Below are 258,410 nucleotides of genomic sequence, written 5' to 3'. Positions count from 1 at the left end.
TCCATTTCATCAGAGAATCTACACCATGTACACTGGTTGAACTTTTGTCTTGAAATCATCAAACAATCACTTTTCCATTGTAGCGTAAAATAAATTTGGGAACCTTTACTTTGCTATATCCAGTTATGTCACATGGACGGTGCAAGGGCTGTATAGCCAGTCATGGTCGTATAAAACTTCCATCATTTGTGGCAAACAAATAGCAATACAGTGTATGGAATCTTTGGCCGTTAACCTGAAAAATTATCACTGGCTGTCATTCTTGTTTGCTCCTTTTCACATATGCACCCCCTACATTTGTATCCTGGATCCATTCCCTCTTGTTTATAATCACCATCCCAGTAGTCAACACTTCGGTGTTGACATTAATATCAATAACGTGGTCATTTTTATAAATTTCCTGTTTACAAAACTTTGAATTTTTTGAAAAACTAAGGATTTTGCTATCCCAGGCATAGATTATCTTGGCACAACTTTTTGGAATTTTGGATCCTCAATGCTCTTCAACTTTGTACTAGTTTGGCTTTATAAATATTTTGACATGAGCATCACTGATGAGTCTTATGAAGAAGAAACGCGCGTCTGGTGTACTAAATTATAATCCTGGTACCTTTGATAACTATTTACACCACTGGGTCGATGCCACTGCTGGTGGACGTTTCGTACCCGAGGGTATCACCAGCCCAGTAGTCAACACTTCTGTGTTGACATGAATATCAATAATGTGGTCATTTTTATAAATTTCCTGTTTACAAAACTTTGAATTTTTCGAAAAACTAAGGATTTTCTTATCCCAGGCATAGATTACCTTAGCCGTATTTGGCACAACTTTTTGGAATTTTGGGTCCTCAATGCTCTTCAACTTTGTACTAGTTTGGCTTTATAAATATTTTGATATGAGGGTCACTGATGAGTCTTATGAAGACAAAACGCGCGTCTGGCGTACTAAATTATAATCCTGGTACCTTTGATAAATATTGTATTGAATAAGTTTTTAATCATGCTTTTTATATAAATAATAGACCGTTGGTTTTCCATTACTAATTTTTAGGGCACTTTATAGCTTGCTGTTAGGTGTCAGCCAAGGCTCCATGTCAACGACCGTACATTTTGTACCTTGACCTATAATGGTTTACTTTTATAAATTGTTATTTGGATGGAGAGTTGCCTCATTTGCACTCATACCACATCTTCATATATATTTTAATAGTTAGTGTATAGGCTATTGCTATAAAGAATAAACTAGATAAGTTTTTTTTAATGTTTTGAAATAAAGTAACATTTTAATAATGTTTACAGGTTTTTCTTTTGTGAACCATTTAAAATTTGACGAAATGGATAATGAATATTGTCATGATGATCAAAGACTAAGTTATTTGTTTATAAAACTTGTAAAAAAGAGACATAAGATTCAAAACCACTAACAAACTCATCACAAGTCAATAAATAATTATCTTTTAATAATTTAATTTCAAATCTTCATTGTTTATACTCCTACATGTACAAAGCTATTCATTTACTCGTATTTTACTTTAAACCAAACCAATAACAATAGTTCAAAATTACCATTTGCCAATTGCAATTACAAATGTAATAGTAATCTAAAATAATTAACAATTAATCATCCCTCTTAAAACTTTGGCTTCCTGGACCATAATAACACACTTCCATGTGTCCCAACACATCTTTGGTGTTTGTTTGAGATTTCTATGGTTTGTTGAATACGAGTTATATATTCTCCATTAACAATGGCGTAGCTAGATTTGAAATTATGGGTTCCGCTCGACCCTCCTACAGTTCCATAGTCCAACGGTTCAATGGTCCAAGGGTTTAATAGTCCGACAGTTCTATAGTCCAACGGTCCGATAGTCCGACATATTGTTTTACACGGGGCCCTTTTTTTTTTTTTTTTTTTAGCTCACCTGACCTAAAAGATCATGTGAGCTTTTGCCATCATTTGGCGTCCGTCGGCCATCTGTCAACATTTTACTTAAAGATCTTCTCCTCTGAAACTACTGAGCCAATTTGAACCAAACTTGGCAGCAATGGTCCTTATGTGGTCCTCTTTCACAATTGTGTCCGATACCCCGATCTGTAGTACTGTAGCACAAGATGGCCGCCATAGCTGAACATAGTTAAACATAAGGGTCCTATGGAAAGTTCACATTAAAATCATCTTGTCTGAAACCGTTCAGCCAATTTCAACCAAACTTTGCAGCAATGGTCCTTGTATGGTCCCCTTAGAAGTTATGTTCAGCGTCCCCAAACTCCAACCAAGATGGCTGCCACAGCCGAACTTAGTTAAACATAAGACCCTATGGGATCGTCACTTAAAGATGTTTTTGTCTGAAACCTCTGAGTTAATTGGGACCAAACTTAAGTAGAATGGTCGTTGGGTGGTCCCCTTCTGAAAACTATGTCCGACATAACCGATCACCAACCAAGATGTCCGCCACAGCTGAACTTAGCTAAACATAGGATCCTATGGAGAATTCACATCTTCAAGATCTTCTTGTCTGGAACCAGTGGGCCAATTGGGACGAAACTTTGGTTGAATGTTCCTTAGGTGGTTCCCTTCCAAAAATATTTCCAACATCCTCAACCTGCGAACAAGATAGCTGCCACAATCAAACTTAGTTTAACATAGGTACCTATGAGAAATTCACTTACATATTTTATTCTCTGAAACAACTTATCAAAATGGAACCATACTATGCATCAATGGTCCTTGGGTGGTCCTGTTTCAGAAATAAGTCCAATGATCCAGACCACCGACCAAGATGGCTGCCACAGTGAACTTAGTCATATTGGACCCTTTAGGAAATAAGGCAGCAACCATTTGATTTTCTGTGGGGGGCTATGGTTTTTTTTTCTGTACAAACTTTTTTTTTCGCCTACGGCGAAAAACAATTTATTTTTTTCGCGACAAGTCGAAAACAATTTTTTTCTTTCAATTTTAGCATTACATATAGTGGCAGCTGAGCGTGAAACAAACAATTTTTTTTTCTCAGAATCAAAAACAAATTATTTTTTTCTCCAAAAACTGGAAACAAACTTTTTTTTCCAAAAAAAAACCATAGCCCCCCCCAGAAAATCAAATGGTTGCTGCCTAACTTAAAGATTTTGTCGTCTGAAACCAAAAAGCCAATTTTAACTCTGGCTTACAAATGATGTCTTGAACATCTAAGAAACAACCATCTTAAAAATGAAATAGTACAGCATTTGTAAGCCAGGGAGCAGCACAAGTCAGTCAAATGAGTACTGTTAATACGTGAAAACAGTCATGTGTGACCAGAATTGACTTATGGAGGCCTAAAAAAAATCAAGTGACTGGAAGTCATGTTCAGTTTTTCCTCCAGATGGTAGATAGGATCTTTTTACTTTTAAATCAGTTCATGATACTTTCATTATATATACGCAGTACTCAAATCCAGTAAATGACTTCGGACTCACTTACATATGAAATGGAAATACCACTTAACTGTCGGACTATTGAACTGTCGGACCATCGAACTGTCAGACTATCGAATCGTCGGACTATCACTACGGCCCCGAAATTATATGGATGCCAAACCATGGCCACTTGATGAAGGAAAACATTAGAGTGAACATGATTTTGGGTGATCAGACCTGGGTTCCATGCATATGATATATAATATTATTTATCATGAATATCATTTTATTATGTAAATGAGCAAATAGATATAAATAGAAAAAAGCTACATGTATGTAACCATTTAATTTGATATTATGAAACAAAATCATATACATGTACTTCATGATTGAAAAACTTAAGATACATGCATGTAAGACTCTATTTCTAAAGACTTAAAAAGATTCTTGTGTATAACCTTATAGTCTCTCTTAAAACAAAATAGCAGCATAGGAGAGATCTTTTTCAAAAAAAGGTTCATCCTACAATGTAGGTCAACAATGTGTAAAATCTACTATATATTGTAAGGTGTACAAGGTATATTGTAGATGTAGTAGCTATATAGTGTATAGTACTGGTCAGTGGTGTAGCTGTTCTTTGTTTTAAATACTATTTAAACTAAGATTTTTTTAAGATTCATACATGCATTACCACTATATATTCATTCAGCTTTTAAAAACCTGTATTAGAACTGAAGTGTTCAAATTGAATTTAAAATGATTTATTTGATAAATTTCCTAATGTTAAATGTCATTTCAGGTGGTACATGTACGGAAGATTTTACTGACTGGTTAGTGGTAATGTGGTGGTGATATTGATGTCATGTAATTACTCTGATACTCCCTAGAACTTTTCATATAATTATAAATATATTTAAATAATTTTATTTGTGCTCGAATAAGTAAAATGGAGGAGACAGGCATTATAAAAGAGTCTAGTGATATCAAAACAGAAGATGTTAATATAAAAACTGGAACTAGTGATATAGAAACAGAAGATATCAATATAAAAACTGAAGCCAGTGATATAGAAACAGAAGATTTCAATATAAAAACTGAAGCTAGTGATATAGAAACAGAAGATATCAATATAAAAACTGAAGCTAGTGATATAGAAACAGTGGTTAGTGATATCAAAAAGGAGGCTAGTGATATAAAAACTGAATCATGTGACCAAGGTGATATTGACAATTCTGTGGATGATGACATAGAACAATTAACACCTGAACACAATGATGGGGAATATGATGAGATAAATGAAAATAACACAGATAAAAATATAAATGAAATGAATTCTTATAGTCAACTTGGCCAAGACTTATCACAAAATGTAACTGAAGGTCAGAAGCCAAGGTTAAGTGAAAGTTCTAGTGACGGAATGATGTCAAACAGTCCATCGGTAAGGTCAAGGTTGACTTCAGCTGAAGATACTGATTCTACTATAAAGCCAGGTAACCAAAAGGATTCTGATAGTTCTGACAGCAAGAGCATAGAAACCCTGGACTATACAAGTAGTGAAGATAAAAGTATAGAAACAATAGATAGTGAAGATGACAAACAGAAAGGGGATAATTCAGATGTCACAAATCGTCCAGAAAGTTTGATACTTACTGGTAACAGACCAGCAAATCATGAAAAGAGGCGGAGTCGTAGTGATGATCATAAGAAGATTGACACCACCAGGACTATGAGTAGCAGCACGGCAGTTGATATTCCATTAAGGAGAGACTCTGAATTTGAGAACATTGAAGAAACCATGTTGTCAAAAAGTATGCCTCATGGTACAGTGACAAGGAAGGGTGATATGATAGAGTTTGTTGCTGATGATTTGCAAGAAATGATCAAAAGAAGTAGTCCTCTCACTCAGACAGGTATAATTCAACATATCCAGACTCAAAATTATGTTTGAAGTTTCTCTAGCCAAATTAAACAAATACTAAAAAATCTTCAATAAAAATTTTGTTTGATAGGGATCACTAAAGATTATTAAAGTAATACAAACAATCTGAGGATTTTCTAAATGCTAGACAATGTCACATACCAGCAGGAACATTTAATTAATTTACACTTATATGGGATAGGCAATCAATAATGGCAGAGGTCTGCGTGTAGAGTTTTCAATTTAAAGTTGTTGATGATGTTATTGGTGATTTCATTCCATTAAGGGGATAAAAATCAAATAAAACCCTTCAGTCAATATAAATAAAGATTATGAAAACTTAAGTTTGATAGTTGCAATGAATAAAAGCAAAAAATTCAAATGATATAACTAGAACGTACTGAGAACCAACAGAAATGAAACCTTTCATGTATTTTCATTCCAAAAAATGAACAAATTTGACTTAAACGTTACAAATTAATGCATGGTGTATGAATGTTTCTGTATTTTTCTGCTTTTTTATCAGCATCAAGTGCAACAAGCAGCAGACGTTCCAGTCTAAGAAGTTATTCAAGTGTATCCAGTTCAACATCTTCTGCCATAGGGACAGCATCAGGAGTGTCTCGATCACCAAGTAGTCTGTTCCAACAGAGTCCTGATGATATCCCACCTATTGACCCTCAAGCAATTCATGACCTTGAAATGCATGCACTGAAGGTTGCAGACAACCTTGACCTTTTAATGGGAAACTTGAAAACAAACTTGCACAAGGTATTAATTATAATTCGTGCTTAATGAAAATAAGAAGTATTAAAATATTTTGTTGTGATTTTCACAAAATATATTGTTTAAAAAAGTAAAATCACAAAAACACTGAACTCCGAGGAAATTTCAAAACGGAAAGTCCCTAATTAAATGGCAAAATCAAATGCTCAAACACATTAAACGAATGGATAACTACCATAACTGTCATATTCCTGACTTAGTACAGCCATTTATCAAGTTATATAAATCAGATGTTAAATACAAGTTATCTCCCATAAGACATATTCTGTTATGCAGTAAATAATTGAAGTCACATTTTTGTTGTATTTTTATACGACCGCAAATTTTGAAAAAATTTTCGTCGTATATTGCTATGACGTTGGCGTCTGCGTCGTCGTCGTCGTCGTCGTCGTCGTCGTCGTCCGGCGTCCGAATACTTTTAGTTTTCGCACTCTAACTTTAGTAAAAGTGAATAGAAATCTATGAAATTTTAACACAAGGTTTATGACCATAAAAGGAAGGTTGGTATTGATTTTGGGAGTTTTGGTCCCAACATTTTAGGAATAAGGGGCAAAAAAGGGCCCAAATAAGCATTTTCTTGGTTTTCGCACCATAACTTTAGTTTAAGTTAATAGAAATCTATGAAATTTTGACACAAGGTTTATGACCACAAAAGAAAGATTGGGATTGATTTTGGGAGTTTTGGTTTCAATAGTTTAGGAATAAGGGGCCAATAAAGGGCCCAAATAAGCATTTTTCTTGGTTTTTGCACAATAACCTTAGGTTAAGTAAATGGAAATCTATGAAATTTAAACACAATGTTTATGACCACAAAAGGAAGGTTGGTATTTATTTTGGGAGTTTAGGACCCAACAGATTAGGAATTAGGGGCCAAAAAGGGACCCAAATAAGCATTTTTCTTGGTTTTCGCACTATAATGTTAGTATAAGTAAATACAAATCTATGAAATTTAAACACAAGGCTTATGACCATAAAAGGAAGGTTGGTATTGATTTTGGGAGTTTTAGTCCCAACAGTTTAGGAAAAAGGGGCCCAAAGGGTCCAAAATTAAACTTTGTTTGATTTCATCAAAATTGAATAATTGGGGTTCTTTGATATGCCGAATCTAACTGTATATGTAGATTCTCAACTTTTGGTCCCGTTTTCAAATTGGTCTACATTAAGGTCCAAAGGGTCCAAAATTAAACTTAGTTTGATTTTGACAAAAAATGAATCGGTTGGGTTCTTTGATATGTTGAATCTAAAAATGTACTTAGATTCTTGATTATTGAAGTTTTTTTGGTCCAGTTTTCAAATTGGTCTACATTAAGGTCCAAAGGGTCCAAAATTAAACTTTGTTTGATTTCATCAAAAATTGAATCCTTGGGGTTCTTTGATATGCCAAATCTAACTGTGTATGTAGATTCTTCATTTTTGGTCCTGTTTTCAAATTTCAAATTCTACATTAAAGTCCAAAGGGTCCAAAATTAAACTAAGTTTGATTTTAACAAAAATTGAATTCTTGGGCCTCTTTGATATGCTGAATCTAAACATGTACTTAGATTTTTGATTATGGGCCCAGTTTTCAAGTTGGTCCAAATCAGAATCTAAAATTATTATATTAAGTATTGTGCAATAGCAAGTCTTTTCAATTGCACAGTATTGTGCAATGGCAAGAAATATCTAATTGCACAATATTGTGAAATAGCAAATTTTTTTTTAATTAGAGTTATCTTTCTTTGTCTAGAATAGTAAGCAAGAAATATCCTATTTGTGCAATAGCAAGAATTTTTTTTAATTGGAGTTATCTTTCTTTGTCCAGAATCAACTTAAATCTTTGTTATATACAATATACAATGTATATACACTTTTTACTACCAACTGATAAATTTAAATAATCTTTACCATTCAGTGATAACAAGCAGTTTTTTTACATCTTAATATTTTATGATGTATTTAAATGAGTAGTTATTGTTGCAAACTCCATTAGAAATTTGAATTGATATCAGTTTTGAAAAAGGGAAACGGGGATGTGAAAAAAAGGGGGGGGGTAAATTTTTCTCATTTCAGATTTCATAAATAAAAAGAAAATTTCTTCAAACATTTTTTTGAGAGGATTAATATTCAACAGCATAGTGATTTGCTCAAAGGCAAAAAAAACCTTTTAAGTTCATTAGACCACATTCATTCTGTGTCAGAAACCTATGCTGTGTCAACTATTTAATTTTAGATTTAAAAAGTTTGAAGAAGAAATCTTTAATTGATTTGTAAAATCTTGGCATTTGTTTTGTGTAAAAAAAAACCATGTAATGTCAAAAATTTGATCACAATCCAAATTCAGAGCTGTATCATGCTTGAATGTTTTGTCCATACTTGCCCCAACTGTTCTGGGTTCGACCTCTGCGGTCGTATAAAGCTGCGCCCTGCGGAGCACCTGGTTTATCTGGTTGCCATGTTAAATTAGTTTTTATGCACTACCTACGATAGTAGAGGGGCATTATGTTTACAGGTCTGTGCGTCCTTTCGTCCCTCTTCAGGTTAAAGTTTTTGGTCAAGGTAGTTTTTGATGAATTTGAAGTCCAATCAACTTTAAACTTAGTACACATGTTCCCCATGATATGATCTTTCTAATTTTAATGCCAAATTAAAGTTTTGACCCCAATTTTACGGTCCAGAGAGAAAACTAAAGTAAAAGAATTTCACGAAACCATCTTTGTAGAGAGAAGATTTGCAGTTAATGAAATTAGGGTGGTTATATAACAATCTCACATGGATTATTGAAAACAAAATTAAGATATTTCTGTTTGCTTAAGCTGGACCATGGCTTGTAGTGAAATATTGAAAAAGAGTTGCAATCAAAGTCAAATTTTATGTTGACTATGTAAGACTTGTGTTTTGATTTTTCATAAATTTACAAAGCCAAATGCAACCCAAAGCTTGCGTTTTCTTTGGAATATTGAAACTATTTGTAATCAAGTTCTGTGCTGTGCATGTTTATATTGGTTGGTCCAGTATTGATATCCTTGTATTTCATATTGTAGATGTCAGCAATAACAGTGGGATGTTTGAGTGCATATAAAACATCTGTTGATACAACCTGTGATTCAGTTGATGGTAGTATTAAGGTATGTATAATATTCAATACATATAACCAGTCTAGCTTCATGGCAAACTTCTGATAAGGTATTAAGTTAGTTTTATTACTTTAAATTTGACCTAGCAATAAATAAGGCCACCATTTACCTACCTTTTAATTAAACAGTGTAATGATGATAAGAGTTTTAACGACTTTGACTGGCTATATTTGCTCTATTATTCCTCATTTCTATTTTCTATCACCGCAGGAAATCACAAAATGTAAAATTTTGATAAAAATAAAAGAATTTTGATCTTCAGTGTGTAATCATGATTGTTGCATGACAGAAGTAAGATCAGATGTGGCTAAATATCAAATCAAAGGTCACAGAATTACATTAAGGAATAAGGTTTAAAAACAACTTGGTTCTTTACAAAGGGAAATATATCCAATATTGATTAGAAATAAAGTCTATACTCTATGTTGCCAGTTTCATCTAGTATACAAAACATGCCAAGTTTACTGTTATGCTGAAGTGCTGGTTAAAAAGGACAAATTGCAACTCAACACATGGGAAAGTTAGCATATAAAAAAAGGTAGTCAATAGAAATATATATGAAGCACATGAATGATAGTATACATTTTGGTTTTTAGCTCACCGGCCTAAAGGGCCAAGTGAGCTTTTCCCATCACTTTGCGTCCGGCGTCGTCCTGTGTTCGTCGTCGTCCTGCGTCATTAACTTTTACAAAAATCTTCTCTGAAACTACTGGGCCAAATTAAACCAAACTTGGCCACAATCATCATTGGGGTATCTAGTTTGAAAAATTTGTACGGTGACCTGGCCAACTAACCAAGATGGCCGCCACGTCATAAAATAGAACATAGGGGTAAAATGCAGTTTTTGGCTTATAACTCAAAAACCAAAGCATTTAGAGCAAATCTGACAGGTGTAAAATTGTTAATCAGGTCAAGATCTATCTGGTCTGAAATTTACAGACCAATCGGACAACCCTTTGTTGGGTTGCTGCCCCTGAATTGGTAATTTTAAGGACATTTTGCTGTTTTTGGTTATTATCTTGAATATTATTATAGATAGAGATAAACTGTAAACAGCGATATTGTACAGCAAAGTAAGACCTTAAAAGAAGTCAACATGACTAAAATGGTCAATTGACCCCCTAAGGAGTTATTGCCCTTTATATAGTCATTTTTTAACAATTTTCACAAAATTTGTAAAATTTTACTAACATTTTCCACTGTAACTACTGGGCCAAGTCAATTATAGATAGAGATAATTGTAAGCAGCAAGAATGTTCAGTAAAGTAAAATCTACAAACACATCACCATCACCGAACCACAATTTTGTGTTGAATCCATCTGTGTCCTTTGTTTAATATTCACATAGACCAAGGTGAGCGACACAGGCTCTTTAGAGCCTCTAGTTTTTTTTTCTCAATAACCAACTTTGATTTTTTGCTGAATGGGAGTAGGGGCTCAATAATCTTTTAAAAAAATCATTTGAATGTAATTTTTTTTTTCAGTCCATGTATGCTTTAATGGCAAAATGTGAGGAATTGAGTAACAGTATGAAGCCAGTAAACAAACTAGCAGAGCAAATGTATCCTTACCATTGATATAGTCGCTATATGTTAGAAATTTTAAAAATAGTTCCTAAGACACATATTAGTTTCAGACATGAACAATTTTGTCATGTATAGTGAGTCTTAAGAACCTCATATATAAATAAGAAGATGTGGTATGATTGCCAATGAGACACCTCTCCACAAGAGACCAAATGACACAGAAATTAACAGCTATAGGTCTCTGTACGGCCTTCAAAAATGAGCATAGCCAATACCACATTATAAGCTATCACGCTATGGGCCTTGCTCATTTTTGAAGGCCTTACAGTATGGTGTTTATTTCTGTGCCATTTGCTCTCTTGTGGAGAGGTGTCTCATTGGCCATCATACCACATCTTCTTTTTTACATTTACATGGAAAATTATGGTTTTATATTTCCCCTTTCTATGTTTAGTTTATGAACAGATAGTGTTTTTATTAGATGTTTATTACTTTATCATAGGTCATAAGACGATTTTTTGGCTGAGTAGGACAAAGTCCAAAACAAACTTTAATATGATATGTGATGTTGGGCTGTGTATCTTTATTGAGTAACTGACTCCTACATGTTTTACCCACATACTTCAAATTTCAAAGAAAGATTGCAGGCATGTTGAAATTGTGCAAATAATATAGTGGATTAATGTAAAAACAATTTACCATTTTCAAAGTTGGTAATATAATAATTTCTGAGTGAAATGTTGGTAATTAGTTTGTGAAATTAAATTCTCTTACAGTTTTTAACCTAGATCATTTCTTTTGCAAAAATTTCCAAAGATTGTACTATTTTTTGTTTTTAAACCTGATCTTTGAGACTTCACAGAAAGTTTGCAAATCTTTTTAGGTTGTGCACTTTATTGAACTGTTTTAACAGGTCACACAAGTATTAATTTGTATACATAAGAACTCTATGATTCCTTAACATTTTCACAGCAAGGAAATCAAAAGACTGTTGGACAGATTTGAAATGCAGATAGCAGACAAACCATGAACTGAGCTACTTGTGGATATTTTTATTAATATTTGCCATATTGTTGCCAGATAATAATTTCATCAATGTGGCAGCAATGTTTATACCTCTACTACAATTGTACCTCTTCTCTTCAACCAAAGTTTACATATTTTTCATTGTTCTTGTAGAGGTTAACCTTATTTGATTTACTTTTTCATTTTTACTTATTTGATAGCAATGAGGCACAAATTGAGTTGGCCGTTCATTTAAGTTGATCTGTTTTTTGACAGCATAACGTACACTGCATTTGAAAATTTTCATAGAAATTATATTTGTAAGCTGTATTCAAGAAAACTGTCATATGTGGTATGATTGCAAATTGGACTACAAATGTACTATTCACTATTCACTATTTATAGTTAAAAAGTTGTCAATTTGAAAGTTGAGTTTTGGTTTTGGGTTTAAATAGTGACAAATAACAGATTAAGGTTGAATATTATCTAGTTGAAGCAGTCCACTCTTGGTCACATCTTATAGCTCAGATAAAGGCAGATTTGTACCTTTTGGCATGTCTGTTGCTATGTTGCATCTAAATTTATTGAAAATTAGCACTTGCATAATTATAAATTGGAACAAAAGAAAATGGAAATAAGAGTGAAATATGGAAAGTTTCTATCAACTTAAAATCATAATTCTGTTGTCAACATACAATTATATTTTCAACGGGTTAGTGCAATAGATCAGAAAATTATTACTGTTAGTTTGTTGTGATTTGTAACTGTTAATTGTTAACAAATTATAAATTGTTGTAAAATGTGTCTGATGATTGTTAATAAAAATATAGATTACATTCCAAGTAATTCTCTCATTGTTAATTTCTTATCTCAGTAACAAGTGCTTCAGTGACATGATAGGTTATCAAACTAAGTGAAATAATCTTATCATTACAAAAATGTTAATCCTTATTTTTGTCGAGCCTGCGACTTTTGTAGCAGAAAACTCGACAAAGGGATAGTGATGTGGCGGCGGTGGCGTTACCTAACTTCTTAAAAGCTTTATATTTTAGAAGGTGGAAGACCTGGATGCTTCATTTTTTGTATTATGGATGCCTCATGTTACGAAGTTTCCGTCAGTCACATGTCCAATGTCCTTGACTTCATTTTCATGGTTCAGTGACTACCGGTACTTAAAAAAAAGTTAAGATTTTTTGTATTGTTAAATTCTCTCTTATTATAAGTAATAGGATAACTATATTTGGTATTTGCGTACCTTGCAAGGTCCTCATGCCCGTCAGACAGTTTTCACTTGACCTCGACCTCATTTCATGGATCAGTGAACAAGGTTAAGTTTTGGTGGTAAAGTCCATATCTCAGATACTATAAGCAATGGGTCTAGTACGTAGTATATTCGGTGTAATTTTAAAAGGACTGTAAGGTGTACATGTCTAACTGGCAGGTGTCATCTGACCTTGACCTCATTTTCATGGTTCAGTGGTTGTAGTTAAGTTTTTATACGACCGCAAAAATTTTAATTTTTTGGTCGTATATTGCTATCACGTTGGCGTCGTCGTCTGCGTCGTCGTCGTCGTCGTCGTCCGAATACTTTTAGTTTTCGCACTCTAACTTTAGTAAAAGTGAATAGAAATCAATGAAATTTTAACACAAGGTTTATGACCACAAAAGGAAAGTTGGGATTGATTTTGGGAGTTTTGGTCCCAACATTTTAGGAATTAGGGGCCAAAAAGGGCCCAAATAAGCATTTTCTTGGTTTTCGCACTATAACTTTAGTTTAAGTGAATAGAAATCTATGAAATTTTGACACAAGGTTTATGACCACAAAAGGAAGGTTGGGATTGATTTTGGGATTTTTGGTTCCAACAGTTTAGGAATTAAGGGCCAAAAAAGGGCCCAAATAAGCATTATTCTTGGTTTTCGCACAATAACTTTAGTATAAGTAAATAGAAATCAATGAAATTTTAACACAAGGTTTATGACCACAAAAGGAAGGTTGGGATTGATTTTTGGAGTTGAGGTCACAACAGTTTAGGAATTAGGGGCCAAAAAGGGGCCCAAATAAGCATTATTTTTGGTTTTTGCACCATAACTTTAGTATAAGTAAATAGAAATCTATGAAATTTAAACACAAGGTTTATGACCATAAAAGGAAGGTTGGGTTTGATTTTGGGAGTTTTGGTCCTAACAGTTTAGGAATAAGGGGCCCAAAGGGTCCAAATTTGAACTTTGTGTGATTTCATCAAAATTTTAATAATTGGGGTTCTTTGATATGCCGAATCTAACTATGTATGTAGATTCTTAATTTTTGGTCCCGTTTTCAAATTGGTCTACATTAAGGTCCAAAGGGTCCAAAATTAAACTTAGTTTGATTTTAACAAAAATTGAATCCTTGGGGTTCTTTGATATGCTGAATTTAAAAATGTACTTAGATTTTTAATTATTGGCCTAGTTTTCTAGTTGGTCCAAATGGGGGTCAAAAATTAAACTTTGTTTGATTTCATCAAAAATTGAATAAATGGGTTCTTTGATATGCCAAATCTAACTGTGTATGTAGATTCTTAATTTTTGGTCCAGTTTTCAAATTGGTCTACATTAAGGTCCAAAGGGTCCAAAATTAAACTAAGTTTGATTTTAACAAAAATTTAATTCTTGGGCTTATTTGATATGCTTTATCTAAATATGTACTTTGATTTTTGATTATGGGCCCAGTTTTCAAGTTGGTCCAAATCAGGATTCCATATCAAGTATTGTGCAATAGCAAGAAATTTTCAATTGCACAGTATCGCACAATAGCAAGAAATATCTAATTGCACAATATTGTGCAATAGCAATTAATTTTCAATTGGAGTTATCTTTCTTTGTATAGAATAGTAGTTGATAATATATGTTGGAAATTTGCCAGACATGACTATGATGTCATTTTCTATTTTTATTTGCCAATAACTTTATGTAAATAACTTCATTGGAAATTTGCCAATATAAAATGTTGCTGATGAAGCTTTTTTTCCTTATCTTATCTAAAATGTTTTTAGATAATGTATGTTGGACATTTGCCAGACATGACTATGATGTCATTTTCTATTTTTATTTGCCAATAACTTTATGTAAATAACTTCATTGGAAATTTGCCAATATAAAATGTTGCTGATGAAGTTTTTTTTATTGTTTTATACAATAAACAATGTATATTCACTTTTACTACCAACCAATCTTTACCATTCAGTGATAACAAGCACTTTATTTTACATTTTAATATTTTATGATGTATTTAAAAGAGTAGTTATTGTTGCAAACTCCATTAGAAATTTGAATTCATATCAGTTTTGGAAAAAGGGAAACGGGGATGTGAAAAACTAGAGGCTCTAAAGAGCCTGTGTCGCTCACCTTGGTCTATGTGCATATTAAACAAAGGACACAAATGGATTCATGACAAAATTGTATTTTGGTGATGGTGATGTGTTTGAAGTTTTTACTTTACTGAAAATTCTTGCTTCTTACAATTATATCTATAATGAACTTTGCCCATTAGTAACAGAGAAAAATATTTGGTAAAAATTTACATAAATTTACCAAATTAATGAAAATTGTTAAAAATTGACTATAAAGGGCAATAACTCCTTAAGGGGTCAATTGACCATTTAGGTCATGTGGACTTATTTGTAGATCTTACTTTGATGAACATTATCGCTGTTTACAGTTTATCGCTATCTATAATAGTATTCAAGATAATAACCAAAAACAGCAAAATTTCTTTAAAAATTACCAATTGGAGGGCAGCAACCCAACAACCGGTTGTCCAATTCATTTGAATATTTCAGGGCAGATATATATTGACTTGATTAACAATTTAACTCCTTGTCAGATTTCCTCTAAATGATTTGGGTTTCAGAGTTATAAGCAAAAAACTACATTTTACCCCTGTTCTATTTTTAGCCGTGGTGGCCATCTTGGTTGGATGGCCAGGTCATCGGACACATTTTTCAAACAAGGTACCTCAAAGATGATTGTGGCCAAGTTTGAATTAATTTGGCCCAGTAGTTTCAGAGGAGAAGATTTTTGTAAAAGATAACTAAGATTTATGAAAAATGGTTAAAAATTGACTATAAAGGGCAATAACTCCTAAAGGGGTCAACTGACCATTTCGGTCATGTTGACTTATTTGTAAATCTTACTTTGATGAACATTATTGCTGTTTACAGTTTATCTCTATCTATAATAATATTCAAGATAATAACCAAAAACAGCAAAATTTCCTCAAAATGACCAATTCAGGGGCAGCAACCCAACAACAGGTTGACCGATTCATCTGAAAATTTCAGGGCAGATAGATCTTGACCTGATAAACATTTTTACTCCATGTCAGATTTCCTCTTAATGTTTTGGTTTTTGAGTTATAAGCCAAAAACTGCATTTTACCCCTATGTTCTATTTTTAGCCGTGGTGGCCATCTTGGTTGGTTGACCGGGTCACGCCACACATTTTTTAAACTAGATACCCCAAAGATGATTGTGGCCAACTTTGGATTAATTTGGCCCATTAGTTTCAGAGGAGAAGATTTTTGTAAAAGATTACTTAGATTTATGAAAAATGGTTAAAAATTGACTATAAAGGGCAATAACTCCTTAAGGGGTCAACTGACCATTTCGGTCATGTTGACTTATTTGTAAATCTAACTTTGCTGAACATTATTCCTGTTTACAGTTTATCTCTATCTATAATAATATTCAAGATAATAACCAAAAACGGCAAAAATTTCCTCAAAATTACCAATTCAGGGGCAGCAACCCAACAACAGGTTGACCGATTCATCTGAAAATTTCAGGGCAGATAGATCTTGACCTGATAAACATTTTTACTCCCATCAGAATTCCTCTAAATGCTTTGGTTTTTGAGTTATAAGCCAAAAACTGCATTTTACCCCTATGTTCTATTTTTAGCCGTGGCGGCCATCTTGGTTGGTTGACCGGGTCACGCCACACATTTTTTAAACTAGATACCCCAAAGATGATTGTGGCCAAGTTTGGATTAATTTGGGCCAGTAGTTTCAGAGGAGAAGATTTTTGTAAAAGGTTACTTATATTTATGAAAAATGGTTAAAAATTGACTATAAAGGGCAATAACTCCTAAAGGGGTCAACTGACCATTTCGGTCATGTTGACTTATTTGTAAATCTAACTTTGCCGAACATTATTGCTGTTTACAGTTTATCTCTATCTATAATAATATTCAAGATAATAACCAAAAACAACAGCAAAATTTCCTCAAAATGACCAATTCAGGGGCAGCAACCCAACAACGGGTTGACCGATTCATCTGAAAATTTCAGTGCAGATAGATCTTGACCTGATAAACATATTTACCCGATGTCAGATTTCCTCTAAATGCTTTGGTTTTTGAGTTATAAGCCAAAAACTGCATTTTACCCCTATGTTCTATTTTTAGCCGTGGTGGCCATCTAGGTTGGTTGACCGGGTCACGCCACACATTTTTTAAACTAGATACCCCAATGATGATTGTGGCCAAGTTTGGTTCAATTTGGCCCAGTAGTTTCAGAGGAGAAGATTTTTGTAAAAGTTAACGACGACGGACGACAGACGACGGAGGACGACGGACGCCGGACGCAAAGTGATGGGAAAAGCTCACTTGGCCCTTCGGGCCAGGTGAGCTGAAAAAGGGGGGGGGGGGGGGGGGTTAAATTTTTCTCATTTCAGATTTCATAAATAAAAAGAAATTCCTTCAAACATTTTTTTGAGAGGATTAATATTCAACAGCATAGTGAATTGCTCAAAGGCAAAAAAAAAACTTTTAAGTTCATTAGACCACATTCATTCTGTGTCAGAAACCTATGCTGTGTCAACTATTTAATTTTAGATTTAAAAAGTTTGAAGAAGAAATCTTTAATTGATTTGTAAAATCTTGACATTTGTTTTGTGTAAAAAAAAACCATGTAATGTCAAAAATTTGATCACAATCCAAATTCAGAGCTGTATCACGCTTGAATGTTTTGTCCATACTTGCCCAAACTGTTCAAGGTTCGACCTCTGCGGTCGTATAAAGCTGCGCCCTGCGGAGCACCTGGTTGTGTTTTGGTCTGTTTTTCTTATACTGTATGCAATAGGTGAACTATATTTGGTGTATGGAATAATTGTAAGGTGTACATGTCTAGCTGGCAGGTGTCACTTGACCTTGACCTCATTTTCATGGTTCAGTGGTCAAAGTTAAGTTTTTGTGTTTTGGTCTGTTTTTCATATACTGTATGCAATAGGTCAACTATATTTGGTGTATGGAATGATTGTAAGGTGTACATGTCTACCTGGCATGTGTCATTTGACCTTGACCTCATTTTTACGGTTCATTGCACAGTGTTAATTTTTGTGTTTTGGTCTGTTTTTCTTAAACTATAAGCAATAGATCAACTATATTTGTTGTATGGAAGAATTGTTAGCTGTACATGCCTGCCTGGCGTGGTTAATCTGACCTTGACCTGATTTTCATGGTTCATTGGTCAATGTTTAGTTTTCTTCGTTAATGTGAAGTTAATGTGACAGTTGTAATAAAGCTTTATATTTTGGACTATCAACATAATATCAATGAATAGTAAAGAAGGCGAGACATTACAGCGTGTGCACTATTGTTTATCAGGGTTCAACATCGCTATATATAAAAGAGGGAGGGTGGACTAGCCATAATAGTAAAAACGGTACAGGACAGAACCAAGTCAGGAATATTGCAATGGTTATCAAATAGTTCGTTTCTATGTATGTTGGTGTTTGTTTTTGTTGCAGTTCAGTGTGTAGTTGTTCTGTTGTTTTCCTCATACAGTTGATGGGTTTTCCTTGGTTTTGGTTAGTGACCCTCATTTATTTTTGCTTAATTGATTTATGAATATTGAAGAGTTAAAATTGAGAATGGAAATGGGGAATGTGTCAAAGAGACAACAACCCGACCATAGAACAGACAACAGCAGAAGGTCGCCAACCAGTTGTATATAAATACTGTTTATTTTAAGGTTGAAAATCATGCTAGGGACAAAAGTGTATTGACTAATTGTCACATACAGATGTATGTGTATGTACATATATTTTTATATATTTCACAAATAAACCAGGTGCTCCGCAGGGCGCAGCTTTATACGACCGCAGAGGTCGAACACTGAACAGTTGGGCAAGTATGGACAAAGCATTCAAGCTTGATTCAGCTCTGAATTTGGATTGTGATCAAATTTTTGACATTATATGGGTTTTTTACACAAAAAAATGTCAAGATCTAACAAATCAATTAAAGATTTCTTCTTCAAACTTATTTAAATTTAAAATTAAATAGTTGACACAGCATAGGTTTCTGACACAGAATGAATGTGGTCTAATGAACTTGAAAAATTTTTTTTTTGCCTTTGAGCAATTCACTATGCTGTTGAATATTAATCCTCTCAAAAAAATGTTTGAAGAAATTTTTTTTTTATTTATGAAATCTGAAATGAGAAAAATTGAACCCCCCCTCCCCACCCCCAATTTTTTTTTCACATCCCCCTTTCCCTTATTCCAAAACTGATCTCAATTCAAATTTCTAATGGAGTTTGCAACAATAACTACTCATTTAAATACATCATAAAATATTAAAATGTAAAAAAAGTGCTTGTTATCACTGAATGGTAAAGATTGTTTTAATTTATCAGTTGGTAGTAAAAGTGAATATACACTGTATAATGTATAAAACAATGATTTAAGTTGATTCAACTACTATTCTGGACAAAGAAAGATAACTCCAATTGAAAATTGATTTTGGGAGTTGAGGTCCCAACAGTTTAGGAATTAGGGGCCATTATTCTTGGTTTTCACACCATAACTTTAGTATAAGGAAATAGAAATCTATGAAATTTAAACACAAGGTTTATGAAAAAGGGCCCAAATAAGCATTTTCTTGGTTTTCGCACTATAACTTTAGTTTCAGAAAATAGAAATCAATGATATTTTGACACAAAGTTTATGACCACAAAAGAAAGGTTGGGATTGGTTTTGGGTGTTTTGGTTCCAACTGTTTAGGAATTAAGGGCCAAAAAAGGTCTTAAATAAGCATTATTCTTGGTTTTTGCACAATAACTTTAGTGTAAGTAAATAGAAATCATTGAAATTTAAACACAAGGTTTATCAATACAAAAGGAAGGTTGGGATTGATTTTGGGAGTTGAGGTCCCAACGGAATTAGGGGCCAAAAAGGGGCCCAAATAAGCATTATTCTTGTTTTTCACACCATAACTTTAGTATAAGTAAATAGAAATCTATGAAATTTAAACACAAGGTTTATGACCATAAAAGGAAGGTTGGGTTTGATTTTGGGTGTTTTGGTCCCAACTGTTTAGGAATTAAGGGCCAAAAAAGGTCCCAAATAAGCATTATTCTTGGTTTTTTGCACAATAACTTTAGTGTAAGTAAATAGAAATCATTGAAATTTAAACACAAGGTTTATCAATACAAAAGGAAGGTTGGGATTGATTTTGGGAGTTAAGGTCCCAACAGTTCAGGAATTAGGGGCCAAAAAGGGGCCCAAATAAGCATTATTCTTGGTTTTCACACCATAACTTTAGTATAAGTAAATAGAAATCTATGAAATTTAAACACAAGGTTTATGACCATAAAAGGAAGGTTGGGTTTGATTTTGGGAGTTTTGGTCCCAACAGTTTAGGAAAAAGGGGCCCAAAGGGTCTAAAATTGAACTTTGTTTGATTTCATCAAAAATTGAATAATTGGGGTTCTTTGATATGCCGAATCTAACTGTGTATGTAGATTCTTAATTTTTGGTCCCGTTTTCAAATTGGTCTACATTAAGGTCCAAAGGGTCCAAAATTAAACTTAGTTTGATTTTAACAAAAAATGAATTCTTGGGGTTCTTTGATATGCTGAATCTAAAAATGTACTTAGATTTTGATTATTGGCCCAGTTTTCAAGTTGGTCCAAATCGGGGTCTAAAATTAAACTTTGTTTGATTTCATCAAAAATTGAATATTTGGGGTTCTTTGATATGCCAAATCTAACTGTGTATGTAGGCCCTTTTTGGCCACTAATTCCTAAAATGTTGGGACCAAAACTCCCAAAATCAATCCCAACCTTCCTTTTGTGGTCATAAACCTTGTGTTTAAATTTCATAGATTTCTATTCACTTTTACTAAAGTTAGAGTGCGAAAACTAAAAGTATTCGGACGACGACGCCAACGTGATACCAGAATACAAGAATAGATCTGATTTAATATTAACATGTCTAGTGGAACATGGACATGGGAGACATGGCTATATATGATATACGGTAATGAGGACAAACATTTTACACAACAAATATTATAAAGTTGATTAGAAACCTTTATCGTCCTTCCCTAAGCCTATATCATCCTGCTCTGTCGCTCCATAATTTTTGTATCAAGACTTCAAAATGAGACATTATCAGCAACGTCACAATTAGAGAGGAGAAGTTATCAGTGACGTCACAATGCCAGAGGTATAGGTTATCGGGTTTTCTACACATCGATATCGTTAAATATCAGCCGAGAGCCACAATGTGAACCTTTTTGGCGAGTGGGTGTAGCGAACCAGCTAAAAAGTTTCACATTGTGTCGAGCGGCTGATATTTTACGATATATATACGAAGAAAACCCGATTATCTTTTTATCGTTCTATTACTGGTCTTTTCCCTCTTCATAGTTTTACAGTTTTACACTTGACGATAGCAAACCTTGATACAAATCTATCAAGGACCATAACTACTGAAGGGTAAATTTGAAAATAAAATTGACCTCTATTTTGAACAGTAACATACATACCAAAATTTGTAAAGCATTAGTGGAATGTATATTAAAAGATGTGGTATGAGTGCCAATGAGACAACTATCCATCCAAGTCGTAATGTTTCATAAGTTATTGCATGGAAACAACATTAATTGTAATTTTCCAATAAATCAAGGACAATTACTCCTGAAGGGTTTCAATGAGAGAATCTCGATTAAGTTTTAAGCATTTAATGGTAGCCAAATTCACAGCTTAGTAATTTACCATTATTAGATTCTTTGAAATCTAAACCACCACTACAAACACAGGCATAGCAAGTGAGTAAGGGAATAGGCACACCATTCCGTAGAAGTTATCAAGTAATAATTCAAGAAGACCAAATCCTGAAAATTTAACCTGACCACTGATCCAAGATCATACGATATATGTCAGATGAATAAGCAAGGATATTTGCAACTCTTCATGATGCCCTTGTTGGTCCCACAGGAAAATTAATACCTAATTGTTGTCAAGTTGTATTGCAGGTGTGTTAAAATGACAGATGTAAATGCTGGAAACACAAAAAATTTTAAAATCCTGTAAGCTTTAAAAATACAGTTCCTAAATAGCTTTTTTTCTGAAATCTTTAATGTGATGAACTAATTATTGCACATCAATGTCTTGCAATAAGGAATAATTTTCACTGTCCTTTCCTAGTATAAAAATATTCTCAATCGTCCAGATACAAGTTGAGAGACCGTTGAGAGACCTTTCGCTCAACATATATGCTTGATTACTGTAGAATTCATGAACACAGTCTGCTAAAGTTTATCGTCTATTTCATTCATCCTCTGTTTCAGCCAAAAATTTCCTTTTCTTTGCTGTATTCATATAAGGTCTGTACACCCATTCTACATCAGCAGAATCCTTAGTATCAATAGTACCTAATATAATCTGGTATACTGTAAAAACAAAATGTCAATTTAATATAAGTGTTTGACAGAACAGGTCTTTATAAAACTACAGCTAAACTTTTAATTGCATGGATTAGTAGATCAACAGTCTGCACAAAAAAATATATTTCATCTACTAGAGAAACAAAATATCAAAACTTGTCCCTATATGGCTACAAATGTATATAAAATTTTGATAATTTTCACTAGCCTGAATCAATATTTATTAGCCTGGGGCATCAGAATAGTGGCTGACAGTGCAGCCTGGATCAATGTGGAACTAAAAGGAATAAGGTTCCTTGCATTTATAAAACAAAATGTTTTAGAATCTACAGAATAATATTCTTCGGGTGTACATAAGACATTATTCTGTTGGATATTATTATTTTTTATTTGTATCTTACAGATCTGTGTTATGACTTCAAACATCTTTTGCATTTAAATAACAATATGTCAAAATAACATTGTTTAGAGATCTAGATTTAGACAGGTGCCAATGGGGAACCAGATGCTCCGCAAGGTGCAGCTTTATACGACCGCAGAGGTTGAACCCTGAACGGTTGGGGCAAGTATGGACACAACATTCAAGCTGGATTCAGCTCTAAATTTGGATTGTGATTAAATAGTTGACACAGCATAGGTTTCTGACACAGAATGAATGTGGTCTAATGAACCAGGGATGGGGTAATTGAAAATGTAATGGTCATTAAGTGTAATGCATTACAATTTTCCATGTAATTGAATGTAATGTGTAATTGAGCATTTTTTTAATTACATGTAATGGTAATTTAATTAATTACATTGAAAAAAGCATGTAATGCTCAATTACTTTTGAATTACATTTCAATTACATGTACTTTATTGGTGTTAAAGATAAGGATTTGTGTTTAATAATATAAATTGTAAAATTATATTTATTTTTCAAATATTGATATCACATACTTTTTTAATATATAAAGTCTGTAATTCATTCTGAAGTTTTTATATTATTTATTTGACCTACATACATGACAGAATTATTTTGAATAGACTAAAATTATAATTTAAAAAAAAGTGAGGATCAAATATTTGTGTTGTTCAGTTTTTAAGAAAGATCTTTTAACTAAATAGATTGATAAGTAATTAATCACCTTCGAAAACAAAAACAAAAAAATGTGTCACTTTGAAAAATCATTCCTAGATACTTCATTTAGAATTTAAAATCGCTGCACACAATCACTTTGTCAAATTAGTATACACAAAAGGATTATAGAAATAAAAATTAACAGCTATGAAAACAAACAGCAACTAATCAGATTAAAATGTCCAAGGGCAATGCCACTATTACATGTATTTCATCTAATTGGCAAAATATTGCTAATATTTAGACATTTATATATACATTGTTTGTACTAAAAATTAGTTTCAATATTGTGACAAGCACACTTTTCAATATTTTTAAAGTAAAAAAAATTTTTTTTATTTATTTATAATTTCTTTATTGAATTATGTTTAATTTAAATGACTTCACTTGAGATGTCAAAATACACCTTGATGTATTGACAAGTTAATAGGAACAAATTCCCTCTCCTATCAATGTGATGATCTTCTGATCAAGCAATATCTGCCAGATATGTTCCTGTCGAAAGACTATTTAGAATTGCTGTCAAAGTGTACAGACAAGAGAGATTCAGACTAAATGACAAAACATTAAAAGAATAACTAATGATTATCAATTGCAACGCTTAAACTATGCTTACATGAATATTTTACACATGTATGTATAATATTGTTAAAAAATATGATGAAATGTAATGTGTAATTTAATTAATTACTTTAGTAAAGTAATTGTAATTTAAATAATTACATTTCAAAAACTGTGTAATGTGTAATTAGTGTAATTGATCATTTTTGCAATGTAATGTGTAATTTAATTAATTACATTCCTATGTAATTGACCCCAAGTCTGTAATGAACTTAAAATACTTTTTTTTCCTTTGAGCAATTCACTATGCTGTTGAATATTAATCCTCTCAAAAAAATGTTTGAAGAAATTTTCTTTTTATTTATGAAATCTGAAATGAGAAAAATTTAACCCCCCCCCCTTTTTTTTTCACATTCCCCTTTCCCTTTTTCCAAAACTGATCTCAATTCAAATTTCTAATGGAGTTTGCAACAATAACTACTCATTTAAATACATCATAAAATATTAAAATGTAACAAAAGGTGCTTGTTATCACTGAATGGTAAAGATTGTTTTAATTTATCAGTTGGTAGTAAAAGTGAATATACATTGTATATTGTATAAAACAATGATTTAAGTTGATTCAACTACTATTCTGGACAAAGAAAGATAACTCCAATCAATTGAAAATTTCTTGCTATTGCACAATATTGTGCAATTAGATATTTCTTACTATTGCGCAATACTGTGCAATTGAAAATATTTGCTATTGCACAATACTGTGCAATTGAAGATTTCTTGCTATTGCGCAATACTGTGCAATTGAAAAATTCTTGCTATTGCACAATACTGTGCAATTGAAGATTTCTTGCTATTGCTGAATACTGTGCAATTGAAAATTTCTTGCTATTGCACAATACTTAATATAATAATTTTGGATCCTGATTTGAACCAACTTGAAAACTGGGCCGATAATCAAAAATCTAAGTACAAGTTTAGATTCAGCATATCAAAAAAGCTCAAGAATTCAATTTTTGTTAAAATCAAACTTAGTTTAATTTTGGACCCTTTGGACTTTAATGTAGACCAATTTGAAAATGGGACTAAAAATTAAGAATCTACATACACAGTAAGATTTGGCATATCAAAGAACCCCAATTATTCAATTTTTGATGAAATCAAACAAAGTTTAATTTGGACCCGATTTGGACCAACTTGAAAACTGGGCCAATAATCAAAAATCTAAGTACATTTTTAGATTCAGCATATCATAGAACCCCAAGGATTCAATTTTTGTCAAAATCAAACTAAGTTTAATTTTGGACCCTTTGGACCCTAATGTAGACCAATTTGAAAACGGGACCAAAAATTAAGAATCTACATACACAGTTAGATTCGGCATATCAAAGAACCCCAATTATTCAATTTTTGATGAAATCAAACAAAGTTTAATTTGGACCCGATTTGGACCAACTTGAAAACTGGGCCAAAAATCAAAAATCTAAGTACATTTTTAGATTCAGCATATCATAGAACCCCAAGGATTCAATTTTTGTCAAAATCAAACTAAGTTTAATTTTGGACCCTTTGGACCCTAATGTAGACCAATTTGAAAACGGGACCAAAAATTAAGAATCTACATACACAGTTAGATTCGGCATATCAAAGAACCCCAATTATTCAATTTTTGATGAAATCAAACTAAGTTCAATTTGGACCCTTTGGGCCCCTTATTCCTAAACTGTTGGGACTAAAACTCCCAAAATCAAACCCAACCTTCCTTTAGTGGTCATAAACCTTGTGTTTAAATTTCATAGATTTCTATTTACTTAAACTAAAGTTATGGTGCGAAAACCAAGAATAATGCTTACTTGGGCCCCTTTTTGGCCCCTAATTCCTAAACTGTTCAGACCTCAACTCCCAAAATCAATATCAACCTTCCTTTAGTGGTCATAAACCTTGTGTCTAAATTTCATAGATTTCTATTTACTTAAACTAAAGTTATGGTGCGAAAACCAAGAATAATGCTTACTTGGGCCCCTTTTTGGCCCCTAATTCCTAAACTGTTCAGACCTCAACTCCCAAAATCAATCCCAACCTTCCTTTTTTGGTCATAAACCTTCTGTTTAAATTTCATTGATTTCTATTTACTTAAACTAAAGTTATTGTGCGAAAACCAAGAATAATGCTTATTTGGGCCCTTTTTTGGCCCCTAATTCCTAAACTGTTAGAACCAAAACTCCCAAAATCAATCCCAACCTTCCTTTTGTGGTCATAAACCTTGTGTCAAAATTTCATAGATTTCTATTTACTTAAACTTAAGTTATTGTGCGAAAACCAAGAAAATGCTTATTTGGGCCCTTTTTGGCCCCTAATTCCTAAAATGTTGGGATCAAAACTCCCAAAATCAATCCCAACCTTCCTTTTGTGGTCATAACCTTATGTTACGACGCCAACGTGATAGCAATATACGACGAAAAATTAAAATTTTTGCGGTCGTATAAAAACTTTTTTACAGCAAGGGTTGGCTCTTCAAATAGTTAAACAAAAATGCAAGAAGAACTTCTTTTTAAAATTTTACAGGTGTTGATTGTTATAGAAAGATTATAAAAGTCTGAATTGTGTGGGAAATAATCCCTTCTAGCCCACCCCCATACATGTTTTACTATAACTGTCCTGAATAATATGTAAAAAGCTTTTTTGTTCTTATGTTGTACTGTTATACCACTGTCCCAGGTTAGGGGGAGGGTTGGGATCCCGCTAACATGTTTAACGTCCACATTATTTATGTATGTGCCTGTCCCAAGTCAGGAGCCTGTTATTCAGTGGTTCTCGTTTGTTTATGTGTTACATATTTGTTTTCGTTCATTTTTTTTACATAAATAAGGCGGTTAGTTTTCTCGTTTGAACTGTTTTACATTGTCTTATCAGGGCCTTTTATAGCTGACTATGCGGTATGGGCTTTGCTCATTGTTGAAGGCTGTATGGTGACCTTTAGTTGTTAATGTCTGTGTCATTTTGGTCTTTTGTGGATAGTTGTCTCATTGGCAATCATACCATATATTCTTTTTTATATTTTTATATATCTATGTTAATTCGCAATAGAGCATGAAAAAAGAATGAAAAGGGCCATTTACTTAATAAAATTTTTAGTCCACTGGCACAGTTGACAGTACCCAGCCATTATCTTAAATGTCACCAGTGATTATGAAACACATAAATTTGACTTTTACATTAATCAAATATTTTCCTAAAGTTTATGCATTACTTACACTGCATTTCAAACCTTGGACCAACTTCACTTAATTCAATGTCTTTCCCCTCTTCACTTTTCTTGTAAACATGGTGCCTAAAAACATAACAGGTATCAAAACTTAATTAATCAAAATGTTCCGGTTCAATCTGATCAAGATGTTTTAATTGACATCGTTTCATATATATCACCTTTTTTCACTTAAAATTTTCTTATAACCTAAAGTTCAACTTTTAAACACAAAAAATCAGCTTGCATTTAAGTTTTTAAAAGTAGTATTTACTATGTACAAAACATTTCTAGAATTTTTGATTGCTGGACTTTTACTACTCTGATATGCTACATACATACATCAGGTACTAACAAATCTAATGGTAGTGGAGAGAGAAATCAGTTAAAACAAATTTGAAGACCCATGGTAGATTCATGTACAAACTGTTTTTTGCACTATAATAATGTAAATTATGCTACATTTCAAAATTTATCTTCACAAGAATTCCAGCAAAATATTTTTGTTTCATTGCAGTTGAAAGACAATGTGTTTTGAATATTTGTATATTTGAATAGTCCTGTTGATGGATAAATCACTTCTCTTGTTATTAAAACATGTATTTCAGAGATTTCCTTAATCACAATAGTGTAACTTATAAAGGAAATAAATCTATTTAATTTTATATATTTACCTATATGATATAAAGTCATCTTCGTTAGCAAATGTCATCACTCTTTTGCTCTCTTCCTTTGGTACTGGGAATAAATACTTTAAAATATTCATCACCTGAAATATTCATAAACATTGATTAATATGAGAAATGTATTGTCTAATATGGGGGTTCCCTGCTCGTCACACTTGAATTGTAGTTTGTAAAAGCATTCACATAACTTCTACAATTTCAGAAGAAGAAAAAATAATTGCATGTAAACATCAGCATGATTTTTCACAATCAATACTTGAATATTCCCATTTTTAATGAATGAATTTTCATTAAAAGATAGAATTCTTTTATATTAACATCATTTCCATTCCAATATAGTGTAGATAATCTTACAAATAATGCAACTTTCATTGATAAATAGCTATCTTTTATATTTCATTATTCAAGGGAGATAATCTCATTTATGACTGGTTAAAACATTTTTAACCTTTGTGTTTTTTTCCCTGTACAAGACGCAAATCAGGAATGTATGTCAGAGTTCGCAAAAACATTTTTTGACCCTTCATTCATGGGATCGACAAAGCAAGATTATTTGTCAGTCCTACACAATTTTAGCCAGTCCTAAAAAATCTGTAAATTTTATCCTGAATTAAAAATAATACCATATTTCATCGAAAAATAATTTTATTATTATCAGTTTTATTTTTCACAGCCACGGACAAATTAACAATAAAGGACCAGTTCTGTTCTTCTGATTGTTCTTTTTTTATTTTTCACAGCCACGGACAAATTAACAATAAAGGACCAGTTCTGTTCTTCTGATTGTTCTTTTTTTATTTTTCACAGCCACGGACAAATTAACAATAAAGGACCAGTTCTGTTCTTCTGATTGTTCTTTTTTTATTTTTCACAGCCACGGACAAATTAACAATAAAGGACCAGTTCTGTTCTTCTGATTGTTCTTTTTTTATTTTTCACAGCCACGGACAAATTAACAATAAAGGACCAGTTCTGTTCTTCTGATTGTTCTTTTTTAAAGTCATCTTCACTATCCTTTCATTATCTGAATCGCTTTCTCAGTATTTGTTATCTCCATTGAAGGGATCAATTTCTCATTGTTTGCCTCATCCAATTTAGCAGACCACATGTAGGTTGCCACTTTGGTTTCAGGTTGTTTATAATAGAAAACCAGTACCGGAAATAAGCAGCAGGTACATTTGATCTGATAAACACGTTCTGGAATTGGTTGCGGTACAACTAACAACAGATAAAAAAGGCACTGCAACAGCCGTTTTTACATCAGTCATTGGGACTAGCATTAGCTTTCAAAATACTGGTCCGAGCCTCATTTTGAACAACAGGACCGACCATTTTCGCAAACTCTGGTATGTGTGTCACTGGTCGACTTTTTTTTTGATTTAGTACTTACAATTAGATTTTTGCTAATCCATATTTATTGTGTTACAACTGGTCATCTTAAGAGGCCATGTTTCACAGTTGTAGAATGGATGAAAAAGCAATATAGTGAGCTTTAAATATGACTTTTATTTTTAAATAACTTAATAACTTTTGCATAAATATTAAACAGATTATTGTCTTACCCTTCTTCCAAGTCTTGTGGTGAGTTTATTAAATATGAGATGTGGATAAGCCTCTGACATAGTCCCTACGTCTGGTATGTCATGTCTCATTATAACATTGGATAATGTAAAGTATGCTGTGGGTCCATATGGCAGATGACATACTACTAAACCATCTAAATAAAAAACATAAAATAAAATGAATAATTGTTATTTGCAAAATTCCATGATATCAATTTTATGCATATTCTGGACACATATGGTTAAGATTACAGTGAATATAGTTCATTACAATATGTGATTTGTATCTATTATTCAAGTAAGTCATCCCAATATGAATTTAATACCATTTCAAAATTCAGCAAGTCTTTGAAGAATAGATGAACCAAAACTTTTCTGGGGAAGCAACAAAGGACCCTGACAATTACGTACCTAATTCTCATTGCAACACCATTGTCAACCAACAATGGGTTGTTAAACCAGTCTAAAAATTTCATTACAGATAGATCATGATTCATTTTACACTTCACCTCCATTTCAATTTTGCTCTAGCTGCTGTAGTTTTTGAGGTATAAGCCAAAAACTGCTTTTGTTCCCTATGTTCTATTTCTAGCTATGGCGGCCATGTTTGTCGATGAATCAAAACATCAAATACAATAATACACTAAATACCCTAAGGAAAATTCACTTAAAGTTTAAAGATATTTGGCACAGTAGTTTCAGGAAAAATTCTTGAAATAGGTTACAACAGAAAAAGGAAGCAGACAGACGCCTAATGATGGTTTAAGCTCAAATCGAATGGCCCTTGTAAACTTTAAAAATGCATATAACTCAATGAATTATCACTTTATCTGGAGCATATCAATCCGTAAAACCCCTTCGAGAACCAATATAGAATTACCTGGAACACCTCTATGTTCATGTAATATTACAAGATCTGTGACATCATTGGCTCGACAAGCTTCTATTATCTGTTTTATTTCATAGTTTCCTCTGTTAATTCTTTGACTGTTAGGGAAGATCAACTTCATCTCCTGTATAAATATATAAATTTAAAAAATTAAAAAACAAGAATGTGTCCATAGTACATGGATGCCACACTAACACTTATCATTTTCTATGTTCAGTGGACTGTGAAATTGGGGTCCAAACTAATTTTGCATTAAAATTAGGAAGATCCTAAATAAATACAATATTCATAATCAAAAGTTAAGTGGTGCCATAAAATACAACAAACCTTTGCAAACTGCTTGAGTTTAGAACTAGGATCTCTGGAAGTGGTGACCATGATTTTAGGATCTTCGACTCCAGCCCATTTATATTCATCATCAATGTGAGTGGTTAGACCTTATAAAATTAATACATAAGTTGATTCTTTAATAAAATCATACAAAGTTTTTTTACTCATTTCTGAAAATAATGCTGATTATCTTTAATTGGCAAAAAAGTCATCTATCAGAAGTCTTTTATTTAAATACATACATCTTTTATTTAAAATAATCTTTAGCCAAATGTCTTGGCAGTACAGACATGTCCTATTAACTGCTTCTAACGAAAAAATGGGTTAACAGATGATGGGGATTTTAGACATTCTAACATCATCTAATAGCCACATATTCAAAATAAGAATTTACTTTTGTCTTTCATTTTTTTAAAAACAAAATGGTGTAAAAAATTAGATTTTCTGAAGTCTGTAAATATAAAATGACAATACCATCAGCCCCTTTATCATCCCAGTCCAAGGTCTTCTGAAGGTCAACAGCATCATTCTGTAGATCAGTGGGTATCTGTTTGTTATCTGCAATATAAGTGTTAAATCTCTGCAAGATGGATGATGAATAAAGTAAAAGACACTCTGACCTCTTCTCTTTTGATAGGTAATATTCTAGAAAATTTGAGGCAGTCAATTTGTTTAAATGGTGACAAATTTATATTCAAGAAAACAATCACTGTGTATTACCTTTAAATGAGTGTAGATTTTTATTTAACAATTATATTTAATTGATTTTAAGATTTTATTCATTAATATTTCAGTCAAACTTAGAAATGAATGTAAATCTAAGGATAACAGAATATAAATCCCAGCGATTGCAATATTTTTTTTTAAATGAGACCGTCATCATCTGGCCTTGCTGTCATAAAACTTTTGAGCACGATTTTTGTACTCAAGACTCAAGAATCAACCAATCAAAATACTGGATTTTGTGTTTCGAGCACTTATTTTGTACTCGGAGTACTGAGTAAAGTTTTCTGACCGAGAGCCCAGATGTTTTCTCTATTCTCTTACCATCTAAAGCATTCTTTAATTTTTGCTTTTTCTCTAGAATTGTTCTCTCTCTATCCTCTATAGATTTTCTGTATATATACTCTCTTCTAAGTCTAGCTTGTCTTTTTAACTAAAACATACATATAAAAATATATAAAAAACAGGATTAAATTGAATTCTAAATTTACAAAAAATGTATATTGATGAGTGATTTATCTAATTAGTGTTTGGATCTAACAATTTATTTTACGTTTCAGCTATAAAAAACATCTAGTATAAAGCCCAGACCCACATCCCAAAATCCAATTGACCTCGGCTCCACTAACAAATTAGCAGTTTAATTTATACCCTTAAAATGATATAATTAATTAATTTAAGAATTTCGGGATTATTTTTCATGTTTAAATTTTCTGTCTATCTTTCATAGTTTTACAGATGATAGGCAAAAGGCTTCAAACATACAAAGTTGAATGACAATATTTGCAAGTTGACTTAATTTGTATGACTTGGTTTGCTGATAATATTTTATGACACAGTTGATCATCTATCTAATTTTTATTGTATGTTAAGTTTATTTCTTTCTACATGTTCTATTTTATGTTATCAAGAACTTTGTCAAACAAAAAGGAAAAATAAAATACTTTAAGGGCAATAACTCCCAAAAGTATTTTGATAAGTTTGATCAATATGAAAGTGGGTAGATTATGACATTCTGAGGATTTTTTCCTTACATTTGTACATGTACATGTATATATCAGAGTCCACTCTTAAACAAGCCTTTCTCTATTTATGTATGATATACATGTACAGAAGTCAAATGTATATACATTTATCATTCATTCCAAAGTTAAAGTCTTTAATACCAATGTCACCTGTTTTCGACAATATGCATTGTTCATTTCAAAACAGTATAATAGTATTTCAGGGTTGCGACTATATTTTAGGCATTTAAAGTATCAAGGGGAATCAGGGGAGAATATTGTTTTCAAATACTGAAAAAAAAACATTAATTAAATTAAAGAACCTTTGTGAGCACACTCACATACCCCACATTGTCACTGGACAAACAAAACACACCAGATTCCTAAGTTCAAAGACTCATCACTCTACAAATGTCAACTGATTTTTATTACCCCTTTTGCATTATATACCATTCTGTGATGAAATGAATATATGAAACAATAATAAATTTGAAGCGACAGATTACAAGTTTGATACTCCTGCATCACTCTAACACTTAGTTTGAATGACATTTTATTGATATTATCAGAAATTATTAGTATAATAATGAGTACTATTATAACACATGTCAGTTTCCATATCATGTTTTTTTTTTAAATAACTATGACTTGACAATGAAATCACCTCAAGTCCCGACAATATACATCTTCCTGGTTGAGGCAAACTTAAGTTACAAACAAGCTTACAGACAGACATACTAGGGTAAAACTTAATGTCTCTTCTGCAACACTGCCAACAGAAAATATGCAGAGAAAAATGCACTAATGAGAAAACAGGCCGTTAGTTCTCATTGAATTGTCTTACATTCATGTCATTTCAGGACCTTTTATAGCCTACTATGCGGTATGGACTTTGCTCATTGTTGAAAGCCGTGTAGTGACCTGTAGTTGTTAATTTCTGTGTTATTTTGGTCTCTTGTGGAGAGTTGTCTCATTGGCAATCATACCACATCTTTTTTTTATACATTGGGATAATTCGTGCCAACTGGACTGAAGATTTGAGGATTGATGAAGTCAATGGTCCACCTGTTCACTAGAATCTCTGAACCAGTAAGCGAAAATTGGGGTATGAGGCGGTTGGAGTATTTTGGTATTATCTCTTACTATTTATAGTATAATTTACTAGTATCAGAGTATAACTTGTATAAACATAATTTAGCCTTTTCTACTTTGCTTAGGGCATAGGCTCTGTCACAAGGTACAAATATCAATATCTATATTAAGGCATCGTGTTTGATGTCTTGGTTTATCCCTTACCATTTTGACTTTCTTGTTTTTCTACATTTCTATTTTAAGATAAATACGAATACAGCAGGGGAATTGATAGCAATACAGAACACGTGTTGACGAAACGGAAGTAAACAGAACAATGGTAAAACCAAATTATGCTATTATGATTCCGACCATATAAACATTTTTACAGTACTAAATTTTCAAAACATGCACTTATTTATCCCTTAGTAAAGTATAAATATATTCTGATCCTTATTGATATATTCAACTGTTTGATATTGATATAGTAAAAATGAAAGTAAATAATGTTCGATACCGAAGAATCTTCTTTTAGGTCCACCATATTTATCAAAGCACTTCCGGAAATATTTTTCTGAACGTTTGAAATGTGAAACAGTGAAAAATGGTAATTTTAACTATTGATATGTACTTCAACGCTTTCGCAGCATAATTTCAACTCGAATGTTTCATATTTTTACCAAAAGTTATGTTTAACTTAGATAATGAAAGTGTTATGGCGTGAAATTGAAAAAGTCCCCCCTTTTTCCTTTTCTGTCTCTGAACTTAAATCTTCTAGTCACTTCGGAACCTAGTTAAATCGGCACCCGTTATAGTAAGTTTGGCTCTTCGTTAATTTGGCACCCAAAGTAGTTATTACGTCACCCGATGAAGTTATTTCGGCACCAAAAATAAACAGGTTACATGTAATTGTAGTCCGAGATTACTCTGACGTCCAACGGCTGTTTTGCCAGACAAGCTGGGGCCGTGGGACGTCAGAGCTCGTCCCACGGCCCCAGCTTGTCTGGCAAAACAGCCGTTTGACGTCAGAGTAATCTCGGACTAATGTAATTGATATAAGATCATATAATTTTAAGTTCATAAGATTTAAAGTGATTACTAATCAAAACAATATTACTAGCATCAGGGACATACTGGTACCAGCTAGAGTATACACCTTAATAATATTTGTCCGCCATTTATGTACATCAAAAAGGTTTCTGTTTAAACATCACAATAGATTATATCTGATGCCACTATGGAAAAGTGATTGTTGTATGACATCAAAAGTTCCAGTGATGCAGATCCTCAGGAAAACTGGTGCATATTTCCAAAAGTGAAAATGAGTATTGAGATAATTTTAATCAGAAAGACAACTGATTATTGTTTATTGTGTATTCTTACTCACCCTGCTCCTATACAAAGTGACACTGATTGTCCATCCCTCTCTGAGTACAACCCTATGTCACCCTAATCAGTGACAGTTGTCGACTCTAGTTTAGAACATGAAAGAAAATTGGAATCTTAAATAATAAATACCATAAACTTAAGCTTGCTTAAAATATTTTGAATACAATGATTCATTTCTTCCCAATTCATATGTTATACAAAATTTTTTTTCCAATTACCTAAGGTCCAGACCCCATTTGAAAAGGGTATGAAATTTTAGTGTACATACTGCTTAACCAAATTACATGTACTAAAATATGCTGAGTTTTTAACGATATATCAAATGAACCTTAACATTGTAAGTTTTGCAGAAAAAAACAAAAGTATTAAAAACAAAAACCGATAAACTGTACATGAACTATTCTGAAATGAAAATTTCTTGCTTAAAAATTATTTCTTTAAAACTATTTGCACTTTTAAAAACCAAAATTGTAACTAAACTTTATAATACTCTCTAAACATGCTTAATCTAATTCTTATCTTCTATTATAAAGGCAAGAAACAGTGAGAAGGCCATGTGAGTATCAAAATTTTTATTATGTCTCCAAGACTCCAACATTATTTGTTAGGATACAATTCATACATTTAATAGAAAAAAAGTACATGGGTATCCATCCAGGACACAAAATAAGTATGACTAACAGCAAAACAACTCACAAATAGCAAAGGAACAACACTTTTATTGCTGTTCTTAGTCTGAAAGTCAAAGTGAGGCCTTCAACACGGCATAAAAAAACACTCTCACCTTAGGCCAAATAAAAATATATGTGTGGTTCCAGTAACCAGACCGACCCTAGTTAAAAACCCCAACCCTAGAACTTTTTTTTTCATATCTTAAAAAATAAATTTTCAAGTGATCAAATTTTGAGGATTGTGAATTAAAGTAATTAAATTCATAGATTTCTGTCATCTGAATTTCCATCACAAGTATCTGACTGTTATGGCTAAAATGCAAGAATTCATAACAGAATGCAACAAAATTAACTGAAAACGTATCATGACTGTTTATTTTACAACCAAACACATGTAAAAATGGCGGACTTCTGGTTGGGGCGTGTATAATACAGGAAACAATTTCGGTAAACACACAATTTTTTTCTGGATTTTGACATTCAAAAAAAAAATTGCCAACCTACCGACCCTTTTTTTTAAAGTATGTAACTGGAACCACATATATATTTTTATTTGGCCTTACTGTATTTTTAAGACAGCCTCTAGCATCAGCTTGAGCAGCGTTCTTTGCAAAAATAATTTTGATAGACTTGGTAAAATTTAATGTCTGTCCAAAAAACTTGTTTTGTGTAAATTTTCTACATTTTAGTTTGTTTAATCTGAATCAATTAAAACTGTACCTGTGTTTATTTGTATCTATCAAAAATAATTTACACTATATCAATTTAAGAAATATACATTGCAAGAAATGGTTGAATAAAATTTTGGAGGATTGCAACACAATTTCATATAGCAGTCCTAAGTATGAAATTGTTCAAATTATTATGGCATATTGTTATTCTAAATTATTTCCCAAAAATGATCGCCCTGAAGATCATAAAAAACATTTTATTAAAATTAAGTATGTCAATAAAGGCTTTGATTTTGTAAATATTGCCGGTATATTTAACGACCATTCTGTTAAAGAACAAATTCCTGGATATTTTGACAATACTGAGCTACCTCTTATTTGTTATATTTACAAGAAATCTACCCGGAAATTTGTGTTTAATTATAGTCAATTGTGTAAAGATGTTAATATCAGTGAAAATACACCTACTTCATGTAATTGCAGTAATTCCAAATATATTTATGGACCCATTTCCCATGTTATAACAGGAGATCTTAACATCGTTCAAGACCGAGAGTTAAAATCATTCCTCAGTAAAGGACCTAAATATCGTCCCCCGTCAATTATTAATTGGAATGAGTGTCGTAATATCATCCACGACTCACTCCATACTTACTGTATGAAGTGGATAAAACGGGAAAAAGCTGACAAAAAATCTTTGGACTCTTTTTTTAATTCAGTAATGAAGATAGTTGATATACGTATTCAACATTTTAAAGAACATTTTACTATTAACAATAACCACAATAAACCTATTTCTCGTATCAAACATAAACTAAAAGAACTAGCCAAGGAATTTGTTTTTGTCCCGGCCGATAAAGCTGCTAATAATATTATTATTGTTTGACGTAAATTTTACATTGAGGTTCTGAAAAAGGAAATCACCAATTCACCAACATTCCAACTGACTCCATTTTCAGAAAACGAAATCTGTAACAAACATAAACTTTTAGCCACCGCTTTAAAAGCGGAGCCAATACAATGAAAGTCCCAACTATGTATTGGCTTCCGAAGCTACACAAAACCCCTTACAAATATAGATTTATTTCGTCTTCGAGCCATTGTTCAACTACTAAATTGTCTATTCTTCTTACCAGCACACTTGGTACAATTAAAAACCTGATAATAAATTGTTCAAATAAGGCCTTCGAAAATAGTGGAATAAATTACTTTTGGAGTGTCAAGAATTCGTTGGAAGTACTTGATAAATTGCATGCTTATATTGGTGATTTTGAATCTGTTCAAAGTTTAGATTTTTTTACCCTGTATACCACATTGCCTCACATTCTCATTAAGAAAAAATTCACACACCTAATTAAATGGGCATTCAAAAAATCAGAATGTGAATATATATGTTCAAACTCTTTTAGGTCATTTTTTAGTAGCAATAAACAAAAAAACTATGTTAATTGGACATGCTTTGATACTATATATGCCCTTGAATTTTTACTAGATAACATTTTTGTTCACTTTGGGGATTCCGTATATCGTCAGATTATCGGAATTCCAATGGGGACTAACTGTGCACCACTTATTGCGGACCTGTTTTTGTATTGTTATGAGTTACAATTTATGACAAAAATAAGCAAAGACCCATCGAAACAACATCTGATAAACAAATTTAATAATACTTTTAGATATTTGGATGATATTTTGGCTCTCAATAATGACGACTTCAGTATGTATATTAATGAAATTTATCCTGTTGAACTTACTTTAAATAAAGCTAATACATGTACTAACAATGACCACTGCCCTTTTCTCGATCTTGATATCTATATCACTAATGGAAAGCTGAATACTAAAATTTATGATAAAAGGGATGATTTTTCATTTCCTATCGTTAATTATCCGTTTTTAGATGGTGACGTTCCCTTGTCACCATCTTACGGTGTTTATATATCTCAACTTGTACGATTCGCTCGTGTATGTAACAATGTTTTAGATTTTAACGAGAGAAATTTATGTATTACTGAAAAATTATTACACCAGAATTTTTCGATATCACAAACTAGTCAAAACATTTACTAAATTTTATCATCGGTATAAAGACATCATTCGTAAATATAGCTCAACATGCAGACTTCTAATACGTTTAGGTATTTCACATCCAATTTTTTATGGAAATATTCTTTATAAAGCACAAAGGTGTCAGTATTCACCTCAGAAACTTACAAAACCTTTGAATAGACTTATTAAGAAGGGATATAATTACGATACTGTTGTCAAGTCATTAAAGATTGCATATTTTGGCATTAATAATGAGTCACTGATAAGGTCTTTGCATCGGAACTAAACACATTTATTCTAAAAACAGTTGTTGGCATGACACGGGTTATGTTCTTCTCATATATGTTATGATGGTATGATACTAAACCCCTAACGGGAAGGATTGTGCCTGATGTTTATATGATGAAATCATAATCTTTCAGTCAATTTAATTGAAGTCTGGAGCTGGCATGTCAGTTAACTGCTAGTAGTCTGTTGTTATTTATGTATTATTGTCATTTTTTTTTTTTTTTTGGTTACATCTTCTGACATCAGACTCTGACTTCTCTTGAACTGAATTTTAATGTGCGTATTGTTATGCGTTCACTTTTCTACATTTGTTAGAGGTATAGGGGGAGGGTTGAGATCTCACAAACATGTTTAACCCCGCCGCATTTTTGCGCCTGTCCCAAGTCAGGAGCCTCTGGCCTTTGTTAGTCTTGTATTATTTTAATTTTAGTTTCTTGTGTACAATTTGGAAATTAGTATGGCGTTCATTATCACTGGACTAGTATATATTTGTTTAGGGGCCAGCTGAAGGACGCCTCCGGGTGTGGGAATTTCTCGCTACATTGAAGACCTGTTGGTGACCCTCTGCTGTTGTTTTTTATTTGGTCGAGTTGTCTCTTTGACACATTCCCCATTTCCATTCTCAATTTTATTGAAGTGGGAATCAACATGAGAAACTAAAATGATTTTAGCTGGCATAAATTGCATTATGAGTTGGTAAAAAACATACAGATATTTCTATTCCTATGTACTTGTACATATGCAATTTTTTATGCATGTTAAACAGGAGGTTCAACTATTAAAGTCAAAAAATGTTGTATAACTTTGGAAGAAAAAAAAATGTTGACGCTGATTTTAACAAACTTTTTTCACTTCATGTTATTTTTTTATTGTTTCAGGACCACCTTGGCCAGGTGGCGGGCTGCTCATTTAGAAGGAGGCCTGAAAGAACAGGTATGATAAAGCTGTATATTCTGTTGGGTTTCTTTGATTACATAAATAATTTTAAGGCCTAAATCAAAATAATAGTGCATTCTACTTTATCTACATGTAACTACTTGTACTTTAAAAAAATTCAGGGTAACTATATACCCAAAATACTCAGAACTAGTCAATAAAACAGTTTGTTAAATAGATATTTTGACTAGTGAAGGATTATTTTAAAAGTTCAAAAAATTGTCTATTACTCTCATTCAGACTTTTATCATGTACTGAGTATATTGTGTATCAGTTGTACTGAGTATATTGTGTATCAGTATCAGTCAAGTGGTGTGTACATCTTGTATACATACTGATTTTACTAAACATTATTTCATTGAGAAATTAAAGGACTTGCACAATGAAAAAAACATAAATTATTAGATAGGAAATAACGAATGGAAGATAATTCATTCTTAATTGTAAATTCAAACATGTATTAATCATATGAATGTTTTTATGCCCGCGCTGTAGTGGAGGGTGCTTTAAGTTTTACCCTTGTCAGTCTGTTCGTCTATACATCCCATAGTTGGTCTCTGTTCTCTAACTTTAGTTTGCCTCAACCAAATGTTTTTTGAAACTTATGAATAATGCTTTTTACCACAAAATACAGATCAGATTTGAACTTTGGTGGCATCACTTTAACCATTTTAGAGTTATGCCCCTTTACAAATGGAAAAATTGCTTAATTTTTTGTTTCCTTTTTCTAACTTAAGTTTGCCTTGACCAAATTGTATGAAACTTATACACAATACACATTTTTACAAAACTCTGATCAAGTTCAAATTTTGGTAGTGTCACTTTTACTGTTCTTCATGTATGTCCCTTTATAACTTTATATGATATGCAAGTGGGGGCATCATCTGATTCCATGGACACATTCCACATTTATTTTTAATAGAATTAAAAGCATTAATTCTGTAACCATTTTTTTTTTCAGGAGAGACGTCCATATTTAGCCACAGAATGTGATGAACTTCATAAGTGTGAAAAATGGAGAAGACAAATCATTGGAGAGGTGTCCAGGAAGGTAGCACAGATACAAAATGGTTAGATATCTACAGTCTGTGCCAAAAACTTTTTCATATAGTCATCTGGAAACTAAATATCAAAGAATGTCCCATATTTTGTATATATGACTATATGAAATTTTGAAAATTTTCACTAGTCCGAATCAATATTTACCATTCTGCGGCATCAGACTTAGTAGTAGCAAATGGTGCGGACTTGTACCAACATAAATTTTTAAATAGATTACTTATTATATCAAATTTAAAAATTGTTTCCAGTTATAGTCTATACAAAATCTATTTTTATTGAAATTCAATGAGAACTGTCAGCTAGAACTACATTAATTCTATTAGAACCAAAGTGGCATCAATCTGACAAATTGTTTATGACAGAAGAATTAGCAAAAGACATGATAGATGGCTTTCCTTTCATATGCTGCAGTTATTAAAAAAAATATTAATGAACCAAGAATTGAGAATTGATAACCTTATAACTTTAAAATCCAAATTTACATGTTGAGCCAGGAGTTATTGCTTACTATTGAAATCCCTACTTTAAGTTTTCCATTTACAGGAAGTAGACCAACGGATGTAAAAACTCATCACACGGTATAGATCATTACTAGATAAATCAAGCAGAAATATGTACAATGACAATATCTTACTTAGTATTTTCTCATCTTAAAGATTGTCTGGTATTTTAGATATGGGATCATTGCATGATATAGATATTATAAAGTACTAGAATAGTTTGTGAAATAATTTCTTATTGATTTTGATTTTGCAGCTGGTTTGGGAGAATTCAAACTACGTGATTTAAATGATGAAATCAACAAATTATTACGAGAGAAAGGTCACTGGGAAGATAGAATCAAGGAACTGGGAGGTGCAGATTACAAGGTCAGTGTTGTTTTTATTTGTGGAAAATATATATTTTCTCATAGCTCTTTAAAAAGTCTTGAAAGCCAACTAAAGCATGCCTCCGGGTGTAGGATTTTGTTGCTGTATTGAAAACCCATTAGTTGCCTTTGACTGTTTTTGGGATACGATTGCTTTCAAGCAATCTGTAGACTTTTACCATTGATTGAGGGCCATACCCTCACGTCAACCGTTTTATTCTAAACATTAAGGAACATCTCAGATTCTTAAAATTGTTTTGCTTTAAATGGTAAAAACAAACAAAAAGATTGAATTTAAACAACTCTCATATAATGTTCTTCTCGTAATCTTCATGTTTGATATTTCCCTTGACTTTTATTCGTGTTTTTAACAACAAGGAAAATCAGAATTAAGCAGTATTTATATTTAGTGTTTTTTTTTTAATTTAGAAACACGTCAGAGGGAATTCCCCAGTTTTGATAACATGCAAGAGTTCTCTGAATTTCGATCCATAAATCTAGTTCTGTCATATAAGAACTGAAGTGGAGTTTTCTTATATGTCACTGTTATGAAACTGATATTTGATAGTGTACTTCCATAAAGAAATGGAGGTTGTTTAATTAACATTTAATATACGTCCTTGCTACAAATCACAAGTCGAGGATTTGTTAAGGTTATTATGCGCATGCGTATAGTTTTCTTGACATCAAGGGGTATCAGATTGAATGGTTGCTCTGAATTTCCCACTCCATTTATTAATTTGAAACTCACGAGATCCTTTCTATGTCTGTCTGCTATTGAGGGTTATTGTTGTTGCATTATAATTTTAAACCATATGCATCATTTAAATTAAAATAAATATAGTCCACAACGTTAAGGTTTAACTAGAACACTCCTTTAGCCGAAATGGAGTCTTATGGTGTTTATATATCTCAACTTGTACGATTCGCTCATGTATGTAACAACGTATTAGATTTTAGCGAGAGAAATTTATGTATTACTGAAAAATTATTACACCAGGGTTTTTGATATCACAAACTAGTCAAAATATTTACTAAATTTTATCATCAGTATAAGGAAATAATTCGTAAGTATACCTCAACATGCAGCCATCTTATATGTTCAAGCAACAAAAAGCACAAAAATGTCAGTATTCACCTCAAAAGCTTACAAAACCTTTAAACAGACTTATTAAGAAGGGATATAGTTACGATACTGTTGTCAGGTCATTAAAGATTGCATATTTTGGCTTTAATATTGATTCACTTATAGGGTCTTTGCATCGGAACTTAACACATTTATTTTAAAAAACAGTTGTTGGCATGACACAGGTTATGTTCTTCTCATATATATGATAGTATGACACTAAACCCCTAACAGGAGGGATTGTGCCTGATTTTTATATGATGAAGACATAATCTTTCTATTAGTTTAATTAAGGTCTGGAGCTGGCATGTCAGTTAACTGCTAGTAGTCTGTGGTTATTTATGTATTATTGTCATTTTATTAATTTTCTTTTGTTACATCTTCTGACATCATACTCGGACTTCTCTTGAACTGAATTTTAATGTGCGTATTGTTATGCGTCTAGTTTTCTACATTGGCTAGAGGTATAGGGGGAGGGTTGAGATCTCATAAACATGTTTTAACCCTGCCGCAATTTTGCGCTTGTGCCCAGTCAGGAGCCTCTGGCCTTTGTTAGTCTTGTATGATTTTAAGCTCACCTGGCCTAGAGGGCCAAGTGAGCTTTTCCCATCACTTTGCGTCCGTCGTCGTCCGTCGTCGTTAACTTTTACAAAAATCTTCTCCTCTGAAACTACTTTGCCAAATTAAACCAAACTTGGCCACAATCATCATTGGGGTATTTAGTTTAAAAAATGTGTCCGGTGACCCGGCCAACCAACCAAGATGGCCACCATGGCTAAAAATAGAACATAGGGGTAAAATGCAGTTTTTGGCTTATAACTCAAAAACCAAAGCATTTAGAGCAAATCTGAGGGTAAAATTGTTTATCAGGTCAAGATCTATCTGCCCTGAAATTTTCAGATGAATCGGACAACCCGTTGTTGGGTTGCTGCCCCTAAAATGGTAATTTTAAGGAAATTTACTGTTTTTGGTTATTATCTTGAATATTATTATAGATAGAGTTTAACTGTTAACAGCAATAATGTTCAGCAAAGTAAGATTTACAAATAAGTCAACATGACCGAAATGGTCAATTGACCCCTTTAGGAGTTATTGCCCTTTATAGTCAATTTTTAACCATTTTTCGTAAATCTTAGTAATCTTTTACACAAATCTTCTCCTCTGAAACAACTGGGCCAAATTAAACCAAACTTGGCCACAATCATTATTGGGGTATGTAGTTTAAAAAATGTGTGGCGTGACCCGGCCAACCAACCAAGATGGCCGCCACAGCTAAAAATAGAACATAGGGGTAAAATTCAGTTTTCGTCTTATAACTCAAAAACCAAAGCATTTAGAGCAAATCTGACAGAAGTAAAATTTATTATCAGGTCAAGATCTATCTGCCCATAAATTTTCAGATGAATCGGACAATCTGTTGTTGGGTTGCTGCCCCTGAATTGGTAATTTTAAGGAAATTTTGCTGTTTTTGGTTATTATCTTGAATATTATTATAGATAGAGATAAACTGTAAAAAGCAATAAATGTCGGCAAAGTAAGATCTACAAATAAGTCAACATGACCGAAATGGTCAGTTGACCCCTTTAGGAGTTATTGCCCTTTATAGTCAATTTTTAACCATTTTTCGTAAATCTTAGTTATCTTTTACAAAAATCTTCTCCTCTGAAACTACTGGGCCAAGTTCATTTTAGATAGAGATAATTGTAAGCAGCAAGAATGTTCAGTAAAGTAAGATGTACAAACACATCACCATCACCAAAACACAATTTTGTCATGAATCCATCTGCGTCCTTTGTTTAATTTTCACATAAATCAAGGTGAGCGACACATGCTCTTTAGAGCCTCTAGTTAATTTTAGTTTCTTTTGTATAATTTCGGGGTTTAATATGATGTCTATTATCACTGTACTAGTACGTGTATACATATTTTTTAAGGGTCCAGCTGAAGGACACCAACGGCCAGGGGTTTCTCGCTACATTGAAGACCCATTGGTGGCCTTGGCTGTTGTCTGCTCTATGGTCGGGTTGTTGTCGCTTTGACACATTCCCCATTTCCTTTCTCAATTTAATCTTCCATATTATCGCTTCAAGTTGTCTCCCTTATACTTTCCTCAATTCTGAATCACAATACGACGATACGTTGAGAAAAATTAACTCGTTCTGTTTGAAGACATTGTATTATATTAAAAGCGATCCCAATTTAAACAGAGGATTGTGTACAGATTGGAGTCATGACCACTGATCCAAAGGAAACTAAATATTTAAAGAGTTAGAAATGGCGTTCCTCCTAAATTTCACGAAGGAAAATAGGTGATAAGGTACAAAGTGAAATACCTTCTCTCACTCTCAGCAGGAACATATATGTTCGATATACTGTTCCCATCTCTCAGTGACTGCTGTGGAAAGTAAACTTGGAATTGATAGTACAAAAATAAAACACAAAAAGTACATTGTTCATACACTTGTATCGAGGATTGGCTATTTTTAAAGTTGAATAATTATTCAGATTGCATAGATTACATTTTACTGAGCATTTTACACTTGCAGTTGAATTATTTTTGAAAATAATACTTATACATGTATCAATGAAAACAATGGCAATCGTATCCCTCAGAGCAATCATGCTCTTTGATTTACTCTTTGGTCGGGTTGTTGTCTCTTTGACACATTCCCAGTTTCATTTCTCAATTTTATTGAACATTTCATTTATGACCGATGCTATATTTATGACAATAAGTTAGATTGAAAAGGAAATATAAGTTGGATGTACATGAGACAACATTCTCCATTGGACATGACCATACTGTAAGGGTTACAATATTTTGTGAGATGGGTCTTGGGTTTTTTTTTTCTTCTAGATTGACATAAAAAAAAATATTTTCCCTCACAATCATGTAATCTCTGAACAAAAATCAATATCAGGGACATAAAGTTACTCATAAATAAAGCTAGGTACATGTGAAAAATGTTTATTATACACTGAACTGTCACAATTTGGTTTTGTTTGAAGGGAACATCTCATGTTATCTAGTTTTAATTTGTTGTGGAAAGCTAATAACTCAATTAACAACAAAATCTATAAGCATGTAAATTGAATAGGTATCAATAAAAGAAATGATTTTGTCATTTAAGTTTTACTGTTGTAAGCATCAAAGTTTTATATGACTTAAACTTATAATTCTCATTTCTTATATATTTTGAAACAGAATGTTGGACCAAAAATCTTAGATACAGATGGTAAAGAAGTACCTGGAAATAAAGGATACAAGTAAGTTGGTAGATACTTATTCATTTAAGTATATATGGGGTATACACTATAATAGACTGCAACTTACTAACACAAAAATATGTTTCACAATACAGTCGACTCTCGTTATGTCGAAGTCAGCCGGACCAGAGAAATATTTCGAGATACACGTAGTTCGACTCAAACGAACACCGGAAGTTCAACAATCTAAGGGACACAACTCTTGCTTAGCTTGGTAAAGCTAAAATAAATCCGGGTGAATATGGCAAGGGGATCGATATTCTAGTATCAGATCGATGTATTTGTATGTCACAGTCTTTTATTATTATAATGACATTATTTTTACTTATTCAATTGTTTCAATTAAAAAAAAAATCCTATGGCTTTTCCAAGAGTGTAAATTCCAATCGATAGTTTCGTTATTCAGGTCGGTTATAGCTGACAAAATTGTTTATTCTCGGATACAAAAGATTTAGAAAATTTTGATTTCTATTCATTTTGTTTTTTCTCACTCTTTCTTTTCAAAAGAAAATATAACAAGATCAAAGACGCCGTTTGAGTAGTTTTTAGGTGATCATCAACGGAAGCCATAATCCTCACTTTATACACACCCAAGCTCATTAGTGTAAATCACTAATTAATTGTTTTGTAAACATTTTAAATACTTTTTCCTGAACATTAACAATGTATCACTAATTATTTATCAAAATTCTATAAAAGATAATCTTAGGTAAACACTCATGGAAATAGCATTTCATAAATCAATACAGTGATCAATGACTGGAAATTTAATTACACGTGTATTGTCAGATTAACTCTTCAATCCATTTAAATCCCGGAGGTCATGTTTTGACATATGTACATGTGTATTAGTTCGAGATAAAAAACGAATTTTGAATGCTTTTGTTAAGCTTGGGACCGTAGATTTAGTTCGATTCAACCGAAATTTCGACTCATCCAATTTCGACTCCTCAGGAGTTGAATTACAAACTTTTGTATGGAATAAAGTTTGGGACCACGTGAAAACTTCGACTCATCCGAAATTTCGAGTCAACCGAGTTCGAGACAACGAGAGTTAACTGTAGATGTTTTTAGAATGAAAGTTAGTGATTTAATGGCATCCCTAGAATTACAAGAGTAGCAAATTAACAGTCAGTTGTACCACTTTTGATTGCAATGAGAATGGTCTCATGTTGCACTGTTATACCACTGTCCAGGTAAGGGGGAGGGTTGGGATCCCACTAACATGTTTAACCCTGCCACATTATGTATGTATGTGCCTATCCCAAGTCAGGAGCCTGTAATTCAGTGATTGTTTATTGTTTATGTGTTATATATTCGTTTTTTGTTCATTTTTTTACATAAATAAGGCCGTTAGTTTTCTCGTTAGAATTGTTTTACATTGTCATTTCGAAGCCTTTTATAGCTGACTATGCGGTATGGGCTTTGCTCATTGTTGAAGGTCGTACGGTGACCTATAGTTGTTAACTTCTGTGTCATTTTGGTCTCTTGTGGACAGCTGTCTCATTGGCAGTCATACCACATCATCTTTTTATAGTCAATACTTTAAACCAGTGTTTTATATCTGAACAAGATGAAAACACTACAGGTGCAAACTGGGGACAATTTGAAAATCAAAAAGTTGGTACAGAATAACTAAAGTAAAACTATACTATAGAATCACCTGATTCATTTATATGCCATTTGAGAGGGATTTTACTAGTAACACCTCCATCCTGATATAATATATGTTCAAGTGACATTACCAAGATGTTAGTAGAGACAATGTGTTTTTGGTTCCAATCATACCAAAGTTGCTGAGGTAATCAAATATCTAGTGTATGAAATATGATTTTCTCAGATTGCTGCTTAGATTTAATCAGTTCTAAGTATACAATGGGTACAGTATGCCTTTCTTTACAATAAGTGAGATACAAATGTAGAATTCATTGATGTCATTAGCTGTGCAAACAAATAACTTCTTTTTACATTGTAGATATTTTGGTGCAGCAAAAGATTTACCAGGAGTTCGAGACTTGTTTGAACAAGAGCGTAAGAAATTTTGATAACTTAGTTGATTTTAAAAGATCACTTATAAATTCAGCATGCATGTTTAAAACAATTTGACAACTGTGATAAAGAATTATTCTTGTTTTCTGCACTTGTGGAATACCATTGTATCTTGAGAATATATCATCATTTTTTGTTAATTTGATATCTACTGATTAATATTTATTTAAAGTTTACCATGAGTTATTCAAGAGTGTAATACTAAGGTTAGTTATATATAAAGAACAGTGAAAATGCCAAACTTCTCATGTTGTATTACATAACAAAAAATTTCTGTTCTTTGAATCTGTAGCTCCTAAAATGGCAAGAAAGACAAGAGCAGAAATGATGAAGAATATTGATGCTGATTACTATGGTTACAGAGATGAAGACGATGGAATTATTATTCCACAGGAAATAGAATTGGAGAAAAAAGGTTAGATAAGATTCACAATGATAGAATATACCATCTACCAAACTAAATAGATGGTAGTCATACTATATTGAAAATTATTGTACTGAATATATAGTACTGTTAAAGTACTTTAATTTATGGGTATCAATTTTCATAGATTAAGCAAAAGTTACATGTTCTTGGGTTCTTGAATTCATGGATTTTAGTTTTCTGGAAATATAAATAGTCATCATTCTATTTTTTTTTCACCTGACTTACTTTCATCTTTCAAAACTAGTTTTTCCTGAGAATAAAATGTTAAATATCATACAACTTGTTTAAAACTAAAATCCTATCTAAAGTTGTACACACTACACTGGTGCTACGCCACTGCATAAGATACTTCATATTATGGTTGTATTTGTTTGTTTCTCTATTTTATAAGCTACAAACGATCGTTTCATGTCTTACTATGAAATGAAATTTGTGGATAAAGCCTTCCATCTCAGGAAATGATCTCCTGCAGGATGAACAAAACTAATAGATGAGTTTTAAAAGGAGTTGCTTTTACTTCACTGATAAATACAAAAAATAGCATGATGTTAGACATACAAAAGATTATTTTTAAATTATTGCTTTACAAAATACATTCATACATTATGTTAAAGTGTATTAAGGAAAACACTTCAGTTGGAGGAAATATAAAAGAATATTGTTTAGATAATTATTAAAGATATCACAAAAAAATGTTGACATGCATATATTTTGTACTCTGTTCTATAGTTGTGTCTCATTGGTAATTATCAGTGTTTATTATTGTCATCTTTCTTTAAGTTGCTGGAAACATTTATTATACTGGATAACTTCATATCAAAGGTTTGGGTTTCTGTTTCAGTCATTGTTGAAAAGGTATCAGAATGGAAGGAGAAACAAGCAGCCATTGCTAAAGGGGAGGTAACTCCTGAAGAAGATGTAGAAATGGAAGAGGAGTCTTTATATAAACCAGATACAGAGGTACATAGATCAATAGACAACATGAGATATTAATACATAAAATTTCAGGAAAGCTCCTAAAAAATAATCCTATTAAAATTTTCTGAATTTATAGTACATGTATGACTAAATTGTGACATATAATCATCATTTGTTGTTAAATTCATACTTTGCATAAGATCTTTGAGAATTTGTTGATTTTTCATAAAAAGTCGTTTAGAAACAGAGTAGACTTTATATTAAATGTTTGTAAAAAAGCTCTTCAAACAAGTTTTATGTAATCCATGGTTTAATAAATGATTGGACATTTGAATAACATCTTTTGATTTTGATCATTTAGATTATTGATGAAGAAGAAATGAAATCAGAAGAAAAAGCAGACAAAGAAGAACACTTTATAGCACACGTTCCTGTGCCATCACAAAAACAGGTAAATATGGCAGACATTTTCATTTGGATGTTTTGGCAAATTACTTTATGGCACTTTTTTTAGTTTGCTGTCAATGAGGCAGTCTTTACCAATTGTTTCAGGAATGTCTGAAATGAATTTTAAAATTTCTAAAACTTGAAACATTGAAGATTTGTTATTCTGTTATCTATTTACCTTTCATTAGTATCAGCCTGTTAGCATTTTAATACTTGAAAACTGAATAATATGTGTGCTCCAAATTTTGATATTTTAAGAGCTTAATTTTGAACATACAATAATTTTTAAAAATCTTGCATAACAAACAAGGATAGTTTAATGTAACACTTACTGATTTACATGGACAGTACCGGTACTTCACAATGTTAAACTGACATCTTTCCTGACATCTTAGAAGCAGATGACGGTGAACATTGAACCTAAATATCACTTTGAAAATGACAAAAATCTCTCCAAAAAAGCTCAACCATTAATGCCTTCCATCACATATTTCATTTTGTATAAGGATATATAATAATCGTCATTAAAATATATGATGCTTAGAAAAATCACATGTTCAGAAGATTTAATTTTGAAGGGGATTTAGAACATTTTTTACATTGATAACATATAGATTCTACCACTGCATCGAGTGTAATACGATATTTATTCACTCGAGACAGTTTAATTTTCAAATTTAAAATGCAAGGCTCGCCAAGGGTTTTAAATATTTAAAATTTAACTGTCGAGAGTGGATAAATATCGTATTACATGAGATTTGGTGGTAGAATCTGTTTCTCTAATGATTTTCAAACAATATGCAGGCAATCGTATTCCTTCTTTTTGAATGATCTGCAAAAAGATGTGTACTTTCTATGCGACGTCATCAGGCATGGTCACCTTTTTTCATGCCGTCACAATAGGAAATTCAGAGGAAAGCAAGAAAATTCGATGTCATAATCAGATTTTAACCAATGAAGGACTGAGGTCAAAGGAATCACATGTTGATTAAATTTTTTATACAATGGGTGCAGAAAGGGATAATTGACGAAGAATTAGAGAAAATGAATTACATAGATTTTTCCCAGTGAAATAAAAACCGATAATTTCACATGTGAAATAAAAGTGGTTATTTGTGGTCATGCAACAGTAGAAGTTGCAAAGATGTTAATAACGTCGGATCAAAAAATTGTGAATGCATAGAAAAGGATATAGTTCCTTATATTTTCTACTTTAATTGCATAAAAAAAAAGCCATTTGCCAATATAATAAAAAGAATAACTCATCAAAGAATTTAATTATCAAAAATATTCAACTGGTGACTGAACAACACTGATAATTAAATCATGTGCTACATACATTCCTGAATAAATGTGTTGTTTTGTCTCTCGTTAAATTTTTCTTCTTTATTAAGTTAGTCTATAATTTAAACTAAGTTAATATTGAATTAACATAACCTTTTATTAATTTCAGATTGAAGAAGCTTTAGTTACGAGAAAGAAAATGGAACTTTTACAAAAATATGCTAGTGACAATTTACAGGACGAGGAACAAGAATCAAAACAGTTGTTAGGGGTGTGACAAGTGTCATGGTTACGATACATCAGAAAGTTGTTAGGGGTGTGACAAGTGTCATAGTTACAATACATCAGAAATATAGGTCGAAATATTAAAAATGACAAACCCAGTTCTTGTCATACTGAATGCAATTCTTGTACAGCTTTGTAAATGTAGATTTGAATATTTTTTACCAGTCTGCAAATATCTTCAGTTTCACACATTCAGGTACAGATGTGACTGGTGATGATTTTGCTCAAAGTGCTATGTGGGAAGAATTTTGTAGATTGTATCTATGAATTTTGTTAAACTCTGCCATAAATGATCAGAGAATTATACCTATCATTATCATTCACCATTTTGTGACACATTGCAATCACTGAATCATTCTGTAAATATCTTATTAAATCATGGGGAAATACATCACCTGATGTTACCATTGTGAATAAATATCATGCAAGAAGTAATATTTTGTAAATTAAATGATATACAATAAATAGAAAATGATTCGTTTTGTTCAAAAGGCCTTTATACTGAATAGATATGAATATATATTTCTTAAAATTTTATGATTTAAGGATGTACACCTCTGAGGAGCCAAATATTTCTAGAATTAAACTTTTTTCTTAACCTGATTTTTGGGTTCATGTGAATGTAAAACAATAATTGGTGAAGAAAAAATCATATGGTGGTGTACTTCTTTTTTTTCTACAACCTTTGAAAGTACCCAGTTTTGATAATTTTTCCATTTTTCATCAGTTTTTGCTCATTTTTGGGCTATTGGAAGTACACCACTAATTCATGGTCCCATTGCTTTCTATGTTAAATTCCTCCGTTTCAAGTAGGCACACCTCTTTTGTTTTAAGTTCAAATAAAGTGGCAATCATTGCATTTCAAAGCAACACTTTATGGTGTCTTGTACTGAAAAAATCAACATACCTTTAATTGCATATAAGAAAGAACTGGTTCCCGAAACTTTGGATGTACCAAAACAGGTACTTCAGATCTGACAAACAGACAAAATGTACCCTCTTTTTAAAATTTGGTGCATTTTTTTTAATATTCAAAATCAAAAGTCCAAAAGTGTTTTACAATGATCACCAGTCCTTCAGCTTTCATTTGATACCAACAATACCTAAATATTCTACATATTTTGAAAGTTACACTCATGCGTAGGAACTATTTTGTGTTAAATATGTACTACTTTCTGGTATGTGCTTTCTGGCCGGGCCTGAATTAGTGGTGTTACACCTATAACAGAACCAAACTTGCTATATTGACTTGAGCATTACTTTATTTCATTCTATGATCTATTTCAAGCAATAAAAAACATATAAAGCTTTAGCTCAAATACTATTTTACTAATTTTAAGCTCAAATTGGACTGGTAGTAACATATGGGTTATTCAAAGAAAACTGCATATGGGTATTACCAATGGCCAATATACTTTTTTTATTCTCAATATCATTGTTTTATTTATTAATTTCTATTAGGAAAGCTATGTGCTTACCAATAGTCATATTTTAATCAGAGGTTCTTCATCAAATAAAAATATATTAGTCCAAACTTAAGACATGAATGAGAAAATTGTCCCCCCTTTTTTCTTTAAATTGGAAAAGGGCTTTTTTTTTGTATAAACCATAATTCTGTGGTAAAACATAGATTATTAAGAGCAATTTATATATCTCTCAGCTAGATAACTTGCTAAACTGGTTCAAAATTGCATGTACAGTGAGCTTTTAGAATTCTTATATTAGTGTATACCATTTGCATAGATTGTAAAAGGCTACCATATAAAACACAAAAAACTTGAAAAATCATAAGATTATTTTGACCAAGAGCTATTTTATACCATATACAAGTCATAAAATACATGTTTTATTGATTTCAATCACAAAAAATGCAAAAATAAGAACTTGGAGTCAAGTCTTAACTGCATGCATGTTGTATGACCATAAAAGGCTAAAATACTTGTGTATGCCAATTCAAGAGCTTAAATTTCCCATAAACAGGATGTTTCACCAAAAAAAGATGATTAAACATGATTACTAACATCAAATTTGACTTATTTTCATTGGAATAGGTACAACTTCTAAAAATTGGATTTCTGATGATTCTCTGTAATAGGAAGTACACCACTAATTCATGGTCCCATTGCTTTCTATGTTAAATTCCTCCGTTTCAAGTAGGCACACCTCTTTTGTTTTAAGTTCAAATAAAGTGGCAATCATTGCATTTCAAAGCAACACTTTATGGTGTCTTGTACTGAAAAAATCAACATACCTTTAATTGCATATAAGAAAGAACTGGTTCCCGAAACTTTGGATGTACCAAAACAGGTACTTCAGATCTGACAAACAGACAAAATGTACCCTCTTTTTAAAATTTGGTGCATTTTTTTTAATATTCAAAATCAAAAGTCCAAAAGTGTTTTACAATGATCACCAGTCCTTCAGCTTTCATTTGATACCAACAATACCTAAATATTCTACATATTTTGAAAGTTACACTCATGCGTAGGAACTATTTTGTGTTAAATATGTACTACTTTCTGGTATGTGCTTTCTGGCCGGGCCTGAATTAGTGGTGTTACACCTATTATCATGAAAAAAATCACAGTTTCACAATTAAACTTTTTCCATACTTTCAATAAAGATGAAGTTGACCACTTTTTCCATACTTTCAATAAAGATGAAGTTGACCAATCTGAATAAATTTGACTTAAAAAAAACTATAGGTAGGTGTTAATATAAGAAAGTTTTACCATATTTTGATGCTTTTTCGTGCCATAATTACCATGCTGTCAATTTCAAAAATTTGTGATTATTCTCTGTTTTTAGAACAAAATGCATATTATTTCAAGCTTTTCATTAAAAATGATTGAAAAAATACATATCTAAGAAATGTGAAAAAACTGACATGTTATGTACCTGTTTCTGGTAAAATCATTTTTTGTACCCTCACCTATTTTCTCAAAATTTTGGCTAAAAAGAATGTCTTGATTGGTAATAAGATTTGAAAAATATAATACTCAGAAATTAATTATTGTAAATACACAATTTTTTCACAGAGTTTGACTATGATATTAATTAAATTCATTTCTATTTTCCACTTGCATCACATGTTTTGGAAATAATTCCAGAACAAGATTTCAACAAGACTGAAACGTAAGAAGAATACATCCTTAATAAGAATGTTTATTTGAAACTTTATTTCAGATGAATGAAAGTTTTATTGACCTATTAAGAGAAACTTAAATATTAAGATTACTGCAAGCCAGAAGCTATCTTCACCAAAAATGTTTATAACAAATAAATACTAAAATGATAAATGATAATGATAAATCTTGATTCAAATAGGAGGAAAATGTACAAAAATGACAATCTATCTTGCTGCATTGGACAAAACCAATTTAAAAATATGTTTATTTGCACAAAACACATTTTGATATGGTTGATTTGTGCTGGTGCTGTTGTCTCTAGGTATCTAATTATAGTCATGATACAAAGCTAAATTTATACCTCAGTCAAAAATAACTTCATTTGAAAGTGGCATCCTGAATCCCAATCTGCACTCTTTGCAGAACTGACCATTTGATTTACTGATTATTTGTTCTCTTCCTGAATAAACATGTAAAATTTGCCACTAGGCATTAAGCAAACAATCAGTCTTTTAAAATATTCAGGAAAGATTCATCATCTTTAATTTGCTATAAATGATATCAGTACATGCAGATGTGTGGTTTACAACAATAATAACATCTAGAAACCAGCAAATGTTTGACATGCAGTACATTTGTAAAAGAAGAAGTATTACATAGTGAAAGTGCTGCAGAACTTACAATTCTTTTAATTACATTTGCCTTGGTTTTTGGTTACCTGGCTATAGTGCTTACATTGCTTTGATTTAAGTTATATGCAAAATCCAGTAGAGCTGTAGTTTCTACTTGTCACATGTCCATTGTCTTTGACCTCTTTTTTTATGGTTCAGTGACTACTTGAACAAAGTTTAAGATTTTTGTCGAACCTGCAACTTTTGGCACAAAAGATAGACGTAGCGATCCTACAGTCTGTCAGTAGCAGCGACTTTCACAAATATTCACTCTGTTGGTAAAGTTTTTTAAATTTCAATAACTTCTTAAACTATCCTGGATTGGTACCAAACTTAAACAGAAGCTTGTTTATGATCAAAAGCTAGTATCTTGAAGGAAATTTTGTAAAAATTTATTTCCTGTTTTTCAGTATATTACTTATAAATGGACTTAATTTTTCTTCCAGTTAACATTACATACAGTCTGCAGTCTAAGTTTTTTAAAACATATATAAGATTCATAAACAATTCAGGAATTTTACCAAAATTGGAAAGAAGCTTCTTACAATTAAAAGAAAGTATCTAGAGAAACAAATTTGAATAATTTTTTCTCCATTTTTGTTGAGCATGCAACTAACAGCAAAAGTAGACACCCTAACTGATTTTTTGTAATGAAAATTTCTGTCTTCTTATATGAGTAACAATTTAAATATATTTAATTTGCTAAACTTGCATGGTCTTCATGCCTCAGACAGTTTTCATCTGACCTCGACCTCATTTCATAGATCAGTGAACAAGGTTAAGTTTTTCTGGTAAAGTCCATATATCAGATACTATAAGCAATAGGTCTACTATATTTGGTGTATGGAATAATTGTAAGGTGTACATGTCCAACTGACATGACCTTATTTTTATGATTCAGAGGTCAAAGTTAAATATTTGTCTTTTTGTCTTTTATCTAATACTATATGCAAAAGGTCAACTATATTTGGTGCATGGAAATATTTTAAGATGTACATGCTGGTTTCACAGGTTTTATTTGACCTGGACTTCATTTTCATGGTTCATTCCTCTGTTAAGTTTTTGTGTTTTTCTTATACTATAAGCAATATGTTAACTATGTTTGGTGTATGGAAGGATTGTAAGGTGTATGTCTGTCTGCCAGGTATCATCTGACCTGGCCTCATTTTCCTGGTTCGTTGGTCAATGTTAAGTTTGGCTTTTAGATACTTTAAGCAAAAGTTCAACTATATTTAATACATAGATTTAGTGTAAGGTGTACAAGTCTGTCCTGCATGGTTCATCTGACCTTAACCTCATTTTCATGGTCTATTGGTCGATGTTTAGTTTTTCCTGGTTAAGTCTGTTTCTTAGAAACTATTAGCAATATGTCAACTATATTTGGTGTATTGAATGAATGTAAGGTGTACATGGATTTCCCATTTGGTTTATCTGACCTTGACCTCATTTTCTTGGATCATATTAAGTTTATGTAAAACATGTACTTGTATTTAAAAAAGCTTTATATTTAGGACTATCAACATAAAATCAATGGTCAGTAAAGAAGGCAAGACATTTCAGCGTGTGCACTCTTATACCTGTAGAGAGGCTTTGGTGGGTGAGTGCTTTAAGGTCAAGGAACAATAAATGGGCTATGTCACAGAATTTGCGAAAATTTTGCATACAAATTGACGATTTTAAGACAAATTTAGAAGGTTTTTTATGTCCTTTCTATACAAATATTTATCCATTATATATATTAATGCAAGAAATCAATCTGTAATATTTCAGATGTTAAAAGAGATAAATTCATATTTTTTTTGATTTTCAGTGGTAGTTCAACAAGCCAAGGTTGTATGCAAAAGTTTACTGTTCCTAGTCCTTAATTAGTCAAATTACTAGCTCATCAACACTGAGGTTGTGAGTAACAAAGCTCGTGACAGGTGAGCTCAACTCGAATCTTAATTGACTTGGATTGCCAGCTTTCCTACCAATAGTTGATGGTTCTCTCTGGGCTCTAGCTTCCTCCACCAATAACAAGTGACTACCACGAAATAGCAAAAAACTTTGAATGGAGCATTGCACACCAATCAATCAATGTAAACCTGCATACAATGTAAGTTTTAATGATTGTGGCTCATAAGCTGTATCATGCTTTCATTATTTCTCCTTAAGTTACATTTCTAATGCAATATTAGATATTTAGGTTGTGCAGTGGAGTGTGACACATTGACAAAAATAAATTGTTTTTTATTTATTTTATTTACAAAAAATAGTATGTACATATATGCATTTTGATTGTCTTTCTAATGTTGCTATTGCTTTTTTATATTCATGTATATTCAATTTGCTGTTTTATACTGGATATTTCATAATTTCATTATATATATTCTCGCCACTCTACAATTTCAATGAACCTTGAACCATGTTTCAGCCCTCTTTTGCCATTGCTGCTGACTAGGAACATTGAACATTTACAGCGCAAGCCAAGTTTAACAAATGATTCACCTGAGTATATCAAACTATAACATACATGCTCTAAAGACAGTCTTTTGAAAAATATGAATTGTGAATGTATCATGAAATCAGATTTTATTTTATAATTTTTCAAAATTTTTCCTGAAATATCTCTAACAACTGGAGGTATCCACTAAAGATCTTCTTTTGAAAATATGAAGCTCTTTTTTATCAAACAATCAGAAACTTATTGCTTTTTAAGATTTTGGTGGATTGTTATTTTCATCCTTTTTTCGGCCATATCGTTTACGTCTGGCGGTTGATGTTTTTGGTTTTGGTGAATTGGGTGGCATAGGAATAAATTGGGTGGATGGCATAGGAATATATTGTGTCTTTATATTCGTTCCAGAGAGGACTTTTATAATTTGCCAATTTGAAGAAAGAGTTTCTGTTGGTTGACATTGGTTACCGTTCGTTATGCAATCTGGAATAAGTTTTTTAGCAAATGTTTTCATTGTTGATTTCAGTGTACCACCATTTTCTCCAGCATCTTGAAAGTCATTTATTGTACTTCCAGAGCTCGAGCTTTGTGTGTCATCTACAGTATCGCTTAAACAATCAATGACTGCAATATGCTGATCATGCAGTTTCTTGAATACTTCTATCACTTTGCTGTCACTCATATTTTCGATGACAGGAAACAGATCTTTTTCTTGCACCTGATAAAACCCTATCAGTTCGTTATCATCCAGCTTGTGGAAAATGTCTTCAGTGGGATATTTATCATTCACTGCAATATCTATCATAGTATGTTTTTGGTCTTGTTCTAAGTTGCTGACCGATTTTTCTCTTTCTTTCTGCTCTCTGATATTCCTGTTTTGTTTTCTTGTGGTATCATTCGAAGCTGTTGTAACATCAATCTGCTGTTGAGCTGATTTAGACATTTTATTAGAATCTGTTGTCTCAACAGTCTGCTGTTGAGCTGATTTAGACATTTTATTGGAATCTGTTGTCTCATCAGTCTGCTCTTGTGCTGATTTAGACATTTTATTAGGATCTGTTGTCTCATCAGTCTGCTGTTGAGCTGATTTAGACATTTTATTAGAATCTGTTGTCTCATCAGTCTTCTCTTGTGCTGATTTAGACATTTTATTGGAATCTGTTGTTTTATCAGTCTGCTCTTGTGCTGATTTAGACATTTTATTAGAATCTGTTGTCTCATCAGTCTGCTCTTGTGCTGATTTAGACATTTTATTGGAATCTGTTGTCTCATCAGTCTGCTCTTGTGCTGATTTAGACATTTTATTAGAATCTGTTGTCTCATCAGTCTGCTCTTGTGCAGATTTAGACATTTTATTAGAATCTGTTGTTTCATCAGTCTGCTCTTGTGCTGATTTAGACATTTTATTAGAATCTGTTGTTTTATCAGTCTGCTCTTGTGCTGATTTAGACATTTTATTAGAATCTGTTGTCTCAACAGTCTGCTGTTGAGCTGATTTAGACATTTTATTGGAATCTGTTGTCTCATCAGTCTGCTCTTGTGCTGATTTAGACATTTTATTAGGATCTGTTGTCTCATCAGTCTGCTGTTGAGCTGATTTAGACATTTTATTAGAATCTGTTGTCTCATCAGTCTTCTCTTGTGCTGATTTAGACATTTTATTGGAATCTGTTGTTTTATCAGTCTGCTCTTGTGCTGATTTAGACATTTTATTAGAATCTGTTGTCTCATCAGTCTGCTCTTGTGCAGATTTAGACATTTTATTAGAATCTGTTGTTTTATCAGTCTGCTCTTGTGCTGATTTAGACATTTTATTAGAATCTGTTGTCTCATCAGTCTGCTGTTGAGCTGATTTAGACATTTTATTAGAATCTGTTGTCTCATCAGTCTGCTCTTGTGCAGATTTAGACATTTTATTAGAATCTGTTGTTTTATCAGTCTGCTCTTGTGCTGATTTAGACATTTTATTAGAATCTGTTGTCTCATCAGTCTGCTCTTGTGCTGATTTAGACATTTTATTAGAATCTGTTGTCTCATCAGTCTGCTCTTGTGCTGATTTAGACATTTTATTGGAAGCTTTTGTCTCATCAGCATGCCGTTGGGCTGATAAAGGCATTGATTTCACGACTTCACTTTCATCTTTCTTTTCATTCCTCATCTTTTTTAAAATTAATATCTTTTTTAAATTTTGTGGCCAAGTATTAATTTGATCGATTGGTGGGTAACTGTCTGGTCTTTCCATTTCTGTTTGCTTTTTGACGTTTCTTTTTTGTGTTCTTGTGGTACAATATTTTTCAGTAACGATTTTGCTTACTTTGTCACTTTTGCTTTTTGGTATATAACAATTTTTAACAGATGACTTATGCAGCCTGGAAAATCGGTACTTTCTCTCAGAGATGTGGCGATCTTTACTAGATGCCTTCTGCAGCCTAAAAGTTGGAAACTTATTTTCCCATTTTACCCTTTTCAAAGCTAATTCTGAGTTCATATCTAAAGTTCCATCATTTGCTGTTGTCTCAGTAGTTTTCTGTGGAGCTGATATAGACGTTGATTGCGTTGGAATAACTTTACTTTTCGCTTTCTTTTCATTCCTGATTTTATTAAGAATATATGTCTCTTTCATATTTTGTGGCAATGTATGAATTTGATCTTGTTCTGAATATCTGTCTAGGTTTTCTCTGTCTTTTTGCTTTCCTACATTCCTGTTTTGTTTTCTTGTGGTGCAGTATCTTTCATAGACCATTTTGCTTACTTTATCATATTTGCTTTTAGGAATATAGCATTTTTTACCAGATGAAAGATGCAGCCTGGAAAATCGGTACTTTCTATTACTGGCGTAGTCCTTTTTACGAGATGTCTTTTGCAGCCTAAAAGTTCTATACTGACTTTTCCATTTTGGTCTTTTAGAACCTAATTCTGGTCTCATATCTAAAATTTCATTGGAATCTGTTGTCTCAGTTGGTTGTTTTGGTGCTGGTTTAGACATTGATTCTGTTGACGTAACTTTACTTTTATCTTTATTTGCATCCCTGATCTTGTTTACAATTAACGTCTTTTTTATGTTTTGTGGCAAGTTTTGTAATGGTGGAAGCAGTTTTGGAGTACCAGAGCGATAAGCGAAGGGGTGTTCTTGCATGCATGTTTGTACTTTGTCAGGTAACACTGGTGGTAGTTTAAGAGTAGTGTCAGAGGGTTCTTTCGTGTATATTATCTTCTTGTTTGGGAACAATGGTTGGCGTTTTAGAGTCTCTGAGTATGAATCTTCCACGTATGTAATCTTTTTGTTTGGTCGCAGTAGTGGTAGTTTTACTGGAGTAGAGGGAGACTTTTCCTCGTATTTTATTTTCTTGTTAGTTGACAATTGTGGCAGTTTTACTAGAACAGGAATTTTCGATCTCTTAGCATGCTGCTGGAACTCGTTCCTTTGTGTCTCCTTTCTAGAACAATTTTCAGTTTCTTTGCTTTCTATAGATAGTTCCAACATATTACACTCAATTTCAAATTCATGTTTTAGAAAACTTAGTTCTGATTCGGACCTACGACATGTGCAGCAAGAGTCAACACACTCGCCAGTAATGCACTTGTCGGATTCTAGTTCATTTTCATGAATTGTTGTCATTACGTTTGTTCTTCCAGTCCTCCCACTATATAACGTGGTGTCATCAATAATGACAGTGTTGGCTTCGATCATTTGTCTTTTATACTTGTTTAAGCTACCATTTGGTGAAATCAGAAGGTCCTCATTAAACAGTTGGTAATGTTCGCGTTTGACGTCAAGAATGAATTGTAGAAAAGGATTTAGAATTCTTGAGCGGTTGCTCCTTTCAATTGTTTTGTAAACATTTTTCTGGGTTTTCTGTTTATCAAGGAAAAACTGTTTCTGTTTCCTTAAGTAATGCAGCCTATCTTTCGTGGAGATTTGTAGATTGTGCATGCATCGCTTCATGACATGTCTGTCAGCCTCTTTAAAATCGATCCATCGCTCTATTTCTTGTCTGAGCCTATTCTCGGACAGTTTGCTTGGTTGCATGTTTTGTAGTCTTTTGGAGGTCGTTTGGATTGCTTCCTCTTTTTCTTGAATTAAGCACTTCCAGTTGGCAAGCAATCTGAAACAATGTTTTATTTTTGTTCTTAATGCAATTAATAGCGACTCACTGCATTTAATATTGACTCACTGCATAAAATAGCGTTTTTTAAACATGATAGTACATTCCCTCATTTTTTCACATAAAACAGTTGTATATAGAACTGGACTCTTATCACAACATCAGCAAGAAGTGGTTACATTTACTAACCCATTAAAAAAATAAAGTATGGTCATTCCTAATTTATGATTCTAAAGTGGTGACAATACGAATGCCAAACCATTTATAATTTTTAGAGGATAACCTTATACGTTGTTATGTGTAACCGAATAACTTCCAGCCAAATTACAATGAAGTATACCATTATCATCATGCATTTCTTATTTTCTTATATTTCTTTTAAGTTATAAGCCATTTTATCTACATGTACTCGATGGAATTGTGTTCGTTGGCCTGATTTTTCGTCTGTTCTGTACTGGAGGTATGTATCAGTGTCTGTTGTTTAAGTTTTTGTAAATTTCATTTAGTTTGAAATTTCATATCCAGTTTGAGAGGGTTTATTATTTTGTCGAAGGTAACTTGTAAGAATGTGGTAACACGGTATATTTTGCTGTACTTTCTGGTTTGGGACTTCTTTTCTTTTTGTATAGATAATTGAATTTGATAGTTTAGTTTAGTTTAAACATATTTTATTGTCCAAAAACATTGACAATAGGATTGGACACAAGTTTTGCAACTTAGAACGTCTTCTCCATTACATACAAATAATACACAACCGAACAAATATGAAATACATAATAATAACGTCATAACAATATTAATATGAAGACATGAAATTAACAAGAATTTAAACGACATGGTTCATCGATTCCTAAAAGTCGAGTTGACCGTAAATTTTTATGATAGACCTACCTATAGTGTGTGATAACATTGTATGAGGGAATTCGATGTTTGATGTACCACTGTTCACTCCAGTGCAATTTATGACAATACCACTGCATCAATCAGAATTATTTTTTTTGCAGTCTTTTAAGAAATGATTTTGCTGTGTTGTCGCGTATTATTTGTGAAACATTCAATGTTTTAAAAAGGCGAATTTTCTTTATAAAGTCAATGATTATGTTGACTTTTGAAGGCCAAACTTTCTACAGCCTTAAATACGCTAATGAAAGATCCAAAAACTATACCAATACATAACGACATGATTATGAAATTATAACAAATCTATTGGTTAACAAATTTTTACTCGTTATTGCAAAATAATGAACTTAATATATCTGACATTTTCTCCCTACCCAGTTTACCCCTATACATTTTTATGATGTGGACTGGTCATTGTTATTGAATCGTAGGCAATTTGATTGGATTAAGTTGTTATTAGTTTACCTTCAAACTTGTTTATGCTTTTCATACATGGCTATTGATTAATTAGAACGTGCATGAATGTGACCGGTAACTAAAATGACCTTCAAACTGGACACTGGACGAGTCAATATTATGTTTTATCAATGAAAGTTAAGGTATGAAAGGTAAGAAGTGCCACTTATTCGATTTTCACAAAATTTTCGGAATATACAGTTGGAAAGGTTATTTTTTAAAAGCCTATTGTGAAGAGTAAAGAGAAAGTTTACAAATAATACGTTTTGTTCCATTAAACAAGTCATTTTCGTAAGAGAAATACCGAAATATATTTTACGCACGACTACGGCAGGTAAAATTATTATTTATCATAATAAAAAAAAGCATTTTTCAGTCTCATTGGAATATGTTGATTACAATTAATCCCAAACTTAAGAAGTAAGTAACTAAAGTCAAAATATGTCCGATCTGCCTATTTCTGCACATCAAAAGTCAATACGATCGTTTTAAAGTCAATCTCGTCTACCTCACAAAATCTTGTTAGGCACTATAATAGGTTGTTTTAATCTTGGAATAAATATTCACTCAAAAGGTAAGTTTTTATTGTATTTTAAACAATTAAATTAAAGTGTTGTTGTCAACTGATGGATAATAAAATCAAATTGATGATCCATGTCTTAGGAAAAAATGAACAATTTCATTCGAAGTCGACAAAAAGTAATAACATTGTTATTGGTATATATTTAACCATAATGTTTATAAACTATGAAAGGGATTGGTCTCTTTAATATAATTCTGAACTTTTATAAAAATTAGCGTGTTTATGTTCATATTAAACAAAGCATTGCCGTACATTAAATTTTCAAAGTCGGTAGGTATATTTTCTTTTCTAAGTTCAAAAAATAATTTATTCCTTTACACTGTATAATTTTTACACGAGAGGAAATAATGTTCAGCATTATCATATAAATAACCACATTGACACATTCCGTTAGGTTTGATATTTGCGTGATACAGATCCATGTTAAGGGCACTGCTGCGCATTTGTTTCTTAATCTTGCGTGTAAAACATTTAAATATCTATCGCCAATATTGAAATATGTAGGGGGTGATTTGTTTTTATAATATTTCTGTTTAATTTTTAATTTAAACATATTTAAAGAAAGTTCATTTCTAATACTTAAATCGAGCGAATTCCACAGTTTGATACCAGATGGAATAAATGATTCCTGATAAAGAGACAGTCTGCTAGAGGTTTGGTATATATTTTGACTGCTTCGTAGATTGTAGTTGTTCGTTTCTGCAACTGTAGGGGGTATTAAATCTAATAAGTATTCTGTGGGTCCTCTTTCATAATTTTGTAAAATAAAGTTAATTTCTTCACTTCCTGTCTAATGTTTAATTTTTCCCATCCCGTCTCTAAATAAAATGATTGAGTGCTAGCATAGCTTGTTAGACCAGTGACAATACGTGCTGCTTCCAGTTGTAATTTTTCTAATCTTTCAGAATTCAACTGTCCACAAGTATCCCAAATTCCATATTTGATATTGTCTCATATTCCATATTTGTATAAAGAAAAACTAGACAAAACTTACTCATTTCCTGTCCTGTCTACGTATTCCACCGTATCATACTCTATCTTGAATTTCTGTCTTCTTGATCCGACTACAAAATACACAAAGCTTTGTATTAGTTAATGACGGGGTATGTTGATCTACATAAGACAATCCACCAATTACAATCAGTCTGATCCATTGTCATCGTTTATTTCTGTTTAATTTTGTAATTTGAATAAATGAGTTGGAAATATATGTTAATGAGATGATAAAATAGCACCGAAGCGAATACTAGTAAAAAGAAGAAAGAAAAGACATATGGAAGTCAATAAACAGTATAAAATATATCTGTACAATGTCAAGTTCCGAGTTAAGAAATGTTGTTGAACTTCACAAAAAATATACCCTATCTTAGAACTGTCATCAACATACATATATATTTGTATTATACACCAACGTTACGGATGATCTTTTTATGAGTATTAACAAATATATTAACCTCTTGTAAAGCCGCTCCGTCGATCATTCATTTCCTGATTTCAAAGTCTATTTATCAAAGTCTCTAATAATTATGTACCATTCCCCAGATAAATTGTTTTGACGAATTGTAATGACTGTTACCTTTATTGGGGAAGTCAGATTTAAACTGCTGCACCGAAATCAAAATACAAAAAAGCACTGAAATAAAGTTCTTATCAAACTCTTCCTAACCTTTTATGAGGGGAGGGGGCAATACCTTTTTATGTTAACCTGTTATGGCCTTTTTCAAGGTGTTGTTCAAACTGTTATCTGAGATCAATTTAAACTATTATCTGTTTTCAATCCACTTTGTTAACTGTTATCAGCATTTTTGCATTTTTTGTTAACTGTTTTTGCCAAAATCAAGGTGTTGTTAACATGTTAACGGACCCCTATTGCCCCTCCTCATTTATCCAAACAAACCAAAAAAAAAAAGGAATTCAATTACAACAAATAGTCCCCTGGGTGATCAAACAAACCGGAGAAGGAATAACGCACGATGAAGTGGCTCCTAAAACTTACTTCTTTCTGTCGTCATCTTGTGCACAGCCTGCTTTGTAGGTGCCATATTTTCGACGTTATCACTACAAAAGAGACAAAAAAAATAATATTTTGTTTTCATATTTTCTAAGCTAAAAAAAAAGTAAGGAATCACATCTTGAATAAGACCGTATAAAAAGGATGTTTTGTATAACGGAGGTATTATGTTTTAATTTAGGTCGACAGAGACTGTTAGCTAGACAAATATGGAGGTTTGGTAGCTCTTTAACCACCAAGAGCGTTGACCAATAATTCAAGATTTCTTTACAGGACTGTGTTTCTAATCAGCCATTATTATATTTTGATAACATAACCGTTAAATAATGATGGCAATAAATTGTTTACTTTGGACCACAGTTTTAAATAATCGACAATTTACACCGTATTTTACTTTTTACGTTCAAATCCTTAAAAAAACAAGAATGTGTCCATAGTACATGGATGCCCCACACACTATAATTTTTCATGTTTAGTGGACCATGAAATTGGGGTAAAAACTCTAATTTGACATTAAAATTAGAAAGATCATATCAAAGGGAACATGTATACTAAGTTTTTTGTACTTCAACTTCATCCAAAACTACCTTGACCAAAAACTTTAACCTGAAGTGGGACGAACGGACGGACGGACGAACAGACCAACGGACGCACAGACCAGAAAACATAATGCTATCGTAGATGGGGCATAAACAATCTCATCATTATACTAAGATCCAGTTGGGTTTTATTTACTGGAGGGGCATCCTCATGTTGCAATAATTTGATTCGTCTTCTAGCAAATTAGATAACTTTAATTTAACTACCCCCCTTTTTTTTCTTAGGCTGCATATGATTCTATTTATACAAATTATAATGGTAATAAAGTAATTTAAACAAAACATTTCGAACATTAAGTACAGTTTTATATTTCTTTAATACACGTACATAATTAAAATGATCATAAATTAATGTTAAATATGCTTACCGATCCTTTTTCATTCTTTCTTCAATAATTTTTCGTATTCACTGATTGAAATAATTCAATAAATTTTTGCTTCTTATAAAATAACTGCTTACTGCGACAGATGAAACTGTGTAGTGAGGAATAGGAGGTGCCGTCACTTTGACAACGTTTCTTCTATTATGACGTTCCGCTACCTTTACAATACATGCAATGAAATCTTTTATATTGCAACGCACATATTTGGTTTTACATGTGTCAAGTTAGTATTCGCCAAATTTGTGTAGTGCTACAAATTTTTCTACTGTGGACAATTCACATATTAGTAATACGCAGAAGATACCAAAATCAGGCGCGGATTCAGACATTTAGAAAAGGGGGAATTCATCCCCTGGACCCCTATTCATCCGCCAATAAAAATTGACATTAGCAAATCGTAAGTCGATTATAGCAAAAAGAAAAACGATTAAATAGACAAACAAAAGTAGCAAACATTACAAAGGAGGCTAAAGTAGCAGCCCGAATACCATAAAAGCTAAATTTATGCCGATGTGTAAACTGTTATTTTCAATGATTCCGAAATATTTTAAAGACAAACACTTGTTTTGATTTGATTTCTTTTACATCTACAGCGCCATTGATCAGATTGATAAGAATTATATAAGTTTTGACATTAAAGTACATAAACTAAATACAAAAACAATTCTTTCTTAAAAACAATTAATGCGTTCGTTCGTTCATTCGTTTTATGCATAATTTGATCTCTTCATCATTCTTGCACAATTTTCATTTGGTAGTATATTTACAGTATACGTTCATTGCTAATATGAAATATGGTCTTCTCGTATAATTAATGTTTGAACGATACTTAAGCCCTAACGGGAGGAATGGTGCTCGATTCTCATATGATGAAGTCATAGTCTTTCGGTCAGTTTCATTGAGGTCTAGACGCTGGCATGTCAGTAACTGCTAGTAGTCCAATGTTTATTCGCATATTTTAACATCGGACTCGAACTTCATTGGAACTGATTTTTACTGTCTGTATTGCTGTGTGTTTCTTTATTCTACATTAGGTATGTATACAAATGGGTTGAGAAATCACAAAACATGTTTAACGGGCCGCCGCATTTTTTCCGCGCCTGTTCCAAGTCTAGGACCTCTACCCTTCGCTAGTCTTGTGTAGTTTTAGATTTTGGTTCATTTATGTTTCGGAGTTAAGTGTGGCGTCCTTTCGGTGAATGGTACATTACTGTGGGGATTAGCAGAACCCCGCACCCGGTTGCTTGATTTGCTCTCTGCGTTTAAGACCCTTTGGTGACCTTGTGCTATTTCTGCTCTTTAGTCGGCTTGTTGTCTCTTTGACCCCTTCCCCGCTTCCGTTCTCAATTCCATAAGAAGATGTATGCGAAATAGACAATCCTCCATAAAAGACAATCGATGTAGAAGTTAACAACTACAGGTCAACGAACGGCCTTAAACAATTTTTGCAAAAACCAAGATATTAAAGGCCAAAAAAACGACACATGCAAAACAATTCAAACTAGAAAACAAACTAAAGCTAATAAAAGTTCTTTAAAGTGTGAATAATAGCGAACTTTGAATACTTTTCTAAGAACTGTTTGAACTCTTATGAAGTACTAAATTCATTATTTTGAATGACATCCACTAGCTACAAATCAAAACACTCACGCAATAAGTTTTATTATATTCAAATAATTTTTTGATTAGCAACCAAACATAATGTTTATATATAATGAAACAACAAATTTTTATAGTCATTTTTATTTGAGAAACGTACTTATTTAAAATAGTTTTCTATTCTTTGAAGAAACATTCATCAAGTGATTTCATCAAGCTTCACTATTCACGATTATTTTTTTTTTTATGGCTTAGGACTATGTACATTTTTTTGTTTCAATGCTCGATTATTTTTTTTTATGGTTGAGGACTATGTACTTTTTTTGTTTCAATGCTAAATATAGAGAAAGTTCAGTGGCGGATCCAGGGGGGGGGGGGGTCCGGGGGTTGGAACCCCCCTTTTTTTTGGCCGATCAATGCATTTGAATGGGAGCATATAGTTGGACCCCCCCTTTTTAAAATGGCTGGATCCGCCACTGAATTTCATAGGAATTTCACAGCCTTTCTTTTACCGTGTACTCTTATATTTGTCAATTATGTACTTAGTATACTGGGAATTACTGCAATCAGATCTATCAATGATTTTCCTTTAAATAAAGATGACAAAAAGATATTACTTAAAACAAGTACAAATATTGACCTATTCAAGTACACCTTCTATGGTGCGTTCGACTTTAGTGACACTGCACGAGGTAATATCACATGCACTTGTATCAGAATGTGGATTGTACGGGTTTTTTGTTTCACTAATAATTGACGTTTCCCTTTGGTAAGTACAACACGTCTCTTTCACTCGGTAAACTATTATACTTTTTTTATGCTATTGCAATTTGAAAAGGGGTCATGCATGCACCTTAACTGACTTTTGATCATTCCATTAAGAAACTTTTGCGACATTGTCTATGACATCTTGTATTGATGTACAGGAGTTTGTTTGGTGGGTCAGATGAGATTTTACTGTCAATGTCGGTCGCTTTCACTGTGACTTGTTAAGTGGGTTCAGAGACATATAGGTCTCTGGTGGGCTTTACGGCTTTACTGTCGATGGCGCTACACAGGCAAGTGCTTGTACTATGATCAGTAATATGCCAGTTGTATTTTAAAAGAAAAAATGCGTCAACTAGCTATTGAGCATCATTTCATGTCGACCTTTTGGCTAAAATGGCTGAATTTTCACGTCAAAATTTACTCGGAGTACAGACATACCTGTGCATCTGGAAAAGATTTAAGGCATAGCATGCCCTAGATAAATAAATTTCAAATACTAGTATACCAATTTAAGTAGCCTTTTTACCTTCTCTAATAAAAAATAGTTCAATTTCTGTTGTTTTATTTCAACTCGGTATCCGCCATTGGCTATAAAACCTTATTTGACCAATTGCACAAGATCGTTAAAGACTTTTGAATAAGTTTTTTAATTGAGATATTATGAAACATGAATGTGTCCATAGTACACGGATGCCCTATCCGCACTATCATTTTCTATGTTCAGTGGACCGTTAAAAATTTGGTAAATACTCTAATTTGGCATTAAAATTAGAAAGATCATATCATAGGGAGCATGTGACCTAAGTTTCAAGTTGATTTAACTTCAACTTCATCATATTTGAACATATAATTGAAATTCAGATTTATTTGTTCGTATGTGTATTTAACAACTACCAGTTCAACAATGCCATCAAATCAAGGATTTAGGGTTTCTTGTGATCTGTTAAACTTTTAGGATCTTCTTGTGCAAGCAGATTGTGACAAATGGTTGTAATTATAATTAGCACTTGATAGATGGACAAAAACATAATGCAAAAAATATATCAAAACAATATTTGAAAAAATAATTTAATTTTAATAATATATATGTCAACACAATAATTGATGTCTTCCATTGTTTTTAAGAGATCAATCAGTTCAGTATAGTCGACCATATTGTTCCTTCAGGTCACAAATTTATTATACCCTTGATCATAGTATATATACAAATAACAATAAATAATTCGTAGTAAAATATAAAGATTCTGCTTTGCAGAATCAAATAACTGCACTATACAAATAAAATTGGCATAGGTCCTTCTAAAAAGTACCAAAGTGATTTGCCAAAAAGCACTTAAATTAAAATACAAAAGTATGCTTTATTGATGATCATAGGTCACTGGTGAAAATGCTGTTGTTCATTTTGGCTCTGGATTTCAGTTAGTGTACTGTCAACGGATTTCATTCCAAGTTTCCATAAATGTCTCTTGAGTTTATGTATTCTGAGACAATCTCGTACAAATATTCGTACTGCTCCTAGAATGAAATTAAAAAAAAAAATTATATTTCAAATATTAAAGCTAGTAATAAATTTTAGTCAAAATAAAACAGACAGTAAATAATTACACACGAAATAACATTTACATAAATAAATTCAAAGGGTGAAAATCTTCTCATAGAAATAACTACATCTTAGAAAAAGGGGGAAAAAAACAAAAATATTCAAAAATGTATTTTTTATTAGTACCGCAGGTGAATAAATGCAAGACTTACAGTTGAATTTATGAACTGTTCCCGTCTTGATTGTATTTTCTGAACGGCATGATAAACATCAACTTCCTGTTTTAACCGGAGATTGTCTAGGATAAGACTAATACCACAGTACAGTCCACTACAATTGGCGCCATTCCTGAAATAGAGGTAATTCAATTAATTATTCAATATTTATTTCTATTTGATTTAAACATTATTACTTTCTGTTTCCTGCATAAAACGAGAATAATCTCAAACAATGCAAAGTCGGATTTTAGCTACATTTTAAATTGGTAAATCAGTTGGTCTGCTTTTACGAGGGAAACAAGTCTTTTAAGTAAATTTAGTATACTAGGTATTGGTTGTGGCGGAATATTGTCTTCAGTATAGTAGAATGAGCAGACAAAAAAGTGTCTGGCATTTTTATTTTACATTCAAGCAAAACAGTATGGTTTCAAAATTCCGCTTTTATATCATACGCGTAAGTGCGTTTCATTAAATTCTAAAAGTTAATTTCGTACTTGAGTTATCTTTTTGTAGACATCATTTCAACATTTCTCTGTTGGGTGATATGCTCCCTCTCTACAGTGATGCTTAATCACAAGTTTTTATTTTTTTTCTCAATTTCAGCCGTGGAGTTGTTTAAGGTTTATGTTTACTCCCTGGTTTCTTCTGTCTTATTTCTTGAGAATGTGTTAGATTTGTAAGGTTCAAATGTATGTTTGCCAAATATTCTAATATAGTTTAATTTGAACGAAAAACTTACATGCACTGCACCACGACTGTGTCCGAGCCAATTTCATGTTTCCATCTCTCAACTGTATCTAGAAGGGATAGCAGCGAGTGTTTAGATATCGGTAGTTTCGATTTGACTGGCCACTTCGTAAAATGGAATGACCGCACAGTTCTTGGGTCACCATAATTCTGAAAGGAAAACATATAAAAATATTAAAAAGAAAAGTCCACTTAATTCCGAAATCTTAAAAACAAAATGTACTTCAAGAACAGGGTTTAGAAACAATAACTATTAAGGATTTTATTATAGTTCAATGATATGCTCTCTATCTATTCTGGTTAACGGTGATGTCTAAGACATATCCGAAAGTTTGATCTCCAAGTTAAGATTATTAAAAACGATCTTTATAGCCTGATTGAGAAATGTGAAGAACACGAACAAGCTTTATAAACGTTCACAAATTACATTTTTTTTTACTCTTTAGTTTTAACACCCAGATATTCTTACTTTTGGAAAAAAACACTTATTTGATCTGTTCCAAAATTCTAAAACATTTTGTTTTGTTTTTAGAATAGACAAGATTCAATCAAATAACTTGATTAATTGACCAATTAAAATATTGATGCAGAAGATGCAAATATCAAAATGCATTAAAACCATGTTGATATATCTTTTATTCAGTAGCAAAACAAAAGAACTTACTCTTTTTAACATTGAAAATGTTCTCTGGGTAAAACTGTCATGAATATCAGAAACCGATTCAGTTTTTATCTTCAAAGGTCCGTATGAAACCGATTCTCCCTCAGATGGCCACCATACACCAGTTTCCTTAAAAAAAATAATCAAAATGATGATTTGAAATCCATAGCAAATAGAAGAATATCAGCTAGGTATCAGGAAAGGCTTAAAGGAAAAACAGTTACACTAACACACATCGTTCATAGATCAAATCCACTTAAAATAATGTCCCTTAGCTCTAGAAAAAAACAATTTTTAAGAGTATGGTCAAGCAAGTTTCAAGTAATGAAAATATTCTTTTAGTTAATCTCTACATACCCTGTGTTCACGAAATAATAAGCTCTATATATCTTATATTCACAAAAATGTATATGTTCTAAGATTTTTAAGGTGGAATGAGTGCTATCCAAAATGAGAAAAAAAAATCTTGCACTTAAGCATGAACCAATTATCATGATGTTGGTGTGAATACCTTGTGCTAAATTGCATTTGTATGAAGACATGACTGACGAAAGGCATATGGGAGATCTAAGACACTTGCATGCATGTCTGATGGTTCTCTAGGTGCAAAAGATTTTTTATAGAAGAATTGAATACGACTTATTTATTTAATCCACCATTTTTCTACATAGGAAAAGCCGTACCAAAGCAGGAATATGACAGTTGTTGTCCATTCGTTTGATGTGTTTAAGCTTTTGATTTTTCCATTTGATTAGAGACTTTCCGTTTTGAATTTCCCCCCGAGTTCATTACTTCTGTGATTTTACTTTTCTTTTCTTGTAGTCCACATGTTTATGTATGTTATATACTTACTTCCTGTTCTTCGTCCAAGAGATTTAAGGATACAATAGTTTTACATTCATGGTCAAATAATAATCTCCAAAAATCTACAACCGTGTTAACAAGTGGTGTCTGTGTAACTATATAATATCCACCCCTGGAATAGGACTGAAAATGAAATAAGAAAGAATCACTATTAACAGAGTTTTTTTCTGCTGAAAAAGGCAATAAAAAAAAAATGATATGCATATTAAATTATATACATAATAACGGTTACATAATATGAGTCTATCTGAACATATCCTTTTAATCTCCTTTGTCAAACTACCCAAAAAGTATTAATGTTCGATTTGTTTTATCCCTAAACTATGTGTTTATTCCAAAATGTGTAGCGTACATTTCATCTGAAATATGAATGTATCTTTATACCAGAATGCAACAAACACAGATTGTCATCCACAACCTGATTATGAATATTGCATTTAATAACTTATATAGATTACATAATACTCACCGGTAAAATAACCCCATTTATATAGTCATTTGTGCCAGGTATATGAGTGCTCAGAAACGGTCGATACCTGTCAACTAAATAAAAAGACAAAATCTTTTAGCAAATGAAATAAATACAATTGCATCTGTTTGCATTTGTCTTCACTGTTAAACAACCTTAATTTTAACACAGATAACCAACACAGTTATTTTTAAAAGTATGTTGCAAGTAATAGCCAAAATCGGATATCACAGAAAAATATTACATATATTCCTTCATACATATAGCTCTGCAAAAAAGATATTTTGCTCTTGCAATGAACACATATTCTTCTGCGATGGAAGAGGAGTTTTTTGCTATTCAATAATGTCCTAATTGATACAAATGATGAGGATTATAAAATCAAAGTGAGTACAAGTCGAACTTATTTGGCAATGTCTAATAGGCAAACGTATCTGTTGCATAGTGTATGGCCTACAAAGTTTATGATTCGTATTAAACTAAATGAACTTTTTTGATAAATTTCACATCTCGCGGCGATCGCTGCATAATCATTTGAAAAGTAAAATAAAAAAGTATCGAACTCCAAGGAATTTTAAAAAAGAAAGTTCCTAATTAAATGGCAGAATTAAAATCTTAAGCACATCAAACTAATGGATTACAACTGTCATATTCCTGACTTCGTACAGGCATTTTCTTATGCAGAAAATGGTGGATTAAACGGTACTAAACATAACCATTTTGGACGCTTACCTGGCAACACGTCTAAGGCTCTGTTTTTCTGAATATTGTCCTGGCAGAGAGAAGCACTACATTCGGGATTAGAATGACTCGGTTTGATGTCCGTTAATTGCTGAAAATGATAGACATAAAGTAAAGTGCATGGAATAAGTCCACCTCGATAAATTAAGGAGTTTTGCTAAATATAAAATAACCATATATTGTCTCGAAATATCAATGTTATTTGTACAAGGCTTAGAAACAGGTAGAAAGCGAGGCCGTGCCGATCATTCATACCTGTTTCGAGCCGAGTACAAATAACATTGATATTTCGAGACAATGTATGGTTATTTTGTAAATCCTGCAATTCTTATAACTGTTCTAAATGAAGTAATACTAGCATAACACATTATTAAATGTCCGAGTCTTTCAAGCAAAACGTGTGTTGTCATGGTATAAAAGACATATTCTGGTATTTGCGATTGACGGAATAAAGAGTATTTATTATTTATTTGTAAAGGAACAGATGTTATACAGCGTTGTTCATCACTCTTTTTCATAGATCCAGAGTAACTTTAGTAATGATTTATAAATATATGTTTACAGTGTTCACTGCCGTCTCCAGGTAATATAAGCAAACATTGCAAAGTCCGTGTTTTGGTATGGGAAAATTCCAAAATCGCTTTTAATATATTTTAACAAGTTTTACATCGTTTTGCAGACTATTAATTTCAAAGTGACATAACAATGATAATAGTTTACCTTGAACTCGTCCTTCAAAAGATATTTATTGTCATGTTTTATTTCTTCATACTTTTTAGTGAATTCTGTTCGATTAATTGACGTGTGTCTATAATTGAACGCTTCCAACAAAGCCACATGTAGAAGTCTGTATTGTTCCTGCAAAAAAAAACACGAAGATTTCACAACTGAATTTGCATTATCAAGAAACTTAATTCAAACGAATTTCCCTCTACATGTTGTAATTATATCATCAAAAATAGGAAAGAGTATGGCAGGTCTGTCAAGGAAAAACATATTAAGCCTAAACGCAAGATAATTATAAAAAAGAAAGCTATTTTAATAATTTGTTGAAAAGATTCCTTATCGGTTTAATTTTAAAGCTACAAGTACAGTAGATACTTACCACGTTTTGGACCATGGTCATTCTACATTCTCTCATTTTCCGGACAAAGTCTTGAATGTCCACATGTGTAGATTTCGTACCATATTTAAACAGAGCGTCCAAACCGATAAACGTGCCTGTTCTACCAACTCCAGCACTGAAATGTGCAATAAGTAGGAAACAAAATTAAAAGTTGTTTGATGAAAAGCTTAAAAAGATATTTACAATCCAGAGGAATGGAATCAATTGTTAAACGTTTGTTATTATTATTTTTTTTAATCTATTTATTTTTAATTCAAATTTAACCAGTGGGAAATTGTCAAAAACTATATAATAAATCAGTAGAGCCATTTTAAGTATTCATAACATTACTTAAACGCAGAAGTAGCCGTCAGAGTTGCAACTAATTTAACACACATATCAATAAATACTATTGAAAAGTAATGAAACGCTTAATCATGAAGTTTTATAATTCTTTATACGTTATTGTTTTATCTGACTACGGAACTATGGAGGACAATCTATAAGAAAATTACCTGCAGTGTACAAGTAGTGGCCCCCTTTGAGGAGATTTTGTAGACATGACTTTTCTATGAAACTCCACAAGTTCCATTGTATCTGGTATACCGTGATCTGGCCATCCAGTGAAATGATACTGAATCACCTTCCGTGTCTCTGATGTCTGCAACATTAATAAATATATAATAATTCTAAGTACGGATATTGTCAATATCAATGAATTGAGACATAAAACATTACAAAGGAATATACATTATGCTCTTGCATGTACTAGCTATACAGAATTATTTAACTGGGCTGTTTTCCTAACAGAAAAAACAAAAACTGACACCTATGGACGGTCATTCTTCCCAAAGACCACCAGGAATTAGAATAACTTAAACAACTTGGGGATTCTGAAAGCAGGTTCTGAAAGGAAGAAAACAGCAAAGCCTGCATATAGTTTTAATTGTAAATTGGTGATTGTTTAAAATGTAAATAGCTGTGAAGAGACTTAGCTGTGATGCCCGACACTACAAAAAATTTCGTTGGACCATACACATTCCCTTACATGGAAGATGAAGATGAACTGAAAACTGCTTATGAGAAGGAACGACGGAAATTTTCAGATTTCCGGTAAATACCACGAACTGGTGGAACGATTCATGCATCAATACCTAAACCTCACTAGCAATGTGTTTTCGCGATCTTACATCTTGAGATACCAAAACAGTCGTTTGTCATGTTATTTTACCGATTGTTTTCTTTTCTGTGACAGTTTGACCAAGTATAAATTTGCATAGCCGATGATGCTACTTAGTAGGAGACCTTTACCAAGTTGACTAGATCTGTTTCGCTTCTTTCCGGATTCACCAAGTCTTTATTTGTTTCATTGATTTTTTGCTTTATTCATCGATACATGTGATTTGAATATCGATAAACTACTGTTCATCTGTTGACTTTATATAAAAAAATTACCGAAGCCATAGAAACATCTAATTTTTATAGATTATGTTCTCTCATAAAATAAGATTAATAATCTGACGAGGCTGTTCATTGTCAGATTTGATAGGAAATCACACTCAATGGTTTGAATGGATTTAAGATTGTTCAAAGTTCGCGGTAAACGGCGCGCGTACACTGTCTTAGCTACAAAGAATTCAAAGGGTAAAGTTGAGATAATCCCTTTAGACTTTTTGCGGACATCCTCATGATTTTGGATGAACTACATTGAATATCTGTGTCCAAGATATCTAGACATGTTCCAGTTATCGCAGCCATAATCATGTCCTATTTTCCTCGATTGTGACATCTTGGATTGCGACTTGCAACCGAATGTATAAATAAAGGCAATAGTAGTATACTTATACTGCTGTTCAAAAGTCATAAATCGATTTAGAGAAAACAAATCAGCACAGAGGGAAACACACCAACTATAAGAATGAAAACAACGGAAGAACAGAAACACTGAAGTGCAAACAAAATCTAACTCCAATGCAACATACATAAAAAACAACTATTTGATAACATATTCATGACTTGAAACAGGACATTTTAAGAAAAACGATGGTGGGTTGAACCTGGTTTAATTGCTTGCAAAAATGGATAGCAAAATCTCTCGCTTATATGACAATGTAAAAATACAAGCATTTGAGATAATCAAGCTGACGATGCAATTAGAGGAGCATGATTTCCTTACTATCCGGAGCATGTAAGATCACCACCGATTTCAAAGGCTTCGTGTTGCTAAGTCTTAAGTTGTCTTCATATTGTTGTATAGACTATTGTTTGTTTAATCGTTTTTGTCTATTTCTCTTTACTTGTGATTTTTGATTGCCTCCTTGGTATCTTGTTTTCACAGTATTGATTGTACTTACCTTAACATTGCCGACAGTCATATGTCGCACAGTATATGTACTCATTTCTTTGCATTCATCTAATGATATCAAGACCTCACAGTACCTCAATGGCTTAGTTTCAGGCCAGTATTTTTCACATTTAACCTGTAAAAGAGAATAATTGATATCTTTTTTCTAAATTATTTTGCAAATCTGGCAAACACAAATCAATCATGATATTGAATAGTGCACAAAATATGAGATGCATTCCAAATGTTTCCAAGAATAAAAATATAGGAACTTCGGTATTAGCTCAATTATCTTATCTGTTGATACCACTCATAAATTATTCATTATCTGTTAACAATTACAACCATATTTATTCAACCTTACTGAGGTCTTTTTTATTATTATTATTATTATAATGCACATTTTTCATTATTTTGTTCATCGTTTCGATGGCATTTAGTATGAATGAATTATATGGGCTCTATTTTAAAAATACCTTTCCGTCTTCATAAACATTTGCCAGCATAACTACGAGTCCAACCTTCTCCTGCCAAATCATCCTCCAGAAATCACGAACAGTCAGACGATTGGGACCTGAGTTCAGAAAATCTTTGAGTTAATTCGTTTCCTCTTAAAAAAATAATCGGTTTTGTTTTGTTTTCTTCTGCGTTGGTATTCGTACTCGAATTACAACTCTTTTTCTTTTTTCTTTTTTTTTTTATAAAAGATGAATATAAAAAGCAGCCTTTTTTGTTGGTTAAATTGCCTTCTCTCAGATTATAGTTATATTTGAATAAAATCATATCAAAGGTTTCTTTTAATATATATAAAATTTAAAGTGTATATGTGAAGACAAAGTTTTTACTTATATTCTACAAATAAATTAAATTATAAAAAATGGTATTTGCCTTCTTCAAATATATAAACAATGAAACAAATGAAATCAAACGTTTTTTGTCTCATTATAAGAAGCATATATCACATATATAAACTCTATTAGAACACATAAATGAAAAGAATATTATACCTTGAGCTGCTATATATACTTTTCTAGATTCAACACTCTGAAATTGAAATTACAAATAAATGAGTTTTTCTTCTTTTTCTTCTCGGAGGTGTAATGCAAAGTCTTCAATTTAAATCTATGCAATCGTAACTATCATGATATGAATACTCGTAGATACTGAAAGACAGTTCAGGTATTGTTAGTACTGATAAAGACAATATTCAAAGAATTTACTACAATGTTAAATTTCTTTCAGAATACTTCTACTCTAATGACAATATAAGGACAACAGAAACGATCAACATACGTAGTTCAGGTAAGAATAAATATTGCGTTGTTTAGACAATTGAAATCAAGGTAAGAGGTGATATTTATGCTGCGTTCGATGCTAGTTATATACTAACAATTATTGCACATGTGAACAAGTTTTGAAGCAAACTTATTTGTACGTTTTTTTTTTATAATGAAAAATAGAATAACGAGAATGGATAACAACGTCCTACGTTAACACTGTATACAAAATTTCCAGGGTGCATTGAAATATGCATTGTCAGTATTTCTTGAGGGATATAACTTATTAAGACACCTTGTAAAAACTTACATCAATAAAGTTAGCATTAATGTAATCTGATTCAGCTTCCCCGTGCAATGGTTTTAAAGCTACTCTGGAGTGGTCATCTGCAACAGACACAGTTGAGTTTATACGGAAACGATATTTGAAAGTGATGCAATGAAACATTAAAGAGAAAAGGAGTTCTAACTTTTATTGTAAAAGTACTTTTCCTATTGAGTCTCGATATTATTTTAAAACATAGAACATTATGTTAGGATGGCATACTTGCATGAACTATGAATTTATTGATGTTGACAATTCTTTTGTATGAATAACCTTAGCCGTATTTGGCACAACTTTTTGGGAATTTTGGATCCTCAATGCTCTTCAACTTTGTACTTGTTTGGCTTTATAAATGAGCGTCACTGATGAGTCTTATGTAGACAAAACGCGCGTCTGGCGTACTAAATTATAATCCTGGTACCTTTGTTTACACCACTGAGTCGATGCCACTGCTGGTGGACGTTTCGTCCCCGAGGGTTTCACCAGCCCAGTAGGCAACACTTTGGTGTTGACATTAATATCAATAATGTGGTCATTTTAATAAATTTCATGTTTACAAAACTTTATATTTTTTGAAAAGCTAACAAGGATTTTCTTATCTCAGGCATAGATTACCCTAGCCGTATTTGGCATAACTATTTTGATATGAGCGTCACTGATGAGTCTTATGTAGACGAAACGCGCGTCTGGCGTACAAAATTATAATCATGGTACCTTTGATAAGTATTATGATTATGGTTATGTTAAGTTCAAATATAAAAGGATTGAATATCAAAGGATAAAAACGTATGTTTTTACCAATGACTTAACTTACATGGAAACGTTGTCAGAAAACGGTTTTTAGCTTTGTTTTCTGCTTTTTGTCCTGCCTTGTGTGGAAAAACAGGAACATCATTACGTAAGTCCTGAAATTAATTAAAGATACATGAAACTATACTGACTCTACTAGCCTGCAAGAATAATGGAAATATTACTGCGGTAATTTCCTTAGATTTGCTGTTAATAGCATGTAACAATCTTTGGAAACAATAAATTTTTCTACCTTTAGTATAGACGAATTTAACCTGTTTTGGCACTTTTTGCATTTTCGTTGTTTTCAATGCTCTTTAACCTGGTAATCGATCAAATAACTGTTTATCATGCGCCCCTGATAATCGCTCTGTTATATCGTCTGGTGTAAAAGAGGAAGGAAAGATACCAAAGGGACAGTATAAGTATCAATATTGGTGTCTTTTGAACATACTTTGAAACCCAAAATAATTTCCAATGGATGTAGTTTATAAAACCAATTAGTAAACCATTGTGTTGTATGCCCAGTTTCCACATTGGGTTTTAGATTGCGTCCTTGATACATTCCTGTTATTTTCTATATCGAATTCAATCACATATTTGAGTGAATATGATAAGATTTGCAGAAAGCAAGATCTATTAAAAAAGAGTTCTATAAACTATTACAGCGTGGGAGAAAATTAAGGAGCTTTACCGTGATACAGATGAAAAAGATGATACTTATACAAATACAAAACTTTTGATTACTGTCTGACATCAACAGTTTAAATTCTGAACCAATTTCATGCTTTAATATAAATTAAATTACCTCAAATTCATTTTTGTATCTGGACGAATCACATTCCAGTCTACGTAAATGTTCTTTCATACTAGAAACAGGGATGCCACGTGCCTCCCTTCCAACATTGTAATAATCATTGTCTATATCACCATTTGTCATTTCTAGTTGTACTTCTGGTTCGGTTTCTAATTCAAAATGAAAGGTTTACAATGTTAAAGCAGCGACTCGTTGATATGCATCTTATGAATCTAATTTACATCAATGACATTAACGTACATTTTGTTTTAAATTTTAAACTCATCTTTTTGTAACAAAAAGGATTTCAGAAGCCCTATTGCCATATATTTAATTTACGATGATGGATTTTCAAACTTTTAGTCATTAACGTACCATTAAAGGTTTTTATAGTATGTGCAACTAAATCAGTTTCAAAGACATTTTCCTTAAAATGGATTGATGACACAATATCAGGACGTTGATGGTGGCGTAATTCAAATAATACATTTTACAAGGAAAGTTATTAAAAGAGACTCAAAGGCGAAAGTATAAACCGACAACAAAATGACAAAAAAGGAGAAGACCAAAAGACAAACAACAGCACACAAAACACAACACAATAAACATGAAAATTTAGAAAAACAGTAATGTCCAGTCAACCAACAGTAGATTAAATTCATAGTAAAATAGAGCTTCTCTTGATTACTCTTCATCAGAACAACCTAAAAATTGGAAATCATTATTTATGACATATTACATATGTAGATTATGAACAAGATCGTTTTAATCTTAACATCACATTGTTGGATAAAAAAAAAATCCCTTACTTGTTATCGTTTTCACATTAAACAAAAATGTTATCTAATTTAGTATACCAGCAATGATGTTTCCTGCATTATTGTAAACGACATCCATTTGTTTGTCAGATTTTCTTGCTCTTTTTGCCATGTAATGTCTGTAAAATAAATTAACCATAATTTCATGTTGCTATTACAAATACTTGTTACACAGTCAATGATTTATAGTAGTAGTATTTTTTTTTATATTTTCAGCTGTTTTGATTTTTGATTAGCAAAATGCTTTGTCGTTCAATAGCAATGTAAAATGTGCCCATAGTGTATAGAGTATCATATCGTTTTATAAATTTACTGTTTACAAATTTTTGAATTTTTTGAAATACTAAGGCTTTTCTACCCCAGGCTTAGATTACCTTACCTGTATTTGGCAAAACTTTTAGGAATTTTGGTCCTCAATGCTCTTCAACTTCGTACTTTATTTGGCCTTTTTAACTTTTATGAATTCGAGCGTCACTGATGAGTCTTTTGTAGACGAAACACGCGTCTGGCATATATACTTAATTTAGTCCTGGTATCTATGATGAGTTATTTATATATGTTTCGGGGTTTTGTTTCTAGTTTTAATCTATTTGTATGTAGTAAAATCCCCAATCATCGTAAATAAGTATAGTTATCTACCTTAATGAACAAGTTACAACTATCAATGCTATAACTACAAAAACTCCAACCAAGCAACCAATGACGCCACCGGACATCACCACTTCTCTACTATTAACAGCTCTACCTGAAATGATTATAAATACGCACATTGGTTTAACAGCAAACACGATTTTTTGTAAAAGGGCTATTGACATACAAACTCAAGATGACAATTCAGGTAAAATACATATCAAAATCAACGTAACAGGAATCGGACAGTGGTAAACTCGTGTAGACAACACAAACTAAATTTAAATAAGGTAAAGAAAGTTATGTTTAAATGTCAAAAATAATGGAAGTATGTCAAACCAAGGAATTATATATTTAAATATACAATTCCTTCGTCATAGCATGAAAGATGTAACTCATTATTTTGTTAAGCAATGTATATCTGTTTTTATTGAAAAACTTATATTCAATCAGTAAATTATTCTTGGTATCAGAGTAACACAAACAAACAAAAAACATCAATAAGTTGCTGAAGGGCTTTTGAAAAACTTTTTATCATGACCTTCATATATATCTTACAGTATCTTACATTGCAATCCATGGTAGCCATCTTGGCATCCAATGAGACATTTTCCGTTGACTGGATCACACGCTGTTTTATTATGACAATGGCCACACCTATCTTTACAGTCGTCACCATAGAATCCTTCTGAACAGGCTGAAAAACACGAATAATATTTGAAAAAAAATTAGGTACGAGTATTATAATTGTTTTTGGTATCAAATTTTGAATGGTGTTTTTTTTTATATATATAAAAGACACTTACGTATGTTACAATGAGTTCCTCTCCAGCCGGGACTGCATTCTGTTGGACAGTGTCCCATTATTGAATCACATGATGCATGATCCGCACACTGTCCACAAATCTGTGTACAACCACTACCATAAAGTCCAGATGGACATTCTGTAAAACACATAAATCAATATATTAAATGTTGTCTTTAGTTGTTCCTTATTTAGCCCTTTTGTTATTTAGGTTCAACCATAATTAGTATTTGCGATGATGGTTTTCTTAATTATAGTTTTATGATACTGTGAAGTGGCACATTTACGCCTAATAAAAATAAAAAAAAGCGATAATATCATTATTTTCTAACTCAATTCATATTGATAAACATTATTCACATTATGTCAAATTGCATGACAGTTACTCAATATGCTCTGTATTAAATGTAATGAAAGGTATTGTATTGAAATAAATATTCATGAATACAATACGACGAATTATTTTTCTAAAAGACTCTTACTCCTGTCACATTTTGGATCCTGGAAGCCTGGTTTACATTCGTGTATACAGATGCCAGTCACGTGGTCACAATGTTCATTACTACATGTTCTACATTCTTTTGCACAATCATAACCCCAATATCCGTGCTTACACGCTGTGTGAAATATGAAAATAAAATACAACTCTTGAACAATCATAATAAAACAAAGAATATGATGTATCCATTCATGACACGAAATCAGTACATGCACAGAGAAAAACACGCAAAAAGCAAAGGCACATCGCTTTTATTGTTGCTCTTCTTCTTAAAGTCAAAATGAGGCCTTAGTAATAATGGAAAACCCTCTAACTTTCACTGCAAGATTAAGACGGTCTCTAGCACCGATTTGAGAGAAATTATTTGCTATGTCTATTATAAATTACATGACAGTTTTGAATAATTTTGGTCAATTGCATAGAAGTGTGTAGCTTCAATATTATAAAATTAAACAATACAAATGTCAATTGTAATGAAGCATTGGATAATTTACATTAATTCTAATTTTTTATTGGAAAATTACACGGTAATGATTTTTTTTTAATTCTAATATTGTTTAAAATATTACAGGAACTAGATTACTTCACGTAAAAACAGCGACATTCAAACAAACAAATAACTAACCGGGTATACTCACGTGTAATACAATGTAAACCACTCCAACCTGGACCACATCCCCTTGTACATTCCCCGGTAATATGATTACAGGGATCAAAATTTCTACAATTTCCACATGCTATAGAACAATTTTCTCCAAATGTTCCAACTGGACATGCTACAAAAGTGATTTAGACTATAGTAACTGAAAACAATAACATTTACTTAATTAAATAATAGATCTGTGAATAACAAAATACAGGGTCACAACAGCCTATTGATAAATGTTATAATGAAGCTAATTTAGTTAAAATATCTACAAGTTATCTAAACAACATGTAAACTAAAGTAACACTGATTCAACACCAATAATATATACAAACACTGGATTACGACAGGGTTGTTCATCTATGGCCTCTCTTTATTCCATAAAGTTTTGTCTTAGCAAAATATAATTTATGAAGTTTTGAGCACTTACGTCCTTGACATAGTGGCATAGCATAACCTGGCTCACAAAATCTACGACATTCTCCAGTATGTGAATTACACGTTTCCCCACCAGCACATCTTCCACACTGTAATTGACATGTTTTTCCGTAGCTGCCAGCTGGACACTCTATTATAAACAATTAATGTGTTATGATTAAACTAATACATTTAATGCATACACCTAATGTATACTTGTTTTAACAGGTGCATATATTGATTTACACAACTTGCATACTAGTACATGTACTTTAACGCTTAGTAGTATTTTTTTTAATAGCTTCAGTTATGCAACAAATTGAATGTTGATATCAGTTTTTTCCTTTCGATGTATTTGATTGTTTAAATTATAACGAATTATCATGATATCTTTGCGAATGAAATTTCATTTATCAATCAGATATAAAGTTTTCATATTAAGATACCTAATGTAAAACAAAAGAAACTTTAAACGGCCAAGTAAAACACAATGTAACTGTGTTAATATCCGTGCTAAATGATTTATGAAAAAATGGATATACATCACATACTATTACTACATCGATCACCAAAGAAACCTTTGGCACACCCAGTTGGACAAACTCCTGTTTTCTTGTCACAATCTGTTAAATTAGCACAGTTAAAGCAAGCATCTGAACAATTAAAGCCATAAGAATATTGTGGACATGCTGTAAATAAATAATTACATGTCATGGTGTTAATATACAATTACATGTTATGGTGTGAATATACAATTACATGTTATGGTGTGAATATACAATTACATGTTATGGTGTGAATATACAATTACATGTTATGGTGTGAATATACAATTACATGTTATGGTCTAAATATTCACAATTTTTTTAATTCTATTATCTAAATATGCAATTATATGTTATTACGTAGGTACACAATTATACGTTATGATATAAAACATGCAATTACATGTTATTTTGTAAAATGCAATAATATGTTATTATTTAAGAATTGAGTGCTTCTTTTTGTAACTTCATTGGGGTGTAAAAGCGTTGACCGAAGTACATTTTGTATGAAGCGCGGAAGCCCTTTATACTAAAAAGGTGCACACGGAAGCATTCAATACTTATAATTACATTTTTTAGCTATGATCATGAAAACACGAATTTTATAAATTTTTTTTATTTAATTCACCTGTGCACTTTATTGTGGATGTGTTATCATGAATGATAAGTTTTATTGAGTGATGCAATTGCTTAAGGAATAAACAGTGATGTGCAGTTAGCCAATCAGAATAAAGTATTATAATGAAACATACATCTAATGTAATTATATAAATATGATATTACATGTTATTTTGTAAATAATGCAATTACATGTTATGCAGTACAGTACATAATGCATATATTCAAGTAAAAAATGAAAAACCATTATTTTTACAAATTGCACATTTATTTGAAGTACATTATTTTAAAATTAAAGAACCTTAGTGAGCACGCTCACATACCCCACGTCCCCACATTGTCATTGGAGAAATTAAATAAGTGTAAGAAAAAAAAATTGTATAAGAAAAAATATTGAATAATAATTTCCTGTCAATATGCACATCAACATAGTATGTCCTTATTATCTACAAAATTTCATGAAATTCTGTTGTGTGGTTTCAGAGGAGTTGAGATGACAAACTGTTGCAGAAGTACATTGAAGCAAGTAAGTTCAAAGAGATGTAACTCCTAGAAAAAAAATTGAATCGTAATTTCCTGTCGATATGCACATCTACATAGTATGTCCTTATTATCTTAAAAGGTTTCATGAAATTCTGTTGTGTAGTTTCAGAGGAGTTGCAATGACAAACTGTTGCAGTAGTACCTTAAAGCAAATAAGTTCAAAGAGATGTAACTCCTAGAAAAAAAATTGAATCGTAATTTCCTGTCGATATGCACATCTACATAGTATGTCCTTATTATCTACAAATGTTCATGAAATTCTGTTGTGTGGTTTCAGAGGAGTTGAGATGACAAACTGTTGCAGTAGTACAATAAAGTAAATAAGTTCAAAGGGGGGTAACTCCTAGAAAAAAAATTGAATCGTAATTTTCTGTCGATATGCACATCTACATAGTATGTCCTTATTATCTTAAAAGGTTTCATGAAATTCTGTTGTGTAGTTTCAGAGGAGTTGCGATGACAAACTGTTGCAGTAGTACAATAAAGTAAATAAGTTCAAAGGGGGGTAACTCCTAGAAAAAAAATTGAATCGTAATTTCCTGTCGATATGCACATCTACATTGTATGTCCTTATTATCTAAAAAGGTTTCGTGAAATTCTGTTGTGTAGTTTCAGAGGAGTTGCGATGACAAACTGTTGCAGTAGTACAATAAAGTAAATAAGTTCAAAGGGGGGTAACTCCTAGAAAAAAAATTGAATCGTAATTTCCTGTAGATATGCACATCTACATTGTATGTCCTTATTATCTAAAAAGGTTTCGTGAAATTCTGTTGTGTAGTTTCAGAGGAGTTGCGATGACAAACTGTTGCAGTAGTACATTAAGCAAATAAGTTCAAAGGGGCGTAACTCTTATAAAAAAAATTGAATCGCAATTTCCTGTCGATATGCACAACTACATAGTATGTCCTTTTCATCTGAAAAGGTTTCGTGAAATTCTGTTGTGTGGTTTGAGAGGAGTTGCGATGACAAGAAACAGGACTGACGGACTGACGGACGGACGGACGGACGGACTGACGGACGGACGGACGGGTCAAAAACATTATACCCTCCGCAACTTCGTTGCGTGGGGTATAAAAATATTTAGCAACGTATTTTTTACCTCCATTATATACGTATTCAGTAATTATACAAACAAAGTATATATAATGAATAGATATTTTTTATATTGATTAACAGAGTTAGTTTGAATAAAAAAAAAAGACAAGTTTATAATCATGCAAATAATTTTCAAGATCGTACAGATGTCATTCAAGTTTCTATATTAATGCATTATGTAATAATCGTTTAATTAACTTTTTTTCAAATGATTGACTTACGCGTTTTACATTTGGCTCCTTTCCAACCTGCATCGCATCCGTTTACGCATTTCCCTGTAATGACGTCACAGGCCTCCCCATTTATACATTGTCCACACCTTTTTTCACAATTTTCTCCGTGTGTTCCATTGGTACATGCTATGATATAGAAGCAGTATTTTAACATAAAATTTATATCCTACAGTCCTAATGGCAAATCAACATAAAATAAAAACATGAAATTTAAAAAAAAAGATGTATATACTTTTGAGGTTATTGATGGTGATCATAGTAGTGGAGTAGTCCAAATAATTATGACGTCTTGCAAGACTATTTTAAACAATTTCTGGAACGCCTTCAACTCAATAAATTTCAAACCTCAACAATGTTATAAGCAGTTTGTCTTTGTTTTGCAATCCCACTATAATTTATATGCAACAGTGGTTGTCAAAAATGAATGAAAATACAATTCCAACAAATCCATTTCTTTTTATATAATCAGCTTTGAGTCTGTCACCTTTACAGTAAAAGTTGTTCTTGTCCTATTACAAGCTTCTTAGAAAAGCTACACATTTTTTTTAAAACTTTTTTTTAAAGAAAAGCTATATAACATGTCTTAAAACAAGCTTTTTAGAAGAGATATAATTGTTAAAATTATCCTACGATGAAATGTAACCCAATTGATTCTGAATTAAATCATATGGTCTTTTGCGTCCGCCAAAAAAATATTCAATGACAATGATGCTTACCCATATCGCATTCAGAGCCTTGCCATCCAGCCAAACACCGACCAGGACAGAGACCAGTTCTCTGATCACAAGTGCTTCCTTTACAGTGACAGAATTTGTCACAGTTTTCTCCAAACGTTCCATAAGAGCAAACTGCAATTTAGATTTCATAATATTAATGTATCTCTATAACACCAATATGAGAATAAATTAAAAAAGAAACGCTATACAAGAAGTGAAGTACAGAAAAATATATGTAACACTCCCAAACGTGTCCTGTCCCCCAAACGTGTCCGATTCCCCAAACGTGTCTATTCTTCCGAAACGTGTCCGTAATATCCAATATTCCCTAAACGTGTCTGATTTTATAACCCCAAAACGTGTCCGATAATTGTTATTCGCCAAAACGTGTCCACTATTAAACGCCAGGACGTCTCACGTCTTTTAGCGCTAATACATGAATAAAATCAATAACGTTTACGGCAATTCTATAATGGGGGACACAGTTGATGAAGTGGTCATTTATTAGTATTAGTTGGTTCAATGCCGGTTGTTATTGCAAATTTAACCTGTAACATATAAATCAACTTTTGACTGAAATTGCTTATATTCCAGTTGCAAGTATTATGCTCGTTTAGAGCGCACATACATGTACAAACATATCTAGTTCAGTTGAATTAATCGTTTACTATGTAACTATTCTGAACTAATAAACTCCGATGATGCTTTTTATATTGCAGCTAATTTCCTAATGCATAAAGAACAAAACTTTGGTTAGCTTGCTTGCTTGGTTTTTATATTGTACAATCCATAGGATAACACCCAATTAAATTCAAATATAATATATTAATGTTAAACAATGCCTATATGTATTGTTTAAAGATGGCAATCTTATTTACAAAGCTTGTATTAACAATTATACAAACAATGCAAGCAAGCCAAACAAAGTTTTACTTTGCAAGCATTTGGAAATCAGCTGTAATCCGCGAATACTGCACGGCGGGCTTTTAAAAGAATTGACTTCCTTTTTTTCAACAGTTCTAATATTTTAAAAGATATTCAAATCATAAACTGGTTATCAGGTATTTTGATAAATTTAAGGATTCCAGCATCACTACTAAAGTGAAGACATACAAACAAGAGTCATAAGTCCAGTGCCAAATATTTCATGCATTATTTGAACGATATCATATTAACAATAAATACTATACATAAGTTTTATTATCATACCGGGGATTTAGGACTGGGCCTAAATTTGTTTACGATTATTCGGGATTAACATAACTTAAAAATCTAAAGAGCCAGTAAAGACCGATTTTTATATAACTTCACTAAGAAACTATTTGATTCTCTCAAAAAATAGGGAAAAAAAACTCTTAAAATTATAAAGTGGTAGTAAGGTTTTATATTATGAACTTTTCGAGCATCACTTAAATACACGCAAACAAGAGACATTACGTCCAGAGGCAAATAGTTCATTATATTTGCCGGAACTCTTGGATTGTACCTTAATTATTCCGGGAATTTGGGATTAGGCCTAAATGTGTACAGTTATAAGAATTTACACTTTACGGTTATTAGGAATTTACACTAATCGTAACTCGGAATTAAATTATATTTTTTTTGGAGCGGAAAAGGACAGTTTTATTTTTACGGAATATCAGTATAACAATCTTTTATTTCCCTTTATATTATAGGAAAAGTTTGGGGAATTGGGCACGTTTGAAGGATTGGGCACGTTTGGGTGTTTATTAAAAAATGGACACGTTTAGGCGTTTGAATAATACAAATGACACGCTTTGACGCCCTTTTTACAACTAGACATGTTTTGCAGTTCAGTGACGTCGATGTGGACACGTTTGGGAGTATCGGACACGTTTGGGGGGAAGGACATGTTTCTGAGTGTTACATATATATATATATATATGAAAAGGCATATATAAATTAGATTGCTTAAAAATATGAGGAAAAAAATATTTTTAAATAGAATGTTAGCGGTTAAAATGAGTACTGGTTATTTCTTTCACTTATCCATTTAGATGAATTAGAATTTGCAGTTTTAATTCACTAAGTTTAAATTAAATATCTTCGTCTGCCATAACTGCAACCTTCTAACTATAAAAGATATAAGAAGATGTGGTATGAGTGCCAATGAGACAATTTTCCATCCATGTCACAATTCGTAAACTGAGTAAACAATTATAGGTCAAAGTAATGTATATATATTTACCATAGACTTCTACTTCACACAACTCCAGATTAGCCCAGCACGAGTAAGACGTTTTTGGACAATTTGAGGAATCTACGACTGGCCGTTGGTTATAAACTGTCACAAATTGTCCCCTGTTTGTACAGTTCTTTAGTTCTAATATTGATGGAGGATTGAAGAATACGTCGCCCTAAAATTAACAGCAAAAATTTGTTTCAGTTTGATATATTATTTATTTTATATCTCATAATGTATATAATATATGTGTCTTGTAACATGGTCAAATTTGTTCTTCACTTTCATTTATCTGTTTTTCTTTGCTTGTTTTTTTTTTCTTCGTTTTATAAGATTTCTTTACATTTGCATTACCATTATAAAAAAACTGTTTGAAAAATCCTTCTCACAACTTCATGAATTACTTTCCGTTAATTGCTCTATATCGTTGCTACATTGATATCTCAGAAATTTCCCTTAAAAGGGCACTAGCTATTAAGAGATGTATAAAAAATCTAATAACTTTTATTATTTGCTCAATCAATAATGAAATGCAAATAATAATTAGCTCTTAGCAGCCAGTATGGTCTTATTTTGTCAAAATCAGCTATAAAACATTAATTTTGAATTATTCACTTGCAAGTGAATGATTCGACCTCATTGAATCGGTATTCATAATTATATGTGTAAAGTTATTTAAAGGAAAAGAATGTCAACATTGAAAGTGAAACAAAGGTAGATCATTTGATTGACTGATTTGATCCACAAAATTTTATTCTTATAGAGGTAAAAATGAAATTAAATAGACCTAGAATAATCCAACACCACGAGTTTGCTTAATCTATTTATATCTTTATTTATGTTTACATCGCTTATATGGTCAACGTATGACTTAAGAGGTCAACTCGATAATTAATTAGATGGCGTATGGACTAAAATACTCACGAAACGAAGCTACGTTTTTTCATGTGCGTGCCCTGTTTATTATATATTTCAGACTTTTGATAGTTTGGATAAATGTTTTACATTGTTATGATTAAAATATGAGATTTAGAATTAAATCGGTGAACATGAATTTGACAGCTAGTGTCCCTTTAATTCATTGCCAAATTCGAAATGTCTTTCAATCTTAACTCAATTCAGGTACATATCTTTTTTTAATTTCTGTGAGTTTGTAACAACATTTTGTATAATTTATCTAACATAAAACCAAATAAGTGATGCTCTTAGATGGCTCAAACTGGAATTTTGAAACTTATCGCCTAATTTTTAGTATTCAACCTAAAATTTGATAAAACGGGCATTTTGACCAACAAGAAAACTCTGTCAGAAGTGTAAAACCTTATGTAATACTGTATTCCAGGAACAAATAAAAATTGTTGAAGGGTGTCTTTTGATGCAAAGAGAGGAGGTTGGACGTTGGGCTAACTATCCAACCCAAAAAAGAACTTGTTACAGAAACCAGAAACGCTGAAGAAACCCAAGATTGGTGTACTGCTGAGGAACCAAACATGACACATTTGGGGGAAAGCCGAAAGGAAGCCCAAAAGCCGATCAGTTCCATAGTAGCGCCAAAACAGAATATGTATATAGGATGTTGGAATGTTAGAACAATGGCAGACATATCAAAAGCAGCACAAGTAGCGAAGGAAATGAAAAGTTATGGTATTGACATACTAGGCATCAGTGAGAGAAGATGGAAAGGATCGGGTGAAACCAAGCTTCAAAGTGGAGACACTGTGATCTATGTCGGGGATGATGAACATCAAGTCAAGGGAGTAGCCATAATGATGAACGAAAGAGCTAAGAAATCATTGATGGAACGGACACCAATAAACAAGAGAATGATAAAAGCAAGATTCTATTCAAAGTATAAGAAACTGACAGTTATACAAGCATATGCTCCAACAAATGATGCAAAAGAGGAAGAGAATGAAGAGTTTTACCAACAACTACAAGACAATGTTTCATCCTGCAATAAGAATAATATGCTTATAGTTATGGGCGACCTGAACGCAAAAGTAAGCAAAGACAATAGCCATATGCAAGAGGTGTTAGGAAAACATGGATGTGGGACAACTAATGAAAATGGTGAATTTTAATGCAATTTCTGCCAAATCAACGGCCTCATCATAACAGGCTCCATTTTCCCACATAAGGAAATACATAAAGTAACATGGAAATCCCCTGATGGAAAAACAACAAACCAGATAGATCATATAATGGTACGTGGGTACATGAGGACATCAATATTAGATACAAGAGTAATGAGAGGAGCAGATGTGTATACTGACCACCACTTAGTAAGGTCAAAGATCAGACTCAAACTGGCAAGAAATAAAGGTGACAAGAACAAATGCAAAAGAGAGAGATATGACCTAAACAAGCTAAAAAGTATGGATGTAAGGAAAAGGTACAATATTGAAGTGAGAAACAGATTCCAAGTACTAGAAGAAGGTAACATAGAAGATCCAGTGTTGAAATATGTAGGTGCAGTAGAGATATACACTGAGGCAGCTAAACAGGTATTGGGGAGCAGTAAAAAGATCAGTAAACCATGGATAACCAACAATACATGGAAAATGGTTGATGAAAGAAAAGAAATTAAAAATAAATTAGAAGGAACTAGATCGGAAAGATTAAAAGTGAGACTCAACGAAGAATACAAGCAGAAAAATAAAGGGGTTAAGAAAAGTGCCCGGGAGGATAAAAGGAAGTGGTACAATAAGATGGCTGAAGATGCAGAAAAAGCAGCAGAAAATGACAGAAACAAAGAGCTTTACAACATCACTAAAATCCTAACAGGTGAAAGAAAGAGGCAATACAGAGGAGTAAAAAGTAAAGAAGGAGAACTGAAAAGTGAAAGAAATGATATATTGAATAGATGGGTAGAATATTTTAGTGAAGTTTTAAATAGGCAAGACCCTCTTCATCCAATTTCAGAGGAAGATGTAGATATGGCCGAAATTATAATAGACGAGATCGATCTAGGAGAATGGACAGTAGCTGAAGTTAAAAGAGCACTGAAGAAGACACAAAATGGGAAGTCAGCAGGAATAGACAGTGTAACACCAGAGCTTATAAAGGCAGACATCGACCTTACAGCAGAAAAAATGGCAGAAATATTTAACAGTCTATGGGAAGAAGAAAATTGGCCAGCAGACTGGAGAAAGGGATTGATTTGTAAGATCTTTAAGAATGGCGATATGACAGATTGTAACAACTGGAGAGGAGTGACTCTTTTACCTGTTTTCAGTAAAGTATTCTGCAGAATGCTAATAGAAAGAATAAAAGAAGGAATAGACAAGAGATTGAGGAATGAGCAGGCAGGATTTAGACCAAAAAGAGGAACAACTGAATAGATTTTTATCCTTCGAAACATACTTGAACAAACAAATGAAAGGAGGGCAGCTTTAATAATACTTTTTATAGACTTCGAAAAAGCGTTTGACTCAGTCCACCGAGAGAGTCTATGGTATATCATGAAGAGCTACGGAATACCTGACAAGATAATAAGAACCATAAAGGAGATATATAAAGGATTTAAGTGTTCTGTCATTGATCAGGGAGAAACATCAGAATGGTTTGAGATAAAATCAGGAGTGAAACAGGGATGCGTAATGTCAGGTTTTCTTTTCCTTCTAGTCGTAGACTGGATCATTCGGAAAACAACTGCAGACAAAGCCAGAGGGATACGATGGAACTTTAATACTGTTCTAGAAGATCTTGACTTTGCTGACGACATCGCACTTCTTTCCTCAAGATTTAGCGACCTTGATGAAAAAACACAGAATTTAACAACTGAAGCTGAAAGAGTTGGAATGAAACTTAACCCCAAAAAGTGTAAAACTCTGAGATCCAAGCAAACAAAGAATAAAGAGTTGATAACACTATACGACCAGAAAGTAAAAGAGGTAAACAAGTTCACATACCTGAGAGCAGTTATGGACAAAAAGGGAGGAGGAAGTTGTGACATCAAAAACAGAATACAGAAAGCAAGAGGGACATTCCATCGCCTAAGAAATATATGGTATGCAAGAGGAATCGGCCGAAAAACAAAAATACACCTATATAAATCATTAGTTAGACCTGTATTATTGTATGGATGTAAAACATGGAAACTAACAATCATTGAAGAAAAGAAACTAAATACCGTAGAACACCAATGCCTAAGAAAGATCCTAAAAATAAGATGGCGAAGTAAAACATCGAACAAAACAGTAAACGAAATAGCTAACACCCGAAACATCAGTTGTGAAATCATGAGGAGACGGTGGACATAGATAGGACATATGTTAAGGCATGAAAGAGACAACAACAGCTATGTAGCTCTACAATGGGCACCTGATGGGAAAAGAACTAGAGGAAGACCAAAAACTACATGGAGAAGAACAACAGAGAGAAAGGAACCAACAAGGATGGACAAGTTGGGACGTAGCCAGAACAGCGGCAAAAGATAGAAAAGGGTGGAAAAGCAGCGTGGAGGCCTTATGCGACTTCTGGCGCGGAGAGAATTAAGGTTAAGGTTAAGGTCTTTTGATGCAAAAATTTAAACAAATATTTACAAAACGCTATATTGTATCAAAACAATGCTTATTGTTTCTTTTATTGACCCCAACGCTTCAGTTTTACTCAATATAAAATCTAGTAAGCTATTACTACTACTACTACTACTACTCCCGAAGCTGGATAACGAAAACAGAAAAATGCGCAAACTCTAAGGAAGCTTTTTATTTGCATAAAAGAATGTGTATTAAAATTTATTAGTAATTGGGAATTTTAGAGATTGCAAAGTATTATTTGAGGATTTTTTACTTATTTTTAAAGTTATGTAAATCATCTTTATTTTAATAACTCTTTTTTGAATATATCATAATTTGGAAAATTAGGCTTCAAATGCTTACTCGGTTCCAGCAAAACTGCATGGTTGCTGCACTAGTGCAATGAGAGTTTACCCCTGAATTGTGCTATGACATAAACTAAAGAGCAATAAGTACTTTTTAGAATAAGTTCTTTGTTGTTCAACTAAATATTAGCGCTTAATTTACTATGTATCACTACTTTAAGGATGCAGCGTTTTACATGATAGATGTACATTTTTTTCACTACTCTAATGATGCAGTGTTTTACGTGATAGACGTACACTTTTACCACTACTTTTAGAATGCAGCGTTTTACATGATAGACGTACACTTTTACCACTACTTTAAGGATGCAGCGTTTTACATGATAGACGTAAACTTTTATTACTACTCTAAGGATGCAGCGTTTTACATGATAGACGTACACTTTTTGCACTACTCTAATGATGCAGCTTTTACATGATAGACGTACACTTTTACCACTACTCTAAGGATGCAGTATTTACATGATAGACGTACACTTTTACCACTACTCTAGGGATGTAGCGTTTTACATGATAGACGTACACTTTTACCACTACTCTAAGGATGCAGCGTTTTACATGATAGACGTACACTTTTACCACTACTCTAAGGATGCAGCGTTTACATGATAGGCGTATACTTTTACCACTACTCTAAGGATGCAGCGTTTTACATGATAGACGTACACTTTTACCACTACTCTAAGTATGTCGTGTTTACATGATAGGCGTCTACTTTTACCACTACTCTAAGGATGCAGCGTTTTACATGATAGACGTAAATTTTTATCACAACTTTAATGATGCAGCGTTTTACATGATAGACGTACACTTTTATCAATAATCAATCCTTTTGTCGTGGTTAGGTTATGTACCTTCATATGACTGGTATAACAGACTGGTTCCAAGTGAAACTCCTCTGTAGATGTGACGTAAACACGGGCACCTGTTCTTCTGGAAGAACTCACATTAGCTGCAATATCAGTTTGGTGAGATATAAACAATAATGCTACAGTTTCTGTATTTACCATATTGATCATAAATAACATTCAATATTTTAAGTTACTTGGCTTTTCGAGAATTTTTTGTTATATTTCTTGTAAAACTATAAGACTGATGTCAGCTCTATGAAATATAAATGTTTTTTGTTTTACTGTATTTAAATGGAAAACTGAAGATTTCCCGACTGTTAGTTATGCTCTTAAACGTTTTATATTTTTGCTTTTAAGACTTTTCATGAGGACCTTATGAAGGCTTTTCCAGAATTTTGTGTTGTGCGCACAAACATTATATGATTTGCTATTATGAAGAGAGAAAAAAAAACTTGATTTGAGGTACAAACAGCCATCAAGTTCTAGTAGTCGGTTTTTTTTCTCAAGTCAATAGTTATCAAAGGTACCAGGATTATAATTTAGTACGCCAGACGCGCGTTTCGTCTACATAAGACTCATCAGTGACGCTCATATCAAAATAGTTATAAACCAAACAAATACAACGTTGAAGAGCATTGAGGATCCAAAATGCCTGGGATAAGAAAATCCTTAGTTTTTCGAAAAATTCAAAGTTTTGTAAACAGGAAATTTATAAAAATGACCACATAATTGATATTCATGTCAACACCGAAGTGCTGACTACTGGGCTGGTGATGAAGAAAGATGATCTTTTCTATAGCATTGGCAAAACAAATTAATATTACTTATTCTACTTACAGTCGTTTCTGAAGAAGACTTTTACTTTGTTAACACTGTAAACATCTTGTAAATCAACTCTCCACAGAGTTCTGAATGGGTATCTAAAGTTAACAGACCAGGAACAAGAATTGTCTGCCCCTGTTTGGTTCCTGTTTCCATCAACTGCTAATGCTGAGTTGTCTGTGATTGACGTTTCCTGATAGGTAGGTTTCCCTTTTGCTATATTTTCTGTTCAAGAATATATGTTATGTCATTCATTATCAAAACTCAAAGCATTGGTTTATACATGTACATGTGTTTTTTTTCAAAGTTTAAAAAGATCAAAGATTATAAGATACCACAAGTAAAGCAGTATACACTACAGCTAAAGGTCGATCCCAGCCAGTAGCCGTCGATAAAGGTGGTGTTTCGTAATAGTTCCTAGTTAGCCAGTGGTGACAATAGGGACACATCATTTGTCAACTGTGATACAGGTTTCTATGACAGCCGGCCAAACCATGATGGCGTCCCTTAATGTTTTGAAGAGATTACTTTATTAGTATATGGGCGTTTTTCAATAAAAACGTACTTTCTTGTCCCAGCCATTTTAAAAAAAATGTGTTTGATCTTTGCAAGTAATTTTTTGTGCAGTCAGTACATTGAATTAGATATAACATTTTTAAGCAAAGAAACAGTTTATTTTTTAGAGAGATTGATAAGATATTGATTCCTGAATGGTCCAAAACAACCAAAATGGCATGTCCCTAGACCGCCTGTTCAACATTCATACTCTCAAATATCGTAAAAAAATGAAGAAATAAATATTAATTTTACTTAATATAAGTTCTTTAATAATTCAAAAGTATGTTTAGAGCCAACATATTTTAATAAACAGCTTTTAACATAGGATTTTTTATTTTAGAAGGTGTGTCCCTAACACAATGTCCACTACGAAACGAAGTCATTAAAACTTGCTTATAAACAATTTTATAAAATCAATGTAATTTTTTGTTTGCAAGAGATATAAACATTAGGGTCTTACAAAAGAAGTGATGCTTTTATAACGGCAATTAAACTGTTGGTAATAAAAATTGAGCACATCAAATGGACCAGAGTGATACCGTATTTTTGTAAATGTCCACTACGAAACGGGTCAAATCTCCTTCAGTAACTGGTTTTAAAATTATGAAAAAAATATCAGTGTACAGCTTAATAACGCTTTGATGAATACAGTCAGTCTTGTTACTATTGCAATATTGGGGTTGTGAGAAAAAAATAAAACATGTGAATACGTCCCCTACGAAACGGTCCCCTACGAAACAAGTTTGGGAGAAAAACGTTTCGTAGTGGACACTACCACTACCATGCAGTCTTTTTTTATTCTTTTTTCAATTATATTCGTGCAAAGCAAATAACAAAGGTTAGTTTCATGTAATTTTTATTATGTTTTTATTAACATAGAATAGGGTTGATGTCAACTACGGAACTTTTTGTCCACTACGAAACGGTTTTGTCAACTACGAAACGCATCAAAATGTCCACTACGTAACATGAGTTGTACCTTCATATGTGAAGTACTGTCTAATCTTTATCAATAAAAAATGGTTCTCCAATTCAGAAAAAAATGAGATTTTTCTAGTATATAACGTAAACAAACTGGAATGTCTATAGGAAACATTTAAAATTGCAAAAATATGTGTGTTTAGAAGCAGTTTCGTAGGGGACAAAAGTCCCCTACGAAACAGTACACAAATTATGAAAATAATATCATTTTAAAGAGTATTTAAGATTGCACTTTTTGTTTACAAACAGGTCTATAATAGAGGTATTCAAAATAACTCTTGAAAATAAATTTTAGACTAGTTGATTTTCCATTTTTTTAGGTCTGAAAGGAACGCTTTTATTGAAAAACGCCCATATATGTAAACAGTTATTAACGATTTGTCAATATCTTCACAGAAAGAAAATTACAAAGAAAAGCGTGCAGGAAACGCTATTTCTGAAACTTGATTTAAACTGGGTAAACTAATCAATCTCTTGTCGTAAAGTCAGGGGTTACGTTTACGGCCGAACTTCGTTGAAAGTTTCTTAATATAGGGCAAAATATGAAGCAGACAGAATAACATTTAATTTATCTTTTATCCTTTATTTCAAACAATTATTTATGTTAGTTTGGTTTCAGCTTTCGATATATTTATACATCCTTTACTTTCCAATCGTGTGGCTCTGAGAGTTACTAGTTAGTTACTTTTGAGTTCAGAAAGCGAATTTAAAAGCAGGAAATGCAGCATGTTTGCTTTTAATTTCAAATGTATTGCGTCATTGTTAGAAAATTTCAATGATATAAGCAGCAATTGTATTCATTGTTATTACATGTATTTGAAAATACGAATATGTAAAAAGCTAACAAGCTTTGTCTTTGTTGTGATTATTCATCAATTGTGATGTGAGGTTTATGTAACATTTAAAAAAGGACAGACTACTTGTCATGCAAGTATTATACAAGCCTTTTTTTCTTTTGAATAATGCATGGTCTTGTTGTATGTGTAAAGGCAAGACATATGCACTTGTTAACAACAAAAAACGATTCTAAATTTAAAGATGATATATGATATGTGTATTTTAACAGACTACCCTGCAAATCGATTCACTAAGAAGATTCAAGATTACCAATGATATTTGTGTAAAATTATATCGATAATGCTGTCTTCTGAACAGTTCGATATGCTTTGTAATGTTGAGTTTAAAATTAATGATAAATATATGCATCCTTTACTTCTAGACTTGTATCGTTATTGTGAAGACAACTGATATTCAACCGTACACAAATGCATAAAAAGAAAAAATGGAATCATAAAAAAATACTGGACATTTTAACAGTCCACAACAACCACAATTGTCTTACACCTCAGTGACGCCTACAAACAAACAAACCCAAATGTACAAACAACGTGGAACAGTACTTGGTGGAGATAGCCTCACTTGGAACAGGTTTACGCTGTGGAAAGCTTGAAGAAGATTATCTTGTGCGCATGTAAAACTTTGGTGTTATTTTAGCTTCCACTTTTGTACCAATACAATTTATATGTATGTTTTCAATATGTTTATTCTTATATAAATGTCTATTTCTACATTAAGTGTTCATTCATTTACCCAACTGGCAGTATGGTTTTCCTGTAAATCTTGGTGCACATTCATCAAAACAGGCTCCGGTATCAGCATCACATGGTGTATCGAAGGCACAGTGGCACGTGTAGGAACATAAATACCCAAAAGTTCCAACGGGACATCCAGCTGATAGAGAAAAAAACCACAAGTATATTTAAAGGTTTATTTTTTGAAGTAATCTAACAAAATTTTCAGTTTGGTTGTTTAAAAATGACATATGTCATGCATAAAATTGCATTCAGGAAATTATATTAGATAAACTGTCGATTAGACCTAAAATTTATGAAAGTGTTTATCTGAGCCGTAATAAGAAACACGTACGATCTTAATAATTTGCCTTGTTTGACCTTAACACACCTTTTATGGATAATTAAATCCATCACAGTATTTCATTAAGTCAGTCAAGTGGATAATATCTGTCGTAAAACAGTCCATTAACTGGACCGTAATTTATTGTTTACAAGAAAATGTACAATTAATAATTTGACAGGACTTGTCCTCAAATATGTATTAAAATAAAATATTTGATACTGAAATATGTAAACAATATCATATTCCAAATTAAAATTGTAAATGATTTGAAATGTGTCAATAAACACACAGGGTTTGTATTTTTTAAAAACAAAAACAATTTAGAAGAAATTGTAAGAACATAAAATTTGTTTACTTATTAATAGAATGATTGATTTGGCAGTGCAAAAACATGTAATCATTATTTGATACAAGCATTGCTAAATATTATACATGAAACCCTTAAGGTAATTATTTTTATTAATCATATATAGCTAAACAGGAAGATAGAAACTGTCAAGGTAGAATTAACGGTACATTCACATCTGTACAATGTATATGTATTATAAAGTGCACAGAAACTTAACCTAAACAATGTTATAGTAGATCTTATGCTTTACATCCTACCCGAGCGGGTCTGGAACCTTTCTTCAAGTTCACTTCTCATTTCTAAGACAATACCACCTAGCATTGCTAAATAAATGTACCGCTGTATAGATATGTCTCTGGTTAAACCTAACTGTACCCACTTATTTCATATATTGGGTTTTATTTAAAGTATTTTCCACTGTGCCTATTTTAACTATGATAAGAAATAGTCAATACTTAAAACTTTTCTTTTTTTTTAATATTCTATTTATTATTAGTACCAGAAGGTGTGGTACAAGGTTATCCATTATCAGGTTATTTTTATGATTTAGATTTCCGGTAATGTAAAATGTAATTTATTTAAATACCATAAGAATAACTAAAATATTTCATTGAAACCGATTTATAATACGTGCACTGAAAATAAATATTCTTTATACTGTCGTTCTCTTTAAATGACGGCAGTTCAAAATGATAGAAGAAGAAAAGTTTACTGATGAAAAAATTTATGTTAGGAATTAAAGAAAAAAGTGTAAATAATCCAGACGACGTGATTCGTTCAGTGTTATATATTACATAACATAATGAAAAACTCCATAGTAGCAGGGAAATATAATTGTATTTATGTATTTGGTAATAGTCATACTTATGGAAAAATTGTTTGATGTTAAAGTATATATTTCTTTTAAGAAAATTTGTCATGAAATAGAAGTTCAAACTAAATTTTCTAGAATATCATTCCTGCTAAAACAAATATTTCAGGGTTTGGTATATGTATAGAGTATTTGTTCAAACAGGAACAGATATGATGGCATTGTTTATAAAAAAGTTTCTATGAGAATTTCTGTTAAGCGTTGACAACCTGGATTTAGCTTTTCCACTTTTCCTTTTAAGGGTACTAATGTCATTTAATATTTTCCCCTAAATTTTTGGTTCATAATCAGTATGAATTTATATCGTATACGGTAGCTACACAGGTAGTTTCTTCCTTAAATACAGAACCGAACCGCCTTCTCAAAGCAATGATAGTATACATAGCAACAATGATTGAGAAGTATACATTGTACATCCTCGTTAACACACAATAAATAGATTCCTTTTATTGAGATAATTCAACATACAAATACGTAGATGATCGACTTGAAAGATCAATTAAAATTTGTACATTCAAACAAGAAGTTAAGGATGAGCTGTTAACTATGTTTTGATACATACCAACTGCAATGAATTGTGCCATCCATGATGTAAACAACCACCATAATGTTAAATCGGCAATGTATGTTCCCTCTATATTTATTCTCAGCATTATTTTATGTATTTTGTTTTCAACAATATGTCCCTTATAAATATAAATCCATGTTTACTATTCAAGAAATTAACACATAATATCTTTCGATAAAAAGGAAGTAACTTTTAGAATGACTTGTATTACTAACTTCTGACCTAAACTGTAGAGAGAAGTTGCCTGAGGGCAAGCTGTCAACAACATACCACACGTCTATGTATCATCCATCTACTTAATATCCGAACGGCGGTAAAATGGAAAATTATTGCTTATAAATTGTTTAAACCAATGAACCTTCTTAAAGGGAAAATTATTGCGTAAAATGTAAAAACCAATGAACATTATTACAACGCTGGTTTACACGTTAGGCTAACAGACAACAAATACAATACTTCATTATAGACACCGGGTCAACGAAGTGTTAAAACTATTCCAGCTTTTCCCAGGCGGATTCAGTTTTTATTTTAGCTTCAATTAACATTAATTAAATTATGATTTGAAGTAGCCTGGGGTCCTGGCTAATCTTGTCAGTACGACGCGCAGCTAGATTGGGCCGGATGCCAGGCTAGATTTGAAGCTGCTCTCTTACATCCGACGTTTTCTTTCTTCGAATTCACTGTTCACGAATCAATTTGTTTGAGATAGTAATATAATATAGATATCACGATTTTTTTAATTAAACGTGTAAACACGCAACTTGATTAATTTTTTATTTTGTTAATGGGAAAGGGGTTGCCTTCATTTTTGAACAACACGTAGTATATATCCTCAACAACACAAAAATAAAATTTCTATAGAAGTTAAGTACAAACGGGGAAATTTCACTTGTATGAATTTCACATTAATTTATAAATTCATGTGAATTGTTTGCCAATACGCTTATACGAGATTAAACTCACGTGAGCTTATTTCAACAATTTCGGAACTGAGTTTCACGTGTTTCTAATGTAAAACTGACGTAATTTTTTTTTTTTATGAAAATTACGTTTTCACTCGATTTTTCAAAATATAGTTATTTAAAGTCATATATGAAACCTCAAATTAAAAAAAAAATGATGCATATGTTTCTTTTATAACAAAATGGATAATTTTCATTATTAAACTTATGTACATATACTTTTTTTCTGAAGAAAATTCTTTAATTTGTTCACATTTAGAAGAAGTTTGCTTTTTTTTAATTGCTTGCTTCCAAGGAGCAATTCGCCGACATATTTTCCGTATGCAAAGTCACCTTAGCGTGAACCTTTTCGTACAAATGCCGTGATTGCAATACGCATGGGTCTGTCACTAAAATAAACTATCATATGATTGTACATGTTAAACACGAGCTCAATATCCATGCTTTTTTGTTTATTGTTTACTATAAGGTGACAATCGGTAATCTTCGGAGTAAAAACACGGCATTTAATGAGCTGCCATATTTATTAAATCATAACAGACTGAAAGAAAAAAAAATGACGATTATACGATAAATTTGCGTCAAAATGATAAAATCGGTCACAGAAGACTAAGTTTATTAAATACATGCATTGGTTCAAGAATTAGATAAACATTATTTTTCACCAGTCACTCGTTTCATATGACTTTAAATAATGTATAAAAAAAAATTGATTTAAAAACCATTTCTTTTTGTAAAGTTTATGTGAAATTCGTGTTAAAAAATTCAGATAAGAATCGTGTGAATCTCAATTGACGTGAAACTCGTATGAACATTTCCACGTGAGTTTCAAGTATAAACTCGTTTGACGTCAATTTCACGTGAAATTCACGTGAGGTGAATTTGCCTGTGTAAACGGCTGAAATGCGTATGGCGTGTTTTTTCATTAGTATGTATTCGAATTATTATCTATATCGTAAATATAGTAGATAAGTATATTGTAATTTTTCATAATTTGTCTGATTGACAAATGGATTGATCAAAAGGTTAAACATGGTACATTATATTGCTAAATGAAATAGGTAAAATGATTGAAACCAGCTGTAAATCAAAAATACTGACATCTAAGTATGAGGTCAGATTTCAGTTTTAGTATGAGGTTAGATACTTTTTTATACGACCGCAAAAATTTTAATTTTTCGTCGTATATTGCTATCACGTTGGCGTCGTCGTCTGCGTCGTCGTCGTCGTCGTCCGAATACTTTTAGTTTTCGCACTCTAACTTTAGTAAAAGTGAATAGAAATCTATGAAATTTTAACACAAGGTTTATGACCACAAAAGGAAGGTTGGGATTATTTTGGGAGTTTTGATCCCAACATTTTAGGAATTAGGGTCCAAAAAGGGCCCAAATAAGCATTTTCTTGGTTTTCGCACAATAACTTAAGTTTAAGTAAATAGAAATCTATGAAATTTTGACACAAGGTTTATGACCACAAAAGGAAGGTTGGGATTGATTTTGGGAGTTTTGGTTCTAACAGTTTAGGAATTAGGGGCCAAAAAAGGGCCCAAATAAGCATTATTCTTGGTTTTCGCACAATAACTTTAGTTTAAGTGAATAGAAATCAATGAAATTTAAACACAAGGTTTATGACCACAAAAGAAAGGTTGGTATTGATTTTGGGAGTTGAGGTCTGAACAGTTTAGGAATTAGGGGCCAAAAAGGGGCCCAAATAAGCATTATTCTTGGTTTTCGCACCATAACTTTAGTTTAAGTAAATAGAAATCTATGAAATTTAAACAACGTTTATGACCACTAAAGGAAGGTTGGGTTTGATTTTGGGAGTTTTGGTCCCAACAGTTTAGGAATAAGGGGCCCAAAGGGTCCAAAATTGAACTTAGTTTGATTTCATCAAAAATTGAATAATTAGGGTTCTTTGATATGCCGAATCTAACTGTGTATGTAGATTCTTAATTTTTGGTCCCGTTTTCAAATTGGTCTACATTAAGGTCCAAGGGTCCAAAATTAAACTTATTTTGATTTTGACAAAAATTGAATCCTTGGGGTTCTTTGATATGCTGAATCTAAAAATGTACTTAGATTTTTGATTATTGGCCCAGTTTTCAAGTTGGTCCAAATCGGGTCCAAATTAAACTTTGTTTGATTTCATCAAAAATTGAATAATTGGGGTTCTTTGATATGCCAAATCTTACTGTGTATGTAGATTCTTAATTTTTAGTCCCGTTTTCAAATTGGTCTACATTAAAGTCCAAAGGGTCCAAAATTAAACTAAGTTTGATTTTAACAAAAATTGAATTCTTGAGCTTTTTTGATATGCTGAATCTAAACATGTACTTAGATTTTTGATTATGGGCCCAGTTTTCAAGTTGGTTCAAATCAGGATCCAAAATTATTATATTAAGTATTGTGCAATAGCAAGAAATTTTCAATTGCACAGTATTCAGCAATAGCAAGAAATCTTCAATTGCACAGTATTGTGCAATAGCAAGAAATTTTCAATTGCACAGTATTGCGCAATAGCAAGAAATCTTCAATTGCACAGTATTGTGCAATAGCAAATATTTTCAATTGCACAGTATTGCACAATAGCAAGAAATATCTAATTGCACAATATTGTGCAATAGCAAGAAATTTTCAATTGATTGGAGTTATCTTTCTTTGTCCAGAATAGTAGTTGAATCAACTTAAATCATTGTTTTATACAATATACAATGTATATTCACTTTTACTACCAACTGATAAATTAAAACAATCTTTACCATTCAGTGATAACAAGCACCTTTTGTTACATTTTAATATTTTATGATGTATTTAAATGAGTAGTTATTGTTGCAAACTCCATTAGAAATTTGAATTGAGATCAGTTTTGGAAAAAGGGAAAGGGGGATGTGAAAAAAAAAATGGGGGGGGGGGGTTAAATTTTTCTCATTTCAGATTTCTTTTTGAGAGGATTAATATTCAACAGCATAGTGAATTGCTCAAAGGAAAAAAAAGTATTTTAAGTTCATTAGACCACATTCATTCTGTGTCAGAAACCTATGCTGTGTCAACTATTTAATCACAATCCAAATTTAGAGCTGAATCCAGCTTGAATGTTGTGTCCATACTTGCCCCAACCGTTCAGGGTTCAACCTCTGCTGTCGTATAAAGCTGCGCCCTGCGGAGCATCTGGTTTGCTTTTGAATTTAAACAGTACCGCTGCGGAATATTGAAATGCTTGTCCGTTGTTGAAGACTAGACTTACATTTTTAACCCCGCCACATTATTTATGTAGGTGCCTGTCCCAAGTCAGAGCTTATAATTCAGCGGTTGTCGTTTGTTTATGTGTTAAATATTCGTTGTTCGTTAATGTTTAATATAAATAAGGCCGTTAGTTTTCTCGTTTGAATTGTTTCACATTGTCATATCGGGGCCTTTTATAGCTGACTATGCGGTATGGGCTTTGTTCATTGTTGAAGGCCGTACGGTGACCTATAGTTGTTAATGTCGGTGTCATTGTCTCTTGTGGACAGTTGTCTCATTGGCAATCATACCACATCTTCTTTTTTATATAGACCTCTCAGACAAGTGTTTTGTGTCGTTTTGTTGCTTAAGTTTTTTCCACATGATGAAAAAAGAGGAACTATAATGTGTTAATGAGACATACATGAGGCCCCGCTTGCATGTAATGATATAAAGGGACAAAACTCAAGACCTGTAAAGTGTACTTTGACTCTACCCAAAGTTGTACTTGATCTGAATTTTGTAGTAATAAGCATTGTTTTTTACATTTCATAACATTTATTTTACGCAAACTTAAGTTTGATAACGAAAACAGTTTTTCCATTTGTATAAGGGCATATAAACTCGAGAAAGGTTAAAGAAACACCTCCAAATTTCGAACTTGATCTGGTTTTTTTTTTTGGGTAATTTTCAGCATTTTTTTCATTTGTATTTAGGTGCATTACTCTAAAACGATAGGAGTGACGCCGCCAACATTCGAGCTTGATCTGTGTTTTGTGGTAATAAGCATTGCGTATAAGTTTCATAACATTTGATTGAGAAGTTAGAGAACGGAAACTCATGTTGGGACGTACGTACGGACGGACAGACGTACAGACAGACAAGGGTAAAACTAAATGGTAGTTAACGGGGGCATTTATAAACGTCTGATTGAATGATGCTTCTACATCTTAATATCTAAATTCTAAAATACGGGAAGGGTAAATTTAACGGACATTATCGGTTGTTATCAGATGAAAAGTATAAAACGGAAATAAATCAACATTGCAGGCGGAGTCCAAAGAATTTTTATGAACTTTTAATAAGAAAAGATATTTTCTATCTCATTATCCCAAATGAAATGAAGAATATCACGGGTCGGTTGAGAACTAAATTTTCAGCAGCATATGGAGAATATATCTTCAATCGAAGGGAATTGGATGTCAATGGTAGATTTTCACACCCTTTGAGCCTCCGGGAGATTAAGAGTTTGTTGTATTTCTTTTTATTTTGCATAGTGGTAGCAACCTCTTGATGACCTTTGTGCATCTGCTTTGTTTCGTTGGGTTGCTGTCTCAATCATTGACCTGCAACTAATACTTTATCTATTGGACCCAGTATTGAAATATAACCTACATGCCATTTTATTTTTATTGGTAAAATAATTCTGCTCCATTAGATGATACAAACAGTAATTTGGTGAACAATGTATCTGACCAGCAGTTAGTTTAGATACAACAAGAATGTGTCCATAGTACACGGATGCCCCACTCCCACTATCATTTTCTATGTTCAGTGGACCGTGAAATTGGGGTCAAAACTTTAATTTGGAATTAAAATTAGAAAGATCATATCATAGGGAACATGTGTACTAAGTTTCAAGTTGATGTAACTTTAACTTCATCACAAGAGTGCACACGCTGAAATGTCTCGCCTTCTATACTAATCATTGATATTATGTTGATAGTCCTAAGTAAAAAGCTAAGCTTTATAACAACTGTACCATAAACTTAACATTAACCAAGATAACTAAACAAAGACCAATGAACCTTGAAAATGAGGTCAAGGTCAGATGAACCATGCCAGGCAGACATGTACAGCTAACAATGCTTCTATACAACATATATAGTTGACCTATTACTTATAGTTTAAGAAAAATAGACCAAAACACAAAAACTTAACACTGTGCAATGAACCGTGAAAATGAGGTCACGGTCAAATAAAACCTGCGCGACTGACATAAAGATCATTAAATATTTCCATACACCAAATATAGTTGACCTATGGCATATAGTATTAGATAAAAAGACCAAAACTCAAAAACTTAACTTTGACCACTGAACCATGAAAATGAGGTCAAGGTCACATGACATCTGCCCGCTAGACATGTACACCTTACAATCATTCCATACAACAAATATAGTAGACCTATTGCATATAGTATGAGAACAACAGACCAAAACACAAAAACTTAACTATAACCACTGAACCATGAAAATGAGGTCAAGGTCAGATGACACCTGCCAGTTGGACATGTACACCTTACAGTCCTTCCATACACCGAATATACTAGCCCTATTGCTTATAGTATCTGAGATATGGACTTGACCACCAAAACTTAACCTTGTTCACTGATCCATGAAATGAGGTCGAGGTCAAGTGAAAACTGTCTGACAGACATTAGGACCTTGCAAGGTACGCACATATCAATTATAGTTATCTTATTACTTATAATAAGAGAGAATTCAACATTACAAAAAATTTGAACTTTTTTTTCAAGTGGTCACTGAACCATGAAAATGAGGTCAAGGACATTGGACATGTGACTGACGGAAACTTTGTAACATGAGGCATCTATATACAAAGTATGAAGCATCAAGGTCTTCCACCCTCTAAAATATAAAGCTTTTAAGAAGTTAGCTAACGCCGCCGCCGTAGCCGCCGCCGCCGCCGGATCACTATCCCTATGTCGAGCTTTCTGCAACAAAAGTTGCAGGCTCGACAAAAAACTACCTTGACCAAAAACTTTAACCTGAACTTTGCACTATCATTTTCTATGTTCAGTGGACCATGAAACTGGGGTCAAAACTATAATTTGGCATTAAAATTAGAAAGATCATATCATGGGGAACATGTGTATTAAGTTTCAAGTTGATTGGACTTCAGCTTCATCAAAAACTACCTCGACCAAAAACTTTAACCGGACGGACGAACGGAGGCACAGACCAGAAAACATAATGCCCCTCTACTATCGTAGGTGGGGCATAAAAATATTTTTTAGAGATATACCTATAAAACGTATAACAAGAAAAATTGTTAATTTGTCTCACAACTGTCAGCGTTATAAAATGAATTTACACCTCAGCTTGACATTTCATGTTTTTTTTTAACCTGAATCTTTTGTAAATGATACACGTTAACTGATGTCTGAGAGTCAAAATAATAAAATAACTATGGCCAATAATACCCTCTTCATATTTGTGGGGACTGTATTTTATTTTGTTCAGATGATAGTTATTTGTTATATCAAAGAGGTTCTGTTGGGTACAAGCTTCCCTTGAGAGGTAATATCTCTGGTCAACTGTTGTCTCATGTTTCATTTCCATCAGACTAGAAACATACATGGGGTTCGTATTGTTTATTCTTTAGTTTTCTATGTTGTGTCATGTGTACAATTGTTTGTCTGTCTTTTTCATTTTTAGCCATGGCGTTGTCAGTTTATTTTCGATTTATGAGTTTGACTGTCACTCTGGTATCTTTCGTCCCTCTCTTATACAATGCTTTTTATTATATGTTTTATATGCTCTTGCCGTTAAGTTCAACATATTTCTTGTCCTTCAAGCAATTTTTTTCTTATTTAAATCACTGGTTCATGATTTTAAATGCATTTCATTGGAGAGGTGCATGTTTTGGGAAATCTTTTATGCCAATAACAAAATGGATATGTTGTTGTTAAATGTAACTTTTTAACAGAATGTGACATAGTCCTTGATTTCTATTGCAAATTATAAATAATGACAGGAAAAATTGGCAAAGTTACTGCAATTATGATGCTTGCATAACTTATGAAAATATGCAAAATGATAAAGAATACCCCCCCCCCCTTTCCTTTCCTCCAGGCATTCAAAAATCAAAAGTCCCAGAATAAACAGACAAAACAATGACCAAAAGAAAAAGAAGAAAAACACAAAGTACACAAACATCAAACTTTTAGCAACAATAACCCCACTATATATAAAACTGTGGATGATCTTAGGTGCTCTGAAATCACTGACAGTTCCTATTCCACTAGTGGAACCTACTCCAAGTGAAATTCATTGATTAAGGGCATACAATACAGTTTTGATCCTGTATTTACATTTTGATAAAAATTTCCATATAGACTATTTTTTACCTGATTAAATCAAATATGTAATAAAAAATATACCTTCATGTGCTACTTTTTGAATAAAATGAGGTTGAAATTTTGTATATTTGCTCAAAATTCGGATTTGTGGCTGTATTTTCCCTTTCGAAAGAAAGACATAACTTTTTTGTTTTAAAAGATAAACACAAATTGTTTTTTAATTAAAATAATTCACCATTCAAAAATAACTCATTTTTATCAAATGTTCATGAATGTAGAAAAAAAAACATCATTTTTTTACTGTATATTTATCAAATTTAAAAAAAATTGTACTACATGTATTTACATTTTCATGAAAATTGGCACACATAATCTTCTTACATAATCAAACCAAATGGCATTTGAAAAAAGAGGGGTCCATGAACTCGTTTTCAAGTAAAATAAGTTTGAATGATAAAAATTGGTCAAAAACTGAATCTTTTCCTGATAAGTCATAGTTTGAAGTCGCGAAATTAACAATTTACTCTACCAACGTCATTACCTCCCCTGTAACTGTATCTATCGTATGCCCTTAATCTCATTCAGTGATTTAACAATCGAGGAAAAGAAGATCAAATTTCATCAAAGACCAGAGGGACTAATCCAAAAAAGTGTTTCACCATTCTATTAGAGAGGCAGCAGTCCTTTTGCACCAATTACTATTTTTCAGGGGTATCATTTTGTTTTCCAAATGAGTCAATTGCGCCAATTGTCGGAACTTATTTGCGCCAATTTACCTGTACACTATCTTTACTATATTTAATACAAGATATGCCAAAATAGAAGAAAACAGAAGCTTATGGTGATTATGTTTTAGCCACAAATGTTGATGACACAGTGCTTTGTTCCCACCATCCATGGATTAAACTCGATCTACCACAAGACGAACCGCAGTATAATGGAGCAGAAGCATTCCACAGGAATTATCATGAACTCTTTTATAAAATTGAGAATGGAAATGGGGAATGTGTCAAAGAGACAACAACCCGACCATATAGTAGACTACAGCAGAAGGTCACCAACAGGTCATCCTTCAATGTTTGTGTTTTTGGACAATAAAGTGAAGTTACAAGTTACTACATATATTAAATTGGGAAGAACCTATGCAGTTTCTCGCTACATTGAAGACCCATTGGTGGCCTTCGGCTGTTGTCTGCTCTATGGTCGGGTTGTTGTCGCTTTGACATTCCCCATTTCCTTTCTCAATTTTATCAGTAGTAAGAAGAAAGTAGGTTTCAGAAAAGGAAACATTTGCCGTATAAACTATCGGTTCCAGTACGAATAAAGAAGTAGGGAAGTCATTTTGCCTCTAATTGGCGCAATCGTATATTTTATTATTGGCGCAAACGATACCATGTAATTTAAAAACAGGTGGCGCAAACGTAGCATTGGAGAAAAAATGTTGTGGCGCAAAAGGACACATTTTTGGCGCAAACGGATCTCTCCCATTAGATATAAATAAATAAATACATTTTATCTGCTTTAATATTTTAATACATTTAGGATACTGATTTATCACAGTTTTAAGACTGGAGTATTGACAAAACAAATGGTTCAAAACAGGAGCTAAATGTACATAAATATGTCCACAGATTGATGTTTCCACTGAACCAAGAATATGCAACAATTTAAAATTATATCTACAATAATTAAAGTTTAAAATGTCCTATTTCTGAAATTAAAAATAAATAGATATATAGCATTAATTTCAAATATAAAAAAAAATTCTCAGCTTTTTTCAGATTTGTTTTGGAACATCCTTTCCTAGAGTAATTGAATCAAACGGAGTTAAATAATAATAAACACCAAAGTTTTGTTATATTTTGTACATTGTATAGGACACATATTCTTATTTGTGTCTTTTAAGTAATATTGTAATATTCTTGATTCAATGAAATATCTAATATCAATATGTAAAAGGGGGAAGACTTTTAATAAAAAATCAATATAAAAGATTGTTCAGCCACAACAAAATAATATAAAAACTGGATGTAAATTATTGTTTTATAAATACATAGATATTCATTATCAGATCTATTTCATTGGTTCAGAATCTGATGAATTCTGGGTTATATTTTCAAATAGTACACCAAAACTATGTGATTCTGAAACTTCAGATTGTTAAACAGTTCATAAAATCGTATAAAAATATAAAATTATAATACTTAATTATACTAAAGTTGAATAAGGGTCAGAATTACAAAATTTGTAAAACTAAATAAAAATAAACATCCTTACTTTATAACAGACATTAAGCTTAAAGCAATGGCAAGGGTAACATCATAAAATTATTATGAATGTACATGTACATCTTTGTTGTCTAAAGTTTAAATTAAAAAGAAATTTATTTCTATCACTAATTATAAATTATCTTATTTAGCCAGCAACCATCCATAAACAATACCAATTACAGGATTTTATGTCACCTAGAAAAGTAGAATATGTTTCAGTTTAAAAATTTCTAGAGATTGTAGATAAAAATCATATATCCCGACTTTAGTAAATAGGGGTTAAATTCCTTTCACTTATTTTAATTAAAAATACTGCATAGAAACTTAATCTATCCCTTATCCTTTAACATATCAAAATAATAATTTTTTTTTTTGTATGAGCAGCCCTTTTGAATTTTTCAGCAGCATTTGCCTTATCAAAAGAATGCATTCCATTGTTTTGTTTGTTAAATATATTTAAACACTTAGGTCTGTTTACCAAAAAGAACCAAAGTTTTATCACTTTTGGATTCACAAATATTGAACTTAATACTTTCAATTGATTATGTTTTAACACACCCATTTTTTATGAGGCAAAATTGTAACTGGATTCTGACCCAAATGATTTTAAAGGCTTTTAAAATGAATTAACTTTAAATGAGCACCAAAATGGCGGTTGGAAGGTTAATATCACAACCAAAGTTTCTATTTCTTACTAGTAAAGTTCATATTATTATAAAATTAATTATAAATTTCACCAAAACTCAAAAGGACTGCTAAAATAATTATAAATCTGAATACAAAGAAATATTGTGATGTTATCTGATTATGGGATTATTAAACTATTAATAAAATGTATATTGTGGAATTTATAAATGTCTTAGCTTTCATTCTGTTGAAAATGATTAGGATTACAATTTACAATGTCTTTGTTTTAAATTTAAATTAATAAATATTTTAGAGCCATATTTGACAAAATTTTGAAAATTATGATTTCTTTGTATTCACATTAAAGCTACTTAATATACTTGAGGTTGGTCTTTACACACAAGATGATCCAAACAGAAAAATGAAAACGCCATTTTTTCAGTCTCATAGATTATTGCACAAAATGTCATCATCTCGAATTCATTCTGCATATGAATTAAACATATACAGCAAATTTCACCAACACATTTCTTTGCCTAATCTTTCTAATATATTATTTATGATCAATGTAATCAGGATTTTTGATGCATTTCTAGACTGGCAAATTAATTTCTAGATTTTAAAAAGATCTCATAGAGTATTTATCACAATTATTGTAAATAGGTGGAAAAAAACTTCATGTATCATTGTCTTTCCATATCATAATATCTTTATGGATATCAGATCTTAACTTTGTGTAAAAAGATACATGGCAGAAAACAAATTATACATGTATAATAATTATTGTTTATTACAAAATACATAATTGAAAAACAATTTTTTTTGGCCTCTGGGGTACAAATGATTGTCTATTACCCTGCATATAAAATAATGATTGATTTTATTTGATTAAAGTTTATATCAATAATATCAATATTTGAGCAGTACTTTAATTTACCCTGATTAAAAGACTAGTCAAAATCATAAACATCATTTCTATGGTTAAAATGTAATAAAATATTATAAAAGTGCTAATTGCAAATTAACCCATTTTTTTAGCAATTCATGTTTTTAACTGTATACCATGTAATTGGTTGTAAGTCATTTATACAAAACATGGTATCCATATAATAAGATTCAATAATAATTCTTCTTCTTAATAGTGCTTACAAAGTTAGTTCAAGTGTACTTCTATATGAAATTCACTTTTAAGTATAGTGTATGTTCTTTAAAATGATGTTAACATAATTCTTTGAATATAAATTCACATTTTTCCATGTGCCTTTTTTACAATCCTTACAAGTGTACATTACCAGTTTATAACAATAATCTGCTAAACTTCCTCTGCTGACACAAAGAAGTTGAGTTTTCATAAAAACAAAAAATCAATATGTGTAGTAGCACCATTGTTTATATATATTTTGATTGTACATGCATATTAAATAAATAATCTTCTGTTTGGATCATCCTAGATTGGAGTATTATCATCAGTCTACTGGACAAGCATCAAGGTTTACGTCACCGTTAGCAACACCACCAGATATGTATCGAGGTTTGTCATCGATCATCAAGTTACGCATACAACCAATCAGATTGCTGTTTGCCAACATACCATCTCTTTCAAAGTCTGAAAAATTTAATTAATATGAAACAATATTTTATAAATACAAACTGATCTTTCATGCTCATATGAAGATATAAATTAGTTACTGGTTCCTTCAAAATACTTCAGCCTCAATAAGTTTGAAAATATGTGTTTTTGTTTTCAATTATGTTTGCTAATGTTCACTAAGATTGTACACAGGAGAGGGCTGGCAATGCAATTTTCCATATAGTTAATATTTCCAAGATTATAACTGTTCTAAAAATAATTAATCGGGACTGATTTTCAAACTTGTTAGAGACAATCCTGATATAAATCTATGATATAAGTTTGATAAAAATCTGGCAAGAATTGTACGTCAGAGCACTAACAAGACCAGGGAATGGACTTTCTTTAATTTCAACACTTTGTGCAGTGGTCAATCATGGAAAAGTAACTATAAAAAAATACTTTGTAGTAGATAGTTAAACTCAATTTGACCTACCTGGAACCCCTCCAATATAAAGTGGATTCTTCGTTTCAGCAGATGATGATCCTGGTTTACCTTCACCATGTGGAACATCCTCACCATCTACTTTCATCAATAAAACATTCTTAGCTTTTGTGGCTGAAAGTAAGCAAATAAAGATGTAAATAACAAACATATTAAATCAAATACTTTATGGTCGCTATCCATGTGTATTTATACTATTTCCAAAGTTGTGTCACTAGCAGCTGAATAATAAAGATCATATCTTGGAACCAGTAGGTAAACACTCAAAATATCTAGGAATATAACCAGATGCTCCGCAGGGTGCAGCTTTATACGACGGCAGAGGTTGAACCCTGAACGGTTGGGCAAGTATGGACACAACATTCAAGCTGGATTCAGCTCTAAATTTGGATTGAGATTAAATAGTTGACACAGCATAGGTTTCTGACACAGAATGAATGTGGTCTAATGATTTTAAAATAATTTTTTTGCCTTTGAGCAATTCACTATGCTGTTGAATATTAATCCTCTCAAAAAAATGTTTGAAGAAATTTTCTTTTTATTTATGAAATCTAAAATGAGAAAAATTTAACCCCCCCCCCACCATTTTTTTTTTCACATCCCCCTTTCCCTTTTTCCAAAACTGATCTCAATTCAAATTTCTAATGGAGTTTGCAACAATAACTGCTCATTTAAATACATCATAAAATATTAAAATGTAAAATAAAGTGCTTGTTATCACTGAATGGTAAAGATTGTTTTAATTTAACAGTTGGTAGTAAAAGTGAATATACATTGTATATTGTATAAAACAATGATTTAAGTTGATTCAACTACTATTCTGGACAAAGAAAGATAACTCCAATTGAAATATCAATTATATATATTGTATAAAACAATGATTTAAGTTGATTCAACTACTATTCTGGACAAAGAAAGATAACTCCAATTGAAATTGCAATTAGATATTTCTTGCTATTGCGCAATACTGTGCAATTGAAAATATTTGCTATTGCACAATACTGTGCAATTGAGGATTTCTTGCTATTGCGCAATACTGTGCAATTGAAAATTTCTTGCTATTGCACAATACTGTGCAATTAAAGATTTCTTGCTATTGCTGAATACTGTGCAATTGAAAATTTCTTGCTATTGCACAATACTTAATATAATAATTTTGGATCCTGATTTGAACCAACTTGAAAACTGGGCCCATAATCAAAAATCTAAGTACATGTTTAGATTCAGCATATCAAAAAAGCCCAAGAATTCAATTTTTGTTAAAATCAAACTTAGTTTAATTTTGGACCCTTTGGACTTTAATGTAGACCAATTTGATAACAGGACCAAAAATTAAGAATCTACATACACAGTTAAATTTGGCATATCAAAGAACCCCAATTATTCAATTTTTGACGAAATCAAACAAAGTTTAATTTTGGACCCCGATTTGGACCAACTTGAAAACTGGGCCAATAATCAACAAGAGGCTCTCAAGAGCCTGAATCGCTCACCTGGTAAACAATGCCTTCGGCCATGTTTTTTGACGAAATAGAAAATAAAACACAAACTTTATTTTATACACCCTACTGATCATTCAAATGAAGTTTGGTTGAATTTGGTTGAGTAGTTTTAGAGGAGAAGATTTTTTAAAGTTAGCAAATATGATGAACAAATTGTGAAAAATTGTCATTAAAGGACAATAACCCCTTAAGGGGTCAATTGACAATTTTGGTCATATCAACTTATTTGTAGATCTTACTTTGATGATCATTTTTGCTGTTTACAGTTTATCTTTATCTATAATGATATTCAAGATAATGACCAAAAACTGCAAAATTTCCTTAAAATTACCAATTAAGTGGCAGCAACCCAACAATGGTTTGTTTGATTCGTCTGAAAATTTCAGGGCTGATAGATCTTGACCTAATGAACATTTTTACCCCAGTCAGATTTGCTCTAAATGCTTTCGTTTTTGAGATATAAGCCAAAAACTGCATTTGACCCCTATGTTCTATTTAAAGTAAGGGCGGCCATGTTTTTTGACGGATCAAAAATCGAAGCACACACTTTGTGCAGGATAATCTAAGGAACTATCATGCTAAGTTTCATCCAAATCCATTCAGTAGTTTCAGAGGAGAAGATTTTTTAAAGTTAGCAAATATGATGAACAAATTGTGAAAAATTGTCATTAAAGGACATTTACCCCTTAAGGGGTCAATTGACAATTTTGGTCATATTAACCTATTTGTAGATCTTACTTTGCTGATCATTTTTGCTGTTTACAGTTTATCTTCATCTATAATAATATTCAAGATAATGACCAAAAACTGCAAAATTTCCTTAAAATTACCAATTAAGTGGCAGCAACCCAACAATGGTTTGTTTGATTCGTCTGAAAATTTCAGGGCTGATAGATCTTGACCTAATGAACATTTTTACCCCATGTCAGATTTGCTCTAAATGCTTCCGTTTTTGAGATATAAGCCAAAAACTGCATTTGACCCCTATGTTCTATTTTTAGTAACGGCGGCCATGTTTTTTGACGGATCAAAAATCGAAGCACACACTTTGTGCAGGATAATCTAAGGAACAATCATTTTAAGTTTCATTCAAATCTATTCAGTAGTTTCAGAGGAGAAGATGTTTGAAAAATTGTTAACGACGACAGACGACGACGACGGACGCCAAGTGATGAGAAAAGCTCACATGGCCTTTTAGGCCAGGTGAGCTAAAAATCTGAGTACATTTTTAGATTCAGCATATCAAAGAACCCCAAGGATTCAATTTTTGTTAAAATCATACTAAGTTTAATTTTGGACCCTTTGGACCTTAATGTAGACCAATTTGAAAACGGGACCAAAAATTAAGAATCTACATACACAGTTAGATTCGGCATATCAAAGAACACCAATTATTCAATTTTTGATGAAATCAAACAAAGTTCAATTTTGGACCCTTTGGGCCCCTTATTCCTAAACTGTTGGGACCAAAACTCCCAAAATCAATCCCAACCTTCCTTTTATGGTCATAAACCTTGTGTTTAAATTTCATAGATTTCTATTTACTTATACTAAAGTTATTGTGCGAAAACCAAGAATAATGCTTATTTGGGTCCTTTTTTTGGCCCCTAATTCCTAAACTGTTGGAACCAAAACTCCCAAAATCAATCCCAACCTTCCTTTTGTGGTCATAAACCTTGTGTCAAAATTTGATAGATTTCTATTCACTTAAACTAAAGTTATAGTGCAAAAAACCAAGAAAACGCTTATTTGGGCCCTTTTTGGCCCCTAATTCCTAAAATGTTGGGACCAACACTCCCAAAATCAATCCCAACCTTCCTTTTGTGGTCATAAACCTTGTGTTAAAATTTCATAGATATCTATTCACTTTTACTTAAGTTAGAGTGCGAAAACCATGACTAAGGGGGCGGAGCTAAATTATCTCCATGGAAATGAGACATGCCGATGCTTACACAACTGCATACCAAATATCATTGACCTACCACTTGTGGTTACCCTTAAACTGACCTAATCACAAACTAATACATGTAAAATAAGAGAAAGTTTTGAGGTCAATAGACCATGACTGAGGGGGCAGAGCCAAATAATCTCCATGGAAATGAGATGTGCCAACACTTATACAACTGCATACCAAATATGATTGACCTACCACTTGTAGTTCACCATAAACTAGACCTAATCACAAACTAATACATTGTTGACGCCATCTTCTTCGCCGACGCCGGAAACAGCATACCTATGTTTCGCTTTTTGACTCCGTCAAGGCGAGACAAAAATGAGGTAAAAATATATAAAATGAATTACCTTCAATCTTATGCCACTGACTGTCACATAATTTATTGGTTACTTGTGGTGTATATCTGGTAGAGAATTCACCACCACCATTATCAGCTGTCAAAATCAACTGAAAAAATTTAAAAAGGTAAAACATTGTAGAATTCTTTAAATGTATATCTTTAAATATGTTGGGTTCATATAAAAATGTCCTTCTTCCTCTTTAGAAGAGGGTGGTAAAGGGTTATTTTTATTCAATGTGTTTTGCCATTTTTACTTCATGTGTAGCTGTGAAATGGGTTCGTTATTCACCATGTTTCCTGAAATTGTTAAAAAAATCAATCAGACATTTTTAATTGTTCCTCCATCGTGAAATGGCAATTTTGTTTTGCTTTCTTCCGTGCATATACCCCAGCCCCCCTTTTATGCCTCTCTTAAGAAGTTTTGCAATTGAACTGCTTGGATTTCATTTCTTTACTACTCTGAATAAAATTAAATGTATATGCTTTCAAATCTAACAGCTATTAATTTATTAGTAAATTTTCAAACCAATTGATTATCCTAGTTTTATATGCAAGTAGGCATTCTCTTTATTACTAACCTCTCCATTGACCATCTGTAGAAGTAAGAAGTCACCACCATTGTCAGCATGAACAGATAACAACACACCAGTCAAACTTCGTGGTCGCACTTCTAATGATATGGTGATGTCAACACCAACAGAGAACGTGTCATCTGTAATAAAATCAGAAAATTAATACAGATTTTCATTACAAGTGTACCTAGAATGCTTTAGGGAAGCTTATATCAACACCAACAGAAAACATGTCATTTGTAAACAATCACAAAATAAGCCTATATTACTTTTTTTTCAAGGGGCAGAATTCCCATAAAAATATTGATCTAGACTTACTTATAAACTTGTCAGAGATATAATAACAACTTTTTTTTCCATACCTAATTGAACATATCCACCATTGTTGAAGAAGAAAGATCCCGACTCGTAATCAGCAGTATAACATCTTCTGACATCATTCTCTACGACAGGCGTAGGCATGGATTTTCCACTTAAGGTCAAGTCAGCAATACAGCCTTGGAAAGCAGTAGATACACCCTGCATTAAATCAATCAGTTATTATATAAACGGAGAAAATAAACCAATAACATTTAATTCATTTTTATTACCCTGGTTTTATTCACCTGCATTTTATTTGTGCAATAGAACTGTTACCACCGTTTCAGGGTGCAGACATCAATCTTAAATTTTATTTCAGTCACAAATATCAGTTTTTGAGTGCAGACATCTTAGATTTTATTGTAAAAGTGAAATCAATAATTGACATCAGCATATATGAAAATTCAATACAATTATTCCTTAAAATCTTTTGATAGGACTCATATTCTAACATTTAATGATGAGATAATTTTGGAAGGGAAAGCAACATTAAAAAACTTTGTACATAGCCAAATATGACTTGTTTCAACTTTTAAATCTCTGTTTGGTCCAACAATACAGAAATAAGTAAGTCATTTTTGCTTCAATCCACTCATTAGCCCATCAGAAACAAAAATCTTAAATTCTTTATCTAACAGTGAGTTGAATTTGTCTCCATGTGCAATGAAACAATGTCATTTCTGTTTTTGTTGAAAATATCATGTAATTTAAGAATTTGCTAAATGTACTGTTGTTTTCAATATAAATATCATTCCTAGGAAAAATATGTAGTATTAAGTGAACACAAATTCAAACAATTTGGAATTGGTAACATAATGAAAAACATATTTTTTTCTGTAGTATAGTGCTGTACCATGGGAAAAAACTTTGGAGCATTGTGAAAGTGTTAACAGATTGTTTAAGATGTATTTGTTGTAGGAAGGCTTGAATGTTATAACAGAGGTGGACAGAGTCTTTACCGACTAAAGATAACCATTGTGACCAATAGAGAGAAAGTCCTAACTAAAGCAACAATACTAATTTGTTATATACAGAAAAATTTCTTTGAATTTTCTTTGTCTTTCAATGAGAAAAATAAGTTATCTCCCATACCTCATCAATAAATTAAAAATTACCACAATATCTTTTTAAATATTTTTATTGTCACAGAATCAAAAGCAAATAAGTAGTGAGTTTTGTGCTCACACAGGGGTAAAATTGAAATATTTAAAACTATCATACATGGTAGATAAATAAACTCATTATAGATACCAGGATTAAATTTTGCATTTACGCCAGATGCCCGTTTTCGTCTACAAAAGACTCATCAGTGACGCTCAAGTCCAAAAAAAGTTAAAAGGTCAAATAAAGTACAAAGTTGAAGAGCATTGAAGACCAAAATTCCTAAAAATTTACCAAATACAGCTAAGGTAATCTATTCCTGAGGAAGAAAAAGGTAAGACCTTTTTTTTCAAAATACCTGATGGAAGTAGAATTGAGATGATTTTATTTTGTACAGGAAGTACCGGAACTTAACTAAACGTCCTAAACAAGGGAGACAATTCATTGAATTAAACTAAATATGTTAGAAAGCTTACTGTTTGTTAATTTTATATCAATATTATATCAAATATACATCTTAGAACAGAAAGTATTATTAAAGTAGACTGAGAAATGAAATTTGACTGGTCAATATACTCCAAACTTACATATGATAGCAAAACCTAGAAAAAGAGTCAATAATGTATTTCAAATGTAAAAAAATATGTATTTAATCTGTCATCTTTAACAGTGTTACCTTTTTTTTTCTTTTGTTATGAAGTCCAATTACTTTTTTTCATACCAAGTTTAAATGAACTCATTGTAATATTTTTTATGCATATATTAAATTGTTGTGAAAAGCAAAATATTCCTAAAATAACAGATATATAATCATTGGTATGACAGACAATAAATTAGATGTTTCTCGAAAGAGTCAGGATATGAATTATTTAATTTTATGCAGCCAAGCAATAAACATTATACGGTAGAGATAACACCTTCTAAAAAAATAAAGTTCTTTGTCAAAGACTCACCATTAAATTTCGGCCAACTTTTTTTGTATATTCTTTATCATCAGGCATACCACCCACATAGTAAGGAGGCTTAACATTCAGTGACCTTGCTGAACCTTTGGACAGTCCATCTCCTTCAATAATCCTCACACCATCAATCTCCATAGCACCTTGCTTCAAATTCCTCATAAACTTCACCTTTACAAGATAAAATTGTCACATTTGTAACTCAAATACTCAGACAAGTATAATTTTTTTTTAAATTAAATCATATTTTACAGTGGTTAAAACAGGCCTTGTGGTATCAAATAATTTGGATTTTTTTTTATCTCAAATGATTTTGAAGATCAGGAAACACATATTGAAAGAAGGGATTTGATTTACTTTGGCATCAACAATAAACTGCAATGTAAGTGATTTCCCTCCTCTCCAGCTTAACAATTTTGAATCATTTAATATAGTAACACAACTGTCTAGCTTTGTGTTAACAATAACTGTAAACTATAACCCACTATAATTTTCAATAAGAATTGCCTTTAAACAATATTTTTCTGTATTTGAAATTCTTTTTATTGTGTACATTGACAATAGAATTTTTAGTGGAATTTAGATAAAAAGTGTAAGGAACTATATCTTTTTCTACGCATTCACAGTTGCTTTAATGCAACATCATCAACAACTTCTTGACATTATCTCTAGTTGTATGACCTCAGAGGAGTTAAATAACAGAGTTTATTTCACATGTGAAATTATCACATATGAAATTATCTGTTTTCAGTGAAATAAAAATCAATGTAATATCTACTTACAGTATGCCACTGTCCATCATTGTAAGTTTGAGGACTAGCAATCACAGCTTCTCCTGTTCCACAATCAAATGAGAAGATAACTTTGCCCTCCTTCATAAACAGTGACAGGAAATCTGTGTGTCTTACATCAGAGGCATAGAAAACCACACCATTTCCAGAAGTGGTCTTAAGTCGTACTTCAAATTCTGACCTGTTGGTTAAATTACAAGTTATTGTTAGTCATAAAACAATTTCTAGGCAGTTGGTTTAAAATATCACTTTAGTTTATTCAGAATAAATTAACTATCTTTGGTTAAATTATCATATAGTTAGATCTTTTTCTACAACATTGTATAGAAATAAAATAACCTAGAACCTCGAAAACATATTTCAAATACAACAATGAGGTTCAAATGTTCATGGAGCCTATAGTTAAGTGGTTGTCATTGGTTCATACAAGTCTTATTTCTTTTTCATAAATTGTTATCTTATAAATCAGTCTGTTAGTTTTCTCAATTGAATGGCTTCATATTTTTCAGGTCAGGGCCTTTTGATAGTTATCGCATTAGCAATCATACCACACCTCCTTACTTTTATATATTCATATTCATATTTCAATGCATTCAAATTCCTGGTCCTAATAATTATTTACTTTTTTCTTTTGTTTTACTGAGAAAAAGAAACTCAAAATTCAATATGTATACTTGCTTACTATACAGTATGGGTTTTGCTCATTGTTTGAGGCTTTCTACTAACCTTCAGCTGTTTACATTCGTCTCTTTTTGTAGAGTAACATAATATTTATGAAGAATTTACCTTCTTTTACTGTTATTAATAAATACTCATTTTTACTAGATATTCATTATCTTAAATCTGTGAATACTACCAGACCTATAAAATGTAAAGTAAATACATACTTGACTCTGAGTCCTGATGGCAACTGATCATACTCGAAGTAGCTGTATGGAGATTTTCCAAAGAAGTGTCCTTCTCCCATATCTGATGGTGCTCCAAGACTTGTAGGATTAGGTAGGACACATTGTGCTGGCTCTTCTGGTCCAGCTGCAATAGGAAGTACATAAATTTCGAAGATACTACAGTTTTTGGTGACATACTGAGTGTCTATGATCTTTTTAATGTCATGTATGATACTGTGAGATTTTTCACCCCCCACCCCTATGCCTCCAGCCAATATAGAATGAAGAAACACACAGCATTACACACAGTAAAAATAAGTTTAAAAGACGCCTGAGTCCGATGTCAGAATAGGTAACTAAAGAAACTAAGCAAAATGACAATGATACAAACTAAAAATGAAATATTCTAAACTTCATTTATTAGTGGTTGTTGATGATTTTACCAGGTAATCAACATTTACCCAAACATCATTTTCATCCAATGACACATTGCAGTGTGAGGCTTTCAAAAAGACCGAGCATTTATGAGTGCTCCTCTGGTCTTGGTCTACTAAGCACTCTCACAAATACTAATATCAGCAATGTCTCAGACATCTTATAAAATCATTTATGATAAATTACTTTTAAGGAATTTTGCACCTAGGAAAGTCTGTGCATTTATCCATCTAAATTTGTAGGTTCTCTAACCTGCTCTTTCCTTTCAAGATTTTTACAGAAATTTATATCAAAGGTTTATATCAGCAATGTCCAAGACAACACCATTTTCTGAATGTTAAGTCATTTGTCTGTACACATTACATGAGATATTGCAATTAGATACAGTCAACTACAATTAATTTATTCATGCTTATAGTCTATAGATATATTATGTTCTACAACAGAAAAGTGTGTAAAGTTACCTGGTGTTGTTAAACCACTGGGAGTAGGTGTGGTTCGAATAACTGGTTCCTCAATTTTAGCTCCTGCCTGTACCATTGGACAATCACTGAACTTAGCTCCTCTAACATTTTGGTTTGGAATACTAGCAAAGTTTAAGAACCTGAAAGTAAAGGGTTCACAATTTACAATCATGTCACGGTTACATCAATTAACTAGAGGCTCTAAAGAGCCTGTGTCGCTCACCTGTAAATGTACTGATGCTTTGGAAATCATGTAAAATAAAGAACCTTAGTGAGCACGCTCACATACCCCACGTCCCCACATTGTCATTGGAGAAATTAAATAAGTATAAGAAAAAAAAATTGTATAAAAAAAATATTGAATAATAATTTCCTGTCAATAAACATAGTATGTCCTTATTATCTACAAAATTTCATGAAATTCTGTTGTGTGTTTTCAGAGGAGTTGAGATGACAAACTGTTGCAGAAGTACATTGAAGCAAATAAGTTCAAAGGGGCATAACTCCTAGAAAAAAAATTGAACCGTAATTTCCTGTTGATATGCACATCTACATAGTATGTCCTTATTATCTACAAAGTTTCATGAAATTCTGTTGTGTGGTTTGAGAGGAGTTGCGATGACAAACTGTTGCAGTAGTACATTAAAGTAAATAAGTTCAAAGGGGCGCAACTCCTAGAAAAAAAATTGAATCGCAATTTCCCGTCGATATGCACAACTACATAGTATGTCCTTATTATCTGAAAAGGTTTCGTGAAATTCTGCTGTGTGGTTTGAGAGGAGTTGCGATGACAAACTGTTGCAGTAGTACATTTAAGTAAATAAGTTCAAAGGGGCGTAACTCCTAGAAAAACAAGAGGCTCTCAAGAGCCTGAATCGCTCACCTTAATTCTTTTGGTTAAATCTCTCATCAATGATTATTTTGGCTTTTCAATTTATTTAAATGTTTTTTGGATCGTCCTATTTTCTTCAAAAGCCAAAAAAAAAATCATTTTCTCCTATGTTCTATTTTAGCCATAGGAGCTATGTTTCTTGACATACAAGGAAATAAAATATAAAATTTATACTAGATACTCTGAAACTCATTTAGCCTAAGTTTGGCTGAAATTGATACAGCAGTTTCAAAGGAGAAGATTTTTTAAAGTAAGTCAACATGATGAACAAATTGTGAAAAAAGTCTTTAAAGGGCAATAACTCCTTAAGGGGTCAATTGACAATTTTGGTCAAATTGACTTAATTGAAGATCTTACTTTGCTGAACATTATTGCTGTTTACAGTTTATTTCTATCTATAATTATATTCAAGACAATAAACAAAAACAGCAAAATTTCCTTAAAATTATCAATTCAGGGGCAGCAACCCAACAACAGGTTGTCTGATTCATCTGAAAATTTCAGGGCAGATAGATCTTGACCTGATAAACAATATTACCCAACGTCAGATTTGCTCTAAATGCTTTGGTTTTTGAGTTATAAGCCAAAAACTGCATTTGACCCCTATGTTCTATTTTTAGCAATGGCGACCATGTTTGTTGATAGATCATAACTTCGGATAAAATTTACAAACAAGATACCCTAAGGAACATTCAGTTAAAGTTTGGAAGTATTTGGCCCAGTAGTTTTAGAGGAGAAGATTTTTGTAAAAGATTACTAAGATTTATGAAAAATGGTTAAAAATTGACTATAAAGGGCAATAACTCCTAAAGGGGTCAACTGACCATTTCCGTCATGTTGACTTATTTGTAAATCTTACTTTGCTGAACATTATTGCTGTTTACAGTTTATCTCTATCTATAATAGTATTCAAGATAATAACCAAAAACAGCAAAATTTCCTTAAAATTACCAATTCAGGGGCAGCAACCCAACAACGGGTTGTCTGATTCATCTGAAAATTTCAGGGCAGATAGATCTTGACCCGATAAACAATATTACCCCATGTCAGATTTGCTCTAAATGCTTTGGTTTTTGAGTTATAAGCCAAAAACTGCATTTGACCCCTATGTTCTATTTTTAGCAATGGCGACCATGTTTGTTGATAGATCAAAACTTCGGATACAATTTATAAATAAGATACCCAAAGGAACATTCAGTTAAAGTTTGAAAGTATTTGGCCCAGTAGTTTCAGAGGAGAAGATTCTTGAAATAGTTAACGACGACAGACGACGACAGACGACGACGGACGCCAAGTGATGGCATAAGCTCACTTGTCCCTTCGGGACAGGTGAGCTAAAAATTGAATCGCAATTTCCCATCGATATGCACAACTACATAGTATGTCCTTATTATCTGAAAAGGTTTCGTGAAATTCTGTTGTGTGGTTTGAGAGGAGTTGCGATGACAAGAAACAGGACTGACGGACGGACTGACGGACAGGTCAAAAACATTATACCCTCCGCAACTTCGTTGCATGGGGTATAATAAGGTTAAAATCATAATTTATAGTATAAGATCTCAGTAGATACTATAATGATATCTAAGATATTATAGTTAAGCAAAATCTATATTTTACCCCCATGTTCTATTTTAAGCCATGGCGGCCATCTTGTTTGGTCGGCCCGGTCAACGGACACATTTTTTAAACTACATACCCTAATGATGATAGTGGACAAGTTTGGTTAAATTTGCCTTAGTAGTTTCAGAGGAAAAGATTTGTTAAAAATTGACTATAAAGGGCAATAACTCCTTAAGGGGTCAATTGACCATTTTGATCATGATGACTTATTTGTAGATCTTACTAGGCTGAACATTAATGCTGTTCACAGTTTACCTTTATCTATAATAATATTCAAGATAATTACCAACAAGAATGTGTCCATAGTACACGGATGCCCCACTCCCACTATCATTTTCTATGTTCAGTGGACCGTGAAATTGGGGTCAAAACTTTAATTTGGAATTAAAATTAGAAAGATCATATCATAGGGAACATGTGTATTAAGTTTCAAGTTGATTGGACTTCAGCTTCATCAAAAACTACCTCGACCAAAAACTTTAACCGGACGGACAAACGGAGGCACAGACCAGAAAACATAAATGCCCCTCTACTATCGTAGGTGGGGCATAAAAACGGAAAAATTTCCTTTAAATTACCAATTTGAGGGCAGCAACTCAACAACAGGTTCTTTGATCCATTTGAAAATTTGTGATGCAAATGTTGACCTGATAAACAATTTAACCCGCATCAGATTTGCTCTAAATGCTTTGGTTTCAGAGATATAAGCCAAAATCTACATTTTACGCCTATGTTCTATTTTTAGCCATGTTGGTCATCTTGGTTGTTTGACCAGGTCACTGGACTCATTTTTTAAACTAGATACCCAAATGATGATTGTGGGCAAGTTTGGTTTAATTTGGCCAAGTAGTTTCAGGAGAAGATTTTTGTAAAAGTTAACGAAGACAGACGCCGGACGCAAAGTGAAAATCTTAGCCCCACAATAAATTGTTTACTGCAGCTTGGTTAAACTGTAAAATTCTCACTTCAGTTCAACATTTCCTTGCAGGTAATGTCTTAAAGAAAAATTTGATAATGAGTTTGAGTTATCTTCCCTTACTTACTTGTTGTTAACTGTGACATCAGATATACACCCTACAAATGGGTTGGTGGATCCAACCAAAGCATCAGGAAGTATTCCATCAAATCCTCCAAAGTACAGGACTGGATTTGTAGTAACACTAGAGTCATCTCCCTTTGACATTCTATTCACCATCTCTCTGTCATCTATATTCATCATTAGTCTGAAAGAACAAATCATGCTATTCAAAAGAGCCAGTGAACATAAACTTTTAATATTAAGATTAGCTGTAAATATTGCTATATTTTCAAACTGCTTTGAAATAGGTAAGCCTAACTAACTTTGAAATAAGTACAAACAAGAATGTGTCCCCAGTACACAGATGCCCCATCCCCACTATCATTTTCTATGTTCAGTGGACCGTGAAAATGGGGGAGGAAATTCTCTAATTTTGCATTAAATTTAGAAAGATCATATCATAGGGAACATGTGTACTAAGTTTCTAGTAGATTGGATTTCAACTTCATCAAAAACTACCTCGACCAAAAACTTTAACCAAAACTTTAACATGAAGCAGGACAGACGAAAGATCGAACGGACGAATGGGCGAACAGACAGATGCACAGACCAGAAAACATAATGCCCATAAATGGGGCATATAAACAGAGCATTTTCAATGATAATTTTTTGAAACCAACACAGTTGTATACTTTTAGGTATAACAAATAATACATTATATTCTGCATTGAAAATCAAATTATAAATGCTGAAAATCATGGCTTAAAACTCCAAGTTTAATAGATTTTTTATCAAATCTATATTTTTACGAAATCAAAGTGCACGGTAGCACTTTTGGAAAGACAGCAATTATAGTAATGTGTGGATTTTGAAGGTGGATATTAATCCTCAATAAAAATGTGTTTATCTGATCAGATGAAGACAGTCAGTTTTTATCCTGAAAAAAATAGGTCCATTTGCTAGTGGAGTATTGCAGATCATGTAGAAATATGATTGATTTAATACAGGTAGATTGTCAATCATTATAATTAGAAGTTGGATAAGTTTCCAGTAGTCATTAGATTATTACCATATAAAAAACGGTTTCCATTATATGAAAAAAAAACTTACTTCTTTCCCATCTTCATTAGAGATTAGAGATAAGTAATGCCACTCTCCATCATTATATTTAGAACCAACATCACTTTCTATAGTGGTCAGATCATTACCATGGTAACAGTTACCATAACAATATAAAACTTACTTCTTTCCCATCTTCATGAGAGACAGGTAATGCCACTCTCCATCATTATATTTAGAACTAACATCACTTTATATATATAGTGGTCAGATCATTACCATGGTAACAGTTACCATAACAATATAAATCTTACTTCTTTCCCATCTTCATGAGAGACAGGTAATGCCACTCTCCATCATTATATTTAGAACCAACATCACTTTATATATATATAGTGGTCAGATCATTACCATGGTAACAGTACCATACCATTATAAAACTTACTTCTTTCCCATCTTCATTAGAGATAAGTAATGCCACTCTCCATCATTATATTTAGAACTAACATCACTTTCTATAGTGGTCAGATCATTACCAGCATCACTTGTCACAATGATACGACCATTCACCACAGATACAGAAAACACTTCATCCTAAAAATAAATATATTTAGTCAATTTTGTATTATGTGAATTGTTTATTTTTTACTATTTTAGAATTTTGGTTATATCATGATGACCATCTTTTATTAACCGGAGAGAACATGAATTCAGGCAGAAAAACTATCAATCTTCGTTCAAGATCAGTCTCAGTCGATAAATACCTCTCCATGAACAAGAGAAATTAGTCCAGATAAATTTGGTTAACTGAAAAATAGTCAAACAGAATAGCAGTCATGAAGAACACCTTGACCAAACATATTATTTTAATTCTTGCTTCAACCATGTTTCCTCAATGAGGTTGTATTTTTTGTCCATCTGATGAGTTAAGCCTTTTTCAACTGATTTTTATAGTTTGTTCTGATGTTGTACTGCTATACCACTGTCCCAGGTTAGGGGGAGGGTTGGGATCCCGCTAACATGTTTAACCCCGCCACATTATTTATGTATGTGCCTGTCCCAAGTCAGGAGCCTGTAATTAAGTGGTTGTCGTTTGTTTATGTGTTACATATTTGTTTTTCGTTCATTTTTTACATTAAGCCGTTAGTTTTCTTGTTTGAATTGTTTTACATTGTCTTATCAGGGCCTTTTATAGCTGAGTATGCGGTATGGGCTTTGCTCATTGTTGGAGGCCGTTAATGTCTGTGTCATTTTGGTCTTTTGTGGATAATTGTCTCATTGGCAATCATACCACATCTTCTTTTTTATATTGTGTACTAGGTAAAACAGCTGCAAATAGAAACTTCAGACTTCAGTTGAACATACCTTTCCTTCCATGATTCAAACCCACAACCTCCAAGAAAACTCAACCACTGAGATGTAAATGTACAGCATATTTTTTTTTAAATTGATTAAGACATATTGTTCATATTGCACCAAATGTTAGGTTTAAGGGCATACGATACAGTTTTGATCCCGTATTTACTGTTTGATGAAAATTTCCATATAGGCTATTTTTTGCCTAATTAAATCAAATATGTAATAAAAAATATACCTTCATGTGCTACTTTTTGAGTTAAATGAGGTCGAAATTTTGTATATTTGCTCCAAATTCGGATTTGTGGCCATATTTTCCCTTTTGTAAGAAATCCATAACTTTTTTGTTTTAAAAGATAAACACAGATTGTTTTTTTTTGTTAATTAATTTGTTATTCCCTCATTTTATAAGTGTTAAAAAAAATTATGCATTTTTTATTCAGAAATGACTCATATTTATCAAATGGTCATGAATTAAGAAAAAAACATATTTTTTGGCTGTATATTTATCAAAATTAAATAAATTGCACTATTTACAGTTTTATCAAATTTTGTCCACATAATCTCCCTGCAAAATGAAACAAAATGTTGTTTTAAAAAATAGGGGTCCATGCACTCGTTTTCAAATTATATCAGTTTGAATGATAAAAATCAGTCGAAAAATGCATCTTTTCCCGATATGTCATAGTTTGACATCGCGAAAATAACATTTTACGTTAGCAACGTCATTACCTCCCCTGTAACTGTATCCTATGCCCTTAAGTGCAAGGGATCAAATGAGAAATTACATATTACAATACGCAAATACTGACTTACTAACAGTATAAAAACATTATAAAAACATTCTATTCTTACCTTAGCATTATTACCAGCATATAACAACAAGCTATTATTGGTCAATGTCTTCATTTTAAAGGTCACATCAAAGTTTTCTCCAATACTATCTGTCACCATGGCAACATGGCCAGTTGAAGCAAAATTGGCTGTTCTTCGTATCTGAAGTTGAATAAATTCAAAAGTATTTCCTTTGAATTAAATCTTAAGTTTGAAAAACTTGTTGGAGTATTTTCAATAAATGGAGATAATATTTTGATGGATTATTTATTTTAAGAACTCATTCTCCTTACTTTAAAATGCATTAATAAACAAAAAATCACGAAATATTGCATATTAAAATCATAAATATTGACATTAAAAGTGACAAAAAGTTTTTAAACTCTTCAGAACAAAACTTTACCTTAGCTGGACATCCAGGCAAGACTCCTAATGCCCTGGTGTTTTTATTTAGATCCCAAATAGTGGCATCAAACTGTACATCCTTTACACAACCATCAAATCCTATAGAACTCACATACCTGTTCAAAAGAAAAATTATAATGTCAAAATAAATAAGAAAAAAAAAACAAGAATGTATGCTATGATAAAGCATATTCTAACTCATGTTTGACAGATCTGGAAAGTGCAAATACCCTTACAACTAATTATTGTCAACCAGCTGACCAAACATGAAATTATTTGGTTCAGTCTTAATGAAAAAGATCTGATGAAGAATTTTAAGTTCATTCTACAAAGCGAAAAATTATAAGTTACACTATATATGACAGCCTATACTAAATATAAACCAAGAGTCCTCCTGATTATTCAGATATTTAACTCTGTTAAGAGTTGTCTCATTAGCAGTCATACCACATCTTCTTATTTGTATTATGTGTTAATGGTGAATGTTTATGTACTTACTTATCGACAGGAGTAAGGAATTCATTATAACCACCAATAAAGATAGAATCTTCATAAGCTAACTCCTTCAGATTACCAGGGGAGGTTCCAGAGACTCCTGAAATATACATAAAGTTATATAAATAACTTAAATAATTCTGTTAGATTGAATCAAAACTTCAGTCCACTTTGAGATATTCATTAAACTAACTGCATCACTACAAACTTTGAGATTTGCACCAAACTGCCTTCATCATTATCCATTTTGAGATATCTAAACACTTACCATCATCTTTATCAACTTTTATGAGTTATTGTCTGTCATGTTGAGGAAGAATGGACAATTGCAAAACCACAATACCTCTCATAAACAGGCATATAACCAGGTGCTCCACAGGGAGCAGCTTTATACAACCACAGAGGTTGAACCCGGAACAGTTGGGGCACGTATGGACACAACATTCAACCTTGATACAGCTCTGAATTAGGGTTATGATCAAATTTTTGACATAATAATAGTTTTTGACACAAAACAAATGTCAAGATCTTACAAATCTATTGCGCAATATTGTGCAATTAAATATTTCTTCTTCAAACTTTTAAAAGATTTGGAATTTGGGAAAAAAATTGAAAACTACTTCCACCCCCCCCCCCCCTTTTTTTTTGCAATTAGTCAAAAACCTGACATTTCTTTATACAAAATTTAGAAGTAGTGTAATCTGAACATACCCAACGTTGTATGTTAAATGATTTTGAATTACCTCCCTTACACTGCTTTTAAATTGTTTTAATTGTCCATTTACCAGAAAAACCTAGTTTTTCCCCTTTATTGGCCCTTTTGCCCCAATTCCAAAACATTTTGTGCAATAACCCCCAAAGTCAATACTAACAATCCCTTTATGGTATGGAAACTTGTGGTATAATTTCAGAGGGATTCATACACTTAAACACAAGTTATTGTTTAAAAACTACAAAAATGCTGCCAATTCCTAAACTATTGGAACCATAACCCCCAAAATCAATCCCAACCTTTCTTTATTGGTATTGAACCTTCTGGTAAAAATTTATAGAGATCCATTAACTTAAACAAAAGTTATTATCCGGAAACTAAATGTGTCTTCGGATGACACGATGACGACACAGACAACATGATACCATTATATGATACAAAAATTTCTTTTGCGGTCATATAAAAACTACTGTCATCTTTAACTACCTTCAGATGTCCAACAACTTACCATCAACTTCATCCACTTTGAGAAATCCATTTGTTTCAATTCTTTGAGCCTCGATTGTATGCCACTGTCCATCATTGTATGTCTTATTAGACATTAGTTTGGCTGGCATACCACCCAGATCATACTGGTAGAAAACATGTCCATCTCTCATTTCCAGAGATACAAAGTCTCTGTTCTTTCCCATGTACAAGATCAAACCATTCTGGGCATAAGTTTTAAATTTAAGAATCAGATCTCCTTCCTTATTTGGTCTAAAGCCTATAGCCTTGGCACTGACAGTGACATATCCACGGCCATCAAATCGGAATCCATTTGAAATCACTCCAGTTAATTTGTTTCTGAAAAGGGAGAACATGTATCACTCATCACATCTACTTTTTTTTCATTTATTTCATTAGCAATTTTATTATTTTGACAAAATATGTATCAAGTTCTTTAAGACTAATTTTTACACAAGACAGTAACGATCTGCAGTCTAAACTGCATGTTTACATGTATAAAATACTTTAAAACATTACGGTGACATCTAAGTTTTGAATAGGCAAGAAAGTTACATTAAATCAATATCATATACTAAGAAATATTAAAAGGTTGTATAAGTAATGCTTCAACAGGTCTAGATTAAAAAAAAGAGTTACCTTTCTTGTGCACCGACATAATTATTCTCCCCATCTACGAAGTTCCATAATCCCATGGGTCTCTCATCCCACATGACTTCCTCCATTATACCTTGATAAGATCCATATCCAATACCAGGTGGCAACTGAAATGTATGGTGCAACTTGATATTGTAGAAAGTTGTCTTGTAGTACCTTTTTATTATAACACGTAGGTATGTATGAAAGATTGAAAATAGAAACTATTCTTCTGAAGATCTTAATATCTCCTAATTTTGGATCTATTTTGCAATTGTAAATTTGTAAAAGGGTGATACCAACAGAGATATATTAAATCCAACTATTGTAAATTCAGAAATTATTGCAATTTTTCAATATTGCGAACAATGTGACAGGGTTTTAATCGCAATAATTCAAACTTGCATTTTGAAATATTTTTAAAGTATGAATTAAACTGGATTTTTCTCAAAATCGCAATGGCAAAATCACAATAATAAATACACACAATAATTTCTGAATTTACAGTAAATAGAAAGTTATTGTGTTGTTCATAAAGTTTAATGAAACTTTGAATCAATTTGGTCAGAGTTGCCGTTTGATAATTTAAAAACAGATTTCCACTTACACTGACACCATACGGCACACCGCCCACATAGAATTTAGTGGTGTCAGGATCCAGTTCTAGTACAGTAAATGTTCCCTGTGCTTCCCCCTTTACATCTTCTACATCTACATTCCCAAGGTCATTTTCTTTCCTCAAGGTTAATGTTCCAACCTTTCCAATTCTGTTGTAAATAAAACAAAAATTTATAAGATATTTAACAGTAATAGTATCTAAAATATTTCTTATAAGGTAATCTATCAAAATGTTTACATTGTTTTAGTGTGAATGGAACATTCAAGGTCAGAAGAAGAAATAACAGAAGTTGACACTGCATTAAATGAATTTGAAGTTTAATGGTTGCTCCAAATCTCAGCAGTACAAATTTTTACCTTTCAACAATGACATTATACCATCCTCCATCAGACAGGTCCCATGGATGGACTATCTCTGTAGGACCTTCTTGAGCTCCTAGATTGAATCGGAAAACAGTCTGTCCATTTCTCAGTTCTACTGACATGTAGTCCTACAAAAGTAAATAAAAATAAATATATGGCAAGGCTGAACATAATTAAGTAACTTGGAAAACTTAACAAGTTTCAGTATGTATGTTAAAAATTCAGAAATTACCTTCCCAACAATTCAAAGGAAAATTTGGTTGATTATATTTTATTGAGTTTATCCCATCCAATTGTCTGTTTATTTCTATAATTTCTTAGAAACATATCACACAAATTTGAGGTTCTTTCTCAGCCTGTACTTGTCTTGAGAAAAAAACTTGAATACCATTAAAATAAACAAGTTTGTCCTTTAATAACAGAATTCTACTATGAGGTTTAGTTTTGCAGAATAGAAATTTGAGATTGCATGATACAAACCTATTTTCTCAAGGTTTAATTTTTACTTTTTTATTCCCTCTAGTTTCATTTTCTATAAAGATCAAATTTACACATAGGAATATTTTAACAATTGCATCTTAATTGTGAAATGAGCAAAAGCAAACACATCACTTAAACATTCACCTTAACAGCATTGTTTACTAATGGTACTACCTCCTAATGAAAAAATACCTTACAAATGTTTTGATTTTGTTTTGATATAAGTGTAGAAATATTCATGAAACATGAAATTCCAGACATTTTTTGACACGTAGTATACAATATCTTACAGGAATGACTGGTCTGCCTGGAATATGATCTCCTCCTACATAGGCTAGCAAGGCATCTTTCTGTGTTGTCTGTATATACATAGACAACCTAGTGAAGGATCCTGCCTCGTTTATGTTCTCTGGGTTACGTAAAGTAACTGTGGTGTTACCAAGGAACTCCAATCCAACTCGAATCTAGAAATATAAGTTTGTCAATAAAAAATTGTAATTTATTACAAAACAAAACATACCAAAACTATTAAAACCAAATTTTAAAGAAATAGAGCTGATCATAAATCTAATGTATTCACATGGAAACACATCTTATATCAGCTAATGTATTAGTAAGGACAGAATTATCTGAGTGGATTTTGCAATTGTAGTTCATTTGCATGTTAAGAACAGTACATGCATCAAATGTGTATCTTTTTTTTCAAAATTTACTAAGTCACACAATCTTATTATTAGAGTGCTTAAAAAAGTCAATTATGTTTGCTTTTGTGGGCACAGCCCTACCTACCCTGTTAGCCTCATCTCTTGCTAATTTGATTTTCTCCTTCAGTTCTGTAATATTGGCAATTACTCTGTCCTGCAATTCTTGTACTGTATTTTTCTGTACATTAAGATCGTTGACAAGTTTCTCAATTTGTGGTACATTTTCTGACACATAAGTAACTGTCAAATAAAAATATATAAAATCATTTATAAGTTACAGTACAAATTCATATATTTAATCTGATCCAACTGGTAAAAAATTATACTGTGTTTGATGAAATTTTTCATATTACAGTGTTTTTTTTTTTACTTGACATAACTGGTAGTAAGCTTATAAACCATTTGGACTTTTAAGGTAGGAATATTTTTTAACCTGTTCTTTCTTGCTTCACACTAGGGGCAGATCAAAGTGTCCCTTGCCCCATCTATGGCCAGATAATTCTGGGTTCTCTTTAAGTACATCATTTGCATTTTTCATTTGCCTTTTGGAAAGGTCCCTGAACACCCTACCCCTTTTATTAATAACTTACTCTGCTCCATAGCATCGTTTGTGGCTTTGTTTGTATTGACAGTGTCGGTGGCTAGAGTTTCAACCTTTCTCTTGTCCTCAGGCAGTTTGCTAAGGATGGTACTGATTTTATTACGAGCATTAATGGCTTTCTGCTCTGCTTCTGTCGCCTTTTGTTGAGCATCCTGTGCACGTTGACCTACATTTCCTATTGAGTAAATACACAAGTTAAATTATTTCAAGGTTTCATTTGTTTGTAAACCTTTAGTCGCAGGAATGAAAATAAATGAAAATTCAATTAAAAAATGTCCTATGTAATTAATTTTGTTATACATACATGTACCAGTCATATTAATCAGGAGAATTTGAAATATTCGGAGACCATATGAAGCAGTCAAAGAATGCACAATGATCAAACTTGGTGTTTGTCAAGCTGCTGTTTATCCACTAACTTTTTTTCATTCAAATGTGTGGTTCAAGTTTTATGAAATTCTTTATTTTTGTCAAAAGGTTAAAGAAACTATTTTGTCCAAATTTTATAAAAATTCAATGAGCCAAATAATTTAAGTTAAGGTGTTTGATACCATTTTAATGAAGGCATCAATTTTGTTACCTTATTTGAAGTTATTTCTTTTCTGCATTTGTAACAATGGTTTTTATAATCAAAGTGCTGGATAGCACCTCTGGAAAGTTTGTAACTGTATATGTGTATTATTTCAAATAGGTCATGTAGGTTATAGAAGTGTATTATTTCAAATATGTATTTAATCAAAGTTTTGATTTTTCAAACTAAACCATTGTCTTGCCAGCAATTTCCAAAATTCACTTTTTATGCCCCATTTATGGGCATTATGTTTTCTAGTCTGTGCGTCCGTTCATCCGTCCGTCCTTCTGTCCATTCATCTGTCTGTCCCATTCAGGCTAAAGTTTTTGGTCAAATTGAAAACTGTACCTAAATTTTTTGTGTTGGGATGTATAAGTACCGGGCCACGTCCACTTGTATTTTTGTCCATCTGATGAGTTAAGCCTTTATCAACTGATTTTTATAGTTCGTTCTTATGTTGTACTGTTATACCGCTGTCCCAGGTTAGGGGGAGGGTTGGGATCCCGCTAACATGTTTAACCCCGCCACATTATTTATGTATGTGCCTGTCTCAAATCAGGAGCCTGTAATTCAGTGGTTGTCGTTGGTTTATGTGTTACATATTTGTTTTTTGTTCATTTTTTTACATAAATAAGGCTGTTAGTTTTCTCGTTTGAATTGTTTTACATTGTCTTATCGGGGCCTTTTATAGCCGACTATGCGGTATGGGCTCTGCTCATTGTTGAAGGGCGTACGGTGACCTATAGTCGTTAATGTCTGTGTCATTTTGGTCTTTTGTGGATAGTTGTCTCATTGGCAATCATACCACATCTTCTTTTTTATACTATACGCCTTATTTTAAGTCCAGATTTTTGTCGAGCCTGCAACTTTTGTTGCAGAAAGCTCGACATACGGATAGTGATCCGGCAGCGGCGGCCACAGACCTTTGTATATAGATGCTTCATGTTACGAAGTTTCCGTCAGTTACATGTCCAATGTCCTTGATCTCATGATCATGGTTCAGTGACCACTTGAAAAAAAAAGTTCAAATTTTTTGCAATATTGATATTCTCTCTTATTATAAGTAATATGATAACTATATTTGATATGTGCGTACCTTGCAAGGTCCTCATGTCTGTCAGACAGTTTTCACTTGACCTCGACCTCATTTCATGGATCAGTGAACAAGGTTAAGTTTTGGTGGTCAAGTCCATATCTCAGATACTATAACGAATAGGGCTAGTATATTCGGTGTATGGAAGGACTGTAAGGTGTACATGTCCAACTGGCAGGTGTCATCTGACCTTGACCTTATTTCCATGGTTCAGTGGTTATAGTTAAATTTTTATGTTTTGGTCTGTTTTTCTCATACCATATGCAATAGGTCTACTATATTTGTTGTATGGAATGATTGTAAGGTGTACATGTCTAGCGGGCAGATGTAATGAGACCATGACCTCATTTTCATGGTTCAGTGGTCAAAGTTAAGTTTTTGAGTTTTGGTCTTTTTATCTAATACCATATGCCATAGGTCAACTATATTTGGTGTATGGAAATATTTTATGATCTTTATGTCAGTCGCGCAGGTTTTATTTGACCGTGACCTTATTTTCACGGTTCATTGCACAGTGTTAAGTTTTTGTGTTTTGGTCTATTTTTCTTAAACTATAAGTAATGGGTCAATTATATATGTTGTATAGAAGCATTGTTAGCTGTACATGTCTGCCTGGTATGGTTCATCTGACCTTGACCTCATTTTCAAGGTTCATTGGTCTTTGTTTAGTTATCTTGGTTAATGTTAAGTTTATGTGAAAGTTGTAATAAAGCTTAGCTTTATACTTATGACTATCAACATAATATCAATGATTAGTATAGAAGGCGAGACATTTCAGCGTGTGCACTCTTGTTAGTATTCGTATTGTCATCATAGAGTCTTACTGCTTAAAATACTACAATAGGGAACAATTTGACAATGATTGAATTTAGTAGTGTCAACCTTGTGATTATGACCCGTGTATATAGCAAAATCCGAAATACACTGTTTGGTGGTGCGCCTGTCAGATGAGAAACATACAGATAATGTAATAGGTAACAGGTGAATATACTATTGGTATCGGTATCGGATTCGACCCGGAACTTGGAAATTATTGGCAATATAAATTATGTGGAAAACAAAAGGGTCTGGAGTGGTGTAATTTTTAATCAACACCATTGTCCTTTATTGGATATATATAAAATTGAATTCCTTGATATGTCATTTTTATCCCATGACGGCTGACAAATTGGACCTAGTTATTTTAGTATTATAGATGTTCCCTATGATTTAATCTTTCTAATTTAAATGCCAAATTACAGTTTTTACTCCATTTTCACGATCCACTGAACATAGAAAATGATAGTGCAGATGGGGCATGCTTGTACTATGGACACATTCTTGTTTATACTCCTAAATCTAAAGACCGTTTTTATGTTCACCTGATAAATGTATAACCAAAGAAAGCTACAAGTCAAACTTATATATAAGGGTATATATACTTGATAGGGTATACTGAAAATTTCACCCCTTTACATCTAGAATGATAAAAGTGATGCCAACAAAATTCAAGCTTGACTTGTGTTTTGTGGTTATAAGCATTGCGTATAAGTTTCATAAAATTTGGTTCAGGCAAACTAAAGTAAGAGAACAGAAATCAATTTTGGGATGTATGGATGTACGTACAAGTAAGGGACGTACATACTTACAGAAAAAAAAACAAGGATAAAACTCATGGTGGGGGCATAACAATAGTAGTATGACCTCAGGAATAAAAAGTTTATATACACTAGATTCATACAATGTTGATCTGAGGTGCTTATAACCCTACAACACATTTTAGTTGCTGCTGTGTAATTACCATTGAGGCAATGTTGTTTGAATTTTTTGTTTTAAGCCATTTATTTGATATACTAGTAATCATTGCATCAGTCTTAGGACGACACATTGTTAATTATACATGTAGGTCAATCTTAAAGAATCATACTTCCCCAGGAATAAAGTGTGAGGATAAAAAGTTCTGGATCCGCCACTGCACTGTTAAGCACTAAGACATTTTGCTAGAGCATGGACAAATGTTATTAAATCATTTTTTACAGCACTTGTCTTTAGCTTGATCTCGGTCTTGAAACACTGAACTATAATATTCTAAGAAGTAGATGATGTCTCGGTTTAATTTAACACCTTAAAATTAAAATTAAAATTATACGGATGCTATGATACTAATTGTCATTAAAACGTTTTTCTGTTGTCTGTTGTCAGTTTGATACACTTGAGTATGCTGAACAAGTGAAGGTCCTCTCATATCCACATTGGAATTTGAAACAGTTAGTATTTTAATAACAGAACTTTTCAAATGATGTTTGCTGGGAACAGTATATCTAACATAATAATATATATGTTCCTGATGTTTGGCATCAAAACTTTCAGATCGATGTCAGTTTTGACAAACACAATACACTTTTCTATCAAAGCCGGTATTTACCTGTACATGTTCTAGGCGAGAGACATAAGCCATATAATTATCGATTATTTTATATTCTATCACCTGTGTATTGATAAATAAATCAAACCATTATCACTTGTCAATTATCCGACAACTTGGTCAAATATCAACTTGTTCTCGCATACTGGACTCTTTCGATATTCTCGGGCTTTTACTTATTCAATAATAAACAGTTGTAAATATCGTACGTAGTAAAAAATAGTGCGGGAAAATGTTCATTCATGAAATATTCATGAATGAAACGCTGTCTCGCGTAGATTTCTTTTGATTTTCTCTTCAGCCACTGGCCGATCCGCAAAGAAGTGTTTGTGATACTTATTTGCAAAATGAAGTTAAATTTATCTGAATTGTCGGTGAACATTCATTCCTATTTCTCGGGAAATCGTGGTACCCTTTTTTTATTCAAGCTGTAATCTTTTCAAAAGAGTAGCAACTCAAAATATCCAAGAATCAGAATTCGAACACTAGTACTACATTATCTTGGAGCAGAACATTGCAATAGTCTGTCGCACTGGAAGTTGAGGCCGACGCCTATGGAAAGTAGCTATAGCAAGCTATAGCAAACTTTCCAAAAACAAAACATTCCAAAAAATTATTAAGGTGTGCCACAGGTAACAGATTGATACTAGTAATCACAACAATGGTTGGTAAGGCCCTTATTGAGTATATTAACATGTACTTACCAAAAGGACAATGGTTGGTAAGGCCCTTATTGAGTATATTAACATGTACTTGCCAAAAGGAAGATCTCCCTGGATTTCATTTAATTCATTAGAAACTTGAGCATTCAAGTCTTTAACTTTCTCTGTCTCTTGTTTGGCATCTTCTAATCGTCCAGATAATTCTGGAAGATAATAATTCAATAATTTGGTATTCATTATTATACATAGAGTACTTACTTTTGTGCATTCCCAGAGTATAGGACAGCATCAAATTTACAAATTGAACAAAATACAAATTTTCAATACAATTTACAATTGTAACAAAGGCTGCAAAATTTAGTACCTTTGAAAATACATTAAAATTAAAATGTAACTCTAATGAAAACATTGTTGATCTAATGAAAAATTGGTCTTTAAATCTTACCTTAAAGAGAGTCATTTCAATCTTTCAATAAACATTTGTAACAACAATTTAAATGGTTGTGATCAACCCAGCATTGCTTGAAAAAATCAGTTCCCAATCTGTCTCTGAAGAGATTTTGAAGAGTTAGGGTCAGAGTTTAATATTGCAACTGGTTGAGAAAACTACACTTAATTAATTTTAAATGGTCTTATGATTCTACATCACTATCACATACCTTGTTCTGTTCTAGCCATACTTGTTTTAGCTTCCTCTAACAAGATCATACTCTGGTTCTTAGATGTAGCTGAAGTTTCACCCACCCCATTAGACTACAAATATATAATTAAGCCATTAAATTCTGATGACATATCTATCCTCTCCTCTCCCCTTTCAGTTTGAGTTTTGCCTATATAGATAACCTAAAAATACCACTGTGGATTATAATACACCTTATCACTAATCCCGGCTGACTCGGCCGCTTGAACTTTTGACGCACACAACAATCACTTTTCCATTGTGGCGTCAGACATTTTGCTTTATGACGTCAAAATTTTACGGGAATCTGTGTGATTTCCAGTAATGGCGGACAAATAGCAATAAGGTGTATTAGTAGGGTAGCACTTTTTGTTGATTTTATTGGTTTTAGTAAACTGCAAATTATTAAGTTCAAGGTTGCATAATGTTCTAAAGGATTGTATATTATTTTGAATAACAATAAATTCAATGGTAATGAAAATGAAAGTTTTCCTCAATCCATGATAATTGGTTCTCATGAATATAAGTGAATCCACTGTATTTAATTTTGAAAAATTTGTTGCAGAGGCAGTCAACTATAATATCAATTAAGATGTAAATATAACGTTTAAAATAAATATATTTGATTAGTTTTTATTTAAAGTTTATATGTATTAATGTAAAATTTAATAACTGTATGTGTATATTCATATACATTGTAATTACTGTTTATTATAAAATTTTATCTGAATTGCCTTACTAAGCCATCATTGTAGCTTTAACAATAGAATAGTCATAATACATATATCTAGTAAGTAATAGGAATAAATAACTTAAACTTACAAATAACTGAATCTGAAACAAGTGAAACTGCGAGCTACTGCTCACTGATGATACCCCCGCCGCAAGTGGATAATATTAATAGTGTAAAAATATGCAAGTGTTCAGTAAACAGGAAGTTGTCAAGTGATGAATCTGAAAACGCATCACACGGTATAGCTGACTTATATAAATCCTGAAACCAAATTTCAGAAATCCTTGTATTGTAGTTCCTGAGAAAAATGTGACGAAAATTTTCAACTTGGCTATCATGTGTAAAATCATACAAGTGTTCGGTAAACAGGAAGTTGTCGAGTGATGAATCTGAAAACGCATCACACAGTATAGCTGACTTATATAAATCCTGAAACCAAATTTCAGAAATCCTTGTATTGTAGTTGCTGAGAAAAATGTGACGAAAATTTTCAACTTGGCTATCATGTGTAAAATCATACAAGTGTTCGGTAAACAGGAAGTTGTCAAGTGATGAATCTGAAAACGCATCACACGGTATGGCTAACATATATAAATGTTGATACCAAATTACAGAAAGGGTGGATGTGTAGTTCCTGAGAAAAATGTGACGAAAATTTTCAACTTGGCTATCATGTGTAAAATCATACAAGTGTTCGGTAAACAGGAAGTTGTCAAGTGATGAATCTGAAAACGCATCACACGGTATAGCTAACATATATAAATGTTGATACCAAATTACAGAAAGGGTGGATGTGTAGTTCCTGAGAAAAATGTGACGAAAGTTTCATGGGACGGACTGACTGACGGACGGACTGACGGACTGACGGACTGATGGACGGACTGACGGACGGACAGACAGAGGTAAAACAGTATACCCCCCCTTTTTTAAAGCGGGGGTATAAAAAGTTACCAAAATATAATCTCAGTTTATCACAGGTTGACCTAATGACACTTTTTATCACTTTTCAACTATTTTCATCCCATTCCCATAGCTGAGCGCAGCCTGATACGACCACAGATGTTAACCCTGAACAGTTGGGGCAAATTTGGACACAATATTCAAGCTTGATACTGTCTGAATTTGGATTGTGATAAAATTTTTGACATAGTATAGGTTTCTGACACAAAATAAATGTCAAGATCTTACAAATCTATTGCGCAATACTGTGCAATTCTTCTTGAAAATTTTCAAAAATTTGAAATTTGAAAAATTTTGAATAAAAAACTTGAACCCTTTAAAAAAATTAGAACCCCCCCCCTTGGAGCAATTACCCCCACACTGAATCCCAGCCTTTCCTTTGTAGTATGGAACCTTGAAATACAATTTCAGAGAGATCCATACCCTTAAACACAGGTAATTGTCTTGAAATTAGAAAAATGCTTGTTTTTGGCCCTTTTTTTGCCCCTAATTTCTGCATGAATTGGGCAATTACCCTCAAATTCAATCCCAGCCTTCCTTTTGAGATATGGAACCTTGTGCTACAATGGCAGAGAAATTTATTAACTTATACACAAATTTTTGTCCAAAAACTAAAAAAATGTGTTTTAGGCCCCTTTTTGGTCCTTAATTCCTAAACTGTTGACACCAAGGATCCGGAAATTTTTTCACCTAATTTCGGTCATTTTCATATAACTTAAAAGTTGGTGCCCCTTTTCAAAAACAGATTGTCAAAATCTCATTACTGCATGAGTATGCTTCTACTCTCAGCATCAACGAACTTGTTTAACTGTTGCATCGCGTTTACTTCATGATTTATCCTACCATTTTCCTAAAATTGATCAAGAGCAATTAAGGGAAGGCAACAGTTTAAGAATAAAATGATTTTAATGACTCAAAATCGTATTTTTCTCACTCATCGCTTACGTTTCTTTCGATTCTGAAGTCGAAATTCAAACCGGATGTAATGCGACAATACTAAAACGAACAATTCCGGACTTATTCCCGGGATTAATTCACAAGAAAGCATCGTTTTTTTAATATTTTACCTTTAATAGTGTAAGAATATTAATGAAAATAGTTGCACTTGCTTTATTTAGCAACAAATCATTTTAAATTTACGATTTAGTGTCAAATCTGCGGAAGAGAATTTTAGGCATGCGTATCATAGTAAACAAAGCACGTGTGTTAGTAGTGAAAAAAATCTTTTTTCTACGTAAATTAAATCAAGTTTTAATTAAATTTTAAATCATAATTGACAATTGTCTTAGCTGAAAAGTAAATAATTAATGAAGACAGTTGGTATTGGATTTTAATTTCTATATAATATTAGTTCGGAGCTTGTGATTAATAGCCAGGTGTGAATTAAAAACACAGGTAAAGAGATTAGCAATCATTAGCCAATAGCTCCCCGAGGCATTAATATAGCTATTAGGAGGGCCCTCAGGATTATAACACTTTACTGGAGTGGCAGTTTAATTACATAAAATCGATAACAAAACAAAAATATGTTTAAAATGGCGATTTGAAACTCAATCTCAACGAAATGACCGAAATTATTTCTGTTGAAAAATAAAATTTGACCTAAATCCCAATAAATGATTTAGGACTTTTGAGTTTCCAAATCAGTCATGTCTGCATATATGACCGTTTCCGGACCCTTGGTTGACACCATAACCCTGAAAATGATAAACCTCCTACTTGTAGTATCAAACATTGTGATACAATTTTATAGCAATTGAAATACTTATACACAAGTTATTAACCTGAAAAATGCTTGTTTTGGTCCCTTTTGGGCCCCTAATTCCTAAACGGTTGGGACAACCTTCCTCTTGTGGTATTGAACCTTCTTAAATTTCATAGGGATCCATTGACTTAAAGTAAAGTTATTGTCCGGAAACCAAATGTGTCTTTGAATGACTCAGACAACATCATACCATTAAATGATCCCCAAATTTTTTTTTGCGGTTGTATAAAAAGGAAGAGCTTAAAAACCAAATTAACAAATAGTATAGCTAAAACAATCTTTCTCTATTTATCTCATTTTTCCTTGACATACCTTCATAAAAGCCTCGTCTGAAGCATTAACAGCTAAAATAGCAGCAGCATAAGCGTCATCAATGGCCATGACTATATCTCCATAGGACTGTGCAGCATTGATAGCATTGGAGGAGGAATCACGAGAGTCTGTATACATACTGATAAAGATAATGTTTTTCTAATTAGATTTAATTTACAAAAGATTATCTCCTATATGTCACAATGAGCTAGAGAATGTGTACTATCTTTCACAGTTGCAGACAAACCCAAAGATTTTGTAATATTTGTAAAAAAAGAATGTTTTTACTGTTAAAGAATGTTTACAACCATATTTAACAATGCATACCAATCAAACCATCATTACCTAAAATTAAATTATTCACCATTATATTGTGCTTTATAAAAAAAAATGTTGTATTATTGCCAATAAGACAACTCTTCACAAGCGACTAAAAGACACATAAATTAACAACGATAGGTCACCATAGTCTTGTTCATAATCATTTTCAATCACAATTTTTTGAGATGTCTATTAAAAGCATAAAGGTTTCATAAGATCATCTGAACCTACTCCCAATTTTAATTTGCACTTCTCTTAACCAACACATATGATTTTAAACTGTTTGCTATTCTTTCAAAACATCTGTCTGGTTGCTTTTAATCAGTCTTGTTTGTGAATTATCATTTTAAATTTCCCCTTCAACAATGATTTGTTGATTCTGTTTCCCCTACCTGTCATATACTATTCAAATGATTGATTGATTTTTGGTGTTTAAATGCCACTTTTAAGCACTGCATTTAGGCTATTTCATGGCAGCTAGTTTTTATTGGTGGAATAGCCAGAGTGCCCAAAGAAAACCACTGACCTTTGATAGGAAAACTGACATTCATAGTCAATTAAGATTGGAGTAGAGTGTACCCACACGAGCGGGTTCGAACTCACAATCTCATTGTTTGGCTAGTGATTACAGTAGTAACTACTTAGACCACTCGGCCACTGAGGTCCCTACCATTCAATTGCAATGTGTTAACAATATGTCTTCCAATCTTTTTTAATCAAGATGAGGGAATTTCTATATTTTATTATACATTATGGCTATATCCTAATACCTTTCCAAAAATCTGGCTTGTTCTTCTAATGAATTAGCATGAGCTATACTATCATTGACTGGTCCTTCTGACATTGCTACACCCATCTTAAGACTGTCTGTGCGGTCACTCAGTTTGACCAATGCATCATCCATCTTTGATGAGTTTTCTTCCAGTTCTTTTGTCCAGTTTTTGGTGTGTTGGAGAGCCAGTAAAGCTTTCTCTATCAGATCTCTAGACATGTCCAACACCATTTCTGTATCACTACCATGCATTTTTATGTCATCAATTGTGGACTATTAGAAAATAAATTGAAAATTCTGAGTCCCAGTCATGTTACAAGTTAAAGACTATCTGGACCAGAAACTTCTCACAGGCCATAGAAATCACCATTTTATCTTGATTTAAAGTTGACAAAGTATTTGAGTTTTTCTAACCAAAAGTATACTGAAACCTTTACAAACTATTCAACACTTATGGATGCATTGTTATTGGTGATTTGCAATGGTAATATAGTTGATTTGGATCAAGGATCCTGAAATTTTGTCACCTAATTTTGGTAATTTTGAGATAAAAGAGTGTCAAAATCACAAAAACATCAAGAGTATGCTCATACTCGTAGCATCAACGATCTTTTTTAACTGTTGCATATCATTTATTTCATGATTTTACCTACCATTTTTCTAAAAATCCATCAATAGCAATTAAGGGAAGGTAAATTAACAAGAGGCTCTCAAGAGCCTGAATCGCTCACCTGGTAAACAATGCCTTCGGCCATGTTTTTTGACGAAATAGAAAATAAAACACAAACTTTATTTTATACACCCTACTGATCATTCAAATGAAGTTTGGTTGAATTTGGTTGAGTAGTTTTAGAGGAGAAGATTTTTTAAAGTTAGCAAATATGATGAACAAATTGTGAAAAAATTGTCATTAAAGGACAATAACCCCTTAAGGGGTCAATTGACAATTTTGGTCATATTTAACTTATTTGTAGATCTTACTTTGCTGATCATTTTTGCTGTTTACAGTTTATCTTTATCTATAATGATATTCAAGATAATGACCAAAAACTGCAAAATTTCCTTAAAATTACCAATTAAGTGGCAGCAACCCAACAATGGTTTGTTTGATTCGTCTGAAAATTTCAGGGCTGATAGATCTTGACCTAATGAACATTTTTACCCATGTCAGATTTGCTTTAAATGCTTTCGTTTTTGAGATATAAGCCAAAAACTGCATTTGACCCCTATGTTCTATTTAAAGTAAGGGCGGCCATGTTTTTTGATGGATCAAAAATCGAAGCACACACTTTGTGCAGGATAATCTAAGGAACTATCATGCTAAGTTTCATCCAAATCCATTCAGTAGTTTCAGAGGAGAAGATTTTTTAAAGTTAGCAAATATGATGAACAAATTGTGAAAAATTGTCATTAAAGGACATTTACCCCTTAAGGGGTCAATTGACAATTTTGGTCATATGAACATATTTGTAGATCTTACTTTGCTGATCATTTTTGCTGTTTACAGTTTATCTTTATCTATAATGATATTCAAGATAATGACCAAAAACTGCAAAATTTCCTTAAAATTACCAATTAAGTGGCAGCAACCCAACAATGGTTTGTTTGATTCATCTGAAAATTTCAGGGCTGATAGATCTTGACCTAATGAACATTTTTACCTCATGTCAGATTGCTCTAAATGCTTCCGTTTTTGAGATATAAGCCAAAAACTGCATTTGACCCTATGTTCTATTTAAAGTAAGGGCGGCCATGTTTTTTGACGGATCAAAAATCGAAGCACACACTTTGTGCAGGATAATCTAAGGAACTATCATGCTAAGTTTCATCCAAATCCATTCAGTAGTTTCAGAGGAGAAGATTTTTTAAAGTTAGCAAATATGATGAACAAATTGTGAAAAATTGTCATTAAAGGACATTTACCCCTTAAGGGGTCAATTGACAATTTTGGTCATATTAACCTATTTGTAGATCTTACTTTGCTGATCATTTTTGCTGTTTACAGTTTATCTTCATCTATAATAATATTCAAGATAATGACCAAAAACTGCAAAATTTCCTTAAAATTACCAATTAAGTGGCAGCAACCCAACAATGGTTTGTTTGATTCATCTGAAAATTTCTGGGCTGATAGATCTTGACCTAATGAACATTTTCACTCCATGTCAGATTTGCTCTAAATGCTTCCGTTTTTGAGATATAAGCCAAAAACTGCATTTGACCCCTATGTTCTATTTTAAGTAATGGCGGCCATGTTTTTTGACGGATCAAAAATCGAAGCACACACTTTGTGCAGGATAATCTAAGGAACAATCATTTTAAGTTTCATTCAAATCCATTCAGTAGTTTCAGAGGAGAAGATGTTTGAAAAATTGTTAACGACGACAGGCGACGACGACGACGACGACGACGAGGGACGCCAAGTGATGAGAAAAGCTCACATGGTCTTTTAGGCCAGGTGAGCTAAAAATGAAGTGATTTTAATGAGTAACCAGGTGCTCCGCAGGGTGCAGCTTTATACGACCGCAGAGGTCGATCCCTGAACAGTTGGGGCAGGTATGGACAAAACATTTAAGCGTGATACAGCTCTGAATTTGGATTGTGATCAAATTTTTGACATTATATGGGTTTTTTACACAAAACAAATGTCAAGATTTTACAAATCAATTGAAGATTTCTTCTTCAAACTTATTTAAATCTAAAATTAAATAGTTGACACAGCATAGCTTTCTGACACAGAATGAATGTGGTCTAATGAACCTAAATTTTTTTTTGCCTTTGAGCAATTCACTATGCTGTTGAATATTAATCCTGTCAAAAAAATGTTTGAAGAAATTTTCTTTTTATTTATGAAATCTGAAATGAGAACAAGTATGGACACAACTTTTAAGTTTGATACAGCTATAAATGTGGATTGTGATTAAATAGTTGACACAACATAGGTTTATGTCACATTATGAATTTGGTTTAAGAAATGAAAATTAGAATTTAATGTTTTTAAATTTAATATTAAACTATTATGGTTCAATATCCAAAATGTAAATAGTCATGTCTGGCAAATGTCCAACATACATTATCTAAAAACATTTTAGATAAGATAAGGAAAAAAAGCTTCATCAGCAACATTTTATATTGGCAAATTTCCAATGAAGTTATTTACATAAAGTTATTGGTAAATAAAAATAGAAAATGACATCAAAGTCATGTCTGGCAAATTTCCAACATATATAATCAACTACTATTCTATACAAAGAAAGATAACTCCAATTGAAAATTAATTGCTATTGCACAATATTGTGCAATTAGATATTTTTTGCTATTGTGCAATACTGTGCAATTGAAAATTTCTTGCTATTGCACAATACTTGATATGGAATCCTGATTTGGGCCAACTTGAAAACTGGGCCCATAATCAAAAATCAAAGTACATGTTTAGATAAAGCATATCAAATAAGCCCAAGAATTTAATTTTTGTTAAGAATCTACATACACAGTTAGATTTGGCATATCAAAGAACCCATTTATTCAATTTTTGATGAAATCAAACAAAGTTTAATTTTGGACCCCCATTTGGACCAACTTGAAAACTAGGCCAATAATTAAAAATCTAAGTACATTTTTAAATTCAGCATATCAAAGAACCCCAAGGATTCAATTTTTGTTAAAATCAAACTAAGTTTAATTTTGGACCCTTTGGACCTTAATGTAGACCAATTTGAAAACGGGACCAAAAATTAAGAATCTACATACATAGTTAGATTCGGCATATCAAAGAACCCCAATTATTCAATTTTTGATGAAATCACACAAAGTTCAATTTTGGACCCTCTGGGCCCCTTTTTCCTAAACTGTTGGGACCAAAACTCCCAAAATCAAACCCAACCTTCCTTTTATGGTCATAAACCTTGTGTTTAAATTTCATAGATTTCTATTTACTTATACTAAAGTTATGGTGCAAAAACCAAAAATAATGCTTATTTGGGCCCCTTTTTGGCCCCTAATTCATAAACTGTTGTTACCTCAACTCCAAAAATCAATCCCAACCTTCCTTTTGTGGTCATAAACCTTGTGTTTAAATTTCATTGATTTCTATTTACTTATACTAAAGTTATTGTGCGAAAACCAAGAATAATGCTTATTTGGGCCCTTTTTTGGCCCTTAATTCCTAAACTGTTGGAACCAAAACTCCAAAAATCAATCCCAACCGTCCTTTTGTGGTCATAAACCTTGTGTCAAAATTTCATAGATTTCTATTCACTTAAACTAAAGTTATAGTGCGAAAACCAAGAAAATGCTTATTTGGGCCCTTTTTGGACCCTAATTCCTAAAATGTTGGGACCAAAACTCCCAAAATCAATCCCAACCTTCCTTTTGTGGTCATAAACCTTGTGTTAAAATTTCATTGATTTCTATTCACTTTTACTGAAGTAAGAGTGCGAAAACTAAAAGTATTCGACGACGACGACGACGACGACGCAGGACGACGACGCCAACGTGATAGCAATATACGACCAAAAAATTAAAATTTTTGCGGTCGTATAAAAACGATAATTCTTTCGATTTTGAAGACAAAATTAAAACCGGATGTATTGCGACAATAGCAAAACAAGCAATACCGGACTCATTTCTGGGATAAGTTTTGTTATCAAATTCACAGGAAGTAATCGGCTTCTTATATTTTTACCTTTGATAGTGTTTAAATATCAATGATAATAGTTGCACTTGCTTTATATAGCATGGAATCATTTCGAATTTACGATTTAGTGTCTAATCTGTGGAAAAGAATTTCCAGCATGCATATTACATAGTAAACAAAGCATGTGTGTTAGTAGTGACAAAAAAACAACTTTTTTCTACGTAAATTTCATCAAGTTTTAATTTAATTTAAATCAGAATTGACAATTGTCTCAGGGCTCACGGTACCAGGCGACTTGGGCGAAGAAGTCGCTTTCCTGACTGTCACTTTGCTTTCCCGACCCCCAAAAGCGAAAACAAATCGCCTGGATGTTAACGATACTCGCTTTCAGTCGCTTTGGCATCGGACATTTTCAATTTTTACTGAGTTGATAAAACATCAATTTTTTGATTGATAATTAAAGAAATTCAGACTTAAACGATTAATCTTCTTAAGAAAAGAGATTGAAGCATTGTCTTTACAGTGTGTAGCAGGTTGTTTAATAAAAAGACAATTTTTTATGACTTAATGAACTTCCGTAGCTTCCGGTGCTTGTTACTGGAAAACGTACATCAACCTAACTTTCAGCGGCAAAATAAGTTTGTTTCTTCACGTAAACGTGACAAAAGTTGTCTCCAGTAAATTTTCAATCCATTTATTGCTTTAAAAACATCATTTTCCTTTCCAAATAGCTTGTCAAACATCGTTTATTTTTGTAAATTTTCTTGTATTCGTTCGCCATTGACCGTTTCTAACTACGAAACGGAACCGGACCAGCTATGACGGAAATCCGTATTTTTACAATAATTACTACGGAGGCATGGATGGAACAGCCCTCAGAAGAATATAAACCCCAAAAAAGAAAATTATTCATTCCACACAAACTAACAGACTTTTGGTAACATGTAATTGATTAGTGTATTTAATTCCATATAATTTATATGAATTGTTTCAAAATATTGATTTAACTCTGAGACTATTATATATACTAATGCAAATTATTATGGCCAAGCTTTACTTTGCATATATTTTTTTTTATGAGAAACACTGAATTTCATACATAAAAATAGTTTTTAATTAAATTGTAATTAATATATATCATAATTTCTTCACCTTTTTGACATAAAAAAATAATCTTTTTAGTGCTAGATATTTAGTAGGTAGTTTCTCACAAGAACCTTAACTTCACCAACTTTGAATTTGAACTGTTACTTTAATTGTATACTCAGATATGAATTGAACAATATAAAAAGAACATTATTTACATATGCCCCTTTATACTATAGTAAAATCCAAGCATTGTAGCGCAGCGCGGGTAGGAGCACTTCTCTTTCAAATCTCAACACTTCTCCCCATCAGTTTCAGAAAGAGAAGTCACTTCTCCCTATGATTCTGAAGTAGTGTGAGCCCTGTTGTCTTAGCTAAAAAGTAATTAAATAATCAAAACAGTTGTTTTGGAATTTTAATCTCTTTGTATTATTAGTTCTGAGCTTGTGATTAAATCAATTATAGCCAGGTGTGAATTATAAAAACACAGGTTAAGAGATTAGTGATCATTAGCCAATATTTCCCGGAGGCATTAATATACATGTAGTTATAAGGAGGGCCCTCAGGATTATAACAATACACTGAGGTGGCTGTTTTATTACAGGAAATCGATAACAAAACAAAAACAAGTTAAAAATGGCTATTTAGAAACCTGATCTCACTGAAATTACCAAAATTATTTTTGTTGAAAAATAACATATGTCCTAAATCCTAATTCCTTGTTTAGGACAAACCCTTTCAGTTTAGGACAAGTCTGGCATATATGACCGTTTCCAGACCCTTGATTTGTATCTAGAGACTAAGGTCCTGAAAAAGCTTCTAAATTCTACACATCTAAAAAGAAATTTATATATGAAAATTCCTTATTCTTTGTTAATTTCATTCACTACTTGTTTTGACTTTGAACAATATTAAAAGAGATTAACATATTGTATAATCACTTCTTTATTGTTGAAAGATTATTGGTTGACCTCAAGGTTTTTAACATTTTTTCAAGTTATAAGGATGCTGTGTAAGTCACAAGTAAAGCTCTATTTGTTAATATTATATGTTAAAAGTGTAGCCTTACAACTGGTCAATTCTATAAACACCATTATACCTGTAATGTTGCCATGAGAACTGTTCTGATATCCTCAGCCATATTGATGGCGTCCTCAGCATCTAGGACGGACAGGCGACTACCATTCTGTAAATCATACAAACGTGCTCCAATTCTGTCTACTGCAGCTCTGGTTATAGATGTGTGGTTAGCACCATTGTCTGTCTTCACAACATAACCTCTTAAACTAAAGGTCACTAAAAAAGTCAGAAACAAGAATACAATTACAAATACAAACAAATTGCTATAAAAAATTTTAACACTTGTCTATTGTAAGGGGTTAGACAGGAAATGAGGGACATATAGCAAGTCTGGAACCGGGAGAAGAAAGAGTAAAAAATAGAGATATGCTACAAATGTTTCCTTAACCAATTTACATCTGTGATTAATGGAGTGAGAATCAGGGACAAATGAAAGTTTTTAACAACCTTGACTGGCTATACAGCCCTTGCACAGCCGGTATTATCAGGAGAATCAGAGGTCCCTTGTCCACCTCTTTTGTAGCAATGTAAATCTTGAACTTACTTGTAATGGCAGCCATTTTCTCAGCATTACATTCCTCAGCATCTTTGGAGAAGTTTCGACTGATAATTTCATCCATGATCTGTTGTGAGACTGTTACATAGTTTGAGATGTTGGTCAATTTGATGCCCTGTAGAATTCTCTCTAGTACATTTTCTATATACTGTACAGTTTCTGCAAAAATATTAAATATATGTTAGGCTCAACATAATAATTACTGAACGTACACTGTTTGGCAACTGCCCGCCTGCCCTACATCATCAAATCAATAACAGATTTTTCTTTTGAAAATTTTATCACTTTAACTTTTACCTTTTCAACATTGACATATTATAAAACTTGATAATTTCACCTTAATTTTCATTTATTCTATGTTACATGCACAAAAGAAATATTCATCCTCAAATTCTTGTTATGCACATTTTTTTTTACTGACAACTTTGTGTAACCAAACCCGAATATTTACCTAATCTTATCTGGTCTAGTTCATTAGTGGTGCCCTCTGTCTCCAGAGCAGATTCTAGAAGACGACTGCTTTCCTCCTGGACAGCATCTCCTGTGATTACCAGAGATGAAGCCTGAAATGTAGGAAAACAGTTACAAGACATTTCAAATATTTTCTGATTTAAAAATCTGATGTACTATACAGTCTAGATAATGCATAAAACTCTAGTAAAAACATTTGCTGCCTTTGAAACAATTTTCTGAACGTATCGCCATTTGAAATGCTTAAAGATAAAAGTTTAGAAGGTCAATGATGAATACAAGATGAAGGATAAAATCAAAGAGTTCTACAAGGAGCTGAAAAAAACTCAAACAGAAGATAACAATGATCTATGAAAGTTTTACTAAAATTTTAGTTAATTAAAAAAATTATCAACACCCATCTACCATTTCAATATTTACCTTGCCATTGCCATTATTTGCCTGAATTTCCAATTCACTGAGTTCCTGTCTTAATGGGGTCAATTCCAGATCTCTGGGGTCAGAATATAGATCTGCAACTTCAGGCTGTAAAGTCAAAATACACTTTTTACCATGGTTTCAATATAGTGTTTTCATACATTTTACATTAAGTGTGAAAATTTAAATATTTCACCATGAAAACAAAAGCATAAGATTCACCTAATATGTTATTTTTTTCATTATTTTTCAACAGGATGCACAAAAACAATTCTCTGATTAAACTTTGCATGATAAGAATTGATTGAATCAACTTACCCCGAGAGCTATTGCACTTTCATTAATCCTCTTTAATCTGTTATGAGCAGACACACCTGCTGACACACCAGCCAAGTTAGCTGTCAGACCTCCTAACTCAGAATCTAAAGCTTCAACATCATCTATCAGAATGTGTACACAGTTGTCGCACTCTGAAAAAAAACCATTTGATATACATCACACTTTTTATATGTTAAATCAAAGTCACATGAAACACCACTTTTATCAAAGAATTTATAATTTTCTGAGATTTTTTAACACTTTAAAAGATGTATTTTTTATACATTTCATTTTAACAATACTATTTATAACCAAACTCCTTAAAGTGATCATGTTTCATTTTCTGTTCTGTTTAAAATACTACTGCTATGAAAATCCAAGGTTTTGGCTCGATATACCCCCATGCAACTTCCTGTAACATAGTTTTGAACCAGATGCTCCGCAGGGCGTAGCTTTATACGACCGCAGAGGTTGAACCCTGAACGGTTAGGGCAAGTATGGACACAACATTCAAGCTGGATTCAGCTCTAAATTTGGATTGTGATTAAATAGTTGACACAGCATAGGTTTCTGACACAGAATGAATGTGTTCTAATGAACTTAAAATTTTTGTTTCTCTTAGAGCAATTCACTATGCTGTTGAATATTAATCCTCTCAAAAAAATGTTTGAAGAAATTTTCTTTTTTATTTATGAAATTTCAAATGAGAAAAATTGAACCCAATTTTTTTAATCACATCCCCCTTTCCCTTATTCCACAACTAATCTCAATTAAAATTTCTAATGGAGTTTGCAACAATAACTACTCATTTAAATACATCATAAAATATTAAGATGTAAAAAAACTGCTTGTTATCACTGAATGGTAAAGATTATTTTAATTTATCAGTTGGTAGTAAAAAGTGAATATACATTGTATATTGTATATAACAAAGATTTAAGTTGATTCTGGACAAAGAAAGATAACTCCAATTAAAAAAAAATCTTGCTATTGCACAATATTTTGCAATTAGATATTTCTTGCTTACTATTCTGGACAAAGAAAGATAACTCTAATTAAAAAAAAATTTGATATTTCACAATATTGTGCAATTAGATATTTCTTGCCATTGCGCAATACTGTGCAATTGAAAAGACTTGCTATTGCACAATACTTAATATAATAATTTTAGATCCTGATTTGGACCAACTTGAAAACTGGGCCCATAATAAAAAATCTAAGTACATTTTTGGATTCAGCATATCAAAGAACTTCAAGATTTCAATTTTTGTTAAAATCAGACTAAGTTTAATTTTGGACCCTTTGGACTTTAGTGTAGACCAATTTGAAAACAGGACCAAAAATGAAGAATCTACATACACAGTTAGATTTGGTATATCAAAGAACCCCATTTATTCAATTTTTGATGAAATCAAACAAAGTTTAATTTTGGACCCCGATTTGGACCAACTTGAAAACTGGGCCAATAATCAAGAATCTAAGTACATTTTTAGATTCAGCATATCAAAGAACCTAACTGATTCATTTTTTGTCAAAATCAAACTAAGTTTAATTTTGGACCCTTTGGACCTTAATGTAGACCAATTTGAAAACGGGACCAAAAGTTAAGAATCTACATACACAGTCATGACAGTTAGATTCAGCATATCAAAGAACCCCAATTATTCAATTTTGATGAAATCAAACAAAAGTTTAATTTTGGACCCTTTGGGCCCCTTATTATGTTGGGACCAAAACTCCCAAAATCAAACCCAACCTTTCTTTTATGGTCATAAACCTTGTGTTTAAATTTCATAGATTTCTATTTACTTATACTAACGTTATGGTGCGAAAACCAAGAAAAATGCTTATTTGGGTCCCTTTTTGGCCCCTAATTCCTAAACTGTTGGGACCTAAACTCCCAAAATCAATACCAACCTTCCTTTTGTAGTCATTAACATTGTGTTTAAATTTCATTGATTTCTATTTACTTAAACTAATGTTATTGTGCGAAAACCAAGAATAATGCTTATTTGGGCCCTTTTTTGGCCCCTAATTCCTAAACTGTTGAGACCAAAACTCCCAAAATCAATCCCAACCGTTCTTTTGTGGTCATAAACCTTGTGTCAAAATTTCATAGATTTCTATTAACTTAAACTAAAGTTATAGTGCGAAAACCAAGAAAATGCTTATTTGTTAGAGTGCGAAAACTAAAAGTATTCGGACGCCGGACGACGACGACGACGACGACGACGACGACGCCGACGCCAACGTGATAGCAATATACGACGAAAATTTTTTCAAAATTTGCGGTCGTATAAAAAGCATGGCATGCAAGTTTGGTATTTTTCCATTCATTCACAAATCTTACTTCATACAGAATGGAACACATCTGCCAAAGTTTTTGAAAATTTTATTACAAGTACCAGGTATATTTCCAACAAACATCACATGATGACAAAAGCTATGACATTATTTTGACAAGAAAGCTACACTGACTTTTATGATAACATTAATTACCTTGGCAACCTTTCTGTGGGATAAGTACCCATCTGTCCAGACATCTATCACATGTAGGTCCTGTCACACCTGGTAAACACTGACATCTTCCCGATTGTCTGTCACATGTAATAGCGCCATCAAACTCACAGTTACACTCTGTAAAGGTAAAATACAGTATTGTACAGGTAAGCATTGGCATTTTCCAACATGTCACCATGTTTATACTGATAAAATAGCAATTCATCTGTCAAGGGTAAATATAGAAAACTATTTTCTTGTCAACCCGTCTTTCAACCATTAGTAAGATGGCAAATTCAAAGTAATCAGCTTTAAATTGTTTTTTTAAACGTAAAATTTTAAATACAAAACCCATAGATCTACATACTTTAATACAGTGTTAAAAGTTTAAGAGGTCCATATATACACTAGTCCTAATATAACCTCTCACTATAAGTAAATAAATGTCAAAACCTAGACCACATGATAAATATACAGCTGTGAAAACTTGTTAGTACATACTTTGACATCCATCAACAGCATAGTTCCAGTATCCCTCTATACACACGTCACAATATCTTCCTTCAACGCCTGGCTGACAATTACAATCTCCAGACACCATGTCACATTGTGCACTGACCGATGCCACTTCACAGTTACAGTCTCGACAGCCACCACACTGGTCAAATCCATATGTATTGGGCTAGAAAAAAATTATTTCAGTCAATTTCTGAACTATGAAAATCTGTTTGAGCCAGAAACTTTATACTTGATGTAAATGTGTTCTGGTCAGTTTTATCATGGGAAAATTATCCTTTGGAAGACTATTACTGCATTTTCACGGCCTAAAATATTTTCTTTTGTCCAAATAGATATTCTTTTTTCAATTTCAATATATTTTTGTCTTTACAGCTGGCTTAATTAGCAAAAAGAAAGAACTAAACCAACCAATGAGATGTGGCTAAGGCAACTTTTTATTACTGAACAAAAACTTTAATTTCATTTGCCACTTTGTGCTTTATATTCAATTTTTAAACCATAATTAAGAAGAAGGGTGCCTCATTGGACGCCAGTCTTAGGGTTGTTTTTTCTAATTGTTAAAAAAAAATGTGTCATTTATATTCATCCATGCAGGCTAACTAAAATTTTACTGTTATTCAAGAACATCTCTTGATAAAATGAAAATTTAAAGACTGAGTGATAAAGATAGGTGTGTGTGTTGATTTTATACATACAGCACATTGTTCGCATCCTTGTCCTATCACATTAGGTTTACATGTACATTGTCCATTGTCACGTTCACAATACTCAGAACCACACTGGTCACACTGACAGGCTGAAAAATTAAAATAAAAAAATTGTTTAATAACATTCACGATTTTATCAAAACTGCAGAATATTTCTTCTTCAGGTGTTATTTCACAGGATAAAACTCTCCCAAAACTTCAACATTTTAATTTAGAATTTAAAGTGAATTTTGTCCTTACAGCTGGCTTAATTAGAAAGATTGATTGATTGATTGATTGTTGGTTGCTTAACGTCCAGTGGCAAATATTTCATGCATATTCAGGACGAGAACAAGTTAACAATAAATACAATAGGTAGGTTGTTATAATAGAGGATGATGGTCGGGGAAATTTGGACTGCTACTGGAAAATGAGGGTATATTGGATAGAGACAGAAATTTTGCCTTGCAACAGGCAACCTACGGACCCCTCAAAGAGTTGTTGCAAGGGTTCTTAACGTGCAAAGAGCGTGGCACTCTCTTTAAAAGAGGCATCGGATTTAACGTCCCCTATCTGATCGGACGTGACTGCGAACTTGATACATCCTGCACAGCCAAACGGACACCCCACTTCAGCAAGCGTTTTACTGCCGGTCGGGAGAAGACCAAGTGACCATATTTCTATACCCCAGTCACCCTTGGGGTTAATTAGAAAGAAAAGAAAGAACTAAATCAACTAATGAGATGAATAGAACTGCTGAGATATGGCTAAGGCAACTGGTTATTACTGAACATATATTTATCTATAACTTGTATCTGACTTAAACAGACTCTGTACATGCTATGTTGTGTCATTTCTTTTTTTCTATTCAATTTCAAATATTTCTTTGCCAAATTTTACTATGTCATATTGTCTATTACTATGATAACTGTGTATTGGAGAATACCTTGCATGTTGAGGTTTGATTACATGTGGTTACTTTAAGTGTTTTGATAAATTTAGAAAATAATTTTAGGACAGCACTCCACACCCTCGAGATAGAGTACTTAAAATACCCTTTTTTAATTCTTTTTTTTTTCATCTAGTTACAATATATGTTAAAGCATGCTCTAATTTTTTTCCTTAAAAGACACCTGGTAAATGACCTGTTACCCACCTGCACAGTTCTTGTCCTCCATAGCATCCCCATAATACCAATCTCTACACTGGGAACACTGTGGTCCAACTGTATTATTAAGACACCTCAAACACTCTCCTGTAGCTACATCACAGGCATAAGGATCATTCATATCAATGTTACCAGAGCACTGACAAGGCTGGCAGGTGCTTCCTTCCTGGTTGGGATTGCCAAAGTAACCTGGTGCACATCTGAAAGAAAAAGATCATTGACATTTATATATAAAATACAAAATGAAAGCGTTGACTGCTTTATTATATACAAGATTTATTAATCATACCAAAGTTTAAAATAGTGAACACTGGTTTCAACTTTTTTAGAGGCATTTAAAGATTCATCAAAGAATTTAGGAAAACCTATCATTTCAAGGAAACACCCCAGTATCCAACAACAACTTTGAAGATGATTACCACTACATTATGACATGTAATGCAATGAAGGATGAAAGACATTTTTTTTATTGATTACAATAGTTCCATCCAAAATAACATAAAATCTAACAGTTTACTAGGTTTTAACTTAGTGACATTGAAATGAAAATGTATCGCAAAATTTAGTACATCAACAAAGCACAGTCCAATTATTTGTTTGTTGAACTGACATTTACAGGTACCAGTTTCTTACCTCTCACAATAGGTACCAGTGTAGCCTTCTTTACATTCACAGGAATATAACTGGTTATTGTATACATCACAGCTTGTGGCAAAACTACAATAAATCCATACATACATCATCATACCTTGTGGCAAACTAATTTCAAATATAATCAGTACTATTTACATACAAACTAAAAGACAGACATTCAGAGGTCAAGCAGTATCCCCACTATTAACCCAGTTAGAAACAAGAGTTAAACTACACGAAAAATCTTAAACAATCACTTGAAAATACAATATTATTCAATTATCATACATATAAGCCAAAAAATGGTAAAACTACAGCAATTTAATTACTGCAAAACAACTTACTGTTAACTTAACAATAACTTATTTTCAACTACAAAATGAATTATAATATCACATGAATGTTTCTAGTGAAGTGAATAGAGAAAATTTTCTGAAGTAAAAAATTTCATACTTGTTAGAAGCAGTAGGAAGTGGGCAGCTACAGATCTGACATGGTCCAGTGGCTGCGTCACCATAGTGACCAGGTAAACATTGGTCACAGTGATCTCCAAAGGTGTTGTCTCTGCAAGTCTGCAAAACAGATATTAAAACTTGAAATTATACTTCTAACAAATTATAGTATACAAACTTAAATAATTTTATATATAATGTTTAAATTCTTGATGTTTTGTCATCATTTTCCTATGTTACATTATAAAAAGCTATTTTTAAAAATATCTTATTACAAAGAGAACACAGAGTCAGTAAAACTCATAAATGTGGAAAAGAAAAAGAACACTCTGTCACAAGTCTAATTTCTATATTAATTTCTAAATAGAATTTTGTGTCATTTCCATTTTTTATGTAATATGGTGTCTTATTAATAACTGACAATACTAAAAACAGCTCAGAATAAAATTTTGTTCACTTTAGAAAGAATGTATTCACTGTAATTAATAAGCATGTCATCAGTGTGAAAATGAAATTCTGCACTTTTGTTCATCAAACACACAAAAAAGTCATCAGCAAATAATTCTTGATATGAATTTATAGGGTTTATAAATCAGAAATATTCAAATGGCAATTACATTTGCCAAAAAAAACATGTATATGCACATGTGCTTAAATCTTCCTTTAGACAACTTACCTCACAAACGCCTGTCAATGAATCACAGGTATCAGCATGTCCATTACATCTACATGGTACACATGTTCCCAGGTATGGTGTCGACTTTATTCTATAAAATCCTGCCTCACAACTCTGAAATATTCAAATTATCATATGTTAAATGAATACTGAAGTTTCTCATCCTGTTGTATTACCAGATATGGAAAGTATAGTAAAAATGAACTTGTAAAAAAATTTAGAATCCATTGTTATAATCATCTATCTTTGTCTCTCTCTCTCTCTCTCTCTCTCTCTCTCTCTCTCTCTCTGTTATGTGTGTAGTTATAGGGAGAAAGCTTTGTAGACTGTTTTATGTTTTTAGCCATTGTTTTATAAGCTTGCACAGACAAGCCATCTCACTTTTACCTCACAAGAATTTCCTCTTTGTAATAAAAACATATTTTTGACATCATTACTGAACTTCATTAGAATATTTCACTTTTTCCATTTAAATTATTTTACAAAATCTCAGTGCAACCAAGAAGTCATCTGTTACACTTGATTCTATATCTCTGTTATGTTTGTAGTGTTAAAGGGAGAAAGTTTTGTTGACAGCTTGTCTTTTCATCATTTTTTTTATTGCCATAGCATTGTCAGCTTGTCTTCTACTTGTATGAGTTTGAATCCCCAATGGTACCTCTGTTTCTGTTTTACCTCACAAGAAGTTCCTGTGTATCCCACTGGACATTGACATTGTTCTACAGACACTGCTTGGTCTCCAGCTCCATCTTCTGTGGCATACTCCATTTTTACTTCCATTAATCTGAATTGAACAAATAATTCTTGTTATTGTTAAACAATCTAAAATATACATACGTACAATCTTACCAGTGGAAGTTCTTTTTTTTTTGGTAAAACTATTCTCAATAAACCTAAACTTTACAAAATTAAAAATCATACAACCTCTAGCCCAACATTATAGTATGAATTAGAAAAACAATCAAATTGAAGCAGAACCACATCTTTTTACAGTTCAAATCATAAAAGTAACAATTAAAAGAACATTCTAACTGAAGCAGAAGCACAACTTTCTGCTAACAAATCCAAAAAAAAAAAAACTTTTAATCTACAAAGAGACTTAAGTTGAGTTTTTTTTTTTAAATTTTTAAAGCCGGTCTGCTATCTCTTGTAATTATTATTTTCACCAAATAAAAAATATGAAATTTCTGTAACATTAACCTGATCTTGACCAATCTTAAACTAACATGCTTTCCAGACTAGTCCTTGTAAAATATTTTATAGAAAATTTATCATTGTGAAGAAAAGAAATACCTTGCTTCACCAGGAGAACTATAATGATTGGCTACAATATGGAGAGCATCAACATCTACCAATATATCATATAGTTGTTCTCTGGTAATACTCAATCCTGTATCAGCATCTCGGAATTTATTCTACAAATATTAAAATGACATTTTATAACAAACAACTTGAAAGTAATATACCAAAGTGAATTCTGTAATCCTGTTCTGAAGAATGGAAGAAACCATTCAAAGCAGACACATTATCTTAAAGATTATATTACAGCAAAATGCATTGAGTGTGTAGGTAAAGGTAATATGTTTGGTTTAATTGTTTGCTAGCTGAACCATGAAGTCATTAAGTTAAGTTAGGTAAACTACCCTCCTTTAAGAGTAGACTGGTTTGACAGATAACCAATCTATCTGTCTGTAGGACTCGACTATTTCGAAAGAAGGGTAGTATACATTACCTAATAATGACCAGGATTCAGGTAGCAAGCAAGAATTAGAGAAACAGTTATAAAGGAACAAAATCTCATTCATTATAAAGTGTTGGTTTATCAAAATACTAGCTAGATTAAATTAAAAATTAAATAAATTAAATAAGTTTGACTTTATAACAAAATCTTAACCAGATATACAGATTTTTTTTCAAGCAAAAAAAATACACCATCTTAGCTAATTGAAAATTGACCAATCAAAATCTTTGGATTCTTTTACCTCATTGCTGAATGTCAATCTGACAAATAATATGGTTATCATGGTACTAACCTCAGATATCTCCACTTGATAATTAAACATAGTACTTGGCTGAGGAACAGACGTGTAGGTGTGATAGATAGTCATGTTGTTCCCCTGTAAAATAAGTCATAATATAATACATCATTTATTTTCTCTTTACCATTAGTTTCTATACTGAGCTAGTTAAACATATAACATGATACAAGTGTATTTTCTCTTTTTACCATCAGTTTCTATACTGAGCTAGTTAAACATATAACATGATACAAGTGTATTTTCTCTTTTTACCATCAGTTTTTATACTGAGCTAGTTAAACATATAACACGATACAAGAGGGACGAAAGATATCAAAGGGACAGTCAAACTCATAAATGGAAAATAACCAAGGCTAAAAATGAAAAAGACAAACAGAAAAACAATAGTACACATGACACAACATAGACAAGAGCTGTCAAAATGACAGTAAACCGGATTCTTTAACATTTATTTGTGTTCTGGCATTTATCAATATTACAAGGACCAAAACTCCTAATCGGTAAAATTTATGATTATCAATATCAAACTTGACTTCCATGTTGTCAACAATAACAACATATAAACTAGATAGAAAATGACCCTCTAGCAGGACAAACTGTGTGCCCTTAATGCATAAAGTAAGAAAAAATTACTAAGTCCACCTACCTAGGATTTTGAAAATATCTAAAAAATGAAATTGACCTCCATTTTGTTGTCAGTAACAACATATTAAAATTTTAAAAGGTTTGGTTGAAGGGTTCATGAGAAAATGCACGGACACAACATTTTTTAAACTTTCAAGAACCGTAACTCCTGAACGGTAAAAGTCAAAATCGTCATTATTGAACTTGACCTCCATTTTGTTGTCAGTAACAACATATTAAAATTTTAAAAGGTTTGGTTGACTTGTTCATGAGTAAATGCACGGACACGACATTTTTTAAACTTTCAAGAACCATAACTCCTGAACGGTAAAAGTAAAAATCGTCATTATTCAACTTGACCTCCGTTATGTTGTCAGTAACAACATATTAAAATTTTAAAAGGTTTGGTTGAAGGGTTCATGAGAAAATGCACGGACACAACATTTTTTAAACTTTCAAGAACCGTAACTCCTGAACGGTAAAAGTCAAAATCGTCATTATTGAACTTGACCTCCATTTTGTTGTCAGTAACAACATATTAAAATTTTAAAAGGTTTGGTTGACTGGTTCATGAGTAAATGCACGGACACGACATTTTTTAAACTTTCAAGAACCATAACTCCTGAACGGTAAAAGTAAAAATCGTCATTATTCAACTTGACCTCCGTTATGTTGTCAGTAACAACATATTAAAATTTTAAAAGGTTTGGTTGAAGGGTTCATGAGAAAATGCACGGACACAACATTTTTTAAACTTTCAAGAACCGTAACTCCTGAACGGTAAAAGTCAAAATCGTCATTATTGAACTTGACCTCCATTTTGTTGTCAGTAACAACATATTAAAATTTTAAAAGGTTTGGTTGACTGGTTCATGAGTAAATGCACGGACACGACATTTTTTAAACTTTCAAGAACCATAACTCCTGAACGGTAAAAGTAAAAATCGTCATTATTCAACTTGACCTCCGTTATGTTGTCAGTAACAACATATTAAAATTTTAAAAGGTTTGGTTGAACGGTTCAGGAGTAAATGCACGGACACAACATTTTTTAAACTTTCAAGAACCGTAACTCCTGAACGGTAAAAGTCAAAATCGTCATTATTGAACTTGACCTCCATTTTGTTGTCAGTAACAACATATTAAAATTTTAAAAGGTTTGGTTGAACGCTTCATGAGTAAATGCACGGTTGGTTGCCGCCCGACCGCTTGCCGTACATCCCCAAATCAATAACCGACAATTTTGACACAAAAATCCGGTTAAAAACTAAAGAATAAAAACAACACGAATCTTGTATACAAGTGTATGCCAAATTGTTAAATAATTCTTAATAGAAAGAAAACAAATTTCAATCAAATCCAGCAACATAGTCTCAAACTTTTACATTTGTTGAATCCGTGCATACTGGAAATAGTATTTCTAAGTAGTTGCATCAATGACTATCATCACATACAAGACAAAAATATACCATTCCATAATTAGTTGTTAATCTGACTTCACCCTTTATAGATTCATATGATCAGTCTATTGATCAAATAAATGAACCAACCTTGATGATAACATCCATATTAGCTGTCATTTGTTCAGATATGGTAGGATCTTCTCTGGGTAACATGTAGATTGATTGGAACTTCAGTTTACCTCCATATGATCTTAGCTGAAATAAATATCAGTTTTAAAACAAATATTTAAAACAAATACTTTATGACTGGTTCTTATGGTGCAGAAAACATTGGAATTGTCACCTGCAAGATACAGATATCTACCATATTTTCATAGGCTACGAACATAATTAGCAATGAGAAACTCCCAAGAATTAATCATATGGAAAATGAGCACTCAAAATTTGTAGCAGTTCAACTGATAATTTTTTCATTGTTTTACTGATTAAGAACAGAAGACAAGGACAGTCACAAAATATCAGCATAGCCTTAATTGTTTAAAATCTATAGGTAAAAATGTAGAGCTACAAATGGTTACTGTTAAAAGTTCACTTGCAGATATCTCATTTCTTTGATTATCAGCTTACTGGCTAATAAGATTCCATGAATTATTTTATCTGATTAATGCAGCAAGAACTTAAAAAGTCTATAATTATACCTTATTTCCTAGATATGGAGCAGGTGCTATCCAGTACATTGGTTGGTTGGGGTCTATGGTTTTGTTGACAGCATCCAATACTGCTATTATTGTACCTGCTTCACGCAGAGCGCCTTCCTGTACATTGGTTACATCCCAGCTAGACATATCTTCCACCTGTAATAGAATCAGGTAGCACCTATGCAATGTACCATGTATATACACTTATTTTATCTGTCCAAGGGCAATAACTCAAATACATTAATTGTTAAAATCTTGAGTTTTCACAGAAATCCATCAAATTACAAATCTAACAATCAAACGTGCATAAAGGTATCTGTAGCAAAATTAAAATGATCGTTAAAAGTAAAAGAAAACATTAACTTATTTATTTTCTCAAAATTAAACATTTAATGTGCCAGAGTAGGATAAACTGCAATATCTGAATTATTAACAGTTATTTACTGTAAGAAAACTATTGAGGGGGCTGATGGGTTATTTTCGTCTCACGCAATTGTGGATATTTCCTTTCCTTGATTAGTTTTTTTATGGCTTTATTATCAGAGACTCCTGAATATTGCATTTTCCGTAATTCTATTTCAATTCAATTTGAAGAACGTTTTATGATTAAGGTTTTAAATCATTGTTTTTATGAAAAGTGATGAAGGTGTTAAACTGTAGCTTTTAGATAACAGTTTTGTTGTATTTCCTGTGAACTGTGATCAGAAAATTTAACATTTGGTGAACTGTGATGATAAGCCCTTATTATTGTCAAAGTTAAGTTTAAGTTTCTTGAAGTGATAAAGTTTAGTATGCATGGACCATTAACATCTATTAAATAACTCCTTACATCATCCCAATACATGACTGTACTCTGACATGTCCTTGTGGTGCCAAAACAGAAACACTCTAAACAACCTTCAGGGTTCCTTGGGTCAAGGTGATATGATCCTGGCTGACATCTGTCACAATATGGAGGGGCAACGTTTTTCTGGAAAATAAATATTGCAATATATGGTAAAGTCATCACTGAGAATTGAAAAGATGGTAGCAATATCAGGTTGTAGTTTACCTTAATATTGTACTCGCACAGTGGGGGTTAATATTTCATATGAAGTTCTTCTGTTGAATAATATAACCCACTAAACTTTTCTGTTTCAAAAAATAGAAATGATGAATGATTCAAGCTATATTACCCTAAAAAATCCTACAATCTGTTTTTAAAGTTACAAATGTTCATAAACACAGTATTGAAACTTGAAGCAGCATTCATAACGATATGAGCTTAAAATGTTTTTAGTTGACAAAGCATATTTTTCATTATCTGAGTTATAAAATTTTCTTCTAAGAACTGACCCAAAACAATAAAATAAAGTATGTCTCTTTACCTTACATTCACACTGGCCTGACATAGCATCACACACAGATTCTATTGTTCCTAACTCATTACAGTTACATTGTTCACAGGCAGGGAAAGTGTGGTATCCTATCTTACAATGGTCACATTTACGATTTATTATATTCTCCTTACAGCTGAAAAAATATAAAAGTATTCCAACTGATTAATGACACAATGAAACTGTAAAAAAGTCACAAAGTTTTACTAGAACTAATCTTGTAAATAAAATGTTTTTCCTATAAACTAACCCTTGTAAACTTCTTATTCAGAAAACAGGAAAGACTGTCAAACTCCCTTTCATAAGAGGGACTTTTTTTTTCCTCCTTCATTGATATTTCTATAAAGATGATCTTCAATATATAAACATACATGTATATCAAGGCTAAATGCTACATGAACTTACTTGCATCCTCCAGTTGTCTGGTCACAATTCAAATCTCCATACACAATACCATCTATGTTACATTTACATTCCTGTAACAAACAATAATCAATTCATTGTTAAAGACAGAGTGACATAATCATTTTTTTTTTCCTTTTGCAAATTCATCATAAAAAACAATACCAATCAATGGATCACATTTGACTGTGTTTTTAGTTCATAATTGACTAGTCACAGACTGACATTTGCAAAAATTACTTTCTTTCTATGTTAATTCAAGTTTTGCAATGATAAATATTTTGCAAAGATTTCCTGAATGCAACAATACAAGAATTTGAAATTAGTCTATTTGTATCCATGTAAAAATGCCTGGTCTTTAATGATCAGGTGAAGAATTAGCATAAAATACTGACTGTGCATCCAACAAGGGAATCATAGCCATAAGTAGCTGGTGCACACTGATCACATCTGGCTCCTACAACATTGGGTGGACAGATACAATCACCAGTAACTGGATGGCAGGTTCCAAATGGACAATCACATTCTGTAAGGAGAAAAATACAGAAAGGATAAGTCATAATACATGATTTTCCAATCAAAGCCTTTTTCCTGAAAAAAATGACAACAATGTTCTATGGAGCACATTCCTCTAAAATTTCTAAGTCAACCAAGGTAGTGCATTCATAAAATCAAAATCGGAATCTTGTGGAGTCTAAATTAATGTGATACATTTTTCAAAGACAAGTTACAAAACACACAGTGTAAGTTATAATGTTAGTAAGCAAGACTATTTGCAAATGTAAAATTTACTGATAACATTATGATTCTTTTTTGGAAAAAATGTTTGAAAACCTGATTTAAATTAGCAAAACCTAGCAAAAAGTGATGCAAATAAATCCTTTTTTATTTGCTAATTGAACCGACATGCAATTGTTTAAGTGACAGGGGTGGATGTTGTATGAGAAACAATATTAAATAATATATAAATAAGGTCATTTCTCAATAATTGAACTTAAGATATATTCCTTTGCCACATGCAGCATAGTTGATAATTTAAAAATGTTCTTACTGATGCATCTTGGGAATCCATAGTAACCCTCCTCACACAATTCACATCTACGTCCAATCACATTCTGACGACACTGACATTGTCCACCAAACTGATTACAGTCAAAACTCAGTGACCCATCATAATTACAGTCACAGGAAATGGCTCCATTGTTAAAATCTGTTGTCAAGGTAAACACACCATCTTTACAAAACTGGGAATTGTTTCTACAAATAAAGATAAATTCTGACATTCCTTATATAACTAGAGGTTGTTTTTCAAACTTGGCTCAATATGTTTCTTTCCTTTAGTAACAACATAAATAACAAAATTGTGGATATTGGAACTGCAAATGAATTCTTTAAATTCAGAAATTATTGCAAGATTTTGATTAATGAAAACATTTGACTGGGTGAGTATTGCAATAAGAACTCACATTCTGATATCAGATGCAACATATCTGTATGCAGATTACCCTGAAACTGCAATAATCAATCTCAAATTTGTGTCAATTCTTAAACATCGCAATAATAAATGCAGGCAATAAATTCTGAATTAAAAGTATTACAAGGATGTTAGCCACAGGATTCAAGAGACACCAGCTGAAATCTTGCTTCATCTGCAGTCATAGTTCTTGATTGAAAGATCAGTGGTATGTTATCAATCATGTATGCAATTTTTAATAGAAAACTTTATTGTTTGAATAAAAATACTTACATAAGTTCAAATCCTGGTCCAATACATTCCTTCAAGAACTCGACTGAGTGGTCAATAGGTTGTAAGTTCAAGTGTTTTGAATCATAACTACTGGATGGTATTACTAGGACATAATCCTGAAAGAAAACATAAATAAATTTTAATCATACAAATATGAGTTCAACATATTATCAACTGGATACAAAATGTCTAGAAAATAATTAGAAAATTCAAATAAGAAAAGTGATGTTTTTTTTTTTTATTTTGTTAAATGTCCATATTTTCTATGTTTTACATCCAAGTATATTTTGGATTGGAAAAGAATGTGCACACCCTAGAAACAATTCAATTTTTGGTGAGATTATCATGATTATGTAAAACTACAATAAAGTGTCTCGTAAATCATTGTTTTTTTTTTTTGATGACACACAATGGTTCCACAAAGCAAATATTGATGGAAAACTGCATAAATTGAACATTTTTCTTAGTTCCATGAAAAAGGCACATGCTAAGATGCAATAGTGATGTCATAACATCTAAAATTTTGTGTTATTCAAATGTTTTTCTTGATTGTATACATATCTATAATTGTGTGCAATTTGAATTAGTTCTCAAATTGTATACATATCTATAATTGTGTGCAAATTTGAATTAGTTCTCAATAAGAATGTGTCCCTAGTACATACATTGTAGATGTCCCATCCCGCACATTTTTTTTCTATCTTCAGTGGACTGTGAAAATGGGGTAAAAATTCTAATTTGGCATTAAAATTAGAATGATCATATCATAGGTAACATGTGTACTAAGTTTCATGTTGATTGAACTTCAATTTAATCAAAAACTACCTTGACCAAAAACTTTAACCTGAAGTGGAACAGACGGACGAATAAACGCACAAACCAGAAACCAAAATGCCCATAATTGGGGCATAAAAACTTCATCTTGTAGTCTATTTCACACTTACCACCCATATTGTTTTTCCACTGGTGTTATTGAAACTGATTCTGATTTTGCCATCAGTTCCTCCAATGACCTTGTTTCTAAGGTCGTCATCAAATGTAATGAGTCCACGACATCCAGATAAAGTTGGACAGAATCTAGGGCGGAACATACCTGAAATTAACAAGTTTTACTAGAAAACTGACACATCATAATTGGCCTCAATTGCACATTTTTGTTTTATTGCAATCCTTTATTATAAATTTAATTTTTGACGATCTGTTTAATTGCAATCACAAATTTTTTTCTACACATGAGAAATTCAGGAAATGGTCATCTACCACAAGTTGTCTCCCATGCAGAATTTTATTTGAGACTATGCTTACCACTGTAATCCTGATTATCTACATGTATGTTAACTGGTATATCTATTCCAACTTCTCCAGGCATGTAGAAATGTACCAGGAAAAAGAACCTGCCTGGATCTCGAATCATTCCCTCTATGGTTATATTGGTCTAAAAATAAACAATAATTCATCAGTAAATAAGTATTTTCATTCTAAAGTATTATGATGGAAAACATAAACCACAAAGTCTGTGAATTCTATAAATTATTTACAACCAAATATGAACAGAATTTATATTGACGAATAAAAAATAAAAAATTAGGACTTATTATGGATTCATAATTAATTGATAAGATACCAATGTTCAGGTATTTTGTAAGTCAAGTTAAACAACAAAATAAACAAATCCACAGTCTTTTTTTTAGATAAAATGCATAAGGTTCAATAATTCTTGCTGATATTGTATTTCATATCAACAAATTCAAGGACTATAACTTTTAGCTTGACTCACCTGTTGTTGATTAAGACGAACCAATCCAATGTTGGGATCAATTTCATATAATCCCTTAGGGAAGTTGAATCTGTCCACCTCGAGATCTTCATTTGGTGGATCTTCAAAATCTATCCTGACTGACCCTACTGGGATGAAATATCTGGATGTGATACAACTGAAAGGGAAAACAATATGATTGTCATATAACGATTAGAATTCTTTAAAATGCAAAATGTCCTGAATTTAAACTAGAGCCAATTATGAGGGTGGTAAAGGGTTATTTTCATGCAACGTGTATTGCCATTTTTATTTCATGTGCAGCCTTAATAATGTTTGTTATTCACTGTGTTTAGTGAAATCGGTAAAAAAATCAACATGCAGAAAAATTTTAATTGTTCGTTCATCGTGATATGGCAATTTCATTTTGCGTTCTTCCGTGCAGATACCCTCCCTTTTCGCCCCTCAATTATTTTTTAAATGGAATCATGCCCACCATAAGAGTAAAATTAATGTTCTAGTTTTTTTTAACATTACCTATCCTTCAGTGGACATTGTTCTTATTTTTTTTTTAAAACTTTTTGTTAACAAGATCAATTAAAATTTGGAGGGCTTTTTTCACATATATATAAATATTTAAGCAACAATTACATATATGTTATTCTATTTAATCTTAAGTTTGTATAAAGACTAAATAAACCTCAAGCTATAAAGTATACAATTGTAACATCTACTTAGTTCGTACATTCCATTAATCCTGATACATATGATCTGTGGTCTGATAAATCCATGGCTCCACTGTTCATATGGAATAGCCGTTACTGAACCCTAAGAAAAACAAAAAAAATAATATAATATCAAATCTACCAAAATAGAATAATGGAAAACCATTTGAATCTGTAAATATAGTAATCTCAGAACATTATATTCTTGTGAGGATAAACTGCTAACCATATCCTCATTTTCATAGTTTATGTACATTTTAAATGGTACTGAGCTGCATCAGATACTTAATTTAAACAATATTTTATTTTTCAAAAGTGCACAAAATACAATAGACATACTGGGATTTGGAAACAAGAAGAACTTATATAAATCTGTCTCCCATTACTTAAACTGATACTTAGCGTTCAGGGGCTATAACATACTGTACTATGAGATGTTAAAATATTACCATAGCTACAGAGCAAGAAATATTTTTTGTTCAATTCAATTCATGTACATTGCATTTCATTTCTTATTTGTGGGATGGCCTTTATTCTTTTAATATTTTTTTTTCATAATATTCTCTATCTTTTATTGCAAATCACTAGAAACAACTACCATCTATTAAACCTTGCTGGCTTTCCAATTTCAACCAGGTGCTCCGCAGGGCGCAGCTTTATACGACCGCAGAGGTCGAACCCTGAACAGTTGGGGCAAGTATGGACAAAACATTCAAGCATGATACAGCTCTGAATTTGGATTGTGATCAAATTTTTGACATTACATGGTTTTTTTTTACACAAAACAAATGCCAAGATTTTACAAATCAATTAAAGATTTCTTCTTCAAACTTTTTAAATCTAAAATTAAATAGTTGACACAGCATAGGTTTCTGACACAGAATGAATGTGGTCTAATGAACTTAAAAGGTTTTTTTTTGCCTTTGAGCAATTCACTATGCTGTTGAATATTAATCCTCTCAAAAAAATGTTTGAAGAAATTTTCTTTTTATTTATGAAATCTGAAATGAGAAAAATTTAACCCCCCCCCTTTTTTTTCACATCCCCGTTTCCCTTTTTCAAAACTGATATCAATTCAAATTTCTAATGGAGTTTGCAACAATAACTACTCATTTAAATACATCATAAAATATTAAGATGTAAAAAAACTGCTTGTTATCACTGAATGGTAAAGATTATTTAAATTTATCAGTTGGAAGTAAAAAGTGTATATACATTGTATATTGTATATAACAAAGATTTAAGTTAATTCTGGACAAAGAAAGATAACTCCATTTAAAAAAAATTCTTGCTATTGCACAATATTGTGCAATAGGATATTTCTTGCTTACTATTCTGGACAAAGAAAGATAACTCTAATTAAAAAAAAATTTGCTATTTCACAATATTGTGCAATTAGATATTTCTTGCCATTGCACAATACTGTGCAATTGAAAAGACTTGCTATTGCACAATACTTAATATAATAATTTTAGATCCTGATTTGGACCAACTTGAAAACTGGGCCCATAATCAAAAATCTAAGTACATGTTTAGATTCAGCATATCAAAGAGGCCCAAGAATTCAATTTTTGTTAAAATCAAACTTAGTTTAATTTTGGACCCTTTGGACTTTAATGTAGAATTTGAAATTTGAAAACAGGACCAAAAATGAAGAATCTACATACACAGTTAGATTTGGCATATCAAAGAACCCCAAGGATTCAATTTTTGATGAAATCAAACAAAGTTTAATTTTGGACCCTTTGGACCTTAATGTAGACCAATTTGAAAACTGGACCAAAAAACTTCAATAATCAAGAATCTAAGTACATTTTTAGATTCAACATATCAAAGAACCCAACCGATTCATTTTTTGTCAAAATCAAACTAAGTTTAATTTTGGACCCTTTGGACCTTAATGTAGACCAATTTGAAAACGGGACCAAAAGTTGAGAATCTACATATACAGTTAGATTCGGCATATCAAAGAACCCCAATTATTCAATTTTGATGAAATCAAACAAAGTTTAATTTTGGACCCTTTGGGCCCCTTTTTCCTAAACTGTTGGGACCAAAACTCCCAAAATCAATACCAACCTTCCTTTTACGGTCATAAGCCTTGTGTTTAAATTTCATAGATTTGTATTTACTTATACTAACGTTATGGTGTGAAAACCAAGAAAAATGCTTATTTGGGTCCCTTTTTTGCCCCTAATTCCTAAACTGTTGGGTCCTAAACTCCCAAAATCAATACCAACCTTCCTTTTGTGGTCATAAACATTGTGTTTAAATTTCATAGATTTCTATTTACTTAAACTAAAGTTATTGTGCAAAAACCAAGAAAAATGCTTATTTGGGCCCTTTATTGGCCCCTTATTCCTAAACTATTGAAACCATAACTCCCAAAATCAATCCCAATCTTTCTTTTGTGGTCATAAACCTTGTGTCAAAATTTCATAGATTTCTATTAACTTAAACTAAAGTTATGGTGCGAAAACCAAGAAAATGCTTATTTGGGCCCTTTTTGGCCCCTAATTCCTAAAATGTTGGGACCAAAACTCCCAAAATCAATACCAACCTTCCTTTTATGGTCATAAACCTTGTGTTAAAATTTCATAGATTTCTATTCACTTTTACTAAAGTTAGAGTGCGAAAACTAAAAGTATTCGGACGACGAAGACGACGACGACGCCAACGTGATAGCAATATACGACGAAAATTTTTTCAAAATTTGCGGTCGTATAAAAATTTAAATCTGAGGATTTTTCAATCCAAATGATTTGATCCGATTCACAGATATTTTCAGGACTTGGTATTTATACTTACAATAGCTACGTTGACATTGTCGTCACCGGTCAGTAAGATGTCTGCATTATCCTTAATATTGACCACCATAGGCATACCATTCACATCGGTAATTACTTGACGACACAAGACACTAGAAATAAATTCAGTCAATTTTATAATCAAGTGGACTTACTTATCATTTATCTGCCTAATTATCCAGATTTATCATGAATCACTGTAATGTCCTGATTTTTAATGTATCATTTTATATGTCTTGATTTTTCATGTACCTGTCTTTACTTAATGTGTTTTATTTTAAGTATTCTGACTTATTATGTATCATTCTAACTGTCCTGATCTATTATACATCCTTCTAGTTGTTCTGACTTATTATGTATCATTCTAACTGTCCCGATCTATTATACATCCTTTTAGTTGTCCTGACTTATTATGTATCATTTTAACTGTCCTGATCTATTATACATCCTTCTAGTTGTCCTGACTTATTATGTATTATTCTAACTGTCCCGATTTATTATACATCCTTCTAGTTGTCCTGACTTATTATGTATTATTCAACTGTCCCATCCTTCTAGTTGTCCTGACTTATTATGTATCATTCTAACTGTCCTGATCTATTATACATCCTTCTAGTTGTCCGACTTATTAAGTTTCATTCTATCTGTTCTGACTTTGTATGTATCATTTTAGCTGCCCTGACTTGTCAAATATCATTTTAAGGGTCCTGATTTTATGAAGTATCATTGTAACTGTCATGATTTATCATGTATTATTGCAATTGTCCTGATTTCTCATGTTATTACTTTAATTGTTCTAATTTATCATGTGTCATTGTATTTGTCCTGACTGATTACATACTATCTTTACTGTTATAATTCATGTATAATTTTAAATGACCTTGTATATCAAGTATCATTTTAACTACCATGACTTATTATGTATCATGTTTGTTATCTTGGTTTAACGTTATCAATTCTCTTCCTAAAATATATATATAGATAAGATAATAAAACTTATATAGCTTGTAACTCTTTTTTACATCTATTATATTGAAATTTACCTATATTGACATCTATAAATAACCACATCTCCATCATAATCCTCATCTCCAGTCTTCACCTTCACATCCAAATTTTGTGAATTGTTAGCAAATGTGAAATAGTTCAACACCAAAACATAATCTCCTGGATTAGGAACAGCTAAATTCAGGTTCAAGTCTTTCTGAAAATTTAACAAAAAATATCAAAAATTTTATTTTCAAAATAGTCATACAAAAAAATCAGTGCTAACACAAGTTAAAAGTTTAAGATATGAAAATTGTTATATGTTGGGCTTCTGAAAATCAATTTTCAGTCTACAAACACTGCTAATTTTCAATATGATAACAATTTTTACCTGGTTTTTATCCAATTGACCAAGTGCATTCAGTCCTAATTCATTTGTGATAACAACATCAGTAAAGACATTGGTAGGTGTTTTATTTCCGTCAACATCAAGGATATAACCATTCTCTCCAAACACTGTAGGGAAGTTAGCAATGTCTGTGTAGTTGTACAAAACACATCTAAAAACATAAATGTTAGACAGAATGTATACATGGTTTTTTTTCTTTAATTTTTTACAAATCAAACAAACTCTGCTAGTTTCTGTATGCTGGATCAAACTCATTTCAAGATATTTCAAACTTTTGAAGATGTGTATCTTAGTAGGACAATACCAGAGGATCCAAAAAGGACTTTAAACAGAAATAAGGATAGAGCACTGTCAGATAACACAATATCTGTATTCTAATAAGATTGTTAGTTCCATTACGGAAAGGTTAATGATTTGAACAAACAAGACAGGACAAAAAATCAACATTTTTCTTAATTATTCAATGTAGCATCTTCCATGATCTCAAACTATCAAATGATAAGTAAGTTAGTTTATTATTATTAAATACACTTGTGATATATTTAAATAGTAAATCTTTATTCTTAGATAGGGTGCCAATTGATCAGGATGATATTTTAATACTTACGGTCCTCCATCATTAGGAATAGTACAAGGTCTCGTCACATCTTCAGACAGTACTGTGGCTTCATAGTAAGCTTGTGGAATCAATACCATATAATCCTGAAATATGATAAAATATATGATTACACATAATATCATAAAGATGTATCACAAATATATTGGTTATTTTACTTAAAGTAATTTTTCACTATGTTGAAGACCATTTGGTGGCCTAGGTTTTTTTTGTTTGCTCTTTGGTTGGGTTGTTGTCTCAGATGAAGCCCTGGCCTTAATACAAGTTGTATAACTCAAGAATGGTATAAGTGACACCACCGAAATTCTAACTTTGTCTGTGTTTAATGGTCATAAGCATTGTGTGCATGTTTTAAAACATTTGGTTGAGGCAAACTATAAAATTGCCAAGGACATTAACTTTGAACAAAATCATCAGTCCAGAACCAATTTGTAACTTTATCTTTAACATGTCATGGCAAAACTATATACATCAAATATCAAATCAATATCTTCATGACTAACAAAAAATGAATGGGGAATGTGTTCATGGAACACAAATGATGCCCCTCCTGCATATAACTTTAAATTTTCAAGAAACTTGTTTCATATGACTTTCAAAAATATGGAATAAAATAACTTACCAACATGACATTTTCCGATGATTTTAACGATACCATCCAATTTCCTGGATCTAGAACAAAGTCATGCATTGACCCTCCACTACCAACGGTCACAAAGCTTGGATTGTCATTTGGTGGAAATAAAACTTGGCTCATTTGTGGAGTATTGATCTCGGCCTGCTGAGGTTTCAGCATTACCTCCCCTGTTATTGACTGATCACTTGGGTTGAGATATCGGTAAATGATACGATATAAGCTTGGCTTCCTTATTTGTAAGTCTATAATTACTTCAGGCTGAAAAAGAACAAATATATACAAAAATATCAAATCATTCTAACCTCATACCATCCTATTTTGTTTATAATATCATAATAAAAAAACTATATAAAGACAGAATTTTACTAATTGTTATTAAGCCAAAGTTAAAATAAAGTCCTCCTATTTCATAGACCAATGTCAGTAATTATAAAAAAAAATGCAAGAAGCAGATCATGGACTTTTTTCTTTAACTCAAAATGTTTGGCCTTTCTTACCTGTACATAATTCAGTATGGCATAACCTCTCCATGAAAAGTCTGGGAAAATAGTCTCATCAAATCCATATCTTATACGAGAACCATCTGGGGTATAACCATCCTCAATTTCATATATGAACTGATGTAGTGATGGAATATAGTGAAGATCGGTTGGGCTACAAAATACATAAAGAATTGGATATTTGGACCATTTTAACATACAAAACTTATTTCCTCAAAATTTGTATAAATATTAAATTATTATAATTTTGTTAACAGTAAGGCAAATTCATCTTCCAACTTTTTTTCTTAGCTTTTTGAACAGTCTGGTGAAAAATTCTATACAGTAAAAGTTAGCATTCAAGACTGTGACTTATATAGATAATTTAAATTCTTTTTATTATATTTAAAAAATAATATCTCTCATATAGCGTTTTTCACATTCAATTCAATATTGAATACACATGAAATACATTGAATGTCAAGCTTAAAATCAACCTGAGTCTTAAACTTAATAATAAATTTTACAGATCAAAGACCTACAATTAACTTCAATTCTTTAAATGATGAAAATCAAGTTTTGCTTACCTTTGACATTTTAGACCTTGAACTCTAGGTTTACATGGACATTGTCCTGTTCTCTTGTTACAGACATGGCTCATTGATCCACCAGTATCACAATTACAGGCTGTAAAATAACAGAGTTACAGGTTGTAAAATAATAGAGTTACAGGCTGTTTAATAATAGATAGTGTTGAAAGCTGTAAAATAAGAGAGTTACAGGTTGTAAAATAACAGAGTTATGTACAGACCGTGAAATAATAGAGTAATGTATTACCAATGTTATTTCAACTGATCGGGCGGAGCTTACGTTTTAATTTGCATAAGGACAGTTTATTTGAAGATGTGTTTGATAAGGATGATTGCCGTTATAATTATCACTGATTTATAATCACCTATCAGTGTCATCAATGGAATTTACAAAAGAATAACTGGACACTTCATTGGTGAGTTTATTATAAAACACCTATCTATAGATGGACTGGTTTATTATGAGCGAACCGGTTAAACTCCGCCCAGTCAAGTGAAATAAATTGAGTAATACAGACTGTGAAATAATAGAGTAATGTAAAGACTGTGAAATAATAGAGTTACAGACTGGAAAATAACAGTTACTAAGTTTCCTCTGTAACCTTATCTTACATTGGACTCAGACTTCTTAAAACTGAGTTTTAATGTTGCTGTTTTTTTTCTAATTCCACATTGGCTTGAGGTATAAGAAGATGGTTGAAATCTCACAAAACATGTTTAACCCTGTTTTGCTCCTGTCCCAAGGTAGGAATTTAATGGCATTGGTTAGTCTTGTATATTATTTTTTTAAATTTTGGTTCATTTGTATGTTTCAGAGTAAAGTGTGATGTCGCTTTTTGCTGAACTAGTATACATTTTTTAAGGTGCCAGCTACAGTAGGGGCTTTCAACTGTTTTTGCTCTTGAATCTGGTTGTTGTTTCTATTACACATTCCACATCTAACTGAAAATCTGAACAGAATTAAAATCAACCTCACTAAAGAAAATTATACACTTTAGGGTATCTAGTAGAAATTGCTCTGAAAGATGTCAGATCTGTTTTTGAACAACCTTCTGGCAACATTCACTTTTTTGTCATTTAACTTACCAACACATCCAAATGAGTTTTCTCTATCCAGACTGTGGAATCCATCCTGACAAACATCACACTTTTGACCTCTGACACTAACTTTACATACACATTGTCCAGAACCTGGGTCACACACATGTAATCCTGATGCTGTTCCTGGCACATGACAGTCACAGGCTGAAATTTAAAATAAACACCCGCATTGCATTTAAAATCATGACATGGAAAACTATTTTTAACAAGGAGCTATTTCAATATAAGTGGGTGAATTAAAGCTATCTTACTACATGTACCATCTTTAAGCGTGTAAAGTACACATTTTTTTACCCAAAAAGTGGATGGTAGATGGGGTGCTTGTTATACACAACTAAAGACAATAGTTTATTTAAAAAGTCAAAAATCAAAAAAATTCAGTGTTGTTATCTTCATTATAATCTATGTTCTAAGTTTTTTTTTTATTTCATTCTTCATTTGTAATAAAAAAAGAAGTTTTTTTCCTCATTATTTAAACACAAGTACTAATGTAACATCCTCTACGAGTGAAGGTGTACATTACACACAATTTGCTTACTTAACACAGCTAAACACGGAACCTTGAAAATAATCAGAAAATTATACAGCATATTCATCAATGATTAGTTAAATAATATAATTCAATCATTAATAAATAATTTTATAAGCTCTTTAAATACCATCTACAAACTGCCTTGAACTGATATCCCTATGTAAACTTGAATAACAATAGGATGTTTATTTAACTAGTTCTGTCCCAACCAAAAGAACCCAATCTCCTTTTTTTCCCCAAAATATATAAGGTGAAATAGATCCTACAAAACTTACGTCTGCATCCCCGTGGATTATTTCTGTCCAATCCATAATAGCCTGGTTTGCACTCGTCACAAATGTGTCCCCTGACATTCTCCTTGCATTCACACAGCTGACCAACTGGTACCTGACCACATCCACCCAATGGGTAACCAGGTACTTCCATAGCTCCAGCTGGGTTGCAGTTGCAAGCTGAAATACATGCAAATAATGTTACAACATTTGGACTGAAAAAAAATCATAAGTAAGGTGGAGTTATATTCAATACAGAAAATGGACTTAACATGCTTGTGACCACTGAAGGGTAAAAAGTTTTATTTTGCAATTTTCATGAAATCTTTACCCCAAAAGACACTAATAGTTCACACTCAATGCTATCATTCTATTACTTCACATGTTTCCAAAGGCTTTGAAGAATTTGCTATAATCACTCAATTTTTTCAGACTTAACATTACAATTTTAACAAAACATACGCAATTTATGGGAATTGTTACAATTGTTGTCTCCCATTAGATCAATATCTCATAATCATGTTTAAAAACTTGGTCTCATGACTTAAAATGTATAAAGTTCAAGATTCAGTAATACATATACTTTCAGTTTCTTTGGTTTTAATTTCTGCTTACCTTCACATTTAGGGAAATTAAAGAAATTCTCCCGACATCTGCTACAGGTCAGTCCTTCAAATGTATCTCTACATTCACATTGGCCAGATATCTGGTCACATGATTGACGATAAGATCCATATCGGTCACAATTACAAGCTGAAATGTATATGAAGGAAATTTTAAAATGTGTAGGCAAAAATAATATTGACATGGAAAATATTGTTGATTCATGATTATTGATCATGTACTAATTTTCAAAATGATGTGTTCAAGAATTTGTAAAATTAGAAAGATCAAGAATCCTTTAAAAAAAAAAAATCTGTTTTTCACACTATCCACATTTGACTTACGAGAGCAGTCTGGGTATCTGTAGTAGCCTGCAGCACAATGTTCACATCTAAGTCCAGCAAAGTTAAGACCACATGGACACTGTCCACTGCCTAGTTCACATATTTCACTATCAGATCCAACAGCATTACAGTTGCAAGCTTCAAACAAAAACAAAACATCATTAATAATAGTTTTTGACTGTTTGAATCATGTTAGTTCAAATTAATGATTTTAAACTATACTTACAAGCAATATCTTCATGAAATTAACATTATAAATGTTAAAGTTACTTATATTTATATATTAAAAAGTAAGTAGTGACTTTAACAAAAGTAATAAAAATCACAAAGAACAGGATTAACCCCACCAAATGTTCATGTGACCGTCCCCAAGTCTGTAGTTGTATTAAGTTACCCCCAAATTTTGTTTATTATTCTGGGAATTTGGTGTTGTCAGATCACTTATAATCTTATAAAATTTTATTCACAAATTAATTAGACAAGAGTTAATATAAAACTTACAACATTGTAAAGACACCATTAAGACCTTAAATGACCTCTAATTGCCTTTCAGTAATTTTGGTCATTTGCTACTCTCTTGTTGATGAATATCACACATGTACAATATCATATATTTTTACTTACAAATTGATTCAAATACTATTATAAGCAAGACAATGTATATAGTTGTCAATTAATACTGATTAACTAAATTTCAAATACTGGTTTCCTGACTAATACTACATTGGTTCATTGCAATACTGGTGCCTTACTACTATACAATGCTGTTTCCCTTACTATTGTAATTATTTACTGGTTCCTTATCTACCCCCTAAAAGTAAGATACCAATGGTAATTATAAAATATCATTCTTACCTTCACAAATAGGATACCTATAGAAGCTAGGTTTACAGCTATCACATCGAGGCTCCACAAAGTTATCTTGGCAAAGGCATTGTCCTGTCACCTTGTCACAGATTTCTGGATGTGCCCCACTCTGATCGCAGTCACACACTGGAAAAATAGTCAAAAGATATGTATGCTTATTCAGGTTTATACTTGAGAACTGGTTCTTTAAAACTATACTTAGGCTTTGTACCATCAAAAAGCATTATAGAATTAATACAATTTTGTAGAAATTCATCAAGGTAAAGTTCAGTTGACTAATTCATATATTAAATCAGGTCCAAAGGAAAATAAAAATTTGACGAATGGAATAAAAAAAAAAATTAAATACCAGAAATTCATTAAAAGGAATACTGAATATCAATTTCATGTTTATAATTAATTGTTAACTTATTTTCTTTTTTTCAACATTTATTGTTTGTCAGCTGTTTATTATTATTTTAATGTATACTAATGACTTACATGTACAGCTAGGGAAGTCATAATAACCATCAGCACACTCATTACAGTTCTTTCCGTTATAATTAGCTTCACATGAACACTGTCCAGTGGTTACATCACAGACATTTGACCTTGACCCTCTTGTATCACACTCACATGCTAAAAAGAAATAACCATCCTTTTATGGAATAAAGGAAGAGTGTTTGAAAAGGGTTTTTATTTTCAGATATATTTAATTCTATTTTATAACCTAAGTATACCTTATGCTGTAAGAAATATGCTTACTATCATTTCTAGAAGTGTTTTTTTTTTCACAGTAAGGACTCAAACATTCAGTTCATATTTAAGCTAAAGTTTTTACAAGGAAATCAAAATTATCAATGTCATGTAATTGAAAGTGGATGTTTGTAAGTAAATTTTTCACTTTTGGATAGATATTTAGCAATCATATTATTTCCAGTCTCACTGCAAAAGGAATGGTATGCTTGGGAGCATATTTGGTCCTGTTAAAAACTACATAAAATGAAAAAAAAAATGCTAATCACATATTTTAGACTTAAAAATTCAATGGAAAGATTTACAGAAAAGCAAGTTAAACCTTAGCTGCATTTTGACAGAGATAATCTAGATTTTTTTGACAGAAAACATCCTATTTCAGGAACATTATTGGTCAATTATCATGGAGCTCAAACATTATCAAAAGAAAACCAGTAAAAAGATAATAAATTATAAATCCCTAGAGACTATGAGAACAAGGACTTGACTCGCAATCAAATATTTTCATTAAGATATATTTCAGAGTGAATTCTAATTAATGTAGATATGAAATGGTATGTTCAACAGTGTGTTTTTTAAAGTAATTTTAGAATGAAGTTTATTGCCATTCATAATAGATTAAATCCTGTCAGAGACAAAATAAACAGAAGCCTTTGAAAAATTTTTGAGACCAATAACAGGCAACAACTTCTTTGTCACCTTTTTATATTTTCAATCCATTTTAAATTCTGAAGCCTATCAAAATCAGTCAATTAAAACCTTTATATCCCTTTTCATATGGTCTAAACTTAAATAATGATTATACCTATACAGTCTGGGAAGTTGTAAAAGCCAAGTAAACACATATCACATTTCTGTCCATCAAAGTTCTGTTTACAAGGACATTGTCCACCACCTACAGACCCTACAGTACATATGTTGCCATCCGTACCATAGAAATCACAATCACATGGTATACAGTCAGGGTAACCATAGAAACCTATGTTACAACTGTACAGAGAAAAAAAGGAAATTTAGTTGATATCTCATTACATACAATGATTAACATACAGATATCATAAAATTTCAAAATCTTTTATTAGAAATATGTTAACTATTGCTAAACAATAAAATTTCATGGTTTATCTCCCTTTGACAGAATGTTATTATGAAAAATGGCTCATCAACATACTAAAACATAACAATTTATGATTTCCATACATTAGGCCTTTAATTTTCTGATATGAAAGGTTTTCTTTGTTCTTTTTGAGCTTTGAATCGTTTTCATTGAAATAAGGATTTTGCTAAATGTTAAAGGCTGCTTGATAACCTATAGCTCCTAAATTCTTTGTCATTTAGTCTCATTAGCAATCATACAACATCTCCATATCTTTCTATGGTATAAAGAAAACATAAAACAATCCAGATTTTTGAGTGTTTTTTTTTTAATAAATACTTTTTTACCTGTCATAATCTTGACCTGTTCATTCTAGTCAACATGTCCTTACCTGTCACAATCTTGACCAACGTATTCTGGACGACACTTGCATCTACCTGTTTCTTCTTCACAATCACCAGTAGAGAATTTGAGGTCACATACACATGCTAAGAAAAATAAAAGGGAAAACTGTCATACAGTGTTGGCTTTCAGACTGATGGACAACAGAAATGAATAAAGTACCAGTTATGCATGTACATGCATGTTTTTTAAAATTTTTATATGTTTTGGAGTTTAGTATGACGTCCATTTTCACTGAATTAGTACATATTTTATTAAAGAACCAGCCTTCAGGTGCGAGTTTGTCTTGCTGCGATGAAGACCAATTAGTGGCCTTCAGCTGTTTTCTGCTCTTTGGTTGGGTTGTTGTTTCTTTGACATGTTCCCAATTTCCATTCTTAATTTTATATTTTGTGATTGTCTGAGTCAATAGTAAGAAGCTTTAAAATATAGGTTCATTATAACCCAAACTTAAATCTTTTCAAAAGTCATGTCTTTGCAAGTATATAAGAAATTAACGTACGTCTACATGCGTCCCTGGCAGCCTTGTCCACACCAGCAGGTCTATAAAACCCAGCTACACATTTGTCACAGTTAGTTCCCTCTGTGTGGTCCTGAAAATTATTATAATATACTCAGAAATAAAAGTAGTTTCATTTTTGCCGCTAAATTATTTATCATGTATAAGGGCATACTATACTGTTCAGTGGTGTATGCAAATTGACTTTACAGATTTTCTTGGGTGAACCAAAATTGTTTTAAAAGGTATTAAAATTCTGTTAAAAAGCATTTTAAGCAATCTTTTTGGCAACTTCTATTATTTGATAGGCTAATAATAACAATTGTTACTCATTCAATCAATGCTTTAATTCATGCTTACCTGTCAACCTTTGAAAGTAAAAAACATTTAAATCCTATAGATGCCTCTTTTGGGTATTTTTGTTTTTTTTTGTATTGAGTTGGATCTCGGTCTCATTTTTATTTAACCCATATCTCCTTCCCCTAACATTGACTACTTTGCTTATACAGAAACATCTACACTTATAAGTCAACTTACCCTACAGTTCTGACATACACCACCTCCTACGTAATTACCATAGACATCTACACTCTGTTTCAGTCTGTCTACCTCAGCATCGTATATACAATCATTGGTATGTCCATAACATTCACAGGCTGTTAAAATATCATAAGTTGTGAAATTACTAGATCCTCATTTCAACATCATTAACTTCAATTGGAAAAAATTTAGTTCTTAACAAAATTTATTGTCTACTTTTTGGTAAGATGTTTTTAAATTGCTTTTATAGAATCATTTGTTTCATTTACAGACCTGAAACAATAATTTCCATATTTCTATTTTCTATAAATGTCAATTACAAATGGAGTTATGTTTGTTTGACTAAAATCTGTTTACACCTGTCCTAAGTCAGGTACCTGATGTTCTTTGGTTGTCGTTTGTTGATATAGTTCATAAAGAGTTTCTCATTTTTTATATAGTTTAGACTGTTGGTTTTCCTGTTTGAATGGTAATACACTAGTCATTTTTGGGGCCCTTTATAGCTTGCTGTTCCGTGTAGCCAAGGCACCATGTTGCAGACCTTACTTTGACCTATAATGGTTTAATTTTACAAATGGAGAGTTGTCTCATTGGCATTCATACCACATCTTTGTATCATTGAATACACAAATGTAGAAATACTCTCAAAGAGTTGTAGGCTTTAAAACTTACGTTCACAAACAAATGGGTGTCCAGCTTTGGCAGGCATCCAAGACTTCTGTACAAATCCTGGGCAACATGTATTACACTGTTCTCCACAGGTGTTGTGCTGACATTTACAAGTGAGGAGGCGGGGATTGTTAGGGTCTCGATCACATGATTCAGCATGGCCATTACACACACATCGTCCACCAAGAGATATGTCCTTGATACTGTAGAAATACTGCAAAAAAAAGAAAATATAGAATGAGCATATAAAGATTATATACTAGATACTCTATTTTCAGCTTAAGTTTGAATTAGACTGGTCTATTGGTCTTTAAGAATTTTTAAAAGCTTTAGACTTTACCAATTAAGTGATGACAAAATATTTGATCCAATTTCTAAAGAATGAAGAATTTACACCATTCCGAAATAATTTTAACTATATATCGTCGCTGTTATGCAAAAACCTCGTATCTAAGGTTTTGATAATTTTACACCAGGCAGTAAAAACTGAAATCTTTTTATCAATTATTTAGAATTAAATATGTATGTTCCACTGTATGCGAAAATAGCTGATCTTCTAACCAATCATTTACCAAGATGAGCAAAAATTTCTGCACCTATATTGTACTTTCAAAGCTTTTCATTATTTTTAAGCTAATTAGCTTTGAGAACCTAAAATTGATAAAACTGTACCTGTTATAATGTCATCTGCCGTGCAAAGTGTTTTTCTTTTGAGATACGATATTTCGCACAACAAAATGTCTCACCAATCGTACTACACTTTTTCGTCACATGTCAAAATTCGGATTAATGATTGGATTAGAAGATTAGATATTTTCCTCTACAGTGGAACATACATATTTAATCCTAAATAATCGATAAAAAGATTTCCGCAAAGAATTGAGATATGAGGTTTTTGCATAACAGAGACGATATGTCACTTACAATCCTATTCACTATATAAAGATTTGTTAGCTATAATATAAAATTTGGACCAGTCTTAATGAAGTTTTCTCTTACTCACCCTTCTAGTGACAGTTGGGTCTTGTCTAGCCACAGCCATCAAGTGCCCTAACAATGTTTTGGTTCTCAGGAGACGAAGTCTGACATTGGTTGCCTGTGTCCAGTCCTGTAGCTTCTCGGAAAATGTGAAGTTCTTTGCATTTGGTCTGTTGTTTACTAAAGATACAACAATCTACGGAAAAATGAATATTCTATGTTTTATACGTGTATGTGTGTTCTGTATTCAACCATGTTCAACAAAGATCATGCAAAGGGCTAGTTGGTATAAGATATTGCCTAAATTTTGAAACTTCTAGTGATGTATGTGTTTCTCATAGTTTTGATGCAGGCTGAATTTAAGCTGTACATGTAGAAGGCAGTACATGTAGTACATTAGAATTTTTTTTTTTTTTTTATGACGTACAGAAATGAGGTGGCCAAAAGGATGAAGAAAATTTAAATGTGCCTGTACCTAGTTAATCTTGAAAAACTCAACATTAAATCATGACAAGTTGCAACATATTTCAAGGGGTAATTCTGTATACTGTGGATTCATTATTATTCATTGGATATCAATTTTCGTTGGTTTTGTTGGTACAGCTGAACCACGAATTTACATGTTCAACGAATTACAATTTTTCTATATGCTTTGAATGAAAAGATGGGCAAAACCATGAAAATCATATATCCTTGAAAATGCAAGTTTTCATCAATCCATGAAAACAAAATGAATCCACTGTATCATATTTCTATTCCAAGTAAGGAGCCTTTAATTCATTTCAGTGGTCATCGTTTGTTGAATATTATAAGTTATATGGTTCGCTACTGACCCCATACGGATCCATAGAGGGTTAGTAAAATCCATAGGGGTGATGCCGGAGGCCGAGTCCCCTATGAATTTTATTCACCCTCTATGGATCCGTAGGGGGTCAGTAGTTAACCGTATAACGAATTTATCGGACGCTGGACTTTTTCTGCGACGTTTTGTTGAAAAATAAACAATGAAACACAACAACATTAATAGATGACGTCGCCATTAACGCGTCATGAACCCCATATGAAACTTACTAACCCCATACGGTCTCATAGGGGGTCACCACGTGACGGCATTTAACCAATCACAACGTGATAATTCATCTGTGGTCCGATAAATCATCTTATTTTGTTTTTATTGCTTCGTACATTTCTGGTTAATTTTGTTGTTTGAATTGTTTTACATTTGGTCATGTCTGGACCTTTTATTGCTTGATATACAGTATGGGTTTTGCTTATCGTTGAAGGTCACATCATTACCTGTAGTTGCATAAATCTACATCCTTTGGTCTCTGGTAGTTGTATCATTTTAACATTTGTTATTCTACATGATCAACTTCAAGAGAAGATAAAAAATGTTTAAAAAAATCTTGAAATTATGTTTGCTTTTTCAAAGGAATTTCTTTCAAACATGACTAATGTAAAAAGGCACTAACAATATCACAAATTGGAAGTCATATTACTTGGACAGAAAATATTTATCCAAACATTTCCTAAGTACTTACAAACCATACAATAAATCTTATGTTGACATTATCAAGTAGATATAACCTAATACTAATACAGTAGTATCTCAAGCCTAATATTTATCCTGATATTTAAAATAAATATAACTTGAAGAAGCCACTTTATTAGACTTTAAGTGGAAAGAAAAGCCACAAATTTGTCTGATAAATACCTTTAAATTGCTAAATATAGAAATAAGATTTAAATTAATATAAAGATCTAAAGAATATAAAATCTAAAATATTCAAACCATATGATGTATTGTAAAAAAAATCTTAAATTTTGATCTATAACAGATGTCATAATGTGTACAATTTATCATTTATCTAAAGTAAATTTAAGTAATTGTACTATTTACTAATTGTTTTAATAAAGATTATTTTAGCTTAACATAAGGATCTTAGAAGACTCATTAATGTTCAAGTTTTGAAAGTTTTTGATCCAGTTGGTAGACTTGTTTGTGTTTATTGTGATTGTCTAAATAAGAAGAACTTGAAGAAGTTACTTTATTTGATTTTAAAGGGAAAGAAAAGTCACAAATTAGTCTGATGAAAACCTTTATATTTAGGAAATAGGATTTAAACAAATCTAAAGGAAGATTTGACTCAAGTTAAAGTCCATGGCTGTATTCTTTCTTGTGTTAATACAGGTTACAATGAAAATATGCCCAGTGTTCTCGCCAGAAATTTTGGATAGCATCACATTTGGTGTAAAAAAATAAATTGTATTTTTTTTTAATGTAATTTATCGTGTCGTGGCAACGCTTTATTTCCTTTATGTTATATACATTATTGTTTATTACAAAATGTAATATATTGTTTGTATGCTATAGGCCCTTATTTGGTAAATAAAATATTCTATTCCACCCTATTCTTTGTTTTTATATTGTTGAAATCATAACTGAGAATACAATTAAACTATAACCATGATAACAGTATTTTCAGTTTATGTTTTCTATATTCATTTATAGTTCCAGAATTATTTTTTTCCTCTTAGTCTAAATAAGTCTAAAAATATATGTGTGGTTCCAGTTACCCTACCTATACCCAGCTAAATGAATGAATGGTTTATTATAGTGCAACCTGTATAGATACAATTGCACTAAATATGTAGGAAAAAACATGGGTTCTTAATAAAAAATTTGAATAGAAAAAATTCTTTATCATGTCTTTGAAACATATTGGTTCATGGTCCCAGTTGTGTCTTTTTACAAAATGATATATTTTTAACAAAGTTATCTACAAGTAGTCTGTTAATGCTTTGTTTTCTCTTTATGTATCATTGTTTTCTGTCTACTGTGCCATTTGTGCATATGTAGTTATTATTGTAAAATGCAGATTTTTGTCATATCTGGTCCGGTTCCGATCAGTAGTTTACACTAAAATATTAAATGGCCGCCGAAAGCAATGAAAAATACGAAAATAAACAATGTTTGACAAGAGATTTGGAATGAATATGGCGTTTTTAATGCATTAAATGGATGAAATATATGCACAAGCAAATTTTGATCACTTTCTAAAGAAAGTACAAAACTTATTTTGCCCAAAATCAAAATTTTCACTCTCGATTTAATAGGAAGAGAAAGAAAGTAATACTAATATATCAAAAGTCGTAAAAAGCTAAGACTCAACTCATTTTAAAAGAGAAAAATTGTTTGTTTTTCTTTGAAATTTCATTTAGCAAACATATATTTCGATTTTTTTATGATTTTCTGATTACGTTTTCTCCTTGTCGAAATTTGCCGATTGCAAACCACGTGGTATTAATCATGTCAAAGTGACAGCTTGGGGTATTCGTATCCAAACAGTTATCACCCAAAGGGCAATTAACACTTATTTAACCACTCTAAATTGCCTCTATTGTCCGACTTGAAGGGATTACAATTAAAAGTGATATATTTTTTTATGATCATAAGTGGTAAATAGATGAAAGTTCAAAATTTAGGAACGAGAAAAATAACATCCTGAAAATAATTATAGCGTCGCGGTAATAATTATAGCGTCGCTGTAATTATTATAGCGTCACGGGAAGAAATATAGCGTCGCGGTACCGCGACGCTAAAACGGCCTGGGGAGAACACTGTATGCCCTCTCTCTACCCTGTTGTTACCTAGGCTAGAGATGTATATCCTGAGGCTAAAAAAATAGGTGTGTTAAATCAAACCAACCAAAAATTTGAGTTTCCTGGCAATTCTTTTAAGATTTGAATATTCATCAAATCAATATATTGGTGTAACTACTAACTCTTTGTCAAGATATGGGACTATTAAAGTAGTTCAAACCAAGATTTCATTGCTTTTTTGTTTATCGACAGAAACAAATGGTCAACTTCCAACTTTTTTCTTGAGCCCTAATACTACATACTACTTCTCTAATAAAAAAACATGTTATATTTGCTTTAGAATGTTATACATAGATATAGGAAGATGTGGTGTGAGTGCCAATGAGACAACTCTCCATCCAAATAACAATTTATAAAAGTAAACCATTATAGGTCAATGTACGGCGTTCAACACGGAGCCTTGGTTCACACCGAACAACAAGCTATAAAGGGCCCCAAAATTACTAGTGTAAAACCATTCAAACAGGAAAACCAATGGTCTAATCTATATAAAAAAAAAAAACGAGAAACGAGAAACACGTATAAATTACATAAACAAACAACAATTACTGTATATAATTAATAAAAATACATGTATGCATATCATTGATTAGTTTCTATAACAAAAGTTTTCAGACTTATTTACAATATCTGGGTATTTACCTCTCCATTTTCAAGGGGGACAATCTTGGAAAACTCTGTTGTACAAATGACACTGTCGTCTTCAGCGATTTCTTGATCTGCTGGAGTGTTGAAAAATTTGATACAATCGCTTGGAGTATCGGCAAAATATTGCCAAGGTTGAAAGGTTTTACCAAAATCTAGTGATCTTTCTAAAGCCCAAACTCCAGGTCTTGGGGAGTTGGCCATCTTGATGAAGATGTAAGCAACATGAAATTCCTGAAAATAAATTATATTAATCAGTCAATAATTATAGAAAAATAGATGTAACCAGATGCTCTGCAGGGCGAAGCTTTATACGACTGCAGAGGTCGAACCCTGAACAGTTGGGGCAAGTATGGACACAACATTCAAGCTTGATACAGCTCTGAATTTGGATTGTGATTAAATAGTTGACACAACATAGGTTTCTGACACAGAATGAATTTGGTCTTAGAACTTAAACTTAAAAAACTTAAAAATTTTAAATTGGACATTTACCTATTATGGTCCAATATCCAAAATCTAAATACATGGTTAGATTCAGCATATCAAAGAACCCTAAGAATTCAATTTTTGATGAAATCAAATAAAGTTCAATTTTGGACCCTTTAGACCTCAATGTGGACCAATTTGATAACCAAGCCCAAATATCAAAAATCTAAAGACATGGTTAGATTCAGCATATATCAAAGAACCCAATATATTCAATTTTTGTTGAAATCAAATGAAGTTTAATTTTGGACCCCGATTTGGACCAACTTGGAAACTAGGCCCATAATCAAAAATCTATGTACATGTTTAGATTCAGCATATCGAAGAACCCCAACAATTCAATTTTTGTTAAAATCAAAACCCTTTGGACCTTAATGTAGACCAATTTGAAAACGGGACCAAAAATTAAGAATCTGAATATACGGTTAGATTTGGCATATCAAAGAACCCCAATAATTCAATTTTTGATGAAATCAAACAAAGTTTAATTTTGGACCCTTTTGGCCCCTAATTCCTAAACTGTTAGGACCAAAACTCCCAAAATCAATCCCAACCTTCCTTTTGTGATCACGAACCTTGTGTTTAAATTTCATAGATTTCATAGATTTCTATTTACTTATACTAAAGTTATTGTGAAAAAAACAAGAAAAATGCTTATTTGGACCCTTTTTTCACCCCTAATTCCTAAACTGTTGGGACTAATACTCCTAATCCCAACCTTCCTTTTGTGGTCATAAACCTTGTGTTAAAATTTCATAGATTTCTATTTAATTATTCTAAAGTTATTGTGTGAAAACCAAGAAAAATGCTTATTTGGGCCCTTTTTGGCCCCAATTCCTTAACTGTTGGGACCAAAACTCCCAAAATCAATCCTAACCTTCCTTTTGTGGTCATAAACCTTGTATTTAAATTTCATAGATTTCTATTTACTTACACTAAGTTATAGTGCGAAAACCAAATGTCTTCAGACGACAACGTCGCCAACATCATACCAATATACGACCAAATTTTTTTTTTATTTTTGCTTTCGTATAAAAATGTATGTAAAAGACACATATGAATAAATCTGATTGTGTATTAGGAAATCAAGGAGAAATAAATATTCCTGATGATTAGAAAGTTTCTTCTTATATTAGGTAAGGAAATGAAAATGACAATAAATAAACAGAAAAGAAGATTTAAGAAATATTTTTTGAAAAAGAAACATCCATTTCATATAAATGATTAAGCAGTAAGCAACTAAATTTTCTGTTTCGGTAACTGGATTTAATGTGCATGCATTTTAATTTTTGCTTGGCCTTTAAAAGTTGATCTACTTTTGTTCAGTAGCTTAAAGTATCTGGAAAAATTATCACTAGGCAGGAAAGTTAACCTAATATTTAATTTCAAGTTCATATACAAGTATCAAAAGATAACATTATATGCTAAGTCAGCAATAAAGTAAAAAATCAATTTATCAAAAACTACAGGTTTATTTTTTTGTGTTAAAAGCTATCTACCAAAGACATGAATGATTTCCTGCTACCAATATTACTTCAGCTTTGATTATGAAGAAATAGTTATAATTTTTCAGTAAAAACTGAACTATTATATTGCCTGAAGCTAAAAAATTATAATATTTGGAAGTCAGGGGTAAGATTGTGGGTGAGATTAAATGCAAATGGAAAAGTCTACTTTAACATGATCTTTGGTCCAAATGTATTCCTATTTCAACAAAGTAACTGTACATAAAATGAACACATTAGGGACGACATCAAAAGTTCAATGTAGGATAAAAAACTTAATTCACATAGTTTTTTCAGTGACACCCCCACCCCTCTCATAACTTAATTTGGGAAAAATTGATTTACCAATAGGGATACATGTAAAAATCGATTTTATATATACAAAACTTGCAGAATCTTAACTCCCAACCCCCAAACTATTTGATTTAAGTTTTTTATCCTACATCGATCTTTTGATGTCACCCCTTAGATCATGCAGATTTTAAGAACATCTTGAATAAAAATTATATATGACATTTTAAAAAAAAATATGTATGTCTTTTGACTTTCTTGTAGGAATTTCTTTGTTGTATATTAAAAATAAAGAAACAATTCCATGTCATGGTTCAACACTCACACAATACCATTTACTTCAACCCTCTGACAGTTAAGAATTTAAATGATCACCTAGGAAAATTAAATTCTAATGACAAATTTACAGATGAAAGACCAATAATACACTTCATTTCTATAGGGTCATTGTAAATCATCACAAATTATCAATGTTAATACAGTTTCAGAATTTTCTATCAAAATAGGTTAAGAAATGATAGGTTGTTAAATATATATGAATATTACAAGAGAAGAAAAAAAATGTCATTTTTAATTGATTTTTTTCGGCTAAGGCAGCAACCATTTGATTTTCTGGGGGGGGCTATGGTTTTTTTTGGAAAAAAAAGTTTGTTTCCAGTTTTTGGAGAAAAAAATAATTTGTTTTTGATTCTGAGAAAAAAAAATTGTTTGTTTCACCCTCAGCTGCCACTATATGTAATGCTAAAATTGAAAGAAAAAAATTGTTTTCGACTTGTCGCGAAAAAAATAGATTGTTTTTCGCCACAGGCGAAAAAAAAAATTTGTCCAGAAAAAAAAACCATAGCCCCCCCCAGAAAATCAAATGGTTGCTGCCTAAGGATCTAGTTGTTCTGTATTTCTTATTTATTCTATGATAACTAAATATAAAGCTAGAAATTCCAGCCTAAAAGTAAATATACAATACCTATATCATCATGATCATAAACAACTTACAAAATGTATATCATAGAACTTGATATGAAACAGTAGAAAAGCTAGATGACCCTGCTTATCTTCCATAAATTTAATATTTTAAAATGCTCTACATGATTGTGTTTATTCTGCAATTCAATACTGATATTACTTTGATGCATCTGTAAATCTATAAGTACAGTATAATGGTTGATTGCAGAAAAAAATAGTTTTCTCATTAGCAATCACACCACATCTACTTTTCTATATTGAAAGTTTAGAAATGGAATGGACATTTTCAAATTCTATAAAGTTTTCTTTCTTTACACTAATTCACTCTTGATAATGATGCTCACTGTGTGGACAGATCAATTATGAAGTTCTACTTTATTGAAACATTTGTATTTGGGTTTTTTTCTCATTTTTCTTAGGTCAAATGTGTATTTTAAAACTTTTTTGAAATTGATACGACTATGCTAGAAAGAAGTTCTTGAACCTCTTATGTTTTTGAATAATGCTACCAGGTGAATTTGACCAGTCACCTCCAACATAGATATACATGTATACTTTTAAACATGGGAAACCATTGCACTAAGTTTGATGACATTCAATGAATGAAGTGACCTCTTTTGATGCTAAAATATGAGCGAACATTATAATTGTGTACAATGTTTTACAAACATATACATGTCTGGATAGTAATCAGTACAAAGTATGTCAGTGGAGTACAAACAAATGTATACCCTTATGACCCAAATTATCATATAACCTTTCATCTGTGTTCTTGATATTTAAATCAGTTCCTGTGCAATTTAAGCTATCAACAGAAAATATGCTGCATCTGGCCCTCTTTGAATGCCCTGCATCTTCAAAAAACTTTGCCCTTCTTTCCCTTATCTATAAATGCACTGTATGTGTACATAGTATCGCATTAGTTTTTTTTAATGCCAGTCTGTTCATAAGTATGAATAACTTCTGATAAAGTATGTAGATAAACAATAACTTAATATCTATACATGATTACATTATAAATTTAATTTCATAATCCTTTTTGAACATTTGAGAAGGTTAAACTTTTGAGCAATTAAAATGACTTTGAGTTATATTTCTAATTCTGACAATATTATAGTTTCCATCCTTGTAAATGAGAACATCACAAGATAAGAAAAACTTTTAAAGAATCAACTCCAAATCAAATGACTTTTTGTTCAAACAAAGTTAAAGAGTTATTTCTCTTATTAATTACTTATAACTTTCAACTAAATGTTTGGGACTATTTTAGTGTTTGAGATGACATTTACTAAATTTAAGTAACAATTTACTAAATTTAAGTAATTCCCAGTGAAAATGTGAGTTATTGACATTGATAAATGTTAATTGTAGTAAACTGTAATCCAAAACCATGTATCAAATGATCTTCTGACACTATTCATAAATATCAATTTACACAAAATAAACCAGTAATTGGAATTCTATGTATTTCAAAATTGAGCATATTTTCAATCACTTCTTTTCTACCTGTATAAATATTAAGAAACTAATGTTTATAAAAATATGAATATTAAATTACATATTTATTTATTACAATGTACATTGTATATTAATGCCAGATTCATAATTACATAAAAGCAATGTATTTACACATAGACACATGTACAATTTTAAACATGTGTTCTTGTTATGATAAGTCGTATATCGTTGTCATAGAAACAAAATCTGCAAGATAGCAGTTTGTTTTTCTTCACTTAGTGTAAGGCCATGGTAAAAACATTTTCAGTAGTAATAATAGCTGTACTATCACAGAATATTTGATTTTGAGCAATATATATGTTGACTGCTTAATGTCTTTTGGGTTATTGAGTTGTTGGGTTGCTGTCCTATTGATGTAATACATACATCTTTTATAAATATTTTTGTTTTGACTATTATTTGTGGTTCACTGTAAATTATGTCAAATTTGGTTCCCAAGTAGTAATTTTTGCCTCAGATCACCCTTGTTACATTGTACATGTATATTTCTAATTTAAAAATATATATCTGGGTAGAAGTCTATTACATATACATGTACAAACATAGACTATGCACACCTTATTTTCTTCTTGTTGTATGTATCTAGTTTCAACAGAACAGCACAGATGAGATGGTACATTGTTTGTAAATGTAATTTTTGTACATGTACATATTGTAAATATTACATTTTTAGCATTCTAATCAACTCAAGTTACATATGTAAAAGTACATGTATTTCTTACAATGGATAATAAGTACATTGTACTTGATACAAATGAATTCTTGAATATGAATCAACCTTTCCAGAAACCCCAGAGGTTATGAGATGGTCACGCACAGATGAAAGTCAACGAGAAAAAATTACTGCACAGGAAATACCTTCTTGTGAAAAATTTAATGAATGGGTTCTTATGCAATCCTTTTAAACTATCTTTGTATACATGTACATGATCGTACATTGTATAGGGTTCAAAATTTTCCTGTATCTTGTCTTTAAAAATTTTTCACTTTAAGTCTGTCAAACTATAAATTTTCAAAAAAGTTGGTGGCCTTGAAAATTGAAACTTTAAAGATAATGGTTTGCTAGGTAACTTTGCATAATTCATCATGAAGGAAAATTTATGCATTTTGTTCACGTCCCAATTTAAATAAAATTTTGTATTGTAACAAGAAAAAGGATATTAACAAAATGTACAATGCACATGTATTTGTGAACTATTCTGAATTTGATTGCTTTAGACAAGAGCCTTAAATATCATATCAATTCAGTATAATAACAAAAATAATCTTAATTTAAACAATAAAAGAATATTATTTATAGATAACGTTTTCACATTTACATAAGTATAATTGACAGACCCCTGGGCCCCCTTTTCAAATTTACATAACTTTTAACAGCCCCCCTTTTATATAGACAGCTTTGTTTATATTCCAGCTGTAAACAGTTAATGATCAATTTCTTAGAACCTTAGAAGTAAAACAAAGATTACATATAGAAAAGAAATACAATTTTTGCAAGTGAAAATGTCATTCATTAGCTAGACCCTTTAGTCTTTAGTCTTTAGAAGTGTCAACTTGACACTATAATCTCTATCTGTAATTTCGATCACTCTGGTAATTTTATGTCTCTATTGTATTAAACTCATTAGTACATTTGTATTTATGATGTGGCACTGCAGAGAAACTAAATAAATAATTAAATAATTAATTCAAAAAAAAAAAAAAAAAAAAAAAAATAATTAACCCTTATAAAACCTTTACTATCTATTTTGTGAACCTTCCAGTATCTTTAATAAAAACCCCTAACAAATCTTGAATATCTTCTATGTGATGTTTGTTATTATCATTTTCTGTTGTTGCTAATAGTACTTCTGATTCAAGTGTTAGTTTTGATGTTATGAAATAGAGTGCAGAGCGGAGTTTTTCTCTAGCCTCCTCATAATTTTCACAATCCAGAAGATAATGGTCAACTGTTTCTATTTGTCCACAGCTGCATTTGTCGGTGAGTGCTGGGCATATCATTGATTTATATGAATTTAAATTGCAATATCCTGTTCTTAAACTAGTAGTTATTCTATATATTTCAGTTGACGGTTTGTCTTTTGGAATTGTATTCTTAACATTTTGTTGAAAGACATAATATCTCCTTCCTTTTTCACTGGTGTCCCATCTGTTTTGCCATTTTAACATAACACTGTCTTTAGCTCCTTTTTGTATATCTTGTTTAGTAAATAATGGAATACTTTGTATTTTTTCTGCCTCCTGTGCTGCTTTTTTAGCTAGTTGGTCTGCTAGTTCATTACCTTGTATGTCAGCGTGTCCAGGGGTCCATTCAATGGAAACAATGATTCCTTCAGATTTTAGTGCCAATATACCAATTTTAATATCATGAATAGTTTTGCCGTAATTATCTGATTTCCAATTTAAGGTTAAAATTCCAATTGCTGATTGGCTGTCTGAGAAAATTTTGATGGATTCAGTGTTTTTTCTGTTGTTTGGAATTATAAGAAAATCTAATACCAGCTTGATAGCTACTAATTCCCCCCCTTTTCAGTAAATAAGTATAACGAATGTATCAAATTACACGAATGCTACCCTCCCCAGTCTCTTCAATTCTTGCACCCGTGCACTTTTCAACTGTTATTTTTATAATAATATTACCTGTCCTAAGTTGATTGTAAGGTTGACTTCGTTGTATTTCAAGTCCCGGGATAGAGGGGGACTCTGCCACCATCTTTCTGTACCATCTATAGCAAACTCAGCAGGATGTTCTTTGGTTGATCTGATTGTTCCTTCAGAACTAGGAACCTCGCAAAGATCACAATTTTGTCCCTCCATTATAGTTACTTCATTTGTTGGTGAAAATCTATTTCCATAATCGCCGGTTGCACCTGTAAGTTTACAAAATAACTCTCGTCCTGAAACTCCAACTCCACATGTTGCACTTGCTATTATTTCTTGTGACTGTGCAAGATTGAAATAAGGCGGTGTTAAAAACTGTTCCTGTGTAAAAACTAAAACTGTTTTGTTTAAAAATAAAAGTAAAATCAGTAAGGGAATAACTTCCCACACCGCCATTGTCAAAATCCTTTCATTCAATGAGTACAGGGTGAAATGTTTGGACTGTTCTATTTACCGGGGAGAGATAAGTCGTTTATTGATTAATTTCCCAGGTATTTTGTGACATTTATGTTATGTCAATCATTATGTAATCAAGAAATACTTAATTGTATTTAACGTAGACTTCAAGGTCGACTTCTAGGCATGGATAAACAGTCTGAGTTAAATATTGCAATATACGAAACACCTTCAATAAAATGGTTGAACCCATCACGGCCAGATTACATTACAAATGCATTTGCTTCGCCGTAGACTGTTTGATAAAGTTATCATTATCTCGATCATATACTTATGAAAGTTATATAATAGATCTATAACTGAATGATCAATCAGTTACCTAAATAAAAGTACATTGAAGGGAAATTAACGCAACCATAGCCTTTGCATATTGCCGATAATCAAAGAATAGATTAAGGCGAAGTGTACGTAATTGCACGCCTCTAGCGGAATACGGGATTAAAAACGTTCGTCGTTAGTTACGCAAGTTATCTCCCTTACTCCAAGAAAGGACACACGAAAGAGAAACTACTTTCTATAATGAATCCAACAAGCACGCCTGTGCTGTCTTAAACCTCATAGAAATTATCTAAATAACTCCAATTAGAAATCACAGCATTCTGTATGTTGTTCTGTGTGCAGCCTGACTTAAAAACAGTGTTTTTTTTTTTTTTTTTGTTTTAGACGCGTAGGAGAAGGCATTTCATGTTTATGATACCAACAGAAAGATAAAACGCCTCACAACAAAATTATAAACAAATAAACAAATAAACATGTAACAAATTTTCTTCTATTGATATCAAATTAAATAAAATGAAACCTGAATTGACCCAACAATATCGTTTTAAAAAGCCGTAGTCTTGAACGAAAAACACAGTACTCAACGTAAAGTTTTATAATAGGTTACAAATAATTAATGAAAGACGTGTAAATTTAATTGTTTAATCAAAAAGACGTTGAAATGTTCGTATTTTGTGCAATTGAAAATTTAAGGACATGACTTATATTCATATAAGAAATCAGACGATACAAAGAAAATAATTTGATCACTAGTGCAACACTTACAAGTCGGAAGAACAAAGACGGAAAACAAACAAAAAATAAACAAATTATGCCCCAAAAATTACTCAGTAACTTGAAAAATTCTAACATTTATCTTAAAATAAGTAAAAATTATGTCATTCAACTCCCAGTTTTCAACTTTTTCTACATGTGCAGAAAATAAACAGGTGTCTTCTATTCCGTCCGCAATTTATGGGAAAATTAAATCTAAATTTAGAACCATATTGAAATTGAAAGTACACATGTAAGATAAAATATAACATGTCATTTCTTCTTTCACAAATTCCAATTTCGAAGAGATATATAGCGAAATCTGTTTTCTTTTATTGTGCCTGTGTGCATCATTCAAAATTAGAGAATGTAATTTTGAAGTATCAAGTCTCAATTCAAGATTAAAAATGAATAGAATATAGAATTACGAGGGGGGGGGGGGGGGGGGGGGGGTAGGCAAACTCCGGACAGTGATCGTTTCCGTTCCGGAACTGTTTTCCTTTACTCCATCAATCACTGCCACCGGCTTTCGAAATTCGTTCCAAATTTTGGAACGATTATCTACGCAATAAATTTCCTCAGAACCATTAGTTACCGGCTTGAAAAACTTCAATTTGATAATTTCTTCCCAAAATTTAAACAACTTTTCCTAGATTTAAAAAATGAGCATTAAATTTACGTCCCACACAGGACCTTTATTATGTGTGCATTCTTATCTAAGTTATCTCCCCGAACCCTTTGGAAAGTAAACATGGAGGGAAACGTGAATCAGATATATAATTGAAATGTATGTTAGGCGCACAGTCCCTCCTAAGTCCAAAGGGAAAACAAGCCCAAATGTTGCAACATAAACTTGGACAGGTACAAATGATGATTTGAATGAATATGCGGTTGTCAACGGAGGAAGTTTGGTCTACCAAATTATGCAAGCCTTTCCATGTTTCCTTTTCTCATTATGAACATAAAGGGACATCTTTTATCCATTTATAGTCGGATCCAGGGTGGCCCAGCCTCCCCCTTTTTTTCCCTGGAAAATGTTGGTTTATTATATAGGGAATCACTGAAGCATGACTGGAAACAACCCCCCCCCCTTTTTTTTTAAGGTCAGTCAGTGCCCCTTCCCATGTAATATAAGACTGTAGGTTCATATCATTTCTGTTCAAGGTTGAACATTGTTAGTAAAAAATACCAGATAGAAGTAAGGTTCTCTGGGAAAGTTTTTGCAAATAACATAAACATAAAAATGTGCCATTTTCATTCTTTTCACTTTTGTACTTTCACTATGACAAGACATTCTCAGTATGAAGTAAAGAGGTTGTCAGTTTGACAAATGATGATTTGAATGAATATGCGGTTGTCAACGGAGGAAGTTTGGTCTACCAAATTATGCAAGCCTTTCCATGTTTCCTTTTCTCATTATCATGATTATGAACATAAAGGGGCATCTTTTATCCATTTATAGTCAGATCCAGGGTGGCCCAGCCCCCCCTTTTTTCCCTAGAAAATGTTGGTTTATTATATAGGGAATCACTGAAGTATGACTAGAAACACCTCCCCCCCTTTTTTTTTAGGTCAGTCAGTGCCCCTTCCCATGTAATATCAGACTGTAGGTTCATATCATTTCTGTTCAAGGTTTAACATTGTTAGTAAAAAATACCAGATAGAAGTAAGGTTCTCTGGGAAAAGTGTTTGCAAATAACATAAACATAAAAATGTGCCATTTTCATTCTTTTCACTTTTGTACTTTCACTATGACAAGACATTCTCAGTATGAAGTAAAGAGGTTGTCAGTTAGACTACAACCCTACATATATAAACTTTAAAGTTTGCATCATTGACATATAGTGAACACATTTGTGACTAATTAACAAATGACCATGTTAACTTGCCCTTCAATATGTTCACTAACTTGAGTAGCACATAATATATTGGCCATTTGATATTTATACAATGATTGGAACAGAAACTCTTAACACATTATGTGCTGTAATATACATGATGATTAAAATATGGAGTTCAGGTATGATTGCTAATGTGACTATCCACCAAAGTTCAAATGATATTGATTTAAGCAACTATAGGTCATAAGGTATAACCTGCATGTGCCACAGTCTGCAATGACTAAAACTTATTTAGTAATCTCAGTCATTTTGTCATGTCAAACCTTACAAAATGTGACATATTTTAACATGTGTTCCAGATTTTCTTACCTACAATAGCAATTATAATGTTTATTCAGTTTTATTTTATTTGTGAACAACCACTCTTCCACCGCTTGAACTTTTTTATGACATCATCAACTCAAGTATGAATATGGTCAGTCTTTCTTTTCATCAATCATGACAGAGGTGTAATGAAACAAGAAAATTCATGAAATCAGCATTTATGTACGTTGTATCTATAACAATTGTTTTCAAAAGTGAATTGTTAAAATAAGTTTGTTCCTTCCAAAATATAATGCTCTGTTGGCATGGTTGGGTGCCGCTAGATACTACCCAGAGGTGGAACCCTGAACAATAATGGACACAACATTCAAGCTTGATACAGCTCTCAATTTGGATTGTGATTATATATATATTTGACATAGCTTGATTTCTGTCACAGATTGAATGTGGACTAAGAACTTTAAATTTTAAAACTGGATATTTCCCTTATAATATGTACATGTAATATGGTATAATATTCAAAATATAAATACATGTTGAGATTCAGCAAAGAATCAGAAGAATTGAACTTTTAATGAAAACTAATTAAGTTTAGTTTTGGACCCTAAGGACTTCAATGTGGACTAATTTAATAATGGGGCTCAAAATCTAAATTCATGGTTAGATTCAGCATAACAAAAAAACCTTAATATTTATTTTTTATAAAAATCAAACAAAAACTTTAATTTTGGACCGGTTGGACCATCTTGTACAGATCCCTTCTCTTATACTTTAGTTATTGTCTAAAAACTAAATGTCTCCCAATGATGACATCACCATACCATTACACAGCCACAAATTTCTAGCAGTTGTATAAAACAAATTGATCAATGCAGTTTAAATTTATGTTACTTCAGAGAGAGAAAACAAACCTGCCCCCCTTTTAATAGATGAATGGTATATGTAGGTGTAATGGTCCTTATAATTATGAATCCTATTCTTGTTCAAACATTTTACCTAGACACCTATGAAATAATTCTTTGAAATACTGAACCTTGCTGCATTAATTTTTATTGTATTTTTATTACTGCTCATCAAAACATTATCTTGACCCCTTCTCTCTTACATTATTGTACATATACTCTTTACTTTTACTGCACATTAACCAATTTCAATTATTTAATATACATGATTGGGGACTGGGTTTTAAGCTAACAGATACCTTGGTAGCTATTACACCCAAATTATGTCCTGATACTCTTGGCATTAACAATAATTGTTATTGTAGTTGTGTGCATTAAACCAGTGATGAATATATGTACTGTAAATCAATTGCTTATATTTCAAAAACTTTGAAAAGGAATCTGGTCCAATTGCCTGTTTGTCACTGCTAAATTATTGTCTCACTAGCAATTGAAATCTCATAATTTTTATTCAGTAAGGAAACACAAGAGTGCACACGCTGAAATGTCTTGCCTTCTTTACTAATCATTGATATTATGTTGATAGTCCTAGATATAAAGCTTTATTTCAACTGTCACATAAACTTAACATTAACCAAGAAAACTTAGCATTGACCAATGAACCATGAAAATGAGGTCAAGGTCAGATGAACCATGCCAGGCAGACATGTACAGCTAACAATTCTTCCAATCAACAAATATAATTGACCTATAGCTTATAGTTTAAAAAAACCCAGACCAAAACACAAAACTTTAACACTGAGCAATGAACTGTGAAAATGAGGTCAAGGTCAAATAAAACCTGCGCAACTGATATATAGATCATAAAATATTTCCATACACCAAATATAGTTGACATATTGCATAGAGTATTAGAAAAAAAAGACCAAAACTCAAAAACTTAACTTTGACCAATGAACCATGAAAATGAGGTCAAGGTCAGATGACACCTGCCAGTTGGACATGTACACCTTACAGTGCTTCCATACACCGAATATACTAGACCTATTGCTTATAGTATCTGAGATGTGGACTTGACCACCAAAACTTAACATTGTTCACTGATCCATGAAATGAGGTCAAGTGAAAACTGTCTGACGGGCATGAGGACCTTGCAAGCTACGCACATACCAAATATAGTTATCCTTTTACTTATGATAGAGAGAATTTCACATTACAAAAAATATTAACTTTTTTCAAGTAGTCACTGAACCATGAAAATGAGGTCAAGGACATTGGACATGTGACTGATGGAAACTTTGTAACATGAAGCATTTATATACAAAGTATGAAGCATCCAGGTCTTCCACCTTCTAAAATATAAAGCTTTTAAGAAGTTAGCATACACAGCCGCCGCCAGATCACTATCCCTATGTCAAGCTTTCTGCGACAAAAGTCGCATGCTTGACAAAAACCTGGAAGCTACATGGAGCTTGAATATCTCATATGGTAATATATGCCATAATTATTTTAACATCAAATTCATGACAAAAATGAATGTCATTGTAGTAAAAGCAGTTGTAATACTGCATTTTTTTATGCATAAAATCTACTATTTAATCAAAAGTGTTTATAATGTATCCATTTTGAGATCGGGTTAACCCTGTTTACACAATAATAATTCATTTGCGAGATAATTTTATTACTGTTTTCTTTTTGTTGATAGCAGATCTTTATTTGTTGGGCTATAAATATATTCACACTTTTTGATGAATGGCCAATTGAAACTATTCTGTTTTGGAAAATTGTAATCAACTTTAGTCTTGTGGTTTTTTGTTGTTGTTGGGATGCTGTCCAATGAACCTATACCCCAAATCTCCTTGTATTCATATGTTTATATATTTGGAAAGAAGTTAAATCAGATTTAACTGTATCATTTGGCTAAAACTGAGATAAAAATATTCTTTATATCTATTTTAATTATTAACAACAATACATGTATGTTCATGATTAATTTATGAAGACATACAAATTTTTGAAAACAACAATCAATAAAACGAAAATAAATATTTAAAAAATGCACACAAATTTTCATGAGCAGCTAGTATGCACTTCAATTCACTCATTGAAACATGAATAATCCTTGTTTGAGAGTGCATTAGTCTTGTGTAAAAGTTATTTTTAAGTGTGAGTCTATTCCATTTATTTATACATGTAGAATCTCTGCAGGCTTTCAATGCTTCTCATGTAACTTGATAAACTTCCAATGATTAGGTTGACATAATTGTGATCTGAAAATATATAAACATTTTTTTTATAACTTTGTAACTTCTGGTAGGTAAGGGATGTATATGGTATGCCATTGTTTGTCCATCCATCCTTTAAAATCATTATGGCAACACTTTGTTCAATATCTCAAAGTAGTAGGGGCTAACTAAAAAAGGTTTTTATTTGGCCCAGATATTACTGCTAATTTAACAGTTATCCTAAATATTTCAAAATTTGTCCAAACTAGACTAAGGTACACCATATTCAGAAAATAATGGGGTTTTTTTTACAACTAATCAGTTACCATGGCAATAAACTTAGACCAAATTTGTAAAATTTCTTAATTTTCTTTGTTTTTTGTCAAATAAAATTATATTTTAGACTGTAATGTGCCCATCCAAGAAAAAAATTATATTTACTTTAGTGAGATTATGTCAATAGTTATAATAAAGGTTTTCTTAAATTATTTTGTTGTTTTGGAAACTGCATAATTTCTATATTTGTCCTCGTCTTCATGATGTAATTGTGACCTTATCAGACAACCAGATGCTCTGCAGGGCGCAGTTTTTTTCGACCGCAGAGGTTGAACCCTGAACGGTTGGGGCAAGTATGAACACAACATTCAAGCTGGATTCAGCTCTAAATTTGGATTGTGATTAGATAGTTGACACAGCATAGGTTTCTGACACAGAATGAATGTGGTCTAATGAACTTAAAATATTTTTTTTTGCCTTTGAGCAATTCACTATGCTGTTGAATATTAATCCTCTCAAAAAAATGTTTGAAGAAATTTTCTTTTTATTTATGAAATCTGAAATGAGAAAAATTTAACCCCCCCTCCATTTTTTTTTTTTTTCACATCCTCCTTTCCCTTTTTCCAAAACTGATCTCAATTCAAATTTCTAATAATGGAGTTTGCAACAATAACTACTCATTTAAATACATCATAAAATATTAAAATGTAAAATAAAGTGCTTGTTATCACTGAATGGTAAAGATTGTTTTAATTTATCAGTTGGTAGTAAAAGTGAATATACATTGTATATTGTATAAAACAATGATTTAAGTTGATTCAACTACTATTCTGGACAAAGAAAGATAACTCCAATTGAAATATCAATTATATATATTGTATAAAACAATGATTTAAGTTGATTCAACTACTATTCTGGACAAAGAAAGATAACTCCAATTGAAATTGCAATTAGATATTTCTTGCTATTGCGCAATACTGTGCAATTGAAAATATTTGCTATTGCACAATACTGTGCAATTAAAGATTTCTTGCTATTGCGCAATACTGTGCAATTGAAAATTTCTTGCTATTGCACAATACTGTGCAATTGAAGATTTCTTGCTATTGCTGAATACTGTACATTTTTAGATTCAGCATATCAAAGAACCCCAAGGATTCAATTTTTGTTAAGGGAGCTACCATTTGATTTTTATGGGGGGGCTAGGATGAAATTTGAAAAAAAATAGGCAGGACAGGAGTTTTGAGTAAAAAAAAAGGCAGGATGAGACACTTACAAAAAAAAAAAAGTCAGGACGACAATTTAGGTAAAAAAAGTCTGGATAAACTAAAAAAAAAAAAGGCAGGACCGAACAGAGTGAAAAATAAAAAGGCAGGACAGAGATTATAGCTAAAAAAAAATGCAGGACAAAATTTTTCATCCTAGCCCCTCCATAAAAATCAAATGGTAGCTCCCTAAATCAAACTAAGTTTAATTTTGGACCCTTTGGACCTTAATGTAGACCAATTTGAAAACGGGACCAAAAATTAAGAATCTACATACACAGTTAGATTCGGCATATCAAAGAACCCCAATTATTCAATTTTTGATGAAATCAAACAAAGTTTAATTTTGAACCCTTTGGGCCCCTTATTCCTAAACTGTTGGGACCAAAACTCCCAAAATCAAACCCAACCTTCCTTTTATGGTCATAAACCTTGTGTTTAAATTTCATAGATTTCTATTTACTTATACTAAAGTTATTGTGCGAAAGCCAAGAATAATGCTTATTTGGGCTCTTTTTTGGCCCCTAATTCCTAAACTGTTGGAAACAAAACTCCCAAAATCAATCTCAACCTTCCTTTTGTGGTCATAAACCTTTTGTCAAAATTTCATAGATTTCTATTTACTTTAACTAAAGTTATAGTGCGAAAACCAAGAAAATGCTTATTTGGGCCCTTTTTGGCCCCTAATTCCTAAAATGTTGGGACCAAAACTCCCAAAATCAATCCCAACCTTCCTTTTGTGATCATAAACCTTGTGTTAAAATTTCATAGATTTCTATTCACTTTTACTAAAGTTAGAGTGCGAAAACTAAAAGTATTCGGACGACCATGCAGACGACGACGACGCCAACGTGATACCAATATACGACCAAAAATTTTTTAATTTTTGCGGTCGTATAAAAAATATTATGTTTTTAATTCATGTTTCTTAAATTTATGCAATTCCAAACATCATGGGGCTTTTTGGAATAGTTTATATTCTTGGACAAAAAATAGTCCTTTAATGCCCTTCTCCTTTGCTTTGAACAATTTCTCATGAAATTTTAACACAAAATTTAGATTGAGTTCCCTTTATAAGTAATTTTTTGGAGTCTCTTTCAAAAGTTGCAGGACCTATCAGATTTAGGGTATTTTTCACATCTATTAAGCTTGAGTGTGCTTAGAGTAAATAATCTAGATCTATACTAAGTGTCTTTCAGTTGTTTGTATGTAATAGTACCTGACCATGCCCCCTTTTTCTTGGTTTTATTTATTTCTACTTGTATCCATCTCATGATGAGTTAAGATTTAAGTCTTTTTCAACTGAATTTTATAGTTTGTTTTTATTTTGTACTCTTACACCACTGTCCCAGGTAAGGGGAGGGTTGGGTCCCAGCGAACATGTTTAACCCGATACATTATGTATGTCTGTGTCTGTCCCAAATCAGGGGCCTTTAATTCAGTGGTTGTTGTTTGATGTGTCACATATTTGTTTTTCGTTCATTATTTTGTACATACATGTATGATAAATTAGGCCAAATTTCTAGTTTTAATTGTTTCACATTTGTCATTTTAGTGTATTTTATAGCTCTCTGAGTGGTATGGGCTTTACTCATTGTTTAAGACTGTACTATGACCTACTATAGGCTACAGTTGTTAACTTCTGTCATTTGGTCTCTTGTTGGAAGAGTTTTCTCATTGGCAATCATACAACATACTCTTTTTTAATATTCACAGTTTATAGCATAAACCATGTAGTTGTATCCACAATTTGATCATATAATTTATATCACCATATAGGAAATATTAGTAATTTAAAAAAAAAAAACGTTTGTAAGTATTTGCTTTAATATATAATTTGGTCCGGTATTTACTCAAATATATCTAGTAAAAAATAAATTTTGTAAACAAACCAATTTATAACTTTCATATATAGAAGACATACTTACGGTGTATCAGTTGATTTATATTGAAGCTACATGTACATGTACACTGTATATGTAAATTTTCTCAAATTTTCATTCTGTTAGATTTCAAGTTTTAACAATAACTGTTAAAATCTCCAAGGAAACATAGAAATCAATAACTGTGTTCATAGTTCTTCTGGTTGAGGGAGCTGAAAGTAATAATGAAATAATAAAATGAGTATAACTAAAAATAAATTGTTGAAATGCAAGGACCTGCATTATTTAACATATAAAAAGTTTGAAAATTAGGGGGAGAGAAGTATTATTGACAATAAAAAACTGAATGCAACCTTTTTTATAATTCTTTCACAGGCATCAATCTGTATCATCCTACTATACTAATTAAAGAAAGATATTGAGTGTTTAAGTGTCACCTACATTTGTAACTATAAAAAAGATTTGTCTACATTAATCAATTTCATAAAATATGGCTTCAAATCAAAATCAGTTTTCATGTTAACATTTTAAACATTGTTATTGAGCATTAATTTTACTCATTATTTACAAACATTTTTTTTTAGAACAATGTAAGTTGTCATTTTATTCCATGCAAGGCAGGATAATTAAATAGTATTTTTTTTATAAATTGATAAAATAATTAATCCATGCAAATAAAAATATTTAAAAAAAAAACCAATACCTATTATAATCTTTTTGTTTTATTCATTCTGATTCAATCTTAACACTGTGTTGTTATCTTTTTTGTCACCATCTGTAAGATAAAAATAAAAACATTAGAATTGATTACTGGCGTCTTAGAATTATAGTCAAAAGTGTTTTTTATTGCAGGAATAAAAGGTTTATTAAGAGTACATGTACATTGTATATATAAGGGCTAAGGCCAAATAAAATACTGTGTGTGTTTCCTATTACATCTTTGAAAATAAATGGTACGTAGGTAGGGAATTTATGTAATTCAACATTTTTTTTTTACATTGAGTCTAAGGGAGAGATATTCTGACTTAAACAGTGCTTATTGAAAAATTACAAAAAAAACTTTAAGGTAGGCAGCTATTTCCAAGCTTAAAACATATAGGGTTTAGTACAGAGGGAAATAGGAAACACACATATTTATTTATTTGGCCTAAATGTGGTTCTTAAAGGGTAAATAGAATACAGAATAATTGGACCAAAATTATAAAGATTTTACTTTTTTTTTTGGGGGGGGGGGGGGGTAATTATTATATTGTATAGACTATAAATTGACTGGATAATAATTCAATAAAATATAGTAATATCGAAATGGAAATGCTCCCATCCAGAATATTGTAAATTAATACATACATGACCATGGCGACATATATATAATAAAAGCAAATTGCATAACAAATTTAGTAATGTGTGTGTTACCCTATATTATTTTTCAATTATAATAATTTATGATTGTTTTATTTTTTTTATCCATGAAATCTAAATTGAGTTTTGAGAAATTCGGAGATTGGTGAATAAACAGAGTCTTAATATAATATACATGTAAGTCATGTAATACAGCCCTTACTGAAGTTCGTTTAAATAATGTATTTGAAGCCATGTGTCAATTTGGCATTATTTGCACCCCTTTCCCAGGAAATCCTAAATTTATCCCTATAGAGTCCAAATTTGTCTTTTGTAAAATATCTTTAATTCCACATGGAGCAGCTTCTCGGGTAAAATTTAGCCACTCTCCCAGCATTGTATTCTGTTCTTCAAACGAGTTTATTAGCTGATGATTGGGTGCCAGTTTATTAAAAGTATGTCCAATTTAATATCAAAAGCTATAGAGTTAAGTGTTCTTTCAACTTCACAGACGAGAAGATCATATTTTATGTTTCTTCCATAGGCGGATTTAGGGGGGGGGCCGGGCCCCCCTTTTTGGGAAAAAATTTGGTTGCTTATATAGGGAATCACTGAAGCGTGACTGGAGCGGGCCCCCTCTTAGGTCAGTCAGTGGGCCCCCACTTATGAAAATTTCTGGATCCGCCACTGTCTTCATTGACGAAGATTTTTTTTGCATAATGCAACAAAGTCGATCGAGTTTTCATGCCAGAATTGAATTCTTCGACCTAACGATACAGAAATTTGCAAATTTTTATTTTGTAAAATTATTTGGATTGAGTGCATTTTACTTACGGTTAGTGTTTTTATTCATATATACTGGTAAAGTTAATAACAATTATCCTCATTCATCAATGTTCAGCCATATTTGCTTCAGTAGCAACAAAAGGTCAATCCGGGTCAAACCGCTTGAAGAGCGCGTAACGAAAAAAGCCGAAGGCAGTGATTAGTGTAGAGTAGTATTCGGGCCCGTATGCGGATCGGAACTGGAACTGCCGGGGAGTTTGGGGTTAGGGTGTAGGACCTTTATCGGAACTCCGGGATCCGGGAATTCTATTTCCGAATTTCGGGTAGTCGGGATTTGATTTTTTTTTTAATTCGGGACCTCGCCGGATTTCGTGTTTTTAAGCCCGGGATTTCAATATCTGGATCCCTCCTCCCCTCCTCCCTCTATTATGGTTAAAGAAAAGAGGTCAGGGAAGTTTTGTGATACTTGTAACTGCAATTTAATATTTAGTGGAATGAGCGGTGAAATGTGTTCAGACTATTACATTTCGATTTTTTTAAAAATTTAACCAAAGTTTACTGCAAGGGGTGTTTAACGACCTCGATGATTATCCATGAGATCTCGCACTCGGTCAGCTCTAGGTTTTCACCTAGTTCATTATCATACAAGAATTGAGAAGCCTGTGGTTTACTAGTCTTATAATATGAGATTTTGGAGTTCATATTTCATTCAACGTTTTTTTATCGAATATTTCAAGGCTTTTTGACTATCAATGTTGACCCCCCCCTTTTCCAATTGATTGGATAAAACGAATGGATTGCCGCCCCTATTTCAAACTGAAGTCCTATAAACTGACTGGTATTCGAATTTGTTAAAAGAATAATTGGTATCTCTATTGATTCAATACCGTAATGCCGAAAATTTGTTTCCGCGAATTCCGAACAGCTAGAAATATATTCCCGAGTTTCAATTTGAGTAACTCGAATAATTCAAGCCCTTTCCATGTCCGATTTTCTCCCACACGAGAAATGTAGCATTCGTACATCAGCTGAAAAATACGACTGAATTATTCGGGTTACAATTTGTGTAAATCCCGAATGCACATAAAAGCAAAGGTCCAGCCCGACTTTCGGAAATGGACTGTTGTAGATTTCAGATTGATTTCCAGAAATAAAAATCATACAAAAATGTTTCACGCAAATATTCGTCTTCAGACATGTAAAGTTATACAACGGTTATTAGCCGGTCTGGATTGTGATAAAAAGAAGCGCATGCGATTCATAAAATATATAATGTCGTGGCTCAGGGATGTGTTGAATTATAGAGATGCTTATGCGGCACAAAGATAAGATTCATTTACCCAAATGTACTAAGAATTACCACACAACTTAAATTTACTTAAATATTGATTTGTTATCCTGTGCCAGACAGATGGCTGATATTCTGAGAAGAGACCTTGATGAAATGAAGTTTTATGAGAACAAAGATTTTGAAAACACGTCGCAGTGTTTAGATTTTAACAAAAAATAAGGCACCGAGGTCGAAAATAGTTGTAGTTCATAATGAAGAAAATGTCAACCGTTTTCTAGCTTGGCGATCTCCGCACGCACCCGAATATAATAGACAAATACAATACAATAGTACACAAAACGTAACATAAAGAACTTAAGACCGAGCAACACGAACTCCAACAAAACGGTATATATTTCATACAAGTATAGGACTATATGAAGCGTCGTAACTGTTGCGGCGACGTCAATAACGTTGTTGTTGTTTTTTGTTTTTTTTACACTCAAGATTCAACTTTAACAGGGTATAGCTTGAAAAGTAGCACGGTTGCTAAGGACTTTCTTTGCACCAATCGATTCCTCAGACATTTTAGAATCGTCTCATAAATTTAAAAAAAAATCGATTGTCTAATATAATAGAAAATCTTGGAAATGTAACAATTCCTGCCGAATTTCACGATTTTCCCTATATATCCTTTGTAATTTTGGTGTATGATGCTGTTAGCTTCAACAGCTCGTATCTCAAAAACGAAAACGGTTACCCCCTTTTTTTATTTTATTTTCCGATTTATTTTTACAAGCAGAATCTACATGTAAAATTTAAAAAACATCCATTGTGTAGTTTAATTACGTACACTTCGCCTTAAGATTTAAATTCATATAGATATGATCAGATAAACCAGAGGCGGATTTAGGGGGGGGCCGGGCCCGCCCCCCCCCCCCCCCCTTTTGGGGAAAAAATTTGGTTGCTTATATAGGGAATCACTGAAGCGTGACTGGAGCGGGCCCCCTCTTATGTCAGTCAGTGGGCCCCCACTTATGAAAATTTCTGGATCCGCCACTGTAAACCATGCATCTTTAACATGATTAGGATTTTAAAATCACCATGGTGACTGAGGGAGAGTTGGAATAAACCACGGTAGATTTTATGGTATCACGGGTGTCATTCGGTTTAACGAGAGAAATGGTCGTGAAAGAATATCTAACGGTGGTCAAGTATTGCGAGACGATCGTGAAAGCTCTGGTACCGAATCGTGAAAGATATTTAACCGAGAAGACATATGACAGGTCAATAAATAATCTAATTTAATTAATTACACAGACAAATTTACAACAAAATAAAATTGTCTGTCAAAATGGTTTAACATTATGATCACCAGTTTTAAAAGTACATATAGTTTTTACAAAACAACGAAAAGCAGATAGCTTCTCGACATTTTTAAATGACATAAAACATGTAAACAAACATGATTTTTTCACAAATTCGAATAAAATAATCTACTTTTATCCGGATAAGGGCATTCTTGTTGAATGAATCAAATGGTTCGTATACTGACTTTGAATAAACATAATCTGAAACTTGGTAAAAAAAGAAATATTTACACAAAATTGTTTTTTTTCGGATCGTGAAAGATCACGTACCGCTTTTTTGAAGATCGCGAAAAGGATCGTGAAAGATCTTATCCTACGAAGACGTTCAAATTATTCTTCAATTAAATGATAATTAATATTTGTTATTGGTATTAAGAAAAAATAGATTGGCCAAGAGCAAAAGTATTAATATTTTCAGAAAATGAAATGAAAAAGAAATAACAACTACGACAATAAGAAAAGACAATGGTGACAAAACGCCGATCAAAAACAATCCGGTGTTATATAGCCATTCTTCCCCCATGCCAGTTTTTCCCCCGGGGGAAATTTTGGATCATTGCCATTCTTCCCCCGCGGAAATTTGGCAATACGTAAACATATTATCACTTTTTCCCCATGCCAATCTTTCCCCCATAGAATAGATTTCAATATATCTATATCAGTCTGAAAATTAAACCCAACAGAGTTGGAAGTAGATTTTTATGCTGACAACTATTTTTTGTCAATTTCGACATTGTCATCCGCCTGTCTATGTGTCCACTCGTCTGTCTGTATTTTCCTCAGTGTTTTCTAATAGTCATCTAGTCGGTTTACTTTCTCAACAGGATATATATTCACAAATCTGTCTACATGTTTACCAGTCTGTCTATTTCCACTAGTCCGTCTACATTCAGGGCCGTAACTACCTATGAGGCAGGGGAGGCAACTGCCTCGCCTGAATTTTCTACACAAATTTTTTTTTTAAGTAAAAAAAATAAAATATTGACAATATGTACACGAAGAACTTTATATTATAAACAACACAAGTTAACAGTTTTAACAGTGTAATCATGATACGTGATATGTCTGTCATTTTTCGGATTTTTGATCGAAAGTAAACCGTTTCAGTATTTGTTTTATTTTCTTTTTCGTGTGGCCGTCCGTCTGTTATTCAGTATTGAGGGGGGGCAGTATTCGTATGAGAACACATATGAAACTATGCTTTCGATAATTTTGAATGAAAACTTAACTATTCACATTTATTTGGGGCTCAATTATTTAAGCAGAGGAAGTTCCTTTTGTGTTGTGAATCTTTAAAGATATCGGAAATTCGTTACCGGCTGAATCAGCTGTTGGATCGGTTTTTTTTTAAGTTTCCCGATCGTACGAGAACATTACATATATGGTCAATGCCTTAGTAGGTGAACACTCCCATTCGTTGTAGCAGGGACTTTCTATACTAAGTATATACTAGACTAGTATAGAAAGTGCCTGGTAGTAGTTATATACGTCTGTTCAACTTTCAACATTTTTGAAATTCAAGATCCTCGATAAAAAAAAATATCTTGCGTTTTATAATCTTGCTTTATATGTTTTTTTGAACTTACCAGCTTCTAAAAAAATATCTTTAAATACAGAAAATACAGATAATAATTGTTTGCATGAATATTGCTCCAAGGATCCAGCAAGCCAAAACTGATCTTTCTTAAAGTAAGGAAATCGAAGGAAACGGGTAATTTTAGTCATATCATTTGAGAAAAAAATCCACAGTCACAATGTATTTTTAATGTTAACAATTATAGGTCAAAGCCTTCAAGAGGGAACTAGCTTTGGCTCACCCCGAACAGCAATCTCAGCTTGTTTTTGCATAAAAGTTGCTTCCAGGTTCAAGCACTGAGTACTGGTGTTTCTTAATGTAAGGAAATCGAAGGGAAACGGGTAATTTTAGCCAATGACTGAGAGAAAATAAATCGGCCGGGGGCTGCGCCCCCCTACTCCCTACCAAAGGGGCTCAATTAGCGGCCCCCAAACCCCTGCCTCCCCTGAATTCAAACCCTAGTTACGGCCCTGACATTTTCATCGATCTTTCTATGTGTCTACTTGTCTGTCTGCATGTTTAACAGTCGGACTTCATATTCACCGGTCCGTCTATGTCTACTTTTATGTCTACAGGTCCACCAGCCTGTTTCCGTGTTCACTAATCTATCTATATGTTTACAAGTCAGTTTACGTTTCCATCTGTACTACATGTCAATATGTCTGTGTTCATGTTTATCAGTCCGTCTATATTTTTTTGCCGTCTGTAAATGCATTTTTTTGGTATAATTTTGTCTGATCATCCGAATCTTTAATATGCTGACATTTACATGCATTCTTTTGACCTGGCAACTTACAACTTTGTTTTTATTATTTTTATTATTTATAAGGTGTATACTTCTACTTCATACTAATACCATAATCCTTTGAACTGCCAGCTAAAGTTTTCATTGGGGTTTATTATAAGCCAAGGAACATTCTATCCCCACAAAAATGCACGTTGCACGTTTAGTTTTAATGATTTAGCTTCACAAATTGAGACTTGGATGGAGAGTTATTTGTCACATTGGCACCCATACCACATCTTCTTATATCTATTATCATTCTCGGGGTAGGGAGGGGTAGGAAGGGTCTTGATTCCGATATTCCGGGTTGAAAAACACGAAATCCTGAGGTCCCAAATTTAAATAAATTTAAATCCTGACATCCCGAAATTCGAAAAAAGAATTCCTGGATCCCGAAAGGGTCAATCTCGAAATCCCGAGCTTAAAAACACCTGAAATATATAAATCAAATGAATATTGATACGATGATGGTTTGGTACCGCTTAACTAATAAAAAAGTTACTATTCTTTTTTTTTTTTAATAAATATTTATAAAACTGACTTCGCCGACGTTATATTTCAAGGGGGAAAAATTAGATTCTCGTCCTATAAGGGAGAAAAATTGGTCTGATCCTGTTTTTCCCCCAATCTCACTGAGAGGGAAAAGTTAGATCATGCCAATTTTTCCGGGGGGGGGGGGGAATTGGATCGATCCAGTTTTCCCCCCGGAAAAATTGGCATGGGGGAAGAATGGCTATAGGACACCGGCACTTGAAACTTCCGTTTAAACATGGACCTCGAAGAAGAGCTAAAAATGAGCTGCTACGCAGAAAGACAATCCATATTATCGCTTTCTCAAGATATAAGCAGGATAACAGGAGATTTTATTGGTACAAGTACAATTATACAAAAAAATATCTTTAGTGCATTTGTGAACATGTTATTTGTATAATAGTTGGCTGATTGTTGGATGAAGGTATTTATTGTTATGTGAAGTACTCACTTATCACGAGTTATTGGATAACTTCATTTTGTATATTGGATCCGATAATCTACATGTCCGTTAGACAGGATTCACCTAACCTCGACTTTGCCTCATTTCATGGATGAAGGTTTAGTTTTGTGGTCAAGTCTGTATCGCGGATTCGTTAATCTATAGGATAACAGACGTTTTTATGATTGTAAGGTGTACATTTTCGACTTCTGTAAGGTTTCATATATGACGTCAATTGTATTTGATAATGATATATTGAATGATAGTAAGATATCATGTCTTTCTGTCGGTAAGGGTTCATATACTTTCGACCTTATGTTCCGAATTAATTGGCTTAACATAACTGTTACATTTGTCAGTTTTTAAGGTACTGTAAGGATCGGATCACCTATATTTGGTGAACGGTATGTTTGTAGAGATCTGTATGACATGGTTCGTCTGACCTTGACCTCTTTTTATGTACCATTGGCAATTTAAGCGTATTTCACTTCTAGTATAACCCTTTAATATTACAGACGTTCAACAAATATACTATCATAAGTAAAGCAGAAGAGACATTTCAGCATTTGCGCTCTGGTATTTTTTAGTCTGTAGTATATATAGTTATATATATCTATAGCACAAAATGTTAATAATCGTCCAATCTTAAATTGTTCATGATAGATGCTGTTTTTGCTATAAGTTTTTGGTTGATGGTTAACATTTTGTTTTAAACGTTGCATACCCATATTATTGGCTAAATAGTCGCGGTCTCCCTGAATTGTCCTAGACCAATTCTCAGAGCTGAGTTTTGCATAATGATTTACACATTTTTTTAGTTGTGTTTATTTCTAACTCTCGAGACAAAGTGTTGAATTTTAAAAATAAATGATAGCTTTAATGTCCGTTCTTATCAAAATAGTTGCAGGCTTCAACCAGTTGCAAGTATATCACGTGGTAAAAGAAATATTGATTTTTAATTACTAAGTCTGGTCACGCATTATCATTCACGATCAAAATAATGCGTTACCTGATCTTTCACGATCAAGTTTGATGAAAACTCAATAAAATTCAAGGTTTTCATAAACAAATTAACGGTTTTAAGGGAAGAGCATACGTTTATTTTAATGTACTATCAGATACACCAAATATTTAATTTCAAATATATCATGATATATTGAAATATGACCATTATAGGTCCCAATAGCGTGTTTGGTTTTTTTTTTTTTTTTTAATTCCATAAACATGCATTGTGCTTTTTGTGTTTTTTCATAAAGCACTGCATATTTTCTTTTACTTATTGCACAATAATGTTGACAGACATATTTTTTTGTTGAGATTTGTTCCGCGTTTTTAAAATAAAGCGATATTTTCACAGATTCTGAACTAGAATTTACATTAAATATCTTTCACGATCCGGTACCAGAGCTTTCACGATCGTCTCGCAATACTTGACCACAGTTAGATATTCTTTCACGATAATATTTCTCTCGTTTAACCGAATGACACCCGTGGGTATAATCAGTGTAAAAATCTGTAAATGAAATTACACAACTGTATCTATAGGTATTTTTCCGGCCTCTTTTTCACAGAAGTAACAAACCTACTGATGTGAAAACAAAATATCCTAAACTTTTAAAAATGTTGCAAAACACTTGTCCTGTCTCGATCCCTGTCAAATATGTTGATGTCTACGCCGACAAAACCAGATACTAAAAAAATCCGAAAAGATCTTTTAGAGTACATACAATTTAAGACACTTTTATCTTGCAATAGTATTAAAACATTTCACTTTTCCACAATTTACACAAGTATTCCCCATTCCAAACTAAAATACAAATTGAAAGAGGTGGTCCTGCTATGTTTCGTGAAAAGGCATGACCAACACGAATACAAGTATTTTGGCTTAAACATGAATACAAGTATCTTGTCTGAGAGATTGATAAATCCTACTTTGTAAAATAAAATAATCTCGGGCTGATTCAAAGGACAAATTTTCTAAAACTTATATTATCAAGATGCCTGTATATTTTATTGACAACATACTTGCTACGTTTGGAGGACGTGTTTTTCAACAAATCATGAGCATTCCCATGGGAACAAACGGTGCCCTTCTTCTTGCCGACTTGTTCCTCTATTCATTTGTGACAGACTACATACAAGAAATTCTTTTAAGAAGAAAGAAAAGAAGTTACCTGTAACCTTTAACTTTACTTTTTGCTATACATAGATGATGTTATCTCACTAAATGATTCAAAATTTGGGGACTGTTGAACGCATCTATCCCGTCAAACTTGAGATACAAGATGCAACAGATACAGTTGATGCTGCCTCATATCTTGACTTATACTTCTAGAAATTTCAATGAAGGTCGGTTGAAACGAAAACTTTACGACAAAAGACATGATTTCAGCTTCCAAATTGTGAACTTTCCATTTTTATGTAGCAATATTCCAGCAGCGCATGCATACGGCGTACATGTCTTACAGTTTATACGATATTCCAGGGCTTGTATCTCCTATCTCAATTTCCTTGATCAAGGGTTGCTGCCCACAAGGAGGCTATTGAACCAAAAGTTCCAAGGGGTGAAGTTGACATCACCCCTTCGTAAGTTTGTATGGTCGCCATCAAGAGTTGGTTGACCGTTTTGGAACATCCGTTTCTCAGATAATAATGGATATGTTCCTTAATATCATAACAACATTACCGTCCTAGACTTATACCGGGTTTGTACTAACTTGAACTTGAGCATCACGACGGGTTCCGAATGTGGAGCAGGATTTGCTTACCTTTCCAGAGTTTTTGATGGGTCCATTTTGCTCAGTCTTTAGTTTTATATGCTGTGTGTTGTGTACTATTGTTAAGCCTGTTTGTCTTTTACGTTTTTAGTCATGGCGTGGTCAGTTTATTTTGACTTAAGTGTTTGAATGTCCCTAATTGGACAGTTTCTTCCTTTAGTATAGAACGACCGGTGATTGTTAAGTCCAATTACGAGACACCTCTTAAGAACAGGACATACTTTTGATAATATCACCTTTCAAATAATTGAGATAAACCAAAATTGGGACACCAAAAAAAGAAAACAGAGAGAAAGGTTATGGATGCATCAGCTACGTACTCTTGAACCTGATGGACTTAATGAGAGGGATGAAAAACAGTTCTACCCAAAACCAAAGGAATAAATCATGAATTTCATTCTATTTAACTAAAACAACTATTTGTAAAGATTTAAAAATTGTTATGTACAATAAACGACAAAAATATGTTTATGTTAAACTTTTACACGAACTTTGTGTAGCTCAAGCTACAAAGATATTTTTTTGTCATGCATCCGATTTCACCTAGATAGATGCACACGCCCGATGAAGCTAATTTGTTTAGCGAAATGTTGCGTGAATAATATATAAAATATAACAACTAATTTTATAACACTCATTAGTGTGTTAAAGTTACATTCTTAGACACTTATATAATTTAATTTAGTAACTGCATTAGTTTATTTACAAACTGATCCACACCTAGATAGATTGAATGTTGATTGTTGCTATTTTTAGACACTATATTATATATTATTATATATATATATATATATGATATATTTTTCCTATGCAAATTGTTTTTCCTTTTCAATTTTGCTTATAGTGCACTGCTTTGTTAAACATATTTAATCAGACTTCAGTTACTAAATAATATTTTCATTATTCTTGACAATAATTTATTTTATGTTCGTCTATGCCTATACCCCACATTTTTATTCTCTTTATGACTATAAAAACTCGACTTACAGCCAGTTCATGCATGAGGCAAACAGATTGACTTTACAGTTAAGATTTTTCACCATAATACGTTTCAAATTGCTTATAGATATGATCATGCATTAAACAAGTTCTACGTTTGATGGTCATGAGCTCTTGGTACTTACCATCGTAATTCGAAGTCCTATCAGCATAGATTAGAGTCTCAAAACGTTGCTCAAATTGACTAGAGGTTTCTAATGCTCATGTGGAGACTGGAGTCCATCGATGAAATTAGAATGGAACACAAAACCCAGGGCCCGTGTTCTGGCCCCAAAAAGAGTGGCGAATTACCAGAGGGACAGTCAAACGCAGAGATCGAAAACAAACTAACAATGCCATGGCTTACAAAGTAAAAGACAAACAGACAAATAATAGTACACAAGACACAACATAGAAAACTAAAGACTAAGCAACACGAACCTCACCAAAAACTAGGGGTGATCTCAGGTACTCCGGAAGGGTAAGCAGATCTTGCTCAACATGTGACACCCGTCGTGTTGCTCATGTTATTGCAAATCCAATAAATAGTCTAATTCTGTGTTGTTTATTATCGATATAATAGAATTGCTTGAATCCATCAAATCTATAAGTACCAATTATGTCATACCTCACGAATATCAAGAGAGTTTTAACTCTTTTCTAAAAGTGTGACAATTCTTGTAAGCAGTTGTTTTTTTTCTTTAATTTATAACAAACTGTATTACTAGATTACACAAACTAAAACAAGATAAAGACAGATGTGTCAGTTCTGTTTGACTCGAGTTTTTGTTCCCAACATTCAACCTTTATGTGCTGGTCTTTTACCCTATGTCTAATATACTAAAGAAATGTCAACATCTTTGCCCGTTCCGTATCTCAATCACTTATATTTCGAAAACATAACATTGCTGTTAAATGCAATTGCATTTTAACTTGATGACCAACAAGTAAAATTATCTAAAATTTTCAACCAAAGGGAATTAACTCAAGTTAAATCCTAATTTTCTAACTTGAGAAAAATATATTTGTTTCAGGAGGGAAGTAAAACAACTCATGCTTTTAATGCCATTGAAAATGACAGACGGGGGATTTAACATCGTGTATGAAAAATGTTCCTGTATGTTTTTTAGTAGAAACAAATGTTTGTTCTTTTAAACGAACGATAAAATTAGATGATTTTTTCCTTGAGGACGAATCGTTGGTGCCTTAAGAAAATCGTTCTATTGATTTAGAAAACTTTGAGAATCCTAGAGATGTCACGATTACACATGCAGGCTAAAACAGGATAACAATAGGCGAAGTCAGGTTTTGAAAATCTTTGATTGATTGTTGGTCACTTCATGTCCAGTGACAAATATCTAATGTTTATTAGGCAGGCCCGGCTGTAATAGATGCCGTCTCGGATTAAGATCAAGGAAATTTGGCTCGCGGACATTTGTAAATAAGAGCATATTGGATACAGACAGACATTTTGCCTTGCATCTGACCGCGTACGGAACCTTAAAGACGTGTTTTAAAAAAAAAATTTTGAACGTGTGGGGAGCGTGAAACTCATCGGCTTGAATGTACCAATTCTGACAAGATGTGTCTTAGTTTACATGTGCACCCTGCGCCCCCAAACGGATGTCCCACTAGGCAAGGGCTTCACTGTCGATTTGAAGAATATATAAATGACAATATTTATATTCCACATTCACACTTGGTTTGATTATGGAATTAGATTTTCCGAATTTCATGGTAATAACTGCAAAACAAGACCTGGAGAACATGAATAATTTTTCCTGCAAATACAGGAATTTGCAAGAAATAATACTTGAGCCTTTTTCAACTGAGTTTCGTGGTTTGCATACTTATGTTGTACTGTTATTCCTTTTTTGGATTCGAGCGTCACTGATGAGTCCTTTGTAGACGAAACGCGCTTCTGGCGTAAATACAAAATTGAATCCTGGTATCTATGATGAGTTTATTTAGTTCAATCGAAAATACCTCCCTATTTTAAAGATCAGTCTGTACCAATCATTTCTTATACCTATACCAAACCTATTGAAACTAAAAATTTCAATTACAAACACATTTTGTAGGATCTCAATATTGACGCCTTCAAGTCTAAACCTCCTAATTGCACCTGTGATAGTTCACATTTCACATATAATCCAGCTGACCATGTTACGGTAACGGTGACCTCAAAATGATGGTCAATAACACTTCCCTGAGAAATGTGTCATCCAAAGGTCCGAAATAAAGTGAGCCTAAATCCATCAATTGGAAACACAACTTAGGCCACCTCCATGACAAATATGTTGTTGTCCCCATAGATAAAGCCCCAAACAACACCTTGTGTAAATCTCATTACACACTGCGTGATAAATGCATGCTTATATTGGTGATTTTGAATCTGTTCAAAGTTTTGATTTTTCTACCCTGTATACCACATTGCCTCACATTCTCATTAAGAAAAAATTCACACACCTAATTAAATGGGCATTCAAAAAATCAGAATGTGAATATATATGTTCAAACTCTTTTAGGTCATTTTTTAGTAGCAATAAACAAAATAACTATGTTAATTGGACATGCTTTGATACTATATATGCCCTTGAATTTTTACTAGATAACATTTGTGTTCGCTTTGGGGATTCCGTATATCGTCAGATTATCGGAATTCCAATGGGGACTAACTGTGCACCACTTATTGCGGACCTGTTTTTGTATTGTTATGAGTTACAATTTATGACAAAAATAAGCAAAGACCCATCGAAACAACATCTGATAAACAAATTTAATAATACTTTTAGATATTTGGATGATATTTTGGCTCTCAATAATGACGACTTCAGTATGTATATTAATGAAATTTATCCTGTTGAACTTACTTTAAATAAAGCTAATACTAACAATGACCACTGCCCTTTTCTCGATCTTGATATCTATATCACTAATGGAAAGCTGAATACTAAAATTTATGATAAAAGGGATGATTTTTCATTTCCTATCGTTAATTATCCGTTTTTAGATGGTGACGTTCCCTTGTCACCATCTTACGGTGTTTATATATCTCAACTTGTACGATTCGCTCGTGTATGTAACAATGTTTTAGATTTTAACGAGAGAAATTTATGTATTACTGAAAAATTATTACACCAGGGTTTTCGATATCACAAACTAGTCAAAACATTTACTAAATTTTATCATCGGTATAAAGACATTATTCGTAAATATAGCTCAACATGCAGACTTTTAATACGTTCAGGTATTTCACATCCAATTTTTTATGGTAATATTCTTTATAAAGCACAAAGGTGTCAGTATTCACCTCAGAAACTTACAAAACCTTTGAATAGACTTATTAAGAAGGGATATAATTACGATACTGTTGTCAAGTCATTAAAGATTGCATATTTTGGCGTTAATATTGAGTCATTGATAAGGTCTTTGCATCGGAACTAAACACATTTATTCTAAAAACAGTTGTTGGCATGACACGGGTTATGTTCTTCTCATATATGTTATGATGGTATGATACTAAACCCCTAACGGGAAGGATTGTGCCTGATGTTCATATGATGAAATCATAATCTTTCAGTCAGTTTAGTTGAAGTCTGGAGCTGGCATGTCAGTTAACTGCTAGTAGTCTGTTGTTATTTATGTATTATTGTCATTTTGTTTATTTTCTTTGGTTACATCTTCTGACATCAGACTCGGATTTCTCTTGAACTGAATTTTAATGTGCGTATTGTTATGCGTTTACTTTACTACATTGGTTAGAGGTATAGGGGGAGGGTTGAGATCTCACAAACATGTTTAACCCCGCCGCATTTTTGCGCCTGTCCCAAGTCAAGAGCCTCTGGCCTTTGTTAGTCTTGTATTATTTTAATTTTAGTTTCTTGTGTACAATTTGGAAATTAGTATGGCGTTCATTATCACTGGACTAGTATATATTTGTTTAGGGGCCAGCTGAAGGACGCCTCCGGGTGCGGGAATTTCTCGCTACATTGAAGACCTGTTGGTGACCCTCTGCTGTTGTTTTTTATTTGGGCGGGTTGTTGTCTCTTTGACACATTCCCCATTTCCATTCTCAATTTTAAGTATTGACAATTCACTTGGAAACTCAACATATAAAACCACGACACCTGCCAACGAGGAAATCCTAAAGATGAAGAACTGGACCTTCCATAACTATATTGGATTCTTAAACTACATAAGTGTCCTTACAAACAACGATATACTACTGGGTCTTCCAAGTGCTCCACGAAAAACCTCTTTCTAAATTACTAGTATTAACCTCAATTTTTTCAGCAAACAAAGCCGGGTTGCATAGTTATTGTGAAACTGACTATTCTAGAGGTAGCGTGAATAAGAAGTGCAAACTCAAAAATTCCAAAGATCTCTCAAAGTACATAAATTATCATCTAAGCATAAAAAAGAAGATATGGTATGATCGCCTATGAGACAACTCTCCACAATAGACCAAAATGACACAGAAATTAAGAACCGCGGTGGGTATGGTTGTCCTGCGAGAGAACTTTCTGTGCTGGTGATCAATGAAAAAATGTAAACAAAGACGAAAATGATGATTTTTGACGTTTTCACTCATAAAAAATGGAAGAAAACAGTTGAGATTTTTTTAATTTTGTTTCTTATGGGTCTATATGTAAACCATTAAAAAGTTGACTCTCTAAACTGTTTCAGTAAGCGTAACACAAAAATGTTCATTTTCAGAAAATCTAGAACTGAAAAAATAAAACAAAAATGCTCATAGAGTCCGCTTTCTACACCGCAATCCACACGACAAAACTATTTTGTGAAAAAAACATTGCAATTTATTAAAATTTAGCATTTTCTCAATTTATTCATGTCCTGATACAGTGCTGGTGGGTCCTGTCATTGTGCTGGTGGGTCCTGATACGGTGCTGGTGATTTTGGATAAGAAGTTGGTCATTGAAACAAATGTTACAAAATCAATAAAATTGGGCAGATAATTGTTGTCAATAGGATCTATGACTCCTATTTTAGCTCTTGTGCATCCATTTGGCTGTTTAATATGTGTTTTCAAATGATCGTAACTTGTATTACATAATTACATAAAAGGGCAACATCTGTCGTCCAATATCAGATAACAATATATAGTATCTAAAATAAGAATAGTTTTATTAAGATATTAAATGCCCCTTACATTGATGCTTCAACAATGATCAAAGCCCATGCCGCATAGACATGTTTGTTAGCGCTCTGCATACCCCTCCCCACTTCCACCCAACCAACCCTCCTCATTTCCTCCTTCATTGTTACAGTGGTGTACCAACACAACAATTTATCACATAAAATAATAACACAAAGACACACATTATTGAACAACGAATGCTCGCAGATACTGAAAACTAGTTCAAAGTCGCATTTTCAACTAATAGATAAACCATGTTCTCATATACAAAAATCCTAATCGTGTCGATTAAAAAAGTCTTAAAACTTAAGTTCACATTTTAATGTTTGATGAAGCAGAACTTTAAAAGTGTGCAGTGAATCTTGTGCTCACAACAGTTATTGTCATAATTATGTTTACATAAGACTTATAAAGGAATTAAGAAGGTACCAAGAAATATTTTACAGTTCAATTTAATGATCATGAATGGAAGGAAATGGTACGGAAGTTTACATAGGACAAAAAGAAATTGATAGTATTTTTTGGCGAAAGACTTAAACGCTTCTTAGCATTATATAGTACAGCTCTTCTATAAAAGCATGTAAAAAAAACTTTGATTGACTTGCTTGCTATGTTTGCTTGGATGTTTTCAAACAATAGGTAGGCGGAGTTTCAATACATACTGGGATTTGATTGGACAAATACAAACTGACAGGAATTGAAGTTAATGTTTATTGTCCAAACAAATTCTAGTATATACTATAGTAAACAGACTACTTACCTGTAGTTTACAAACATCCAAACAATCATAGCACGCAATTTGATCAATGGTTTGCTGTGCATATATTAATAGAAGAGCTGTAAATTCTAAAAACAAAATTCTTGTTGTCGTAGATGGTTAAATCCTCAACAAAATCTCAATAACTTTGTTGGAACGAATAAAGGTTTTAAAACAAATTTTCGTGGACTTTTTAGCTTCCACCCTGACGAGGCATGTTAGCTGTTCGTATGCTGTTGCACCTGACGCACGGAAATTTTCACATATCCATCTTCTTTTCTGAAATATTTTACCCAGCTCATACTTGACAGGATTGTTATCCTAGTAAAAGGTGTAACAAATGAATTGAACACAAGTTAAAAATTCCACAATACTATATAATCCATTTTATGTGTCAATTTGTTCGACAAAAGTCGAAAAGAAGAGAGTTTTTTTAATGTCATGATTATCTGTCGCTTTCTAGATCTATGCTTAGCATTTGTTTCAGATGACATGAACTCCTCATCCTGGTGATCCTGCTGCCTTTCATAACTTTATCCGTATACATATATTAATAGATAAACAAAAGGCTGCAACTGGTATTTTTGTATTTAAAATGATTCGTTGTAACGAGAATATTTGTGGTGAATGGAGACTGTGAGGGTCAAAATCTTAAATTGCTTATAAATGTTGCTGGACCCAGTTTCGTTATCTGATCTGAATTTTCTGAAATGTACAAGGTAGATAGACATTGGCCTTTTGATTTTTTTTTTACTCGGTAAGTTTTGCCCTAATTACTTGAACTTTTGCAATATTAAAGCCGATTTCAATGAGTGTGTAGACAAAGGGAATATCTTTGGTTATCTTGCTTGCTGAACAGAAAAGTCATTGTTAGATTATGTAAACTACCCTACTTTAAGAGTAGACTAGTCTGACAAATGACACATCTTTCTGTCTGTAGGACCAGGCTACTTCGAAAGGAGGGTAGTATACCTTACCTAACAATGATTTCACGGTTTAGCTAACAAGCAAGCTAACCAAAAATATTACCTTTGCCTACATACTCAATGGAATCGGCTGTAACTAAAAACTCGAATACATTTTAACAGACAGTGGTCATGTTTGTTGATGAATATTGTTTTTCCTAGATTCACTCTTGAAAAATCATTTGGTAACATTTGGTCAAGTAATTTCAGAAAAGATCTTTTTGTAATTGCGGACGCCAAGACAATACATGAAACTCACACGACCCCTCGACACAGGTGAGCTTATATATGATCTTATAGCGATTCGGATTGATAACCAGTTGAAACTAGGCCAGTTTTTTGTGTGTGTAGATTTGTATTGTTTTAAACTGTTATGACCTTTTAAAGTTAAATGTAGGTGTTTAATCTAAGAATTTCTTTTTTAACTTATATACTTGTTTTATACTCAATTGGTAGTATGAAGCTACGAGATATTTTAATTTTTGAAATTGACATATTCTAGTCTGCCCTTTCATAAAATAGTGAAATTTTTTTTAGTGTTCTATCGAACTTTCGAAAAAAATACCTGATAACCGTTCAGACAAAAAAGTTATGTTGAAACAATCTTACAGATACAGCAAGTGATTCTTAATAGCTATAAGATACATTTTTCTTTTAAAATACAACTTTTAAATCTTACGGGAAACTATTCCAAGCTTAAAACTTTCACTGTAACCTCGCTCTAACTTATCCCCCATCCCCCCCCCCCCCCAAAAAAAAAAAAAAAAAAAAAAAACCAAACAAACAAACCCGCAATACTATTGTCATTCTTATAGTCAGCACTTAATTGTTCACAAACAAATGTGTTTTAAGCTGCTAAAGACATATGATTCGAACGTTCAGAAAGTCCTTTGTTCTATATTTTTGCTCTCCATTTTTATGCAAAACCATTTACATTTTTATTTTATGGGTTATTGTTGAAGGTCGTACGATGATGTATGTTTGTTAACACATACGTCCTCTGGTTTCTTATGGAAATTTATCCATTGACAACAAACATACCACATCATCTACTTTATATAAGTATTGTATAAATTACAACGTATTTTGGTGATCTTGTAAAATGATCGTAATCCCGAAAATCGTAAACATATTTTCTTATCTTAAAAGGGGGCAAGAAGGGTTCCATTAACAGGCCAATAAATAAGATTACAGTTAATTTAAAAAAAATAAAAAATAGGGGTATTTTTTTCTCTCATAATAACAGTAAACAGGTTCACAACAATGTCAATTTCAAGAAAGCTGACAACAGTTTATTAGTCAATAACAGTACAACATCAATGATCTTGAATATATGCCACTTTTAACTAAAATATAAAGGCACAGAACCAGGACATAGGAGCACAGAACCAGGACCGTTTTTCTTATCACCAGCACAGCGTCAGGACAATTCCGTTTAACGAACTTGCACGACTTTTGCAATATAATATTGTTGTAATATACTTTGCATGGTACTTATGACGCATCAGAGAAAAATTAAGCAACAAAACAGTCGTTTTATTGCCGTTCTGATACAATGTAAACAAACCCACCAGCACAGAATCAGGACCCACCAGCACCTGGCAGGACCAAATCACCAGCACAGAACGTTCTCTCGCAGGACAACCATACCCACCGTGAAGAACTAAAGGTCACCGTACGGCCTTCAGCAATGAGCAAAGCCCATACCGCATAGTCAGCTATTAAAGGCCCCGAAATGACAAATTGAATGCAAAACAATTCTAACGAGAAAACTAACGGCCTTATTTATGTACAAAAATGAACAAAAAAACAAATATGTAACGCATAAACAAACGACAACCACTGATTTACAGGCTCCTGAATTGGGACAGGCACATATACATACATAATGTGGTGGGGTTAAACATGTTAGCGGGATCCCAACCCTCCCCCTAACCTGGGACAGTGGTTTAACAGTACAACATAAGAACGAATTATAAAAATCAGTTGAAACAGGCTTAACTCATCAGATGGGCAAAAATACAAGTGGACGTGACCGGGTACTTGTACATCTCAACAAACAAAAAAAACACTAGGTACAGTTCTGAGAGTACTCGCAGTTAACTGACAGCTAATTCAAAGCAACTAACAACTAATAAAAAAATCATGCATCTAAGACTAAATTATCCATCCGTACACATCCAACATCCAATTTATCTTGCAATAGTATTAAAACATGTTACTTTTCTACTCTTTTCCTCAATAATCTCTCTTTCAAAACTAAAGACAAATTGAAAGAGTTGGTATCGCATTGTTTCATAAAAAATGAATGGCCGACGTAGATACAAGCATCTTGTCTTAGGGCGGGATAAATCCTACTCTGTAAAGAATCACTCTGATTCAAACAACATTAACAAGATGCTAAATTTCTTGATTGTCAGCATATTTGTAACGTTTGGAGGACGTGTTTTTCAACAAACTATCGGCATTCCCATGGGAACCAATTGTGTCCCTTTTCTTGCCGACTTGTTCCTTTCTTATTATGAGGCAGACTTCATACAAGAAATTCAAAGGAAGAAACGAATGAAGATAGCAATATCCTTTAATATTTTACTTTCCGCTATATAGATGATGTTCTCTTACCAAATAATTCAAAATTTGGTGACTGTGTTGAACGCATCTATCCCATTGAACTAGATATACAGGATACAACAGATACAGTTAAGTCGACCTCATATCTTGACTTACATCTAGAAATTGACAATTAGCTAGGGTCGGTTGAGAACAAAACTTTATGAAAAAAGGGATAATTTCAGCTTCCAATTGTGAACTTTTCGTTTTCTGTAGCAACATTCCAGCAGCGCCTGCATACGGAGACTGGGACTGGAGTATATATATCTCCCAATTAATACGATCTCCGAGCTTGTATATCCTATCATATGATATCCATGATAGAGTGTTGCTGCCCACAAGAAAGCTATTAAATCAAGTGTTCCAATAATATGATTGAAATCATCCCTTCGTAAATTTTACAGTGACGCCATCACGAGTTCATTGACCGTTATGGAATATCCGTTTCACAGATGATATCGGATATGTTCTTTATGCTGTAACTATTTAATGATCCCGTTCCCTCCTCACGAACTTTCATGTGACCTACCGAATTAGAATATTTACCGGATTTGTAATAACATGACTAAACAAGTACGACGGGTGACACATGTGGAGCACCCTTCCGGCACACATGAGATCGCCCCCGATTTTGGTAGGGTTGTGTTGCTTAGTCTTAGTTTTCTATGTTGTGTCTTATGTACTATTATTTGTCTCTTTGTGTTTTCGATTGATGAGTTGGAATGTATCTCTAACATCTTTTTTTATACAAATGATTAATATGTTTTTGGAATTAAATGTGTTTTTTTTATTATTAATTAAGGGTAGCGTTACGATACAATGCAGATAAGGAAAACATTACAATAAAATTGAGAATGGAAATGGGGAATGTGCCAAAGAGACAACAACCCGACCATAGAGCAGACAACAGCAGAAGGTCACCAACAGGTCTTCAATGCAACGAGAAATTCTCGCACCCGGGGGCGTCCTTCAGCTGGCCTCTAAACAAATATTTACTGGTTCAGTGATAATGCACCCCATACTAAACTCCAAATTGTACACAAGAAACTAAAGTTAAAATAATACAAGACTTACAAAGGCCAGAGCTAGGCTCCTGACTTGGGACAGGCGCAAAAATGCGGCGGGGTTAAACATGTTTGTGAGATCTCAACCCTCCCCCTATACCTCTAGCCAATGCAGAAAAGTAAATGCATAACAATACGCACATTAAAATTCAGTTCAAGAGAAGTCCGAGTCTGATGTCAGAAGATGTAACCAAAGAAAATAAACAAAATAACAATAATACATAAATAACATCAGACTACTAGCAGTTAACTGACATGCCAGCTCCGGACCTCAATTAAACTTATTGAAAAATTATGTCTTCATCATATGAATATCAGGCACAATCCTCCCCTGAGGGGTTTAGTATCATACCATCTTAACAAATATGAGAAGAACATAACCCGTGTCATGCCAACAACTGGTTTATTTATAATAAATGTGTTTAGTTCCGATGCAAAGACCCTATAAGTGAATCAATATTAACGCCAAAATATGCAATCTTTAATGACCTGACAACAGTATCGTAACTATATCCCCTCTTAATAAGTCTATTTAAAGGTTTTGTTAGCTTCTGAGGTGAATACTGACATTTTTGTGCTTTATAAAGAATATTTCCATAAAATATTGGATGTGAAATACCTGAACGTATAAGAAGTCTGCATGTTGAGCTATATTTACGAATGATGTCCTTATACCGATGATAAAATTTAGTAAATGTTTTGACTAGTTTGTGATATCGAAAACCCTGGTGATATAATTTTTCAGTAATACATAAATTTCTCTCGTTAAAATCTAAAACATTGTTACATACACGAGCGAATCGTACAAGTTGAGATATATAAACACCGTAAGATGGTGACAAGGGAACGTCACCATCTAAAAATGGATAATTAACGATAGGAAATGAGAACTCATCTCTTTTATCATAAATTTTAGTATTAAGCTTTCCGTTAATGATATATATATCAAGATATTTTGTATTTTTTAACCGATTAATTCTCGATCTTAATTTTAACTGCCTGTAGGTATACAAAAAAAAAATGTAACACAGACATATTTATACTGTACCACATGGTACATTATGTACCGTTGTGCAAATTTTGAGACATATAATTTTTTCCTTATCTGCATAGTATCGTCTGTTCTAGAGGATCCGGTACATAGTAAATTTGCTGGTTGATCCTTTTTATAGACTTCTATATCGCACGCAGGAACAGCTAGCTAGGACGGCAATGCAAGATATTCGACTTTTACTCATGGAAAAACTCTCATTTCTACACCAAAGACACTTGTCGAATATTCATAAATAATATCACGGTCTTTGGATATATAATTATATAACCTGAACAAACATGTTGCGGCATTGTATAAACTTTTAGTAAAATTCTTAACAAAAGTTGCTTCTTTAATAATAGTCACTACAGTATGACAATTTCTTATAAAACAATTTATTTCAGAAAACTTCAAGTGATTGATTTTCAAAACAAGGACGCGTAACATTTTTCGGTAAAAATCAGATTTTGCCGTCTGGTACATTCAAATTAAGCCTCTTTCTGTGCATCTGTGACGTCACAAGAAGGCTTCCTTAAGGATAATGTAAATTTAAACCGCCCACGAATAATCAAGTAGGTTAATTAAAATATATTGAGTTGAATACATATTATTTTTAATCTATACCAATAGAAACATATGTATTGAAGACAGCTAATTTTATTAGAATCTATTGATTGAGTAAATACATTTTCCTAAAGATGCCTTTGAACTTCCCACAATGCTATGAAAGGAAATCAAATATGCGCAAGCGTGATTGATTTTTGTTTGGAAGAAGAAAGAAGGCTTGTCGCATAACAAATTTCAAAGATATTTCCATTATTATAGAAGAGATGCCCCTCGCTAAGTATAAATCAGTTATAATAGAATGTATAGACCAACTCCGCCAACGAAAGGCGCGACCAGATGCAATGCGAATCGCTCATTTGGTTGCGCGACGGCATGGTTTGAAAACTGCGGAGACGGAAGCCTACCTTGAACAACTTGTCGACTCGGGAGACGTTTTGAAAGTAGAATTTAAAGGAAACACAAGTTATAGAGTTCCTTCAAGTTCCAAAAGCATCAAACATGGCAAGAAAAGCTTAAATTCACATGCAACTAACAAAAACATCCTTGATGCATTAGCCGCACTTTGCGGCAGCGGTGCCGATGGCGAGAACAAGGGCGCAAGTGTGAAAGAGATAGAGAAATGGTTCAACACCAATTCTGTAGAGCCTCGCCTCACAAAGCAACAGCTTCAAGTAGCACTGGATAGGGAAGCAGATAATTTGGTCATCCTGAAACACGAAAATGGATTTTATAAGATAATTTCAGAATCTGGAAAAGAAAAGCAAAAGAAAGGTGGCCTTAAAAGAAAATTGTCACCTAAACCAGTTTTGAAAACTGAAATATCTTATGATGAATCAAGTCTTAACAGGAGAGGACGACCGCTTTCAAAGAGAAAGGTTAAAGACTTACTTATTAAATTTATACTAAAATGCATTTCTAAATTATATGAGGGTTTTGAATTCCTTTACCGTCAGGCGTCAAATGGTAATTTTCACCTACTGTTTATTATATGAGGGTGGTAATACCCTTTAGTGTCAGGCGTCAAACGGTCATTTTCCACAACCGTTGGCATCAAATTAGTTAAAATTTTACCGTGATTTGTCAAAGTATCCTTATCGTGATTCGTCAGATGTCACAAATAATTATCTTTACCGCTATTTTTGGAAAAAAAATAGCATTATTCGTCAAATTCAGCTGATTTCTTTATCGTCTCAAAGAAAGTGCACAATTTATTGTCATACACTAAAATTTACCGTTAACGTCATTTTGCAAGAATTTTTACCGTTATCATCATGAAAGTACCCCCATTACTACCCTCTTATATGTTAGTGTCAAAATGATTAAAATTTTAGCATGATTTGTCAAAAGCTATCAATTTGTACATTTATCATCATGCACCAAAATTTACTGTTAACATCATTTGGCAAGAATTTTTACTGTTATTTGTCATGAAGGTACCCCATTACGACCCTCTTATATGCTGTCCAGTAAATTGGCAAATCAATATATTAATATTAATATATTAAATCTCCTTTACTTTGAAAAAAATATATAATAATTGTACCATATGCTGAAATGAAGAATTACTTCTTTGAATATCCATAATTTTTTGAATTTGTTTCATATGACTTTAATAGTAGGGCTTGAAAGATACACCTACAGAAATGAAATAAACCAAATTGATGAAATTCAGATTACCTTAGATCAAACTCATCTATTTCTTGTGATATGTTGAATTGATTTTGTGTTTGTGAATATGTTTCTTTTTTTTTATTTTTCAACAGAAAATAAGGAAAAATCATGGACCAGATTTTGAAACTTTTTATGAACAAAGAGCCAATTCACCTGGAACAAGTCTATCTTGTGATTATTGCCTCAAGTCTGCCAGGGAAAAAGATAATGGAGATTTAGAAAAGATACTACTTTGCAAAGATTGTAATGCACAAGGTACAATTTCATACATGTAGGGAGACACATTAAATATTCTTATGCATCTTGTAATCGCTGTAAAAGTATTGACCAAAGCCAGATTATGATATTCAGTATGAACTTTTATTTAAAGTGTTATGTATTCCTGATTAAAAAGTGTTATGTAAGCTATATTTAGTATGAATTTTAGGTGTTGTGTATTCCTGATTGACGTTAATTCTTATACTGTGATAAAATGTGCATAAACTATAACGGATTTATAAAGTCTACTTACAATTGAAAGTAAATTAAAATTGATTTCATAAGAATAGATGACAAAAAAATGTCAACTAAATATCAACCTTATTTTGGGTGTAGGAAAATTCCCCTGTATACAAATTGTGTCTTCCAAAATCATTGCATTTGATTATCTCCCTTGCTATGACTGCTTGTTTTCTAAAAAAAAAACATGTTATTATCTCAAAATACATCAATCTTGGATGATGACAGATGCCTGTACAAGTCCTGTGTGACAAATTGAAATGCATATTCTGGATTGGATAGTGTTTATGTGATCTAGATATAAATCCTGCTGTGTGCTAGACTGACAATTGTGGCAGACTTACAAAATATTCAATTTAGCAGAACAGCATGTCTACTCTCTCCTATCACATTATTCTGACCCTGACCCAGCAATTATTTTATCATACTTCTAATGCCTGGTACTTAGTGGGGAAGCTGCAAATATCAATTATCAAGTCTTTTGTATGATCTGGGTAATTTGAAATCATATTTTATTTTCGTCTACAAATAACGCAGTAACAAATAATGTCAATTAAGTTCAATTTATGTCAATAATAAGGTTTTTATTTTTTTACTATTAAACTTTCATATTATTTTAGCACATCCTTCATGTATGGGTTACAATCCAGTGTTAGCCAAAAGAGCATTGCGTGGACCATGGCAGTGTATAGACTGTAAAATCTGTATTGTGTGTACAGATGCTGGCGACCCTGTAAGTAAAACCATTATTATGTGTAAAGATATAGGTTTAAGTAAAATCTGTACAACTGCAATAAATGTGAATATTCTGGTGCTTGTATAAGTAAAGTCTGTTTTATGTGTGAAGATTCTGATTTTTGAGTAAATAAAATCTGTACTGTGTGTGTCAATTCTCATGCTCTTATAAGTAAAATCTGTATTGTGTGTGTAGATTCTCATGCTCTTATAAGTAAAATCTGTATTGTGTGTGTAGATTCTCATGCTCATATAAGTAAAATCTGTATTGTGTGTGTAGATTCTCATGCTCTTATAAGTAAAATCTGTATTGTGTGTGTAGATTCTCCTGCTCATATAAGTAAAATCTGTATTGTGTGTGTAGATTCTCGTGCTCTTATAAGTAAAATCTGTATTGTGTGTGTAGATTCTCATGCTCATATAAGTAAAATCTGTATTGTGTGTGTAGATTCTCATGCTCATATAAGTAAAATCTGTATTGTGTGTGTAGATTCTCGTGCTCTTATAAGTAAAATCTGTATTGTGTGTGTAGATTCTCGTGCTCTTATAAGTAAAATCTGTATTGTGTGTGTAGATTCTCATGCTCTTATAAGTAAAATCTGTATTGTGTGTGTAGATTCTCATGCTCATATAAGTAAAGTCTGTATTGTGTGTGTAGATTTTCGTGCTCTTATAAGTAAAATCTGTATTGTGTGTGTAGATTCTCATGCTCTTATAAGTAAAATCTGTATTGTGTGTGTAGATTCTCATGCTCATATAAAACATTAATAAAAGGCAATTTGCAACACGTTCTAATGAAGCAAAGAAATTATTTTGTCTAAAATCAGAATGATTTTATGTACGCTCTCAAGTTGCAAGTACCGGTATTGAATCTTACAAGTAAAATCTGTATTGTGTGTGTAGATTCTCATGCTCTTATAAGTAAAATCTGTATTGTGTGTGAATATTCTGATGATTTTGTAAGTAAGTAAGTAAGGTGTGAAGATATTGAACATTTTACAAGTAAAACATGTTATGTAGATATGGTAAAGTTTAGTGTTGGATGATCGGTTGAAATTACCAACCGATTATCTATTACAATTGTTTGACAGCAACCAACCGACTATTGGTTATAATCGCATCATAATACCTTGCCCTTTTTTCAAATGAAATCATGCATTTACTGAGTCTCATTGTACATGTCTAATGTGTATATATTCATATTTAATCTTTTGTTTCCTTTTCATATTCTGTCGTACTAAATTATAATCCTGGTACCTTTGATAACTATTTATTTAGCAGTTAAAACAATAATTAATAAGAATCAAGATTCATATTGATCTCATAATTACAAAATAAATTACCAACAGTGACACTAATATTTCTAAATTTCAATTGTGTAACTCACAATACAATTTCAATAACATAGCTGTATAAACATTTGAATGCTTCTAATTAAGAAAAGATATATAAAGTTTTTAACTTTAAGAAATTTAAGATTAACAGAAAAAAATAAAACAATGCATTTGTATTATAATATATATGGTAAACAAAGGGGATTAAGCCAATGTCTGTTAATTCGTGTATAATGCTTTTTTTTCACTTTTGTGATCATTATTTTTTCTGTCAATTGTGTCATTCGTGCGTCTGAACTTATAATTGCAAGAATGCAGAATTATTACATAGTTGAACCGTTTCCGATTTGTGATTCTTATATTTTTCAATATGGCTGACAAATTTCGGAAAATTTACAAAAATAAACGATGTTTGGCAAGCAATTTGGAAAGGAATATGACGTTTTTGATGCTACAAATAGATAAAACATTAATAAAAGGCAATTTGCAACACGTTCTAATGAAGCAAAGAAATTATTTTGTCTAAAATCAGAATGATTTTATGTACGCTCTCAAGTTGCAAGTACCGGTATTGAAAGAAAGTATTTCATACAAAGTTATTAATTTTAAATAACATTCCATCAATCTGCAAATATTTATAGTCAATGCATTTGTCACGTTTATAAAGAAGGAAATTGGTTATGTCTTTAATTATAGGATGTTTGACATTGTTATTGTCATCGATCCTGATATTTTTTGTTATTATTTGTTTGCTACGCATATAAAATGCAAACCGGAAACGGACCGGAAGTTGATAAGCTAAAAGTCCGAAAAACTTTAACGACAATCGATTATCGACATCGCCAGGCCCAACCAACTGATTTCCGACTTATTCCGACTTATTAACACTAGTAAAGTTGGAAGTTAAATCTTGCAAAGCATTAAAATTTTCTATGTTTACCTACCAGGTAGTTATTCCTCTCAGTTGTAAGTTTTGTATGTTTTTACAGGACACGATGTTAGTTTGTGATGCCTGTGACAAAGGTTTCCATATGAACTGTCATGAACCAGCAGTGGAAAAGAAACCACAGGGTAAAAATCTTATTTTAAATTTATAGATATAGGAAGATGTGGTGTGAGTGCCAATGAGACAACTCTCTATCCAGATAACAATTTTAAAAAAGCAAACCATTATAGGTCAGTGTAGGGCCTTCAACACGGAGCCTTGGCTCACACCGAACAACAAGCTATAAAGGGCCCCAAAATTACTAGTGTAAAAGCATTCAAACAGGAAAACCAACTGTCTAATCTATATAAAATAAAAAAATGAGAAACGAGAAACACGTATAAATTACATAAACAAACGACAACTACTGTACATCAGATTCCTGACTTAGGACAGGTGCAAACATTTACAGCGGGATTAAACGTTTTCATGGATCCAAACCTTCTCCCTTTTTCTGAAACAATAACATAACATCACAACATAGAAAAACACACGGTAAAATATCAATTGACAGGCTTAACTCAATCAAAAGACGTACATTAATACATTGTTTATCCTTTTGGGAAATTGTCCATCATAAGCTAGAGAAAATTTATTAACCTTATATGGAATTTTGAGTTAGTAGAAATATGCTCTCTATTAATTTTGAAAATATTAGAAATGACTTATCCAGAGTTATAGCGCTTTAATCATCAAATTGGGACCACAATTTTTTTTTTTTTGCCATTTCATTGCCATTCATCAATATTCAATTTTACTCTTGCAGCAATTTCATCATGCAAACCACAGGTGTATCTTGTGGGTCTGATGCAGCTGTTTTTTAATTGACATCAATGCATAGTTCTAGGTCCTAGTTTAGACAGTGAAGCAGTTTTTGTTACTGTCAAATTTGAGCACAAAAATTTATGATCTATTTCCTATCCCTAAGATTTATACACTGACTATATTTAACATTGGTTTAATCTTTTGTAACAAATTCATCCATCCTGACATTCAGTGAGATCACAACACACATGTCACACTGTTGATGATAACAACAACAAAAAATGAAATTTTTGGTAGTCTTTACTTCTTTGGTCATGAAATTGTGATTCATAAAAGAATTACTTTTGCTAGTATATTAATATGATTTAATTTATGACCCTTACATTATCACTTCCTACAGAGATTGCAACCAAATTCAACAGCATTTACCTGTGAAAAGTCACCCAAAAAAATATTAATCAAACAACCTTGTGTGTTTTGTAGCCTAAATATGGCATTTGTTCAAAATGTAGCTAAAGAAAAAAAGTTTTACATGAATCAACAATTTAAAATAGAAAAAAAAGTACAATACAAAACAACCATTGTTGAGCAAATAAATTAGGAAAAAAAAGGGGAAAAAAAAGAAGATTAAAGAATTGGTTTAGAAATCATTAAATTAAAATAAATGCTGGATCTTTAAAATAAATAATTTTGCAATGTTTTTGTTTTGAAGGAAAGTGGGTATGTGGTAGTTGTGTAACAGAAGGAACAGCTGATGTTAGTGTAGAGGTAGAAGACACACAAGAGGAAGAGCAAGTGGCAGGTAATGCTGTAATTTTCATGATTTTTCCACTTGGTCAGTGTGAGCAAAATGTTTCTCATCCCTAGAAAAAAACTTTGCTCTCTGCAAATGATTGGTCAAAATTTTATTATGAACTCACATTTTCTTAGTTTTATCTAAAATTCCTAATGTGACTAGTGAAAAAAGGCTACTATGTCTAATGTCTTCACATATAAAGAACACAACTTTCTGCAAATCTTTGAAAAGGAAGGATATAGTTGTAGAACATAATGCAACATTTTTTTTCTATTTTACAAAGTTTGAAACTGCATAAACTTTTAGCAACAAGGGAATTTATTTCTTTAAGTGATTTGTAGAATTTCAATATATAATTTTCAGATAAAGCATGTCCATGTTTGATCATGTTATTTTTGTGTTCTTTTTAGAGGGCGGTGGTGCGTCATGTCTCCCAACTCCCTGTGAATCACCTGCGTCTGAAGAGGAAGAAGAGGAAAGGTAATCAATAATAAGATGATTCTGCTGGCATCAATCTTAAAAAAAAGAGATAAAGGAGGTGTTATTCAAAAATATACCTTATGTCAGGATTTTCAAGATAGTCATATTATATTCTAAACTTGTCCAAGAAGTACTCTACTTCTGTACCTCAGACTACGTACCAAATATGGTTTCCATTCTAAAACTTTATTTTGCCTCAACCAAATGTTATGAAACTTATACACAATGCTTATTACCACTAAACACAGATCAAGTGTGAATTTTAGTAGTGTCAAGATTAAATTTTTAACCGTTCTAACAGTTATGCCCCTTCACAATTGACACATTCCCCATTTATTTTCATATTTATCACTATAGCTGTCATGGTCAATATGAAAACATGTGCCTTTTTTAAAGACATCCCTTCAAGATTGTTGAAGATTCTTTCTTTTTAGTACAATTAAAGGTTCCAATTTTGTAGATTGAGGTAAAAGCATTTCTCCTGTGATATTTTATCAAATTCTGAATACTAATGTACAGAAAATATGTGTTTCATGGAAAACTTTCAACTTTTATCCAAAACTTCACAGGAAAACATTTCCAATCCAAGTGACATGAGAATATATTTATACCATTTCCCATTTTATTCACAGTTTTGTCTATGTTATTGTTATCGCAAGCTTTTTCTTTGGCAATGCAGGCACTTACATAATTCATGTGTAGTTGAATAATGATAAATAACAAATCAATTATATTTCTGAATAAAAGGTAGAATGCAGTGTAAGACATGCACATTCCTGTTTGTTATGGACCAATAAAAAGTCCTAAAAGCAAGTACACCAGTAAAAACTTTGCTTCCTAATAGATAACAATGTTGTTGCTTTATATACCAATGACCATTTGTTTTCAGACCAAAACCTCCTCCAAAGAAAATGAAGAAAAAATTAGAGATACGACCATCAGCTGCTCCGCTAGCCAAATATCCTGATGCTTCACGATGGAAAGTGGCAGATGTGGTTGGCTTCTTTGTCAAGCTAGGTTTTAAGGAACAGGCTTCCTCATTTCAAGACCAGGTTTGTTAAATAATTAATAAAAAAAAGGATAGAATTGTGTAATAAGATTTTGAATTGATTGTTCTTTATGTCTCACCTGATATCTACAGCCCACGATATTTCAGTGTAGGAAGGTATGATGTTATTTCAACAAAATAATTATTCATTTATTCTTTTACTTGATAAGATAAAAATATAAATACTTTTTATTTCAGGAAATAGATGGACAATCATTATTGTTGCTGAAGAGAAGTGATGTTTTAACTGGATTGAATTTAAAATTAGGACCTGCACTCAAAATTTATCAACATGTTGCTAAACTACAGACAGTAGGAATAGATATAGATGATTATTGATAACAATCAAGTGATCATTTCATTAGCATTATCAATATTTCATATTACATGTTACAGTTAAAATAGGAAAGTGAATAGGTAATTGGTTAAAATGCTTTTAGTGATATCATGGATTCATTATTTTTTGTGGAGTATAAATTTTTAGGGATTATTTTGTAAAGGTGAACAATAAATTTTAATGTACGCAATATGCAAATTTCCATTAAGCTTAAAAGAAAACTTAAGCAAAATGATCTAACATTAAGTTGTACACTACACCTTGAAAAAAATTAGATATTTTCATTGTTGAGAATTGACTATGACAAAAAGCTCTATATTTCATATCAATTTTTCCGAAACGATTTAAGATGAATATTGTATGAATCCTCTGACTTTCACTTTCTGACATTTAAACGCAATAGTAATTGTGTTGGTTTTCTGGAAAATAGAAGCAACAACACACAAACATTACAATGTTTTACATCATTGTGTTCATCTGACAATCAAGGTCACTTCGCAAGTTTAATACCGGTGAAAATCATCTGATTCTGTATATATCATATTTGGAGATCATCTAAGTTATTAATTACTGTTATTGTTTTTCTTTAAAATTTTAATTTCTAGAATTAAGGGGTGAGGAGTAAAAATGTGTTTTCAACTATAAATCGGTAATGTTTAACTGGTTTAATAAGTTAAAGACCAGTCATTTAATTGAAGTAACCATAAGTAAGCAGAATTTCAGGCGAAGTACAGTTTTGGGCCAAAATGCAGGTTTTGAACATTTGCATTTTTTTCCCTAAAAAGAAAACAACACAACTACAGTGTCAACTTTATAAACTTTTTCAACAAGTTGATCTTCCCATCAGAATGGTTCAAACTGTTATTATTGTTAACTTGATTATAAGAGAACATTCAGGTTTAAAGCCTAAACGCAGTTGAAATGAAATTGTTATTTTTTTGGTCGGTATAAAATTTATAGAATGCAAATATTGAAGTAAAATCAAGTTACAAATGCATATTTATAATACGAGGCAGTCATTCCTATTAATGTGATTTGGTTATTTATATTTTTGGGTTGGTGTCACATTGCTGGCATATTGAGTTTAGATAAAGAAGGGAACTGCATTGGTTAATTAAAACTTATTAAAGTAGTCAGAAACATGGGCTCATTTTGTAGAATTCTAAATCAGGTATATGTTGTGTGTTAGACTATTTAGAATGATATATATATATATATATATATTTATTGCTATTTTGTGCATTTTTCCTTTGATCTTTTTTTGTGATAATTTTCATATCATGCTACTCGCTTGAGATCGAAAATTATCGCTAGAAACTAAGCAGGCACGTGGTGTTGCTAACGAAATTGACATGAAATTGACAACGTCTTCATAGGTAAAATAGCTATAAACAGATTATCATTGATCATATCAACTCCATTGCCTTTCTCGCTTTGGCCGTCCCGGCTCAAGCGAGAAAATTAATCTCATTGAGATGATTAACGATAATCTATAAATATATATAAATACAGTCTCATATATAAGGAATTATGATATCAGAATTCTTTGTAGTACATGTATTGTGAACCAATTTGTTGTGTAAAAAAAATATTGTGTTTGTATGATAAGATATTTTAGCAGTCAAATGGATTTTAAAATGAACAAAAAGTTTTAAATAAAAGACGCAAGTCTTTAAGTCTATTGCTCAATGATTATTGTTTTATAGATTTATTGTTATACAAATTGTACATATATGTTTTGTTTTATTGTAATGTATTTATGTTAGGTAATGTATTTGGCCAGTAGTCTGATTATCCAGACATAGATTAATTGAGATACATATCAGTATGTACTTGTATTTTAGGAAGTTATTTGTGGACGAAAAGAACTTTTAATTTGTGAACTTTATGATGAAATGTTAAATTTGTTTACCAGTTCTTACTGTTTTCATATATTTTGGGCAAATTTGACTTCAATTTTCTTGTTATAGTTCATGAAGTTGATGTTTTGTAGCATTCTATGACTTAATTTTTACCATAATTTAAAGTTTTAAGACTGTCAAAAAATTCTAGAGAATGTTTTAAGATCCCTTCATCTAAGTTCATGAATATTTATAATATTGTTTAAGATACACTTCTTGAAATTTATACGTTTGGTTTACATTCTTACATACTTTATTCTTTATAGAATGTTGGAAAAATGAAAATGGCACCTAAAAGATAACAAATGCTTAAACAAATATCTTAATAAAAGATCAACGTGAATGTATTTTTTTTAAATGAACACATTTTTAACAAGACCATCAGTATAACAATTAAAAGTGAAGCTTTGTAATGTTTGTTTCAATTCTTTTTAATTTGCCTCAAGATGAATCAGAAGACTAATATTGTACCTTCAACACCTATACCAACAGACAGTTTTCCTAGATGATAGATGCATTACCTTGAAATAAGAGTAAAGCAGCTGTTGTATAGATCAAATTTGTAGTTCAAGAGATATGGTGATGAAACAAATTATTTCCACAAAATGTCAGTCTATTCAAGGGTATTGTCAATTTGACCTATACCTACACTCCTCAATTATCTGTGTAAAGACCGAAGTATCTTCAGGAAGTATTGCAGACTCATAAGAAACACACTGAAATTCCACTTTTGAGAAAGAGTTTATAACATTTCAAAACATTCATCAAAATATTCTCTTGGATTTGAATACTATTTAAACCATTGAGGTACTGGAAAGTAAACATTTACCACCAATTTTACATATGAACTTCAGAATTTTTAGCTCACCTGGCACAAAGGGCCAAGTGAGCTTTTCTCATCACTTGTCGTCCGGTGTCCTGCGTCTGTAAACTTTCACAAAAATCTTCTCATCTGAAACTGCTTGACCAAATTTGACCAAATTTGGCCACAATCATCATTGGGGTATCTAGATTAAAAAAATGTCTCAGATGACCCGGCCAACCAACCAAGATAGCCGCCATGGCTAAAAAAAGTACAAAAGGGTAAAATGCAGTTTTTGGCTAATATATCTGAGACCAAAGCATTTAGAGCCAATCTCAAAGTAGTAAAATTGTTCATTTAGTCAAGATCTAACTGCCCTGAAATTTTTAGACAAATCAGGCAACCATTGGGTTGCCGCCCCTGAATTGGTAATTTTAAGAAAATTTTGCAACTTTTGTCGTGGAAAGCTCGACATAGGGAAAGTGATCCGGCGGCGACATTAGGCTTACTTCTTAAAAGCTTTATATTTTAGAAGGTGGAAGACCTGGGTACTTCATTCTTTGTATATGGATGCCTCATGTTATGAAGTTTCTGTCTGTCAAATGTCCAATTTCCTTGACCTCATTTTCATGGTTTAGTAACTACTTGAAAAAAAAGATTTTTTGTAATGTTAAATTCTCTCTTGTTATAATTAATAGGATAACTATATTTGGTATGTGCCTACCTTTGCAAGGTCCTCATACCCGTCAGACAGTTTTCACTTGACCTCAACCTCATTTCATGGATCAGTGAACAAGATTAAGTCAAATCCATATAACAGATACTATAAGCAATAGGTCTAGTATATTCGGTGTATGGAAGGACTGTAAGGTGTACATGTCCAACTGGCAGGTGTCATCTGACCTTGACCTAATTTTCATGGTTCAGTGGTTATAGTTAAGTTTTTATACGACCGCAAAAATTTTAATTTTTTGGTCGTATATTGTTATCACGTTGGCGTCGTCGTCGTCGTCGTCGTCCGAATACTTTTAGTTTTCGCACTCTAACTTTAGTAAAAGTGAATAGAAATCAATGAAATTTTAACACAAGGTTTATGACCATAAAAGGAAGGTTGGGATTGATTTTGGGAGTTTTGGTCCCAACATTTTAGGAATTAGGGGCAAAAAAGGGCCCAAAAAGCATTTTCTTGGTTTTCGCACTATAACTTTAAGTGAATAGAAATCTATGAAATTTTGACACAAGGTTTATGACCACAAAAGGAAGGTTGGGATTGATTTTGGGAGTTTTGGTTCCAACAGTTTAGGAATTAAGGGCCAAAAAAGGGCCCAAATAAGCATTATTCTTGGTTTTCGCACAAAAACTTTAGTATAAGTAAATAGAAATCAATGAAATTTTAACACAAGGTTTATGACCACAAAAGGAAGGTTGGGATTGATTTTTGGAGTTGAGGTCACAACAGTTTATGAATTAGGGGCCAAAAAGGGGCCCAAATAAGCATTATTTTTGGTTTTTGCACCATAACTTTAGTATAAGTAAATAGAAATCTATGAAATTTAAACACAAGGTTTATGACCATAAAAGGAAGGTTGGGTTTGATTTTGGGAGTTTTGGTCCTAACAGTTTAGGAATAAGGGGCCCAAAGGGTCCAAAATTGAACTTTGTGTGATTTCATCAAAAATTGAATAATTGGGGTTCTTTGATATGCCGAATTTAACTATGTATGTAGATTCTTAATTTTTGGTCCCGTTTTCAAATTGGTCTACATTAAGGTCCAAAGGGTCCAAAATTAAACTTAGTTTGATTTTAACAAAAATTGAATCCTTGGGGTTCTTTGATATGCTGAATTTAAAAATGTACTTAGATTTTTAATTATTGGCCTAGTTTTCAAGTTGGTCCAAATGGGGGTCCAAAATTAAACTTTGTTTGATTTCATCAAAAATTGAATAAATGGGTTCTTTGATATATGCCAAATCTAACTGTGTATGTAGATTCTTAATTTTTGGTCCAGTTTTCAAATTGGTCTACATTAAGGTCCAAAGGGTCCAAAATTAAACTAAGTTTGATTTTAACAAAAATTAAATTCTTGGGCTTATTTGATATGCTTTATCTAAATATGTACTTTGATTTGTGATTATGGGCTCAGTTTTCAAGTTGGTCCAAATCAGGATTCTATATCAAGTATTGTGCAATAGCAAGAAATTTTCAATTGCACAGTATTGCACAATAGCAAGAAATATCTAATTGCACAATATTGTGCAATAGCAATTAATTTTCAATTGGAGTTATCTTTCTTTGTATAGAATAGTAGTTGATAATATATGTTGGAAATTTGCCAGACATGACTTTGATGTCATTTTCTATTTTTATTTGCCAATAACTTTATGTAAATAACTTCATTGGAAATTTGCCAATATAAAATGTTGCTGATGAAGCTTTTTTTCCTTATCTTATCTAAAATGTTTTTAGATAATGTATGTTGGACATTTGCCAGACATGACTATGATGTCATTTTCTATTTTTATTTGCCAATAACTTTATGTAAATAACTTCATTGGAAATTTGCCAATATAAAATGTTGCTGATGAATTTTTTTTTATTGTTTTATACAATAAACAATGTATATTCACTTTTACTACCAACCAATCTTTACCATTCAGTGATAACAAGCACTTTATTTTACATTTTAATATTTTATGATGTATTTAAAAGAGTAGTTATTGTTGCAAACTCCATTAGAAATTTGAATTGATATCAGTTTTGGAAAAAGGGAAACGGGGATGTGGAAAAAAAGGGGGTGGTTTAAATTTTTCTCATTTCAGATTTCATAAATAAAAAGAAAATTTCTTCAAACATTTTTTTGAGAGGATTAATATTCAACAGCATAGTGAATTGCTCAAAGGCAAAAAAAAACTTTTAAGTTCATTAGACCACATTCATTCTGTGTCAGAAACCTATGCTGTGTCAACTATTTAATTTTAGATTTAAAAAGTTTGAAGAAGAAATCTTTAATTGATTTGTAAAATCTTGACATTTGTTTTGTGTAAAAAAAACCCATGTAATGTCAAAAATTTGATCACAATCCAAATTCAGAGCTGTATCACGCTTGAATGTTTTGTCCATACTTGCACCAACTGTTCAGGGTTCGACCTCTGCGGTCGTATAAAGCTGCGCCCTGCGGAGCACCTGGTTGTGTTTTGGTCTGTTTTTCATATACTGTATGCAATAGGTCAACTATATTTGGTGTATGGAATGTTTGTAAGGTGTACATGTCTAGCTGGCAGGTGTCATTTGACCTTGACATCATTTTCACAGTTCATTGCACAGTGTTAAGTTTTTGTGTCTTGGTCTGTTTTCTTAAAACTATAGATCAGCTATATTTGTTGTATGGAAGAATTGTTAGCTGTACATGCCTGCCTGGCGTGGTTCAGTGGTCAAGGTTTAGTTTTCTTGATTAATGTGAAGTTTTTGTGACAGTTGTAGTAAAGCTTTATGTTTTGAACTATCAACATAATACCAATGATTAGTAAATAAAGCGAGACATTTCAGCGTGTGCACTCTTGTTTGTTATTATCTTCAATACTATGTTAGATAAAGATAAACTGTAAACATCAATTTAATATGTATAGCAAAGTAAGATCTACAAATAATTCAACTTTACCAAAACAGTCAATTGACCCCTTAAGGAGTTACTATTAAGTAAATTTTAAACAATTTCCGTAAATTATGTGTAAACTTTTGTAAACTTTTACAAAATGTTTTCTTTGAAACTTCTTAGCCAAATTCATTATAAATAGAGTAAATTGTAAACGGCAAGAATGTTAAGTAAAATGAGATTGACAAACACATCATCATCACCAAAACACAATTTTATCATGAGTTCTATTCTCGTCTATAATATGTGTCTTTTGTTTAATATGCTGCTGGCATATAGACCAATGTGAGCAACACAGGCTCGTTAGAGCCTCTAGTTTTACCTCTTGTTTCTCAATTCAAGAAAGTCCTTTTGTCTGCGAATAGGTGTTTTGATGTGAGAATTGTGATTTTGTAGTTTTATGGTTTATATTTTTCATAATCAAAAAACTATTATTTGTCCGTTTGTCTTTTTATTTTTTAGCCCTGGAGTTGTCGGTTTATTTTTGATCTATAATGTTTGATTGTCCCTCTGGTATCTTTCGCTCCTCTTTTAAAAATACAATTGAGTGATCTGGTTGATTTAAAATAATGATAAAGGATAGTATTAATGTGGATTGGTGAATCATACCAACATAAGAAGTTCTTCTGTTTAAGATTGTTTTAACTTCTTGTGAATCAAGATGTACTAAGTTCAGCACCTGTTTTAAAATTATACTGGCCATTCAGCTTTTTACATTTGGAGAAAATAGAAAGTTGGTCAGTCATTGATCAGAAGGTTTGGTATTATTATCCTAAGGTGAAAAGGGTAAAATTTTAGCTCACCCGAAAACAATGGATCGAGTGAGCTTTTTTAGTCATCTGTGGTCAATCATCGTCCGTTAAGTTTTACAAAAATGTTCTCTGAAACTAATAGGACAATTGGAAGCAAACCTGGTACAAATCAGGGTTTACATTGCTAAGTAATATTTACATTATAGCTGTCGGACAACTTCATTTTAGTCATTTTTGCCGAAAATCTAAGATCAATATGAACTTTAGAAAGCACAAGTGTACATCAAGACAAGATCTGCAAATTAGTCCACACTGTAAAAATCGTTGGTCGACTTTTTATATGATTTATTGCCCTTGGATTACAATTTCTAACATTTTCTCATTCTAGCATTTTTTCATTATTTTTGTCGAGCCTGCAACTTTTGTTGCAGAAAGCTCGACATAGGGATAGTGATCCGGCGGCGGCGGCGGAGGTGTTAGCTAACTTCTTAAAAGCTTTATATTTTAGAAGGTGGAATACCTGGATGCTTCATACTTTGTATATAGATGCCTCATGTTACGAAGTTTCCGTCACTCACATGTCCAATGTCCTTGACCTCATTTTCATGGTTCAGTGACCACTTGAAAAAAAAGTTCAGATTTTTTGTAATGTTGAATTCTCTCTTATTATAAGTAATAGGATAACTATATTTGATATGTGCGTACCTTGAAAGGTCCTCATGTCTGTCAGACAGTTTTCACTTGACCTCGACCTCATTTCATGGATCAGTGAACAAGGTTAAGTTTTGGTGGTCAAGTCTATATCTCAGATACTATAAGCAATAGGGCTAGTATATTCAGTGTATGGAAGGACTGTAAGGTGTACATGTCCAACTGGCAGGTGTCATCTGACCTTGACCTCGTTTTCATGGATCAGTGGTTATAGTTAAATTTTTGTGTTTTGGTCTGTTTTTCTCATACTTTATGCAATAGGTCTACTATATTTGTTGTATGGAATGATTGTAAGGTGTACATGTCTAGCGGGCAGATGTCATGTGACCTTGACCTCATTTTCATGGTTCAGTGGTCAAAGTTAAGTTTTTGAGATTTGGTCTTTTTATCTAATACTATATGCCATAGGTCAACTAGATTTGGTGTATGGAAATATTTTATGATCTTTATGTCAGTCGAGCAGGTTTTATTTGACCTTGACCTCATTTTCACGGTTCATTGCACAGTGTTAAGTTTTTGTGTTTTGGTCTATTTTCTTAAAATTAAAGTTATAGGTCAACTATATAGGTTGTATAGAAGCATTGTTAGCTGTACATGTCTGCCTGGCATGGTTCATCTGACCTTGACCTCATTTTCAAGGTCTTTGTTTAGTTATCTTGGTTAATGTTAAGTTTATGTGACAGTTGTATTAAAGCTTAGCTTTATACTTAGGACTATCAACATAATATCAATGATTAGTATAGAAGGCGAGACATTTCAGCGTGTGCACTCTTGTTATTTTAAAATTGAAGTTGCAAAATCTGTTGAAATTTGAACACAATTTCAAGGATCATTAAGTACAGGTCCAATTTGATTTTGTTAATTTTGACATAAACTCATCAAATAGATAATCTTACTACAACAGGATACGATGATCTGAATTGCAAATAAGAAGTTTAACTTTGCGGATTGGTATATGTCCGTGAATTTAAAGGAAGCTTAACTTCCGTATATTAGTAGTTATCAAATGTACCAGGACTATAATTAAGTACGCCAGACGCACGTTTCGTCTACAACCAAGACTCATTATTGACGCTCATATTAAAATAGTTATAAAGCCAAACAAGTACAAAGCTGAAGAGCATTCAAAGTTTTGTAAACAGGAAATGTATAAAATGACCACATAATTGATATTCATGTCAACACCAAAGTGCTGACTACTGGGCTGGGGGTACCCTCAGGGACGAAACGTCCACCAGCAGTGGCATCGACCCAGTGGTGTAAATAGTTATCAAAGGTATCCGGATTTTAACTTAGTACGCTAGACGCGCGTTTCGTCTACAAAGACTTATCAGTGACGCTCATATCAAAATAGTTATAAAGCCAAACAAGTTCAAAGTTGAAGAGCATTTAGGATCCAAAATTCCAAAAAGTTGTGCCAAATACGACTAAGGTAACAGATAATGTTAGGTAATAGATTAAGCATTAACAATAATGCAAATGACATTTAACATGTCCAAGTGTATGGGTCTCTCTAAAATTGTACTACAAGGTTCCTACTACAAAGGAAATATTGGGATTGATTTTGATGGTTAATGCGCAAAGGGAGGATTCAAAAAGTTAGAAAGGGGAGGGGCAATTATTTTAAGGAGTTCATATTTTTTTTCAAAATTTTTCAAATTTAATTTTTTTTTTAAACCTTTAAGAAGAATCTTCAATTGAACAGTATTGCGCGTTTTTTTGTATAATCTTTGACCACATTTATTTTGTTAGAAAAAAATTGATCCTAATCCAAAATCGGATAGTATCAAGCTTGAATAATGTGTCCCAATTTGCTCCAACTGTTCAGGGTTCGACCACTGATGTCGTATCCGGCTGCGCTCAGCGAAGCACTTCATTATGTGAGTTTTCATCATAATAAAAAAAAATATAACAGGACTAACTAACAGTCCTTTTATTGAAACACCTGTCCGTACACCAAAGTCAAACTATTAGTTTCTAGAATTTGTAACTGCGACACCGTTGCATTGACAAAATTGATGGTATAGGTATTCTATTTAGTCCTTTCACTGGTCAGTCAATATGTTGACTGACCAGTGAACGGACTACATAATAAGAAAGAATACTGTCAACTCTGTTCCTCGACGTAGATTCAGTCATTGTGATGTTTGTATTATGATATAATCTTCATTGTCATAATAACAAGTTAAACATGTTGGGGACGAACAGAAAAAAAACATACACTCAAACATACAATATATATGTATATATCAATTTTTGCAAGTTTATACATTTTATACTGAACTCATTTAGCCTGCCAAAGATGTCAAGTTATTCGACATGCAAGATCTTTTTTTACGACCTGCCTTTTTGGAATTTTATTCGACTGTCATACAAGTGCGATGTTTAGCTAGCAATGAAACCAGGTTCAATCCACTATTTTCTACATAAAAAAATGCCTGTACAAAGTCGGGAATATGGCAGTTGTCCATTTTTTTGATGTGTTTAAGTTTTTTGATTTTGTCATTTGATTAGGGACTTTCCGTTTTGAGTTTTCCTCGGAGTTCAGTATTTTGTGATTTTACTTTTTAATACAAAAGCCTTTATGTAATCATCACATCTTCACGATGCTTTGTTGACTGTCCCTCTCAAAACTTTATTCTTTGTTCAACTTTGTTAAAAAACTGTTACGAATTCCTATGCTAACCAATAAATTCTTTTATGGCTTTCATCTCAGTTATTGACAGTCAAAGACTTTTCAGAATGGTCTGAATTGAAAAAAAAGAAGCAGAGAAACCACCCCTTAGAAAACTTTCTTTGATCAAGAAATGTCTTGATAACATCTATTCAGCTTTATTCTTCTTCATAAGTAAAGGCTAAAGTAGTATACCGATTTTCAAATTTCTAAAATAGATTGAAAAGATTTTGCATGCAACCTTGGCTTGTTGAATTACAACTGCAAATCGAAAAAAAAAAAAATGCATTTATCTCTTTTATTATCTGAAATATTACAGATTTGATTTCTTTCAATAAGGGTGAATATATGGAAAGCACATAAAATCGTCGAAAAATCTTCTAAAATTTGTCTTAAAATCGTCAAATCTCTAATTCTACTCCATAGATTTTTCCTAAACAAGAGTGCACACGCTGAAATGTCTCGCTTTCTTGAACTTATCATTGATATTATGTTGATACTCCTAAATATAAAACTTTACTACAACTCACATAAACTTAACATGATCGAAGAAAATTGACCTATTGCCTATAGTATTAGAAAATAAGACCAAAACTCAAAAACTTAACTTTGACCACTGAACCATAACAAGAGTGCACACGCTGAAATGTCTCGCCTTCTATACTAATCATTGATATTATGTTGATAGTCCTAAGTATAAAGCTAAGCTTTATTACAACTGTCACATAAACTTAACATTAACCAAGATAACTAAACAAAGACCAATGAACCTTGAAAAAGAGGTCCAGGTCAGATGAACCATGCCAGGCAGACAGGTACAGCTAACAATGCTTCTATACAACATATATAGCTGACACATTACTTATAGTTTAAGAAAAATAGACCAAAACACAAAAACTTAACACTGTGCAATGAACCGTGAAAATGAGGTCACGGCTAAATAAAACCTGCTCGACTGACATAAAGATCATAAAATATTTCCATACACCAAATATAGTTGACTTATGGCATATAACATTAGATAAAAAGACCAAAACTCAAAAACTTAACTTTGACCACTGAACCATGAAAATGAGGTCAAGGTCACATGACATCTGCCCGCTAGACATGTACACTTAACAATCATTCCATACAACAAATACAGTAGACCTATTGCATATGGTATGAGAAAAACAGACCAAAACACAAAAATTTAACTATAACCACTGAACCATGAAAATGAGGTCAAGGTCAGATGACACCTGCCAGTTGGACATGTACACCTTACAGTCCTTCCATACACCGAATATACTAGCCCTATTGCTTATAGTATCTGAGATATGGACTTGACCACCACAACTTAACCTTGTTCACTGATCCATGAAATGAGGTTGAGGTCAAGTGAAAACTGTCTGACAGACACGAGGACCTTGCAAGGTACGCACATATCAAATATAGTTATCCTATTACTTATAATAAGAGAGAATTCAACATTACAAAAAATTTGAACTTTTTTTTCAAGTGGTCACTGAACCATGAAAATGAGGTCAAGGACATTGGACATGTGACTGACGGAAACTTCGTAACATGAAGCATCTATATACAAAGTATGAAGCATCCAGGTCTTCCACCTTCTAAAATATAAAGCTTTTAAGAAGTGAGCTAACGCCGCCGCCGTAGCCGCCGCCGCTGCCGCCGGATCACTATCCCTATGTCGAGCTTTCTGCAACAAAAGTTGCAGGCTCGACAAAAATGAAGTCATGGTCACGTGACACCTACTTGCTAGATATATACACCTTACTATCATTCTATACACGTTATATAGTATACCTATTGCATAGAGTATAACAAAAAACAGACCGAAGCACAAAAACTTAATTATAACCACTGAACCATGAAAATGAGGTCAAGGTCAAATGACACCTGCCAGTCCGACATGTACACCTTACTGTCCTTCCATACACCCAATATACTAGACTTAATGCTTATAGTATCTGAGATATGGACCTGATCACCAAGACTTAACCTTGTTTAGAGAAATAAGACCGAGGTCAAGTGAAAAACCGGCATGAGGACTTTGGAAAGTACGCACATACCAATTATTGTTATCCTATTACTCATAATAAGAGTGAAATTATCATTACAAAACATTTTAACTTGTTTTTCTAGTAGTCACTGAACTATGAAAATGAGGTCAAGGACAAGAACAATTGACATGCAACAGACGGAAACTGCGTAACATGAGGCATCTATATACATAGTATGAAGAATCCAGGTCGTTCACCTTCTAAAATATAAAGCTTTTAAGAAGTTAGCTAATGTCGCCGCCGAATCAAAGTTGATACACAATATTTATCAACAAGGTCTTGGTATCTTTCGAGGAACTTATTTAGAATAAGGACGAGATGTTCTTTGACATACCTTTCGTTCATTAACTTTCTGTTCAGACACTGTTGACGTAAAGTCTGAGTAGCAGCTACAATCTCTTGAATACCGAATAAGTTGGGGAAATGTATATCCCATGTGTAGGAGAAGTTGGTAGATTGCTACTAAGGTGGAGGAAATTGATAATTTCCATATAAAAATCGTCTCGTCTGTCATAGATTCTGGTTCTGAGATGACCGTGTATTCTAAGTATAAGTCTAAAAAAAGAGGCTGAAGAAGCCGCGTCTGTTGTTTCTTTGATTTCTAGTTCTTATGGATGTATATTAATGGAACCCATTCAGAAAAGTTTGAATTGTTAATGGAAAGAACATCAACAATATATCTGAATGTGAAATTAAATGACCTGGGTTCTGTTATCTTCATGTTTTTTACAAGTGTCTTAAGGAACTCCGACACATATAACAAGAAAAAGAGGTCGGCAAGAAGAGGAGCACAGTTCAATTCCCATATGAATGCGGATAATTTGTTAATAAAGTCGACCTCCAAATTCAACAAATATGTTTTCAATAAGAAACCCACTTGTTTCTCTGTGAAGCATTTTTTTATCTTTTCGTTCACCATTAACAAAATATGCCGCATGGTATCCCAAAGTAATAGTTTATAGCGTATGGTATCCCAAAGTAATAGTTTATAGCGTATGGTATCCCAAAGTTATAGTTTATAGCGTATGGTATCCCAAAGTAATAGCTTATAGCGTATGGTATCCCAAAGTAATAGTTTATAGCGTATGCTGCCATTTTTATGTTGCAAAGCATTGTGTATAATTCCTTTAAGACGATTTTTAATTTCTCATGTAGGATGGTGATATACAGGGTTGAAAAATCAATAAATTTGATATAAATAATTTAAAAAAAACATCGAGATTTATATTATCCAGAAGTTGTTAAGAGTTTTTGAGAATCCACATCTTGCTAATACCACTACGCGAGCAAGTTTCATAGTATTTCTGAAGACCCTCTTTTACTGTGGACAGACATTTTGTTAATATAATTCTTTAGTCGAACATGCAGATGAGCCAGTAATTTACCGTTGCTTTTTGTGAAGCTTAGGTGTCGAATGCAATCCTCCGATCTGTTGTTCAATGCGATGATAAATATGACTGATTTTATTTAAGTAAAGTATTTGCTATGTTTGGAAGACGTGTTTTTCAAAAGTAAATCTTCATTCTATTGGAAAAGAGCTGCATGCGTACTTTAACTTCACATTCGGTGGTGGCAACATTCCTCTTAATATATGATGTCTCTCGAGAATATCAAAGATTGATGACTGTTGCAACCACAGTCCCGTCCTTTTTTGCGAGATTGTGACTTTACCGAATGCAACTAATCACCGGAGTCTTACTTGCAATAAGCAACACTACAAGTACTTCTAGTGGAAAAGTAACTGCTGACATTTCAGCAGCACTTGTGCTTAAACCCAAATTTTGGTGGGGGTTCATGTTGCTTAATCTTTGTTTTTGTGTAGTATTTTGTAGTGTTGTTAAATCGTACACTTTTGCCTAACCGGTTACTCATATAATCGTTCGATCGATAAACCGGTTAACCGGTAGTTTAAGTTAATGTTTGAAGGCCTTATCAAAAGTACCCTACACATTGATATAAGAAGATGTGGTATGAGTGTCAATGTGACTACATTTCATCCCAGTCATACATTCACGTTTTTATAATACGATGAATTGAAGTTTGGCCTTTGGTTTTATAAGGCTTGTCTTTAAGGATTCCTGTCGAAGTTTGACTTTTAATAATCAAATACACGGTATCAACTATGGCGTTTGTACTAACTAATTGAAAAATAAAACAAAAAACGTCTTGATCTCGTACAATTGAATATGTCTGAAAACGATGATTCTTTCATTTTGTCTTGTTGTCTCCGAAATAATGTGAGGTGTTTAATTAAAATTGATTAATCCTGATATTCGTACCATCAAGTATACATTGATAACATTCACGTTGGTTTGCTTTTTACAGTTTTTGAGTTAACATTTACTTTAAAGTATGACAAAGACTCGCACGACGGAGATTGCACATTCAGATGTAGGTCTACACAATATAAGATTAAAAATGAAATAAGGAAGTAAATCGTAAAATTTAATCGTATTACTGATT

At 32.3% G+C, this 258,410-nt stretch overlaps 7 protein-coding genes and 1 long non-coding RNA gene across 12 annotated transcripts; 3 read left to right on the top strand and 5 right to left on the bottom strand.

Annotated features, from left to right (window-relative positions):
* Window positions 1-4,198: 4,198 nt before the first annotated feature.
* Window positions 4,199-12,133, top strand: LOC143071617 (uncharacterized). Its single transcript, XM_076246038.1, has 5 exons — window positions 4,199-5,303; window positions 5,838-6,082; window positions 9,118-9,201; window positions 10,695-10,771; window positions 11,709-12,133. Exons 1-5 carry the CDS (start codon window positions 4,340-4,342, stop codon window positions 11,764-11,766), a joined length of 1,428 nt encoding a protein of 475 aa, XP_076102153.1. The 5' UTR covers window positions 4,199-4,339; the 3' UTR covers window positions 11,767-12,133.
* Window positions 12,134-22,121: 9,988 nt separating this feature from the next.
* On the bottom strand, window positions 22,122-33,984 carry LOC143071608 (U3 small nucleolar ribonucleoprotein IMP4-like). Its single transcript, XM_076246029.1, has 9 exons — window positions 33,864-33,984; window positions 31,888-31,996; window positions 31,315-31,398; window positions 30,838-30,947; window positions 30,502-30,634; window positions 29,622-29,776; window positions 28,048-28,142; window positions 27,384-27,460; window positions 22,122-22,457 (listed from the first exon to the last, which is right to left on the bottom strand). Exons 1-9 carry the CDS (start codon window positions 33,864-33,866, stop codon window positions 22,336-22,338), a joined length of 888 nt encoding a protein of 295 aa, XP_076102144.1. The 5' UTR covers window positions 33,867-33,984; the 3' UTR covers window positions 22,122-22,335.
* Window positions 33,985-34,169: 185 nt separating this feature from the next.
* On the top strand, window positions 34,170-51,852 carry LOC143071581 (pre-mRNA-splicing factor ISY1 homolog). Its single transcript, XM_076245983.1, has 11 exons — window positions 34,170-34,245; window positions 35,561-35,583; window positions 39,585-39,639; window positions 40,604-40,712; window positions 41,461-41,573; window positions 45,904-45,965; window positions 47,941-47,996; window positions 48,307-48,429; window positions 49,283-49,401; window positions 49,721-49,810; window positions 51,260-51,852. The coding sequence occupies exons 1-11, from the start codon at window positions 34,243-34,245 to the stop codon at window positions 51,365-51,367; spliced, it is 861 nt and encodes a 286-aa protein (XP_076102098.1). The 5' UTR covers window positions 34,170-34,242; the 3' UTR covers window positions 51,368-51,852.
* Window positions 51,853-57,735: 5,883 nt separating this feature from the next.
* LOC143071536 (uncharacterized) lies at window positions 57,736-66,749 on the bottom strand. Its single transcript, XM_076245907.1, has 4 exons — window positions 66,635-66,749; window positions 65,653-65,714; window positions 64,651-64,720; window positions 57,736-61,717 (listed from the first exon to the last, which is right to left on the bottom strand). The coding sequence occupies exons 1-4, from the start codon at window positions 66,646-66,648 to the stop codon at window positions 57,868-57,870; spliced, it is 3,996 nt and encodes a 1,331-aa protein (XP_076102022.1). The 5' UTR covers window positions 66,649-66,749; the 3' UTR covers window positions 57,736-57,867.
* A 3,321-nt stretch (window positions 66,750-70,070) lies between these two features.
* Window positions 70,071-102,640, bottom strand: LOC143071520 (receptor-type tyrosine-protein phosphatase S-like). Of its 3 annotated transcripts, none has more exons than XM_076245879.1 (31): window positions 102,457-102,640; window positions 100,348-100,488; window positions 97,234-97,443; window positions 96,355-96,497; window positions 90,667-90,835; window positions 88,458-88,589; window positions 87,730-87,867; window positions 85,259-85,396; window positions 84,721-84,858; window positions 84,283-84,420; window positions 83,628-83,762; window positions 83,147-83,284; window positions 82,909-83,037; window positions 82,350-82,455; window positions 81,750-81,829; window positions 80,905-81,062; window positions 80,122-80,212; window positions 79,293-79,369; window positions 78,713-78,749; window positions 78,182-78,279; window positions 77,716-77,841; window positions 75,877-76,022; window positions 75,362-75,497; window positions 74,977-75,114; window positions 74,248-74,347; window positions 73,516-73,589; window positions 73,035-73,169; window positions 72,186-72,311; window positions 71,514-71,671; window positions 70,769-70,904; window positions 70,071-70,531 (listed from the first exon to the last, which is right to left on the bottom strand). In XM_076245879.1, exons 1-31 carry the CDS (start codon window positions 102,545-102,547, stop codon window positions 70,457-70,459), a joined length of 3,837 nt encoding a protein of 1,278 aa, XP_076101994.1. In that variant the 5' UTR covers window positions 102,548-102,640; the 3' UTR covers window positions 70,071-70,456. The 3 variants fall into 3 exon arrangements, with proteins under 3 accessions (XP_076101994.1, XP_076102003.1, XP_076102011.1); XM_076245888.1 differs by having other exon boundaries at window positions 96,400-96,497; window positions 102,457-102,639; XM_076245896.1 differs by lacking the exon at window positions 85,259-85,396.
* An 11,779-nt stretch (window positions 102,641-114,419) lies between these two features.
* Window positions 114,420-200,955, bottom strand: LOC143071507 (laminin subunit alpha-like). Of its 2 annotated transcripts, XM_076245858.1 has the most exons (74): window positions 200,507-200,955; window positions 193,098-193,334; window positions 188,818-188,988; window positions 187,818-188,028; window positions 187,143-187,261; window positions 186,609-186,699; window positions 186,096-186,192; window positions 185,414-185,598; window positions 184,354-184,491; window positions 183,862-183,999; window positions 183,007-183,144; window positions 182,675-182,812; window positions 182,063-182,239; window positions 181,241-181,399; window positions 180,152-180,251; window positions 179,583-179,739; window positions 179,071-179,343; window positions 178,440-178,534; window positions 177,815-177,983; window positions 177,480-177,640; window positions 176,438-176,549; window positions 173,650-173,732; window positions 172,926-173,082; window positions 172,454-172,583; window positions 172,093-172,241; window positions 171,149-171,264; window positions 170,453-170,658; window positions 169,797-169,927; window positions 169,405-169,475; window positions 168,991-169,135; window positions 168,453-168,593; window positions 167,624-167,779; window positions 167,073-167,180; window positions 164,893-164,976; window positions 164,153-164,274; window positions 163,535-163,643; window positions 162,860-162,973; window positions 162,185-162,303; window positions 161,732-161,815; window positions 161,087-161,298; window positions 159,940-160,040; window positions 159,227-159,407; window positions 158,726-158,863; window positions 156,227-156,378; window positions 155,912-156,016; window positions 155,472-155,583; window positions 155,009-155,179; window positions 154,484-154,680; window positions 147,661-147,935; window positions 146,570-146,708; window positions 142,780-142,873; window positions 142,216-142,323; window positions 137,380-137,565; window positions 136,875-137,029; window positions 136,376-136,549; window positions 135,600-135,733; window positions 135,232-135,391; window positions 134,628-134,752; window positions 133,990-134,327; window positions 132,773-132,869; window positions 132,273-132,390; window positions 131,891-132,031; window positions 130,125-130,273; window positions 128,646-128,825; window positions 125,091-125,230; window positions 124,192-124,336; window positions 123,296-123,485; window positions 122,508-122,684; window positions 122,142-122,156; window positions 120,456-120,612; window positions 120,100-120,233; window positions 119,529-119,628; window positions 115,714-115,836; window positions 114,420-115,253 (listed from the first exon to the last, which is right to left on the bottom strand). In XM_076245858.1, the coding sequence occupies exons 1-74, from the start codon at window positions 200,921-200,923 to the stop codon at window positions 115,114-115,116; spliced, it is 10,971 nt and encodes a 3,656-aa protein (XP_076101973.1). In that variant the 5' UTR covers window positions 200,924-200,955; the 3' UTR covers window positions 114,420-115,113. The 2 variants fall into 2 exon arrangements, with proteins under 2 accessions (XP_076101973.1, XP_076101981.1); XM_076245866.1 differs by lacking the exon at window positions 122,142-122,156 and having other exon boundaries at window positions 200,507-200,954.
* Window positions 200,956-207,022: 6,067 nt separating this feature from the next.
* On the bottom strand, window positions 207,023-213,112 carry LOC143071501 (uncharacterized). 2 transcript variants are annotated; one of them, XR_012976911.1, is made up of 4 exons: window positions 212,904-213,112; window positions 211,435-211,506; window positions 210,777-210,943; window positions 207,023-207,352 (listed from the first exon to the last, which is right to left on the bottom strand). It is a non-coding gene; the product is annotated as an uncharacterized LOC143071501 (long non-coding RNA). The 2 variants fall into 2 exon arrangements; XR_012976912.1 differs by lacking the exon at window positions 211,435-211,506 and having other exon boundaries at window positions 212,904-213,109.
* Window positions 213,113-234,913: 21,801 nt separating this feature from the next.
* On the top strand, window positions 234,914-243,530 carry LOC143071482 (histone acetyltransferase KAT6B-like). The gene is made up of 8 exons (XM_076245811.1): window positions 234,914-235,615; window positions 236,504-236,666; window positions 237,530-237,642; window positions 239,968-240,049; window positions 241,441-241,530; window positions 241,935-242,004; window positions 242,894-243,056; window positions 243,251-243,530. The coding sequence occupies exons 1-8, from the start codon at window positions 235,004-235,006 to the stop codon at window positions 243,389-243,391; spliced, it is 1,434 nt and encodes a 477-aa protein (XP_076101926.1). The 5' UTR covers window positions 234,914-235,003; the 3' UTR covers window positions 243,392-243,530.
* The last annotated feature ends 14,880 nt before the right edge of the window (window positions 243,531-258,410 follow it).

Source organism: Mytilus galloprovincialis, chromosome 1, assembly GCF_965363235.1.
Source record: "Mytilus galloprovincialis chromosome 1, xbMytGall1.hap1.1, whole genome shotgun sequence".
NCBI classification, from domain to species: domain Eukaryota; kingdom Metazoa; phylum Mollusca; class Bivalvia; order Mytilida; family Mytilidae; genus Mytilus; species Mytilus galloprovincialis.
This window is presented reverse-complemented; position numbering and strand designations above follow the sequence as displayed.

Bases quoted from the DNA above. Each gene is read 5' to 3' on its own strand.
- LOC143071617 (XM_076246038.1), top strand. From the start codon at position 4,340: ATGGAGGAGACAGGCATTATAAAAGAGTCTAGTGATATCAAAACAGAA. The intron at 6,083-9,117 runs GTATTAATTATA...TTCATATTGTAG, and splicing joins TGAAAACAAACTTGCACAAG to ATGTCAGCAATAACAGTGGG. The intron at 10,772-11,708 runs GTATCCTTACCA...ACATTTTCACAG, and splicing joins AACAAACTAGCAGAGCAAAT to CAAGGAAATCAAAAGACTGT.
- LOC143071608 (XM_076246029.1), bottom strand. The intron at 31,399-31,887 runs GTAAGAGAATAG...CTTATATTGCAG, and splicing joins ATTAAAGAATGCTTTAGATG to ATAACAAACAGATACCCACT. The intron at 28,143-29,621 runs GTAAGACAATAA...TGAATATTTCAG, and splicing joins CCACAAGACTTGGAAGAAGG to GTGATGAATATTTTAAAGTA.
- LOC143071581 (XM_076245983.1), top strand. The intron at 48,430-49,282 runs GTTAGATAAGAT...TTTCTGTTTCAG, and splicing joins AATAGAATTGGAGAAAAAAG to TCATTGTTGAAAAGGTATCA. The intron at 49,402-49,720 runs GTACATAGATCA...TTGATCATTTAG, and splicing joins TATATAAACCAGATACAGAG to ATTATTGATGAAGAAGAAAT.
- LOC143071536 (XM_076245907.1), bottom strand. The intron at 64,721-65,652 runs GTAAGTTTTAGG...TGTATTTTGTAG, and splicing joins CAAGATGACGACAGAAAGAA to TCGGATCAAGAAGACAGAAA. The intron at 61,718-64,650 runs GTAAGTTTTGTC...ACATTGTTTCAG, and splicing joins GTAGACAGGACAGGAAATGA to ATTGCTTGCCAACTGGAAGT.
- LOC143071520 (XM_076245879.1), bottom strand. From the start codon at position 102,547: ATGCTGAGAATAAATATAGAGGGAACATACATTGCCGATTTAACATTA. The intron at 83,038-83,146 runs GTAAGTGTCTTT...CGTGTTTTTCAG, and splicing joins AGGAACTCATTGTAACATAC to CCTGTTCAGAAGGATTCTAT. The intron at 81,830-82,349 runs GTAGATAACTAT...TTTATTTTACAG, and splicing joins GTTGTAACTTGTTCATTAAG to ACATTACATGGCAAAAAGAG.
- LOC143071507 (XM_076245858.1), bottom strand. From the start codon at position 200,923: ATGGCGGTGTGGGAAGTTATTCCCTTACTGATTTTACTTTTATTTTTA. The intron at 193,335-200,506 runs GTAATATTATTA...ATTTATTTTCAG, and splicing joins TTACAATCAACTTAGGACAG to GAATTTCATGTTGCTTACAT. The intron at 179,344-179,582 runs GTAAGAAAGGCC...GTTCTTTTTCAG, and splicing joins CCATACTGAATTATGTACAG to CCTGAAGTAATTATAGACTT.
- LOC143071482 (XM_076245811.1), top strand. From the start codon at position 235,004: ATGCCCCTCGCTAAGTATAAATCAGTTATAATAGAATGTATAGACCAA. The intron at 242,005-242,893 runs GTAATCAATAAT...ATTTGTTTTCAG, and splicing joins GAAGAGGAAGAAGAGGAAAG to ACCAAAACCTCCTCCAAAGA. The intron at 243,057-243,250 runs GTTTGTTAAATA...TTTTTATTTCAG, and splicing joins CTTCCTCATTTCAAGACCAG to GAAATAGATGGACAATCATT.